General features: G+C 38.8%; 3 protein-coding genes across 3 annotated transcripts in view; 1 reads left to right on the top strand and 2 right to left on the bottom strand.

Moving 5' to 3' along the window:
• LOC146319325 (follistatin-related protein 4-like) overlaps nucleotides 1–33086 on the bottom strand; it is an 84796-nt gene extending 51710 nt beyond the window's left edge. The window contains exons 1-2 of the mRNA XM_084729933.1: nucleotides 32900–33086; nucleotides 28747–28867 (exon numbers count right to left, since the gene is read on the bottom strand). Coding sequence (XP_084586059.1) covers nucleotides 28747–28867; nucleotides 32900–33076 — 298 coding nt within the window. The 5' untranslated portion in view covers nucleotides 33077–33086. The remainder of the gene's footprint in view (nucleotides 1–28746; nucleotides 28868–32899) is intronic.
• A 64007-nt stretch (nucleotides 33087–97093) lies between these two features.
• LOC146319323 (follistatin-related protein 4-like) lies at nucleotides 97094–226222 on the bottom strand. The gene is made up of 4 exons (XM_084729934.1): nucleotides 225584–226222; nucleotides 197976–198135; nucleotides 172427–172460; nucleotides 97094–97503 (listed from the first exon to the last, which is right to left on the bottom strand). The coding sequence occupies exons 2-4, from the start codon at nucleotides 198123–198125 to the stop codon at nucleotides 97250–97252; spliced, it is 438 nt and encodes a 145-aa protein (XP_084586060.1). The 5' UTR covers nucleotides 198126–198135; nucleotides 225584–226222; the 3' UTR covers nucleotides 97094–97249.
• LOC146319324 (uncharacterized) lies at nucleotides 192598–195746 on the top strand. The gene is made up of 5 exons (XM_084730371.1): nucleotides 192598–192669; nucleotides 192954–194832; nucleotides 194933–194998; nucleotides 195316–195378; nucleotides 195462–195746. Exons 1-5 carry the CDS (start codon nucleotides 192619–192621, stop codon nucleotides 195662–195664), a joined length of 2262 nt encoding a protein of 753 aa, XP_084586497.1. The 5' UTR covers nucleotides 192598–192618; the 3' UTR covers nucleotides 195665–195746.
• Nucleotides 226223–288358: the final 62136 nt, after the last annotated feature.

Below are 288358 nucleotides of genomic sequence, written 5' to 3'. Positions count from 1 at the left end.
AACTCACGTTCCTCGCTGCAGAGTGCACTTCCAATCACAGGACACATGCTGGCACCTGTCGTCATCTTTCATTGTGTTGCAACGTTATGAAAAATACTGAGGCCATTAGCTATGAATGCAACAGAGTAGCATACAGTGATAGATGGTGAAGCTTTAACATATATTATGTTACACCTTGATGTACTCACATTTGCTCTGACATGTGCAGAATATAAACAAGGATGCAGGTATACAGATGCATACATTAGTTAATCTACTAATGCAAGCTTTAAAACTAAAATACTAAACAAATTTGTTACCCAGTGTATTTTAATGCCTTCAGGAAAAAGCTTTATGTCCAATAAGGTTATAAGGTTCAGTAATAATTCACCAAAGCTTTTTGAAAACATTTGTTCTTTTATGAATGTATTATGGAACAGGTCTTTTAAAGAAGGTTGAAGTAGGACTGGGTAATATGGATAAAATCTTATGGTAAATGGAATGCATTTATATGCTGTTTTTGTATAATAATATACAAAGAGCTTTACAATTTGCTTTCATTCACCCATTTACACACACCAGACACACACACACACTTCAATGGTGGTGCAGATACAATGTTGGTGGCTTAGTGTCTTGTTCAAGAGAGGATGGTGAAACTTGCTTGGGACTTCCATTAATCGCAAGACAACATTATGACTAACGGAAGTCCTGTTCTACCTCCTGACCCACAACCTCCCATACTGCATTAAGGTATATGGTATTTGGTTTTCATGCTGCAACATGGTAAATGTTTTGGAAACTAAATTGATAAACTGTGTAGATGAATTGCCCAGATGGGCATGTGAGTCTCTGGTCAATCTAGTCAATTAAATACATGAAAAATCAAGGTAGTCCATCATATTGAGCAAAAATCTTATAAATCTAATGTTACCACCAAGCACCCCTGCTTACTGATTTGCATCATCGCCCACATCAGCCTCACCACAGAGATATTAAAACAACTAAAACAAAATCTCTGATGGTCTCATGTCTGCATATCACTCAATCCCAGGCTGAGGCAGAGACTAACTCCATCTAAAGATGCTCTGTTTACACATTCTGGTTTTATTTTTAGTACAACTGACTTGTAGACCCTTTTAGTGCCAATGTCATGATTATGCCACAGTGTCAGCTGGAGATAAAACAAAGGAAAAACCAATCATGAATGTCCTCAGAGTAGCAGGTCACATAACTAAGAAACAATGTCATCTTGTTGTGTTGCTGGCTGTCAGAATTGAAACATTAACAGTCCAAAATAAGTTTAATCACATACCAGCTGCCACTGAAAATGGTTAATCGTGACAAGATAAAAGCTGAGAGATGTGAGCCAGCTGCGACAAAATAAACAAAATGAACTCATAAAATGTCAAGAAATGAAATATACTCACACCTATTTTTCTTATTAAACAGAAAAACACAAGTGATCACTTTCTGAATCCAAGTTTCCCTCTGTAACTGAACTAAAACAAGCTTTAATTGCCTTGTTAACTCTGTAAAACTCACTTCATTTCAACTCTTAAATGACAGACAGAAACAAAATAAAACTCACCAAAACCATCTTGGTTCGTCGTTACACTCTTGTAGCAATCACCAACTCTGGAGTGGTGGAAATAAATCCTTAATTCACACTGTTAGATGTGAAAATAGTCTGGTTCTACAGGCTGTTTTATTCTTACTCGTTCTCTGGCCCAGGCTGTGTGCACTGTGCAGCTGAGTGCATAGCGGAGCAGCACCTATCACTTGTACCGACCATTAAATTCAGCAAAATGAAAACGGCGATAGTTCAATCATCAAACCCTATGGCAGTTGTAGAAAGATTGTCTATCCATTGAGTGAGAATGTACAGGCTGGTCAGTCTCCTTCCATTGGTTAATGTGAAATGTTTCATGCAACACTCACAGTCCTGGAGTGAGTGACTGTACATATTCAGAAGAGTTTGTATTTTCTTAAACCATTGTTCAGAAACAAGCTGGCAAAACTTGCTAGTAACTGTTAGCAAACTTGTTTAGGGAATTGTTTTGCCTCTACCTGAGCTCCGCCCACAAAAAATGTCAAAATGTTTAATAGAAAAAGGGATTGATACTGAGAATAGAATTTCTCCTTGAAGTAGCATTAACTATCCACATGTACCACTACATGACTGCATGTGATAATGTCCTCTGTGAACACAAAGACACTGGTGGGTTTGTACAGTACATGTAAGGAGACAGGACTCCCACTGGGAGACCACAGTGTGTACAAATGATCTCGGTGTGTCACTGTGCATTCAGTATGAGCGCTGCTCTCTGCAGGTGGGCTGCAGCCATTAGCGAATATATCATCCATGTTTCAAGTACACTGACACATTGAATGCATTTCATGGTGTATATCATACTGTACGTTCACACCCATTTTCTCAGTCAATCAATAACTATGCACTCACGGACAGTTAATACTATGCATACACTGTATACCACATCATTTTCACGTACTCTACACACATACTGTTCATTTACTGTCTCTCACGCACATTTACTCTTATCTCTTATGTACACATAAGCACTAATTCTCTCTCACACACGAACGGACATTCACACACAAATACACACAGAAGCTCTCTCTTTGAGAGTACTGGGATGGTGATTATTCATAGGAGGGAGATGGGGATGAGCAATCAGCAGCGAGCTCATTAATCACACTGGATGCAGACCCTTAATCTCCTCCACAGGTACAGAGGAATCCTCTGCTTCCTCTCCACCTCACTCTGCCTCCGTCTCTCTTCCACCCACCGCCTCATTTTCTTCCTGATGCTTTGTTTGCAGCCTTGGTTATTTTTCTCTGTCTTTGTCCTTCTCAGAGTTTCTCACCCTCTTGATATCTCTGTGACTCTCTGACTACCTGTCACTCTTCCTTTCCATCTCACTCTCTTCTTTTCTTTCTGGTCTTAATCTGCCTCTCTTTCTTCCCTGTCATTCCCTGTCTAAAGTGCCTGCTTGCCTGGCTGTCTCTCAACTTGCTAGCAAAGCCACGATGGTGCTTCTTCTCCAGTAGAGCCCCTTAACTAGGCAGCGAACAAGCCTCGTTAGGATCACAAAGAGAAGACAGAGAGCGAGTCTATATAGTAGGAGTGTGTGTGAGGGAAGTATTTTAAAACTATCCTTTTTATGCTGTGTTAATAAGCCAGGTGCAGCAATTTGGTAGCATATTTGGCTCTGCTCGCTCTCCTTTCACAACTGCACAAGCATTCAGAAAATCAGGTTGAGAAACTTCACTTCACAGCAGCGGGACCCTTCCTTTGTGAAATAATGGTGTTTGATTTTGAGGGCTGCACATTGACAAGAATCTGGCAAAATTATACCTCATCACGATACAGGGGTTACAATTCTGTATATTACTATATATTGCAATATAGTCCAATACTGTAAGCAAGGTGATATATTGCTTGTTGTTCTAAATTTAGGAAAACTCTCTTGAATTTCAGCTTCTCAAATATGAGCATTTTTTGATTTGTGAAGTCCTCAGTTTATTCAGTCTTTAAAATCTTTCACTTGCTTGGGCTTTGGGAGACAGTGATCAAAATTTTCGGACTTTTATGAACCAACCAACTAATCAATTAATCAAGAAAATGAACTATGGCCACAAATCTTTGCATGTATCACAATATCACAAGAGAATGTTTTGAGAATCAATGCAGTATCACAAAACATAATACCACAATACTGAAGTGTATCAATATTTTTTTCAACCCCTATTGTCTTTTTTGTTAGAAAGTCGTGAGAAACACTTGTGCTGTTCTGCCACTAAATGAAAATAAAATAATAAGAGGTCAGTTTCTGGTGACTACATGACAATTTGACAAAATTGTTACCTCTTGATTTATGAAAAACAACTTCTAGTATTTCTCAGAGCAGAACAAACAACATGCAACATGATGGACAAGTACATCACACTCCTGTCTTTTGTAAAACCACAGATTTAAAAGGCAAAAGCTAAAATGCTTTTCCTGGAATATAATACGATTTTTCTCTACTACACTAACTGATGTGAGAGTCACACACAGAGTTTATGCTTCCAAAAAACCCACTAAAAATAACTCTGCTGTTCTCAACAATATGCATTACCCAAGATATCCACCATAGTCCTCCAGGAACTGCACACTTCCCAGGCCATTTAAAGGGAACAATTGTCTCCCCCGCATTACTTAATGACCAATTTTGCAGGAAAAGGCTGCTAACAACAGAGCACATTTCTGAGGTGGGTGTTGCTGCTGCTAAGCACCTGAGCACACTGCAAGGCGACAGTGGATTTACAGAGGACGAGGCTCAATAATGAAGTGGCATCAGTTGGGTAATGACAGGGCAGAACTCTCTTTACTGTGTCATTCAATCCCTAAGGGTGAGAGTAACCTGTCGGGAAAATGAACAGATTAATTGCCTGCCTGGAGGGTTCACAGACATGTTTACTTAAAGCGATAGTTCACCCAAAAATGAAATTTCACTCAATATCACTTCACTTCAATTGTACTGGATTTGGCTGCAACGCTGTTATCCGCTGAAGCTCCGGGAGTGTTATATGAACTGGAGATCTTCACCCATTCTCACATCAGCACAGGGGTGAGTAGATATTGAGGGAAATTTCATTTTCGGGTGAACTATCACTTTAAGTGGTAGACCTCTGAACTCGACAGATACTAGCTTTTATCTTGTTCCTATACATTCAGTTGTTTTGCTGCTTATAGCTGGGCCCACCATTTGAAACTGAATCTCTAACCATTGCTGCACAATCCCCTTAATGCCAAGCCTGTAAATTTCTAATACAGTTAAAAGGAAAGTTCATCAATATCAGCTTTTAAGCTTGGCACGCTGCAAGTCATTTTTCCACAGCTTTTCCAATATTTCTTGTGTTATGACTGCTGAAGGTCAAAGATACTGTGACCCTCTGGCATTATCAAATTGCATTGACTGAAATGAAAGAGAGCTTGTAGGCCGTCATGTTTTTCATGACATTTTTCTTTTAATAGAGCTACAGAACAAGTCTGTGCTTTTTTTTCAGTTTTATCATGAGAAAAAGACTTTGCATTTCCATTCCTCCATCTTGTAACTTCATCTGCTGTAACTAAAAATATCTCGTAATATATGTCAAATTACATCAATTTGTTTTGATTTTTATTTTACACTAGATTAGCATGTACCAACAAACTAAAAAGCTATTTCTGAACTTTGTTTGGTGTTACAGACTGTGAAAAGCAACAATAAATGTGTGTTCTGAGTTTGTCACACCATAAACTGTGGGTGCTATTGACCAACCAGCCAAATTTGAGGGATGAAAAAAATTCACTACGTAAATAAAATTGGGCCTAAAAAATTAGCAGCTTTCTATGCTCTGAAACATTGGGGGCATGTCCGCTCTGCTGTCTCCAAGGTCAAATGCACTTGTTAATGTCAAAAATACTGCACAATCATTTTCATTTCTGATTTCTCCAAGTAAAAGAGTATATTATTGTATTATCCACCCACAATTAGTTTATTTTCACCTGTCGCCACATGTTAATTTCTATATTTCAGTTTTTTTACCCACTACATAATGTTTTTAAAGGACATTTTTTCAAGCTGTCATCTGTCTTTGTTTCATTTATTTCTATTCCCATTGTTTTTTTATGAGTAGTGCAAAATGTTTTTTTTTTTTAATTTGCTTGTAGGTAAAAACATTAAGTGAACTAACTTCACTGTCTATTTCACAGACCATTTAAAAGTATACAGTCTATACTACACTGTACCCTATTGTAGTCTACTGCACTATACTATACCATAACATACTCTCTATACTATACTATATATGCAAAAAAAAAGTGGTAAAGGAGGAAGAGTACATAATGCAGCACTTAGAAAATCAAGTTCAATACACTATTTGGACGAAATGTTATCTTCACACCCTTTGGTTTGATAAAACTGACATTTTAAGTCTCTAAAGGCCAAAAAAGTCATCCTGCTCTGAGAGGCTTAATGGAAACAAGCTGACAGTCTGGAGCTAATCTCCCATACTTCATTTGGCCGGATGAGACCCAATTCATTAAAGCGATACTCTCATCTGATAGCAGCATAAGATCTCTGGCAATCTGGATAATCTTTCATCTTTATGGAAACAAAGAAAGACCCCTCACCCCCCCTCTCTTCCTCTTCAGCTATGCCTCCTACTGTAAACTGCAAAGGCATTTCCTGACAGGGTTGGCTAAGTGGTCTTTCTCATTTTAAAGCCCTTTCAGCCTTGGGGAGGAGGAGGGTAAGAGAGATTAGTGGCCTGCAGCAGAACTCTGCACTGCAGGAGCCACAGCTTGACCTGACCTGAGGGTTTGCCTCGATAGAGACAGAATACACAATGAGATGTGCTGAGAACTCTTGTGTATGTCTGGGTGGATGCATCTACAAAGGATTGTATGTGTTTAAATCAGCACACATGCATCCTGACTTCGGTGCAGAGGAGAATAAAATTGATGCTAATTTTCTGATGCAGACTCATGCACACATTAACCAACAATAGTCTGATTAGAGCTGCAGCATAGAGGAATAATATATAGTAATAATAAATAGAGAAAGACCAATAATTTTCTTTCATGTTGCTCTCATGAGGGCTTTGTTTTATAGAAAAAGCACTCCAAGGTTAAAGAGGTCAATGGCCTCTTAAATTCAGACTGGTGAAGGGGTGAGAAAAAAAAACTAGATACTGTTTTTGAATTTGATTTGTTATGTTTTTTGTCTATAGAGAAAAAGAGAGAAGTCAATGTTTGATATGGGTAATTGTGAGAAAAAAACAAAGTAGTGTAAAGTAAACAGTCAGAAAAGAGCATTCTTTCTTATTTATTTAGTCTCAAATGAAGCACTAGAATGAAATTATAAGCTTATTTTTTCCACTGATTGAACAACATCCTATTCTGTCAGAACTAATGACTGCTGTTTTAAAGTGTGACAAATTAGAAACACTTATCTAACATCATGCTCATACTGCACATACTTTTTTTCTTTTAAATCACTAAGTTTTTCTATGGAGTATAGAAACTAGGTTGTCCACTTAAAGCTCTTATTTGTTTAAACAATCAATTTTCCATATAATATTCAAGTGGTTTTTAAAACAGAGGCCATTGCCCTAAAAAGGATGTTCATCTATCCTGCTTTGGTACGGCAGGAAGGTCACTGTTGAATAAAGTACAGAAAGATTTAAGTGGAGTGATAAATATTACTATCTGTACTATTAGTTAGATGCATTTTAAGAACAGTAATATTTCTAAGTGGATAAATACTTGGAAATTACAGATGACTTGCTTAACAGCACCTCTGGGGTTTTTCACCACTTCACAAAAATCTAAAATGTACTGTAGCTCCAGTACATTGTACATTGTAGGACATCCTCCAGACCAGTTCTCAGACATCACTGTACTCAATCCAGATGAAAATAGTGTGTAAATTGTGTAAAAAAAAAAAAATGTTTTTGGTTGCAAATGTGCAAGTTAAGCGCTTGTAAAGTGCAACCACTTATACGGCTGGTCTAGACAGTGCTGATCAAAAGACAGATGGACCACTGAAGAACCCAACTGAACCAGATCTTGTGTAAACACTGACAGCCTGTTATAACAAGTGGGTTGGGGCCAAATGAAAACTTTGTTAAGTAGAATGGGTGACATAATGACTGGGGATCAAGGGAAGTGACAGCTTTTATTACAGACAAAGTTTTCAGGCAGTCAGCTGCAAAATTTAAAACATGCTTGATGAGTTTTTCTTTTGAACTTTGTTCTGTGTTTAAAGGTTTTATAAATGTAAACAACTATTTGTTATGCAAAGATATAGTGGAATAATGGAATTTTGAACAGAGAATGAAGTCACACTCCCTCTGTGTGTATTTTAATTCAAGCTTCTCTGTTCTGTGTTTAGTTTACCAAACCAGCCTGCCGAGCGTGTATGTGACCTACAAGCTATTAGGTGCTACAGCGCTCCAACTTGACTCTGAGCTGTTTTTTTCTTCTCTTCTATGTTCAAGTAACTTGATATGTACACCATAATGTTGCATGTTTGTTTTTATTAGTGACTGGCTAGGGTGGGCATGATAGCCATCTAGCTGTTACTCTACATTTGTTCTGCAAATGTTGCAATTGCTAAATGTATCTGAAAGTTGCATAGTACCTGTAATTGTCACACCTACTGAGTAAGGGCCCAGTCACAAATATGGGACTTTGACCGAAGAAGTATGTACACTTGATCTCGTTAGCTGATGGTCACTCGTCTGCACGCATGCATGTATGACCATGCCCATTCATCATCATATTATATATACTGTAAAATGATAAAAAACTTTGTCTGTCATCATACTGTTTATATCATGGGAACTCTCTTGGGTGTTTTAGAGTAATATGGGCAATGTTGCAATATTTGATTTTGCAATATCGACTCAGTGGCATGTTTTGTTAGACCCTCTTGACCTGGTAAACACCCACATGTTTTAAGCTCCACACTCCCAGTTTGAACACAGGCTTTCTGTTAAAAATCTGTGTTCTCCAAGCCCAAGTAAGTGTTGTCTCTTTAGTTATTTTCTCTGCGTTAACAAATCTCTACTGTTTTAATAGGCTGGGGAGTGCATGTAAGGTCGGTGATGTGTTCCTTTGAAAACCGCTAATAAGACTGAACCCAAAGTGGTAATGTATTTAAGTTAATACAAACCTTTGACTATGAACCAAACAGTGAGCAGTTAAATACAACAGAGTAAAGAGCTACTGAAAAAATAAATCTACACAGGAGAGCAATTTTTGCCAGAGTGTCTCTGATATAAATACTAATGGGAGACAAAAACCCAACTACTTGGCTCAGATTTTGGGAGTCTTTATCATTTAATGACAAGGGCTTGACTTTGTAGATCAACATTTGCAGATTAATATAGTTGAGTGTGGTTGATTTATCAGATTTACCATCAAGATGGTTCCTGCTCATTTCTAGTTTCCAGGAAGTCAGACTCATTTTATGTTTCGGTAGTTATATAAGACAATAGGAAAATGGACAATGTTAATACTTACAACTGACTCCTGTTAAAAGCTCTGAATGCATACATTAGTATTATGATGTAAAACATCACCAATGCTGCCATGTTCTTGGTTTTCATTGCTTCAATGTAACCTTGACCTTTGACCACCAAAATTCAGTTCATCCTGATGTCCAAGTAGCCATTTGTGCCTAGTTTGAAGAAATTCCCTTGAGGTGTTCTTGAAATATTGTGTTCACAAGAATGGGATGACCTGAAAACATAACGCCTGTGGCTATGGCTGTCCCTGGCGGGGATAATTAAGTCTGTGTCTCTGAACCAGTGTCTGTGATTTAATAATACTAATGTTCTCATAAAAGAAACATTCATTAAATTCTTTATCTGACAAAGATCAGTCTATTGAAACAACCTGATTCTGAACAATATTCTCTATAGTCTCTCCATACTCTCACATTACCAATTGACCAGTATAAAATATCTCGTCTTCTTTCCTTTATACCGTGATAAAATGTGAGTAGATTAATTAGCAGCAAAGTGAACTAAATGTGCATTGTAACATGGCACCATTATAAGCACTAACAGGGGTTTTAAAAAGCTGCTGATGAGTTGATGAAGTTGATTAATTGCTCCATATTTTCCCCTGGAGTACTCTCCCTCTGTCTCTCTCTCTCTCTCTACTGTGCAATGAATTATGGGAAAATAAAGTTTGTCTACACAACGCATACACCACACTACTAAATTATTATGGATCCTCCAAGCATGACAGGAGTTTTGAAAATAATTATGAAAGTTTCAGGCTAAATTCCTGCATGCTTAATGATTAAACTATATGTGAGCAGCACAGAGGCTGGAGGGTGGAACTGTCAGCTCAAAGCGAGCAGGACGTGGGTTTGAAACCCAACTGGACTCTTTCCATATGGTTGTGACCCCAAGTAACAAAGTGACCTGTGTGTTTGCAGAAGATAGTACATGCTAATGTCTGTCACAAACTGGATGCTACACTAACAACGCAGGTGAGAGCAATTTGACCAAAGGCATATTTTCTGTCTAACAACTCCGTGAAAGGTTGACAGCATGGAAGCGTACCAGTGTTTAATCCAAACCGTTTTGTAATTGCAGTCCATTATAAGATGTAAATGATGAGGTACCTAAGAAGCAATGACACCTCTGAATTTGTCCAACACTGATATTGTCTTTGTGGCTCTGGCTCTTGAGTTTTTGGCCTCTGTTCTCTTTGTCTCACTGTGGTGGACCCACAGACTAAAGATGCAGCTCAGTTTCTTTCATAGACCTTCATCAGACAAGAAACAAACTGCATCCAACAAAAGGTGCCTTTATTTATAATTACAGGCTGCAACAGCTCTGTGAAGGCACAGACATGTCTTTTGGATACATAGGTTGAGTTGTGCTTCTCCAGATAATTTCATATTATCTCTGTATTTATTCTGTCATTAAGTGATGTTCACAGTTGTCATGAACAAGTTAAACGGTGACATGTGATGTTATTTATCATAATCAATGAGTTGAGATACTCCTGCTGCTTTAGCTCCTGTCCTGCTTGTTGCCTAAAAATACATATTTTTCCTGTAGCCTCTAGTGCTGTTTATCCACGCAGATTGTTTTGGTGTGAGCTGCCAAGTTTTGGAGATGTCAGCCATAGAGAAGTCTGCCTTCTCTTGAACATAATGGAACTGGATGGCATTAGGCTTGTGGTGCTCAAAATGTGTTTCCTTTCATCTCTTTGTCAGTCATTACTCATGCCTGTAGAATAATGTCGTGTTTGGAGCCCAGTTTATAGGAAGCCAGAAAGAGCTGCATTATTTTGTCATGTTAACTATTATGTGTTCATATTGGGGTTAAAGCAGCTTGTTTGTCATAGATATTGAAAGGTGTGCAAGCCTGATTCCAAAATAGCTGAGACACTGTGCAAACACAAATAATCCTTTAACCTATATTGAACTGAATCCAGTACAAAGACAAGATGTTTAAACTAATAAACTTGCAACACATTTCAAAAAAGTTGGGTCAGGATTTGTGTGAATTTTAAGAAAAACGTTTCTGAACACCAACTGCAGGAATTTAGGGATATCCCCGTCTGCAATCATTATATCATTAAAAGATTCAGAGAAATCTCTGCATGTAAGAGGTGACGGCAAAAACTAACACTGAATGTCTGTAACCTTCGACCCCTGAGGTGGCACTGCATGAGCAACCAACAGGGTTGTATAAGAGATATTACTATATGAGGTCAGGAACACTTCCGACGGCCGTTGTTGGTAAGTGCAGTTGGTAAGGCTCCATCTACAAATGCAATTTAAGACTCTATCATACAAAGTGAACAACATTCAGAAACAATGCAGGCTTCTCTGGGCCTGAGCTCATCTGAGACAGACTGATGCAAAGTGGAAAAGTGACCTGTGGCCTGGTGAGTGCAGATTTCAAATAGCTTTTGGACATAACATGGAGATCTTGTAATCCGGGCTAAAGAGGAAAAGGATCATCTTGTTACCAACGTTAACTTCAAAAGCCAGCATCTGTATATAAGGATGTGTTAGTGCACATGGCATTATGGGTAAGTGGCACTTTAGTAAAGGCACCATTAATGCTTAAAGGCACATACAGGTCAGAGCAATATATGCTCCCATCCAGGCAACATCTTTTTCAGATACGTCCCTGCTTATATCAGGAAGACAAAAGACTTCAGGTACCAGACTGACCTGCCTGCAGGCCAGACGTGACTCCCACTGAAAATGTGTGGTGCATTATGAAGCACAAAATATGACAAACTGAAGTCATATGTAAAGCAGGAATGGGGAAAGAATTTCACTTTAAAAACTTCAAAAATCAGTGTCATCAAATGCTTAGTGAGTGTTGTTAAAAGAAAAAGCGATGTAATGCAGTGGTAAACATATGCCTGTCTCAGCTTTTTTGGAGCATGTTGTAGGCATCAAATTCAGAGTGAGTGTATAATAAAAAAAAACAAACAAACAAACAAACAAACAAACAAAAAAAAAAGAAACTAACCAGTCTGAAATATCTTGTCTTTGTATTTTATGTAATGAATTTAAGTCATTAAGTTTTTTGAAAATCATTACAGTCTGTTTTTATTTATGTTTTACACAGCGCCCTAACTTTTTTAGAATTAGGTTTGTAATTAAAACCCTCAGTTCCACTGTGCACCTGATTTGCCAGGTCCCTCATGGGGTCAAACCACAAAAATGTCTAACATATCAGAGGTAAACCTGTGACCATCAGGGAGTCCACCATTACTAGATCTTTGTCTTATAGAACCACTTTAAACTGTGCACAGTCTATTGTCAGAATGTAAGTAATTCTGTAATGAGTAATGGGGAAGTTATGTAAACTTCCATGGTCAGATTGAGATGTGATTACAATTAGATATATGGTTTCATGTCACTGATCGACTGGGAGCTGGTTTAGACCGTCTCTGTCTCTGTCTCCCAACCAGTGGAGTCTACGAGTCTACAGCTCAGTGCAATCCAGATTGTCATACTGTAGCTGTGTTCATGTTCATGACATCGAGGCATCAAACTCAAAAGCTTCTATATTTCTTTCTGGATTTCTGATGTGTAGTACAACATCACATCAAGGTGTTCCACATGTGTGCAGCTTGTAACCAGGATTTAGCCTGGCAAACAATGAAAAAAAACACTGCATCATCTTGGTACAAAAAAAGCCTCTGAGCTTTAACCCTCAAGCCAGCTCAGTGCATGTTGTCTTAGAAGACTGGGTTGAATAGGAGCTTGTTGCCAGAGGAGATATTGAGTACTAACAATCTGCTGGGAGCGTGCAACACTGAGCTGAGCCGCAGAATCAGACCGCACTCCTGAGAATAAAGACTTTGGAGATTTGGGATTACCTGCTCCTCTATCATCACATTCTCTCTCTCTCTATCATCCACACTTGCACTTCAAAATGTTTGACTATTTCAGCTTTCTGAAGCTGGCAAAGCTGCACTTTCAAGGTCTACTGAACAAAAAACTTTGGAAATTCTTTGAAAGCCATTAAATGATATTGGCGTTTAGTGCAAGTGCTTATACAGGAGTAATATAATTCAGAGCAGGAGTACTCAGGCTCACTGTATGAAAACTGTCTCAAAATTCGTCTCTAAAACCAGTAAATCACCATCAGCTCAACCACAAAGGTTCATATACACAACATCTTGCAAACTGATCTGTCTCGGAGACAAAGATTATACGTATTATTAATATCAGTGAGAAATGCTATTTGCAAAACTTTCCTTTTTGCAGTTTTAGTGTCTTTGCTGTTGTTTCTCCTGTTGTGTTATGTCTGCCTTATTGCAAATAAAGCAGTGCAAAAATGGAATTAAATTACAATCAGCTAGTGTTGGTGTCATTACTATGATTACACTGTTGTTTGGTGGAATTTTTGCATTACACAAAAAAACATCCTGACATGCACATTTATCCACATCCACTGTTTTGCATGGTTGGTATTTCATAAGGTTGTACCCAAATCAGGATATTCAGAGTTTGCACTTGGGATTGCATTTACTCGGCCTTGGTATTTTAATTGTTTTCATGTTCTTGTGGTTCATGCTTTGTCAAATTTCTAAATGTTTTTTTGTTTTTATAAATGCTCATTGTTATTAATGATATTTTCTATCTAGTACACAGTACAATTTCCCGAAGTAACGTCTTCAAACAGTTTCTTTTGTCCAACCAACACCCAAAAACCTTTAATTTACTACAATAAATGACAAAGACAAGCAACAAATCCTTGCTTTTAAGAGGCTGAAACTAGCAAATGTTTGAGATTTTTGCTTGAAAAATTATGGAACAATTAATTATCAAAAAAGCTGGTGATGAATTTTTTTTCAATTAACTCATGGATTAATTGGCTAATCACTGCAGCTCTGTTAGTTTATGTGTCAGACTGCTTTGAATTTTCCCTTATTTTAGAGCATCAACAGAGAATATAATGAGTGAAGAACAGCTGTTTTTTGTGGATTTCTTTCACCACAAATGTTTGAATACACGCAGAGAACCACATATATAAACATAAAATTTACACAAATTACACAAATTCACACCTGAAAAAGCCCAATGCTGCCAAAGTCTTCTCCTGTGTCATTACATTTTGCTCAAGCGCAACCTCACACTTCATATTCAGAAAGTCGAGAGGGAGTATGACTCATTCACTTTCTTCACTGTTGCTCTGAATGCGTGTAAGGACTGTAAAAAGGTGTGTATGTGGTTTTCCATGTCCATCCCATCTGCCCCTCAGTCTTCCTCTTCCCTCCCAGTCTCGGCTTTGTGTTTCTGCCTTACTCACTCCTCTCTTCATCATCACTTCTACCTTCCTCTGTTCTCCTCCCACTCTCTTCAGCTTGTCATCTCTAATCTCTCGTTCCCTCCACATCAAACTCCACAGTCTTTAGTGCGGCCCCAGACTCTTGTAAACACATAATTGTGTATTACCACTCTTGTTTTCTCCTCTCTTTTTGCTCCATCCCACCTCTCCACATAGTCCCTGATTACTCCTTACCCCACTGCCTCACTCCTCTAGACCTTGACAAACATGTGGAATCACATAATAAAGCATCACCTTCTCTAAATCCTCTCAATCTTTCTGTCTGTCTCCTGTAACGATACTTTTGATATCCTCCCAAATCCTACGCTATCCAGTTTAACATTAGCATCTTTCTGCAGCTCCTCTGCATTTGTAGTCCTGATCAAAACACAGTTTCATCCTTTTGAATATGGAGGAACTCAAATTAATAGCCCCCAAAGGTGTTTGTTTGGGATGTGTGTGATTTGGTTGTTTGCGAAAGAAGCACTTCAGCTGGAAGCCACCGCATCTCCTCACTTGTACACCCATTCTTTCCCTCCTTTACCCTGTTCCACTTTCTTTCATCCCTTTATGAGATCTGAGTGTTTGTTGTCTTGTTTGTTGAGTTCAGCTTAGTGACGTCAGCGCTGGCCTCTGTTCGGTTCCACCGTAAACAACACATGACAAAACAACTCTTACTAAAACATAACCTTATCACTGTAACCAAGCCATCTGGACCAACTCGCTGGTGATTTACGCAGAACAGATGTTTGCCTGAAGAAACACAACATTCCCTCTGAGTACATCTATGGGAAATAGTTCTTACTTTCTCACACGGAACTGTTGTAACAGTAGAGCAACCAAAAGTGAGGTGATCCAGCCATGACGGATTACGTGGTTGTACTCTAACCTTGTTGGGTTGTTTTGTGTTCTATGAATCTGCTTCTGTATTCTTTTTTTCTCTTAGAAAATAAAAGCTTTTTACTTTTTCTTTCGCTTTTTTCGCTGCAGTGTTTATCTCCTTTGTTCTGAGAGAACATTTTCAAAGCTGATGAAGGTGGATGCTGGAGGGGATTTCGCTGAGGAGATGAGAGGAGAAAGAGGAGGAAGAGTCCCATGCAACCGCACAGAAACGAGGAGGCGAACACACATCCATATGGAGACACGCTTGTTTGAAATTGCAGAAGGGTGTTAAAATAAGAAAAAGAGAGGGAGAAAAGGGGGATTGTTCCACCAAAGAGTGCAAGAGAAAGAGCAAATCAATGGAGGCATGATAATGAATTATTTCCTCGCCAGAGAGGGAGTTAGAGGAGAGAGATAAAAGCAGACCACATGCTGTGCCACTAACAGCCTGGGGGCTGCTGCCTGTGAATTATGGCGCGTTGGAACACACTAGCTGCCCTCGGGATCTGCTGGTTGCAAAGGAAAGAGAAAGGGGGAAAAAAAATAGAAATAAGAAAGCTGCAAAGAGATGGGAGGGGGGGGCAGAAAAGAAATGTCAGAAAGGGTAATAGGTCAAAGCAAAGCCCCTCGAGTCCCTGCAAAGCATGGATTTACATCTCTATGGCTAATTAGAGACGTAAAGATGAAATTAAAGTGGTGGAAATGAAAGAAGGATAGATAGATGAGGGTAATGGGGACGTAGGGGTGCGGGTGTGGGGGGCAGTGTTGGATGGGATTATTCAGCATGTGTAATTATGAAAGATATTAGATGTCTGGTGGAACAGTGAGTGTGTCACCAATGAGAAGTCATGTCTTAATGATCCTCATATGATGTTCCAGATGTACCGTGAGATTTTACAAGTGTTTTTCCCCCATTACACATTGCACTTAGACGGCCCACTACTAACTACTGTGAGGCATACAGTCAAATGAATTACAAGCGCAATTTGTACTTTCATTGCACCATGTTTAACATACCCAAGGCAGACATTTGTCTAACTCCTCTCTTTGTTCTCCCTCAACAAAGGCACCCTGCTGAGACTGTCCCAGTTTAGATGCTTGGGTTAGATTTGAGTGTATACAAGTAAAAACACTTGTGGGAGGTATGTCAATATATACATGAAATATTCAAATATGCCTGTTGGTGACTACATGATGGTTAAAGCATGAACTAGACATATTAAAGGCCTCATCTGAGGCTGCAATCTGCTTGTGCCTGATTATCTTAATGCACAAGCAGTACAATGGTAACCTCAACTGAACTTGATATCAATTTAATTAATATACTTTTTAAAATGGAAGATTTGTCTGCAACTCTTACAGTTTAATACATCATCCATCTGCTACGTTAAATACTTTCTGCTTTACTCACTGTTGTAATTTAGATTTGGTGAGAGCTGACTTTGCCTCAACTTGCCTCATCTACTTCATTTATTAATTTACTACGCTTCCTAAAATTAGTTTTAATATCCCTCAAAGTCTGAATTCTGAATTCGATACATCCAGCTGTTGTTTTTAAGTCTATGTGGAGAGGGCAAATGCAATAGTGCAGTAAGAGTGACAGAGCAAGTTCTGCCAGTTGAGCAGATAGCTATATCTGCTTCCTCAAAATGTGACATCTTGCACTGTATTTGGTTTTGTTGGGTTTAAGTTTATTGTTTTAGTTTTAGTCAGTTTTCCTACTATGAAATTCAAATGCAAGCTTGAAGAACTTTAAATTTATTCGACATATTGTGACTTTATGAATGTTTGGCAGTACAACCACAGAAATAAGAAAATTAGAAAGGAAAAATTACACCTTAGGCCCTTCACCAAAAGCTGTTTATTTCTTACAAAGATTAAGTCTTTACGTATATTTTCAATGTAATCAGCAGCTCGAATTTTGTGTAATTGGCCACAGTGTAAGAGACCTGCTCTCTCTGTATTTCAGGCTAATTTATGGAGCCATATTAGCCTCTTCACAAACAAGTGTGTGCATTTTGATATTAGGCTGGTGGTATGGTTTGAAATTTTATCTGCTCACAGGTTCAGCCAAAGTGTGTCTAGAAGTCTGGTCAAAGTGTGATTGAGCAAGACTTTAAATCACTTCCTGATCATTACCAATACCCTGTACCCCTGAAGTGATATCAATTCCAATAGAGTACGTTATTTGATACCTTTCTTTACTTCCATTCTTTCAAATGTTTTGTCTCACGTCACGGCATCTGGAACTGCAAACTGCATCAAATACACCGTGCTCGCCTTCAACACCACAGACTGTATGTAGCTGCAGCATTCACATGATGATTAAATAGAAGAATGCTTGCGGTAACTGGCTGTGAACAAAACCATAAATAGTCTATTTTTGTAGTAAAGGATTGAATGAAGGTTTTGTCTTGACGCTGGGTTATTTCGGTCAATACCATAACTGTGTTGAGTACTGATACTCAGCCCTACTACCTGCTAACATATAACATTTCTACTAACCAAGAACATAAGCTAAATCGTGTAAATGTAAAAGCAAGGGTGTGCACTAGGGATTTGTTGACATTACTCATGATTACACAGACAACTCTGGAGTCATCACTCCTTTAACTCTGGAAAATATAATCACAACACCAACAGCCAGATCATGCTGATGTTTTACTGGGCAATCCTAGAGACTGTCATTAGATGTGGAATTACAGCATGGTTTGGCAACGTAACAGTGCAACTGAAAAACAGGCTTGTCAGCATGCACAATAGAAAATAAAGAATACGAGCCCATACAGAGTCTATACGAGCAGGCAGTCATGAAACAACCAACAAAAATCACAGCAGACTGTCAACATCCCCTCTTGTCTGAATATGAACCTCTGCCATCAGGAAGAAGACTCCATGTGCCAAAGCTCAAATCAAACCGCTTGAGGCTTTCATTTGTTCCAGCCTCCATCAAGCTCAACGCTAAACCTTATCTTAGTGCAATAGAGCAATAAATATGTGCAATAAATACGCAAGAATTTAGCAGTTTTTTTTCTTCATTTTAATTCCTTTATGTCATTGGACAGATTCCAATGAAATGACAGAGTTTTTAAGTGAAGCAGCGGTCTAGCTTTGTGTCAAACATTTATGTCTCTGTGATATTTTTATCTTATTTAATGTAAAGCCACAAAGTGTAGCACTGTGCCCAAGACAAATTTCCCTTTGTGGACAATAAAGTTTACTCTAATGCTAAGGACTTATTCTGGTAACAGAGTATTTTTACAGTGTGATACTTCTGTTTTTTTTTTTAAAGCTAAAGTTAAAGATCTGAGTACTTCTTCCATCACTGAATATTTCATCCTTCATCACACAGTAAAGGTTGTAATTACCCACATCAGTCTCTAAAAGAACACTGCTACTACTGGATTCATTTGCTAGTTAATACTCTGATGTTCACTGTCGGTGTAGGACGTGTTGTGACATTCTTAAAAAGCAAAGCAAAAGATAGGAGTGAGGACTCTGGGAAAGAGGATATTTTCAACACCCAAGTAGTTTTCATCCTGTCTCTTATCGATGGTATCAATGTTTGATGACCTTTACCAAGTGTTTAATTCCCCAGGTTTTAATCAGTCTAGATTTCACAGAACTAAGGGAGTCACTGCTCCCACCCACTGTTCACCAAAAAAAGTAACAGCACAAAAACTCCCTGTAAAATCACAAAAGGTTGTGTTCACATTTCTGTTTGTGTATAAATTAAACAAAGAAGATACAAAGTATTCATGAGTAACCTATAGAGGCACTGGTAGGCTTTTTTTTTTTTTTTTTTTTTTTGAGATAGTCATGTTAGCTGCCTCCAGTCTTCATGCTAAGCTAAGCTGGCTCCAGCTCGATATGAAACGCAAACAAGAGAGGGACTGATCTCCTCGTCTAACTCGCAGGAGGCAAGCAAATAACCCTGTTTTTAAGTGTATTTTTTGGGGCATTTTGGTTTTATTTTGATAGCAGACAGTGGAGAAGTGACGGGAAATAAGAAATGAAACAAGCCTCCAGCTGGGTGTTGTAATTACATGGCAAATGTCTTAAATCCTTAAGACCCACAGGAAGCCCTATGATCTATTTTGTATTGTTTTTTGTTTTTCAGGACTGTAATTAATTATTTTCCGTTTGGTGAGTGGGTTGAACACCACAGAAGGTGAACTATGACACACAGACTATATAAAGGTCCATCATTCTTTACTTACACATAAGGACAAGGATCCTCTTTGTTTTCCAGGTTAGCAAGCCTCCAATAATGACTGTCAACCACTCCGCTGCAGTTTGTGTGATTTCACCCTGAGGTACTACACTTTGTTTTTCTATCAAACAACTGCACACACAGCATATATGTCTACTCTGGCAGATGTTTACAAAGCATGGATGTCTCAGTCGAGGGCTTCACTGAAGAGTGCTTCTTATTGCCTCTGACGCAGTACGCAGGAAGCGTAGTTGTGATTTCATCAAATAAATTGATGGCCTACTGTCTCCTGATATCCTTTGAGGACAGCACTCACGTTTTTTCATTTAGATGCACACAATAAATTTGTACTTCTTTTTGGATTGCGGGCCTCAACAGACAGTCCAAGTGCCCTCCTATGTTTTTCATTTAATTTTGCTTTCCCTCTGCTCTTCTCTCATGTTTCCCCTTTGTATGTACTAAAGATTTCCACCTGACTGCAATACTTACACTATAATACATCCCATATCTCACAGCACACAGGTGAGATCCTTAATTGTTGATTGTGCACCGGATTCACAACTTCTGTATTACTGTTAACACTGTTCTGTACCTCTGCTCCGCTCCTCTCCTCTCCTCTCCTCTCCTCTCCTCTCCTCTCCTCTCCTCTCCTCTCCTCTCCTCTCCTCTGGGGAATCGGCTGCATTGGCTAAGCGTTGTATTAAATAAATGATTTGGACATTAACAGACAGCCACAGTTGCCATGACAACTCACTGGGCATCTCTCAGTATTGTATTCAGAACAGACTGCTGGATGACCAGTGGCTGATGTGAGTATATGTTACTTAGGAGTGGATATGGCTGAAATCTTCTATCATGGGATATGTTATGTTATGTTCACGATAACAGTATATATCATGATACAGTAATTTTTCTATAATTTCAATAAAAATGGTTTACTTTACAACATTTCATCACATTTCATTATTTTCTTATTTTGCCTTTCTTGCCCCTCTCCCTCATCTTGATGCCTCCTGCTCTGAATTTACAATTCCACCCTTCTCCTCCATGTTTTTATTGTCTTGAAGCAGCTTAGAGGTGCATTACCACCAACAACCTTTGCTTTCATGTCACATGTGAACATTGTAAGCAGTCTTGCAAGCCCAATCATTTGCAAGGTCATGCAGGAACTGCAAGATCATGGGAAAAATCCATACCTGATTTGCTACATAGGCTGCCCCAAATATATAGACACTTTCATTAGGTTCGCTCTACTGCCAACAAAGCACCAGGCTGCAAGCCATTTTCAATAGAAGTTTTGAAAAAGCTTTTTCCAAGAAATATTTTAATTTGCTTTTCTTCGTTAGATAACCTTAAATGTTTGAGTTTTAGACCCCTGCCCCCCCAACAAAACTATACTTCAAAAATTATTATGAAAACTCAATGAAGTGAAACAATCTTTGAAACACAAATTTTAGGGTTTTCATGAAAATCAAAGATTCAAATCTATCTAAAGAAGGAAAGCAAATTATCTCAACAAAAGATTATACTTCAGCAAAACTGTGTTTAGTTTATTTCAAGTAGTTTGAGTTTGTCTCAAAACTCAAAAATCTAGTGAAGGAAATTATCACCCAACTGACAAAAAGACTGCATCTCTCTTTAAAGTCTCGAACAATTCATAATAATAAATAATAAATAATTAATAAATAATAGATCTACTTAAAGATGCTGATGAACAAACAATATATTCACAGCAGTCTTATTCCTGAAGCAAATTAACCACAGATCACATGAATCATGGTTCATTTTATCAATCAACAACAAACAGCAACACACCTTATTAGACACAACAGAATCGGGTTCGCTATGTAGAACTAGACTTTGCCTGAGTATACTGGTGCCTACCAGTATGGTGCCTACCAGTGGTGCCTACCAGTATACCAGTCCAATAAACAGTACGAGAAGTCAAGGCCATGACTAGAAACTTGACCAGACCATTAAGAAATAAAAAAGAAATTACAGATACTCAACATTTTATAAAAATCATACTCAGCGCAACATGGACAAAGTGTGTCCAAAGCCTCAATAGCCCCTTACCTGTTACTGCAGCTACCTGACACCGGGTAATTACCCAGGAATAGAGACGACACTTGGAAGGTGCCAGAAAGCCCCTTATACACACACCGGCAATTAGCTGCAAAGGTCCATTGAGCGGTAATGAGGCACCAGACAGTAGCTAGGGGAGAGTGGGCTGGGGGGAGGAAAAGAAAAGGAAAGGGAAAGAAGAAAGGAAAGGAAAAGAAAGAGCAAGGAACAGGAAAGAGGAATAAATGCCTGAAGGTGAGAAGAAAACGGGAAAAAATGGGGCGAGATGGAGAGAAGATTATGTGATGGAGAAAACATGGACAGAAAACAATAGAAAGCAGAGGAGAGGAGGAGATAGAGGGAATGTTATTGTGTGGGTACAGAGGGAACCTCCAAGACCTCCAGTTCAAAGTCACTTTGTTGTTAAGAGCTTAGCTGGAGGTCTCTCACCCACTTGGCTGTCAAGAGAACAACAGCTCCCGTTGTAGAAGTGATATCTGATCTCAGCAAGATCATTTGTGCAGATTAAGGGCAAACTTGAGAAACATGAAAGATCAAACCTTGACGGGAGCTACCAGGCTGCAACAAAAAGATATTATCTTGCTGCAGAGGCATCAGGGCTCTCTTAGAGCTCCATTGGATACATACCAGGTGTAAAATGGACAGAGAGCCCAGCAGGAAAAATATTTTATCCTGTAGCACCAGCTGCATTTCTGCTCTGAACTGCACCTGAACGGTTAATTCATAATTCAGAAGAAACATTTTAAATGTGAGTTCAGTTTCTGGACAAGCGTGGTACTGACACCCCTTTCTAGGAAAAACAGACAGTTGTTCCCCTCAACATATTAAACATAACTATATAGATTTACATATCATATAATAATATGAATAACAGGAAGCACTTGTGCTAAGGTAACTGTAATATTTTATAATATTAAAGAACTTACACTATGTAATTCAGTTCAAAGTATATTCCTATTGTTTTAATTACCAAAAAAAATTCAGGTGATCCAAGTCTGATCTAAATTTTTTTGTTTGTTTGTTTAAATAAGACAAAGGGAATTCATGTTTTCTTCCAGTTGACTTTCTATTTCTCCTTTCACTCTAAAACACAAGGTACATATATTGTGTCTTAGCAAGTTATGTAACATTATTTTCATGTCATTCCTTTGGCTTGAAATATATTTTAATTGGCACTAATCTGCTTTTACCAGTAGCTTTATTAGCCAAAAGAAAGACATCTCAGGGCTTCTGTGATATATGTATGCGGATGGTTTTATGTTGGTGTCTCTGAGAGCATGTAGCGTTCAGGTACACCTTTGTTCCAGCAGCATGAATAATGCACACACTATAGAAACAGATTTTCCCCTTGGGGTTAATATTGTTTGATCTCTGACAATATTATCTATTACTGTCTACTAATCTTGTAATACCATGTAATGTGTGAATTCAATACATTGTTCATTTACATGCTTTTCTGGATTTATCATAAGTGACACCTTTATTTTATTTACATATTTTATTCCACAGTTTGGTCTCTGATAGCTGTTGAATACATGAGTCACTGAAAATGAATCATTTGAATAGGAAAAAAAAGTGTTAATGAAATGGTTTGCTGATTCAGACGAGTCCAGATGTGTTTGTTTTAATTAAAACCTTAGAGGCTTTGATGTTTCACTTTAAATAAATGTGAGTAAACTGCACTACTTAGCATTTCTATGTAGTTTCATTTCATTTTGCCCTCATAAAAAAGACATGTGGAATTTCTGCATGTATATTTCCAATTCCATGTGTGATTAGCAGATGATTAATTATTTACATGTGATGAATTCACATATATCCCCTACGTGGTTTGAAAGACAAATTGCACATGTGGTGTGTTAAAGAGCAACATACAGTGCGTGTACACACATATGCACGGCTAGACACCCTGTAGAAATACAGACAAACTCTTCCAGGGAAACAGAAACACACACACAGGCATACAAATATGAAGTAAAAACAAACGCATTTTTAAGGTGTTCAACACGCACACACCTGTAAACATCCCCGTCTTTGACCTACAGACCCGTTGACCTTTTTCTGACCCTATCTGCTCTGTATCTCACACCAATTACAGCAAACTCATTTTCTTTCCTCTATTTCCACGTTCTCTCATTTTTTCTTTCATTTCTACCACTGGTTATTCCTCTCCAGAGAGCTTCTTCTTCCCTCTTCCACCGGTGGCTCCAATCTTCCCTCCTACCACCCTTCTCAGAACCTCTTCTTCTCCACATGACACTCTCACTCTCCAACCATTCTGCTCTTCTCTCTCCATCTCTGCTACTTCATTCTCTTGATTAATTAGTTGGACCTGCTGAGTGGCCCTGCCAGTGCAGCCCAGCGTCTCCATATAATTCCACTATTAACAGGAGTCATGGAAAACAAACGGCCTCACAGTGGAGGAAGAGATGTTGAGAAAATATAGAGAGAACCAGGTTGTGGGGGAAGAAGTGCATGTGGGGGAAAAGATGGAGGAACAATGGGAACAAGAGAAAACTTGCCTGGTCCTAATTATGTGCTCACCAGCTGTGTGTTTTTGCAAATAAATTAAAAGCAGGACCACTCATTGAGCTCCACCTTAACAACAAATAGCTGTGTTAACATATGCTAACAAGGTCTATAACTATATAGTTATGTGCTCAAGTAAATCTGTATTAGTCCAATAAAGAAAATTAAACTTTATAGAATCAGTCTGATAAGGGAATCGGCGATCTTCACATCCATTTAAGCTATTACAAAACAGAAGCTTATAGAATTTTAAACTGGAGAGAAAATTGGGAAACAGAAAAATAAGTCTCTGGGTTAAAAGCTGTTGGATTTCTGCTCTAAGATCAATAACTTTCAACAAGAATACAAGTGCAAGTGAGAGCCATTTTTCAGATGATGCCAAGCAAAGAAAGAAATGAAATGTAAAAATAAAATCATGAAATATTTTTCTGTAAAACTGCATCTTCCCGCTGTCTTCCCATTGCTGCCCTGCTGCTTTCTTTTCATATATCCTATTTCATCTGCTGCCTTTCTACACCAATTTACTGGCTTGATGACCCAGAGTCAATCATGAAGATTTAGTGAAATAAACAAGACAGTGGGCAGACACTGGTTTGGGAGCATCGGTCTGAATTCATGACCAACATTGTTTATCTTTGTTCTGCTGCTTTCATGCTGCTCTCTGCAGGATCTGGAGGGTCTCCAACAGTCCCAAAGTTTCTGCATCAAAGACAACTTTTGAAGTTTTCCACCATAATCACATACTAAAGCCTCAAATTTCAGTTCAAGTAACAGATGATAATGTTATAGGGCGTAGTTACTCATGATGGATGTGTTTATGAATTCTACTTGCAGAGTCCAGCTTTGACTATTTCAGTTTCACGCTGTGTCTCTGAGGTGCTCTCAAGCACTCTCAGCTGTGTGGCTTCAGAAAAGAAAAAAGAAAAAATGCTTTAGTGGACACAGCCCTGTCAAGTTCATTAAAAATAACCTTTACATAAGATAAAACTCTTCAAATATGTAAAACAAACCTTCAGTAAGAGATGCTTCTAGATTGTAATACCTTAGTCTTGGAATCGTTTCTTTGGAAGAGCTGAATTTCCTCAATTGATGTGGACATTTCATAGCAATATAATACCACAGACAGTCAATAAAGCCAGAAGGACACATGGTCTACCAGAGGTTGATTCAATGAACACAGGTGCTGTATGGGTCACGCTGAACTACAGAAACAGTGTAAAAAGCCAACATTATGAAGTCTACTGCGGATATCTCTGACTGCACGTTTACAAAAGGGTACTTAGCATATGCAATGCACATACAGTCCATATATCACCGTAGGGAAGCTTTATATATTACACATGTATCCACAGAGGAGCTCTGACCTTGTGTGAGGGTATATATTACATCCGCAGGCTTTGGATATCTCTCAATAAGGCTGCTCACCTATCAGGTTCAGCGCTAATGCACTGTTGTCTTTTACCGACCAGTTAATGTGAATCATTTTAACGTCCGCGGGGCAAATTCCTGCACATTTATTATTGTTTAATTACAGTGGTTCTAATTCGGATACAAAGGGCACGTGTATGAGCCATCCTCCCACTACACAATGTTGACACTGTAATAAATGTTCGGAAATGGACCCCTGTGAAACTATACACCATTAGGAAATACAGAGCTGATTTAAAGCCATTATGCTGTTATCTCTGTCCTGCAATATGCTCTATGGCAAAGAGAAGGTTGATTATTCACTCCTGCTGAGGCGTAGAACAAGAAGTCATCGTTTTCCTTGCTTTATTGATCTAAACCTCAGAATTACTGGTGTGATTTGCAATGCGGGCAAGAGTATAGAAATAGACTTTAGTGCTGAAGCAATTAATTGAATAGTTACAGTGTGATTATGGTTTAATCATTTAAGACATTTACCAACCATAAATGTCAAATGTGCTCTGCGTCTAGCTTCTCATATGTGAAGATTTGCTCATTTTCTTTGGGGTTTTTTATCATTGTAAAATGAATATCACTAAACAAGCAATGTGAAGATTTCAAATTAGATTCTGGGGATTAAAAACAACTACCAAGAGATGAATTGATAGCTAAAATAATTAGTAGTAATTTTAGAGGTAAGTACCATTAATATAATATTAATAATATACAGGTAGTATTAATACATTACTCAATACACAAATGATGATTTAAAAATACTGTTGGGGAATTTAGAGATATATTTTCTGAATGTCCTCCCATCATTTTGTTACTATAACCCTACAGTACATACTGTTGATTACCTCTGAAACTGATAATTAAGGATTTAAAGATTATTCCATGCTTGTACTAATTGGATTAGACTAAATGTCTGAACCAAAATGGAAATGTGATTACCGTCTCCCAGAAATTGGCAGTAATGTTTGAGATGACATCAGTAACATTTAGTCAGCATTATTCTTTGATTGTAATTATAAATCCATACTCGTGGAGAAAGAAATAGGTGTTTAAGTAGAATCTACTTAACACAGGTGCCATGGATGCAGTAGAAAAAAGTAAAAAAACACATGAAAACAACCTGCTGGGCTTGTAAAACGTAGAATAAGGGAAAAAAAATCAATAACAATGTAATCATCTTAGGAGTATTCTCCAAGCATATTCCCTTTTATTCAATTTGTGGTAAAAAATAAAAAAAAATAGTTATGGATGGTAACAGAGCTTTGTGTAGCAGTGTGCCTGTCAAGGTTTATACATTAAATAAGCAAAGACAACAAAGGGGCCAAAATAACACTATTAGTGTTCCTTAACAGCACAAGTTCAGTCACTGTGGGAGCTATAATGCAACAATGCGGCCAGAGGATTTTGATTCTTACATCAAAGCTGCAGAAATAAACTATCAACAGAGGAAAACCATGAAATCTAAAGAAGGATTGCTAAGCAAATTTTACACCCCTGTGCTTTGAGTTATTCGGTCTCCCAAACACGGCTAAAGCTTGTATTTCAAATGCTCGCCTGAGATCAGACAATTGGTTTGACAGCAGAATATCAACCAGGGCAAAATACCCTCTCACATCATTTAGGTCTATTATTGGTATTCTATTTTCCAAGCTTATGACCATATTGTAAATTTCCACCCTGCTAAACACACCTGTGATTCCTGGCTGCTCTGCTTCCCAGGCCGCTCACTGGGGAAAGCACTGACTGCATCCCAGGAAAACACACACACACACACACAAACTTACACTATTCAACACCATCAACATTATCCAGAACACCAGATGCGCCACTCAAAAATAATTACTCCCTCTTGGTGTTGCCTTTCTGCAGCCCAACAGTTAACCTTGAGCATCATCTGATCAATAGCTTGTTTTATTGGTCCCAACCCATTTCTTCAACTGCTTGTCAAACATTAAATGCATTGACAAACATGAGCTGGAACCCCGCAGGCAGGCCTGTAGGTAGATAAATATCATGCAATGTCTGCTCACTGCCCATCTGGAAGGTGAGGGGAGTGTAACAGAATAATACTAGGATGCTTCCCACTAAAACCAGTCATTAGGAGGCTAAATTAGTGGTGAGGCTTAATGGACCTGCACAAGCTGCAGGTAGAGCTTTAGAAATGGCCACCTGCCACAGCTAACTGCTGAACTCCTCAACTTTAACGGATTTTATTGCCACTTTGGATTCGGATCCAGGTTCTTTTACTGCAGTTTGAAGTAATATATAAGTATAAGTGAGTTTGAAAACAAGAGTTGCATCAGGTTGCCATGACGTCCAGCAATTTTGATGCTACAGTAACATTAGTGGTGGTATTGTGATTATTGGTCTTAATAAGGTGGAACCTGCCTCTCAGCTGCCGCTCAGCCTAAAGCCCAAAGGCTATTATGGCTGTTCCAGATGCTATAATCATGGCTGGGTCTGGGCACACAGGCTGGTGTGCAATTATCAATTTATCTGAGGCTGAACCACTTTTATCCTGATGGCCGCTGTGGGGAGAGAGGCTGACTGGATGGGAGGTCACCAGGTTCCAAATAGTGTTGACAGTAAGCTGTGTGTTTTTAGTTTTTAAAAGCATGGGTGACGTATGTATTGCATGGTTTGTCAAAGCAAACAAATTAACCAAAAGGGAGACTTTAAATATGCTGTGTAATGTGTAGAAGTCAAAGGTGACTCACCCAAGAATTTTTTGGTGAATAGATGTTTTTGGCAAATATTAATTAATATTATATTAATAAATTGTATGGTTCATTACAGACAATAGGTGTAAGAATATTTTCTTTCTTGACATTTTGTGAGTTTATTTTGTTCAATTAATAGACAAAAAAAAGCTACGAGAGCTTGTGAAAGTAGCAAACTCACCTCTCACATACATCTCCCAGCTGAAACTACGGGTGAAACGGACTATTGCCTCTTAACATGCTAACTTCAGTAGATATCTCTACAATACAATACACAGACATCTTTGACATTACTATTATTTTTTCACATTCTGTTGATAATGTTAGTTCATTTTTTGAATGTTTTAAATTAATATTCTGGCCATGTCTAGGACTAGGTGCACCTTCAAGCAGGATAGCTTTTACAGGAAAACATGGTCTCAGGGACAAACACTTTGTACCTCTGTTTTCTGATGGTACACAGAGAAAAGGAGAAAATAATGATGACGGGAAAAAAACAAAAAGGAAAAGGGAAAAAGCCCAGAAAGGCCAAAGACTCACGGAAAGCTGTGTAGAACTCGTGCAGGCTGAGGTGTCCATCATTGTTGTAGTCGTCATAACGCAGTAGGTCCTGCATGGTGCACTCCAGCAGGCTGTCTTCCAGGTGCTCCTTCATAGAGATCTAACACACACAAACACACATTGTGTGTTCAATCATATAGCAGAACAACAAAAAAAAATCAGTGTGGAAAAAATGTGGGAAAGGCAGATAATAAAAGCAACAATCATTCACACATACACAATGATCACAGCTTATCACAGCCCTTACTGAGCGTTTCTCTCCTGCCTTCATCTTTTTTATTCTAGGCTATATGCAGTAAGATTGAACCACATTATGCACATTCGGTACAAATGTAAATCTGACATTTTTAGAGGGGAGATACCACACACATTTAACATTTCAGTATTCCTCTAATAGGTAAGCCTAGGATTTTTTTAATTTAGGAATACGAACAGCTGCACTCAACGTGTCTCTTTAAGTACTGAAGTGAAGAATCACAGAACCCTCCATGTAATTAAATCTTTACACTTGCCTACAGTCTGTATTGTACATATTTGAATTATTGCATATTATCTAAATTGAACTTTAGATGCACTCTTTTATAAAAAGATACAACAGAGTAATGATTAAATCTACAGTACAGCCTTCTTATGAAAGCTTTCCAATTTCCACTGTTCCAACAGTTATAAGAAGTGATGATTTGGGTTTAAAGCAGAAGCAACAGTGATTTAAAATAAATTGCCAACCTGATTACAGTTTCTATTATAAGTAGGTGTTCGAGAATGAGCTTTTAATTCAACCAATAATTAGAATAGCATTTCCATCAGAGAGAAAATGGCATAAACACTGAAATCACAGAAACAGACTTATTGTGAGTGTAATTTCTTTTTGTTTCAAAAGAGTGGGTTCAATATGAAATCTGTCATGTAAGTGCCGTTTCATTGCTTGCCATCTACAGAATATCTCTACTCTTACTGCTCAGACTTGTGCACACTGCACCTGAGTTCATCTAAAGATATTCCCCCGGGAAGACGCACCGCTCTCTCTTCCATTGTTTGTCATTTATGAGCCCTCTCTTCCACTTTAGCGGTGCCACTTTCTCAAGGGAACAATCTTTGAGTAGGTGATGTTAAGCAGTTTTAAGGAGATAAACAGAACACTCAGCTTGTGCTCAATAACTCCAGTTGCACTCTATTCGGTTAAAGCTGCTGCTTCTGTACAAAAGCATAACTAATAAAAGTAGCAAAGTGCCAAATGCAGGTCTATCTACGTCACAAGACTGCTTGTGCTGGAAAGTTGAATTCTGTGTTCAAGTCCTTATACAGTAGGCAGACATGATGCCTCAAATAATTATTGTTTTCAAACTCATTACTATTGCAGGGAAAAAACTGGCAAATTACTTTTTCAAGCTTTCAGATGTGCAAATGGGTGGAGGGAGGGAAGGCCGAATCATAATATTGACCTGATATCCTTTCCTGGTTTAGTTTAAGAAGGCACCTGTTCTTTTAAAATGGTACAATCCAGGTAGTTTAGGCCTGATTAATGCATGCATTGCTGCATGAGAAACACTGATTTAGTTGGATGTTTATTTATTAATTGGTTGAATCAGTGTTTACTTTTAAAACTATTTTCTCTATAACTCATGGTACTTGTTTCTCTTTCCTGAACAAAGCTAAAATCCCAGGAAGAAAGTACTTCTGAACCAGCAGTTGAGTCAATGAGGAGCCTTACAGGCAGACAGCAGTTTGTTATTAGATTTTACTGAGCAAATGTGAGCAAGGCAGATGTATCAAACTTCACAGATTGACACAGTTTTTTTTTTCACATGAGATGTGCATTAAGGCCAAATATCCCATGTTAATTCCTTCAGCCATGATTTCCAAGCCTAAAAGTATAGCCCCCATGCTTGTTCATCTCTTCCAATTGATTCTATACAGAGCTGCGCATGCGACATGGCAGATTAAGGGATGTGACAAAGTTTTTTCTCTTATGGCTGCCTTCAGCAAACTGTGGCTGCTGCTGTGTGTTTACTGACAGAGATGATCTGTCCTTGAGCATTTGACTAAAATATTTCAAACCCAAAAAACAGGACTTACCCTCTAAAACCATCTGATCCAAAACTGGAGAAAGTCTGAATGTATGACCAGAATTCATCTTTGAATTCCTTTGATCCTTAAAAGCATTATCTGTGTGAAACTGAATTTATGAATTCCTACAGGATAAAGAATGTCTCATCTAAGATTTCCTGGCAACATGTCAGCATTAGTAATTGCCAGCTGTGATTGATCAAAATCTTTTGTTGGATCTTTTAGTGCACTGCGCTGCCAAAAAGGGATTTTATTATTTATTTCTGCCTCTAAAACTAGGCCAAAATCACTCAAACTTTTTTCATTTTAAAAGGCTACAAAACGTGTTGTCATTAAAACCATGGTGAGATGAGAAAAGATTAATTGCTGTGGCATTTTTGAGACTATATTTAGTTGCACTTATTAATTTTCAGCTTCTAATAAACATGTTTCTTTGGCATCATGCAGCCTCTCTTTCAATGTTTACATTATAAAAAAAGAGCTTCAGCACATTTAAAATGTTAGACAAGACTGTAAAGCATTAGACAATTTACTCAATTTACTCTTCCTGCAGTCTGTAGTGACTCTAACATGGTTCACTGCATTCTGGCAGAAATCACTGAGATCATAGCATTGGTTGGGAGGAGTCTAATTAACACCTATCTATGATGTCCATTTCCTGATAACAGATGATGCCCACAATAATTTCATTTCCTCACCCTGCAAATGTCAATGCCAAGCCTTTCTACAGCGCTTCCACAGTTTCCCATCAGACCCTGGTGGGAAGATAACCTCAGTAAACATTTTTCATTGTTATACAAGATGATTAAATGTTCCATCCACATGTCACTAACACAGTAATAAGTTGGGGGGACACACAAAGAAGAAAAAAACAGATCAATTGTCGCCCGATGTGAGCTGGGATGGACTCACATTTGAAGCGTAAAGGATCTCATTAAAACAAGAAAAATGTTCTCCATATTCTGAGACATGTTGTTTAATGTCATGCTGTGATGGTATGGATTTTTTTCTAACCACATTTAAAAAAACAGCATATTCCCACAGGATGGCGGTTTACTCACTTCACTTCCTCACTTCCTGAGATTGTACCTTTTCTTGTAGAAGTAAACTCTTACTTAAAATCGCTTACATTAGTTGAAAACAAAAAGGGCAATAAGTATCTGGATTATTATGAAATGTTTTTACTTGAGCTCAACCCAGTGGTAGGTGTCACATGACTGTAATATTGCGATAATGTGGTCGTCACAGACCTAGTTTCATGGCGGTAGCTGTAGTTTTCCCTAAATTAGTTCAAATAACAGTCTAATTGTCATCTAATTCTACTGAAATGGAAAGATGCGACTCCTCCATCTCACAGGTAGTGAAATATTGTGTGTTAGAAACAGAACACACATACTGTGAAGTTCATCAAGTGGACCTTTGTACCAAATTTGAAGAAATTTCATCCAGATGTTCCTGAAATTTTGCACTCACGAAAATGAGAGGGGAAATAAGGTCACAGTGACCTTCAGACTGTAATCAGGTCATCCTCCAGTCCAAGTGGACATTTGAAGAAGCCAAATTTGAGGAAATTCCATCAAGGTGTTCTTGAGGTATCATGTTCAAAAGAATAGGACAGATATGAGGTCACAGTGAACTTTGATCACCAAAATCTAACCTGCTCATCCTTGAGTCCAAGTGGACATTTAAGCCAAGTTTGAAGACATTCCCTTCTTGAGATATCAAGTTCACAAGAATGGGACAAAACATAATGCCTCCAGTACTGGCTGTCACTGACACAAAGGCATAAAAAACAAGAAACAAAGTTTCCAAACAAATGAAGAAAATCCTAAACTGCAAATGTCTTGGATAAAATATGAAATCTGTTTTGTTTTTTTTTTGGTTGATGTCACACAGGGTCTCTTCACACTATCACATTCTAAAACTGCAGTAATAAATGCTGTTCAGTTCAGAAAAACTGCTCCCAAAACTGGATGGGAAAAATGTAATAATGTCTTTTTCAACCAGTCATTCATCTGTCATCCACATGGCTATCTTATTACTCAGGCCGCCTCTTGATACCCACCTTTTCCAGTTCATCACTGACCAGCCGGCCGTCCTGGTCCACATCCAGGTATTTGAACATGGTGTCCACCAGGGCTCTCTTCTCCTCCATGTCTCTCTGCTGGCTCTGCTCTCCAGCCTTCAGCACTTTAGGCTGCATATCCAGCAGCATGCTCTTCAGCCTGTTGTACTCTGACATGGTACATGCATTTCCTACAAGAGCAAACACACAGACATGAGAGAAAAGACATTTGATTAATCTCAATTACACAAAGCGAAGCCTTTGGATTGTGGCTGTAAATGGGACTTAATGTGTTTGTGTGTTTTATAGAGGAAGGAGGGGAAAAGAAGGCAAGAGGGATAGATAGTATCTATGTTTGTGTATACATGTATATGTCCTTGAGTGTTTACTCGTTTAAAAAATGTTAGGGTTTTTTTTGTTTGTTTGTTTGTTTGCATAATTTGTCTGACAGCTTTTTCGGTGCAGGGGGTCCAATTAATTACAAGTAATCCTTGAATCCACATGAAAACAAAAGGTAAACATCCTCATTTAGACCCTCTCAAGCTGCTTGTCCTCCTTTGCTATGGGATTACAGCTCATGCTTCAAACCAGACTGGGTCTCTAGCTCCTGATGCTCTGTGAGGCTCTGCCTGATGAGGATGTGCAGAGGAAACGAGAGACCACAAATTAATCATGGGCAGCACTCAGCATTTTTCTTCACACTTGAAATCAATAATTATGCAAAACACGTCTATCCCATGCTGTGAGGACCTTAATACAAATGGAGAGCAGGCAAATAAGTGCCAGACACAGAGAGGGAGAAGACAAGGTTTTCCTTTTCGTTTCTTTTCTTTAGCATCACCTGAGCCTAATGACAGCATGAGAGACGACGACAGGAGAGTGGACCAGAGCAAGGCCTTTGTGCAAGTCAGAAACATGATGATGAGAGAAGAAAATATGGAAAAATCTCTCTCGTATGAATAAATCATTAGGTGGCGTCCCTGCCCGATCACTGCAGAGCAGGAGCCCCCCCTCTGAGAGTACACGGGAATGGATCTCATTGCCTAATCTCCTTCAACAACTATCAAAGCTAACAAATGCAAAATGAGGGGACATGATGGACACTCTAAGACTCCAAATGTTTAGTCCCAGCATCTCCTTTTGGTTCTAAACTTGTAACAGTGGGGAGTGCTGCCAAAGCATATCTTGTCACTGCAGCAAAGTCACCAAAGGTTCAGCATGGCTACAGCAGGAAGACTACATCTCCTGCTGGGGTACTCTATGTTAAAGTGCATATTAAAAAGGCACATATTTTCATGCGTATGCATATGTACACCCACACAAACTAACAAAGGGGTTCCTGGTGTGCAAAATGCCATCTCATTTCAAAGGAAACCTCAGGGTGACCCATGATCAACTGCCCTCAGCAACCTCTGAGACTGCATGCTCTTTACTCAACTGCCGTACCAGACGTTGGACCAGTGAGCAGGGCTTTAGTAAATAATATTATTCATTACACGGACTGCTTTCTGTGTACAAGAATTGCCATTCTACACAAAAGGGAGAGTCTAAAGAGAAAAAATGAGACCGTCATCTCAAAACAAAGAAAGGAAGTGAAACAGCTTGAGGCCTTCAGACTCGTGACAATTTTCAGTTTTTTTCTTGTCTTTTTCCTCATTCCTAAACAAATAGCTCTGCTAGACAAAACAATGTCAAATCAGGTGAAATTACCATTTCTAGACTATTGATTAATTATTGACTCTTAATGGCAATTAATCGATTAATGAATAATCATTAATATCCTTAAACAGGAGTGAATGATGTCTTTGTCTGGGCCTTTTTTGAGCTGCGGATTAATACACATTTGGTGTTCTAGCATACAACAGTTGTCCATTGCTTCATAAAGGTTCAACAGACACTTCAGGGCTGTTTGAAGAACAATCTCTGGGCCGTCCCTGCTTTGATGAATCTCAGTTATCTGCTGTTCATTTCTGGGAGGATTGCATGGTGTTTGACAGGTGCTTGCAGTCACGCATGAATAGACACGCAAAGACAAAGCCAAAGAAACACACAATGACACACAGGTGCCTCAACACTTAGGGCGACCCTTCTACTTATTGCAACACAAAGACTCACACACCCACACGACAAAGACAATGTGCACTCCTCTCTACCAGCAGGCTGTTAAGTCAAGGTCTCGGCTAAATCCCTGCTCAATGTTATTCCTGCGAGGGGAATGAGGCGTGAGATGGATCAGACATGAGGGATCATCACCTAGCTGTCATCCCTGTCCCTGCTCCGGAAGGACAGAAACAAATTAACACACCCATACTGATTTACATCTTGTCATATATGGACAGAACAATCCTCTCTTTGCTCAGACTTACTGAGCCCCTACAAGTATCCATACAGTGGGAAACATTATAACAAGAAATTCTACTGTTTTCCATGTGAAGGAAATGGGTATTTTTAAAGGCACTTTGAAAACTTGTGTAAGAGGAGACATCTTCTGCCGATGTTGCTGCACTGACAGAGGTTGATTAAGGTCATAAATTACTTTAATGCCCTTATGACCTCCTTTTCTCTCCAGGTACACCCTCCATCCTCTGGACATGGTGGGACAGTAAATGTTACACCAGGATGTTACAGTAAATCACGCTCTCTTTCTTTGCTGGAGTGAATGTCCTTTGATTCAGTCTCTCTCGTTCTGCTGAGCGCAGCAGCTGCAGCAGTGGCAGAGAAATATCTGTCTGTATTACAGTGCATCCACCCCTGACTCTAACACTGTTTTATTGTTCTAGAGGGACTAGGACTCCCTTTATTGCCCGTTTGAAATGTTAGCTGCTTAAGTGAGTGATCCGAAGCTCCTCGCACCATGGACGCCCAATGTCCCGGAGACGGAGCTGCTCTCCACCGCTCAGAGCATCCTCCGAGCTCACTCTTTATAAATGTCAGGCAGGGGGAAACAAACAGAGAGGAGAAGAAGTGGAGAAGAAGAAAGTCCCTGTCATGCTAAAGGGAATGTACTGTATGAGAGGACAAAAAGTCACAGGAATTTAAAAAGATAAGATCTCTCAAATGTTAGAAAACAAACAACAGACGCAGTGTGATTGTGTTTGTCAATGTGACTGTTTTCCATTCTGTTAATTCTACAACAGATAATCAGTAACTTTGTAGATGGGTGGATGGATAGGTTGTTCATTATATATACACATTCTTTAAAAAACATCAGTAACTTTGCAAATGCTGCCACTCTTTATCTGTGAAATCTGTGTAAAAGTCTCACAAAATTAACACGTCCTCATACGTAAAAAACAGAACAGGTTGATTGCCAATGATCCCCAAAACAACATATGATTGGTGGAGAGTACCAGCAGCAACAGACATACCAGACCTGAAGGACATTACGCAAGCCATATGACATTAAACGCATGCTTAACATAAAACAGTCGCCGCTTTGGTTAGGTTTAGGCACCAAAACTACTTGGTTAAGTTTAGGAAAATATAGCATTTATGTAACAAGCTGAAATAACCTGAAACTTTTCATAACTCAATGATGACTTTTCATTTTAAACTACGGGTGCAACAGATCACAGAAGTTGTGTTGAGCTGAGTTGAATTAAGCTGATGTGAGGAATGGATCAGCAAATAAAAATAAAAAGGCCTGGGGTCAAATTAATCTGAAAGTGTTTAAAATGCACTTGGTTCTGATGTAGCAGCCTCTCTCTGTCTGTAGTCATCACCATGGTAACCGTAAATATAATAATATTAGAGAAATTAGTATGAGAGAGGAGCAGCAGCTATCACTGTTACACACATCAGATCACCATCACAATATTCTTCTACTTGCTACTGCTACAACTATTACTCTGTGGTGACAGCATGCCCAGTTTCCCAGTTCCACCACCGAAATGGTCCGAAGTCACAACCTAAACAATTTCACTTGATGGAGGTGAAGGTGATGGCTTTTAAATCAGTCGTGCTTCCTTTTGTTTTCAACACTCTGTGCCCCATAGTGATGCACAGCAGAGCGCACAAATCTCTGCATTGAGATTTAGAGAATTATTCCTTTTAATTCACTCTGTTACTTTTAAAAGTAACAGGGGCAGTAAAACTGTTCCCCTATAACCGCTTCATTTAGTCTGTGGATCACATGTGTGACAAACTGTGCATTTAAAGATGATCTTTTTTGGAAGCACTAACTTAAATGTGGGTGAGTAACAGTTTATAGTGAAATTTTATGCTGTTTTTGTCAAAGCATAAAAATGAAATGACAAAAAGGCATTCCTTAATAGCAGAGTGTGACCTCAGTGCGAGCATGGCATCAAAACTGATTTGTTGCTGGTCTGTTGTCGGGTGTTGCTCAGCAGAACAATTTGTTCAAAAATCCAGTGGTAGAAATTCAAAAGGTACAAAAAAGTCATACATCGACTGTAATTCGGATGTGTATGAATCAAAGAAGCTGAAACTGTACTTATTGGATGAGTACTTGGCTGCAGCTAAAAGACGGAGGGAGGGAAGGGAAATCCAAGGCATCAATCCTCCTGATGATGAAACCTCCCTACAATGCCCTCCAGGATGTAAAAGTGCTCTGTGTTAAATTTATGTCTGCCTGACCTCCCCTGGCTGAAATGATGGGATTATTTACTACCATACCGTCTGTGTGCTGCTAATATGCGATGTGATGGACCTCCCTTCCAGATAATTATGAATATGATGGACACTCTTTGCTCCTGAGGGCAGCAAGGTCTAAGAGAGCTGAGCCAATCTTGGAGGGTGACACAAGTCACAGGAGAGCCCCATATTGCATAATCGCTGTTGGCAGCTGTTTAAATCGGCTTACTGTGAGTTTCATAGTCGATCCAGCATTTCTTCTGTGACTGCTGTGACCAAAAACACTTAAACCTTTAACTTCCTCCATTTTAATATTCATCAGACTATATTTTCAGTATCTTTAACAGCAGTGTACAGTTTTTATGACGAATGAGAAAGAAATGTCACTGGAAACTTGAAAATACTTATGTGGAGCATAACATGGCTAAATGACAAGGGGAGCTAACTTCCAAAAAACATATGAATGGTAGTCAGTGGGAAGAGACAATTAATTTTTATATCAGTGCAAATTGAATATCTGGATTTTAGATTATTGTTTGGTATGTCTTTTGAATTCTAGGAATTTTTTTTGCATTCTGTAAATGCATTTATGTGATCATTGACAGTCAGACTGGATTTCTTTTTACTGCATCACTGGTTGAATGTATATATTGTGAAGAATCAGTAGGAAACTTTCAGCTTGCTTTAGCAGTTAGTAAACCATTTGTGACTGTAGGAGCGCTCAATAGAAAGGCTTCTATAAATGAGATGAAAGTACAGATTATACTGCTGACGTGCATACAGTATACACAGCTTCCTGTGAATCCACAATGCCAACTGGCATTGAAATATGCTGTAGAGAGAGCTAATTATTAAACTTGAATAGATTCAATGGTTATGGCAGAAAAAGCCAAGCACAAATAGTATCAAAAATGTGATTTGATATATTCAAAACCTTAAGGGCTATAACTTTAAATCAATCCTTAGTTGCATCCCAAAATTTAGTTATAGATGTATCAAAGAATGTAGTCTGTAGACACATTTATTGCAAATTACTAGTGATACAGGATAATAGCAGCACTTCAATTATATGCACACAAAGCCAGTATGTCTACGGGGGAAAGTTTTTAAGGTTCCAAAACTGATAGAAAAGTTGGTATTTGCAGTGAATGTTCACTGTCAGTCAGTAGAGCATGAACCCCAAATGCTGAGGCTATCAGTCCTTTGCATTCGCTGCCAGTTCGACTCCCACCTGTGGCCCATTTGCTGTTACATCCTCAGCTGTCGTTATGAAATAAAGGGGAAAAAAAACAGAAACATGTTTAGATGAAATATTCTTCTTCTCTGACAACAACGCTACAGCTGCAATGTCCTCCAGCCAGAATAACTGTTTTCATAAGCCTGTTTCATGTTAATTAGAGTTCAAATTAATGCAGAGTGTTGCCAAATGAACTGTTTATGAGTTGTAAGAAATCATTAGTAATCTTTTAGAAAGAGTAGATATTTATAACTGTTAAATGGAGCAATATGTTAATGCTTGTATATTAAATAGGATTTCAACCTATTTAATAAATTGCCTATGGCTGCAACTTGCTATTTGGGTGGCTGTTTTAATATTTGTACATGTGATTGCTGCAATATTGCTCCTTTAAGATCTGTCAAACTGATCACAATGACAAATTTGTGAACAACAAAGAGAAAGAGGTTCATTTTGGTACAAAAAATATGGGCATATAAAGGTATCAGCCTGGCCAAAATGAGTTGGAATATATAGGCATATTGGATATGGGCGAAACTCCAATATTGTGCATCTCTACAAATTCTAATGTTTATATGCAACAAAGAGGATTCTGCACTTTAGGACCCTCCTCAGATGAATTGAAGTAGCATGTTAGACATGCTGTGGGCATGTATTTCCATAAATATGAACACAAAGCACAAAAACAGTCATTATTGAGAAGCAGCTTGCACAGCATCCATCTACAAACAACAGCAGGAGGAGGCTGAGGAGGTGAAGTGAATGTGCTGTAGCCTGGGTCAACAACAGCATGAATGATCAGCAGAGTGTGAGGATGAGCTGTCAAGTTCACACCTCACTGACAGTCAGCTGATCAGCTCTGAGCTGTCAGGCTGACCATGAATGAGATATCACAGTCAGAATGATGGATTAAACATTCCCACTTTCTGAATTAATATCTTATATGAGACTGTTCCTCGTAACTTGGTATAGATAGTGGCTCAATAATTCCAACATCTCGAGCGGGAAAAAAAAATGATGATTCATAGTTTAAAGTAACTCCCACATTTGTCAGCTAATACATAACTCCAGCTGATTTAGAATGACGCCTCTAGATTTCCTGAGTACGGGCAAGCTGTCTGCCAGTTTGCCTCACCATACATTCAGCAGAGTGGATCAGTGTGTGCTCTGGAAGTCTTATCAGAGTCTGTGCAGCTTGGCACTGACTAAATGAGAAACCCATTGCAACACCAAAGTTATTGGCAAAGCAGTGAAGGAGAAATAGTACAGTAACATTCACTCCCCGGCTGCCTGTCTGTCTGCAAGCCTATCGTCCAGAACTGGCTCCTCAAACTGCACATCAGCACTATACACATCAGCCCTATATCTCTTCCCCTCTCTCCCTCTCTGGATCCGACTCTCTTTCACTCTTACTTAACTCACTCAGTCTGAGAGACTCCCATCAGTCTGAGGAAGAGTATAACTTACAGTCAGGGACATGCAGAGTTTAGTAGCTCACTCATTCTTGAAAATTGGGAGAAAACTGTATTTTGAGGGGGTTTTGATTTGTACTTTTCAATTATGCTGGGAAATATATTTTAAAAGATCAAACCCTTGGCTATTAAACCTTGTAACAGGACAACCTCCTAGTGGTTTAATTTTTTATTAAATAGTAATTTGCAGCAGAGGACTTGAATTTTGTCAACTCATACTCATATTATATCACATATAAGTATTATAACACAATGTATAAAACATGTAGGAAATGTTTATTATTGAATTAAATGCAATATTATTAAATTAGCTGTAATAAAAAAAAATGAAATATTTTTATGCAAGAAATGAATACCATTATAATGTTGCCTATTCTCAATTTCTGCTGACAAAGTAATTTATCTTCTCTTTGTCAGTGATAAACAAGATATAATTTTTTGTTTACATAAACTTCGGAAATCCTTATGAACATATATTTAATGAATATAACATTGAATATAACTATGACCTCTCTATGACAGAGCTGACATTTCTGACTGGCTGGCCCAAGTGGGGCAGAGTTATTTATTTATTTATATTGAAAAACTACTCATTTCAGCCACATTATTCAATTATTAAAGAGAAGTGAGAGTTATGTTACCTTATATTACCTTATGTATGATGGAATATCTGACTGAGTTGACATCTTTAAAAGTTGACAATGTTTTTTTCATTTCACAGCAGTCATAGTGAGTAGCCATTTTATTTTTCAAAGTTGCAAAGAGTTCTCTTAATGCTAATCAAAATATGTATTTCAAACCATCATTCTTATTTAGTTGTCATTTAGAAGGGCAACAGAGTTGACTCATTATGGTTGAGACACATCTGATATGATTGAGAAGTATTCTTACCTTTTTTAAACCAGGGAGTATAGCTAGCCCCTTTTGTGCCTAATAACAGAAGTGATGGAAATCTGGGACATCCTTTTCAGAAAACACAGATGATTATAAGAGCACATTTTACACCTACGTTATCAGCTGGTATTTTAGATTTTGTTTTAACACTTTTTTTTATGTTTTCTGGCACACCCCAAAAAGTTGGAATTAGTGTTAGTATGTTAGTAGTAATGATTTTTAAAGTTTTTTTCTTTTCTTGTCCCAGTTCTCAAGAACGTGTGAGCCACACCCTGACGACTGCCCTGTCGCCGTCTTTGGTTGAGGTTCCCCTTGGACATATGATTATATAAAATTACGTTTGTTATTGTTGACACTGCTGCTATGATCATTTTGATAATTAGTGCTGTGAAATAACCGGCTGAGTCTCAACTTCACAAGTAATGACCTTGTCTACAGTGTCAGTGCACCTTACTTTTTTCTGCCTTTGAGTGCTAATGATCACGATGTGAGTGACACTGTAGCAGATTTACTCAGCAGGTACAGATATTTCTTAAAACGTTGCTTGAAAATATGGTTTAAGACTGTTTTTACGCCTCGACTCAGTTATAATTAATCACTTAATTAGCATTAAGTTCACAGCATGGAGGCTGTAATAGCTTTGGTTTTGTTAAGTGAGTTGTGATGTTATGTTTTGAAGAATCTCAGCTATTATTTTAATAGAAGTATTCATGCCTGCACTACAGAAAGTCTTTTTTACTGATTTCAACTCACTGTATTAGATATCTTGTAGCTCATAAATAAGACTTCATATTGAGTGCTGCACATGTTCACAGTGACGGTGGCCTCTAAAGAGAGGTGACAGAGGCAGAGACAAAGAGCTGAGAGAGCGGGTTTCAGTAGCAAGCAGTCAACAGCTGAATTATTAGAATTGAAACATCAGCAGAAAACTTTATTTACAATAACTTTTTTAGTCTCCTATTGGCTCTATAGAGAGTAAACACCTCGTTGGGTGTTCCAACTAAGTTGTTTGTGTTTGATTTTTCTTTTTTAAAATAAAGAACTGCCTGTCAAAAAAGTTATCATACTGATAATTTTATAGGTACTTGTACTTATTTTGAGTATTTACACTGTTTGCTTACTTTATATTTCAGATTGGTACAGATTGCTTTACCTTTGGTATGTTAAATAAAATCTGACACTAATACTTTTCTACATTTATATAATTAAGATTGTGAATGCAGGACTTTTACTTGCAACAGATTTTTTTTTACTATGTGATATTACTATTTTTACTTATGTGACAGGTCTGAATACTTCTTTAACACCTGCTAGAACAGTAGACTCTGGATTCTTTTCCTTCTTTTCTTTTTCTACACAGTGCAGCAAAACGCTCAGCTAAAAAGACATTACAGACCTACACGTGGGCTATTATTTTGTTCAAATTCACTGCTAAGATGTGAAGAAGGAATCGTTTGTGTGTGAGAGGGAGAGAAAGACAGAGAAAGTGTCCATGTCTTTAATGAAGGGTTACTTGTTTTGCTGGTATTCAACAATAAAGAACATCGTTTGGAACAATGTGTCTGTTTATTTAGTAGTCTGGGTCTTCCCACTACTGTGAGCCCTCTGACAGCTTCTCTGCTCCCAGCAGCAGGATCAGCCCGTTAGAGAGCGCTGCAGCATGATCCTGACAATTGTACTACTATAATTCATAAAGTTGGTGGTCTGTGGGTAGGGTTCAGGTCGTTGATTAATGCATATTTTTGTGGGTTGGGAAGTGCCGATTGGCTCTCATAATGGGTTGGGTGGGTGCGGGTCTTAAAAACTTTGACCACGCATCACTAGCAAATGATATCTTCTATCTTCTACTGTATGACTCTCCTTAAGAAAAAAAAAACAGTGAAAGAGATTTTTCCCTCATCTCCACCAGGTTTTTCTGTAATATTGGAGAATGAAGGACATACAGTGCCATGCAGCAGCCTCCATACATGATCCCCACTAGATAATTTGTACTGTCCTGCAGAAATACCACAACCTCAGTCAATGCAATCTATTATTTTCTGCTCTATATTTTTCATGCTTGTTAACACAATATGTGGTTTCTCACAAACTGAAGCCCAGTCAAATCACCTCCTACCTGCATGTGGTTTTGGCTGTAATAGCAGCAGAGCTCTGACTAATGGAGACTGAAGAGGCTTTCATAGTCATGAACTACATGATGGCCTGTGCCTGACCCATAAAGCCAATAAAAAAGAACTGAATTTATTCAATACAGGGTCAGCAACAACAACACAAAGAATAATCAGATCCTCAGTGGCACAAACAGAATATAAATACAGTTGCACTTGCACGCTCAGCCCTGGTGAAGCGGATTTAGCGAAAGAAAATAATTACCAAGCCCCCGCTCCCGCTAATAGATTGAGACTGGGAACAAACTCAGGCGTTGATTACATTTTTAGCATCCATCCTCCTCTTTCCCCTACACCTGCAGTGTACGTTACAGTAATCTCAAGACCTTTCACAGCCCTTGCTGAGGCCTGCAAGCTGCTGCCTGATGATCCCATGAGTATACAGCTTTTAAATTGCCTGGATGTGGGGACTAGAGGAGACGGCCGCCCCGGGCTGTATGTGGCCTAACTGAACCCTGCTGATGACACAGAACCCTGGACTAACATCCAACATCAGCCTGCCCAAACACAGCAGTGACCTTGTAAGGAAAGTTTCAGAGGCACACAAAGATTGGACGATATTAACTAACTCAAAGTGTTTTGTTTCATGGTTGGGTTAGGTTTTAGAACATGAAGTCATGGGTGTGGTCTATTGCACCTGTTACCACACCCAGTAGTGATGTCATAGAGTCCTGGAGTAAACCCCTGCATCACCGCAGCAAGATGGGTAGTTAAACCCTGAGAGGTGAGCAAGAACATGATTTTGAGGGATTGTTAAGTTGGTCATTACATTGTTTCTCAGGGCCTTGTTAGCTCATTTTGAGCCTTCTTTCATTTTTACTGCTTCTGTGTTTTTAGTCAAGATTGCAAACAAGTTCATCAAATATTTATTTCCCTTCCAAAATGACACTCATTAGTGTTTTCTGATAAACATCACTTATCAGTAATCACCAGAAGAGTTACATATTAGTGCTGCAACGAATGAGTATTTTCACTGTCGATTAACCTGTCAGATAATTTTTGCAATAAATCAATTAGTTAGAGGTAAGGTAAGGTTAGAAAAAGCACAAAACTTGATTGCTTAGGGTTAGGGTAAGATCACAGTCACGGTTTAACTTTTTTTTTTTTTTGCAGTAGTATCAGTCAATTTATTTCTGACAGACAAGAATCATAATTCCATCAGATGCTGGAAATCTAATCTGGAAATGTAAACATCATTTTGGACATCTGAAAAAATGTAAAATGCTGTCATTTTTCTTGTGTGGACAGAGGTGTTTAACATTTTATGTACATATGATGTCTCCAATATGTGGTTCAGTGCATGGCTGGACTAACCTGTGAGTTTACCTCTGGGCTAAAATTTAATTTTTTGCCTACTGACCCCCATCCACCACTTTATATGCAAACAAGTGCATTCCCTGTCATCTCAAGTTCCCATTAATTCCAGTGCAACCAGTCCTCCTATGATGGAATAATCCTGCATTTGTGTTAGTTTGTAGCAATTTGTTTAATCACAACTACAACAAGGATATGCTAAATGCCAGTGTTTTTCTATGGGTTTTTCATTTCATTTTGTTGTTATTTATTCACCCTCTTATGCCAGGGAAACAGGGAAATCATTATAAAAAATCACAGTTCTCTTGACGTCATCTCTTTGAAGTGAGTTAGTGAGCGCAGAATTGATGTGACACAGCAGATAAACATCGGTCATTGCCATTGGTGAATGCCACAATATTTACCAGTGGGTAGATGCAGTCAAAAAGGCGAATATCAATACTGGCATTCAACTGACAAACTGGTGCATCCATATTGAGTGTGCATCAAGTACTTGCAAATAAAAGCCATGGCTCATGGTCACGAATATAGCAACAATGTCAAATTTTCAGCGCAGCTAACCATGGCTTGGACATGGATATCACCTGATGTCATTACAAAATGTAGTCAACAAAACATTTCCTAGATAATTCATGCAATGATTTTGTACTGCAGTTAAGAGACTATCACCCATTGTATAAAGTACAACAGTGCAGGCAGAAAAAACTGCAGGAAACTTTCCACTTCCACAGTCATCTCAGGATCACTGAGGATCAAAAAGTAGCAGCAAGTATAAAGTAGAAATTCTTCAAATGGCAATCACCATGGTTAAAATAATGATAAAGTATTGTGCCCTTGCACTTTCACTGAGTAGTTGGCAGGTGAATAATTTTTTTCCACATATGTATGTGCAGATCAATGCTGCAGAACACTGACACTTGAAAAACAACAAAAAGTGAACAAGAGGAAGACAGGGATGTACGCCGAGAACATGGCTTTTATTCTTTCTTCTCCGTCAAAGAGAAAAAGGTTCATCCCTTTTATCTGAGTTTTATCTTTCATCTAAATTCTGTCTGTGAACGTATGCCTTTTGAAGACTCTTCATCTTTCATTCTTTATTTTTTCTCTATAGGTCACAACTTTGCTTCAGTCGCAATGGCTGAAGTATTTTGCGTGGGAGTCTCTTTTTTTTCCACATGAGTATAAGAGCTTCAACATCTAACTCCACATCAAGAGATACTTCCAGTTTACTAGACTCTTTTAAAACTGTCTTTTTCTAAGAAAACTTGAGAGGAAAACTTAGACATACATTTTTCTAATTAAAACTGAATTAAACATGAGTCCTAAAGAAACAAACACTAAACTTGTTCTACACATTTTGAACCAGAAAGAAATATATCCCACGACCTGACATCAACGCTTGCCCACTTGCCCAATCACTAGCCTCATGGATCATGTTGTCTGAATGGGCAAGTGAAAAATAAATGTGATGTCTTTATTTGTTCTTCCGGCCACCAAAACTGGCCAGTGCTTCCATTATGCAATGTAAAATGGATGGCCAACGCTGCCGCAGAGTTTTATCAAATGTCATGAAGCCCCAGTTACACAACTCTGCAGAGCTGTCCACTCCACTGAACTCAAAGCTGGCTAGGTAGCAGCTACAAGTCATTGCTATATTTTTGCCCTGGCAGAGAAGAGAAAAGAAGAGAAAATGAGACTGATCATCTGAACCCCGCAACTTCCAGCTCACTTGCTCTGAAACTCATGTGGGAGAATCTCTGTTTTTAGGCTATTTTAACTGCCTTTAGCCTAAATTCTAGTTTCTCTGCGAGCTAGCTCAGCTGGTCCAACAGCTGGTCCATATTACAGGTCAGTCCACCTCAAGTGACCTGGGTCAAAGTTGTTGCTAAGTTCAGTGCCAATCCATTTAATTAGCAGGTGACAAGCAAGACATGGGATCTAGGCTTCAGTCTTGAGGAGCTGTAGCATTTATCCACCTATATATGTAGTCTAAACTATACACTCACTGCATTGCTTCCTTCACCACTATAACACATTTCAGTTTAAAAAACACCTTACAAGTACATTTAATACAGGTTAAGGTTGCAAATCACTGGTGGAAACCATTTATATATGTATGTACACTGTAGTAAAATGGAAACTGATTAATACGGTCAAAGGTTTCAAGCAGAAAATTTGCTGTAAGTGTGACTTTTCTTTAATTTTTAACCAAATTTTCCTTGTGTCAGCAATCATTCCATGCATAAATTTGTTGCATAAAAAAGAAATTAATTTAGTCTCTGATGTTTTCCCAAGACGCAAGGTGAATTGGTTGGCAATGTTTGAGTCTCTACAATCACACAATAGCAATAGTGTTTTCATTACCACGAGATGAAGCAAACATAGGGAGCTAATTTCAACTCTGATGACAGCCCTAAATTATAATGAGTATGTTTCCCCTGAGCTAATGAGAGACAATGCAATCAGTTGATAATGTGGTCATTCATTTCTTTCTAAATAATTATAGTAGTCATTTACTTGTTGGTACATAAAGGTTAAGGTATTTTGTCCCCTCTCTGCATTCTTTTAATTCATTACCAGGTCGTTGGGGACAGTTGATTGCACCTTTAGTCTAGAAGCACATGTTACAGGTTAGACACTACTCAGCTTTTCTGTGTCAGTGTGGCAAAATGAAGGTACTTGAATGAATATGATGGCATGCTGTGTTTTTGATATGTTCCAATATGCATGGTATCATACTGTACTTTGACAAATGTAAAAGCTGTTGTTGGCTCAGTTCAGCAAGTTTACCTCAACAAACTATTTGAGTATTTGACTAAAGCCATGCTCCTAACCTAAGCTTGTTTTTTTTAGTAGCCGAAACATGTCCAAACATCAAACCTCATGTTCTTTCCTATGTCTTCTGTGCAGTGTCCCACTATAAATGTACTGTTAAAATGTTGTGAATCCAGGCACTATGTAAATTTCCTCGGGTTGCTCACCAGCCACTGGGCATGCAAAAACCAGTGCATTCCCAATTCACATAGCTGATGATCTGCTGTGGCGACCCCAACCGGGAACAGCCCAGAGACAAAGAAGAATGATAAACAAATTTGAAGCACACATAGTTAAACTGAAGTAAAGACTCAAAACAAAACTTTGAAAGTGTAATGAATTCTAAAACTTCTCTTATTGTATTATTTCTTCTTTTGTTTTGAATGTGTCTCTCTCCCTCTCTCTTTCCCTCTCAACCCAACCAGTCATGGTGGACGGCCACACACCTTAGATTCTGGTTCTGCTTGTGGTTTCTGCTTGTTTAAAAAGTAGTTTTTCCTTTACACTGTCACCAAGAGCTGGTTCATGATGTGAACTGGTGAGTCATTGTAAAGAATATTATGAAGAGTATGGTCTACGCCTTCTCTAAATGAAAAGTCCCCTAAACTTTGGTCAGGTCAAGTTGAGCTGTACATCTTTTTTTCACATATAACGCCGTTAAAATGTTTCTGTGTTGCGATACTACCCACGGTTCTTGAGATTGTTGAGTACTTTAAGTTTCCTAATTTACAAATCAAATTCCTTTCTGCTTGACTTATTGTTCTGACCACATTGTGTTCCATGTAACATTTTTTATGGAAAAGAAAAAGCATAAAGCAAACAATAAATCAATCTATAAGGAGTCAGAGTGCATCTGACTGCACTGCATACCAAACTGTTTCCCCCCAGGGTACACTGGCAGCAGTGGACGGATATTGACTCATTAGAGGTTTACAACTGGAGTCCTTCTCTCTGCCAGCAGGTAGAAATAGTAGCAGAGCAGGCCATTAACCAGAAAACAGAACTAATGAAGGGGGAAATTAACAAAACACAAACAAATAACACATGTATTTCCGAATTCCCTGCCTGGCTTCTGTTGATATGGCTTTCCTGTTTGCACGCCGCCTCCTCAGTTCATTATATGAAGCTATCTGGGTCACACACATCTGCCACCGCTGGGGGAAGTCGTCAAAAAAACAAAAACAAAAAACAAGAAACATGTTTTGTCAAAGTTGTAGTTTACCATTAATAATGAGGTGACCTGGATGGACTATGAGTTATTCAGACCTTTCTGCCTCCAGACTATTTATAGAAATGACCACAGTGCAAACGTAGAACAGGTAAATTTATCATTGGGGCTATGCACTTATAAAACATGTGCCTCATTTCAACTCTGTGTCCCTTCAGAGAATTGCTTCTAAAAAAAGAATTGGTAACTTTTAGTCTTTTTTTCCTCCTATTCAACCCCTTCCTAACTGTGCTCTTCATGAATTCATACAGTATCCCCCATCAGAGATGAAGCGCTTCCCATCATAACAATTTCATTACAGTGGGAGCCAGACCTTCAGTCGGCAGCTTGTCAACTGGAATGACACGTTTCAAAGCCTGGGATCTACAGCTATTTAAATACCCATTGGCTTTCTGGCCCCTCAGGATCCAGGGCCAAGCCTCCATATCCCTCCCTTCATGCCAAAGACTGTCACTCACCAAACGCAAATCCAAGATGGCCCGTCTCAGAGCTCTGATGTGTTGATTCATTTCATGCTATGCCATGAAATTTTCAAATTACCGCTAATGTCTAGTTCATTCCAATGATGTAGTGTGTTTTTTTTTCTCTTTCACGTCACAGAATACATTTGTGCCAGAGGAAAGTGTGTGGGGGGGTAGGTCTTTATTTTTGCTGCTAGAGCAAATTACTGCTTAAATCAGACTGAAATCTAAAAAAAACTGTAGGCTAATCTATATGCAGACTTTTGCTTTTCTCATTAATTTAGAAAAAAAAGAGGAAATCCATGGTTGCAGTAGTGAGAGAGTGACTTGCTCTTAATGGTAACTATACAACAGAAGACCCTCCGCTTCTTTGTGGGAATGATTGAATGAATAAATGAACATACATGTACGTAAGTGAGTTCTCAGAATCTATTCTTCATGTGTAAATTAGCTTTTCGTGTTCAGATAGATTCTGAGCAAACAGCTAACATGGCTAAATAAGAAACGTGAGAATTAACTGGCAGGGAATATTAAAATATGAGGAAGCAGTGGAGCAGATTTAGGCCAGTCGGTCACATGTACAGTACAGTATGGTGTAACACGGCATACCCTGGAGTACTCCTGCTTGTAGCAGTGACTAATTTGAGAGCATTAGGGAAACACAGTTCATCACTGTACTTTCTTTAATTACCAAAGCCCCTGTGCATGAGTTATGGTGGGTAAACTCAATTTCTCTAGAACAGGGGTTTTCAGAGTGAGAGACTGTGGGCCTCCCCTCAGACAAAGCATGAACAATTGAGTTAAAAAAGCAAAATATTGCTGTTCAACAGAATTTAAAACTGCATGTAAATACAAAACAATGCTGATTCTAAGTAAGTAAGAAACTTCCCCCTTAAAGAATTTAGAGATATTTATAAGATGCTTAAAACCCGCTGCTCTGGAATAATGTCAGCACAAAAGCAATGATGGAGACAAATTCAGTCATATCAATAAACTTGTGACTTCAGATTCATAAATGATTTGTTCAGTCTGTCTTAACAGTAGATATTTTAAACTACATTTATTTGCTGTTTTGCCAAGTGTTAGATGATTGATACTACTTTGAATTTTAAACATTTGGTTCGATAAAACAAGCGTTTTGAAGGCGTCACCTAAGACTGTGTCCATGAATAATTTACTATTTCCTGAAATTTAAATAACTAAATAATTAATCAAAACAATTATTTATTACGAAAAGCCTTGCTTTATTTCTACTTTACTTCCTTCCCTTTTTATGTCCTTCCATCCCTTTCTATATTTCCTTCCTTAGGTTCCTTAGAGTCCATTGCTTCTTTATTTCCTTTCCTTCCACTCTCTTATCCTCACTTTTCATTCTTTTTCTTTATAATCTGATGCATATAATCTGAAAGCATAAAATTAGTACCACTAAACATTTCTCCCCTATTAGTACATTTACTTAAGATATCTACATACATTTTGCTATTTACTTTCAAGATCACCTTTGCTTAAACAAGCAATATGTCACAATTGTGCATCCAAAAACAAGTATATCGGTCAAAATAGCGAGTTGGAGCCACAAACAGTACATAACGGTGAAATTATATTTCATATCTACGTTTGAAGCGAGTTGTCTCCCGCCATGCCCTCCTCCTAGACTCAAAGAAGCTCAGGGCGGCTGCAGGAACACTGCAGGAGTGCAAGTTGAGCTCAACATTGTAATTTGACAACAACAAGCAACAATGAGTCCTACACTGCTGATCAGCTGTTTCAAGACTATTAAATGATTTCTTGTGACTCATAAACAGAAACTCAACAGAACATCAGGAACTCTGTTATTCCAGCCTGGAATGGAAATTTCACAGGACTGAGTAATTCAACTTAGTTTGTTTCCTTAATTTCTGATGACATACGGTCATTTTATTATTTATTACAGTAAACATATAACAGATTTCTCCTTCAATTAAAATTGAAATGCAAGGCTCTTTCTTCTAAAGGATCTGAGTGCAGCATTTCAGTGTTTCTTTTGGGATATTATACCACTAGACACAGAGTAATTATACCATAAATTTAACTCTCTCTGAACCTACAGTATGACTACAGGCAGAGAGAAACTGTGAAAAGAGCTCTCATTAAAAACGGTTAGTGGCATCCTGGCACTTACAGAAGCTCACACTGCAGCAGTGGGAAGCCGTCTTTGTTTTGTGAGCTGCTTTGGTGTCTGCATACAGAAGCATGATGTATGTTTACAGCAAACAGCATTTACTGCGTCTCTGGAGCTTTTTCATCATCTGGAATAATTAATCGACGGGGAGCAATTAATGAATGATGAAGAAAGAAAATCACAGCAATTAATATCCCAAACAGTGGATTAACGGCCACTGTCTCTAGGGACGAAAAAGAACAAATAAATAATTATTTGTTGAGAAGCCCCAATAAGACAAAAATCATCTGCCATGTCAAAGGAGAAATCTGTAATATATTTACTAAATCATAGAGTGATCATGATATGTCATCAGATATAAAGAAAACATGTAAAGTTAAATTCTCAGTCCTCTGACAACACAACAGCCATGGTGTCCTCTTCGAAATTTCTATTCCGGTCAGGAGTAACTATTTTATTTTGCCCTTTTCACATTAATTAGAGTTTAAATGAATGCCAAATGTTCACTTAATGAGTTAGTATCTGTTTATGAGTCGTAATAAATCATTAATTATCTTGTAGAAGGCAAAGAAGTTTATAACACTTACATTGAGCAATATGTTAAGCAAGTCTGGCTGACAGTAAGGCAGGCAGTCACTGAACTTAAACTCTAGTGTCTTTTTTCAGAGCAGTGGGCTTTTGTTTTGAGAATGACAGATTTATCTTTACATTGACGGAGAAGTGACAGTTATAAACAGCAGATCAACTTGCTGCGTGCCTGTTATTGTTGGCCAGAGTTTCCCTTTCGAGTCTGATGAGGAGAAGCAACCTGATCGTATATTAAATAGGATTTCAACCTATTTATCATATTGTCTATGGCTCTAACTCGCTACTTGGCGTGCTGCACTCAATTCTGTACATGCAAATGTTCCAAATTGCTCCTTTAAGGTTCTACACTTTTGGAAAAGAATACTCCAAAAGTTAAATGTTTATTGAATCATATCTTTCCATATATTTTGCATTATATCCATGTTACATGCATGAGTGAGTGGCAGCAAGTACCAGTGATCAGCGCCTTCAGTGTCACATGATTTATCATAGTGAGGTTTTCTGTCTACATTTTGTTTTCCTTCTAATTAATGCAAATTTAAGGTCTGTGTCAGCTTTCCTTTCTCAGCGGCATCCATCTTGATATTGCTTTAATTAAGTACCCAAAATTGCATTAAAGCACTGCTTCAAATTTGATCTAATTTTCACCGTTTCCTACACAGACAGACATTTATAGATTGCGTTAATCCAACACTCACTGATGATTCTTGGGTGTTCTCAGCAGCTCTTATCAAATTAGTGTCTTAATCAGGCGAGTTTTAGTTGCAGGTGTCAATAAAAATTAAAAGACTACTTATTTCAGCTTAGTATTTATGATATTCTTGCTTAAAATAAGTTATACTCATTTATTCATGCACCCAATTGAATGAGATGATACTATGAAGGCCTAACACTTTGTATTCAATTGTTGTTTAATCACATTAATGTTTTGTGATGTTTCATTTATTTCATTAGATTTAAAATGCCTTAGCGGATGACTGTCAGGTATTTCACTATACTAGATAAATCAAAGAAGTTAAGTTCACGGTTGGACAGACTTAATATTTTAAGATTAGAGTAAAAGATTAGGCAAAAGATGATGTTAGATGAGGCAAAGGAAGTGAGGAAAAAAGACGTTGAGTTCAACAAAGTGAGAAAATCTTATTTCCTAAGATCACAAAAAATCTTGCTGATACCAGTTAAAACCTAATTGGCACTACTCTGCCTCGTGAACCGTATTTTACACGAGATGTGAAGCCAAATGTGTAATTTAGTTGCATATCAATTTAGCTTTCCGCAGAGCAGAGTCTCTTCCTACCAAATGAGTGGGTTTGTTAACAGTAGTAACTAAAGCAAAAGCACAGTAACAACAGAGTGGAGAATGTACTGTAGTCTAACCTCATTAGAAATGACAGACACAGGTGTACTACACACAGTCAGACACACTGCCAGGACTGAGATCAAGAGGAGCTAATATTGTCAGTGCCAGGGACAGGTGTTTCAGAACAGGGAAGGTTAGATCACGACAACTCACAGTCCAACAATAGGTGACCACATGGGACTAACGCACAAACTAGACCTCTTAAAATACCTGTCTGTGCCAGTTTCATGTCACTAAACATGAGCTTCCCTGCCACTGTCTCTTGAGTGTGAGGGAGACATACAGTAGATGTTATCATTGCAAATCTGTTTCACCCTCTGACACCACAGTTATTCAGCCTACACCCAGCCGTCGCACGTTTTGCATTTGTTTCTGCACACTCCCATAGGAATAATCGTCTGCCACAGCGAGTGATGCATGTGATTGCATTTTCTGCAGCGTTTTGTTTGGAATGAATACAAGAACTGTCTGCTGGCAGGAGCAGAGAGAGCCATCATGATGGGGATGACAGAGAGTAAAATTTGTGAGCTCCATGAACACGAAAGAACAACAGTGAAATACCACTGCAAGACCAAAATATCTGAAATAATCTGGAGAGGTTCAGTGCAACAATGTAGTGGCAATTGTGGGCTACACACTACTGCAATCAGTAGGCAATTTGTTAATTTTTAACAGGGGAGATGGTCCAATGAAGCACCCTAGTGATAAGAAGGGTGGTCTTTTTAAGTAGCCTGGTTTGTTTCATTGCAATCTTCTACTAATAATTTATTGTAAACTCGGCTATAACATTTTAGCACACATCTGTTTGATGCCATCTTAAGTTAGAAATAACACAATCAGGTTATTCATGCAAAGCTATGGGAGCTGAAAATGAGCCCTCTGTATCTCCTGAATTGACTCCAATAGGACTAAAGGAAACTGCTTCATTTTATATAAAGTGGGGAGACAAGAGGCTTCTTAGGAAACAGACTGGACCGATGTTTGAGTAACAGGGTAAAGACCTAAATGCCAACTTGTCTGCGTTGTTGGTCAACCTTATCATGGGTCATTTATAAAATGCTTCTGGGACTGCAGGCTGTAAAACTTATCTGACCTAACAAGACAAAAATACCGGTTTCCTGTAAAACACTGACAGCATTGATTTGACAAAAAATATTATTTATATCCATGAACAACTCATAGCAAAGTTCAGAAGTTGATTGAACTCACTTCATCAACATCTACTGTTAACAGTGTACTATAAAACTGTTGAGTAAATAGACACTGTGACATTGAAACTGTAACCAAACCAAGTTGCCTTCAATTAAATATCAGTCATTGTTTATGGTTCCCGAATCCCTCATTCTGGTTATATCAAGACTTCATCTGTATTAAGTTCAATGACCACAGTTCCTGTTTGTTCAGCATTTAGTTTTTAGATTGATTTCCTACCTTCCAGGCAGCTATTGGCTGTTTCAGTTCATTGTAGTACAGTGAAGTATGAAAATCAACTTGCAGGGACTTTTGTTGTATTTATTTATTTACTTTTTCAAAGTTACATAACCATTGTCTAGTAATGCTGCAGCAAGCAGGGACTGAAACTTACCCACTGATGCATTCAAGGACACATACAATCTAACAACTGAAGAAACAAACACAAAGGACAAACTCTAACATTTTGTTCTTCTGCAGCACACTCCCAAGTCTCTGGTTCCGTAGTGTCCTTGATTGCACATAGAAGGACAGTTTGTTTACAACAGGATCAAGGACTGGACCTTTAAACACCTGTTGCGATTTTCAGCACCCCACAACTATTACAGCTCCCTCCTCACAAGCAGAGGGAGGGTAACATATGTTAATATATAAATGGGGGCATGTGATGTATTGCTGTGATGATAAACAGCACTAGAGTGACTCGACCTGAAAATCACCTTGGTTTTTATCACACCTACCAACATTTAGGTTTCAAAATTACAGGACTATTTTTTGGCATTGCAGGATATATTGAATAATCTTCAGCCACTGAGAGGTGTTTACTCATTGTGTTTACTTGCAGTCAATCACCTACAGTAAAACTGTACAGATGTTTACATACATCAGACTGGTCAGTTATAACTGCGTATTCTGCTTTTTATGAAGAAGACATCTGATTACCAGGGCTTATCCCTTTTCATCTTTCTTTTTATCTTTGAAACACATTGCAGTATAAACATTGTTGTGTAACATTAATTACTAGACAATGGTGAGACACATTAGAATTATTGCTAAAATAGTGTTGGCCCAGTGTGATCGTCGCCAAATCCATTCTTTTACTTTATGTTGCAGTCACTGTTACCTGATGGAAAACCATACTTGTGGCGATGTGTGTGCATGTTGTGACGCTCTGAAACATCTAGACCTATTAGAGGTAAATCTTTCCACTTTACATTTGCATTTGAACTGTCATTACCACATTTAACTGTGTCTGGCACAGCTGTTTCAGAGGTGTGCATGGACACACACAGATTGTGCACCAGACCTACCACCTTGCACTTGGCAATCATTATTGAAATTTCAACTGAGGGTGCAAAATATTAATGTGGGGAAACAGGTGAATGTTGGCAGGTATGTTTTTTATAAACAGGCTGATCTAACATGGTCAAAGTAGCAGGAGGATTAAGGTTATAGAAATAAGGCTGCTGGTGCAAATCCCCAGCCTGGCTGTGAGAATCTGGGCAGGTGACCTAATGTGAAACGAGATCGTGAAGAGGGCTTTTTCAGTTGAAATTCCCTGGATAGAGCAGGAAAAATTGGTTGGTTGCAGTACATAATGAGTAATACTCTCCCCTTTCTTCAACCAGTGCTGTCAAGGTGTCCTTGTGCAAAGTGCTTAACCACCCACCTGTTCCACTGGAGCTGTTCAGTGGATTCGACTGAGATTGTACTGCGTACTTCCCGAGGGGTAGTGTAATGATAAATAAAGGTTAAAAAGAAAAATTGTCCATGTTCAAAAGGCCACGAGAACCAGAGACGCAAGGTATTAAAGATGCAGACATTACATTAACAGTACCTCCTCCCTATTCCATGTCTATAATTCCCCAGAATCAATTTCTGCAGTACAGATTTTGTGGTTAAATGTTTGACAAAAACACTATATTAACCTTGTTAAGACAATCTATCGGACACATTGTTTGGGATGCCCCTGAATAACACAATACGTACACAATCTTCTTACCTACACTAAGATTCAGTTATCACCACAAAAGGTAAAGGTTTCCTTCAATGACATCAATGGGGGTAAAAAAAAAAATAAAACAGACACTTAATAAATGTGCAGTTAAAATGGAAATGAAACAGTGTTTACAGGTTTGGGGACGTGCGTGAGATGAGATAGATAATAAATCAGCTTTTGTTTGTTTGCTTTTCATGGAGTGCCACTTCAACAGATGAGAGACTGACGATGGTAGAAATCAGACCTATGAAAACACACACACACTCCTTTCCCAGCATCTCTCTATTTATCCATCTCCCTCCCACCTCTAATTTCCATTGCTAAAGTGTGTGTGATTTCTTTCTCCTCAGAGTGCTGCAGTGCTCGTCCATGATTGGGCATATGCCTGTGACTGCTGCTGCTACTGCAGCCACTTCATAATTTAATCAGGATGAGACACACTTTGACTTTTTCATTGTTTGTCTGTGTGGTCCTCTCCTGCTGCTTTCCTTCCTACACCTCACTCCCTCTGCTGTTCCTTCATCCTGTTGCCCATTCCCCAAATTCCATCTGTGTGCTTTAGTACTGAGGCTGCTGGCAGAGCCATTCTCAGTGGCTTCTTGTAAATAATGCAAGTCAGTCATGCAAGCGTCACTGTACACAAGCACACACAAACACAGATGCACATTTTTATGTATGCACACCAAACACACTCGCACACACTGCTCACCCTTGAGGGAATCACACAGATGTCTGGGCACCTGGTGATCCATTCTAAATGCTGCCAGTTGTCATGCCCGGGATCTAATTTACAGCACAGGTAAACAGTTTCAGTCCCACTTTGTTGGGGAAACTGACATCAATCTTGGGTTAATTGTTTGCGTCCAGCATCATGTTTAGTGACTGTGTTCTGGACTTAAAAACAACAGTGGGACTGTGGAAGCCTGAAATATCGCCCAGCTTAGAAAGATAATTTTCCAACAATGAAACTATATGCATGATGCTCAGTAATCTTTTTAGATCGAAGACATGGATAAAAACTGTGACATCATCTTTAAATGCTTTGGGCAGTGGACATAGATGCATCTATATCTTCCTGTTAGCTTGGATTCGGACCTCTGAATAACTGCTCTTGTCACTAGCAATGGTAATTAGGGCAGGGCGATATGGCTTATAATGCAAGTCAGTCATGCAAGGGCGATATGGCTTATAAATTATATCTCAATATGTTTAGGCTATCATAGAACTACATAGAACATAGAACAAATATGTCTTACTTTAAATATCGAGTCCTGAATCATATCAGGAAATATAGAAGAAACAGCAAAAGTGAGCTAAAGTCGCAAAAAGTTCATGTTTCTTTATTTGAGTAAACTCTGTATACCTCCCATTCCTTTACCAGTTTAATTCATGCTTGTGTGGACAGCCATGCACTCTCTAAGTAGGCCATCTGCATCACATGTTCTTCTACAGTGCAAGAATCTGAATTTTAAATGTGGCATTGTGATTGATGAGCAGTATTCATGAATGCAAGGCTTCCCTCTTAAATTACCATATAATTGCCATGAATATATGCAGATTGATCTGTCCGAGAATCGCAGATCTAACGTCTTCCAAGGAAACATTAATACTAAATGTCATCAAATGGTGCTTTCAAGCTCATTTCCCATGCACAATTCAGGCACAAGATTGTCAGCTATTAGAGGAACGGGGGTACCTTTTGGCCCAGGAGGAACGTACAGATAGTGGTAACTCTGAAAAGATGGCACTGATAATGAGAGAATGTCCTGATTCCCACATGAAATATTTTGGAATAATTCCTTTGACGGGTTAATGCTTCTCTTAAACAGCCGTCCATAAACATAATCAGTGTCCGCTCATGGTCACAGTAATAATTGATTCTGGGCTGGGAAGTAACTTTTATTAATTACTACGAGTGAAAAACTGAAAAGTAACATTGCTCTGTCATCTTACTTTGTCACTCAGAGTTGTTTTAACAAGAGATTCATGTTGCTTTCATCTTATTTTGGAGTCTTTCCATTTTAATGTTTCACGTGTTAGGACAGGATTTCTAATTAGTGCTGCTTACAGTGAAAACAACAGTAGAAAAATGTCTGTCTCTGGTTCAACAAATTAAAGAAAAACCATTAATATGAAAATCTGAGCCTGAGTAAATTCAACAACATGTGACAACACAAAGATGAACTAATAAAGAAGCAAGGAAGCACCAAGGAAAGGAAAGGAATAGATTTATTAGAGGCTATTTGAAGGAGAAAGGGGGTATGATATAGTTTGTGGTGATCTGAGCTGCTTTCAGAAAACTAAAACTTCAGCCAGCAGTGGAATGTGGGGTGTGACTCTGCAGTTTTGCTGGAGTTGGAAGGTCATTTCACCGTTGGGGACCGTGTGGCGTGACAGCAGGCTTTTGTACTGATGGGAGGGCTAAGCTGCCAGTGGTGACAAAGCTAAAATTAGCAGGTGGCAACACATTACCAATAACCATTAGCAAGCAAGGCTATTTACTTTTACAAACTGACTTAAAGGACACATTTTAGGAACCAATTTCTACTCAGTTGTGTTTACTCGTTATACTGGTGCATTTAGGAAGGTGAAAACAAAGCTATTTGAGCTTGGATGTCACCAAATGACTACAGAGAGTCAATGAAAACTACCGATTTTGATCTTGTTCCAATCTAGACCAACTACAGGAAACGATTCTACAGCACAATGGTTGGATGGGCTCAAATAACAACATGAACTGAGAGGCAAACTTACAGCTAAAGGGATAGTTCATACTATTTGGGGTTGTAGGTGGTGCTTACTTGATAATCAGTGTATTACCTACAGCAGATGGTGGTCAGACAGGCTTTTCCAATGATAAATATCACTTTCTCTAAATCCACCAAGGTTTCAGCAGGTTTCAACAATTTAAGTTTAAGACTTGTTAAAGTCTTTTTAAGACCACAATGAATGAAGTTGAAGACTTATTTCTTGTCCATACATGCGAAAAAGTATAAAGGATAAAAAGGAAAATCCCAGCTCTTATTTGCTTCTGAGATGAAGTCTCTTTTAATAAAATCTGCCTATCAGAATTGAGTGATGTAAAACATTTTGTCCTTAACTAAAGTTCCTAATTTGGGCGTTATCTCATACAAGGTGCAACAGGCTTCCAATTTTTTTTTCTAGAGGCTTCAAACAAGTACTAGATGTGCTCTTCTTGAGCCAGATATCACTGCACTCACCCCCAGTAGATGAAAATAATGTAACAAACAATTTTAAGTTGTTTTTTTTTTGATGAGAGGGGACACCACGTTAGCCCACACATCCCAATGTGACACATGGCTGGGTGGGCTCCTATAATTTTGAACAGGGCTGTAATGTTTGGATTACTGGTTCCATGTTAGATTTGTTTAAAATTTACATTTAAAAGCAAGACTGCATTAATCCAACTTTATAAAAGTAATGTTCTTCACTATCCAAATCAATCTTTAAGTCCTGCCAAAATTAGATTTAAGACATTTTAGGGAAAAGGCAGTCTGATGGCAAGGTAAAGTGGTGAAAATATTCTAAACGTATAGCGTAATCCAAATCGTCCCTTTAAGATGAAGGATAGACTAGTTCATGGTGCTGGGCTAAGGTTACAAGTGTGGAATTGGAGTGTTGCCAATGTTACTGTTTGCTTATATGTCTTTCTCTGCAACCGGGACAAAGAAACACATATACTTTGAGAAGGACAAAGTGATCGGGCTTGTCACAGCTGCCATCCCTCTTTAAATTCAGCTAGCATTAGATGAGTAAGAATAAATTTGCCAAGGTAGCTTCACTTTAAAATATCACACTTCAGAAGAAATATGACTCTAAAAGTAACATTAAACCAATACTATTACTGCACCCTGTCACTGCATAATGACTGTCCTCAAACAGTAATTATAACGACAGTCTTTCAAATGTCACATTGGCTGTAGTCTGAGGATCAAAACTGCAGAAAGTGAGCCTGGAAAGAAGACAAGTGCGTACTCAACTTTAAAAGAAATGTCCCTAATATGAAAGTGAGTAATTTTTCGTTGATAAACAACAACAACAACACGGTCAGATCCCAGGCAAAACAGGCACAACAGCAAAGAAACAGGACGAGATGGTTTTAATACCTAGTGAACACACAAACACACGCCTACACACACCTGAACAGCACAAAGGCTTAGCACATCAAAGTCAAGTCTCGGTGTTTTCATCATGTGGAGAGCCAGCTGCTATCCTATAACACCACCACTGTTCTTTGTTCATTGAAAGCACAGAGTTGAGACGGGAAAGAAACTGGGAGGAATATTAATACAAGCACATCCTTCAAAAAATATCCATCTGAATAAGTCATTTTTGATGTCATGCCCAGAGAGTGTCGAGCGGTTTAAGAGCCCTTGCTTTAAAAAAAAAAAGTTTCCCTGATGACCTGAGATTTAATCCTCCCACCGCTTTGTCATGTTGCTACTTCCCCCATCGCATAAATAAATAATACCTAATAAAAAAACAACAAGGGACTGACCCCGACAACAAAACACAGATACAAACAAACAATGATCTTGAATGAAAGTGTATTGTGAAACATTGGAAGAAAAATCCAACATATCTAGCAGACTTTTAAATTTGTTTTTTCTGAATACCGAATAATTTAATATTTAAATATTGAAGCCAGTGACTTGTTATGATAGACGTGCATTTTAGCTTTACTGAGCAATGACCTCAAACAATATCCTCATGCAGAGAGTCAGCTCTGGTGCCAAAACAAATATAAAACAATTGGTCATTGAGAACATGAAGATGAAGAAGTAACCAACATGACAAATAAGACAGGTGACACAGATGGATGACAGTTTGCTTTAAAATATTGGTGTAATTTAGTAATTCATCATTTCAATTATGTGTTGGATGAATGAATTAGTTTGCAATACTTATTCAGTGGCCTCCTTCATACACTACATACAGTTGCACAGCAAAGAAAATGAGCACAGATTTACATAATTCAATCCAGGACCTCGGTGTGATATGAGATCGATGTGACGTGACGTGTAGGAATCTTGCAACAGCTGTTTGGAACTGGCAAAAGTGTTAAAAATGGTTGAGTATGTGTGCTGTAGGTGTGGCCTGCAAAATAAACAGCCAGCATTTTATCTTTATAAATGTTATAATTAAGATTTTTAATGAACTCAAACCCTCTTTTGTAATTACTGATGGGTGGTTTCAGCAATAGCTATTCAATGTATTAACATTCTGTAATTATGAAAAATTTAATGTAAAAACCCGGGGTAAACTGATTATGTTTTACCATATTTTTTTGTTGGAAATTTGACCAAAAGCACACAAACATGGTTAAAAATGTTTGACTTACTGGAAAAGTTCAGCAGAATCAATGGAAAAAGTGAGACGTCTACCATGTATCTTAATTTTATTTACATCTCATCTTTGCATCACGCTGTAAATATGTATTCATAAAATCAGTGAATTGTGGTGCCATTGACATTAAGACGGGGTATAGCTGCATCTTCTCCACTGAGCATAAAGTATCAGTCAAACAGAAATACAAATCACACAAATACATGCAGCATCCCTCTGGGAACACGCGCGCACACGCACACACACACACACACACACACACACACACACACACACACACACACACACACACACACACACACACACACACACACAGCATTCGAAAAAAGAAGCAGCCTTTTGGAAAACATGCATACACAAACAAGCACTCTCTCACACACACACGTAGAAAAGCACAGACTATCCAGAATAACGTTTTCCAAATATTGTCCCAGTGCTCTATCAGCTTGCCAGCGGGTGTATCATGATGAACAGTGTTTGCCTAGTTGGAGGCCATCATCAGCTACCTGGGGAAGTGATCAGAGCTCTGAGAGGCTGTGTCCTGCAGTCCCACCTGCTCTTTGGGAAGGAACATCCTCAGGCGGAAACTGACACTGCCTCCTCTTGCACCCAAGCGGCAATCTATTCATCAGCTGCTATAATGAGCTCATGGCACTGTACATGTGGACCAGTGCACACACACATTTACACACACAGGTGTGGGTAGGTGTGCATACACACCAGCAAGCACTGGGGAGACAGTAAGGTGCAGGACATGGCTAAATCCACAATTGTTAGGTTTCAGTCAAGTCAAATCCATTCATTTCCTACACAGCCGAGCAACTGGGGAAACAATTGGCCACAGCCGGTCTTTCTGCTGTCAGCAGCCGTGATTCCTTGTTTCCTTACACGATTTTGTTTTATGGCAAGAGGAAAGGTGAATAAGGAGATTCCGAGGTTTAGACAAGCACGGCTATGTTGGGCTCCATGTGCACTGTAAAAACTGGTCAACAACTTGGCTGTTGCAATAACAGGATGAGATGTGTAGTATTTATTTCTGTAACTCATTTTTTTTTACTATTTTTCTTGCTAGTATTGGTCTATTGATTATGTGGTTTAAATGAATTTGTATTATTTATATGAATGTTGAACAACATGAGGAGATGACATATACACACCTGCATTTTTCAGTGTTAGGTGGTAAAAACATTTGGTCACTTTTCTGGTCATTGTAAGAGCACAATATGATATTCTTTCTCATATTTGTATTTTGTTCTTTCTATTTTTCTGGTTAATATTTGGTTTCTGGTGTTATTGTTTCTATGATGAGTAGCAGTTGTTTCATAGGAAAGGTCCTGGCTTTTGCTTAATAAGGGTCACACCCACAAATGACACAATAACGCTGAGGAAAATCTAGGGCTGAAATGCATCTTTTGTTTTGCTGTTTTGCTACAATAAAAGAATTCAGTCTCAGCAGTGAGTGCTGATGATTTCATATGCACTCGACATTATGTGTATGGCAAAAACTACATTTCCAATAGGTGTAATGAGCTGATATTTAGATTCAAAATCTGGCTTACTTTGAATATGCTTTGGATTTTCCAAAGCTGCTAGACATAACTGAAGTAAATGTCACTCCCTTTGTTTTAATCAGACATTTTATCTTTTAGTGGTTATTTTTAGCAAGATAAAAGAGACATGCATATTACACTTCTCGCAGTATGTTTTGACACTTATTCTAAGCTCTGAAGTGTTAAAACAAAAACTATTTTTGGTCGTCTGGTATGTCTTATGGGATTTTCTTGGGAGAAAATATGTGATATTAAACTTCAGTCTTTTCTTGTGCACAACTTTTCTCACTTTCAATTGATAACAATAGTGACTTTAGTTGGTTAAAGCACATTCAGAGCAAAATGGAGGCTAACATAACAATTATAATATTAACCAGAATCATGGCAACCAATCCAATTGTTGAAATATCTCAGTCTGCACCCAAGTGGTGGGTGTACGGATGACTGACCAATCAAGCAGCACTGCCAATGTCCTGGACCCAAGCTGCAACTAAAAAAAAACTAAGGTCTGCTTTTGCTCCTGTATGCACACGGCAAGGTAATTATTTACTTTCTATTCCACAAACTAAGAGTCAAAGATAAAAAACACATACAGTGAAGTGTAGACACCTGCAGTCTCTTTTTCTGTTTGGCCTCATAATACTTGGCGGACAGCTGTGCGTGTTTCTGGACCAGTTAAAGTGTATGAAGTCTTAACAACACAATAAAAAAAGATTGGTGTAATGAAAGTTCAAAGGAATGTCACAAGAAATACTTAGTTTTTATAACCTGGGCTGTCTCCACGAACTCTTTTCAACCTATATCTCATTCAGAGAGGTTTGTAGTAGAGCTCAAGACCGATGACAAGGCAGTTAATTTTGCAACAAAAACCTAGATATTGGGGGAAAAAAACACTTTTTTTCATGTGAGAGGACAGACTGAGGATGGTAGATCAAAAGCAATCAAACAGACAGATAAATAAGGAACCAATGGGTGGTTAGACTTAAATTATGAAAGACGAGGAAGACGAGGTAGACTCAGGTACAGAAAAACCTGCCAAAGCAGATAACAATCATCTAGAGACTTCACATTATTCAGTCCGGACAATGGTGTTCAAAGAGTGTTTCTTCGTGCTGTGAGACCTCAGGTCAAGATCCTCTCTTAGGTTTCCTATGCCAAGCGGGGCTCCACATGTGGTGCTGAGGGCTTTTGCAGAGTAGGTCACATCCCACTCTGCAATGGGACTCCTCAGTCCACCTGCCTGGGAACGTACAGATATAGTAGCCCAGCTGATGGTGAGAGGTTACTTTTTCTGTATGGAGCGGTCACTAAACCTCCAGGGCTCTAACATTTTTGAGAGTAGTTTTGGATTTTTAAATATTAAGGGTGTTGTTGAGGGGGTCTTCTGCGAGCTGGATTCAGTTTTCAAAGAGTTTAACCAGATCTTAAGATCTAAAACAAATTATGGGATTACAAAAAATAGAGATGAGCAAAAGATTTTTTTTTTACTTGACACCCTCCACAGGGTTCTTTAATGTCAGGCCACACAGAGCCCAACTCGCAGATAAACCCCGTATCTCGGGACTCTGGCAGATATATTGAACAAGATAACACTGATGCCACATATGAAAAAGTCTTCGTCTAATTTGAGACCCACAAAGTTGGCTGAAAACTAAGCACTGCAAAGTGCATAGAAGTCAAGTTAATGTGATCAATTCTTGATTTCTCTTTCACCCGCCAGCAATTTCTGTCTCTTCCATTTCTAATTTTGAGTGCCTCCAGAAATTCCTTACGTTGCAGAGCTTAAATGAAATCTATTTGATCTACACTGGAAAAATGGGCTACACTTCTTTGGCATGTCTTAAATGGTCTACACATGTACTCTCTCGCTCTTTTCTCTTTTCCTTCCATCTTTTTCCTCCTCTTGTGGCCTTGATAAATCGGCATTTTAAATGCAATGCTTCATACAATAATTTGCCATTTCAGAGGGGAAATTAACATTCCTTATATAATGACAAGCTTGGCCTTTTGCAGTAATTGAGGCTTTAGGGAGGGTAATGGTGGAGTAAAGCAATGTGAGAAAGTCCCCATAGACATTCAGTAAGAGCATTTAGATTCGCCTCATCTTTGTAAAACATAAAAATGTAAATATATCTTGGTAAGAAATACAGAGAAATGAACAATTATTGCACACCATTATTAGAAGATTATTCCATGTACATAATAATATGTTACTAGAAGAGGAAATGACAGGATTACACATGTAGAGAGGCTATGGCTCCAGTATAATCTGAAAAGGGTAAATTGACGCATTATGTAATAGTAGGAAAGCTCATTATATTCAAGGTTTGGGTGATTATCATACCATCATGTCATGACAATGGGTGTAAGTAAATATTACACTGGCCTCTAAACAACAGTCCATTTGTGTTTCCCTCTGATTGGGAAAACATTAAATTAAGTCCACTGAGGAATTCTCTACGCTTTATATTTACAGGTTTTATTACTTTAATGGGTGGGATAGTGGCAGCGCGGTTAGTCCTATTATTGAATGTCACTGTGTAGGTTATTTGTGGTTATTATGTACTAAACTGCAAAGGTTAGTCGGTTAATTGAACCATCTGATATGTCAAGTTTATTGCTAGGTGGCACTCCCTAGTAGATGAAGTAACTGGCTGGCTCAAACAACCACAGGACTTTCATCCAGGAGACCAAGGTTTGAGTCCTGTGTGAAACAAAATGGAAAGGACATCACTTCTGTCACGTGACATATGTCAGGCAATTATTTTTACCAAAACCATGATCTTTTCCCATACCTCAACAAGCAGTATTCTTGCCTAAACCTAACCCAACTGTGATCGTTTTAATGTCATGGAAGTTATGTCATGTGACTTATGTAACGTATTTAAGGTCCAGTAAGCCACTGCCGGTACTCTCCATTGGTAATATATGTATTTTTTGGAGTACTTGACAGTGGACCTATTCTGTCATTTATGATATGCAGTTATGAGGATGTGTGTTGTGTGTAATAGTACTAGTTGCAGCCCTGTTATGTCCACAAGAGGAAATGTCACAACACAGCAGAAAAAGTGAACAAGTCCGAAGTCCTACTTTTTCACTATATATGTGTAGACATACAATGTACTGCAGAATCATCAAAATCAATTCTAAAACAAAATAATAACTCAATAAATCAATAACTGAAGAAAGTCAGCCTACCAAGTACAGTATCTTGTGTTACACAATCATGCCAATGTTTTCACTCTATTCCATCGATCGACAGGTGTTGGAGACAGACCAAGAAACACAGCAGTGCTTCAGAAAAGGCAGGGAAGAAGAGCGCTAGCAAATAAAACTGGGTGTGAATAATGCAGGAGAGGCATTCAACCCATTCCACAGGGCACCTTCAAGTGTTCAAAACTTAATTTTAATGTTCACTACACAGGAAACTATTGAGTGTGTTTTCATGTAGAGAGTAGTCAATAAGTTAACAAGTTATTTTGACACAACAAATGTAATGTCTCACTTTCTTTCAGTTAACAAAGCCAACAAAACCTGCTCAGCACGTCTGCACACTACAATTTTAACATCAGTTGCAGGCTTTAAATAGTACAGCCGGTTACATGTAGAGACAATGCCAAATCAGCAAATACATTCTTTCTCAAGCCTGGTACAACAATGCATACTGTATATATTTCCATATTTATGTGAGTGAAACAACAGCCTAAAATACCCCATTTGCTGTTTTTCCTACACAGACAAATGCAGTACATATTGTATGGTATGTACGCTCTCTGCATCATCTTTTCCCATACACCAGGTATACTCAAATAGATACAGTATTTGTGGAGTGCTTTAATGAAAATGCAAGGTGTTCCTTCCTTTTTGTCATTTGCATCTGTTCCCATGGCAACACACCCATAGTAGCAAAGGAGCGTGTTTGCTGTTTGATATCTCCCCAAGCAGAGAACCATTCTATCATTGCCCTTAAACTCTGTGTCTACATATAGAAGAACTGCTAATTCTACATAATTACTGCCATGACAGCTGTGACTCGAGGTTAATGAGCAGTGAAGTAGAAGGCAGTGTCTGCAGTGATTTAAAGGATGCAAAGCATTTTCCTGAGTGGTTGCTATGTGTTTTTGTTATAACTGCAGAGACCTCGTATGCATTTTTTTGCCCACCAGGTTGTGGTGGCAGGTTAGGCAAAGTAGCTCAAGTGTCCTTCTTTCCAGCTATTTCAAACAGCTCTTTCCAGAGAATTTCCTTGATTGCATAGGATATATAATTTCAGCAGCATGCTCTTGGTCATCCCCAGGGTACATTTGGCCATGCTTGCCATGATCTGGGAAGCATCCTGATCAGATGCTCAAACAACCTCAACTGATTGCTTTCAATGCAAAATAGCAGTTCTAAACTTGTCCCTAAGTCGGAAAAGATGAAAGAATTAGTGGTTTCATGCTACAGTTCCTGACAATTAGTATTACTGTTCAAAATTTGAATTATCATTAAAACTGTTTGATTACTACACATTAGAAAATACTGTCCAGCAGCAACCCGGATACAAAGGACATGATGCCATTTCAAGATAAGAAGTCTTCAAAATAAACTGAATGATTGAAAAGCTTTCAGTGTGTGTATCATTAATTCATTGAATACCTTCAGCACATTTTAACAATAAAGTGATAATACTGATAACTGTGATAAATTTGGTCATTATAATTGTGACATGAAATTTCTCTTGACACACAGTGAAGGAAGCTATTTTTGGCAGCTTGTGTCGACACTGCCTTTATTGTAGTCACTACCCTGAACACTTCTTCCAAATCTGAAGGTCCCAGCCCTCACTAGGGTTCTCCAAGGTTTTACAGGGGGCTGATTTCAAGGGGGTGTTGTTGTTATTTTTTTTCAAATGTGTACAGGAGGCCTATATCTCAGTATTTCATTCATGTCTGTGTAGAAAACTGGTCAACATTTTTATTTAAGTTTCAATGGGAGTCAGGAGAAGATGAAACTGAATTAGTCAAAAAAAGAAGCTTATTGAATTTGTATGTTTTAAAAAACACAGAATAGTACCTGTATAAAAAGTTACTTAAAATATCAGGAATACTCATCACTGATGCAATAGACACGGGAAATAATCTGCTCAAAATTCGCCCAAATTGCTTGTTTTGCACAAACTGCCCGCGGTTATTGTGCTCACTATTTGCGTTACTTTTTACAATTTATCAGTTTTTCTGTACTGTTATTGTTATGCATTGAATAAAACATGAAACATCCATAAAATAAGCCCAGAGGCAGTTTTACCATATGGCATAGGTAGACAACTGCCTGGGGCCTTGCCCGCCAAGGGGGCCTCGTGAATTTCTCGCTACATACACCATTATCCTAGTCATTCATATTAATATATAAATATGAATATTACACACCTTTTAGGATGACAGTTTTCTCAGCACCATCCAACTCTAACTGACCTCCAGGGTCCTGAATTTTACTACTTATACTATATACTAAACAGTATATTGCTGGGTAGTTTAATGAAACACCATCATTTATTTGTTGTTTATATTTTGGATTGTTAATCTCAAACTACAAAGAGTAGAAGTATAAACTAGCAGAAACTGAAACCCTGGCTTTGTTAAATGAAAAGAGCTGCCTTCTTACTAGTTGTGACTGCATTAAGCAAAATAAAGAAGCTATTTTCATACATTATTAGAATTGCATTTTAAAAATGAGCAAGTAGTCAGTGGATGGGTAAGAGATAACTTTGTCTCCTCTATGGAAAAAAAATATATATATAATTTTTCAATCTACTTTATTTTTTAATCGCTTGTTAAAAATTTGTCACAAACACACACTCAAAATCCCATTTCCAATGGCATTCTCCAAATAGAAAAAATTAGGAAATAACATGCTGTTCTGAAAATTGTATGAGACCCGTGTGTCAAGAATCGTGTCCACTTTAATATCCACTTTTATCCTATGAGGTGAGAGCTCTGGATCTGCCAGCCAGCAGATCTGCAGTTCACACCAGCAGGGGAGCCGCACCATGAGGCAAGACTCCTCCGGAAGGGGGTCCAGCAGCAGTCGAAGGCAGGGTTTTAGGATGCTCTTGGGTTGACTGATCAAAGATCTGGAGTTAAAGGGGCTCTGTGGGCCCTCTGCAGGGGTGGTGATGGGTTAGCAGATTGAACTTTTAGGGACTGAATAATCGAGGTGTCTTTAAATCTGTGATGAAAGCAGAGGCTTTTCTTTTTAAACACTGTTCCTGATTCAATTAAAGTATAATCTTAAATCTTCAGTGTTACTTGTTTTTTTTTTGGATTAGGTTGTTTACATTGGAAAAATCAGATTTTTCAATTAAATGAAAATGAAACAATGAGTAGAAAATAATGTACCGTTAACAAAGTGAACATCAGCATGTCAGACCACATCTGCTGAAAACATATATGATATGATCAAGAACTCCACAACAAATACTAAATGGACCATCAGGTGAGACTGTTTGTCATCTGCTGTTTCCAAGGTTAAGAGCGAACTTTGAAACTCACAGTCTACTCTCATTTGGCTCATCTTAGTCTTACTTCAGATTGTTACTTATAGCTGTTTAAAAATATCTGGACAATGACTCCTTAACTGTAGCACTATAATATGTGTCTGTAATAAGCTAATTACCATAATATTCCAGGTAAAAACTATTGAATTATATTACAAAGACTCACACCATCAAGTATTCTAATGTAGATCCCAAAACAATTCATGTCTGTGGACTGTGGCAAAGCCCAATAAAACATGGGAGAAATTTGAAAAGATTTGAAAACAGGACTCTACTACTCTGATGTATGAGTTAATCGAAGAACAGCTCTATCCACTGAGCCATCGTTCCATTGCACAGTGTATCATGTTGAATAGTTACTGATATGAGCCTGGAGAGAACAGCTTTATCGCTATTAGTTGCTTAGCCTAAGAAAGACTGACTGCAGGCTGTCAGGCAGAGCTGCACTTCCCACACATAAATCTGACAAATGTCAGCAGCAGTTTATTGCAACCACACTGCCATGTGGCTGGGCTTACCAGGAGGGCTGGATATCTAGGGTTTATTCTGGTTGGAGATTTCATGGAGAAAAAGGTTGTTCAAAGGTTGCTTCTGTGTTTTATCTCCGTCCAGAGTAATTGGTTTAGAAAATTAGTTTGTCCACAGCCCAGGTTTAATTGGAATTAAACACAAATATATGGAATGGTGCACCGCTCTTGCTGTTAGATTAACTGGGTCTATAAATGTCTGCTGAGGTAATCGCATTAGAAAATGTGTGTATTTGTGCGAGTGTGTGCAAGCATTGATATGTAGTTGTGTATGCGAGCCTATCACTGCTGGCTGTGGGATCCCGTGTGTGCATATCAGCTTAGGTTAACCAGTTCCACACAAGGTCAGTGGAAACATGTAATTAGCTTTAGGACAGAGGACATGATCACCTCATTTTTCTTCGTGCCTTCTAATGTCTAGTCATGTCTATCAAGCGCATGCTCTCTCAGGAGAGCCATGAAAAATATTACCTGTTAATGTGATATGAATAGCTCATTTAAGCCTCAGCCACGGACCAGGAAGTGAGTAAAAGCGTATGGAGTCGTCGCTCTGAGAGTATGTGATAAATTAATCACACCAGATGCCCCTACCTTCTTGTAAATCTCTAATTAACACTGTTGATCCTTGTGTGTTGCTAAATTAAATCACAGAAGATCTAAGGGATGATTCACAGCCTTTTATTGACAATGGGCTTCAATTAATTGAGTGCTCTTGAAGCATCAATCCTGCCTCTGTGGCAAGCACCTGTTTGAGTAATTAAGCATCTTGTGTATTCAGTCAGTGGCACAGCTCCCCTACTGACTGCATCCAAGATGAGGAATAAACACTGTGCACACTGCAGGTCAAAATTATACTGAGCCCTAAAAGTCAGCACAACTTTAAAAATGTTTCAAGTTTTGAGTGTAAATGAACAGTTCACATATTAACTTACCAGCAAACCAAGATACAGCTACATTTAAACACAACCATAGGTCCCATCAAAATTTGATGTGCAATCTGTGGTTGGGGGATAGTCTAAGTAACCTGCTCCTCTCTTAAGAGATTACTACATTCTCCAATCACTTGCCTGTGAGTAATCTTCTCCGTGAAAAAAAAAAGAGAAAAAAAGAAGAAGAAAAGAACGACAGATGCCACAGTGTCGCTGATGTTGCTACAAAGTGTATTAGCAGTTTGCAAAATATGCAGTGGTATCATAAAATATATGTTGGAGGCACCACAGACTTGACTACTAATTTAACAAGGCACTGGTACATTCACAGTAAAGTCACTGACAGGAACAATTAACCTATGGAGAAGAGCAGTAGCATGAGCAATGCAACAACAAACTGGCCCCTTGCTCCTTCAGGTTTAAGGCAATTACTGGTGCTATAGCTGTATTATTAAACAACATTCTTACCCAGTGTTACTGCAATGTTAGTATGTTATTAGACATATTTTTCTTACACAAACAAAAACAAAACAAAAATACACAAAACAAAAAAACAATGTACTTTCACTCATGAAGATCGTCCATTATTTAATATATGGTCGGTGCTCACAGCCTAGCAAAACAAAAAACAATACAATACAAAATACAAAACTGCCACTTTGACTGCCTTTGAGTTTTACCATATAGCTGTTCATCAGGTTCACAAGCATATTCATATTGAGCATAATATTATTTATTTTGTGGCCTGAATCACTACCACACAGCTCAGGACATGGAAAGAGACTATTCGTGTTAGACAGATTATTGCAGGCTTGTTGGACGGACGGACTGGGGTGTCGCAGATGGACAATCGTATTAAGCTGGGTTGAAACATGGGGACTGACTGCATGTGGCCTGCCTTTAGGGTGACAGAAGGAGAAGAAAAAAGGGAAAGGTGAGGGAAAGAGAAGCACACTCTAAGCATCAAAGTATGGAGCTGAAATACTGAGATGTGAGCAAAGGGCTGACAGAGGTACAGACCTACAACAGAGAGTGGATGCAAAAGAGGAGAGGAAAAATCAAAGCAAGAGAGATTTCTTGAGGCTGATTGAAGTTTTAGCAATACAAACATTTCTTGGAGGCAGCACTGCTCTGAAGGCAGAAGCAATCTCACAGGGTGCAGCAAAAAAAACATTTTTTTTGGATAGGTAATGTTAGACTGAAGCCTGATTAAAAAGGCACAAGAGGAAAACAAGCCCTGAATAAATAAGGGAACAAGTCGTTGGCACCTGACCAGAGTTCCTACTTAACCATTCAAGTTGGACTGCTAGCTAACTTGTGATCCAAGACACAGCCCAGCGAGGTTTCACTTTGTCTAATAAAACAAGAAGTGTTGAGAGGGGAAGGTTTGAGGCTGGATGGCTGGTTAAAGAGGAGAGAAGAAGAAGGGAAAAAAGGAGAACATGGAAAAGCTAGATGGGGCCTCAGGGATGGACAGTGAAGTGGATGAGTGAATAACTAGTGAGGACAAAAGGAGGTAGGAGCAGGGAAGAGAAGGAGGATAAACGAAAAGGAGCAGAGGGGAAAGGAGAGGAAAGGAGTGGAGGGCTTGGAGAGCTGGGTTGGGGCTCCGGGGACACACGAGTGAAGAGGCTGAGAGAGACACAGTTGTAGCTGCAGGGATGGTTGCTCCGTTGCTCCGTTTGCACTAGAAAGAAGGCAGAGATGGAAGTCACTCTGAGAGCTCAGGGGCCTACACTCCAGCATGTGTGTATGTGTGACAGTCACGGGAGGAAGAGTGTATTTGCCCTGTCATTGAAGCTCCCAGGCCAACCACTAGTGCAGCGTTCCATGGCAAATGACCCTGCAGGAAAGAGCTGCGTTTGGGATTTTTTCCATGCGTTTTTAGTGTGTGTGCGCTTTTTGCAAGTGTGTTTGCATTTTTCCTGGACTACTGCTGTTGCCGCTCTTCAAAAGCAATTACTGAAGTTAAAGTATGCAGTGATTGTTTACTATGAAAGTGACCTGCCACTCAGGATTTCAATTATCATCCTCTCTGCCTGTGAACCTGCGCTTACACAGAGAAGCACAAGATAGACACCAAGAAGAATAACATCCTGCATCTCGCACAGATAAGGCAACAGACAGCAGTTCTGGCCACAATGGATACGACTACATCTAACCAGATAACGGGACCATTAAAACATTTCAAGGGTTCACCTAGAGTTGCTCTCATCATCTGCAATCATTGTCTGATGTAACAACAGGCAATGGAAAAAATATAACACAAACAAAAGAATGGGACGAGTCAAAGAAGTTTGGTAGGAAGTATTAGACAGTATGATCAAACACCGCACTGCTCAGGATGAGCTCTGTAGTTTTCAAAATGACATAATTGGGTAAATGTAACATCACACTTGCAAATGACAGTATTTTTCTGTCTCCATACTGGGTTGGTTACATTATATGAGTCTCTTAATACTGATACTTATATTCTCTGTACGTAGCTGTCAATTGAGGGTCATACTTTGGGCCATGATCATGCTGAGCATTAAATACAACTTCTACTAATAATAGTTATCATTGCAGAAAACCAGAGCACTGTGCTTGATACAGCCACACTTTGTCTGAAACTGTTTACAATTATTATGATCATTATGGACTTTATTTATATCATCATGCTTTTATTCTATATTGTAATGCCACTTCTGTCTAGTCTGTACTAGGGGTGGTGGGATACGCTGTTACCTTAAAATAGACGCCCTGAAATGGGCTAAGGTTATTCCATTATTCAAAGCTGACAATCCGTCCTTTTTTATTACCATTTTTTCCCAAATACTTAAAAAGATTGTCTGCAATAGAATAGTTAAATAATTAAATGATAACAAGTTACATTACAACGAGTTTCTTGAAAAGCACTCTAATTCTAACAGAATAGTCACAGCTTGAGAGAACAAAACATTCAAGTTGGAGTGTGTATTGATTTGCCAAAAACTTTTGACACTGTAGACCTTTACACATTATTACAGGGACTTTAGGCTCATGGCTGTACTGGTACTGAACCTAACTGGTTTTAAAGCTATTTGCTTAACAGGAAACAATATGTATTTTGAAATGAAATCATCTCATCTCTGAGCCACATACAGTGTGGCCTTCCACAAGGTTCCATACTAGGTCCTCGTTTATTTATTATACACATCAATGATTTGCATTTAATATCAAAAGAATTTTATATGAAAATGATACCAATATTCTTCTTACAGAGGAAGATGAACATAGGTTGATAACCTGTATGAACAATGTTCTATAGGTATTGTGATAATATCATTATAGTTTATTGAAATGGCCACAGCAGTCATGTAGTAAATATCTGATATCATGACAACCCTAGTATGCACAGAGTGCTGCACCCTCTGCATATACCTGCAAGACAGATCCCTCCTTGTTTGCATTTGCTTCCCAAGACCAGTTTGTGGGATTAAGTGGCATCTAGCTGTGAATTACAACTACCTTATGCCACCCTCCCCTTTCTAGTGTGAAAAACACGAATGGACTAATCTAGAGCCAGTGTTTTTGTCCATTCTGGGTAACTGTAAAAACCTGGCTGTTCAACATGGTGGCCTCTATGGCAGTGGACCCATGGCCTCTGTAGATATTAAGAGCTTATGAATATTATATTCCATTTCTGCCATGATCTGTGATAGATCCTTATATATCTTACACACAGGTCCTTTAAGCGTCACTACAAACACTCAAATTTCAGACCTTTATTGCAACTTGATACTCCCCAGTTAAGGGCGAAAAAGAAGTTCCTTGACATGGTTTGTGAACACTACAAGCATTCCTCATTAAAACTGGGGATTACAACTGGATGCCTTATTGCACGAGAAGTAGGCCACAGTTTCAAGAAATGGTAATGATGCCAATTAGCAGTTTAGCTATTAATTACAGGCACAGGCACACACACACAGGATAAGCATGTGGATCTGTGTTAAGTCTTCACTAAGGGCCTGCTACAAACAAATTGTTTTGCAGTGGATTGTGTGCAACGGCAGCAGTCATTTAGTGATTAGAGAGTCATTTGTCACAGTAAGGTCATGGGTTTGACCACTTGAGCAGACAAATGTTCTATAAAGTGGCCTTTAGTAAGACACGGAGCCTCTAATCACTTGCTCAGACAAATGCTTAAAATGAATGCAGATGAGTGAGCAGTGAAAGGAATTAAGCAAACAAACTGCAGCATTAGTATCATGAGTAATAAGCAACTCTCGCCTTCCACCAAGCTGTAAGTAATTCACTTGAAGTGCAGTGACTAATTCATATGAAATAGTATCCATCAGTGAAAAGATCTCAAACCGCCATGCAGCACACTTGAATAATGCAACTGTTTTGCATGATAATGAGCAAGACCAGGGATCACACTTCAATCCCCCGCAAACTAAATATCTAATGTTATATAAAGAATGTACAAGATTTGGATCATACAGGGTGAATGTAATTATAGCAGTGAAGCCAGATCTTCTTAACAAAATGTCATGTTTTTAATCCACCCCCTCTTTATGTAATACAAACAGCATTATCTTATTCAAGAATGTATTCTTTCACTCGCCATAACCGATTCAGTTTGGATGATAATAATGGTCTCTATCTCTGACACTTTCGCTAACGTGCTGCTGTTGTTGTTGAGCTGGGAGGAAATGTGGGGATTTGGAAGTGCTAGGAGAAATCCAATGAGCATTTCTTTTATTTTCTATACACAAGTGGGCTGGACCACACGAATGGCAAATGATCAGATGGAACCATCAAAGAAATGTGGTAATAATGTATTGGTGGTTCATATATAGTTAACCTGACCCTCCGAATGGTAATATGGCATCTGGATATGGCGCTAACGCTATTTTAAAATGCTAATTTCCACATCATATAAAAGAAGATGACCTTGAGACCCTAAAGAGGCTGATTCAGTTACTAGTGTTTAAAGCTTTTAGTGCGTTAGCATCCAGGTCATCATCAAGGCATTTACATATACAGTGGAATCTATTTATACTGATCACATCTGAATGGTTCCAATTGATCACTATATCTACAGAGGATTATTCTAACCATTTTTTCCCCATTTTCTATTTTATTTTTACATTCTATAAGCCTACACCCTCTGTCATTCTGCTCCCCCAGTTCAGCAGGTGGGGTAAAACTTCCTGAAACCTTCTTGGCGGGACATGATATGAAAAAAATCCCTGCTCTGAACTGGTTTACATGCACGAGGAATTTGTCTTAGTGATTTGGTACATAACAATGAAGATACATAGCGAGTAGAAAAGTATGAATAATTAGTAACAGAGAAGAAAAGGGCTGAGACGATAAACTTATCTCGTGATACTATACTATCATGATACTTAGGTGCTGTTTCAATATTTATTGCAATTTCTAAATGCAATTCTACGAATACTGCAATTTGATATGAGGATTTATTGTGATTTTTGCTTTTTTTCACATTAGACTGTGATGACAATAATGTTGCATCACACACTTTTAGAGACTGAATATCATGATTCCTATTTCCAAAACTATGCACATCACATATAAGTTAGTTGTTGGGTCTCTGACTGTGAATGCTCAGTCCCAAAATTATGGAAAGAGCTGCCTGATGAAATCAGGTCAGCAGAATCAGTGAAGTCTTTTAATCTCTTCTTAAAACATACCTTTATCAGAGAACCTTTCTTTCGTTATTTTTTTATTGACTGCCCATTACTGGTTTCATGTCTTAAATTTGCTTTGATTTTTACTGACCGCCCTTTGTTGGTTTTATTTGCTGTAATTGCTTTGACTTTTATGGATGGTCCCTTTTTGCTGGTTTTATCTGTTTTATTTGCTTGGATTTTACTGACTGCCCATTTGCAAGTTTTATTTATTTTCTTGGAAATTGCTTTATGACTTGCTTGTTATGAAGTTGCTGCCTGTGTGAAGCACTGTAAGATGTGTTTAATGTAGTCAATAAACTAAACTGAACTGCTACCAAACTCAGCCAACAGTAACAAGCACAAGTAAGGAACATGCTCTACATACAGACAGAGAGGAAAAAGTAAAAGAAAAGTTTGCCAGAGGAAAAACAAACAAACAAACAAACAAAAAAAGAACAGTATTAGTACTCCCAGAGGAACACTGTAATAATGTTATTGCCAACCTCCATAACTATGAACTGCTAGATGGTGCCAGAAAAGAAGAAGTGTTGATTTTACTTTTTACCCATCATTGCAAGACACATAAAATACACAGTATCAATGAAAAAATGTATATAACCATGTACAGCAATTAAACTCAGCCCTCAGGTACAAACACTCAGTCTAATTAAAGATAAAATTGTAAATGACAGTAGCTGAATTGGCAGCATTGTTGTGCATCATGCCAGCAGGCATGGGAACAGCAATGGAGACTGTGACCAGATGGAGTCTCACCTCCAGAGAAAGCCACTGGTCCCTGCTAGCATCAGTGACACCTGTAACAGAGGCGCTAAAACAAAAAGGTCAGCAGCATCCATCCAAACTGCTCCGGTTCTCTGAGGAAACCATGTGGGATGAGCTTGAAAACAATAACACGGACTGATAACTTCCCTGAGGCAGCTGTTGGGGTTGTTACTCCCTTTGGGTCTTAGAATTACAGTGCTCACCGTAGTCAGCGACTTATGGTAGAACAGTGACTCGATGATGCAAACAGGCCCTCTGGTATTAAGACGCTGTACTTGCTGATAATGAGCACAAAGGGCACAGTGTCACTCAATATATTGGGGCTATAGCAGCTTTTCAATAGTATAAAATGACCATGAAACATGTAAAAAGAAGACAATGTCTGTCCCTCCCACAGTAGAATATCGCCTGAATTCCACCCTGCTTTTCTAAATAGCATGTATATTTTTTCACTATTGCTGTAAAACTCAGCTAAGTTGATCATACACTCAAACAACTTGTCAGCAATTCAGAACTGCCTTTAACTGGGCACAGCAAAAGCCACATAAAGACTGTCTCATTACAGATGGCCCCTGATGTTGCTCCAGAGTAGTGTGTGCCATTAGCCATTAAATCAACCATTCATATTTGGAGACTGACCTTTGTCAAAAGGAAGGAGACGGTATTTAGAGCGTTTTCGTATAAGCAACCAATAAATAAACCACTTAAAATCTGAGTTTACTGAAGCCAGTAGTATGGAAACATGCTGACATTAGCTTAGTGTTTTCAAAAGCTAAAACACAAGAGAGCAATCTTACTTCTTCCTAGAATGGGTGTTGTGACACCAGTACTGGAAATGCCTCTGATACAGCCTAAAATTGCCAATACCAATAATAAAGCCAAAAAATAAATATTTTACCACACTGAAATCAGATTGGCATCAGCCGTTACACAATGTTCAGGTAATGGAGTCTATATCAGAAGGGGAAAAATGGTATCGCAATATCTCAGCCTTAAATAAAAAAAAAAAAAAAGGATGTCCTTATAAGTTGACACAGTTTTGAAAAATGCTATCATGGCTTCAGTCATTTTGGGCCACTTTTGTGTGAAGTTCCCATTTAGTTCTAGAGATGATTACACCTTGGTGTAACCTTGTAACTTTGAGTAATGTGAGTTATTTTGTAAAGAAGAAAATAAGGAATGTATTTTTTAAGATATATCCTTGAAGTAAAAATGCTTGTACCCACTTTGGAACTTCACATTCTTTGGTAAAAAATAGTTTTGAAGTGTAAGTACTGTAGCTCAAGTGGCTTGGTCAAATAAAGGGCTATGTGAGAAACTGGGCACTGAATTGATCATTCAGTCAGCTGGAGAGTTGGCAAATCAGTTGCTACAGCACATTGAGCTGCGGTAGTTGTCAATCTGGGCTCATTCTTTGCCCTCTGGTCAAACTGTTCAGCTGGCAGAGTGGAAATATATAATCTGACAGCTCACATTACACAGGACAGTGGAGGGACTGTTCAGCTTCAAGATCAGGAGGAAAACGAGAGGCAGAAAAAAGGCAAGAAAAAGTGAACTGAGCAAGGAAACATGAAAAACGTCCCCAGTTTAAAGAAAACTGAGATTCCCTATGTGCTAGTGTACGACCATGTACAGAGGCATGAAAGCTAAGGACTCAGGCTGTGCATTTTAAGTGCCAACTGTGATTTGCCGTTATTATGATCCAAATTTCCCAATGATTAGTAAGTGCATAAATAGCTATAAGGCCGGCTGAAGTTGTATCTTCAGGGTAGTTTTGATTATGAAATTGATGTGCTGATTAAATGGTACTCTTAGTATTATTATAATTTTTCCCAGGCTCTCTTTGCTAAGAGTGGTTTAATAAAAAGTCCAATTCAAAGGAGAAGAGTTAGAAGAATTGAAGTTTTTCTGAAAAACCTGTAAAGTGAGACATGTGGTGCTGGGCAAGTGAAGTGCATTGTGTAACTTATTGCAGAGCATATACTGTATATACAAGTTAGTAAGTATTTAACTGAATTATATATCTTATTAGGAGCCTTCTTTGTTGGGGCCCCATGCAGTTACCAGCCTTGTGTAATGGGTCCACCCCAGTCATTTATAAGGGTGGAAGAAAAACATTGATCCTCTTAAGTATTATGATTCTTTTATGTGATTCCAGTATCACTTTCTATATACATGTAAGTAGCACCTAGTCAGTTAGCTCAGTGATAACGCATAACGGGAATTCTTATTTATGTGCTAACAGAAATTAGCACTGTGGTAATATCATATACAGAGTATTAAGAAATCCCAGTATGATTTTCAACACGATCCTAAATATAGACAATCCTCTTTCTATCAAACTGACAGGAACACACTGTATTGCAGTACACAGCTCACACCACCAGGGGTCAGTCTGCACTGCAGCTGAGCAATTTAGTTTACATAAAGTTACAGGACAACTAGGTAAAAAAGAAGAAAACTGCCTCTGATGTGAGAGTATTTTGGGTTTTATCCCAGTGATAAAGATAAGCCAGCAAACACTGCACACTACCAACTGCTCAAGGCATAGGAGGTCAGAGTAGCATAGTGTGACCAAAAGTATAAAAAAAAAACTGATACAGCCCAAGCTTACAACTTACTTCACGTTTACCATGAAACAACATGTCTGCTCATGCTTTCAGACATATTTCTGATACGTGTTTTACATTCATTTCTAATTTAAGCATTTTATTCACTACTTATATATGCAGTATAGCAATGATGCTGCTGAAATAAAACACAAAAGACTGATTGACATGGCCTTATGTTAAAAAAAAGCAAAGAAAAATCACAATGTAGAATTGCAATACATATTGAGTCATGACAGTATCTAATTGGGAAAAATGTGTATCGTCCCAGCCCTGGTCATTTGTGTCTTTTTTGTTTCCTCTCTTGTTGTGTACATGTTGTGTTGTATTATATTCACAGAATATCAATATCAAGATTCAAGTTGGCTCAAGAATACATTTTCTATGCACAAGGTGGAAATAATACACTGCATACAAAGCAACACCTTGGCAATACAAACATAACTATTATTGAAATGAGAAATTGTAGTAGCTGCACATACTTTGATGTGAAGGCAAGCATCTTTTAGGACGCTACGATGGATTAGGAGTGAGCACAACCGTACATTTTAGGCTCAGCCTGTGAATGTGTGTGTGTGTGTGTGTTTGTTTGTGTTTGTCAGGGACATACAGTATGTACAATTTTTTTTTTTACGCAGGGTCACTTTGCCTCGAGGTGATGCTTGTATTTTTATTTTTTATTTCTCCAGACTCACACTCTACTTAAGCTCTGAACCAATTTAACACAGACCGGGGAATGTAGAGAGAAGCTTGACAGAGTCACTCAAATCCCCGTCTGCACCGTATTGGGAGTGCAGTGAGAGAAAAATGAGGGCGAAAGATAGAGGAGAGCAAAGTGGTCTATAAGGGGGAAGGAAAAAGGGGAAGAAATAGATCTGCATGGAGACAGAGAGAGATAGAAATATGTTTCCATCTTGTGTAAAAGGCTGTTGACTACCAAGCAAGAGTTGCCTGGAAAACAGTAAATAGATAACTTGATTGCTGTCTGAAATGCTACTGCAGTGAGAGATGTTAATCTTGCTTGTTAGTACTTGGACCCCGGCTTTGACAAAAACACATCTGATAAGCAAAGTTTCCAAAGTTGAGTCCAGAGGCACTGGCAGCCATATGTGTTTTCTTTTTATGGAGCCATTAAATTGATGAAAGAATTGTGAAATGAAGGGGATGGGCCAAATGTATTTCATTTGTCACTTTCTAATTACTCAGTTGTTCAGAGGCGTTTGCCAACAGCTTTTAAAAAGTGGTGTTATGAACAGTAATAAAAGCAGACCATGTAGATGAAGAGCTCCAAAAATTATGCAGGACCACCTGTTAATTCAACAAGAGACGAGTCGGAATGCCAAAATGGCTTCCACCAAACAAAGTTAACATCAGGGATCTGTTAATTACTTCAACAACAGAGAGAATGAGGGCACAAGTGTGTGTGTGTGTTTTTTAGAGTGATAGAAAGAGAAATAAAGAAATTGAATTCCAAATGGTGCTGCAATTTCAATTTATTCACTCACATCTCACATTTCAATTCTCAATAAAGCCGTATGTGCCAGGCCGGGCAACATGCTTTAAAAACTAAAGGCTTGTAGCTGATCCAAAGGGGCCCATTGTGGTGCGGTGGAGTACAGCTCACCACTGAAAAGGCAAAGTGATAGGCAGTGCCAGTGTTGTGACAAGCATGTCAAAATCTCTTAGGCATGAATAAACATTTTCTTTCAGAAGAGATTATTTTGTTTTTGTCATGACAGAAGTGGCGTGTCTTCATTCCTGGGACTGTGTGTATGTCTCTATGTGTAATCTGTGTCTGTGTTTATTTGTGTGTGTGTGTGTGTGTGTGTGTGTGTGTGTGTGTGTGTGTGTGTGTGTGTGTGTGTGTGTGTGTGTGTGTGTGAGGACAGACCAAGAAAAGGATGAGCAGGCAGTCTATGTTAGAGTGGTGAAAAATAAAAGAACAAAAAGCGGAGTGTGCAGTTAGAAAAAAGCTACTGGAATGTGAATAAGAATCAGAACAAGACTTGAAGCTTCTGCAATTGCAATTATATAATAAATTAAAAATGCAGCTTATAAAATCTTTTATGCCTTTAAAAGGCTTGTTATCAATCAAAAGGGATTTACAACAAAGCTCCATTACAAATACTCTGTTATTATAGAAAGACACAAAATATGTCCTCAAAATCCACTGTATTGGTCAGAAAAGAGATAAACAGACAAAAAAAACCCTTTGGCTTCTTCATCACTCTGCTGGAGATTACTAACTAATTGCAGTAATCAGTTTGTTTAGCCAAACAATGACAACAGATGCCAAATAAGATTTGAGCCCGTTTTCTTTCTTCTGCTGTCATTTGGGTTCATTCTTATTGTTTTGTAAGGAGGCCAGAGCAGGAGCTGTGTGTTAAGCTGTGGAAACATGATACCCAAATGCTTCTTTTTTTCCAGAATTTCAGAAAGGTCCTCCTTAATAAGACACGAATGTGAAAATGTGTACATCAACTAGGGTTGCAGCTTTTGTGCATTGTCCTTAACTCATGTTAAGGAAAAGTGGAAAATGCTAACAATCAATTACTGATTAATCATTAATAAGAAACAAAACACAGGTTTTTTTCACTAAGTATATGTTATCTCTAGATCTCACCTCACTCCCAACCATCAACGTAATGGTCTGAGCAAGCTAGATGCTGGGTGCTAGTCCAAGTTACACAGCAATGCAGATGAATTTCTGCAGTTTGATAATTTCTTTTTCATACATAGGCCATGTCTATCAAATAAATTTATATACAGCAGCAACACCAGCAATGAGGATCACAGAGCAGAAGTGGCCACCTTTTGTATAGCAACAAAGTTAACACAGTTAGCACTGCAGTATAAACTTCACAAAAAGCAACATAAAAAAACAGTTACTGGCATCCAGTCTCCTACTCTCATTATTTAGCTGGCCTCAAATGAGGCTTAACATTCAAACATTTCTTTTGACTGACCCTCAGTATTACAACATTATTTCAACCTCACCCCAGCCTGTGAGAGTAGCAACGTTCACTGCTGCTAATGCTGAGTTAAAAGAGGTTAACCTAAGAAATAAACACTAAAACAACATAAAACATGACAAAACTTACAGCTTAAGTTTGAAGTTGGATCACAAATATCTGGTATCAATCGGTCTTTGAACCATTACTTGCCCTAATATTTTTTTCAGATTTTTGTGTTGATTCATTCACTTGGCACACATTGAAATGTGAACCAAGAAGGGCCGAGCCTCATGCAAAAAGCAAAAAACAAACAAAAAAAAAGTTTGCGATCCCTGTATTTGGGTTGTCAGTAGCGCGGTATTTCAAAATTGCGGTTACTGCAACAGTCCTATTGCCTTATCCATAGCTGATAGGAAATCACTGTTTGTTCGGTGCAGTATCCTTGACGATGTCCCACAACCACAACAGTGGGGGACATCGGTGGCCAAAGAGAGCTTTTCTATTTTCATGGGGGAGACTGATGTTCATGAGGCAGGGGACCAGAGCTGGACCAGGGGACATCTCTATCTGGGACAGGGCATCCATTTCATACAGCAAATACTTCCACCATAATGAATCTGTGGGGAGGAAATCAACCTAATGAGTTAAGACCCACATGACCGTTGGGGAGAGAAAATGAGGAGAAAGGTGTTGGAGACAAAAAAAAACATGAAAAGAAAGATGGGGATAGTTGGACTGCTCGTTAATAAGCCCACTGTAACAAATAAAGGCCTGTCAGGGGAGGCCTGGAGGGTGTTAGGTGTGTGTTTGTGTGCCAGTGTGGATATGTCACACCTGGCAGCCCAGCCCGACTTTACTCCTTATTAACCTAACAGAGAGGTGGACAGCAACTTCTGATCCAACGGTTCGTTATGTGACCTGGACAACTTTGCACCCCCGCTGAAACAGTTTAGTTAAATTGTGAGCATTTGTAAAATGTGTCACTCTAGATGGTGTCTGTTAATAGAGTGCAGCAGAATAAATGACAGTAATTTTACATCAACTTAAGAGTCTGCACAACTCAGCAGGTCTAATCACACAGCGCACACATGTGCACCAATCAAATCAGTAAGTTCACACCAAAGATATAAAAGGTGAACAAGAGACACCTTGGAGAGTTCAGCTTTCTGTGAATAGAATCACTGCTGTTTGGTTTTGCCCCAAAAGATCTTGACTCCACCAAGTAATTTTTGAGTAGAGGAAAGCTAATATAAAAGTAACACTTTTTGGAGAAACACCACTTTAAAACATAACATTACAGAAATAAACAAATTTTCACTGTGATTAACAACTCATGTGTGATCTATCAAGAGCAGATGATATTTTGTACAAATGTGGAGCGACTTCAGTATAATTTGGCTTTGAATGGAAGTTGAGGATTGTTACTTTAAACCAAGTCAGCCAGGAAGGAAGTACCACACAGGTGAGTCACAAGTAACACAACGGTTCAAACTTGAATTGTATATATTATTGTTGTTTTTAGTAAAAATATTTGACAGTGTTATTGTATGTGTGTACTTGCAAAAGTAAGTTCTTTGCCTTAGCACAAAAATTTGTTTATTCATTTGCACAAGTTAAATCAAACAGTAAAGAAAAAGACATTTTAATAAATGCTGTAGAAAACACAGTGTGACTGCATTAGCAAAGGGGTGAAAGAAACAACTGTTCAGTCCTGATAGTTGTGGCCCGAATGCACTGAAAGTGTCTCACGTACGGACGCAAGAAGAAGGTGCTGATGGGGCTGCAGAAACACCGAAAACCAGGTGGAAAAAAAGGACTGGCAGCAGAGAGAGACAGAGGGAGGCAGAGAGTGTGTAAATAGGGACAGAAGTGTCAAAGTCATATAAAAACTTTTTTGATCATAAATCCTAATGTTACTGTACAGCTCTGTGCTGTGACATTTGTTTTACTTCAGTTCCTATTTGTGTAGTTGTAAATGTATTTCATTACTCTACACTAATTAATCATAAATGATTGAGAGGGAGGGAGAGAAGGAGCATGCATGAAGTGACAATGTAAAAACTTTATTGTGATGTGTGATGTAATGTTATTGTACAGGTCTGTGGTTTAATCACTGCAGAGAGACGTTTCTGTTACAGTTGACAGTTGTGGGTTATAAACGCTTGTTTCCTCTGAGCTGTCGGTCACTGTGCTGCACTATTATAGACTAAAACTGATGTAGTATCCAGAAACTGTCTCTCCCTCTTTACCTCCTTCGTATATGTTTGTGTTCAGTTTGCTGTCTGCTGAAGTGCAAAATGTTCTAAAACTTATAAACTTGTCATATAGTGTTAATAATAGTAAGTGTTTAATAAGTTTACTTTAGTTATCCTGGCTGCCTAAAAGAAAAGACATGAACATCGCACACCATTTATTCATTATATAGATCAGTCTGGAGTTATTTCCCACAGATAAATTATTAATAATAATAAATATATAAGCATAGACATATAAATAGGAACCTTTTTCCCAAAATACTGCTGATTCCATGGTGTGGATATTTCAAATCTGTGCCTGCAGTGTGCAATAGGAGCATCAACTGACATGCATTAATTATTCCTTTCGGTGTATCTGGGCCTTTAAACCTAACTCGCTTCTACACTGAAAAACTGGCATGACAAACTTGTATAAGCTCAGAGATAATTGCTGCATTACTTTGGTACCAGCTCTCTGCTATCGTCGAGTAATAATTTCTTAAAACAAGTATTCTAGTATTTGTAAATTAAATGAAAAAACAACTGGTTCCAAGAATTTTCTAGGATTTAGTGTCAGTATCTTCATAGAAGAAGGCAGACCTCTGCATGAGAATCAAGGAAGATTCCTTCTCCAATTTCTAGGAAGTTACTGGTTTTCGAGTTAAAGATGATTGTGATGTCAATCTAAGTTTTCTGGATTGTAGAAATACCACCAGTCACCACCATTTAATTTCAACAAATAGAGATTAAGTGGAACTGCTACTCACTTCTGTGTCAAAAAACTGCATTTTATAGCAGCTCTCACATCACAGTTAAAGAGTACTTCACTTTTGAGGGAATGAGACCAAACAAAAAAGTTTGGCACGTCTATGAAAGCACACAAAATATTTAGCATTTTAGATTATATGAAGTACTGGCACAGTTGAGTGTGAAACAAACAAAAAAATAGATCTTGAACATCCTGCAAGCGACAACACATGGTTGGTAACCATCTCGCTGTGACCTTATCCGGCCTCTGTGTACACAACTAAAGCTGCAGGGCTAGAGCTCACACCAAAGTTGGCCCTTCTTATGAGAGCCGTGTGTTTGTGTGACCGAGTTAATGGTCTCAGGCACAGGAGGGGGCAGAGGGTTAGCGAGCAATAAGATGGACGGCGGAGGCAGAGCGCTGCCACGGGCTGCGGAGGGGGCGAAGAGAGAAAGACGAGGGGGGGGACAGCTTTGATGACTAACGCAATAACTGGAGCTGCCACTGAACAAGGTGTGATGATAAAGACTAATCAGAATGTTTGACACGGCTCTTAAAGTGATAGACACAACAAACAATGATAGATGGCTAAAAAGGAGAGAGAGAGGGAGGAAAAGAGAGGAATTCATAATCTCAAGGACTCTGTGGTAGCCCCGGGTAAACAATGTTGTTTACCCGCAGACTCTGTGATCCTTCTCAGACAGAAAGGAAAACACATTTAGTGAGCCGTTGTCATGTTTTGTTGGATAATTTACGATGCGACGTCACACATTTCAATGGCATTTATAATCCGATTTGGTTACTGAAGAATGTTAATAATGACCTCAATTTGCTCTTAATACACACAGATTTTCAGACAATGTTTAACCTTATCAGTTAATTGATTGTGCTCAAGTTTCTGATTGTTTTCTTACTTTTAGATTAGTTGACTCGTATCGATTAAAAGTTACGTCTCACTGACGGGGAGATTTTTTTTTTCTAGTCTATAAAAAGAAAACATTGAGAAACTGGTCCAAAACCCCCAAATACTTGTATTACTGTTAGCCTATATAGTAATTTTCTGTTGATCAACTAATTGATCATCAATCAATGACTCGCCACTGCACAACAATATGCTGGCTGGTTTCATGCACTAATTTCCGTCCTGGGCATCACGATCCAACTACAAGCGGGTTGCAGGATAAATCACAGATGATAATGGCAGATATAAGCAGAAACTACACACTTCTGAAAAAAACAAACAAACAAAAAAAACAATCACTAACTGGTAGATATATGCAACTTGTTAGAATGGTTCGTAGGTAAACATTGCTTACATTTAAGGAATTACAGGGTGTAAAGTTTCTGAATCATGGGCATAATGGATGGATGGATGGACGGACAGACGGACGGACGGATGGATAGATCATTGCTCCACCCCAAGTGAAGCGCAGCTCACTGTGAGCCTGGGGAGACTCATGACTAATTTTCTCTGTCTGGTGGAAGGCAACACATCACCCGTCTGATCTGGGAGTCAACAGCATCATGACCAAGCATCCCCAGTACAACACTTGTCCCTAATGAACTGGCCATAGCGGGATACATTAAAGACCCTCCTGCTGGGCGTCTTACACGACCCAATGGAAACAGATGTCTCTTTGGTCTGCCTTCACTGGAGCTTCCTACTCATCAGGAAGATGAAAGCGATTAATAAACTGTGTTCGTTCTTTTTCAAATGGTTTCAAAGGGATGGGGCTGCAATCAAAGCCAGGTCAGAAGTGGGTCGAGGAGGAGAGACAGCATCTGTGCTTGTGGTGCTAATTTCACGAATTAACAGATGATTGGTCACGGACTTAAATGACCTTTCATAACTTGCTAGTTAATCAGTTGTTTGCACAATATTGTAGTGTGTGTGTCTGCGATTGCATTTTACTCTACTCAGTTTCACTATGTATTAGACTTCAAATCATTCTAATTCTCGCAGAGAGACCAAACACACAGATTTGGAATCAACTAAAAATCAACGGAAATGAAAATCTTGAATGTATTATTTGGACATTAAGTACATGTCCTCCTTAAAATACAAATGCAACAATTAGTGGATTAATTGATTAGTAGATTGAAAGTAAATTAGAGAGCTGATTGTTAAATAAATTCAGTCATATTTCAAACAAAAATGTCAAAAACATTTTTTTTTTCCAGCTTCTTTAATGTAAGAATTTCCTACTTTTCTTTCTCACTTGTCATCGTAATTGAAGAGTCTTTGGATTTTGGAATATCAGTCAGCCAGAAAGAGCAATGTGAAGAAATCACTTTGGGCTCTGGGAACCTGGTGTGGCATTTTTCACACTTTCTTTTTACATTTTATATACAATGTAATTTCGTTTAACCCTGAAACTAATAAGCAGTTGAGTAACTGAAAATGAAAATAATCAGGGTGTGCACCTCACTGAAACTAATTCAAATTTTTAAATGGCCAACAATTCGGTTTGATACAATTCACCTCTGTCACAATATGTTACAATATGTACAAGACAATGCAATGTGTGAATCTTTACATTTTGATTCTATTAATGCTATATTTGTAGGGGACCATTAGTTGCAAAAAGAAATCCTGATAATTTTATTAAATATAGTAACAAGAGAGACAGCGAGAAGGAGACATTACAGTGGTGTTAACATCTTATTATGAGTCTCATGTGTAAATGAGATATTGTAGCCTAAAAGAGAATCTGAACAAACTGTTTAAAATATTAGTATTTTTGCAGTAAGAGGATCTGCTGCTTTGTTTCATATGAAGAGTGCTCTGGTTTTGATTAGTGTGGGGGAGCAGTGATGCTCCGTGTTACCTGCTCTCACACTGACATGACGTCTCGTTTGGCACTCGTCCTGTGTGATCGCGGCAGCAGGCCTCCAGTGAGAGCGGTGCAGGCAGAGGCAGGAGGAGAGAGGAAAAGGATGCACTCATATATAACGCATTAAAGTCCGATGCATTGGATGCATGAGTGAATCATTACACCTCTAGAAAATAATCGTCAGTTGCAGGCCTGTTCTTAAAAAAAATATCTAAATGTTACCCAACATGCCAAGCATGTTCTCATATGGTCAAATTTAAGCAGCTAAAACTCCTTGTTTAAAGTCATGGAAATATGGCTGCCATAGCTAAAGGTCAACACTGGCGTGGTGAGAGAAGAAAACACAAACTCCAGTCTTCAGTCTCTAAATCAAGACACCGAAGACACAGCAGCTCATCCACCACCCCGACCTCTAAAATGCTTTGTCCTTTAGCATTAAACCTAATCATAGACTGGTTTACAAAAGCTTGATGCTGTGAAGAAATCAATCTTATTTTAACAAATCAGCTCTATCACAGGTTTCAACACGTTTCCATTGCCTTGTAATCTCCTTTATCCTGATTATTCAGAAAAACACGAATAAGGAAAAATATGACACCGAGATTATAATGCATGGTTGAGTCTGAAAAGTCAAGGGGTGGCACTGTCTCTCTATTAAAAGGTGTTATCATTTTTATGGCATCAATTATTCGCTGGGGAGTGTCATTTTTCACATGGGGAAAAAAACAGACGACATCCTCAAGGAAAACCCATTTTATGACTTTTGGCAATTACAATCTAAATGGGTTATTAGGTTTAAGTGCAGCTGGCATATCAGTCTTTTTTATTGACAATGTGCCCCTTCTGAAGCCATTTTGGGGTCAAATAACTTTTAACTTTGAAGCTGTTTATCAATTTGCCATTCTTGAGAAGACGTGGTGACTTTCACTTGTGTGAGTTATAGACATTTGCGTATTTGGTGCCCATTCTTTAACACAGTCTTTGTCAAGCTGATAGCTTAAGCTAGCTCAAAATAATCTTAAAAGTGCTGCAGTAAGAAAATAATTCTTCTTATTGAAAAGGTGCAATGACAAAAACCCGTTTATACTGTTTTGGCTACAAACACTGTTTTGTCCTTTGTTATGGCATATTATGGTATATTGCAATTTATAAGCATTTTTCTTCTCCCACTGTGATTCTAATGCTATTCTGCTATGTGCACTGATTGTTAAGTCAATATGGATTAAAGTACCAGCTAAACAGACTGAGTGTAAATACAAAGAGGACACTGACAGGACAGAACAAAGAGCCCCATCCAGAGGTTTATAGTCATTCTTTATACCCTATATGCAATCACCTCTGCTGCCTGACACAAACTGCAGATCCATTTCCACACACTACGCAAGTGCTATCAGGTCAGAGGCAGACAACAACCTCCTTCAAGCTTCATCAAAGAGAACCTAGCGCACCTACAGTCCCAACAGATTATTGAGTGGTAAATTCCTTTGCCTATGAGACCATGCCTCCCTCAACAGGTCTATTTTGTTTCTCCCGACTGCCTAAAGGAAAAATGAAATAAAAATGTAATTAAAAACATAAAACTGAAGTACAGCTCTCTCTCTTGCCTTGGAAAAAAGGTCGATCTGTAAGTTCATATACAAATATCTTCAGTTAACATACTACATACAGAATACACAAATACAAATATTTAGATTAGATTAGTTTTTGTAGGAATTTAATAAAAGAAGCGATCACTATATTGACATATTTAATTCCAGTGAATAATTTCCAATGGTGTCTTCACTTAGGGTCCATTTTCACAGGGGAGTACAGAGGACTGATAGAAAGCTGAACATGATTGGATATTTCTGAATTCTTCAGTTATGACCAAAAACATGTCTTGGGATGTCACAGTGACCTTAAACTCTTCTAATCAGTTCATCCTTGAGTCCAAGTGAGTGCTTGTACACAGTCCATCTACACTGTTGTTAGTGGAGAAAATGTAGCATATGGAAAAAGTTAATGTTGTCAGTTATCCATTTTGTAGTTTACTTGAAAAGACTCTTCATAAAATGTCTCAGCAGACCACAACAAAGATTGTGAAATTTAAAAGGCTCAGCATGCAGTTAATATTTCAGCTGAGTAAAGTGTGAATGATGGATGTCAGATGAGTAAAGTGTGACTGATGGATGCTATTCTGGGGGTTTTGGACAGCAAAAGCAAGATGTCCTAAGTCAGATGTCCTGAGGAGCTTCTGATTATATGCTGGCCCATTTTATTTGTGTGAATAAACAAAACTTTAAATCAAGTCTGTAAGTGAGAGCCAGTGAAGGGAGGTCAGCACAATAGAAATGTGGTTCCTCTTTCTTTTGCCAAATTTAGAGTTTAGCACCGGCTGGGCACACTGAACCACAATAATCCAGATATGATGAGACGAAAGCCTGCATACACTAAGTTGCCAAATTGGAGTCTGTGCCTTTGACCGCAGCCCTGAGCTGCAGGAAATTGGCTTTCACAGCAGAGCTTTTAGGTTTATCAAATTTGAAAGCAAAGTTACCAAAAAAACAGTCCAAAAAAGTCTTGCCACGTGGCTTAATGCATAGCTGTAGGGACCCAAGAGTTTCTTTTTCATCTGTGACGGTTAAGTTCTCAGGCTGAGAGTAAGAAGATTTCTTGCCATCTAGCATTTAATGTGCTGTAGTCACTCAAAAATGGACCCCAAAATACAACCTCAGTTCCAAAAAAGCTCGGACACTGGGTAAAACATTGTGTTAATAAAACTACAATACAACAATTAGCTAATCATTTTCAACTTGTATTCAATTGAGCAAAGTCCAAAGTTCAAATTTTAACTGTTGTTTTTTGTAAAGATACAATCATTCTATATTTCAAAAAGTTGGGACAGGGGCAACAAAAGACAAGGAAAGTTGTGTCATGCTCAAAAACACACCTTGGAACTTTCCACAGGTAAACAGGTTAAGTGGTAACAGGTCACAGTATCATGATTGAGTATTAAAAGGGCATCCTTGAAAGGCTCAGCGGTTCACAAGAATGGATGGGGAAAGGTCCAGCAGTTTAGGAACGATGTTTCTCAACACAAAACTGCAAGGGATTTAGAGGTTTCACCATCCATAATATCATTAAAAGATTCACTGAATCCAGAGAGATCTCTGCACATATTAAAGACCCACATAAAACAACAACATTAAGATGGCACGACTAACTGTCACAGCTATGAAGGCGTCATTAACGCTAAGAGATTTATACAGGTGGCGCATTATGAAGCGCAAAATACAACAACCCCAAGAGACTCCCTAACTGCTTAGCACTTGAAGTATACCAAGCAAGAATGAGCAAGAATTTCACTTTCAAAACTTCAACCATTAGCGTTCATGGTTTTCAAATACTTTCTGAGTGTTGTTAAATGAAACAGTGATGCAACACAGTGGTAAACATGTCCATGTCCAACTTTTTTGGAATGCCTTGCAGGCATCAAATTCAGAATGAGTGTATATTTACAAAAGACAATAAAGTTTATCAGTGTGAACATTAAATATCTTATTTTTGTAGTGTATTCAATTGAATCTAGGTTGAAATGTAAACCACTGTTTTTATTTACACTACAGCCCACCTTTTTGAAACTGTGGTTGTTCATAATCAGAACAAGAAAAAAAGAAGAGAAATAAAGAAAAAGAAAATCAAGTCAATTCAAAAGGAGGGAGAAAATGTAGTTTAACCACCTCTTTACTCATTTTGTTTCAAAGACAAACACAACACTGCAAGGGAACAACAAAACACCACTCAGTGAGTTAATACCTGTTAGTCTATAAAATATCGTTGTGTTATGGCAGTGCAATTACTGTAGCAGATATATTTTCTAGCCTTTTTACAGTGACTTATTTGATAATTATACACCTAAGTACTGGAGCACCTGCTAAGTGAAATACTGGCACAAACTCGATTCATAGGGCAATGAGGAAAAAGGTGTCAAGATAGCTTATTCAGCAGCAGCCTATGCTGATGTTTGGATGAGTTACACAGGTTTCAAACCAGGAGGTGTTGTTATTTTCAAGAGGTTTGAGTGAGACAGTGAGGCTGCAGTCAGGCAAACAAAGTGGAATAAGGCCATCAACAGGCCAGCAGGGATGCTACCACTTCCAGAGACAATTTAACCACTGCAGCACCTCTCCAGTTCCTCTGCTGTTTAGACACACAAAAAAACAATAATTGTGAATAATGACTCTAGCACAGCACTGTGAGACATGCTTTCCAATGATGTCTTTGTACGTCAGGTGCAATAATTACTTCCCAATTACACAGACACACACACATGCATGATTCCCGTGACATCTGACTGATTTCCAACATTTTCCCTTCTCCCGCTGGTTTGCATTCAGACATCTCGAGTTTAAGCCTAATGTGCCGACTGAACATCCCTAATGTGGATTAGCTATGCATGGTGGTGTCTGCCAGGAATCCTTCCCTCGCTAATGTGATATGACTAAAAGTGCTGCCACGTTTGTGTGCGTCAGTGTGTTTTTGCATTGCGCTGACATGAAACCATGCTCTCTAAATAACTACAGCCTCACTTTCTATTTTCACATCCACTCCCTGAGGGATTATAAAAGATGCTTAATACCAGTCTGACCTGGAAAACTAAATTTAAAGAGGAGATGCCAACAGGTGCACTGTACATCTGCATGCATGCTTGCAGTATTAGAAAAGGGAATAATGTGTGTGTGTGTGTGTGTGTGTGTGTGTGTGTGTGTGTGTGTGTGTGTGTGTGTGTGTGTGTGTGTGTGTGTGTGTGTGTGTGTGTGTGTGAGAGAGTACTTAAAATTAGAAGAAGTCCTACCTAGCCCTGTTACCTTTAAATCGAAGTCATGATGAAGCGACTGGGCTGTTTGTTGGATAATAATGCTGACTGTTCATGCTGAGAATGCACTTTTGCTAATGAGCGATAGTCAAGGAGAGAAGATTCTAATGATTTACTATGGAGAACTGGTGATCCACAGTAACCTAGTGGTGATTTGTGAGTGCCAGGATATTGATGTAACAGAGGTGGAAGAGGGCAGGAGTGACTCAGAAGTTAAACATGTATGTCGACATACTATATAAATTTATAAATACACAAGTTTGCACAAGCACTGAGTGAAGATCTCAGGAGTGAACTATGAAGCACGGTCAACACAGCCAGACATTATTTGTATCAGCTGGCTCGGAAAAACCTAAAACCCCAGTCAGAGATAACAGGTATCATGATGGTGGTTATCAACTGTCTCTGTTAATCATGCATTTCTTCATCAGGCCCTAAAAGTGTTCAAAAATCAAGTGTAAAGCTGAACAGGTTTGCATATATAAGGTCATTCCTCAGCTGAGAATAGCACTGACAGAGAACATCATTAAGCAAAGAATTTGTTTAATAGTGGTGCTTTTTACAGCCAATTTAATCCAAAACTGAACATGATCTGCTTTGGACTAGGTTATGTGTTCACCATAAGGCACCGTGGCGATCCAGCCAGATTAAAAGAGAGGCACCTTTGTGACACTGAAAACTCGGGCTTCTCCTTCAGCGTACCTAACCTATCCAGGGTTCCTACACATTTTCCAAAGTCAAATTCAAGCACTTTTCAAGAATATTCCAGGTGCCTTTCTAAGCTTTCCAAGCACTTTACAGCTGCACTAAATGACGTATTTATATACATTTACTCAAAATGAATTCATCTCGTTCAATCACACATTATTGTGCCACCAACAATCAAACTTATTTGATTGACCAAATTAAAGGAAAACACAACACAGTTTAATGTGTTGCCTGTCTGTAAGTAGATCTGGCTTCCTTTAGAATATGGATTAAATGCTAAAATGCAAACTATTCAGTCAGGTAATGATTTACTATGAAAGTAATGCAATTACAATTTCAAGCAGTTTCAAGCACTTTATCCAAAATCCAAGCACTTTTCAAACCTTAAAAACACTACATTAAATTTAAGTATTTTGCAGGATTTCCAGCATCCAGCATGTACGAATCCTGCCCATTAATCTTGTTTTGTTGTTCGGTCCTCTGGTTTATGAATATGCATTTTAATGACGTCTGCACACTGCTCTAACATTGTTTACTTTCTCAATGAAAACTCACCATTAAAATTTCACAATTAGATTGATCATTAAATCAACTTTAAGGGTGCCACTATAATTGATTTAGATGCTGGTGTTTATGATTAGGACCAACAGCCAAGTAAGTATGCTGACTTGAACTGAAAGGAGCGTGATTACAGCAGCAGAACTTACAGAGGAGATGAATACAGCACATGATAAAAATGCTGACTGTCTGAGTGCCAGTGTCAGTGCTTAGCAATCGCTTCCCAGACAAACCTGACCCTGAGTCACAGCCTTCAGAGCCAAACTACAAATGATTTCATTCTTTCATTCATCTCGATTGAAAAGGTGTCTGACAGAAACAGCATGATTTCCACAGTGATTGATGCTCATGACAAGAACTTGACAACGGCAACGTGTAACAAAACAATTGCTTTTGTTTGTCTGCACATCTCTATTTCTGTTTAAATGTTTCAACATCAAACTAAAGTCAAAGCCCCACTGCAGCCTTCAAATGGCTCAAAGGTATGCCTCACAGGTATCAGAACATCATTTGAGGGCAATTTTCACTCACAAAAGGCATCAAAAGTGTTAACCTGTAACCTGTATCTAGTGATGCAGTCAAGACATCAAAGACAAACAACCCCTGTGTAGCATCACTGGGTTCTTGTGGGTTAGAAGCAGAAACACTGGAAAAAAGTGAAAACAAACCTCAATAATGTTTACTCACTTTTCACGTCTTTCTTTCTAAAGGAGAAATGTGTAAGAAATTTACTGTAATAAACCATAGAATAACCATAACATGTCACCAGAAATTAAGGAGACATGCTAAGCTGAGATACTTGCTACTCTGATCACAACATTACAGTCACGCTCCTTTGATATTACTATTCCAGTCCGGAACCTGTGTTACTGTTTGTGTATTTCACATCAATTAAGAGTTCAAATTAATGTAAATTGTTTGCTCAGTGAGTCAATGTCTGTTTCTGAGCTGTAAGAAATCAACAATAAATATTTTAGAAGGAACAGATGTTTATAATGGTTAAATTGAGCAATATGTTGATGAGGTCTGGCAGGCAGAAGGCAGGCAGTCACTGAACTCAAACTCCAGACTGTGTATTTTCATAGTGGGGTTTTGTTTTCAGAGTAACAGGCTTGGCTTTATATTGACAGACAAATGACAGTTATAAACAACTGATCATCTTCATTGCTTCTTATTGTCCAATTACATGTTGCGCTCGTCTTGTGCTCCTGCAGCATACCTGCAGCCTGTCTGAGCTTCCTTAAGTTTGGGAAGGACGGAGCAGGGGAAAACAACTCGCTTCAACCATACACTGCATGTATTAAACAGGATTTCAACCTATTTAATACACCATCTAAAGCTCCAACTGTTGGACTACAATGGTCTTTTTTGGATGTGAAATTGTTACATATTGCTCCTTTAAGGGAAGTTAAACAAGTCATGAACTCATTTCTCAATTAATCTCAAATTCAATCATTTTCTTAAATTACAGGTAGCTTTTTGTGTTCATGAAACAGCTGGAGTCATTTTGCTTTTGTTTATCAAATAAACATGGAAATATGAATATATTAATGCAAATTAATATTTTCTACTAACTAACTACTTGGATAAAAGTTATTTAATACAATATTAAAGGCGGTGCTGTTGGCAACATTTTAACTTCACTCAGTCAAAACCACATTTATTTTGAGCCAAGGGCATAACTACTATAAACAAACAAACATCAACATAATTTTTTTTTCAGTTTTTGAGCATCAAAACAGACAGTTTGGTCACAAGTTATGAGGCTTGTATTGCATCAGGTGTGATTGAGATTTTTTCTCAACAACATTTTCAAAATGTGGAAAACCACCTGCACTTATCCCATCATGGATGTCACATGCAGTCTTCCTCCGTGTCATTTACCAACCGTAATTATGACAAAGTATCCCAGTTAACTGAACTTTCAAACTGCTGCTGGTACCCTCAAATAACCTGCTGGACTAAACCTTTTTCCAGCATGCAGCAGCCCTCTGCAGTGTCGGTGTATCAATGTAACAGTCAAGTGGTACCTTTGAAGAAGCAGTCCTTGCTGTGCACCACATAGATCCGTCTCCTCTCCAGGCAGGCGGTGCGGTAAACCTCGCAGTGGTTCTCATAGAACCTGCCGTCTGAACCACAGACTGGCACAAAGGAGGGCCGGCATTTTTCCTGACAGACGCACTCGGCACGGCCAGTTTCTGCCATCAGCACACACTGTCGACCCCGCCCACAGTAGGTTCTCCGACAGGGACCTCCATCTGGGTCTGAGAGGGCTGGAGGAGTGAGAGAGAGAAAAGGGTTTATTTAGGATTGGAGCCAGAGTAAATAAGCAAGTTCAGAAGTTCATAAAATCTTAGAAAAGTAAAAGTAGAAAGAAAAGTAACTTTCTACATCCACAATTTTACTTGTCTTGTTTAGTTCACGAGTCACAAAGACAGGTTAAAGATAGAGATCAGCTAAAGATGCACAATGCAAAAATAAATTACACCTGTCTCACCACCACTGATCATAAATTTTGGGCTGAGACAGAGAGAGTATTGCATCCTTGCTGATTCATATCAAACAGATTCACTCTATTACAAAATAAAATAATGGTGTCTATTACTGTACAGTGAGTAGCAAGAAATCTATTGAGAAGAAATAAGTGCCTGAGATGAACTCCTGTACATTTTCCTTTACTTGCAATAAACTCTAAGGCTTTGCCTGATGAAGGTCTAATGACTGAAAAGTTGTATCTTTAATCAAGTTTACTGCAAGTAAAGGAGAGTATGCAGGAGTTTTCTCTTCTCATGCCCATTGATTTTCCTCCTACACACTGATCTTCAAGAAACTGAAGGTGTGCATAAATCTTTAATTCTATTTCAGAAACGGCAACCAGGGGCCTTCTGTGTAACCTTAATTCCTGAAAGGAAAAGAAATTTAACAGCACTTGTTTCAGTGTCCAACATTAACCATGTCTGGATGCCTGTGGCCTATTGATGGACCTGTCACCACAAAGTGCCGTCCTCATACTGTAAGCCTTTGCCAACACAAAGTTACAGTTCCCCAGTTCAAAATTCTAGAAAAACAGTGAACATTACTCATTGCAAGCTAGTTACTGGCTACTCAAACTGCTAACGCGAACCGTACAGAACCAGGACCACAAAAGACTATGAAAAAAAACAAAACTATAACAAATGAAGAAGGGAATGAAGGCAGGAGTATAAATGGTGAGAACATGAGACATCTAAGGACATAATGTCCTGAGAGAGTGTGTTGCAACAGTTTCCTCAAATATCCAATCAGTTTAACTTGTTGTTCATTGGAAATTATGTTTTCAATAAACACCACATCACAATTAATGAGAAAAGTGGACAACGCAAGTCTCTAGGTCTATGTAATTGTCGATTTCCATAACGTGCATTAACACTTCGTTACGAACTGCTTCACCTGAGCATGGATTCACCCGAAGAACAAGCTGCATAGAGCAAGCCTCGCCGTGATCATCTAAAGTGTGCAAGTATTTTAGACAGAGACACAACAGTTTGGCTCTTTTTAGCTCCACAAACTGGACATGACTTATCACAGCAGGGCAACTGCTCCACACGGATGCTGGAAATGAAGCATAGAGCAACCTGTTCTCCTCCTGCAGCTGCAGCTTCACCCCCTTTACTTCCTGTCAGCACCCAAACACAATATGTGAGGATTATCAACGTGTGGAACATGTTTCTTTTAGTAGAAGTCACTTTAAATAGATTTTCTAGAAGTTTCTTTATCACCCTTATGTTAAAAGTGATGCCTGTACCGCTGCTGTTAACTTTACACCATGCATCATCTAATGGTGTTATTCTGCCGTTTTATACTTTCTGTTCACTTTATCAAGTATATTGGTTTTATGGTCCAACCAGCCTCAAATGAAACAGATTCAAGTAACAGATTCAATAACATAATAGCATCATTTACATTACACTACTCAAACTTGCTGGCACAATCACCATCCCCTGAATGTCGTTTAAATGGTTTTATGTCATCATTTAAAACCAACCAGTGAGAGTACCATTTAACTAATTTAAATTATATATCTGTCAATAAATCACTTCACAATTATAAAAATAATTTTCCGCTATATCTCCTGATTTATGGGAATTTATAACAAAGTTTACATTTATCCTGATTTTAATACATACTGCATTAGATTAATAATCAAGTGCAATAAAACAAAGGATTATATCAACTACAACACAGTAACGACAAATAATACAGTATGCACCAGGAATAGAAAAAGCGTAAACTCGAGCCAAACACCTCCTGTCTTGAATGCAATTATGAGACAGTGCTAACAAGGAGAAATCTTTTTCAAAAATAAAACTTGACTTCCTACAAATCGAAGCAGCCAGGTGTCCTTATTAACACCTCTCAGCACTCATTCACACATACATGTGCACATGCCTATGCAAACACACAAAGATATGCATGCTGGAGCACGTAGGTACACTCAAAATGTAAGATGAGATCACACTGTCTTTCTTAACTTCCTAGCCGGCATCAACACATACACTCACACAGTGAACCATCATAAAAAACACAGCTTGTGCCAGCTCCTGCCCTCCACACACACACGCAGGCACAAATGCACAAGCTAAGCATCCCCATCATCACCACTCACTGCCTGGGACACCTCACTTCTTCCCCCTGATTTAATCTATTTGCACTTAAAGCAAGTCAAAAAGCTGCTGATCCAGCCAGACGCTCCACCTTGGATTGATCTTTCCTGACTCCATGAGGTTGACCCAGACCCCCCTCTCTTGTTGTGATCTGAGGGTTGGATTTATGGGCCTGTGTGCCTCGGTTATCGCACTAAAAGATACATGCTCAGGCAGGTACAAGCGGGGCATCTGGTGCCTCTCAAACCCATTTGGCAAATGTCAAGGGTAATAAATTAGACATAAAAACTGAGTTGCATCTACACATTATTCATGTAATTGTAAGAAAGCTCAATCAATATTGGCAAACATAAGCAACTCCTACACAGGCACCAACATAATGTTGAATTTATTGGCAGAGGAGAAGCTCCAGTTCAGATATTTCCACATGCAACTCAGTTTGAGTTGTTCAGAGTTTTCTTCCTGAATGCTCTTTGTTTGCGATTGCAGCGAGACCAATAAATTCAACTTTCTTAACCCCTGAACTTCCACACAATACTGACCATGCAGTTACAGAAAACACAAATGTCAAATCTGAAAACTTAGAGGGAGCCATCACAGGCCTGTGGCTGCTTATGTGTGTTTATCCATTAAAATGTACTGCTCTAGATCAAATAAAAAAAAACTGAAGTTTCGGTGCAGAAGAAAAGCTCTGCCCTAACTGATCCAGTTGGGTGTAAGAACTGTTTCTTCTTTAAAAGAATTCAAGCATTCTGTCTCTTTTTTTTTTTATTACCTTTGATGTTAACAAGCCCTGTTATTTGCCATGGAAACCAGGGCAAATACAAAGGAAGCTACTGTTGGCTGCAGCAGTGTGAGAACCAAATTGCACCACATTCATAAACTTGATGTTAAGGTGGAGAGAAAACAACACTATAAAATGAAAATGAAATCATAATTTTAACATTCGTAACATTACATTTCAGTTATGGGGCACGGTGAAGGCCATTTGACATTAGGAGGAGAAAAATACACATCCCAGAGGGACTTGGTGGAGTTTCTGTAGTCGCTGTTTGGAAGCTGAGTCAGTTAAGATGCTGAGAAAGGGTCAGTCCTATTATCCCTCTGTGAAATAAGGCTAAAAACAAGACTGGCTTAACTTAAAAGAGCCCAGTCCAGGCTTTTATAATCAAACTGCTGAAAACAGAAATTGAATTTGCTTGGAGTATAATCATATCTCAACTCTCAGCATATTCAATAATAGAGGTAATGCGCTGTTGTCGGCGGACAAAAGTCCCTTAATTACATAAAGGCGATTCCAGGGCCGACGCACAGAGGCACACAAGCGCACACACTACACACACAAACGCACAATAATACACTAGCACCCTCCTACTCACTTTGAGGTGTCAGTATGCAGGAAAGCATACACTGTAGTGTTCAGTCACTGTCTAATACACAACATCTGTGCTTGCAAACACAGGCGCATTGTAAAATACAAACACACATACAGATACTGCTGAAACAATCAGCCCATCTATCAGGTAGGGAATCAACGTAACGATAAGCTTAGACGGTATCTATTTTTTCAGACCTTCCTGACATTTGACCGTAACTTAAGTTACACGCTGACTATGAAACGTTACTCTAATCAATCAGTAGTCTGCAGTGTTTGCTAGCTCTTCTTTATCATTGAGACTAAATCTAAAATACTCCTTGTCTAGCTCAATTTTTCTTCTTTACTAGCTAGTTTAATAATTTAAATGTAAACACAACAACAGAAAACACACACACAAAAAAAAAAACAAATAAGGATAAATGAATCATCTCACTTTGACCTGTGGTTTTCTATAATCAATTTCCTCACCGTCTGCGCTCATTTTCTCTTTGTTGTTGTGTCACATGTTGATTGTGCAACCAAACAACAAACCTGATAAATGAATGGCTGTTCACTTGTCACTCATAGCCTACTCTATTATCAAGGAGTACGACAGGCTGTTTATCAGGCAGGGAGTATTCATTATGTGCTTTCATGGCAGGTTGCATATAATGTTATTAAGTGAAACTATTGGACAAATTTCTTCTATTACCAATACATATCCCTATAGTTTCATTGTCCAGGTCTAATACATTTTATAGACTAAACCTTTAATCAATTCATAAAAAACAATCAACAGAATACTATGATACTATACAGTATATTAAAAAGAAAATAATCAATATTTGCAGCCCTACATTCAGAAAGAACAAGGCCACTGTTATGTGTTGTCAACCCTGGCTTGGTAGCATTTACTACTCTTTTATTCTAATTAAGTATTCAGAATCTGCCAGACGAAGCTGTGGAGTTGAGGGTGTGCCAGGTAACTACCCTGAGGGGAGCGCGAAGGGCAGAGGAGGAGGGGTGGAGTAAGACAGACTCAATTCCTTTTTATCCAGTTTACTAATTGTTCTGCGTGTCTCGGTAAAGCATCTGTGGGAAATGCAAAGTAGCCCGGCTCCCTTGCGACCTTGCTGTTCATGTCAAGGTCGGGGACGATTACAAGATCGTTTGTATTCTCCAAGCGTGGGAGATTAAACGCTTAGCAACAACCGTCCGGCAGCAGTTACCCACCGGTGGCTGCTCTTCCTTCTTCTTCCTCCTCTTGTTTACTCCCTCCCCGCCTCTCTTTCGCTCTATCAGCCCCCGCGCCCTTTCCCATTTTGCTCAGAGAAAAGAGTACATGAGCAGCAGCCACTCAGACAACAGAAACAATAGCGCATAAAAGTTACATCTACAATACACAAGCTGTCTGACATTTAGCTAAGTCCTCATGCTCGTGCTCATCCTCGCTGTAAGTCCTTTGTCTCGCGTTCTCTTGGACCATGTTGGTTGCAATTGTGGCTTGCTTAAGAGGCTAAAAGTGTTGTTTGATAATCCTCCCTGTCTAAGCTGTGGGCACAATGCTTGTAAATGGCTCTTACAAGTTCAGACGCTCTGCGGCGCCAAGACAATGCTAGACTGACCATCCGGTGTTGAGCCTTGCATCTTGTCACTCAAGTCCTTTCTCTTTATTTTTTTACTGGGTCCTCTGTCTTTTTTTGTCTTTATTTTGCTGTGTATATGTCTCTCTGTGTCTTTCCTCTGTCTCTTTGTCAGCTCCAGTCTGGAGCTGAGCTCTGCTGGGCTTCAGGGAAATTGAGATGGGGCATTGTCCACTACAATCAGAGATTTCCAGGACATGTTTTGCAAGGAGCACTGTGGATAATTGCATGGTAACATGAGGGATTTGTACAAAGTGCTAAGACCATTTTGCCTTATCTTTCTGACATTTTTTGACAGACAAAGATAAGTTTCCCCCTTTCATTTCCTTTTATGCAAGCATAAGTGGATGAGAGCATAACTGGAGGCACAGCACGACTGTCTGCCTGACTGACTGCCTTTTCATTTGTTGAGAGAAGCTACAATCTTGTCACTCTCAGCCCTCGCTGTATCATTGTGATGAAGGCATTGGTAATTTCAATCCTGAGCAACGCGTACAATCTGCATGCTCGCAATCACATGTGCATTGTACAGCACACTCGCATGAAGAGCACAATACACACACAGGCAAGAGAAAAAGAGAGTCGATATATGTCACTTCACTCTGGAAGCAAAGCGCTTGTGTAAACCCTCGCTCTATTTAGCAACTAAAATATGCCTAAATATATTTATACCTGAGGCCACACTCTCAAGCTCTTTAAATCCATTTAACATTTAAAGGCAATCACAACAAACTTTATTTATTTTGTATTTAATCCAACTCCACAGAGGGGGAGTTAGTTTTGTTTGTTTTTGATACGTTCTCCTCAGAGAGACAGGGGGACACTGCCGAGCTTCTTACTAATTAGACTGGAAGAACATTTGCCCTGCTGATGTGGGACTCGCTGCCTGCAGCGCTACCATGTTATAAACCGCCCTGATCCATGGAAACACACATGCCGCAGTCACAAACCCTTCAGGATATCACTGTGTGACATTTACAGAAACAGAGAGTGGACATTTTTTGCCAGCAGACAGCTTTTGTTAGATGTGTTGTAGCGCCCAAAGTGTCCTTGTGTCGTCTTTTGATTTCACATGTGTGAGTATAGTTCTATAGCATCTATGTGCACGCATAGTGCGCATGTGTATGAAGTACTTGTGCTTATGCAGATGTGCTTTGGCGCCCAAGAAAAGCTCTGTCACATCTGCTGATCCTACGGACCACTCTATTTGCTCTGAAGCAGCTGTAGATAATTAAATTCAGAGACGCGCCGTCAAACACTGTCTCCCCTGTGCCACGCAGTCGGACAAAGCGCTTCTGACATGGACGCTGAGCTGGAATATCAATGGACAACAGCAGCCCCTGGTGCCAGGTGAGATAAGCTGTGGCAGACACACAGATAAGAACAAACTGTCCGTTTTGCTGCATTGTACCCACAATGATGTTACTTTTCTGAGCAAACCAACTGGAATACAAATAACCAAAGACTGAATGTACTGCAGTCTCTCTTTTTATTAGGAATTTACATATATTCCCCCATTACTTTTTCTAGAGCATACTTCAGATGAAATCACTGATTTCAAAAAGCTAAGCACAAATTTTGTATTTGTTAATATGATCTGAAAGAAATCATCGTCCTCAATGACTGATATTCAACTATGAAATTAAATATTGAGACAAATTTTACATAATTTTGTTTTTTTTGTGCTGAATATCTTTTTTTAAGTGCTCATATTCCTTTATCCGTGCACTGCAATCAGAACAGAAAATAAACATTAAGATTACTGCAACCTACAAAGACTAGAAACCTCACATATGATAGCTATTTCCCCAAACATCAAAATATATTAAGTCTTGACTATCAGAAATGACAAGCAGATTGTGATGAACATCATTATAAGGAAAGGAACCCCAAAAAACCTCCAACAGAGTACATGTTCATGTTCCTATAAATACCAGATTTCATCACAATCCATCCAATAGTTGTTGAGACATCTCAAAACCAGAAATGTCTTCCTCATGCTGTGTTAGAGGAAAGGCAGGGCATCACCCAAGTCATCAGGCCTCTTTCTCACACATGAATGTCTGTAAAAAATTTCATCATGAACTGCTGTTAAGACATTTTAGTCTGGACCAAAGTGATGAACCAACAATGGCACAACTGAAACAGAAAGTAAACGTGACTTTGAGACATCCTGTCCCCTCCTGACTCACTCTGGAAACTAGAGACAACTACAGCAACGACACTACATGAGGCAACTTGAGAAGATAATTACATTTAACATAAACTTCGTCCCAGAGCCATTTTTCTCCATTAAGAGCTGCAAATTACCTATTACCTCCATGACCTCTTTTTTAATGGCAGGTTAGTCAGTACCTCGGTGTTCACTACGTGATTGAATGGACGGACACTGAAGCCATTTCATCACCCAACTTACCCAACTTGAAGAACAGTTTTAATGATATGTGAATACCAAAAAAAAAATACTGTTAATAACTAGTATCTAGACTTAAACTTCCTTCCTTCCAGACAGATACACATGAATGCAACTGGAATCAGAGCCTCCTGATGGAAAAGGTGATTGTAATGTGTAAAACAATATTCTATAAGTGCTATTTCACTGCTGAAAATATTCAGTGTTTATAGAGGGCTAATACCTATAAAGTCAAAAAGTACTGCAGACTTACAGTACATATACTGTCTGCATTGAAGTTGCCATGAAATGACTAGCGGTGTGCTTAATGCTAACATTATTCATATTGTATGTTAACTGTAACAACAGGCAGCCAGGGAGGGTCTTGTCATGGCTATTGAATGGTGTATAAAGTAGCGAACAATGGTGAATGTGCATTACGCCCTCGCCATGCAACTACAACAGTCCATGGATGTTTTAAGGAGAACAGCCTGACTCTTACTGGACTGGGAGCTCCCAGTGAACACGGCCAGACTGGGACCAAAAACAGCATCCGAGACCAAGAGAGGCCAGTTTGATGAAAAGGGAACAGGCTGCAGAACTGAGGTGTTTTTTTTGCTGAGTGTGGCTCCTGGCACTTGGGGTATAATCATGGCTAACCAAGCTAATGGCAGTTAGCAGTTGGCTATTTAAGCAACTCGTAAAGCTATCTTTCCATCAGCTATCTTAAGCTATCTTAAGCCAGCGTTCCAAGTTTACTTAATATCTCTTTTCTCTCTGCACCTGTGCCAATTATAAGAATATATATTTTATCTTCATTTATTTTGAAAAAAATATTTCTCATCCACTGTACAAAGCTGGAAAAAAGACATTTCTAAGTGTCATCTGGCACTACAAATAAATATAGAGTGTCATCAATGAAAATTCACAACATGATCACAGACTATTGTTTTTTGTTTTTTTTAAGTGGAAGCATGTATAGACAGATCAGTAGCAGCCCAAGACTTGAATGCCATGGTATACCAAATGGGAAATCATGCTTATGTTACACATGATCACCAAGACTGACAAAGAAACTTATCAGTGAGGAAAGTACTTTTTAACTATACATGCCTGTTTAATCTGAGGACACTGCAGAGTCAAATCTGAGAAAGGAGTTAAAGTGGGACACATCTCTTTAAGAAATAAAAATATTGTAAGGGAGAAATAAAGATAAATTGAGTCTAATAAGGGACAAACACATACAACTGGAATTTAATCAATTTAAAGGGGGGGGGGGGGAGCAAGGGGATAATAAGCAGAGATGGACAAAAGCAGCAAACTAACGACTGAGATACAGAGAAGGATCAAGGATTAAGAGAGGTAAAAGAGAGGCACACTGAAAATGAATGAACAGCAAGCCTATTGACACAAAATGTGAAAATTCTTTGAAAAAGACTTCTTTCAGACACGGTAATGGAGCAGGGCAGAGAGAAAGGCTTGCTCGGCCTCTACAGAGCAGGGATATTCGGTCTGTGCCTCAGACAAAATGTCACTGGGCTCATCTGGCTGGTTCAGCTGATAGGCCTGTATTGATCTTCTGATCCCTGTGTATCTGCAGCCGCTCCACCGAGAGGCTCAGCTCTCTTGAAAGAGCGACCTGGGAGAGCCAGCCTGCTGCTGCTGTTACTCCTATCTGGGGCTCCCCATGATCCACTACATACCAGATAGTTTCAGGGTTTACAGATAATTTTTTGTTTGTGATTGGCAAGGGTCTAGGTCACAGACCAGGGTAGGCTCAGAAGATAAAACATGATAATAAACTGCATATTGCTTTTTTGGAATCCATCTGATCTGCTGAACCTCGTTTGATTCTTCTACTCTCAGCACATATTGTGTGGCTCTATGTTAAAAATCTTGTAACTCAATTATGTAACCCTTCTCAGGCCTTCACTCCAACTTGTCTTATAAAACTTTTTCCTATTAGATCAACTCTGCAACTCAAGGCCGCTTTCTTCCTGGCAAGTTGACATTTTGCAGCTACAAGCTTTTCACCCAACAATTGTGAAGTGGCAGATGTGCCACTGTGATGACGCATGCTGGCCATGAGCTACACCCCATTTTATACAAGTATTCATTTATTTATTTCCATCCTTTAAGTCTATTTCAGGGTCGCTATTGGCTGGAGCCAATCTGAGAACTCTCTGAGCAAAATGTACAAAAAAAGATGTTTAAAAATAGTCTTAACAGCAAAACTAACACAGATAGATCAATCATATACATGAAATTTAAGAATAAAAAGAGTGTTTATGCAAGAAAACAGCTATTTTTGATGTTGGGGATGATGCAATATGTTTTCTTTCGGCAACTTGGAGTGCGGCTGCCCACAGGGTACGAAAATGAGAGCAGCAAAATAAATGAAAAAGTACAATCGAGGGAGGCATAAATGCATAAAGAGCTGGTGAACCATCAGGGAGTACAAAGCTTTGACAGCACAGAGAAACTACTGAGAGACCAGACTGAGCTGGAATTCACACTAGGCAGCCGTCAGTCACATGGTCACACTGGTTGTCGTATGACAGGTATGTGCCTCTCACTCTGTGGGCTGTTCTCCCCAGGGGACTGAAAATGATTTGGGAAGGTGGCGGGGCTTCCTATTGCAAAATAATGAATTTTGGATGCAGCCTCAAGGCTCTCCCCAATAATTAAGTATTGAGGAAAGCTGGAAATAATCATTGTTTAGTCTAACAGTCTGACGAACTGGGTGCTCACAAGCTTAGTACATGGGCATGTGCAATTATTTTAATTCTGATATTAGAAGTCACAAGGGAACATGGGTGTTATTCTTTTCTTCAGGTGGAAGAAATTAAATGTTTCCATTATAATTTAGGGTGATATGGCTTATAAATAACACCTAATTTTCTTAGCCTATTATGTTATCATACACACAAAGTTATGATGATCTCATAGAATATGATGCATTGCTTTATATTAAAATAATTTGACAGCAAAGTTGCTTAAAGTAGCACAATCTTTAACATCTACAGCAGCAAAATGCAACATACAAGTTATATTAATCCAAAAACATCACATATAATAGTAAAATGTGACAGGGACCATTGTACTGCACTATTACTACTTTAAGAAAAAAAACGTAAATAATGTGGATATAATGACTAAGTGGTTAAAGGCAAACAACAGAACAACAAGAACAGTCTGGTATGTTCAGAAAATTACATCTCTAAAATGTAATACATCTTATAAAACCAGAAAAAGACAACACAAATGTCATGTCATGATATAATGACATCCAAAATCTAAGTAAATCTAAGATATCAAGTCTCACATCACGAGAAGGCTATAATATCGATATACAGCCCAGCCCTACCACAATTCTACAGTTTTGTAATAAATTTTCACGTTAGTATAAAATATCTCTAAATGGGTACATAAATTTACTGGAATCAAGCTAATTTAATTTAACTTATTTCACCTCACTGACAAATCTTCTCCTGTTTTAATGAAAAGACTTAATTGGATTCAGAATTTAATTAAATTACATGCTAAAATGTATGTAAGAAGATGTTTTTTGCATCAATATTCATAGATCCAAACATTCACATAACAGTGGTTCACACTCACACTGAATACAAACTAACCTGAATGTCATGCTTTGTTCATGAAAACAAATTTTACACATGCAGGTGCTGCACACCATCTGCTCCAACTTCAGATGGATCAAAGCTCTAAAGTATACGTTGCTGTTTTTTACTTGACATTGGTATGCAAGGTTGAGTAAGTGTTTACACATCTGCATGTACCTGTAGTAGCAGTTAAAAAAGGCACATTTAGCTGCTTGTGATTGATCTGTAAAACACAGAGAAGCTGCTTCACACGTTTACAATATTATTTACAGCAATTTTACTGCTGCTGCAGCTACAACTAAGGCTACAGCAATATATAGGGCTTGAGCATCAGTCCTCTTCAGCTGCCACACTCATATTTTCACATTAATGCCCGCACGGTCGAGGATGAAATAAGCTTTCAAACGTATTTTTCTGCAGTAGGTTTGAGCGAGCATGTGAGTGTGGGGTATATAATCTCTCCTGGAAAAAAAAAATCCCTTCACATCTAAGGAGTCTGTAGTGTACAAATGGAAAGTGTTTGAAAAGAAGAATAAATGTCCCTCCGGTGTCCTGTACGCAAGTCTTCTGAGCTATATGATCTCAATCTTCAAGGCAGAAATTAAATTTTCATCCGTGTTTGTGTGGCTGCAAATGTGCATGTGTGTGACTAAGAAAACGGGGTGAACCAGTGTGTAAAAATGTTTGTTTTTCCTTATTAAAAACCCAGCTTTTCCATAGCTCTGTAAAGCCTTCCCATGTTATGGTCCCACAACACTCCATCGCTGTTTATTATCAACAACATCTTAATCCCTTCGATCCATCTTCAGCCTCTTGCTATTTATCTCTCTATTTATACATCTCTCTACAGTATATACTGCATTTCTGCTGACACCACACCTGCACCTCCCTCCCTGCAGGGCTCTGAGAGAACAGAGACCAAGCACCCCCGATGGCCTTGCTCCCACAGCCAAGATGACTAATAGCCCCCGCAGGGCAAGAGGCCGCGGCGATGAGACCCAAAGGTGAGAGAGAGAAGATCAAGGGCTACGTTGTCTCACGCGGCTTGTAAAAGCTTCCACTGTTGGGTGGGCTTTGGCTGCTTAATGCTCCATTCACTCACTGATAGTGTTGTGAATTACATCCTTTGTGTCCACTTATTTTACTGGCCACAACAGGATTCTTATCAAACATGTAGTCATCGGATAAAGAAAAAAATATTCCCTTTACTCTTTAAAAATGACTACAGCATAGTCCTATACATGGTTCTACTGTGTATTAGGCAAGTACTAATTGAGTTTATAATTTACTTGTTACAAATTTTGTCTTTTTCCCTGGTTTTCCACTAATTTTCAAATCTTTCCAAAATTTGCAGAACAATTTGAAACAATGCATTTCATATCCAGCACTTTGTTTAATGAGTAAGGCTAGTATTAGTGTATTTTTCCCCTAAAGTCAACAAATTCAAGAAAAGACTAAAACCAATGGTGACTTCCCAACTTCCCCGTCTGTGGTATTTATGACTCACTTCCAGCTGAAGATGGTTAAAAACAGGTGACAAATATACTATACCATTTTTGGGAAAAAAAAAGGTTGACTCATTTCCTAAAAGAGCTGGGCATTGTAGTTTTTAACAAATGTTTCTCTGACAGGAGTAATAAAGGCACGTTTCATGCTCTAATATGTACTTACTGCAGATGGAAAGTATATGTTGGATGGACTCAAAATAAACTACAATGATCATGTTGACTGAACATGTCACCCAGTGTAACAGAGAGTGTGTTCACTTTCACACGAGCATCTTGCTTATGAACAGGATTTTTGAGTATCCTGGTTATGTTTATCATCAAATTCTGGTTTCAATAACCTGGAAAAGGTTTTATCCCACTTTTAGTAAACCTGGGTATGCTACCTGGAGCACTCTGATAGAAACCAGGATACTGTGCTGTGGAAACACCTTATCCTGATTTCTCAGCAGTCTTTGTTAGTACAGAACAGAGTGGTTGGGATACAAGATACAGCTGCAAAAACAGATAGCCAGAAACCCGGATACTGTTACAGAGATATGAATAACCAGGCTCCATGTAAACATCATATCCTGAAGCATCAAAAGCACAACACTCATGTGCATGTAAACAGGTCAGTATGAGTCATTTGTGTGTTTTTAATAGTTTTCAGATGACAATAGAGCTCTGCAGCACAGAGAGAATAGCTATTTCCATCTTTAGATATACAGACAATAGTGTTGGTAGGATTAATTCATTATTGGTTTCTGTGGGTCAATATATTCATATTGGTTCTCAGGCTGCAGTAAACTTTAAAAGACAATCTAGGTTATGATGGACTACATACACCTTAAATGTACTGCTGTATGTTGGCTACAGGTAAGCACTTTACCTGTAAATGGCAGGCTGTCTTTTTAGAAGTGACTATACTTCTTGTAGACTGGCAATGCCAATTATAAAAGAAAGGGGATGATGAAATTTGCTGCAATCACCAGCATGAAAATCAAGACAATTGTGCACTCAACAAATCAAACCTGAGCTGTCAAACATAATGCTGATATTGGAGGACTTTGCAAAACCCCAGAAAACACTGAGTTTTGGAAACAGTTTTTGTCATCTTATCATAAATATTTCTACAATATCTGCACATCACTGCAACAGTATTATTAAGGTCAGAAAACTACAACTGTGGTTCACAGTAGAGATCGATTGTTATGGTTGAACAATTTAAAAGCAATCAATTGCTGATCAAACACAATCATCAAAGTGGAACACATTACATGCAACATCACTCTGACCTCCTACCATTTAGAGACCCAGTCAGGGACCTTTGCTGCATGTGATACCCCTCTCTCTTCCCACAATTCCTGTCTTTCTACACTGACTGTCGACAGGCAAAGATATGCAAAAATATCCATTAATAATCAACTTGCAATAATGCACATGCCACTACTGCCAGTGTGCAGGACTGTTTTTATGCACATTGTATACTGCTAGTACATCTTATTACATAGCCTTTTTGGTCACATAAATATACTATTTCATGCTTTGGAATGATCATACGTATCTGACATAAATCTTGAATTGTAGAACTGCCAATATGGCGATATTTCCCAGGGACACCAGGCTGAGAGTTGGCCCTGACAAAAAAAAACTACATTTCACATCTACAAGATGAAAAAGATTAGGAAACTGTGGCTGAAAAATAGATCATGTTTGAGACAGCCATTTGCATAAGATTAGTATTATCAGGGGGACTTCTGTCTTGGCAGACATGGAAGATTCACACAAGATTAAAATCCCAGATGATCTGCGCTATTATTACAAATCACTGGGCGTCCCCCAGGTAATATTACTCCTGTGTGAATGGAGCTTTTCACTTCACCTCATCTCAAGCTTTGCACTTACACTGACTGTTGAAGCAGTAGAGGATATATGCATGCTGAATTACTGTGTGAAAAATGTATGCAGAAGCACTACATCCCCTATTGATTTTTTTGATGCCTTGGTGCTTGCATAAAATTACAATTAATATATCTCCAACCATCCAATCTTGCTTCTTTATTTACATATTTATTTTTCAGCAAAAAAGAAAAGCGTTAACAAACATAGACAATGTTCATCAAGATGTTGCTGCTCTGTCACTGAACTGAGAGAGATACTGATACATTGCAGTAAAGCAAGACTGTAATACAGGGAAGGAATTTACAGGACTGTTGTCATCAGTGTGTTGATGCAGCTTCAGTGTTTACACTTGAGCACCTTGAAGAGCAGCTGAGAACCCTGGCTAGCCTTCACACGCAATTACTGAGGCAGCATTATTCTGATGGTAATGGTATTGGACTGTAGTTGCAATATACCTGACAGTACATAAACAACAGGGACTTACTTGCTTGTTTGCCCTTACCTTGCTAGTGTATTGTTGCAAATATGTTTACAGAATTATGACACAGAACATTCAACTGGCTGCAGCTTTACACTCTTAGGTAGCTTGTATGGCTTTATATAAATCTGTATCCACAACAATGGTGTAACCTTAATTTTCCAGTCATGCTATGCTGCAACACACACACACACACACACACACACACACACACACACACACACACACACACACACACACACACAAACACACACACACACACACTGTAAAGAGTGTAGAACGATCTGACACTGTCGTATATACAGTCACACAGATTGTCCCATATCTGTCTACTCCTAATGTCTGTTTTAATGGCAGATGTAGAAGAAAAAATCCAATTACATGAACGATGAGTCAGACCTAATACCACAAGCAGAGTTAATTAGACTAATCCTATTAAGGCGAGATGAATTTGGCTCTGTAAAACTGAGGTGAGGATGTTGCAAAGTGATGTAAAGAGACAACAATGACTAATTTCAGGAAAATAAGGGAAAAGTAAGTTTCCTTGCCTTTGCGCAGAGCCAAAATATCAAATATGATGCCAGAATTTTAATAAAATCGAATGGGTTATGAAACAGCTCACAGAGATTGTTTACTCAGAAATAAATGATGTGAGATGGGCTTTTGTCGTCCTGATGACACTGGAGATGGTACACAGACTATTTCCAGTGAGAAGAAAAAGAGAAAGGTGGTATAACAGACACAGATGGAAAGATACAGCAGAAAAAGGATGATAAAGACAAAACCACAGGATGAGACAGAGAAAGAGCATTCAACTTGGAAATGAAAGCCCTTCAGAAAGCTGGGGGGGAATCTGGAGGGCTGAATGGGCCTTTATAGACTATCTCTGTGAACCATAATATGAGGTTAAAAAATACACAGATCCACAGTGCTAAAAGCTAAAAGCTGGACTACAATCTGCCCCGCAGCTCTCAGGTTTAAAAGCAGGATTCTTCAAGCCTTTCAACCCTGAGGGGCAGGAGAGGGCACTGACTTCTGCTGACTGAATCATGGTGTTTGTTATGGACCATTCATTATTGAACTTATTAGGGATGTTAATGGCAATTAATTTATTAATGATTAATCATTAAGAATTTAACAGATTAAAAATTTATTACCCAACAATATATGTTTTGTGCACAATTTCTCTAGCGCTCGCAGGTCTCCTCACAATGTGGTTTGGTCTATCTTGTTAGCGTAGAAATGGCCGTAATTGTGCCCTATGTGACACTGTTTTGTTATTTGTAGAATAAGGACGGGTGGACAAGAGCAGCTGTTTAGAGAGACAGCCTTATTCTGTTGTGTATAACTGTTTGTGCTTCATGAATTAATGTTTCAGTTAACTACTTTGCTGCAAGAATTGATTAAATAAAACTTAAACTGAGAAGATGTGTATTTGTATCTTATGAGTAATAAATAATTGACTATCAATTGTTAACAAGTTAAACTACTGGTAAAGGAGAATGCACAGAATTTGCATCCACAGAACCTCCAGTATTGTCAGACTAGTTAACTAAGATGAACAAAGAATAAACGACTGAAGCAAAAAGCACATCATCGGGCCATTTACATAAAATCCATTCCACAACTGCTTCCTGAATGTTGGGAATGTTGGTATGTTGGATGTTGTTTAAACTGAATAAGTCAGCTTAAAAACATGTATTAATGGAATGACCAGTGTTTGCAGTACAAAATGTTGATAAACATTAATGCAGAATCTTCCAGACAGGGCAGGAAGGCATGATGGGCATGAAAATGATTTGACTCATATGCTATGGCCTATCTCAAGGACAGCCAAGTGAACACCTAGAGGAGATGAACAACCTGTTAGCCTGTGTTGTCCTCCACACTCATCAACACACCAAATAATGGCATATCTTTCGGAAGAATGGTGTTCATTAAGTTTGGTATTTTTAAGGATACTGACTGAATAACGATGATACTGAGAGTGCATCTGGGACATTATCCCTGCACCTTGTTATGTTATAGTGAGGAGAAAGCAGCTGCAAGCATGGCTAGACTTTTCACATCTCGACACAGACAGCACTCGCTGCAATATTTGTAATGTGAAATGCTTTGCTAAGCTGGCCAGGGCATCACATCTAAGCTGAGAAAACTCCTGGTCAAACACAAAAGGCATCTAAAAACCCTGCAGCAACTGTAGTTAATTGTTAGCATGCCTGCAGCCAGTGCCAAAGAAGCTTAACCCTTCATGGTCGACAAAACTTCAAGTGCAGCATTGACACCCATGGATAATTAGCTTGTATAATAACTTTACATACAGTACTGTGCACAAGTGTTAGGGCAGGTGTGAAGAAATGCTTTAAAGTAAGAATGCTTTTAAAAATATAAAATGTCATTGTATAATTTAATGTATATTATTAAATTATGTATGTATATTATTAATTTACAAAATGCAAAGTGAATGAAGAGAAGAAAAATCTAAATCATATCAATATTTGGTGTGACCACCCTTTGCCTTCAAAACAACATCATTTCTTCTAGGTACACTTGGACACGTTTTTTGAAGAACATCTTGGAGAACTAACCACTGATCTTCTGTGGATGTAGGCTGCCTTCCTTGCTCTAAATAAGTGAGAGTGAAGTACAGGAAAAATGGTACTGTTGGGTAGTACTGTGGTGGAAAATCTGAAAAGGAGACAGACACAAAGACCAAGATTGTCTTTGTGGTGTTTTAATAGAGCTTTGCAAAGGATCAGTACACAGTCACACAGAAAGTGTAAAAGGAACTGATAATGAGTCAAGAATGTAAATCTGTCTTATAGGGTTAGGAGATGAAGGAGGCTGGGTCAGGATGGACCTGAGTGCTTATTGGGAGAGTCAGAATGTGATTGTGTTATCAGAAGTTGTTCTTCCAAAGGGAGAACAGCTGTGTGTTCAAGGACAAGTAACCAGTTAGTGCCTGACAGAACATGATAAGTGACTATGAGGAACAACAGTGACCAGTTCAGCATATAATTTTCCCCACTACAGTACCAAACCCTTGCATTAATCCCTCCAGTAGAGTTCAGAGCACCGAAGCAAATGACATGAGCCCAAATGGTTAACCAGTCTTCTGAACTCAATTTTATACAAATAAATACCAGTATGTCATGGTTCTACACTCACCTACCCTATCATCACCTACCATTGGCCCAGTGTCAGTACAACAAATTATCTAAACTCGTCAGAGCAGAGTTTTTAATACGGTACATTTTTGACAGCACCATTACTGCATATGCTTTTCAAATGCATAGTTATTCGTGACCTGCAGTAACCCCAGCAGACAACTAATAAAGACAATGCCGAACTAGACAGGTAAAGACACAGTCACAAACGGATCAGCCCAGAATTAGAAGTACTGAATAATACATTTACACTTTTTCCCTCTTATACAACTGACAGGTCTTATGTTTAAATGATGATTTGCCTCAAGGTACCCAAGAGGCATCATAGAAAAAAATAGTCAGATATTTTTCTTTTTGGATTAAAATCATCAGGAGTAAAAAATAAGCTGAGAAGGAGTCAGGCACGCACACATGAATAAACACACAATAAAAAACACACCAGACACAACCACAACAAAAAAGGAAGCTAATGAATAAATAAAACAGAACAACCACCATCTAAAATAGCTCCGACGAGCTCTGCCCAGAGAGAGGCGTTCAGTGAGTGATCTCATCAGTACTGCTGTCGGGTCTGCTCAGTGGTCAGGAGAGCCAGTGTGGTGTTGACAGCTGGCTGTCATTACTCCAGAAGTGAAGGGGCAACAGCAGGACAGGAGGAAGAAATGGACGGCTAACAAAGGGAGGACGGTGGGAGGAGAGGGACGAGATGAGGAAGAACAAGTGAAGAAAACAAAGGAAAAAGAGGTGGAACAGGAGGTAGAGTAAGACGAGGGAAAAGTGAAGTGACCTCTTGACCTTGATGGACTTGAGCCAGTAACTCAATTCCCTGATGCTTGAATCGGGTTGGGTTCATTTTTTGTCAGTTCAGCTTTTTACTTCTCCCTAAATGAAAAAGGTGACATATGCTTTGTCTATTGTTGTTCATAATTCAAGCCTTATTATTATCATTCCACTGTAAGTTCACTGGGTATCTTAGAACATTAAAAAAAATGAATTTTGCCGGTGCAGAACAGAATTTTTAAGATGAATTTTAACATCGTCTGGTAAGTTATTTTACACATGGTTCTCCACTGTCTCATGATTACTGCACTGGAATGAAAAATATAATAAACCATAATTGTCTCCAATCACAGTATATATTTTGATGTAGATCCATTTTGAGATGCAGAATAAGACATTGTCTGTTTCTATAATAATATGTGTAGATTACTCTGCAACGTTAGCAGAGGTATGAACTGTCATATACATTCTAGTTAGCACCTTTCATAACCATCTTTACATTCCATTGTTTAAATGTCACAATTTGCACTTCAGCTGCTAGTCCTCACACCTTTGAGGCACCTGTTTTCAATTCACACAAGGCTAATTGGTTACTTTTATGCCTTGCATCTTAAGTTTACTCAAATTTCTGAAGTTCTTGTAGCATAAACAGTTTTCTCTATATTGTCTCTTCAATACTTTTACATGTTTTTTCACATATCATCACCAAAGCCACAAGGACAAATGTAAACTGTGTGATGCTACTTTTCAGTTTAGTAGTGGTACTAACACTATGCTGAAAAAAACTGAGGATGAGCTAAAAGTCAAGTTGGCCAGGGCACTTCTGACCACTGACAGCTCTTACAAATTAATCAAAACCCCAAAAACAAAAACTAACATTACATCACAACTAGGGATGTCACAAGAACTGATAGTTTGGTACCAAATTGATGCCATAATTCTGAAAACCTGATGGTTCAGGACCTGATGGGGACAGCATATACGCCCACAAGTGTTTTGGTCCCCTAAATGCCAAAGGAGGAAAAACACATACTGTCAAAAAAGAACAACAAAAACAACACATGAAGAAAGAGACAAGTGCAGCTGCAGTGACGGCTCAGTCTCAACTTGCTGAAAAGAAAAACAGTAAACAGAGTCATGCGTGAAATTAATTTGCAGTCGATGTAAATCATCAATGATAAATAATAAATTTGCGATAGCCAGTGTGTAAAGGATGCCAACAAACTTTTCAAAAGAAAGGAGTAAACACTTACAACTTAACGAAGCACCTCAAAGAGAGTTCAAAGTTACACTAACAATGTATCCAAAGTGTTCTCCTTCTTATCTTTATCCTGAAATACATGTTAACATTATTTTTTGCTGAAAACAGCTGTCAATGCTGAGTAACCAACTATGTTCCACAACGGTTACAAGAGCTAAATGCTAAAGGTTATTGTGTTCAAGCTAATGCAGTCGATGTAGACAGCCAGTCCTGACCCCTCACCATTCAGACTGTCATCTGTCATCAAAATATACAATTTTGTCTAATATACACTAGCAACCATAGGCGCCTCTTGTACTTCAAGTAATTTTGTGTTTTTCCTCAAACATTAACTGGTTAGTTTACAGTTTAAAAGTGTCAAGATATCAAAAGCAAAATTACCCAAAACTGATATCCCTAAACACCACTTTGTTGAATTTGCCACATTAAAAGCAACACAAGTGAGATTTGGGGAAAGAGGAATGAAATCAGAGGTAGAGGGGAATTACAAATCAGTGGGAAGAGTAAGAAACAAAGGTTCATGACAGAGGGAGGAAAAGATAAGACTACAGGATGACAGACAGGGAGACGGGAGGTGTGACAGATGACAGGGACAGACAGGAGGATGGAGGACGAGAAGAGAGGAGGAGGAGAGAGCAGGGGGAAATCAGACAGGGAGAAAGTGGAATGAGGGAGGAGGGGTGACCGGAGGGCAGCTGGTGAAATGAATGGAGGCCAAGCATCCGAGGGACCACCACTGAGCGGTCAGTGTGTGTGTATGTGTGGGTGTTTTGACCATGTTTGCGAGTATGAGGCATAATGTGGTGACAGACAGAGATGGTGAGTGGGGACAAGAGGGTTTGGAAACGAGAGGAAGAGGGGAAAAAAAACAGAATTTTAAAAAGAGAGAGAGGTGAAGAGAGGTGGATCGGGCCCAATGTGTAGAGGATTAGGGATTTAGGGCTTGTTGGAACAGCCAGAGTGTTTACATGAGGCCAGAAATATGCCTCTTGCCTGGAGATGTGGGTATTCTGTGAATCCAAGTTGGATTTAGATTTAGCAGTTAAATTTGAAAGAGGGAATATGGTTAACACAAGGAACAAACTCCATATGACTCTTTGTTGATGAAATTGCCAAGGGCATTGTTTGTGCTGAGTTAAAACTGCACACAACTGTGACCGAGCTCACGCATTCTGAAACATGAAATAAAGAAAACAATAGTTGTTCTGAGTTTGTTGTTGTTTTTCTGCCATATTGTACAGACGTTTACCCATATTCACCAATGAAGAAAAGATGTCAGGCACAACACAGTATGCACTAAAACAACCTTAGAAGTTTAAAAAAGTAAAAAAAAAAACAAAAAAACAACATAGCCTTGACTCGTGCCTCAGTTGGCTTTGGAGAAGAAAATTAGGCTGAATCCCGTTTCTTTAAAACCTGACGCTCGTGTGGTGAGTTCACAGAGGGGGCATGATGGGAACACTCAGCTTCAATCAGATCACAATCCATAATAGATGGCCATGTAAATATCTTATGAGGGAGAGCCATGGAGAAAATGACTCTGTACTCAGGAACACACACGTACACACAGACACACATACATAGACAAAGAACCACAGGCGCAGACAGCAGAACCACAAAGCGCAGACATCCCACACTGTCATGCAAGGAAAAAAAGTCTAATAGAGTGTATTTATCTAATATTCATGCACTATCTTAATGGATCTTTTGTGTGAATGCTGCTTGTTTTTGCTGTTGTCTGTGTGCATGCTCAACAAAAACAGAACCACTTGTAAGAGACCCGAGTTTGCTTCTGAATGTGATTTTCCTGTTAAAATGAAAAATACATAAATAACAAATGGTCCATGAATCTGACTTTATCAGTGTTGGTATTAAAAAGTAAATACTGCTGGCTACAAAGCTATAAAACATACTTGTGTGAACTTGGCAAACTGTAACACTTTGTACGTACTGCAAAAGGAAGAGCACATGAATGTACGCCCACACAAATAATCTGCTGAGTTCTTGAGAGGTTCGCTTGCATTCTTAATTTCAAATCACTCTACAAATTACTACTAATTATCTGGAAAAACTTTTTTTGCCAGAAACTGAAACTTTAAGTTATAAAGCCTGGAAGTGATTCCAACAGTAGAATAACCTTTTTTTACTGAAGACATTAAAAAAAAAAAAAAATCCCTATAAACCCCACAGATGTCTTTGAACTGATGTCAGTATACAATCCTGAACCAACACTGAAAAAATCTTTCTGACACATTTTTTTCTACTCCGCTTTACGCAGAGCTGTTACTAAGTAGTGATTTAGATTTGTTTAGTTATTTTTTAACTTTCTTTTCAAATATTTATTTTATTTATTTAAAAGGGACCATATTCAGTATAAAATAAATGTCACCTTTTGATGTATTGTCCCAGATTATAACTTAAAATTAATTCATGTCTGTAGTTGTAAATTAATCAAATCAAAGCAAAGCCAGTTGCACTGACTGAAAAGGTGAAGGCTGAAGCCTTAGCTTATTACAATATTATTATGTACAGATCCCTTTAGATTCACATTTATTTTCTTTATCATGTGTTCCAGTTTAGATTGGCAATAAATCAAGAACAGCAGCAAAAACTAGGGCTGTGCCCAGTCAGGAACACAACCTCTGATGGCTCGACAAGTCAGGAACACAGCTTCTGACTGGTCACCAGATTCAAAACAGTGCGGATACATAGCTTTTTCTCCATGGTAAGATAATATCTGTACCATCACTGCCCTAGTTAAAAGTGTATGTCAGGGGTATCAGTTGGATTTTGACAAATATTTAGACTTTTAGATAAAGTAGTTGGAGTACATAAAAGTAAAGGAACCCAGATTAAAATGAGAGAACAAACTTCAGAGGCACACATAAGGCTAGGTTTTATTACTTTTCTGGTACCAACAGAATTACTATCAGGTATCGAAAAATGCCTTGTTATTCCATACCAAGTTTCAGTGCCTAAGGAATAGATCTCATAAATGTCAGTGAACCTATAACAAGCAACATGCTTGTACCAAGATCTAATAATGCTGGTGATTGGCTTTCTAATATTACATGTTGTAGAGACATGCAGGAAAAAAACACTATGTTATGACCAGACACCAGGATCATTGTTGTATCTTTTTACCGTTAGAACAGCTTCTTCCTTTAAAGTAAGTAAATGTACCACAATGCATAATGTAATTTTGTTTTTGTTGAAATTGATCTGGTATTTATAAAAAATATTTCATATCATTTAGGAACCGGTATCAAACCCAAGGTATCAGTACCAGCGCAGTACTCAGCCCTACACACCCTAATAACAAGTCCTGATAAGTAATCTGACAGCTGATGGGATAGTGGTTAGAACTATTTTTCCTTGCCACAAAAGTTGTGAATATAAGAGGGCAGAGGGAGGATTTCATCACAGAGTAGACGGTCACAGTCATAAAGAATAGTTCCATCCCTTTGAACTGCTCTGACAGACGTATTTTTAAGGCCATGCCGCTGCAGTATTACTGGCAGAGTCATTAATAGAGTTTAGGATATTCCTGTGTTTGATATTCAAGTTCTAAAAATGAGACAGACTCATTCATAAAATACTTGAATAACATCGATACTAAAAGACCTTAGCTTGGACCTCTACAAAATCACAGCTTTGATATGTAACAGAGTTGTACACAGGGAGTTATTTGTACATATACACTAGCTGGTACTGAATATCTAGAGGGAATTTAAACATACTTTTGATCTGGCAATTTCTTCAAAAATTAATCTCTTTGCCAATTAGACACAGCGGTCTAAATTAACTAATTTCCTCCGAACAGTAGGAGACATTGTTTTCATTAATTGTTTATATGCATTAGGGGAAAGTGCAGAAAAAAGGTTAGCAATGTCTGTCAGGTGTGAGCAGCTTCAAAAAGCAGGTTCATTGAATTACAAAATTAGCTGATTGGTTCGACTTCATACTTGCTCATTTTCCATCAGTTAATTTGTTATCTATTCTTTCCCTCTGCTCTGTTTGTATTTCCTGTCTTCTCATTAATCTCTTCCTTTGCATATTTTTTTTTCCTAAATACTGGAGCTTAAGATGAAACTGCAACCCTCTCGCTAATGAATATGGAAAATGGAGAGAACAGAAAAAAAATAATCAAAATGCTGACAATATATGCAAAACCTATGAGATACAATATAGAGACACATGTTCACCCTTGGGCTGGGTGATGGACAATGTTGCCGAGCTCTCTACAACTGCAACATTGTGATTTAAGAGCCTTCTGTATTCGAGGTAGTTTGTCTTCAGTGATGCCATAAGGCAGGACTTGTTGTCGAAGTTTTGCTCTAAACATGTGGGAGAGAAAATAGAAAGAAACTGTTAGTACTGTTGCACAAATGTTATTTCTCCATGTCTCACTGTTCTTCTTCAATTGTGCCATTCTTATTAGCACAACTGTTTTCGCACCTAAGCTTCCTTGTTTCAAGCTTTAGAGGCTGCAGCTAAACACAAGACCCTTTGAAACTCAACAAAGAGATGTATTTCAGACGGAATGTGAGAGTTGATCTGCTCCTCTCTCAGCTGAGGGAGACAGAAGTGGTCAGTGTGACAGAAGAAAGCGGCTGGGACTACAGTGGTGAGCTGGTGAGCAAGTTGGCTTTTCTAGTATGGAATTATTATATTATATAATATTATTATACACAAAATGTCATCCATCAGTGATGCTTCACTGTGGATGCTGTCATATGTCAATTTCGTAGGCATCATCTAATCCTAGTGCACCCTCACACTCACTGTCCGCCTATTCACTTACAAACCCATTTCTTCATAAACATGGAAGTTTGGCTGCTTTGAGAGTCTGTACTGTCTGGGTGGTGATGATATTATGAATGCAGATGCAGCGCAAAGCCCTGCAACGCCCCACAGGGGAGCACTAAAAGCAAACCTTGACCCTGTTGATCATCAATAATTCAGCATAAATCAGGGTTAGAATGAGTGCAGCGCCGAACGACACATCATTTCTACAGCGTGCAGAGGAGACGACGGTCTCTGCCATCATAAAGTTTGCATAAGGCCCAAGCCTCCCTGTTCGCTGTCCACAAGGCTGAACATTAGCTCCATTACGGTGAAAAAAGGAAGGCTGATGGGAGGATAATGGGGGGAGAAAGTGCTGGTGAGTCATCGACCATTCTGAGTCTCTTCTGAGACCCACCTGGCATGGAGAAAATGGAGCTGGACGCCACCATTGTGGATATAGGAGGCCATCAGTGGCTGGCGGCCCAGCTGGCTCACTGGCTTGCTGGACTGCTGGGAACGCAGTCCGCCATGTCAGCATGGAGCCAAACTTTAGACTCAGGAAGAGTGGGAGGGTGTTGTTGGGGACTGATGATGTATAGATGAAAATGGGGGAAAAGACTAAGGTGCATGAAAGTAACAGAAAGAGAAATACAATAGAATAATTTATTGTATGCTGTAATTATTATTCTTCTTGAACCATTTCTCTTTCTTTACGCATGGCTATCAAAAGACACCAGTGGAAACAAAAGATGGTTTGTAAAGAGATTGCCCACTAACTGTGACTGTAGGAGATAAAGTTTCTGAGAATTATTACACTAGTCAATTACAAATCAAGTGATGAGTTCATACACCAAAATTGTCCAGTCCAAGGAAATCATTTACACCCGTGCCCTTCTATGATTTTTCAGCACTGTAAGAAGAATTATCTGGGCAGAGAGTCTTTGAGATCGATGCTGATATTGTGAATGAACACAATTTATATGCAACACACCTAGCCTAATCCAAATCCATGTTGTGGAATTGACTTTTCAGTCATTCTTGGCAACTCTGCTGTCTCATCTGAGTAACAAGCTGACTTGTTATTGTAACATCACTGAAGGCAAATCCATTTTACAAAGAAAGAAAACACCCCCAACTTCAAGCAATACTTCTCCATATATGGTGTTAAATCAAACATGCTTTCACTCAGCTCAACTCTACTCAGCTTTATTTATATAGCACCTTTCATACAAACATGCAGCCCAAAGTGCTTCACAAAGCAAAATTAAAACAGACAGGAAACAAATAAAAACAAGCAACAAACGATAAAAATCCAAATAAGTAAAAAAAAAATCAATGAGGTGATTGAAAGAAATTTACCAATTACCAACTATTTTGATAATCAATTAATCATTTTAGTCATTTTTTAAAGCAAAAGTGACAAACATTTGCTGATTCCAGCTTCTTAATGGTAGTAATAATAGGATTAGTCCTCACTGTTCAGTCTTATTCCCAGAATGTCAAATATCAACAATTAGGGTTTGTAAAATGTCCTGAGCACAGCAAAAATAATGAGAAAATACAAAATACAGGTAGAGGGCAGGGTCTCTGCAGGTGATGACTGAAAAGGACTGTGTTTATATGAGTCTATACACTATTTTAAGTAAAATGTTGCATATTATGCCTTTAAATGTAGGTATTTGTTGCTTCTCTTTGTCATTTATTATAATAACAGAGGAGCCTTTGGATCATTGGCTGGACAAAAGAAGCTATTTGAAGACATTTGGGATGGTATAATGAGCTTCTTCACTTTTTTGACATTTTACAGATCAAGCAATTAATAGATAAATCATGAAAACAATCTGCAAATTAATCAGTAATGAAGATAATTATTAGTTATAGGCCTACATCTCAGGGGTTTTATGTAATTATTATCGGTTTCAAACAGCTGACTGGTCAAGTCCATTCTACATATCTGACCATAAGCAGTGGGAGCTACAAAAAGTTACCAGGCGGACCTTTTAAGCTTTTTCAGACATACTGATCAGATCACATATCTACCTTTATCCTACATTCAAAAGGTTGTAGAATTTTACATAAAAAACAATAACCCTCTCACATACAGTATCAAGTAGGAGGCGTTTACAACATATCACTAGACTTCACATGTACTACATCAGTAAAAGATTTTGAGCCTCTAACTGTCTGGGTTTGTAACTATACTACTGTAAAACGTTTTTTCTCTTAACAAACCAAACTACAGTAAGTAAAATAAAAAAAAAAATAGCTGATTTTGGATGAGGAAGTTTAAATCAAACAGGATTTAAGTTGACCTCTGTGGTGATTTGCATTAAACAGGTGACTGAGATTTGCATTTTTATGGAGTTCCCATGGCCTTCTTTTGCCCTTAACTCTCTTTGAACAGGCGAGGCAGCAGATAGGGATGTTAATTATGGGCCACGAGGACCACAATGGGAATGATCTCAATGGCTTTATTGTGTTATGCCGGACAAGTTTTAATTGAATTATGGACACGATGGTGGGGACCCGTGTGGAGGGGAATGATGAACATGATGCTCTATTTTTTAAACAATGAAATTTTAACCCAATCATTTACACAAAGCTTAGTTTCTCTTCAGAACAACGCCATTATTTCTGTTTTCATGCACAGTAGCAAGCTGTTTTTTTGTGGCAAGATAGATACAATGGGGTCACCATTCAAGGTTAAGTGTGTTTGTTAGCGCCATAATGCAAAGATGATGTTGGAAATGGATAAATGGAAAATTATTCAAATGAAGTGAACTGTTTCAAATAAAGCAGTTTTTACAGAGTGAGAGTCGTCATATCTACAACTCAGTACAAAAGTGGATGAGGAGAAAGATTTTAGCAACAAACTGCCGTGCTCATACTCTAGTCTGACACCAGACCAATAATCCAGGTAATAAAGCCCTAAAATATAAATTAATATAATATATATATATTATTAATTAATTAATGTATATATATTAATTAATATATTTTGGTTTATGAAATAGACTAAAATGCAGTTCCAATCACAGCTTTACATGCAGTGGAAAGTTTTTTACGTGTGAAATAAAAATTTCTCTCTATTGCCGACTGAGTGCTTTAAATAGTATCTATTTCTAAACTGTATTATCACTTCGATCACACAGAAAAGTTTGCAGCTTAAGTGTTTGGTCATATTCTGTTTTGCTGACAAATTAGTTCTGGTAACTGTTATTAATATTCATTTGAGCAACTTTGTAGCTAGCAAAGCTTCAGAACTGACAGCAGCAAATAGATCCGCTTCTCTGCTTCAATTTATTTCACTGCTTTCATCTAATATCCCTTGTCATTTTTAAAGGTTGATGTTTTTTTCTGCTGTTTAGGGTCCTCGAAGGAAATCTGGGATAACAATGCAAATGAGTTAGAGGATAATATGAAGGCATCAAATTAGAAAAGCATTTAATTTCCACAAATGCTGTCAGATGATTATCGTGTCTGCATCATCCTGTTGCTCAAACATAACAAGAGAGAGGAAAGAAAGAAAATCATTTCCAGTTACTGCGCTGTGGTTTTACTATACAGTCCCTATAGGAAGTTGTGATGTTTTATTATTTACTTTTTTGTATTTTTATGTTTTTTTATTTTGTCACAGCTACTGAAAAGAACACAAGGTTTGTCACAGCTATTGACATTTATATTTTAAAATGTTGTGCTCACTGGAGTTTGAGCACCAAAATTTTTTGCTTCTTTGTAAAATGGCCCCAGGTGTATTTCTTCATCTATTTTAATAAATTAAAAATCAGTCACATCTTTTTCATTGAAAAAAGCACGTAAAAAACATTGCAACATACATCCTGTTTTTTTGGAGAGCTGCCATGAAATCAGGCATTTCAGGCTGCGACAACCCCAAAAAAAGCCCACAATCCTGGAGGGACTGACTATACAGTACCTACTGGATACAGAGCCTGGGAAACACACACACATCCACACACCATCATACATGTATGCACAGGAAACACACAAATACTTTAACAGAACGGACACAAACACAAACAATGACATATTAAAACTACAAAACATATACAAAAACATAAATGTACAAACACAAAGACAGGCCCTTACAAACATACAGAACGTGCACAAACACACAGAGATTTTCATTTCCACCACCTCAGTGTCCCTGGGCCCCTGGCAAAGAGAGAGACAGGGGTCCCAGGGGACAGCGGTGGGAGGAAAGAAAGTGGATTACAGGAGTAAACAACACGATCATATGACACTTTTAATAATGTCCCTTTTCCTCCTCCTCCTCCTCCTCCTCCTCTTCCTCTTCCTCCTCCTCCTCCTCCTCCTCCTCCTCCTCCTCCTCCTCACAGTCTCTACAATCTCCTTCTCATTCTCTGTTCATACTGTATGTTCCTTTGCCTGTTGTGCTTCTGTTCATCATCTGCTCTCCACTTGTCACAGCTTTCTCTGTTCACTTTTTGTCTTTCCATCTTTCAACTGGCCTCACAAAAAGACACCATTGTTGCCACAGGAGTACACTGGAATATAGTCACGCAGTCATAAAGACATTAATTGTTTCCTCTCTCTTCATCATCACTTTACAAAACCAACAGCTTGAGAGGTAGATTGCTCATGGAGTTGAGAAATGACTCAGTGCTTTAAATGAAATCAAAGTGACATGACACTCAATTGGAATCAGGAGGTAAAAGAATGATGGCTGTTAATCAATGGTGACAGTTTTATTCACTCTCACGGAGGCCAACTGATTAAAAAAATATGGCACAGTGAGAATAAAGTCACAAATACCTGCCATCCCATCTATCTACCTACTCTCACATATTTAGCTACGTATTGCAGGTCATACATACTCATGGGGCTTCACTCATCGTCACTGCATTACAATCCACCCACGTGCATTTGCTGTAGTGTGACTTGTTTTTGCATTTTGCCAAATAATGTTTTGAAGAAAGAAGAAAGAATCATTTCTGTGGTGTGTTTTCTGCATTTAGGTCCTGCCACCAACCATGCAATATGCTGAAATGTCGCACATTTCAGGAAGGGGCACTAAATAAAAAGATACAGCAAAACAAACAACTACCAATGAAGAAATCATTTCCTATTAGGCCTGTGACGGCATGGATTTCTTCTTAACATGGTGGTTTTTCCGTCTTGAAAACGGTTGTTGACAGCATGTTGTTAGCTGCCCACTGGCAATCCCAAGATGCCTTGGGTTGAGTCTGTTGACCAATCAGAGACTGTGTTCCTGTCTTGTCAACCAATCAGAGACCGTCTTCCTGACTTGTGTGTGACAGCACTGACCCACAGATGCATTAAATAGTTCAATACACTGATCTCAACATGACATTTAGCCATCTAAATAAAACATTGTGGTGATGGCTGTAATGAGCTCAACCCTGTAGTAGGAATCACATGACCGTGGTATTGCAGTAATGTGGTTATTGTCACAGTCCTATTTCTTATGTGCACAAATAAATCTCTTAGGCTCACCTTATCTAAAATCTAAATGTATACATTCAGCCTTGGTGGTGATTTTTCAAAAACCTTCAAAATCACAATGGCTTCAGCCTTGGCCTAAGCTACAACATGAAACACAGGTGACAACTAACAAACATGCCAAGGAGAGAAGAAACAGGTTTTTATAAGTCAGTCTACTTTTAGCATTGTTGTGGCAAATCTTCCGTCACTACTAGGGGTGGGAATCTTTGGGCACCTGCCGATTCGATTACGATTACGATTCAGGGGCTACGATTCGATTATAAAACGATTATTGATGCATCTTTATGTATATTGATGCACTTTTTCACAAACACATTTTTTTTTGTCTCACTGAATAAGCATTCGTCACTTGCAATTTTTAAAAACAGCGCATTTGTAATAAGAATTCATTTCGATTATATTTTATTAAACTATTGGAAATATGTGCAAACTGGAAAGTACCAACAGTAGCCACTAGTAGCCGCAGCAACAGCAGCCTGCCGTCTCCCCGACTCCTCCGTCGGGTGGAATCGAGTTACGGCTTCTCATGTTTGTTGTGTTGCCAAAGTATTTTATTTTAGCTCGACACAGCTTACATATAACGTGGCTCTTGTTCAGTTCGCTTCCGCCGTCGACGTTGTAGAAGCCGAAGTGTTTCCACACGGCTGCTTTTAAATTAGAAGGAGCTGTTCGGACCTCATGGCGAGGTGGCTGCCGGTCGGCAATGTTTGTTTTCGGCTGTGCGCGTGTCGCTCCAGGTGCGCGTCCCAAAGTGTCCCGGCGATGACGCGTACCGCGCTTCTTAGTTCCACATTATTTAGAAGCTTCTGTATCACTTTAATTAACAGATTTAAATAATCGAAATTTGGACGTTTGTGAATCGATTCAGATTCGTCCACGTCCGAATCGCGATGCATCTAAGAATCGGAAATTTCCCCCACCCCTAGTCACTACTTTACTGGCTCTGGCACAGAAAGATGATGTCTATTCAGACAAAGGTCTGACTGGTGGCACAATAAGCCCAACACCAGACCTACTTTAATGACTCAAAAATTGGACATGCTGGCAGGAATTCAGAGGTCTGGAAACAAGCTAATAGTCTCTCCATTCAACATGCCACCTAGACAGCTATCTTTGTTTAACAATTAAATTTTTCATTAACACAAATGTACCTTGGGCAAATCAGTGAAAATATTCCACCTCATACAGTAGCAGGAGTGCCTGGAATCCTTTAGATAAAACTTAACTAATAGATCTTATATAATAGCATATATCCACAGTTTTATGCCTATTTATAATTTCTAAGTATAGCTGGATGTGTATAGTAACTTTCATGTCAGTCTGATATATGGTGGAGCACACTGGTTCTCAAACTGATGGGCAGACTTCCCCTGCAGCGCACATGAGTATGGGATATAATGTGGTACAGCTACATCTAAAGTTGAGTCTAATTCATAAGGGAACAATTACTGAAGAAGTGTTCTTGTGCTGGATTCAGGTTGGCAACATTTTTTCAGACAGCAAAATGACATAAAGTACAAGTTTGACAGGCTTTTCCCAGGGAAGTAAAGAAAAGCAGGGAATGTTCACTGTGCCAACATGTTGGTCAAATCTTGATAATGACAAAGGAAATCTATAATTGTGTCAAAAAACTTGGGCAGTTTGGGTAAAGTTTAACTTGCATTTTTCATCTGTGTAGCTGTGACTCGTGAGAAACTAGCAAAATGCCAAAAAAAAAAAATAATAATAATAATAATAATTCAGTAAAATTCTGACTTGATTTTAGTTTTGGCAGAAAAAGTTTGAAAACATTTGGTGTAGCATTTGGAACAATTATTCAAAGTTAGACAAACTGACCTAGTGTTAGTGTTACTAATATAGTGACTTAATGCGTCACCTCTCCAAATGTTAACAAAAGCTGAGTACAGAGCTGGAAATACAAAAAAAGGATGAAAATATATTTGTATATGAAACCTGAATTAAGAAAAAAAAAACACACATATACAGATACTGATATAGACCAATATAGCTGTGATAGGCCAATATTGGTCAGGCTCGATATTAAGCAATGAGATGTAATAAATAAGATCACATAAATGTCAGTTTATTAAGTATTTACAACCTAGTTCTAAAACATTTATAAAGGCAGCCTTATTGTAAAGCATATCAATAGATTTCTTTTCTCACCCTTAAAAGTTCTGACTAAAAGATGGAGCTGTGTCAAACACAGTAAATGGCACTTAAAATAACCTTGAATCACTTCCAATTTCTCCCACAGGTGGGTTATTGAAACATTCATCAAAACGACACATATAAAGACAGACTAACCCTGTTCTGCAAACCTGCACAATTTATAATTTGGGGATTAAGTGATGGTCTTATTCAGAGTGACTTACAACGGGTGAGTGAGTAGGGTCATTGTTTTGCTCAAGGACACGTGGCTATTGATAGCCGCTTTTTGACTATAGCAGGGACAAAACCTGCAACCTTTTAGTTATGGGACAATCTCTGCACTAGGCCACCCTGCCATCCCATTAATCAAAAGGGCACACAGAGCGGGAGACAGACATATCTGAAGCTCCCCCTGGAACCACAGACACACACGCAATTTGAATGATCAATTTACATACTCACAGACCCACAAACAAATCCATAGTGCATCTGCTCATTCTCTCAAACTCTGTAGTCGACTCAGCAAAATTACACACATATACAGTATAAGGTACAGAATTTGAATACTCATTATAACATTGCTGAAAATTCATAAATTCATAGACACTCAACATGTATAGTTACAACTATCTTCAATATTATATAAATCTTCCCTGCATACATACCAGCAGATAAAATTTCATTACCCAATTGCATCAGGACACCCACACATTAATCTTTTTCTGCAGCTTCATATCAACCTGCAGAGCCACACGCATGCAGAAACATATAATTGGAATGTTCATTTAGAGAAAATGCATTATTACACACATACACACACACACAATCTGTGTTCATAACTTTCCAACAGTATCATTTCTTTTGCTGGCTGACTTGTATTTCATGATACAATGGCCCAGACATCCACGAGGAATAATTAAGTGACTCGCAGCACTTTTGCTCCTCATAATGGCTAATCTAAAGATCATTAGTAACAGTATACGCTTGACTTGTGTTATTTATTATGCTGTTCTGCTTCCTATTAAAAACTCTGGCTGCATCATGATTGATGCCGAGGTGCCTCCATGCATGCATGTGTCCACGCAGGCTTGGTGTTAACAGACGGCATGTGTGATTCCAGCCAGTCCAGGATCTCACTCGTGAAGGAAATTGCTTTCGAGTCATGGTTACCAATCATCATTGGCACATTATGAAACCTCAAGGTTGAGTTTCAGCCATGGGAAGGAAAATCACTTTTCTTCTCACGGTGGGGACATTTATCTACAGTGCTTTACTTTTTGTTGCTACATTTATAGCGTCCAGATAATTCTCAGAAATATGGTCCCTGTGCTAGCTCTGTTTCCCTCTTAAAAGTTAACTTTTGCAAAGCACAAAGTATTTCTAGATCATCTGAACTAAATAATAGCTCTTCCATCTCTGCAATGCAAATGCAGCTGGATTGTGTGTCAAAGAGTTTTGAGGGTTTCAGAGTAGAAGTAGGAAAGTAGAGTACAATGTACCAAAAAGAGCGGTCTTGGAAGACAAGAAACAGCTTCAACAAATGTCAGACTATATGTCACTGAGCAGAAACAGCTATATGACGAAAGGGTTTTTTTTCATTCCTTTTAAAGGCATAATATCCAACATTTTCCTTAAAAAAAAAAAAAAAAAAAAAAAAAATGCAGACTCGTATAAACATAATCTCACTCAACCATCACTTATGCATAATATTTCATAGTTTGTTAACCAGCATGAAGCAAATTAAATTAGATCAGAGGGTAAACTCATGATAATGAAAAATCAACCAGACAAGCATACTACTGTGCAATTATATAGAGACAGAAGTTGTTCCTGGCTGGATTAATTTGTGCCTGTTAGTACTGGTTTGTTTTCCCTCCTATAAGTTCCACCCCTATCTGACTCATCATCCATGACTATACCTGTATCTTTGTGAAAGCCATGTACACGTCTAGTATATATTTTAAAACCTCAAGTTTGCAGGAAGCTGTATAACTTAAACACAATGCCATGAATGAATCAGCAGACAGGGAGGACTTGAACAACCTAAATTGATCAAGGCCTGCTACACTCCACTCCACTCCACTCCCTGCTGTAGATTTTTAGGAGCATGACTTAAATCAGTATGTTAGGGCCTTCATAAAAATTATGTTAATGCAACCTCCTGCCTGATCTGTGAGCCATGTAAACCATTTGCTATTGCCACACAGTCACCCCTGACAGCCCAGTGCTCCCACCACAATCCTCTCTCCTTTTAAACAGTTCACTCCATCTGTCAGTATCACTCAATCCATGCAGAACAGAATGAGATATAAACAAACAATTTTTTTGAGTGGAACAGCTGCTATAGACTCTTAGGATAAGTGAATATTAACATTAATATAATAAGAAATTAAATTCAAAATCATCAGTGTCAACCAATTGCTGTGCATCTTGCATCCTTGTCCAGAGTTGTAACTAACCCTCGACTGAGAGACAAGATTAATCATTGTTTTGTTTTATGTTCGCCTGTGGGCAGAGTGCCATCACGCCTTTATAGTATCTGGACCGCACAGGGGTCGACGCTGGTGCATGCATGTGCATGTGCATATAAACACATGTTCACACACACCACAGCTGCCTTTTCTTAACAGGACAGGGAACAGGAAAACAGGAAATTATGAATGCAAGAAAACACTTGACAAATAACTACACAATGACCACAGTATTACCAAAAACAAAACTAAATGACTTGCAGAAGTATTACTAAATTGGGTACTATTCCAAACGAAACTCATGCAACTCTTTGTTAAAAACTTTTTTCCCCAGTACCACATTTTTTCTCCTTGTAGAAAGAAAAACGTCACCTGTGGTATTTCACGAATTCCACTGGAAGAAGGGGGCATGGCAAGAGAGAGAGTACAATAACAGCAGCAATTCTGAAAAAGGTAAATGGCCAACCAAATCACCCTGACATTTCATGCTGATACTCTTTCCCTGATCCATACAGCCACCTACTGTATGAAAGCAAATGGAGACGGATGGGTCTGCCTGTCCCTGAACAATACAGGATGCAGTCAACCATACAACCAGTGATAAAAGCCGATGTTATCACCCTCGATTTTCCCCTGAGTAAAGCTTCACAGGGCTGACTTCTCTTTCGCATCCAAGACCACCTCAATCTGCTTTTAATATATCATAAAAAAAAACCACCACTCTTCCCCACAATTTCATCTTGAATGATGATGACATGGGCAAAATGTCAAAGTACACACAGTTTGTCACTTTCAAAATGCCACATACAGTAGTTGCTTAAACTGGAGCCAGAAAAAAATATGCCACATACATACCTCACATCATTTCACTCAGATAGCAATGTTAGTGTTGTTTTCTACTTTAACCTTGTTTCTCAAAGCACTATTTAAAACCCTGTTAATGCAGTGAAAACTACATCTGTTTTTATCCACTACCTAGCCATGGTTTGTTCCAAACCATTTTGTTTCTACTTGCTTTAACACGCTCACGAGGCTCCATGGCAGAGAAAATCACACTTGTAAATTTTTCAGTGACAGACCTACTTTCATCACAGATTAGGTCACCAACTTTGACCATACCAGAGCTGTGTGTCTGGTGACCATCTAGTTTGTGTCTTGAACCTTGTGTCATTTTGAAAGAACAGAAATTCCAGGTAAAATATATTCCAACATTATTATTGTCTCTTAAAGTATTTGAAATATGTTAAGATACATATATACATCAGGCTAACCCATGGATCAGCAACCTTTAGTTTCAAAAAATCTTTTTGTGTCCAAAAAAGAAAAAAAAAACTGGAGCAGCAACAATTAAAGTCTCTCTTTTTTCTTTTTTTTTTGAAACATTAAGCCACAGACATTTCGGTTGGCAAAACATGATTTATTCCATGCAAAGGCTACACATTTTTTTCACAGCTGGAGAATATAAGAATAAATGTAGGCCTACAACAAACCAAAGAAAATTAAAATATGTTAGAACTCACTTCTATTTCTTCTTTTCTTCCATATGGAGCCACTGGAGAGGGGCAGAAGAGCTGTGTGCTGCTGACACCCGGGGTGGCCACTAACTGAGCTAGGACAGACTGAACTGATATGGAAGTATTCAAGATATTGCCAATTGCATATGGATGGGCTGACGATGATCGTTTGGAAAATTTTAACACATCGCCCAACTCTACTATATGGACATTTCAGTTAATTTTTTCATGTGTGAAACTGGGGGACTCCACTATTGTAAATGACATGGATGCAAGCTGACTACAGCTGCTGTCCTTCACACAGGAGCAGCTAGAAAGTTTTTAAAGCTACATTTCAAATCCACAGGAGGTGAGTGTTATAGAGCTGTGACAGTATGGATTTTTTCTGACAGCAGCCAGAAAGCAACATAATCCCCTCAAAGTCTTTCTGCAATGGAATAACATGAGACCGACCCTACAACATAAAAGTTGCAGTGATGATGGTAATGAGCTCAACCCTGTGGCTGCAGTATTTCTGTAATGAAGCTACAGCGAATGTTCAGTCAGGGCGTTTATCCCTTTGTATGCTTAGGCCTATTTATGGAGTCTTTCACTCCTCTCATCATGCTCTCTCATTATTAGCTTGATGTCATTGTCTAGAGCTGTCTATTTTGTTATCAGTTTTTCCCATCAACTTGTTACATCTGTCCAATAGCACTGCAACACACCTCCAGTGTTAAGCCATCATCCTTCTGCAGCATTTTAAATATGATTTTCTCTCCGCCTTTAGTTCCTTCATGCTGCTGTTTTGTGCCCCCCTTCACCTCCACCTCACCACCCAGTCTTTGCAGATTCATCAGCCTCATCAGCCTCCCAGCCTCAGCAGAGGCTTCAACCATCACCACCAGTGCTTGGACTCCATGGGGAGATTTATCTCGCCGCTGTCCAGGGCAGACGCCCCTCGATTACAAATTTCCCTATACAGTCTGAGTGCCAATGATGCTCTGTCAAGACTTTTTATATCACACATTATCTGTTATAATAAACTAACTAACTAAATCTTTATTTCATTCACTTGTCTCTCCTGATTGAAATGTGGTTATCATTACAGCGCTTGAGTGTTATATAATTACAAGCTATATTTTGGTTGGAGTATGCCCTAGAATCGTTTTTTATATAGAATCTAAGGTGTACAAGATAAGCATATCAAGAGGGGAAACACATACAGTACATTGACTCTGTTAGGCTGCATACAAACATCATTCAGAGCAAATTATCTTCCATCTTTGGACAGCTTCCAATTAAAAGCAAATAAGTATAAAACCTTCTCCATCTGGATTCCCCATTGTTGGTACACTTGGTAGTTTGTTTTCTTGCCCCACAAGCTGTCAGCTGAGGTCATGACAAATGTCATGTACTCTTTTGTGGACAAAATGTTGTGAAGCCTTTCCTGTCCAGTATTGTGATGATTTACCCCTGACCAGTCTCCTGGGCTGAATTAGATACAATAAAAACAATAATAAAATAGTTTTATTATTGGGCCTGAAACATTGGCGCCCTTTTCTTCTGAGTCCAACCATCCAAGCCTGATAGTGATCCAGAGCATGCTGCCCCCTACCTCCTTAGCTGCACTTATTTTCTTTTTACTACCATTGCCTTTAAATTAAAGGATGAGCCAAATGTTACACCGTCCCTTAAAATATGTTCCAAAACAGTTTGAAAGGCAAAGTTGTCTTCTTGCTCCTCTGTCCTACAAGTATTTTTTTCTCCCTCCATAATTGAGACTTCATGTGAATTTCAGAGGTGTAATGGTATTGAAACTATGAAAGCTCTTTAAGTTGATGAACTATTCCTCTCTTTTGAAAATATTAAATTTAGTCTACCATGAACCCAACTCTTCAAATGTCTCCAAAAATATAGTAAATTTTCCTTTCCTAGACTGCTCATACTTTGTCACAGAATTGTGTCATTATTGTATTATGTCTAAACTGGAAGATAGCTGGAAAACAAAACATGTGTGGATCTGTATATGAGCAGACATTTTGGTGCCAAATATAACAAAAACCCTCTTGATTCAATGACTTGATTGGAAGAACACACAATACTACAGATGAAATCACAGGAAAAGTAGAGATGTTAAAGAGTGTCTCTATTGTACATAAATCGTTATACGATGTTCAGTGTAATTAGGTTTTCAGAGAGTCAAATGATTTCCACGCCTTTGGATGGTTACATTCACATATGTCACCAGAGGGATAAGAGAACTGAGGGCAACCAGGAGCAGTAAGCCTGAGGCAGCTTTGTTGCTCAAGGACACTGTTATGAGTCAGGAACTGGATTCTGGATATTTTTCACACTCTGTCTGTCTTTATTCACATATTAAAAAACACTGGAAGACAGAACTCAGTGTTACATATTCTCTTCGGTTTGGGGAGACAGAGAGAGAGACTCAGGGTGGGCATGCAGCAAAGGGCCACAGGCTAGACTTGAACCCACAGCTGGTACAGAAGACTCACTGACTTGTTAAATGTAGTGAACACTCTGAGCTACTTGGCCAATTCTTAATAGGTAAAATTCATGATATCTAACATTGTTTACTCTGTATGCATGCTTTATCCCACGGGAAATTTATATTTTTCCTTAAGGAAAATAATGGCATGGTTTTCATCTGACATTAAGGTTTGGTGATTTTTTGAGCAGCCTCTATCAACCCAGCAACTGATATATTCACACAGATGTGGATAATAGATTTGGATAAAAGCACGTCTTTCTATACAGTATCTACTAATGTAGCCAATTAAAATATACAGCACACTAGGGAGTATATGTTTATAACTGTATATCGATCACTTGGGCCCAGCAGCTTTAACCCTCACACTTATAACTAATAGCTCTTAATTGGGGGTCATATAATAAAAAATTGAAGCTTGTTCTACAAATGCAGTCATTTCTCTAGACAAGCTTGTGTCTTGGGTCCTAAACTGTGGAAAAGGTCATCCAAGTGATCATTAGTTATCAGGAAGCTGAGTCTTACATGAAAGCAGTGGAAATGAATATCATGTGCTGTGTAACTGAGCTTTATAGTATCACACTTGTCATCAATTTTTCTCTTTCATTTTCCCTCTTTTTCCCAGCAACACCACTAAAACAAACTACATACAAAGAATCTTGACAGCACAGTTTTTCTCTCTTTTTGCCCAACTAATATACCGATGGGGAATGGCGTTCTTTTAAATAATCGATATTCAGTGAGGCTGGCATTACTTTGAAAATAAAATGAGTGTTTCAAGTGTTCATTTCAAGTGTTTGTTTTAGCCGAGCCTTCTCTTCTCATTCCCCGCCATGGCTAGCTGCACACCTGATAATGAAACCCAGCAATAAGTAATGCTGTGTAAGCAGATAGAGAGGAGCTGGAAATACAAATAGGATCAGCAGTGAAATTGATTATAAATGGGAAGCGGGCCACTCTCAGGCACCAGTGAAGCCAAACATTGCCAACATTATTAAGCTAAATTATTGACAGAGTTAGAGACTGTGGCTGAGTAAAAAAAAAAATCTTGGTTGTGTAGGACACAGAAAAATACAGTAGTGTGTGTACAGTAGAAAATGAGGATTAAATGAAGGTCCACAGCAAATATTTGAGAACTGGAATCCTCAGCAGTTAAAAATACAGATATGGTATCTTTGAAAGTATTATAATCTGAACTCAACTTTGATTAAAAGAGATTTTTTTTCCACCTGAGAGCTCCTCCAATAAATCACAGGGAGTTCACACAAAGTCCCTCAATTTCTATAATTTTCCCTTTTGACTCCAGCATTTGCTGCCACACTAACATACATTATCTTTAAAAAACGCCCTCATTCTCTTTGGCTTCTAGTTCAATCAGCTACACTGAAACAGCTGAAAACATTTACAGCCGTTTGGTGCCTCCAGGTATTTCAGGTGATCAAAGGTGAGCCAACAGTGCTGCAGCACCACAGGAACTACAGCCATTATCATTATTAGACCCTCTGTCATCAGGATTCGACCATCATTACTGGAGATCTATCATCTTCAATCAAGCCTTATGATTGCTGCTGATTAGAGGTGAAGCCAGCCAATCAGTCGCTCTCAGAAATCAAGGTAGTCGGATAGCTTTTGCCTCTCTTGACCTTAAAAATATTCACCTTCTTAACTCCAAGAGAAGATACAGGATACTAGGACTGTAGTCAACCAAAGAAAATCTTGGTCAACTGAAATTCTACCCACTATACCTACTCTTCAATAGAAATAGGCAGCAATACTGAGACTGCTAATCAATATCTATACTTACAGATACTCTTAGTGATAGTACTTGTCAAAGTAGTAATATTTTATTACTGGTGCAAAAAAATTGATGAATGAATGATATGAAAAGTAGTTGAAAGATTCAACATTTATTTTATTGTTACTTTTTGAAGAAATGACAATTGGAATTTTTTTCCTGAGTTGTTGGAATAACTGCAATTTCACCAAATTTAGTCAAGTTAGCCAAGACTTTTGAACATTTTACCATGTCAGCTGAAACTTTGAATAGATACTGAAAACAGTATACTTTGCCCAGGAGCTTATCAATACAATACAATACACTGAAATCACAGAGGATGTGATGCCATTTGGAACTGTTGAGAAGTTTTCAATATACAACTTGGTGAAATTATTTTAGTGCTTGAAATGATAATAATGATGATAACCATGATAATTTTGGTCACTACAATATTGATAAGAAATTTTCATATCATTGCATCTCTACTCAACAATTCCTACTCTTCAACTAATTGATTGGTCATTAGGGGGGAAAAAATCTCTCTCTGTATTAACTACATTAGCTACAGTGCAGTGTACCTTGTAGCTTAAATGGGTGCAAATCAAAGTTAGGCACCGCTGACAAGCACATGAATTTGGCAAGGACAACAGAGCAGAACCTTCCATATAGCAACAAAGATAATGCTAGCTGAGCAGCCCTGCAGTATGAACCTCCATAAACAGCAACACAAAAGAACAGCGACCAGCATCCGACCTCCTACTCTCATTATTTAGTTGGTTTCAGATGAGGCTTAAAGTCCACACAGTTTGTCTTCACTGTCCCTCAATATTATAACATACGTCCAACATCACCCCAGCCTCGGAGAATGGCCACCTTCAGCTGTGCAGAATGCTAAAACCAAGTCCAAGAGGCTAACGAAAAAAATAAACAGTGACACAACATAAAACATGGCACAGGTGTCATTTGGTTTGGAGCCAGAAAATAGCATTAAAGGATTAAGAAGCACTTCTTGCGAAATTAACACCAGCGACTGCCCGACAAATGAAAATTTGGTTGGACATGAGATTACTGACAAACCAATCAACTAACCGTCCAGAAGTGGTTAGCCCTAATAAATATTCACCCTCTTACCTCCCAGAGGAAATGCACACCATATACAGTTTACATAGGAAAAATATTTTTTTCCAAATAGAGGATGTTTCAAAGTAAAGTATTAACAGCAGTCATCCACATATTTGTCCTTCAAGCCAGAACTGAGGAGAGTAGTTTTTATGAGAGAGACAGACAGTGGCAAAGAGAGTGAGAGAAAGACAGTGACGACGAAAGCAATTAATGAAAACAAAGCCCCAATTCCCAGATGCCTTTGAATTGTCCACTCTCCTGATATGTCCCTGTCTTGCTATGCTGTGCATGCTCTCCCCAGCTGCCATCGTGGCTATAAATATCACTTATCACACTAACTGACTTCTCTCTTGAGAGGGAGGGGAAGAGAGAGAGAATAAAGGGGACCAAAAATACTGGTGCAGGTATGATTGCTTGCCAAGACAAATGGCATCCATCAACTTTAGCTGAGCCCCATATTCATCCGCGATTGGAATCCAGCCATGCATATACACAGAGCGAGGGGAGGGAGATGATAGCTGGTCCAGTTTGGTCATGTGTGTTCTGCAAGCCTCTCGCCACCATCTCTGATTCTATACAACAGCATATTTTCCACTATTAGTGAGTGTTGATTTTAATGTCACAATCACTTCTAGCTGACCAGAGTCAAATGGAAAGTCTTCCCAGTCATGAAGCTCATAAAGCTCTGAGGCAGATGCTTTTTTGAAAATTTGAAAAACATTTAAATGGCTCTGACAGATGTGGAATGATATAAACACTGGCAGGGTGTTGATTTTAACGCTTTCAAAAGTTAAATTAACATTGATGATTTTGCTGTGTAGCAGAGCCCATGCTGTGCTGATCAATGCGAGTGGTGAGAGAGCCAGAGGCATGGTGTGTGTGTGTGTGTGTGTGTGTGTGTGTGTGTGTGTGTGTGTGTGTGTGTGTGTGTGTGTGTGTGTGTGTGTGTGTGTGTGTGTGTGTGTGTGTGCGCGCGCGCGTGCAGAGACATATAGAGTGTGTGTTAGTGTGAGTGAGTGAAGTTTTGCCCTTCCACAGAGGTGGAGGCAGCATGAGAGAGCTACCACAAACATTCAGCAAGGGTTGTGCATCTTGTTCTGTGCTGTGTGTCACTACATTAATTGCAGCTACAGAGCACTGCCTGGTCTCAAGCTCATCTCCCAGTGCGAATAAAGTCCGTCTTTGTAGACACCTGCCTGGCCCTGACCAGCACAGCTCAGCATGGCTCAGCAGGACCTGCCAATGCTGCTGGGCCCTAAAGGTAAGCATGCCTCTGCATGAGTCCAGCGATACACCCAGCTGTAAGTCTGGCTTCAGCCTCTGCATCGCAGGTGGCCATCAGTGGGGGACTGAGCTCCACCCATAGCTCTGCTCCCCCCTTCTGTCGCTGTCCATCCCACCTTTGTACCACAAGAAATATTTAAAACTGCTGTTCCATCTTAGTCTGCAGCTTCACTGCACTACACTCTGTTTGAATATTTGGTAAGACTTTATTTGAAGGGATGTGCATAAGACTGACATGATGACATCATAACCATGACACAAAACCTGTCAAAAATGAAGGAGTCTTTATGAATGTTTATGACTGCTGTCATTCAGTGTCATTCAGTTACTTCTTTTTAATGCAATGTTGGTATTGTTTGAGATGTCTTTATTATGACAACTTAACATTAGTCTGACAACATGGCCTGTCATAAACATGTCATAGCAGACCTAATTATTAAACTTGAAAAAACTATTTAGGTTTATGTGTTTTTAACATTACATTAAACTGTCAAATGTGGTTGGTTTTAATCTTGACTGTCATGAATCATCATAAGTGTGTCATGAATATTTTCCTTGGCCTGAACAACAGTGACACATTTTGTCATTACATTTTATTACACTGTCAAATATGATACAGTCATGAATAATTCCTTTGACTTCAACTAAAGTGGTACATTTGGACTTGTCATAAGGACTTCATCATGTTTTATTACACTGTCATTTTTGTTCTGGTCAATCTCAAGTTGCCATAACAAAGACATCTCAAACAATGTCAACTCTGCATTGAAAATTATATAATTGACCGAATGACCCTTAATGACAACGTCATCATCAGAAACATGGTTATGATGGTCCCCCTTCAAATAGTGTTCCTATGTGTTTCTACTTTTCCATATCAAATCGATCTCTGCTCATATCATAAGTTAATCAGAACCAAGTAACAAAGCATAAAAAGAAAGACATTTTTACGTAACCTAGTAGTTCACAGACTGTGAGCTATAGAGTCACTGCAGGGATGACTAGGGGAAATATATTGAGTGAAACTCTGTTTATTTTTCCTACATAAATCATATTCAATAAACTAACAATTTCATTATTGACACAATTTCAATATTTCACTGAAATTGAACTTGGATCATTTTTAACCTCAAGGAACATTTGCAGTAAAGGATAGAGAGGATATGACAGATATAATAATGTAAGCTGATTGTACAGCTCAACCTATACAGCATCTATGAGTTCAATACCAACAACAATATTTTGACAGTTAAATGACTGATAAAGTGAATAATATATCTGTCTAAGATCATGTTTTTGAGGAAAATATCCCTTAACTCTGGGTATCAAAACATTGTGGCAAAGATATGCACTGAGACTAGAATGCTGCAGATGCAATGTAAATGTGTGTGATTCATATCAGAATGAAGCAGCCAATCAGACACTATAAACGCTATGGTCATATTATTCTAGTCTTATTGCTTTGTTTTGATTGCTGTTTCTCATACTTTGAAAATTAAATTTATTCCAATATCTCTGCTTTTTATGGGTTTCATTGCTTTTAAATTCTCCATAGAAGAAGTCTGATAAACAGGAATGGAAAAATTGGAGTCAGTACTTTGGAAGCCGTGCGCTGTGATTTAGCTAGGCTGAAGTTACCTTTGGGCACTGAAAGAGCCATACCTCATTCATTCTCCTTGCCTGGCAGAGTCACTATGAACTTCAGAGAGTCTTAAAGGTGCCTTTGGGGGTTAACCTCTGAGTTAGGTGAGAGTATGTTGTGGACCAAATCCAATAGAGATCAATACCGCTTGGCAATAGAGCTGAAGCCAGCAATGAACTGTTCTGTTTCCTCATCTACAGCCAGGCCGCTACAGTCATCACTGGATGAAGTAAGGGCTTTTCAAGACACAAGACACAAGAGATTTACTCATGATTATACAACAAGGTTATACTATGATCTATGCAGTTTTTATGAACTGCTATAAACTTTTCCTGTCCTGCACATCTCAAGCCATGTTGTCGTGTTGCCAGATGCTTTCAATTGCTGCTCTGTAGATGTTAACAAGAACATTTACATTTTCTTAATATATACAGCCATTTCTGTGCCTTTGCCGGGATGGAGATTCTGATATCTATGACAGGTTCTCTGCGATGTTGATTCCCAGGAGTCTAAATCTGTTCACCTGCTCCGCCTCACCTCCACTGACATAGACAGGGATGTGTCTTTGCCTCCTTTTTCCAAAAGTCAACAATCAGCTCCTTGGTTTTGAAGGCGTTGAGCCGTGGATTATCCTCTGTGCACAACTCCGCAAGAGTGTTGATTTGCTCCCAATATAAAGTGCCATTATTGTTTGAAAACCAGCTGATGATTGTGCTGTCATCCGCAAACTTCACAATAGAGTTTTCTTTATGTCAGGGGGCTGCAATCATGTACATTGTGAACAGGAGGTGGCTGCGCACACAGCCCTGGATAATCCTTATGTAGAAATCTTTTCACAGAAGAGTGGTGAAAGTTATTGGAAGTATTTAGGAACTGTTCGAAGTGGAATGTTTGGGTGTCTGCATACTTTAAACCATGTTTTTAGGTACTCCTTGGTTAGTTAAAGTGGAAATATTTATTAATGTTCTCCACAAACAAAAGCACACACAGAGCAGAAAAACAAACATCAAAGTGCCTGTAACAAAACATGAAGGCATGCATGATAGGTAAGAAACGTATTCCTGGTTCAGTGCTCTTCTTTTATTAATCCCCAGGCAGCAACAGAAAGCTTTTTAAAATATTTTCATTTTTGCAAGCAAGAAGCTTCCAATTGTTTTTTTGTTGTTTCCCTTGAGCCTGTTTGGAAGCCCGTTTTTCCCCACTCCATTGATGTGTGTAACATAGAACATGAAACAAGGCTGCTTACATAGTTTACACTTTACCATATGAAACAGCCATATTTCTAGTGAGTGCTACACTGCTTTAAGTTTTCAAATATGACTTGTGCTCACTGTGAAAATAGATGCTGTTTAGCTTTATATAACAGTGGGGTATCTTATTAATTATTAAACTTAGATCTTCCTTAAGAATGTCCCATCTTAAAATGTGTTTGAGCACAAGAAGAAATATATTACAAGGTGCTTCTTCATTGGCATTCCATGGAAAAATAATGAAAAGCCACAACAGAGACAGCAGACATGTCTGAGACTGACTCTATTCCATACCAGCGATCACAGGGTACTGCTTGCATAGTGATTTGTAAATCTATGAGAAACTGATACTACCCAAAAGCCTTATGAATACTAAGTATGAAGTCAGCATAGATCCGAATGCAGACATATCCCATAATCCTTGATAAGAATAGTTTTTTTTCCAGAATAAAACAAGGTTTTCTTTTTTTAAATGCAAATAAGGGAAGATGACAAATGTTATTCCATTATCTTCCACGGCTTATGACATCACTATCTTTCTCCTCTAGGCAAATATTTAAAGTATTTATAACTTTATTGAAAGATTATGTGTGTAAGTCGTGTGCAATCTATCGGCGAAACACGCAGTGGGGCACAGGTCCATAATTCTCTTTTCCCCATCTAAATAACACTGAGATATGCTATTAATGATACATGAATGTAATTACATTTCTCAGAGCATTTTGCCTAATATGCCAAATGAATGGGGAAGGAGACTGATGAGAACACAGCAGGCGTTAATTAGCCTCATCCATGCGCAAAAGAGCTTCTATTTTGCAGAGGGGCGATGTTATTGCTTCAAGTTGATACAAGTTCAGACTTGTGCAAATAAATTACTTCAAATGCATTTTGGCTCCCTGATTTAATAGAGGTCAGAATTTAATGTGTCTTCGCAACGCAGGAAAAAGGGTGGAATCATTAAGTCATTTAACTCTCTGTCACACTGTTTGAGTGGAGAGTAGCCTGCAGAAAACAGTGCTTCTTTTAAACAGGAGGGTTTTTATGAGCCTTAGATGACAGCATGGGATGATCACTGAATGTCAAAAACCTGCAATGTACACAGCTGTTAGCTTGTTGCAGGAGGGATGATGGCTACAAAGGCTGGACACAAGCCAAAAAGTCACATTCTTCACTAACAGGAGGGTATGACACATCTGTGAATACATCATCACTGCCAAGAGGCTCAAAGATCTACACTGGTCAATGCTTATCTACACTGAAACAACAGTTTTTTAGCTTGATATTTAAGTGATCTTCCTCTTTAGTCTGTAATGAATAATTAAATCACAATGACCAGTAAAGTGTAACCTCATTATCCAAATTTCAAACAATTTAACTGAATTTCCATAATGAATCAAATAGACTTACATTATGTAAGTAAGAACTATTATATAAAAGGAGCACCATAATTGTTTTCTTGTACCTGCAATTGCACCAGTCTCCCATCTGAAACTAATTCAGTTCACACAGCGAGTTCAGACCAAGGGCAGGTCCAGCAGTATCAAACACAACCCTGCTTAACAGTATACATATATTTGAGATGTTCTTATAGTAAATATTTTATCACCCATTTGAAACAATTAAGGTGAGGCTTGGAGTACCTTCTATTAAGACTTAAAAGAACATTAATAATCTCAGCATTACCACTTTATATGGTTTAAGTTAACAGTTACATAAGTTAACATACATAGTGTGACTTACAGTGACTATTGGTTTCACACGGGACACAAACCCCACCCTCCTGGGTGAAAGTCTTATCTTTGTTTGACCCGACACTGTGTGGTCATAGTTTTCCAGCCTAATCTTCCATTTGTGAGTCTGTTGACATCATTCTTGATACAGTTTGGCACATCTCGAGGAAGGACTTAAGAGAGACTAAGAGAGATATATTTTTCATCAGTTCAATCGCCTGTCTCCATACATGTGCACTAACACACACAAGCACACACCGAGAAACATCCCAACAAATAGATGCAAGATAGTAACATTTCCATGCATGAATAATTATCTCCTGCAAAGACAGAGACTGGAAGACTGCAACCCTAAACCTATTCAGACAGTACTGTATATATTTAAATTTACCTAAAAACTATTTATTGGCATCAGACTAAACTATGGACCTGTATAGAGATTAGCCACTCAACGGGTACAGCATACAGACATACAATGAGGTGAGACATACAATGAGGTGAGTCTAAGAAAATATTAAGAAAAAAAAATACTACTTGGAGTTTGACCATTTGATAAGTCTAATAATATTTTTTGTGTGTGTGTTTGTGTATTGTGTGTGCTTTTAACAATCCTGGCCTGTGGTCTCTCTTTTAAATATTGTGTACTTATTAGGGCAGGGACAATACCAGAGGCAGATTTAGGGGGGGGGGGGGGCTACTGAGGCTCAAGCCTTTCAATCTTTCTTAAAAGCTCTCTTGTTATTTTGAAAATAACAAGTAATTTCTCCCAGTCTCACTCTGACCGCACTGCATGTGCCAATGTGCAGTACTGAAGTCTAACAGAGAGGCAGTAATATGCCGCCAACAGGCATGTAGCCTATGTAGCCTGCCCTGAAGAAGAGGTGTTTCATTTGCAATTGTGCTCGTCATTGAGTATGGACATCCGCATTTTTTTCAAAAAGCCACCGGCATTGCCATCAATAGAAAGTGGCACATCAGCAGCAGCAGCAGCAGGAGCCACAAGTGAACCACAGACAACTGATATTTCAGGTGAAACTGCAGATGTAACAGTTAATATAACACATAATCAGAGCTCTATACACACACTGTGCAAATTGTATAGGATCCCATGAGGTACGCAAGCTATGCCTCCCCTTCGTGTCAGAATAGGTGTCAATGTTTACACCTCTGATGAGAGGATGAAGCAGAACTATAGAGAAAATAACATCAGAGAGAGAATGTATTCATACTTGTATTAATAAAACTCCTCTGACACCCCACATGCGATACCACGTCACGAAAAGAAACCACTCGACACCAGCAAACATCTCCAGATCCAACACAATGCAGAGTTCAAGGCATTTGCTGATGCTTCCCCTCCTTTTTTTTGGTTGTGTTGTCAACATCAGCAAGAGACTCACTGTCCTAAACATCATCCACTAATGACCGCAGCGACTTTGGAAACTGTCCATAAAATTCCATGTAAGTCCATGTAAAACTGAAATAAATGCACAGAGGGCACCTGTAGACCGCAGCCAGCCACTGTCCAGTCTCAGCAGACGTAAATTTGTTGAATGCTTCAACTGATTAACCTGGAGACGAAGAAAAAACACAGCACTGCCACCAGTCTGTAACCCTGTTTTAAACTTAAATACTACACATGTAAATGTGTAATTAAAATAGTTACAGTGCTGTAAATGATTATGAAATAATTATCATATATAACACCATTTGTAACAGTAAAGTTAATTCTGGAAGTCCATAATAATTTTGTGAAATTATTATACTGAAATATATCATGTATGAAATATATCACGCATTCGATGTGTGCTGAAGCAAAAAAATTTATTTTGCTGCACGTGGAAGCAAAACAAAATTTTGGTGGTGGTCTCTGGGCTTAGCCTCTCCTTAACTCCTAGATCCATCCCTACACTTATCTCCCAGTTCGATATTTGAACTTGGGTGCCAATTCCATTTACATTGTAATTCTAAAGTATTGCAACTCAGTATTGTGATTTTTGTTTGCTTCTGTAACACTCGACCATGGAAGAAAGTTGAATCATGCACTTCTTGAGACTGAATATCATGAGTCATATTTCTGAAAACAATGCACATCACATCAGCATTCCTGCAGCATCATTTCTATACTACATATAAAAGTGGGAAATAAAATACTTTTTAAAATAAACTGTTCAGCTAGTAGTGAACAATATACAATAAACCCACTGGGAGTTTTGAATTTGAGTTTTGACTTACTGTAGTATTGAAATCAGAGAAGGAGACTGAGATGGCAATGTCAGGAGCTATTAGTTTATTTCCAGAGAGCAGACGAAATATATTCTTTAAAGTATGATTAGCATGTCACTTTATGTTAAATGTAAAGTAAAATGGATCCGTTTGTTAAATTAATATTACAGCAAACACAATGCTAATTTTCATTAGCATTACGTATTATGTATTAGCATCAAACTAACGGACTAAGCACTAGGTACTTACAGGTATATTTTTTAAAATCATTTCACAAAAAATGTACTCAAGAATGATGAAAAAATTACAATACTCATTATTTTCCCACCACCCTCAGTATTTTTAATTCATATTCGTTCATAATTATAGCAATCAATCGTTTCATTGACACCATATGCAACTCTCTCTCTGTAAGCACACACAAGTGATAATAGTAAAAAACTACAGACTTCACAAAAATACTGAAAAACACTAACAATAAGTCACTGGAGACGTAACAAATACACACTCTTCAGTAAAGAACATGAATGGTTTAATGAGTCAGAAAATAGTGGGAGATATTTGGACCAACATTTCAGACATCGCTCTCTACCGCCATCATCAAAACACCAAATGAGGGAATATCATTTGGCAGAAGGATTTTCATCTTTCATTAAGGTTCAGAAACTTGTAGAGTCTATGCCATTGCGCTCAGCAACTTGTGATGACTCATGATGCTAATTGCTTTATGTTAGGATTGTAACCAAGCACTGAACCAAGCATTGAACTACAGATAAAAGATCTCACAGCTGGTTCAACCAGTAAAGATACCGTTAATCAGGATGGAAAGGCTACACGGTACTAGAGGTGGGACATCACTTCTGTGATCTGCTCTGACCCTGCAACCCATTCTCCAACAGACATTAAACCACTATCTGTGGATAAATGCTGAGTGCACTTGGCATCCGTTAAATACCTCAGCACATTGAAAGCAGCCTCCATGCATCCTTTTATCGGTATTTTTTAATGATCCCTAAAAAATTCAATTGACTTTTGTAAACTGAAGCTCTTTATGTTTGAGAATGAATGAGAGGACGGAGATGAGAGTGTAGGCAGTCTGTACATACAAAAAAAACATTCAACACAAGTACTACATGAACAATTAAGTGGAGTGAGGTCATTTTGATTCTGATTCAACACTTTATTATCTAAATGAAATAACCGAAAATGTATGGCTGTTGAATGACTTAACTTACTGTATTATAAAGGTCAACACAGTATTTATATGATTGTCTTAAGAGTGTTTTATGCAGATGGCTAAAGATGTAACTTCAACAGAAAATCATGTTTGAGCTGCTCAGTCTCAATTTGTATCCAAGTAAAGTGAATAACTTTACTTGCATCCTCTGGGTTAATGTATGCATGATAAAGAAATATGGGACTTATTAAGACAGAGAGAAACAGACTGATAAAAAAAAAAAAAAAATAGAGCAGGAAGCAGAAAAAGAGGCAACAATTGCAGACCGGGAGAGTGGATGAGACTGAGAGTTGAGCTACAGAGAACAAAGCAAAAGGTTGACTGCCTGCAGTTGCTGCTGCTACTATGAATGCATATGCTATCATCAAAGCCATCTGAAAATGATGGTAAACTGTGATTAAGGTCAGGGCTCTGGAACACCTACTCTGAATAATAAATGCCTGAGTAATAAGTTTTTCCACTGTACAGCTACGTGGGTTGTCTTCTGTGGGTAAAAACTCTTAGTAGATTACTTCCATTGCTACAGCTGGTCATTATGCTATCCATTTATAATACATGCAAATTGGATCTGCCTGTACCAAAGTACTGCTTGTCATCAAATTATCGAGGTAACATACAGGAGATGAATTGCACAATAACCAAGGAAGAAAAATAACAAAGTACCTTCTACTCAAGTGCATAATTTAGAAATGCATTTAAAATGCAACCTCACCCCCCGGTCTGAGCCCAGATCAACCCACTGCATAATGCTTAAAAGTTTTAAAAAGTGGGTAAGGGGCTGGGAGTGCCCAGATGTCCAGGGGCTCTGTGAAATGTTTTTTTTTTTTTTAGATTCATTCATCTACACTATCTTGACAAATGAAAATGTATTTATTTAACAAAAAGGCTACATTGCAGAATGCATTTATTTTAAGATTAAACTTTTAACGATCATTACTTATTTACAAAAACTATTTCCTTTCTTTTTAGACTCAGACTGAACCAAAAGCAAAAAAAAATAAAGTTGGTCTTAAATTCAGATTTAAAACTGTCAACCAACAAACAGAACAGAACCTAATGTCGGATGGTAGGCTTTTCCATAACTTAGGGGTAGCAATAGAAAATGCTCGGTCACCTTTGGTTTTAAAGCACATGTGAGGGACAAAGAGAATTTGTTGTGAGGATGACCTAAGACCTCAGAGCAGAATATGCTTGGTGGGCTTTATCATTCTTTTTTAATTTAACTTTTATTATGTAAAAGGTTCAGGATGATTAAAAACAGTAAAAAGTAGTGCTCTCCCATTTTCAACCCATGACAAGCAGATTTTTATGAATTTGAAAAGAAAGGTCGAACATTAATGTGTTCCATCAGAGAGTGGTTAATACAATTTAGTTTTCAGCTCTAAAACACGTTGAAGTATGCAGCACCTCTTTAACCTCACTGTGCTAACAATTGTTTTTTATATTCTCCAAGGAGTACATTGATTGGATTTGTAACAAGTGCCAGAGAAATCAGCCAATCATTCCTAATTAGAAAACCATGATGCTGAAAGTTACAGGACGTGAAGGTCAATTCAGTATACTGCAGGTCAGTCAAACAACTCACATGGAATTGATTATTATGCCGATAAAGAATATGTTTTGAAAAATGAAAAATGAATTGCAAATTTAGATCAATAAAATAATTAACAAGACAGCAAGCAGCTAGGTTTTGCCTTGGCCTTAGTCATATGCATTGAAAATGCTTTATCTATGAAAAAAAAAATTATTAACCTCATATTGAAGACAAAATGTACAAATGTCATTTTAATGTTCAATGCTGTGGCTTTAAAAACCTGAGAAACTTGAGACTGGCTGACTTTCAATTTGCTTAGGAAAACTGTAGACTGTAGAAAAGCTCTATCTGAGCTGTTTAAGGAAGTAAATTTAATACTCTGCAATTTGGAGTACACCTTGGAAGCTATTCTGCCTTACGCTAAAATAAAAAGTTATTCTAAATGTGATACATCTCCAAATCTACAAAAGAATTTTAATGAGACACTGGTGCTTTGGGGAACAACAAAACATGCAAAGAGCCGCTTGCAGGTGCAAGTCTGACGTTAATTTTTCTTTAATTAGCGTTATCAGAAAGCAAGGTTGGGTTGATTACTCTGATCCCTGCCCTCTTTCAAACATCTGAGAGAGTTGTTATCTATCGCCTCCCCCTCAGAATGACAGCTGAATTATCACTTAGCTCACTGAGAGACAGCTCATTCCGACACGTCAAAATAACCATGCTAGCCACAGCCAGCTCTATCTGATTTCACACTATACTTGCTGCTCCTGCTTAGTATGGCAAGTCGCAATTTCATTACAGATCTCTCTCTCTCTCCCTCTCTCTGTCTGTCTCCCTCTCTCTTTCCTCTCACTGATGTCCTTAACCAATGACACCCTAATTCATTCACTGCCCTATTTCCGTGGGCCAGGGGTTTCGTTGCTGATGCATTTAGGGTGAAGAGCTTCTCCTCCGGGGCCCTACCGTCGCTCACACACCTGGGAGTCTGCCCCACTATTACACATGCTATTTGCACAAATTGCTCCATTTGTGTTTGAATATGAAATGCATTTCCCGGATATGAGTGGAGACCCTATCTATCCCCTAAGAGAGCAGTTGAGATGTAAGGGATATTTTATTCTTCAGTGAGATTGCCTCCTCATTTCCTCTTTGTCATTAGCTGTAAGGGAAGTTTGGGGAATTTTACATGTCAAATTGTATGGAAAACCAAAAATCCACTTGCTGATGCCAAATTGTTATTGTTGAATGGATTTCAAATGTGCAAATGACAGGAAAAAGAAACCCTTAAACACCATAAAAGAGTACACAGAGCACTCAAGTTAATAGCATTCCTGTAAGACGACAAGTGCTACATTTCATGTCTTCAGTCCAAACTGGCAAATCAGCGGCCTTTATAATTTCTTCTCTTTGATTATAAATGTTCAGATAATGGCTCTTAATTTGGTTACTTATATACATGGTCCACTGAACAGTATAACTGTAGCATACCATTCTGTATACTGTGTATATTCTACATTCTCTGGCAATGAACTCAGATGATGATAAATATTAGGGCTGCCCTAGTCGAATATTTGTCGTTAGTTAAAGCCAATAGTCAACTAGTATGTTTATGATATTAATTTAATTATTTCAATATATATTTTGGGGGCACAAATCAAGCTGCTTCTTAAATACTAATGGTAAAAACGGTAAAGAGACTTAATGAATTTCAGCACAGTATAACCTTTCACTGTGGGACTTATAAACACGATTAATGACATGTACTTATACATAAACTCACTTCAAACTCGCACAGGCTCTGGAATGGAATTTGAGGTGATATATAATATATACATATAAGTGCATATAATGTAAAACCTTGGAACCAATACCCAATTATGCAAGCCTATAAAAACCAATTGAGAAAGAAAGAAAGAAAGAAAGAAAGAAAGAAAGAAAGAAAGAAAGAAAGAAAGAAAGAAAGAAAGAAACCAATTTAAATTTTCTTAGCAGATTCTAATTTAAGATTTTTTTTAAAGGGCCTGACCTGCGGATTCCGACTTTTAGTCTAAGAACTACAATTGATAGCATTCACAAACATTTTTGCAACTTTTCTTGTAAAAAATAAATTGGATGTTTATAATAAAACTAAATATTCATTAAATACTATTTTACAGTTTCTCCAAAGTCCTCCAGGTTAGTGCAAGGCCTTATTATAGTTTTATATTTAGATTGTGAATAGGGTGAATGCAATCTCGATTGTGGAATCTTGCAGGATTTCGCGCCCGCGATTTCACCTGATCTCCTGTGGAAGCAGATGTAAACAAACCGGAGACAGATGCGGTGCAACAGTTTGCTGCAGTAAAACTTTGCCGTGAGAAACACAGACGCAGAAATTGAACGAGTCTGGATGAGAAAATGTTTGAGGAGACACATCAACATAGGTTGCTTATTCTTCATCCAGAACAGCAGATGAGATTTTAATTGTCCCTCTGTGAACAGCAGTCTGCTACTGGCTAACATTAGCCTGAAGAGCTAGAAAGTTTACGGCTGTTTGCGACATTGTCAGCTGCTCTGTCTCGTTGTAGACTGTCTGTCTTCTCTTTATCCTATCCTTCTTGGAATCTGTCGCTAACATCAACTTCAGCGTCACATATCCGATTCTGTGGATGTGTGATTCTGTGTGGATTCTCTCGCTGGTCGATCGGCGCATCTCTATTCATAACCTTCATTTGTGATAGGGGTTAAAGACTGTCAGTAGATCAGCAGTAAATAGCTGCATCCTGTTTTACATTAATTTGCACAGAACATCATACTAACTACCTATGATGCTGATCCTGAGACAATGCTAGAAAATGTAGGCCACCTGTCCCCACTGTAGTGTTTTCTTTGTTCACCTTGGTCTTCTGAGTGTTGATGTTCAGAGTTGTTGATTTGGATGATGTGACTGATTTTGGATGTTGGCACACATGCTTTCTGCAAATGTGTCTAAGTATGAATATGAACAATCTGTAGGCAGATGTGCATTTGGAAAGTATATCCATGCTTGCTTTTGTGAGGTACAGCCAGAGACAGGGGACTACACATCGTCCAAAAAACTGTTGTTTGTGCAAATCAACCCTCAAAACAAACTGATAACCTGACTACTATATCAGAAAACTGCTTTGCTACACGAAACATAACCTAAATTCAAGAAGATTAATAATCCCTCAGCGTCGAAAGAGTGATGATGCATTACAGCCAGCCACTGCCACAACAATGGCAGGAAAAATAGATATGATAGTGCAGACAAGGAAAGATAAAGAGGAGGGCAAAAAGAGCAAAACTAAAATGTCTACACAAACCCCACCCTGGACTTTGACAGGCAACACTCTCCCTGCCACAGCTGGCTTTGTTGAGCAACACATCAAAAAAAACCCAGGCAATGGTAGTGATGGCAGCAGCTATTGTACTGCTAAGCCATAATAACTGAGGAACAGTGCTTCCCACAGAACGATATTTGAACTATAAGCAAATACAGATCCAATACAAAATTGATAGATAAATTTATAAATTGCAATTCCATCCAGAGTTGATTCAACGAGATGACATTTGATTGTGCTGTGATTTAATATTATTTCAGCTCAAATTTAAAAGAGAGAAATATGTAATATATTTACTGTAATATATCATAAAATTAAATTTCTACTCTTGGCTGTGTAAGGGATGTGGGGGGGTGAATAATCTTGTAGCAAAAGTATGTTTAGAATGGTTAAATTCAGTAAAAATGGGGGGAAACAACTTTCTTTAATCATAGATCATATATTAAATAGGATTTCATCCTAATTAATATACAGTCTATGGCTCCAACTCGCTAGTTGGACTGCAGCAGTCTTTTATACACACCTAATTGCTACATATTGCTCCTGCAATTGAACTGCATATTATTACTTGGTCATGAATTAAACTGTATTACTTGTAATTAATGATATTAAACTACAAACATAGCACTTACTAGAAACTAAACACTGTTGTGTTGAATCTGCCGAGGATAAAACTACATTCTGACATTAAAATTAATACCCAACCCGAAGGCACAAAAGTTTCCTCCTAAACTTAAAGTCCAAACAGTGTAGCTTTGTCAGGACCGAAACCTGAGTTTTAATCATTGGTTTAATAATGTATTTGCTCATAACGGCACTTATCAGCTAAATAGGAGAACTCTAGCCAGACCTTTTAGAAGAAATTCGACCTCTCCAGCCCGGTGGGGCTGTTTTAATTATGAGGGGCGACTTGATAACATGAAGGTGATTTAACAATCTGACATAATAATTAATCTTCTGATGCCATAAATGACTTACAACCTCTGACCCGTCTTCCATTCGATCAAAACTCATGACCCTATCACACTGCATATGTATGATTCTAGTCACCTTTGTGGACACTTGCACAGTCCTCAGCTCACTATGAGAAAAAAGAACTGTAAAAAACTGCACTGCTTGTTATATTTGCTATTATTGCAGCTGCTCTACTGCTCTCTCCCTCGGTAGCTGGATGCCCGAACCATTTTACATTTAAATTTGTTGAATAATAAATTATTCAGTGATTTAATTCCAAAGAAAGTGGCAAATATTTCTGAGAACAAGCAACCCACCTGCCTAGCCACGGGTGCCGTTTCCTCACTGACTTGTTTTTAAATTACATCCACGATAGGATTCTCATTAATCTTCATGCATTTCAAAAGGCTTCAGGGATCATAACAAATTTTTAAAATAGATTCCTGTATATATGCTATGACAATGATCACACACCACCGTGTGAGTCTGAGGTTATTTCTGGAGACTCTCCTCTGTGGGATATGGATATACAGTAGTTTGTTGAGATCACATTGTCTGTCACAGCAACTGCAGTGCTTTTATGTGCTGTCTTGTCGCTGACAAAAAAGGAGTGGATATGGACAAAGAGCTTCTGAGAAATCTCAAATTGCATATTGAATTCTAAAAGCACACCCTCAAAGCCAGAATCCTGGCAGAGCCCGCTCGCTCAGGCTGCCAAAACCCGGACAATGGTAATTGCTTGTCATATTTAGGAAAATTATGTAGGAAATACAAATGCCATATTAAAACCTTTTTTAAATTCTACTCAAAGCCCATTTGATTCATTTTCATCTCACTCCATCCTGGCGAGATGCACTGGTGTGATCGTTGTCTGGGTTCTTTACTGACTCACTGCTTTTAATGTTGTCTCATTTATTTCATCTAAGCCCCAAGCTTTCTGGCCTACGCCCGAGTATCTCAAATTCAGTTTTTTCATTTGAAGGTCTTTCTTCCACATTGACAAATCATGCATTTCAAATACACTGATACCTTCTCTCACAAACTGCTGAAAAGCACAATATGAAAACACCCCGCACCAATAGGTCTTCCAGAAAATCTGACACACTTTTGCTGCTACATGTTTCTTTTCATGTTGTTCTTGCAGTCTCTCTGCACAATATTTGCTGATATTTAAGGCTAAATCAACAATCAACAATGCCTCTTTGTCCACTGTAAATACAATGCCACAATGGGCTAGTAAATCTAGCAACTCACTTGTGCAAGTGTTACAAAAATTTAAGACGCCTGCTTCTCATGTCTGTTTAGTACTGCACATGCACAGTAACGATTGGGCACTTGTAAGAAAATGGCGGAGGGTAAAGACAAAGTTTGTGATTAGGGCTGGGCGATATGGTTTATAAATCTCTATATTTTTTAGTCTCTTCCACAATGTACAATATACAGTATATTTCGATATACATGTTTTCTCTAAAATACCTTACTGTAGACTCTAAAACAGCACAAAATACAATGATCTTATAGAATATGATGCATTGCTGAAGATTAAACTACTCAACAACATAAAAAGTACTTAGGGCTGGGTGATATGACATTGGCACTTCCTCAAAATGAACACAATGAGATTTCAGATAAATAATCCTCAGTAATGTGGATATGCAGCCTTTAAAACCAGAAAAAGACAACACTTGGACCATATCATGATTATAACGATATCCAAAATCTAAGATGATGTCTAGTCTCATATCACAATATCAACATAATATTGATATATTGCTCAGCCCCATTTATGAGCAGAAGCACAAACAAGGGTTTAAAGTGTCCCAAGTTAAGCTGGGTGCCATTAGAGAATGTATTGTTTGAGAGCAAGGCAGATAAAAAGGGGTTGTTCTTCACATGAAGTTTCCATTACAGGAGCCAACTACATCTCACTCGTATGGCAGCTAAGAGTCCTCAACCTCTCCTCTGGAGTCTTGCTGGTGCTTGTACAAAACATAAATGCTGAAGTAAGTACTTATTACTAGTTCTACTGGTGACTTTGTTTACTTCTGGTAAGTATATTTCTGACCCATTTGCCCAGCCAGGTTGAATCTTGCTCGTGTGATCACAAAGTCTACTCACTCTGTAATTTTTAAGCTTTCAGTCAAATCTTGTTGCCTTCTTCAGCAGATGGAGTTGTCACGTCATTAAATACCTTAAAGTTGGGGGCACCCCTATAGCTCAGAACTAAGAACTGCACTCATTAAAAATGGGAACGGGAATCACAAAGACTCAACTCAAGACTATTTATGCTTTTTCAGGTAAACCAGTATATGAAATGTATTGGGTCACATCCAGACCTGAGACCATCACTGCACTTTTGGGTCACAATAAAGTCACTACTACAGACTGAACAGTTTTCCAGATGTTAAAGAGGGCGAAATCACAGAAAAACTGCAGAAACAACAACTGAGCAGAGCGACGCTGCAAGTGAGGTCCAGATTGCACAGACATTTGCACAGCAACAATCCAAAGAGAGTCTACACACTGGAGCAAATGCACATGGGACTGATTCAGTGACCCTGCTCAAGAGGTCAGAAAACAAATGTGATTTATGTGTGGCTGTGCGCTGAAATTGTTCACCTGATGGGAGAGAAGAGGGCACTATAAATAAAAGCTGAGGCTCGAGGGAGGGTTGAATGTGATCTCTGTGATTGTGGCTTAAATGCTAAATATCAGGAGTAATTTAAAAATCAAAAATAAGAACAGGATGCTGCGAAAAATCACACTTAGTGCTATTACAAGTCTGAATTTAGCCATGCCTGTTATTTCTGAAGGGCATATTTCAACACACTGTAAAACGCATTTACATGCACTATGGTAATCTGACTACTGTGGACCCACGTATACATGCAGCAGCTCAGTAATCAGATTTCTCCACTACTGACAAACATATTTTGGATGCATTTATATTAGTGTGTGTGTGTGTGTGTGTGTGTGTGTGTGTGTGTGTGTGTGTGTGTGTGTGTGTGTGTGTGTGTGTGAAGGGCAGGCTGCAACATGAATGGACATGCTCTCAAATGAGATTACAGCTTTTTCTTACAGCATGAATGTGCTTGCATTTAGCACACATTCAAATGTTAAGTATGTTTTTTTGAGGCATCTTTTTGAGTTATACTTTGGATATAATTATTTTGAATATGAGGATGCTTTGTTGTGTGTAATAATCTCTAATTTAGGTAACTGCAGAAAGTCAGCTGTAAACTGGTTACTTAAAGCAATAGTTCACCCAAAAATGAAATTCCACTCAATATCTACTCACCCTTGTGCTGATGTGAGGATGGGTGAAGATCTCCAGTTCACAAAACACTCCTGGAGCTTCAGCGGAAAACAGTGTTGCAGCCAAATCCAGTACAATTGAAGTTAATGGTGACCACTTTTAAAATGTAAAAAAAGAACACACACACAAAAAAAACACAAAATGTCTCCATACTGCTAATGTGGTGTAAACCAAGTGTCCGTAAGCCGCAACATTAAAATTTGACCCAAAAAAACACAATTTACACCATGTTTTTAGCCTTAATGTCAACTGTAGCCTCTCAGACCTGATCCGCATGCACACACCTGTAGCAGGTACACAAAGTCTCACCCAAGCGGCACGGCTGCAGCAAAGAAATGATGTTCCTCTTCTATGTCGAAGTCCTTGCACATTTTCTTCTTTGTTGAAACAACTGTACGCATAACAAGTCACTATTTCTGAGCAGACCTCTCTCTGTTGTCTGAGTCGCTTGCAGGTAGCATGTAAACCCAGATGTGAAGGTATTGCTAGATCTCGTGTATCTCGTGCCGCGCCGCTTGGCCTAGAGCATGTGTGCCCGCTTCAGGCGTGTGCACAACGATCAGGTCTGAGAGGCTACAGTATATATTTAGGTTAAAAACATGGTGTAAATGGCATCTTTTTGGGTCAAATTTTAATGTCGTGGCTTACAGACACTTGGATTACACCACACAAGCAATATGGAGACATTTTGTGTTGTTTTTTTAAATTTTAAAAGTGGTCACCATTCACTTCAATTGTATTGGATTCAGCTGCAACGCTGTTTTCCACTGAAGTTCTGGGATTGTTTTGCGATCTGGAGATCTTCATCCATCCTCACATCAGCACAGGGGTGAGTAGATACTGAGTGAAATTTCATTTTTGGGTTAACTATCGCTTTAAGTGCACATATATGCACGGAGTGGTAAACGGTTATTTGCAGTAAGTGTTGCCCTTCCCCTGAGCATCCTGGTTGAACAATCAATTTTTCATTTACTTTCTGTCTGGCAGCGACTGTCTCCTCAGATGACCCACTGTCTGTGAACTAGTCCACTACATGGTGGCAAACACATGCAGTCCTTGCTGGAGCTACCATACCGCTCAATTAGGTTCAGGTTTATACTGTTTAGAGGGTAATGCAACAGAAGAGCAAAGGTGTTCCTTTTTTTTTTTTTTTTTTAACTAAGGAATGTATGCTAATAATGCTGTGTTAAAAACAACTCCTTAAATAAATAAATAAATTCACAAGTAAATAGCCTTTCTATCTTTAAATGCAAGTGCAAATTGGGTACTTCAGCTATAGAGAGTAATCCATCAGGATGGGCACCTTCGCATCTTTTGTAATTGTAAGCTCAGCTGTCTCTGATCCAATTTGAGATTTCAGGACAGAGGGCCATCTCTTCTGCTTGCCTAAGGTGTTGGCAATAATGCCTGTTTGGCAGCACTGATAGCATTTTATGCCACCTTTAAAAAGGATCCAATCAATTATTTTGGGGTAGTTGGAATTGGACACAATCCTAGGTTGCATGCCCTCAGATAAAAATATTAAATTTGACCAAAATTGTTTTCCTAAATATTTTCCTAAAATGACAAAAAGGCTGAACCAGTCTGCAGCTACAACAAAATTCAACTACATTAAGAAGAAATAAGAAACACTTGGCAAATTAACAGCATACACTCAAATATTTTGGCAAATGGACTGCATTTTGTAATATGCTTTTATAGTCTGTCAACCACTCAAAGCACTTTACAGCTACAAATCACATTCACCCACTCACACACGCACATTCACAAGCAATGTGGGCTCCAGTATCTTTCCCAACATGCCAGGGATCAAATCACCGACCTTCTGATTAGTGGATGAACTGTTCTACCTCCCTAGCCACAGCCTACCCAGTCAAAATAAAAACAGTACAAACTCAAGAACGACACTGATGACACCTGAGATATATGAAAGTATTTAAGAGTGAATGTGTTTACAGAGTCAAGGAAATGTGACCTGACAGTGGCTTATTAATATTTCCACTACCCTGGGGGTTATGCAAATACACCGTGTCCTCTGCAAAGTGCTACTGAAGACCTTGCTGGTTGAGATCCAAATCACAATAACTTATTCTCAAACTCCAGCGGGCACATATGTACTGTATATATAAATGTGAATGTGTGGTTGTGTGTGCAGCCCAATGCATTTGTATGTGTATGTGTGTTCGAGGTAGGGAAGAGGGCAGGAGCAGAGAAACGGAAAAGAAAGAGCTGAGCGCAGAGGCATATAATCTGAATTCAAAAGCAATCATTTTTGTTCTCAGCTCATAAAGCCGTCTGCTGTTGATGGGTAAGGCAGTAAAAATCAGGGGGATGAAGGTAAAGAATGGATCTGAAGGGTTTGCGGTGATGCTTGCAGTCACACAGCAGCAGCTGGTATCATCCAGGAGTTGACCTCCATACGTACAGCATAAGCAGAATCACAGATAATTACAGTAATTGGATTACACAAAATGATAAATACAGTAATTTCATTATTTTCTATGAAGAAAAACCCCAGTATTAATAATGGAGACACCTAATAAATATTTAATTTGAAAGGGATTTTGAACACGAGTGCAATTAGTAGTACTTAAAAGATTAGATAATTAATTGATAAACAGAAAATTAATTCAGTTGGACAAAATAAGCAATTGCTAATGTCACCGTGGGCTGAAGGAAACTTAAAAACTTTATTTTACACATTTTCTGACATTTTTAGAGACCAAAGGATTAATCACTTAATTAAATTAATAAATAATTGTGAATAGTCATTTGTGTCAGCCCTATCTACATGAGATTAAGAACTTAGCAGGACCAGCTGCTGGCAGTACAGGGAAATGCTATAAGGGCACACAATGACTGACGACCCATGTTCACAAGAACAGAACACTGCAGGTAGAGATAGAAAAGTGTAAAAAAAAAAGTGGGTCAGAGTTTTTGGTGAAACATCAGCCTGTGGAACATCTGCCATCTTTTTTATTCTCTCTCTTTAGGAGGTATGTAAATAGCTGTCACATTAGCTGTGCCAAATAGGGAAGTATTATAATGGAGTGATATATCTCAAGCTCATTAAAGATCAAAAGAAAGCTTTGTGGATACTCTCATAGCTCTAAATAAAGGTCTACCTTTGCCTGATACTTCCTCTAGCATCCTATGTCTTCCTCTACATAACCTCTGTCTGTTTATGGTCTGCACTCCAGCATGTGTGTGTGTGTGTTGGTGTGCATGTCCAAGTAGCCCCACTGGTGCAGCTTGTCCCAGTCAGAGTAAAGTGTTATTCAGAGTGCCACTGTCAGTCCCTCTCGGTCCCTGGAGAGGTGTGTGCCCTCCTCAAGCCCTTCAGCAGTATCTGCAGGCAAACTCAACACGGAGCTTACACTGCTGCTACAATCCCCTTTGTCTTTGACTTTCAGACATTTTTGGCAAAAATTATCATGGTGTGAAACTCTGGCTGCCTGTGAATTAGATCAGAAAAGAAATGAGCCATAATTCCTGGCCGATCAAATTCAGGTTCATGACGATGTGAAAATTGTGAAATTTATGATGCAAATCATAACTTTATTTGAAGATATACTAATTTTGTAACCACGTCTATAAAAGGTGGGCCTGATTTTAGAAAAGCCTGTTTCATTTTACTATTTTGATTAAGTCCTCAATGAACTTTTCGCATGGTAATCTTTATTGCTCTGCAGCTTAATGAAATCACATTTCACAGAGATTTATGATGTGACTGAGATAGTGATTTACAACGTTCAGCTGTGAAAATTTATTCTTTTTGCACATTCTAATTATGCAGGATATCCCTGGGAAAGTAATCTACATTTGACAGTATCTTACATATGAGAGCTCCCTATACCGGTTGTGATTCAATACCTTGTGTGTACGAAGTGTGAATACATAGTAGAGAACATGTATAAGCACAAAGGTCTTTGATACGTATTAACAATAGCATGTTCAAACTGATTAAGAATCTCAGAGAGACAGCAAAACATGTGTCTATTAATCGATTAAAGTTAACATTTAGACCCACAGTAGACTGTAAAAGCCTAACTTACATTCTAGCATTGTTCTTTTAATTTACGTTGCCTCTGCAAGTGAAACATCCATGAAAGAGAAAATGCAAATGTAGGTGGGCTTTTTTTCTCACGTAGTGATTTAATGATTTCTTTCTCAACCTTGAATACAGTTAGAGGTGATAGCATTCCACCCACCCTCCCATGCATTATACAATATCATCCTTCAAACTCTATCACTTCTCCAACTATACACCTGCTCTGTAATCACGTTTCCTCATCATACCTCCACCTACAGTTTCTAAAACCTGCAAACCTTGTAAAAATTATGAAGTAGCACCTTGAGAGCAAGCGGAGCAACCGTTTTTTTTTTTTTTTCAGATTATATATACATCATGTATAAAACCTTTCTAGTTGTCTTTAGTTTGAGTAACTTAAAATACCAGTTGTAGATAATGTGCAAAATTGCCAACTTAACTTTTCTCGAAGTTTAGCATTGTTCAGTGGACAAAATAAAATATATTTTATTGTGATTTTAGCAGTGCCATCAGCGCAAAGTAACAATGAAGACATTCATTTTGTTGTTCGATTTTCCAAATTAATGTTAGGAACAATATCTTATTAAGAAATATTGTGTTATTTTGTACTAGAATTCATCAACCATCTGGACAGCTTATTTTATAAATTTGTATTACAAATGTGCCTATTTGTTATATTTTTCAGTGCATTGTAACTTTTTATTCTTCTGTTATATAAGCTTTAACCGTTTTCCTCACAAGAACATTTATCAACATTTCCAGCTGTCTTCATTACGTCTGCAAGAATTTCTCACATACTTACTTGGCAAGCCATTCATTAATTGCTTATAGCAAATTTATTGTCAGAGCAAACTGACAAGCTTGTCTTTTCACATTTTCTACCTGAGACACAGTAGGTAAATCTACAACCTTGGAAATCTACACAGAGGCAGCAGGGGAAACTTTCAGCACAGGAAAAAAAAATTAGCAACATCAAGCCTTTTTGGCACCTCATACAACAAGTGTGTTTTGTACTATGCACTGTCAGTGTCCATCACCCCTTCAATCGCCACCGTACACCCTCCCGCCTATTCTTCTTCTCTTTTATCATGCGACAGATCAGGTGGGAAACAATTTGACTGTAGAGGCATCAGATATTTCTCAACAGGGTGTTGTTAGTCAGTGTGCCCACACAGTGAAAGCAACTATTTGGGATTGGTCAAGGACAATATGATACTGTATACAGTAGGTAGATAAGTAAAATCAAAATACAGTTGGTTCAGGTATATTGACTTTTGGGAAATGACCCCAAATACAATTTTGTATTCTCAAATATTAAAATAAATAATATCACTGATTAATATGGCTGAAGCAAAGTTACCTCCCCTTCCTTTCTATGTTTTCCATCCACTCCTGTTTGTTCTTTTCATGTGTTTTATCAACTGATGATATTTTTCTCTCATCTCCTCCTTTTGTTTTATATGTAATGTCTCTAGCTTCTGCTTTCTCTTCTCCATGTCCCTTCAAAGCTGGGCTGGCCAATTAGACAGATATACTGGCCAACAGTGTTTGGCCGAGTCCATAGCTGGTCGATTTTTTGAGAAGATTTTCATCATGTTATTTAACTTATTTAATAGCCTGCACAAGTGACAGCCACTGCTCAGCAACACACCTTCATTCAGCTGCACAGTAAACACCCACTGAGCTGGAGGACAAGTGAGAGGAAAACAGCCTGCAGGGAAAGAATATTCTCACATGTAACATGGTCAATTATTAATTATTTCAACCAAACCAGAGTTGGCAATTGTTAGAAAAGTGGAAATACTGACCAAGACCGTTTTCGGTGAGTTTTATTTTGTTTTACTGTGTAGTTTGAATTATGTTTTTTTCCAATTTTTGTAAAGGGAAGAAACCTGAACACAAAAGGAAACAGAAAATATGTGTGAATATTTCCTCTCCTGACAGGCTGATGATAGCCAGTTCAGAGAATGTTACATATGGCCCCAGCCCTACTTCAAAGCTAATTTTTTAATCTCTTTCTCACAGGTTCAACTTCTGACAAAGACTGTCTGACTATTGCAAGATGGCACAACCATCTGATAATTTCAGTTAGCCCTATAAAGTTATATATAGTATAAACATACTGTTTTGTAATGACAGTGAAGCAGACAGGAATTATGTCACAGCATTTTAAACAAAACACAATGAAAACAGCTTCTTTGAGTAATCGAGGCGGGAGATGACTTTCAAGCTAACCTCCCACCCCCGCTTTTCTGAGCTTCCTCCACTTTCTTCTCTCCTTGCCTTTTCCTCCTCCCCAGCTTCCTCCCCAGTCATTTGCTGCTTATTAGAGAGTCTCTCTGTCAACCTTGTCCCATCTAATTCTCACGCAATTACAATCTAAATGAACCACAGGACTGCTTAACTTGCTTTGCCTCTTCCCATTGTTTAATTTGTGACGGTAACAAACTCTGATTAGGCCTCCGCAAAGGTTCATAAATTAAGCACTCAAGGCCAAATTAATCACCATTCCCTTGGAAGATAAATGGGCAATATTCAATTTTTCCATATGGATCCCACTGACAACAATAATGCACTGTGAAAAAAGGAGGACCCTATGACAATGACTGCATATTTTCCAGACTGTGACATTTAGACCAGGGATGGCATTGCAACACCAGCCAGTAAAATGTCACATGCAGGGAACATCTGTCTGAGATAGCTTAAAACCCTCATATGCAATGTTTGCATTTAAGCCATTTTCACTAGCAGCATCTGCGTTCCAGGGGTAAAACTGGGCCAATTTGATTAATGTCATGGTCTCAACATGAGGAGCCTAGAAGAAAGGATGAGGAAGAAGATGAGTGAAAATAAGAGGAAAAAATAAAGAGGTATTTACTTGAAGTAGACTAAAAAATAAACACATGAAGAAAGAAAATCTGGAGAAGAGAGAAGGTAAACTGAAATAAATGATTTTCCAAGATTTGGAAAGACAAATCCAAAGTGGGAGAAGCAACCAGCCAATGGCAGTGAAAATATACACTCCCAAAGAGCGACACTGATCATCATCCAAGGAAAAGGAGAGCAAAACAAGAAAACGAAATGCAATTTCCTGATTTTGACAGTGGATCTAGTTTAGCATACAAAAAGGCAGTGGATAATTAGTCTCAAGAGGTAAATCAGCACACAATAAGTGGGGTAAAAAGTAATGAAGCATCCGTCCTCAAATGACAGGACAGACATATTACTGTCAACTGGTGGAGATTTTCACCTGTCCTTCACTAACCACCGTACCTCACATGACTTCTATTTGTGTTTTATAAATAAAAATCTAACCCAACAACAAAAACTTATCATTAAATAATAATTATAGTTCTAATGACAGCAAAATAAATAAAACTACAGCTTCAAACTTCAGCAGTTCCTTTGCAGAAATATGATCATATTTGCGAACCTGAGGAAAGGCTGCTATCATCATCATATTTGGTCTCCTCATCAGATATAAATGGCGAGTCATTATTACATGTCACAACTAGTGTTTTATATCTATACTCCTCATCACCATGGTAAGTTACGCCCTCACTGCCAGCTGAAAGGCTTGACATGGAGTCACAAGCAGTTGAGCACTGTGCATCACTCTGCTTTCAAGTCACCAGATGCTTTCTCCCTTTATACAAAACTGTTTTTTAACATCCATCGCACGTCCCGCCTGCTGTTGGAATCCTTTCAGGTGAGATACCAGTTCAGCGTTTCAACTGTGTTTAAAGTTAAAATGGAAGGTACCCAGTAGATGCCATCAGTAATGTAGACTTAGTATTTTTGAATGTCTTTGACGACTTAAGTTTCTCACAGGAAAACATTCACAACTTTGGCTACACCGGGAGGCTCCCAGCTCCAAAAAACATTAAGTTATTTAACTATGTTAGCAGACAGAGCATCAGCCGAAAGCAAAATCCTTCTATGGAAGCACTAGAATTACCACCTTGTGGATGTATGCCTATGCCAACTGGTCAAGTTCCAGTTTAAATCCATGTCTGTATAATATATGTGGTGAAGACTTGACCTTTTGGATATCAAAGTTCAACACCTGATCATTTTATACTATTTGACATTCATGTGAAACATTGTCAAAATTAGTTTATAAATTCTTGCGTTCTTTGAGATCACAGTGACATTGAGCTTTGACCCCCAAAATCTAATCAGTTCATCCTTGAGTATAAGTTGACGTTTGTGCCAGATGTAATGAAATTCCAGGCGTTTCTGAGATATTGCATTCACAGGAATGGGATAGGTGTGAGGTCACAGTGTCCTTGAACTTTGACCACCAGAATATAACTGGTTTATCCTTGAGTACAAGTGGATGTTTGCACCAAATTTGAAGATGGTGGATGGACTGATAACTTGAAACCACAATACCTCCTGGCCAGCGCAGAGATATAAAAGTTAAACACTATGAAAGCCTATCAAACTACAGGCTGATCACAGTGCCATGACAAGATTCCAAATGTTTCCAAACCCCAAATACAAAGCAGCATCTACCACAGTCTAAAGACAGTATCACATGTTAACAGATTGATGCTAGGTGATAAAACCTGCTCAGGTTTGGGGTAAGGAGGACTTCAAACTGAATGCCAGGCATTATAGTGATATAGCACCACAGCTTGCTGATTCCCCAGGTGTGAATACTTTTTATTTTGTTAATACAAGTACATTCTGTCAGAGTGCTGCAGAGCCTCTCACTAAGTGATAAACCTTATCTTGGTACTGATGCTGTCATCCACACAAAAAGAGGAAAACACAAACATGTTCACACATGACATGACAGAGAATAAATGATACCACAGACAGGGACAACAAATACTACACATGAATCAGCACGTTATATACTGCACTCCACATGTATATTTAAAACTACAGCTCACACACTAAACAAACAGACAATATATTATAACCTGTAAAAATCGGTTTAAATGAAGAATAGATTCACAGAATGATTTTTTTTGGACTAAGCAAAGTAGATGTTTGGGGAAATTTAAAATACTTTAGATGTTTTTACATAATACACTGACCTTGACTTTAAGAAAAGACTGCAGCTTTACTATATACTGGTCTGTGATTGGTCTGTGGGCTCTGACATGGCTATAGTGGATATCAATAAATACTATGTAATGGCTGTAATGGTTTGTGTATTGGTGCCAAACATTGACAGTACTGGGGTTACAGTCAAGTACACGCAGAACCACACAGCCTACATGATATGTGGATAGATGCACATAGTTCCACTTAGACAACTTTTATCTCTACATCATTAGCAAATGTGCTGTGGTTAGCAAAACAGGCTGACTGGCAGGCAAGTCAGTCATACTATGGAAGTTCACACAAGCAAGACCCACCTTTTCCCTTTATATCAGTTGTTGGGGAATAATTTGGCTCTTATATTCTAAACCTGATAAAATGAATTTATTCATTTGGCGCTGAACTTCTAACTGATCTCGACGTCACAGTATGACAAGAAGCATTTATTGCTGCTCCATGATGACGCCTCTAACACATTCACCATACATGTCATTAACACAGTCAAACAAAGTGATGATGTAAAGAAGTGACTGTCATGTCCCGTTATCATCTTGTCCATTGTATTGACTCACATCAGTAAGCAGGGCATTAAGTGTGAGAAGAGAATAAGACCCTGTAAGTTGCTGGTTCAGTGTTGAGAAAAAAATCTAAATGGTGATAGAAAATGAAACGCTCTCCACCCTAGACAGCAATCAAGGGCCTCTAGAGAAAGGCACCTAAGCCCTAATTACGGTTGTTCAATGGTCATCAGTAGATGAATGGTTGTACAGAGTGGTTTCCACATTTAGACAAACCCTCACATTCACAGCAGTTAATGATTAATCATTAAATCACTGTCTTAGAAGAAGAATTTGACCAATAAAAATGTATTAACTGACACTGTATGTTCTGTGTACCAGTTCTCAGGGTTTTCTCACAATTTAATTTGTTTGGCCTTGTTAGTCAAGACATGGCAGTTCCAGTAACTGACATTGTTGTTGTTTCACTTGGTGGAGCCATTTGTTTGCTTTAAGCGAGAGCCTTATTGTGTTATTATTATATTTGTTTAACTTGTTTGTACTTCATGAACTTATGTTTCACATAACTAAAGTGACACTAGGATTTTTCAAATATAACTTAAAATTAGATTAAAAAATAGATAAACGTGTTTTGTATCTTATTATCAATCGATGCACACAATGGGCCTCATTCACAAAGTGTGTACACACAGATTTGTGCTTAAATTGTGCGTACGAACGTTTTACGCACAAAAGTGGGATTCATCAACATTTTGTTACTTGAATTTGTTCATACTCTGCAAACAAATTTAGAACTGCCTTGGACCATGCATCCGCACAAATGATGACAGCCTGGCTGTCTTAGAAAATGTTGAAACACACCTTTTAACTAAATTTAAAGTATATCAAAACTACATTCATTAAAAAACCTAAATAGAGGTCTTGGAAGTGTTTTATAGTTGATTTACTTGATTTTATTCTAACCCTAACCCTTCCTTGTTTTTAGGATTTTATCATAAAAGTCATGATTAGATGTTTTTATGTTTTATGTTTATGCATTTTGTTTTTGCATTTTATGAATGTATTGTGCTAGATTATTGATTTTTATTATTGTTATTATTTATTATCATCATCATCATTGGGTGAAAGTCCTTGCTGGATGTTCTAACTTTCACCTTCATCTTTCTTTAATCCCACTCATATTTCCAATAATTGCAGTGAGTCTCTGATCTTGGGCTGACAGATCAGGTGCTCCCTCTTCTCCACCTGTTTCCGTATTTTATTTCTGGTCTTTTTTTAGTTTTTAGTTTTAGTATCAGACTATTCCTTTTTCATCTGAGACACAGTCCATTTCTCCTGGGATACAACACAACATGCACCACTACGGTTTGCAGCCCAAGGGGTTTTTTATTATGAATCGCAAAAGTGTCTTTTCTGTCCTCCTCCACAGACTCAGGCAGTGCAGCGGTGTGTCCGCAGTACAGACTGAATAGGAGAGGAGAGGAGATGGCACTTAGCGGTGGTAGAAAGCAGGTAAATCAGAGAAATAAAACATTATTTCCTGATTGTTTCACAGCGGTTAAGCTCTAAACACAAATAAACACCCCTACACATCGCAGTAATGCCTGATTCTGCCTGAATGTGAAGTTATTACGACTTCACCGCTTCCTCCATGACACTTTCCTATCCCAACATAGTTCCTTATACAGAGAAAAGGGGGTGTGTCAATATGCAGATTGCAAACAGCAGGTACGAGCCTGACGTTCAGAATGATTCTGATTCACTGAGGTACACATGGTGGTAAGAACAAACTGGACCAGTATGCATGTTTCATGAATCAAATGGTGACTTTGTCTGGGAACTTATTTTATGTGCGAAGTAGCAACATTTCTACGCACATGTTAGTGAATGAGGCCAAATGAGTAGTTGATTACAGTTACTAACATCTTTAAATCGCTCTTTACATGTAAACACACACGCTAAATTTTTACAGTGTCCTGAGTGTTTTCTTACCTTTAGAGTGGTTGACAAGTCTAAATTACATTTTTTGTTTGATCGACAGGGGTTAATTGCACGAAACATCCCTCACAGGGAGCACTATATAAAGTCCCCAGTTGACCAGGGCATTGCAACTGTGCACAAATCCAGAACAAAATTACTTTGCGACTTGGACCTTAAGGTCTGGAGACAAATATTAAAATTACATGGGCAAAGTGTATGTAAATCAAAAGCAATGACCTTCAATCCATTGTTTTCCTCTTCTGGGTGTTCCCATAAACTTCCTGTGACTGCATACTGAATATGTTTTCTGTCAACCCATGTTTATATCACACTGTAGAACGAAAGTCGCTGCACATTCAGGAAGCTACTGCAATATGCTTGCAGTTTACAGAGATGCGTTTAGTTTTCCACCTTTTGCTTCTGGTGCAGAACTATCTGTGTGTTTCTTTTCATCAGCCTGTCCCATCAATATTTCTTTTTTTTTCTACATGTACATATGTCAGCAGCAACATCTGTAACAAGAGTACAGTAGAAACGCCTGTCACAAAACCACCTCACAGTGTGTGATGTGTTCCCATCAGGATGTGAGTTACTTCAACAGCATTATAAGAAGGAAAGTACACATACCTAGAAAAGCAATTATCACTTAGAAAACTACATTTCTCCCATAATACAGTCGTCAAGAGAAATCAACTACCAAACATCCACAGGTAAAAAAAAAAAAAAAACATGCTGCACTTAATGCTGAATAATAATAAACATGAAAAGAAATCCTCTGGGTCATACTTAGGTCGAACAGAAACAGGCACAGAAAACTCTGCACTGCAAGCAGAGAGGCAGCGCTTTACTGTGGAGATGAAGACAACACATTATAATGGGCATAATGCTTACAGAGGAAGTCACTTGTCAAATAGGAAGCAGTCAGCCCTGGAAATATTGATGTTACAGTAACTTACACAAAAACTGCTCAATCTCCCTGTCATACACTACAATACAGCAAAATAGACAAAACAGCGGGCCAAGAAAAACTTATGTGAATGCTTAAGCCAACACAGAGGAAAAAAAGACTTTCACAACAGCTCAACCAGCCTCTGGAACTATCAAACAATTGAATCGCAAGATGGAAAAGCCACCAGGAGCAAAAACCATAGGATGTGAAACAAAAATTGCAAATGTAACAGTTGAGAGCCATCTTTTGTTCAACAACATGTAAATGCACCAACCAAGGACTGAATCCCTCTTCTGTTGTTTGCACTGACGCCGCTGTTTGGTCAGTAACCTAGACGTGTGGCCATTTCAGAGATACTGGGATATAAACAAGTGAGTGGTGAGTTCAGATGCGTTGTTTACAGTCAGTACCGCCAACATGGATGACCTCCATATTGATGTTGCATTGTGAAAACACTCTATATGGTCTTAAATTAATAGCTGAGATGGATAAAAATAAACACATGGCAGATGTATCAAGCATTCAAACACTAGGTTTTCAACTTAATCCCAGTGTGATCTTAGGTACTATACAAATATGGTTGCTCACAGAGAAAACAAAGTGGTACACTTCAACATGTCTGAGCCTAAGTCACTACAAAATGTCAAGTGCAAACACACTGCTTGATTGGTTGTCTTTACACTACAACTTGGCAGAATGGTAGTATCAAAACTTTCAATTATTTCAAAATTCTGCTGGTGACAGCTGCTGTAGCTCAGACGGTGGAGCCCATTAGCCATTAATCGTCAGGTTAGTGGTCCAATGCCCTGCTCCTGCCCTCCACTAAAGTCTCAGCAGCCAGACTTGTGGATCAGAGTCAAGAATGTGAATGATTTTCTTTACAGGGCATCAACTGTCTGAGCAATCACTGCAATGTAAAACAGCCCATGAGGCCCAAGCCAAACAAACATTACTTTATCATTTCTGACAGGGGACTGAAGATGGCTGACAGCTGAATAATTATTCACCGGATAAATATATTTTTCAACTTAGAAGGGTTGTCACTTGGAATGAGTGATTTCAGACGCCTCCACGTTTTGTCTGTTGAGTTGTGGGAGGATGCCAGGACATGGTGGAGTTGAGTTTCATACTATTAATGAAAAAACTATACTATTATTTGCTCTCAGATGGTGTCAAATGCAGCTGAATAAACAAACTGACGCCTGCCAATCCCACAACTGGCTGGTAGATTACATCTTGGCATGCAGTGACTGACAAGTAAAATTACTTCAAAATCAAAATCTGAAATGCTTACTAACACTTTGTCTGAGAACAATAGAGCAATAAATACAATGCAGGACCAAGTGGTATTTTTCAGACTGTCACAGTTATATCATCGTCAGAGGTCTTCTCCATGACAAGCTGCATAGTCCATTTTATGGGAGCCATTTAGATTTGAATTACTTCCCAGCAGCATTTCCCAGCAATCACAAAATCAAAGTGTATGCCAGAATAACAGCAGAAGAAAAAAATTGTCATGGAGCACAACATGGCATATTTTGAAAAATGCTGTTTGGTTTGAACACAGTAAGTGTACTCACATTGATCGATGTTCCCGTCTGCTTTCCCCTTCTCCTGCAAACAGAGAGCACACACAAAAGTGGTTATTACAGGCTTGGAGGAGTGAGACAAAAACAGCCCTTTCTGCAGCTTTTCGCACAATATTCGTTACTTTGCCTTTTCCTCTTTCAGAGTTCAGAGAAAGACGACGACAAAAAACAAAGGTGAACAGATGGAAACACATCGACAAAGAAAAGAAAGACAGAGAGCAGACAAACGAGAGGACCTTTGGAAAAGCCGATCCCAGAATCAATTCAATCATGCTAATTGGAAATACATTTGGCAACAGACAGCAAAATGGCAGGTGTGACCATATTGTGCTGGAGTGTTTATCAGGATGTCAAACAACTGATACCACAAGGAGAAATTCTGATATATTTGTCAGTCATAACTGTGAGTATGGCATTTACATGCAGTGGCTTTTTCTTGTGTTTTATTGTGTATTCTCTTATTTATGTTGTTTTTTCCGACAGTACTTGCCTTAATCTTTATTTATATTTCTAGTATTATTATGTTTGTATGCACCAACATGCCACAGCATGCCACACCTGTTTAATGCTGTGCTGGGAACTCTCTGCAGACAGTGCAGTACATAGCTGGTACTGTAGCATCGTACTCCACCCACGGATATATTTCTTTCCATGAAGGGAGAAACATTCTGCGTCTCTTTTCTGTCTCATAAGGTAATTTAACTAACTTTGTCTGCGAGCCTTCCGCCATGATGTTTGAATGAACGTCTGTGTCTGCACGTTAGCAGAGATGCTCAGCCAATGGAGGCAGTAGCATGCTGTAACTGGCCAGTCCGGGGCTCCGTAGTAACAGAAACCAGAGAGCAAACACAATAATAATTTAAAAAACTGATCCGAGTCAGTGCTTGCCCAATCGGGCATGTCTAGGCAGGTTTTGCTTGCCCGTCAGTTATTTTTCATTGTTTCGTAACCATGATATACAATCAGAAATCAAGGAAACTTGTTAAGTTGAAATACTCACTTCTCTGACAACAGCACCACAGTGGCAGTGCCCCCCTTTGAAATTTCTATTTTCAAGTCGGACTAACTGTTTTGTATGCTTCTTTCACGATAATTTGAGTTCAAATTCATGCCAAATGTTTGTCAAATTAGTAAAACAGTACCTCTTCATGAGTCATTGGAAATAGTTAGCAATCTTTTAGAAGGAGTAGATCATTAAATATGAGTTAAACCGAGCAACATGTTAATAGAATCTGGACAGCAATAAGACAGGCAGTCACTTAACTCCAAAGTGTGCTTTTTCATTACAGTGGGCTTTTGTTTTCAGGATAACACAGTGCTGATACCGGGCAGACTTTATATACATCCCAACAATAATAGGGATGAAAATTATATCCGTGGCCAATAAGTAGAAAAATTAAAATGTTATTTTTGCCTTTCTCTTCTCTACATGACCGTGTTGGTGCATGCTTGTGGGACTGAGCTCCCCATTCTAAAGAGGTCTTCACATGATAAGAAATTTGTCCTGGACTCACCACAAGGTAGGGTGCAGAGAGGCAAAGCACAGCACTACAACCACTATGTCCTGTCTGCCTGGTATACAAACGTCTGAGTTACCTTTAGCTCTGGATTCAACTAAGTTCATAAATTATGATTCACAAATCTTACAGCCCAACCACACTGTTCACATTTTGCCATTACATTTACTAGTGAGATCATACTCTGTTTTTAATATTACGTTATAGAGTTTGGAGAACCCTGAAACACTTTTTTACAGAGCCATACAGAGTTGAATAAGCTACAAATGAACCCTAATTGCAGGTAACACTTCAGCCTAATTAGCCCTGTATCTGAAAATGTGTTGAATTCTTACATACTTTGAGGCTGAGACCAACCAGCCCCTCGTTTGTTTCCCAGCGGTACCTGCCTGTGGTTAGTTAGTCTCGTCACATCAGCAGCAGAGAGAAGATGAGAGAGGAGAAGATGAATGATGCCACAGAAGTGTTTATTGTACAAGACTTGTAGCCTTCTTAACAACAGAGACAAGGCCTTTAAATAAACATTCATTAGTCCAAAAGCATATAAAGTAGGCTTGGGCGATATATTAAAATGTTCCATCCAACCATCCTCAGCCCATCCGGTGACGATATCACCTCCTCCCATCCTCTCAGGTCTCAGCTGGGAGATGTGCACAAGCAGCAATTTGTCGATGTTACCTACACTGCATACATCCACTATGCCCAGTTAACAAAATAAACTCACTAAGAGTCAATACATTAAATATTCTCACACTTATCTTCCTTTTTAAACAGAGAAATACAACTGTACACCTTCTGGATTTAAGTTTCTTGTTTTGTTTTTTTACCAAACTAAGATGAGCTTAATTGGCTCATCAATTCCTCATTAAACACACTTCATTCAGACTCAACAGAAAACCATGTAAAACTCACCTAAACCTGAAAGTCTTTCTTAGTCTGTCCACTCTTCCAGCAATCACCAACACTGGTTTGGTCGAATTAAATCCTTAATTAATTGCATGAAAAGAGTGCAAAGAGTCCAACTCTGCAGGCTGTTTACCTCTCACTCCTCACCCAGATTAGTGCCCTCATGGTCCAGCTGAGTGTGTGTATACAGTCTTGCCAGATGACAATGTGGCGTGGAGCAGAAGCTGTCACTCTGCAGACCATTATATTAGCAAAATAAAATGACAACTGTCGCCCCAAGAATCAGTCAAAAAAAAAAAAAAAAAAACAACCGACAATGGATTCAGTCCATTGTCAATGGACAATATATTTGTCCAATTGCCCAACCCTAACATAAAGTTATTCTTATGATTTCTGTAGGCTCTACACCTTTGTCAAAATGACGATAAAATCTGGTGTCCTTTAGTCAACATTTAAAAAAATAAGATTAGGTTATTACAAACAACATTACAATAATTAAAGGGATTCTTTATTCTAGGGATGGTGAAGACTCTTCTAATATTGGTGTTGTATTAGGAAGATTCTATTTATTGCCCTCACATTTTTACATTTGTAGGAGTAATACTGTAGGTTACTGAATCAGTATCAGCCATATCAGTTATCATTGTCAGCCCTGAAATTCCATATCAGTGCATCTCTAAAAAATAATGCAAAGCAGAACTGATGATGAAATCAAGCAGCATTTTTACAGGAGACAGCACAACATACAGAAACTGCTGAGGATGTCTGAAGGGAGGAGTGTTGTCCTGACCTGCAGAAAAACTGAGCAGTGATGGGGGGAGTTAAGAAAATATGGGCATTTTCTGGCCCTATCTGAATGAGGTATACCTTGAAATCATTATATGGTTGACAACAGGAGTGTGGATGAGATGAAAGTGTGCATTATGATTTAGTCCAGATGGAAATGTAAAATGTTTGGTTTGTGAGAGCTTTGAATGTTTGGAGCTGTGTGGTGGAATTCACTGCAACTCACTAGATTTTTGTTGTTTCCTTCAGTAGGAGCCCAGCTGAACTGTGTAGGTATGGGTGTCCTCCTGTGCACAACTGTGACCATTCTGGACTTAAGCAATTTTATTTTTTTCCTACTTATCACTTGTCACAAATCACTCTTTGCAGCAATATTTCTCATCATCTGAACAACACACAGATGCAGGCAGAAAGAAAATACAAACAAACATGGAGGAGAGTGAACGTAACAACAGGCTCATTCAAACAGGAGAAGGACTCCAACCTAGGGCCGGGCGATATGGACGGCTGGACACACACACACCTTCTCCTGTCCCCTCGAGTCTCAGCTGAGAGATGTGTGCAAGTGGCAAAATCACTGTTACATACGATGCATACATTCACTACGCCCTGTTAACAAAATACAAAGTATCAATAAATGAAATTATCTCACACCTGTTTTCCTTTTTAAACAAAGAAACATAACCACACACCTTCTGGATTTAAGTTTCTCTCTTTTACCAAACTAAGATGAGTTTAATTGGCTCATTAACGCCTAGTAAAACACACTTCATTCAAAACTTGACAGAAAACCATGTAAAATTAATCTAAACTGTGTTTCTTACTCTGTTCACTCTTCCAACCATCACCAACTGTGGTCTGGTCGAATGAAATCCTTAATTCACTGCATGAAAGGAGTGCAACAAGTCCAGCTCTCCAGCCTGTTTACCTCTCACTCCTCACTCAGCTCAGCACACTCATGGTTTGGCTGAGTGGGTGTGTACTGTGCCACTGGATGAGTGCTTGGAACAGCAGATGTCACTCTGTAGACCATTACATTAGTAGATGTAATGACAAGTATCACCCCAAAATCATAAAAAAATAAAAAGAAAAAGAAAGGCTGATGGATTCAGCCCATCGTCCATGGACAATTTACTGTATATGTCCAATCACCCAACCCTAATGGACAAAATTAAATGTCAAGAAATTGACCAAATACTGTACAATATCAATATTGCAACAATATTGTAAGGACGACTTTTGGTGTTTTCACAAAAATACACTGCCCACCCCTACAACAGTCAAGACAAAATGGGGAGCTTGTACCTAAAATAAACCCTTATTTTGTGCGTGGTACATGGTTTGAGTATGAAAAGTCTGACATGGACCAGAAAAACAACACATGATGTCACAGACAACTAATCTCTTTTTTAATTGACACATAAATTGCCTGTATGTGGATATGAGAGTTTGGTCAAATCTCACAGATCACCTGTGCTTGGTACAACACCAGGAAAGTTGCTCTGCATAAATATGTCTAAACTGGAGATGCAATTTAACGTACACTGGGAAAACAAAGGATCGACATGCCATTTAAAAATAGAACAGAAGCAGGTCTTCCAAAGCAACACCGCTTCTGAAGAAGCCAATATGTGGCAGCAATTGAAGTGTTGTGACATTTTGCATTCTTGTCCCTCAGTGTAGATGTCAACGGTAATGAGGCTCAGTGATAAAACGGGTGTCTGCAAGGCCCTCTTAGCTTCCCGGGGGACCGAGAGCCTCACGAAAAACACAGCAGTTTTAGTGCCTCCTGTCACTGCCTCCTTCTTTGTCTCTACATCTCTATCCCCCTCTCTTTCTGCCATCTGTCCATCTTAATTGCAGACGTGCTTCCTCATGATGGCAGGATAAAATTGAGTGCGCTCATCAGCACCGCCTTCCATCATCTCGAGTGCCGCTGTTTGATCAATTGATTAGAGAATCAAACCAAGCATAGAGGTGAAAGAAAGGCTATGTGCCTCTTTCTAAAAATACTGTCCTCTCTTTACCATTACTCTCCAGGGTTCTTTTTGGCACGTTCCTTTATATGTTCAGCTTTAAGGGATTTTAATGCCGTAAAATAATAACAAAAGGCAACTACTGCAATGTTACTTGAGGGAAAGTAGATGCTAATGTCCACATACACTTGATTAGAAGGCAGTCTGTATTTTTCTCTTGCAGCAAAAGACTTGCATTTTCACTTGCAGTGGGTGGAGAAATGTAAATAACTATCACCAGAATTTCATTTGAACAAATGGAGCAAACCCACTGGGTTTCCATTAGGGGAGGATCTGATGAATTTCTCTACCATATTTCTTTTTGTGATAGAGGCTGATTATATGGGCGTATGTTCACATACAGTACAACCTAACTGTCCAGGGCCCTGTTTCTCAGAGCCTTCGTAGCGCTACATGTGTCGTAAGTTGCATCTTAAGGTCTCCCTTAAGCTTACAGGCTGTTTCCCATCTCTGGGAAACAGCCCGGGAGACCTTAAAATACAACTTACGACACACGTAGCGCTACGAAGGCTCTGGGAAACAGGGCCCAGAGCATTTGTGATTATGTAATAAGATTAGGAGAACAATAGAGATGCTGAGAGATATGAACAATAGACAGAATATTCAATACCTTCTAACCTCTTGAGTCTGAGGTTGTTTTTGATTGACTTACATGTCTAAGACATGTCATATACTGTTAAAGACAAGGTAAGCTACTCAGAATTGATTAATTGGCATTTAACGTAAAACGTATCTTAACACATCCTGAGGGTTGAAGGGAATTTAAATATCTCAACCTCCAAGATGCAAGTCACATACATAGAAAGAAACAATGTGCCAGCTGTGTCCTTAACATCTAATATGTGTATAAAATGCAAGATGCAAGATAAAGGCACCTACAGCAGTAATACAGGGCAGGATGTGTTAAAATCAGGATCTATTTTTTAAAGTTTGTTTATTGTTGGTTTAACTCATAGGAAGGTTTCTATCAGGTAATCAAGCAGCAGTCCTGTTGCTATGGTTATAAACCTAGATTTGTACCTCTACTATGGCTTCACATATTAAAGAAACAATCATGGTTCTGTGAGCTAAATTAAAATAAAAACAGCCTCCAAATGTCATGGTGCTGTAGTGTTATTGATGTGACAGTCTGTTTCAAGTTTGCCTACTTTAGTGGGTTTTGTGGCAGCAACGGAATTTAAGTGTACCAACTCAATAAGATTGTTATAGCCTCTTGAAAAAAGAAACTCATATATACAAATATCTGAGAGCTACATGCCTCCATCTTGGATGCCATTTAAACACCCACACAAAACAAGAATCTGACATTGCTGCCACAGAGACTGACATTTTGTGGGAATGCAATTTGAACAGCAGGGTAATTCTACCCAAGCTGTGTCTTTTACGAAGTCTAGTTGAAAATGCCTTTTCCTCACTCTCTTATATGCGTTGCTATGAAGGCACTCTTCATTCAAGGACCCATATGTTTATATGTGCCCACTTACTCTCTCTCCATCTCTCTCTGGCTCTTAATTCCAGTCAACAACACAACTCTGCTAGAAATAGATGCCTGCATGCCAACATAGTGTTGCAGTTTCATTATATTTGTTCGGCAGTAGCTTCAGTTATTGTCTAATATGTGGAGCATATTGACACCTTGACCTTTTTAAGATATTGCCTGATTAGGATGAAGAGGCAGGCCAAGGAGGAGCAGGGAAGGAAAGCTGAATCTATTAGTGTCTGTGTTTTCACAAGAGTTCATCTATCTACATTCAATACTTATTCCCTGATGTCTGTTGCTTAGAAAGAAGGGACCTGTCTTATCTAAGAGCAATTCATCAGTGCACCAACAAGCTACTTAATGAGCAAAATGAAAAGGAGCCACAAGAAAACAAAAACACTGGCAATGTATGTAAGTGGGAATACCTTCAAAGGCATAATTTTGATGAATACAAAAGCCTAAGAAATTCCATCTATTTTCCTGCATCATTAGCTGGAGTGGATTCATGTTTCTAGTGATGTTTACTGGCATGGTCTGTCCTCTAAACATTTCCAGATATTCAAATTTTTCCCCAGCTTCTAGAGACAAAGTCATACAGAAAAGATTCACCAAGTCTAACATTTTTAAAACGCACTGGCAGACATAGCACTTGTTAATTAATGTGCAAATCACCTACCATTCAGCCACAACCACGTTCACAAATAACCTATAAAACTGATAACAATAAATCATTTTTTATAGAGTAATCTTGTTTAATAGAGTCAATATAACTGATAGTTAGATTCACCTATATTGATTTGATGACAGTGGAAACAGTGAAATTACAAGAAAACGAATCTGTGCAGTTTTAATTATTTTATTATATTGTTGTATCAACAAGTTTCCATTTAGAGTATTACATACCTGATAAAATGGAGAGAAAAATGTTATAAAACCTAATGCTCTATTGAGTCCACAATAGTGTAATTATTAAGCTATTTTTACTTGACTACACAATATCTATAATCAATTATTGCAATAACTTGCATTTAATTCACATTTAATGATACAACTTAAGACTTACCATATTACATTGTAAAACATTTTATAACATATACAAGCCCTTTAGAGACATAGTATTTTCTAAAGTTTGAAAAGTTATTACTTTATCCATCTGATGGTTATCATTTTATCAGTAGCTGCAGCTTGCAAGACAATGAAATTCAGCTCAACAAAAAAATAAATAAAAATATCTTTTCAAGTGTTTTAGCCATTTATCCTGGCCTTCAGGTGATGGACTTTACTTCAACCACTCAATATAATAAAACACGGTCTGTATTTTGTTTGCTCCATTACCGCCTGGTTTAATCTTGTGCGTCAACACAGGCCGCCATATTGGGACAGGATGGCCACATCTCCTATTGTATGTATGCTTAATTTTTTTTTACTGATTTTCAAGCAGTTTGCTTTGTTACAAATTTCAGATGTGTATTCATAATACTGGATATTTGGTTAAATTAAAAATGTTGGTTCTAACGTATGCATCAGTAGGTGACATTGAGGGGTGGGACAAGCAGCATTCAATGAGCTGGGATGACAACAGAACCTTTTTTCTATGGCTTACCGTTCCTGTTTTTCAAGCTTAAAATAATTCTGACCCTACCAAAACCACCACAAAAAATCAGAAGTTGTTGACTTATTGTAAACCTCAAAGTAGGAGACAAGATCAGACTCATAAACAAGACTGAGTGCTTTCTAGCATTAAGAGATCACTTCGGTGAGAACAACAATACTGACCTTCAAGAGCAAATAATAATCCTAATGTCTAGACTAGGATGCATTGGGCTAAGGACAAAATCTGCTCTTATTCATCAGGCTTGCTCCTTTCATACCAAGTTCAGACAACCTAAGCGTCTCAATAGAGACATCTGGGGGAGGAGGGGTGGTGTCACTGTCTGCTGCCTTAATGTTTGGTTATGACATATCACCTTTATTCATCTGCGTCCTCATCATCTTTACTTTTCCCTCAATGCCATGGCCCAATTTCATCCGTTCTTCTCTCTGAACAAAGTCCCCATTGATATGTCTTTCAACTCCTTGTCTTTTCTCTCTGAATTTTTCTTTCCATACATTTCTGTGGAAGAAAAAAGTGGATCAAATAACATGAATTTACTCAGATTTTCTTTCTCCGTCTTTCTGTTGTGTAATTTTCTATGAAAATTCCGTTAGTTTCACTACCTGTAAATTAGCATATTTTTAGTGGTTTATCAAGTCAAGTTTTATTCAGTTAGGAATAACACCCACATCAAACTATGCTACTACTACTCGGTTTTGTGTTTGATTTATGAATACATCACTTAGCTGTTTTTAAAATCTGGATTTAACAACAGTTAAAGATCAGACACAAAGTATATCATAGCATACTGCTTCACCAACTACAAGTATGCAAAGAACTAATTTAGCAAACACTATTTTCTGTGTCCACCTTATTTACACACTGTTGGACATCCTGTCCCCAACGGTCCTTATTGTGTTTATCACATAGCAGGTACCTCAGTACAAGAAAGCAAGTACTGAAAATGTACCCAAAGGGTTGTGCTGAGCACAGAAAGTATCACCTACCACTATAATTATAGTGGAGTATTATTGCTTCATATAATGGTAACCATTGCACATGTTCTGACTGCCTGAAAGGGTTTTTTCAGCTTTGAATACAAATTCTCAAGAGACAGCCTGATAAATTGTGAGCTAACCCTCTGGGACTGCAACGGAGTAAAAACTAAAGCTTTACGGGGACTAGTCATAATCAAAATGTAAATGTAGTGGAGGGTAGCCCCACAACTGAAAATTAAAACACAGGAGAATAACCTGCCCTCATGGAGAGAAGGCTATTTTCAATCTTTTCATTTTCACTGTTCCTGCAGTTGTCCCCCTGATCATTCAATGTATAACCCTATTATTCCTAAACTTTTCATCCAGTGAGCACAATATACTCTTTCTCTGTAGTTACTGCAAAATCATTTAACCACTCCACTCCTTTCACTCCACAGAGAAACCTTTCCTAAACTGAATTACAACCTCACTGTCAAATATACAGTATATGAAACCCCTACATGCTGATAAGTGTTGGCTGTCAGTAACTGCAATGCCTCTCACCACTAACACAAAATTCAAGCCTCATCAGCCTGATTACATCATCCCAGCTACACCTGCACTGTCACTGAAGCAAAATGTTAAGGCACATACATATGTAAAGAGGCATATACGGATATAGGACAGACAGATACTGCATGTTTAGATCAAAACACTTTAAAAGTCCTTACAAAGTTACATCTGATGTTAAAGAAATTGGATTATTTTGCTATTATCATCTTGCCCATTACCCATTGTAGTATTATTGTTCAACATTACAGCCTTGTGCAGACAGGACTTTTGCAGTTTGACCAAAGTTCCCATCTGCAGCAAGTAAAAGACCTTTTTCAAGGCACACATTTTGACTTATCATGGCAGGGAAAGCACAGGTATAAATAATGTCATTAATAATGGCTGCATTACATTTCAGAGCTCATTGCATGCTTCTTTAGTGGCATGACTTACTGGACTAATTAAATTAAATGAAGCCATTGTAAATGTTATTAGTTATACCTGTGCTATTCTTGGTATGACAAGTGAGAATGTGAAAATGTATTTGGTCATACCAGTGCGAGTGATTCTGGTTCTGATACCTGGATACATTCAAACACTATTTCTCATTAGAAAGGAGAACTGTACAAAAAATTCAGCTAGCGGCTTCTAATTTTAACCAGCACTGACAAACATCACCAGCAGCTAACTAATTATTCTGTGAGTAACTTGATGGCAGACCAAAATGAAACCTGTCTGTTGTTACTCTACTCTGCCAAAGATTGTTTAAGAGGTCAAAAAGCATTACTCTGTAACACCGTTGCCAATGTGTTTGTGGTTCACAACACAACATGTCTTCTCTAGTCAAAAAAGTAAAGCTTTGAGTAATATCTTAAGAAAAAGAAGGCCTAAATTCACTGATTCCAGCTCCTTAAATGTGAATATTTTCTGTTTTTTCCCTCCTCTGTGACAGTAAGCTGAATATTTTTGGGTTGTGGGCAAAACAAGACATTCGAGAACGTCATCTAATCGATTAAGCTAATCAAGAAATAAAAATACTCATTAGTTTCAGCCATCTGCCAGCCAAATGCTGGTAAAATACGAAAGTGGCTGGTAGATTTCAGACATAAAACAATGATTTATTATTCAGTGGTTGGTGAATTTTAATATTTATCTGTCAGTGGCTGGTAGATGTTCACATTTCAAAGAGTTAATTTCCCAATAAATTCAACCCTAATTTAATAGCCTCTGCCTATATGAACATTATTATTTTACAGCGTATTTTCAGTATCTTCAGCACAAAAATGTCTTTTGCGGTCAGTTGAGTTCTACCAAGCCTAATTTCATTAATAATTAATGAAGCACAACGCATTAGTGTCCCCTATCCTACATTTCAAAATTCTTTAGTAATACAATAAACCAACTTTCCCTCCATCTTGTACACATACTGTGCACCATCTGTTTAAAAAAACAAATGAAATAACGTTATTTGGTCAATCATTACTCTGTTATCACTGAATTAGTAGTATTGTATCTCATAACATTGGAAAACTTGTTCACTTCCCTTTACAATGATGTTCAACTTCTAAGGGTTTTCTAAGGGCTTCTAGATTTGTTGGATGAGCAGCACAGCTAATTATGTGGGTGGGAACTAGGGATGTTCCTGGCCACTAATTTCCCTGTCGATTAAACGCAATTTAATTTTGACTAGTCGACTAGTCTAACACTAAGAAAGCACTCAGAAAGCAGTTAAAATTTAGCACAATTCATTAATTTAGAATGTTAAATACTGTCCAAAAAATACTGCGGGTATTAAGAGTCATTTCAAGCCATTAATCACAGTCTACAATCGCCACATCGTACTTTAAATGCAGCTGAAATGCGCGCTACTTTGCACTATGCAATACACACCTTACACATTAATGTACAAAACATGACAACTCACTAAATGCTTCACCTTTTCAGACCGAAGAGGATGACGGTATCTGCGAGTAAAGGACCCAGAGCTGACATTAGCTGCCAGCCTGCCACACAGTGTGGCTAATGTTAGGAGTGCTAGCAGCAGCTGCTGCTGCTCCGCTTGCAGGTTTATGTCCGTGACTGTGCTTAATGTGGGCACGTGTTTCTCCAATTGAGTCAATATATATCAGCTCATTCTGTCACAGTCAACATTCAACATTATTTCCATCTTCTAGATTAAAACACTGCCAAACTGTGCTGGTTTTAGCTTCCATCAGTCCAACTTTGCTGATATAAACATCCAAGGTTCTCTAGACGTCAGGGTATACGCGCTGGGCAAGAGGGACTGCCGTCTGACAGTGTCGCAGCCCCAACTAGTGGCAGGCGGCTGCATAAAATCTTAGAGACAACAGATAACTGGCACTGTGCATGAATGAAATATTAATAAATAGTTTAAATGACTAGTATTTTTGGTGCCGACTAGGGAGGGTGGGGACGTTTAATCATACAGTCGACTAATCATGCACATCCCTAGTGGGAACCGAGTGAAATGTGCCAAATTTCCCTACGAATGTCAAACAGCGTATTCTGCTGTTGGTAGTGACTACTGTTTTGTGTTGTTTGGGGTTTTGATTGATTGAACTCTTTATCATAAACAAGGAACAAAGAAGACATATTGGCCATTTTAAATTTTATTCATTGAACAAACAATCAAGAGCCTCAGTAGTGGGTGGAAGAACCATACGCAGCCACAACAGCCTGGCACCTCCTCCTCATGCTGGTCATCAGCCTGGGCACTCGTTGCTGTGGGATGGCATTCCATTTCTCAACCAGGACTTGACACAGGTCAGTCAAAGTGGTTGCATTGGTCACTCTAGCACGCACAACACGCTCAAGCTGATCCCAACTGGCAACTGTGTTCAGCTGGGTTGAGGTTGGGACAGTTGGCAGACCATTCCATTCTCTCTACTACGACATTCTGGGAGTAGTCTGTGATAACCCTGGCTCTGGGGCTGCGAGCGATGTCATCTTGGAGGATGGGGTCAGGTCCCAGATTGTGGAGATACGGGATTGCCACTGGCTGCAGAATCTCGTCCCGTTATCTTAGAGCATTGAGTGACCAATGCAACCATGTTGGCTGTATATGGGTCTTTCACTCACTGCTGAGGCTCCTGACTGTTGGTTCAATGAATGAAGTGTAAAATTACCAATATGTCTTGACTGTTCCTTGTTACTGATAGTTCAATTAGCCAATCCCACAAACAAATTAAAACAGTTGAGTCAATACCAACAGGAGAATACCCTGTTTGACATTGCAAGGAAATATGGCACATTTCACTTGTGACCCACCCACATAATCAGCTGTGCTGCTCATCCCACAAATACAGGATCCTTACAAACGGGACACCATTGTTACGGGAAATGAACAGGTTTTCCAATGATATAAGCTACACAGACAATAATAATGACACAAATTTCCAAACTTTTTTGGTGAGTTTAGTATACATATAGCCCTGCATACTGTAATTCTACCAAAGATACCACAACTTACTGTGGATTTTTTTTAGCACATTGTAGGCATTTTGGTTGCCCTGCAGGTATCAGAGAAGGCAAGAAGATGACAAGAAGTCAAAATCAAAAGGCTTTCATCTGGACTTTTTTTTTGCGCTTCATTTCTCACTTTTTTCAGTCTGTTACAGCCCTTAGAGGCGCCATTGTTCCACTGTTGACATGTTTTATATTGTTATGTGAGGATTTTAGTCATAGAGAAAAAAAGAAAATCTGGCACTACTTATTGATTCCCAAAGGCTTTGAGAAGGCATCCTGCATAATCATGTGAATTCACGGATGCGGATGATTTCACTGCAGGGTCGACTTCGAATTCTGGTGCCAATTGACAGCTTTTTAAGTTCCAATTCTGGCCAGATAGATGGAGGGGGGGGAATGCCTGGGAATTTGTTTTTTGCGTCAAGGGATTTCAAAGGACAGAACCACCAGGGCAAAATTACATTCCACAGCCGGCTGCCAAGTTGGCAAGGCCCAAAGTGAGTCAGACTTAGAACAGACCAGGGGGTGTACATGCTTCATTTCACAAAGAATAAGCACGACCATGGGGCTATGTGGTATGTGTCTGTCTGTGCATATGTCTTTTTGATAACCTGTTATGTTTCTGTTATGCACTGAATATTTGTTAAAGGGTTCATTCTTCTGGCAAAAACTCGTTGTTTTCACAGGGATAGTCTTCTATCCCCTGTCTTTAGCCTGTGAATCTCTTGGAATCTCTTGTGTGCCATCATGATAGATGCAACCAGCCGAGCTCATTCAAAAACTTAAATGTTTAAGCAATTATCTTAAAACTGTTGTAAATGGATGAACAAACAAAAGCTTGGTTTCAAAATGAAGCACACACAGAAAACAGTAGGTAGATTTAAAGCCACTTGCTTGTTATTGTTAGTTGTAATCATTAGCAAAAGTGCAATAAAGACCAAATTAAACAGGGCAGAGTTACAGTAGGTGTAGAATGTTAGATGCACAGAATATACCTCTCTGTGTGCATTCTTCCACCATTTTACTTTAATTAAGCTGAACGTTCAAACTACAACCAACAAAGTTTTTTAGTAATAAACCTAACCTTTTTTTTTTTTTTGACACAGTGACACGGGGCTGTCTAATGATTATTTTCATTGTCAATTAATCTACTGATTATTTTCACAATTAATAATTTAGTCTACAAAACAAAAAGTGTGCAAAGTTCTCATTATGATTTCTCAGAGCCCAAAGTGACAAGTTGATATTTCTTCCTTTGTCCAACCAACAGTCCAAAGCCCACACCTTCTTCATTTACTATCACAAATGACAGGGAAAAGCAGCAAATCCTTACATTTAAGAAGCTGGGACCAGCAAGTGTTTTACATTTTTGTTTGAAAAATTACTGAAACAATCAATGAATTGTCAAAAGAGTTGTCATTTCATTTTTTTTTTTACTATCAACTAATCAATTAACTGACTAATCTTTGTAGCTCTAGAGTAAAACATAAGCATTTTTACCAGTTGTGTGTTTTAAAATGGCTGTGACACATCATCAGGGAGTACTTGAACACAGATTGACGAACTCTGGCATCAGGTTTTGAGCAGGGTTGCTGATTTGAGATTATAGACTACAGCTTTTATAATAACAAGGGCTGCGTGATATGATAAAAAAACAAAACAAAACAAAAAAGGTTGATTCACTATTACTGGGAATGATCTTTTTGAAATCACAATTTTCATTTTCATTACCAAAGAAACATATTTTCTTAGTTCTGGAGAGCAAGATTTGTAAGCCAGAGCATCTCTGCAGCAATACAGAATTTCATCATAATGCTGTTTTGTCACATATTCATTTATCAAAACATTGCAGCTTCTGCTATTTGAATATTGCACTTGGCCATATTGTGATTTTGATAATATTTCAATTAACTGTATAGCGCTACTCTGAACAATGCTTGACAGACCTCTAATTTTAAGATAATTTAGCGTGGCACATAACAATAAAGTAGTAGGTAATGTTGACAAGCTTTCACAGACACCAGCAGGGAGATGCCTCAGAGATGAACAAGACCTTTATTTTCCTTCTGCAGTAAATACAACACATGGGCGCACTGATAAATGATATATCCTTAGCTTCTCTAAACATTTAAGGCTGATGAAGAGTAACATTAACCACTTTCAACAGCACAGCTCCAACTATATACTGGCACTCCCTACACACACCAGTCTTTAAATGTTACAACACAGGTACCCACACAGCAATTCTCCAAGTCCAAAGCATCACTGGCAGCTCAAGAGTTGTTAGCTCTGACTACCAGTGCTACCAGTAGCCACAAGGTTCCACCTCACACAGATGTTTCCCTCCTACATAAACCTTTTGATGGTTTAAATAACCTATGCAGGGATTATAGCATAAATTGTGTATGAATGGAATCATTTAAGTAAATTAATATAGAAGGTGAAGGCCTGTTTTTTGTTTGAAATCTGTTAGCTGAGATTTAAATATAAGACATTCAGGTTTTGTTTGTACTCGTTTGTCACTTATGTTCAACTTTACTTTCATCTGGTATTGTATAGGGGTGGGAATCTTTGGGCACCTGCCGATTCGATTACGATTACGATTCAGGGGCTCCGATTCGATTATAAAACGATTATTGATGCATCTTTATGTATATTGATGCACTTTTTCACAAACACATTTCTTTTAGTCTCACTGAATAAGCATTCGTCACTTGCAATTTTTAAAAACAGCGCATTTGTAATAAGAATTCATTTCGATTATATTTTATTAAACTATTGGAAATATGTGCAAACTGGAAAGTACCAACAGTAGCCACTAGTAGCCGCAGCAACAGCAGCCTGCCATCTCCCCGACTCCTCCGTCGGGTGGAATCGAGTTACGGCTTCTCATGTTTGTTGTGTTGCCAAAGATTTTATTTTAGCTCGACACAGCTTACATATAACGTGGCTCTTGTCCAGTTCGCTTCCGCCGTCGACGTTGTAGAAGCCGAAGTGTTTCCACACGGCTGCTTTTAAAATAGAAGGAGCTGTTCGGACCTCATGGCGAGGTGGCTGCCGGTCGGCCATGTTTGTTTTCCGCTGTGCGCGTGTCGCTCCAGGTGCGCGTCCCAAAGTGTCCCGGCGATGACGCGTACCGCGCTTCTTAGTTCCACATTATTTAGAAGCTTCTGTATCACTTTAATTAACAGATTTAAATAATCGAAATTTGGACGTTTGTGAATCGATTCAGATTCGTCCACGTCCGAATCGCGATGCATCTAAGAATCGGAAATTTCCCCCACCCCTAGTATTGTACTACTGAGATATTCAATTTGTACATTGACTACAGGGTTCAGTGGCCTTAACCATTATCTTAAGAACAAATTCACAAAAATAAATTGTAGATTTGAATCGGACGAGTTTAAATAAGCCTTTCCATTCACATCATGTTTATGAATAAAGCTAAATCATCAATAGATTTATTTTCACACTGTCAATTGGCCTTGTCCTTACCATTTCACCTATTATCTAAAGCCTTTATCAATTTATAAACTTTTGTTCCAGTAGGTATGTGCTACAATGAACACACTGTCAATAGTCTGTTATGAAGAGAAGAATATAGCATTTCTGTTGCCAAGGGTACTTTGGCTTGCAAACGGCTGTCAATAGTAGTAAATAATAAATGCAAAGCAATTAATAAAAATGGCAACCCATACACTATACTCATGGATACAGCAAGTAAACACAGGTCACTGTTGTCACTGTCACCAAATCCATCAGAGGAAGCAGCCAAGGGAGAAACAAAAAGCCAGAAACCAGGGAGCACCAACTCCTATCCACAACTTGTCATATGCCAAAGAAACTAAATTTGGGGACACAGTAAAGACAGGGAGTGTTGAATTCCATCTACTAATAGATTCTGTGTTTCAGCTAGCATGACCAAACAATCTTCTTGTGATTTTCACACAGTAATTGTTAACCTCTCTCATCCTCACTGTCTGCACATTTCTCCTCCTGTCAATTTCCTCTTCTCTTCAAAAGTGAGCATAGAGACAGAGAGGAAGTGACAGATAAAGAGTAAAGATTTCAGCATCACTCTGCAAGGTAACTAGGCAACTGTGTGCCCCTATTCTCTCAACAGCCTCACAGATAAAACAAAGGTCCTTCCTCACATACAAAAGGTACAGCTCAAATCTTTCACAAGATGAAAAACAATGGCTGCAGGATTACATAAAAATCTGTTACAGTGGACAAATCATCAAACTTAGCCTTTCTGCATTAGTTTGTTTCAGAGTGGGTCCATACTTGTGAAGACCTCTAATCTGTTACTGGGGCTTTCATTAGATTTAGTGATCCCTGTGATAGCCATACATGAGAAATTCACCTCTTGGGCAAGAGCTGCTGATTGTGCTGTATTTTTAAACACAAACTTGGCTCGGCAAAATTGAAAAAAGATGGGTTTTGTCTGTTTTTGTCACTGATATTTTTCATTGGCTCAAATTTTGATACATTTTGAGTTTAAAAAAATGTCTGTCTAAGCTGACCTTCATGTTTTTAATATCTACTCATTGTATTGTAAGTTTTTTTTTTTTAAATGGAGTCAGCTTAAACTGTTTTTAACTGGATTTTAATGCTGAGTTTCCAAAAATCATAATAATAATTGCATTATTATTGAGGATGCTCTTGGCCAGTTTACAGTATCATTAATCATGGTTCTCTTGTGGTGAGTGGATTCCAGTGACATAGAGAAGGTTAAAAAAAAAAAAAACAAGGGTAGAAAAAGGGCTGCTAATAATGCTATTAATAAAATAAATACTGCAAATTTTATTTTTATGTAGTTTTTGGAAAGTTTCAAACTCCTTAGACTCACTTTGTTGTATCCACTGCAGTTTCCAAAACTAAAACATATTGTAGTTATAGTCCTCTTCATATTCATCTGAGTTAAAGGGGCATTGAAAAGTGTACTGGTCTATGTACCTGAGCAAATTAAGACTCAATCTTCTTTATATATTCTTTTTATCAACATGATAAAATGAATACAGTGGATTATTATGAATAATATTAATTATTCTCAGTGGAGGGTCATTCCACGATATTATTTTAAATTTTGGATATTAAAGAAAGTTCCAAACTGATAACAATGAGCCAAACATCTAAGTAGCTAAATAATCTAAACTCAGCCTGAATATATCCTTGAGCAATTAGCAATCATATAACCTCATTAAAATTAGCATTGCATGTTAAGCTAACACTAAATTAGCTACCCTAGCTTTTTAGCTAGCGTTAACTACTTCAGGCTGAGTTACTAAGTTAACATATAGCTAATGCTAAAGATTATTATGTCACACTGTGTCATGTTACTCTCAAGTCAACTATACTCATGAACACATATAACGCTAAGCCTAATTGCACCTAGTTTTTGCGTTTGAAATTTAGCGGAACTGTGTCCACAACCGGACACCGATTGCTACTATAGCCCATAACCGGACACTTCCGCCTGACGCACCTTCCGGTCATTTCGCGCCACTTTCGAAGCGAGATCGTTAACAAACCGTAAGTAGAAATACTTTATACTTGTTTAAGAGTCTACATGTCAAATTTCATACTTCTACATAAACATTTACATGTCTAATTATGATATGAAAGTAATGGTGATGAGAGACAGCAATAAGAAGACTTAAATCGCGCTTGGGCGACGCTCCTCCCCTTTGAAAGTGTTAACGTTTTTTTAGCTTACTGCTTAAACCCTGCATTTATATGGGTGCATGTCGTAGCTAGCTTTACACTGCTTCGTATAGCTAATGAAAATATAGGATGATTTATGACAGTCTCTGTTGTCGAGTCGACAGGAGGCACAAATGTTGGCTGTCTATAAGAAAGAAACTTACCGCGCCGGGAAAGACGAACAGAGGAGCACAGAGAGAAATCCAGCTGTTTTTTAAGCTGTCTAAAACATGACTTTACACAAAAATTTCACACAAAATTGTCAAATTAGCTGTTCAGATGTCTTATATATTTGTTTATAAGCTATGCCAAATCAAATATATTTATGTACCCTGTTTTAATAAAAGATGAAAATAATTTTGGTGTGTGTGTGTGAGAGAGAGAGAGTGACAGAAGAAAGAGAGGCTGTGATTTGAAGGCCAATAGAGGATATGATGATGAGGATAGATTCATCTCCAATGTTGTATGCTATGTGTAAGTGCCACCAAAATTCAATGTTTTTGACACTGAACTTTGTTCTTGTGTGGTTTGTGTTGCTAGCTGAAAAGAGAGAGCAGAGAAAGAAAGAGGAGAGGGCAAGAAAGAAACAGAGTGTAAGAAGGAGACAGAGAAGGGAAAGACGAGGGAGGAAAAAGACAGGAAGAAGACAGACAGAAGAGAATAGGGAGACTGAAGACCAAGGGTAGGTTGTGTGTGTGTGTGTGTGTGTGTGTGTGTGTGAGAGAGTGTGTGTGTGTGTGTGTGTGTGTGTGTGTGTGTGTGTGTGTGTGTGTGAGTGTGAGTGAGAGAGAGAGAGAGAGGCTGTGATTTGAAGGCCAATAGAGTATATGATGATGAGGATAGATTCATCTCCAATATTGTATGCTATGTGTAAGTTTCACCAAAATTCAATGTTTTTGACACTAAACTTTGTTCTTGTGTGGTTTGTGTTGCTAACTGAAAAGAGAGAGCAGAGAAAGAAAGAGGAGAGGGCAAGAAAGAAACAGAGTGTAAGAAGGAGACAGAGAAGGGAAAGACGAGGGAGGAAAAAGACAGGAAGAAGACAGACAGAAGAGAATAGTGAGACTGAAGACCAAGGGTAGGTTGTGTGTGTGTGTGTGTGTGTGTGTGTGTGTGTTTTATTTCCTTTGCAGGTGCATCAAGATGGTTACAGAAATGGTGGATATAGAAATTGTAATACTGCTTTGGTATAAGGTAAATATTTGTGTCTATGCATATAGTAAATATATTTTTGCCTATCATATAGTAAATGTATTTTTGTCTATCATATAGTAAATATATTTTTGCCTATCATATAGTAAATATATTTTTGCCTATCATATAGTAAATATATTTTTGCCTATCATATAGTAAATATATTTTTGCCTATCATATAGTAAATATATTTTTGTCTATGCATGTGGCTGATGTAACATGAAATGTATCTAAACCAATATCTGAATTGATTTATGATAGAAGAAATTAATATGCATTTTCAGATGCCTAACATCCGGCAACTAAAGAAGAGGGAGAGGAAGACGAGGATGTGGACCCCAGAGGCCATGGAAAAGGCGGTCCAGGAGGTGGAAGCAGGCAGGCTCTCTCTTCGGCAGGCAGCTGTGAGGTTTGGGGTCCCCAAGTCCAGCCTGAGTGACAGAGTCAGTGGAAGGGTTGCCTCTGGTTGTGCTAATGTCCAGAGGCAACTTCTCACCCCTGAAGATGAGAATTCCCTGGTGGAGTACTGTTTGTACTCCGCCAGTCACGGGTTTCCACTGACGAAGCCTCAGGTCCTGGCCCACGCTCTGGCCATCTTTAACCACCGCCACCCGCATGCACAAAAGACCGTGCTTGGCCAGACGTGGTGGATAAACTTTAAGGAACGGCACCGTCATCGCCTCACCACACGGACCCCAGACATCATCGACCGTGGGAGGGCATCCTGCGCCAAGAGGGGGCCCATTGAAGAATACTTCAGGCTCCTCACCACCACCCTGGAGGAGCACGGGTTGAGGGAGAAACCCCAACAAATCTACAACTGCGACGAGACGGGGTTTCAGCTGGACTCGGCAAGGAGGCAGGTCATCGTGCCCCGGGGGACCAAACACGCCTACAGGCAGGCCCAGGGAACCAGGGACCACATCACCGTCCTGGCCTGCCTGAACGCGGCTGGGGAGGATGTCCCCCCTTTCATCATCTATAAGGGGGGATATCCTGGGGGCCCCTACAACAAGGAGGGGGTCCCCAACGCCCTCTACGGGAAGTCGCCGGCAGGGTACATGGACAGTGAGCTGTTTAGGAAGTGGTTTGTCGGGCACTTCCTAAAATTCGCCGTGCAGGAGCGCCCGCTGCTGCTGGTGATGGACGGCCACAAGTCCCACCTGGATCCAGAGCTGGTCCGGGCGGCACAGAGGGAGGGGGTCATTCTCCTGTGCCTGCCACCACACACGTCTCACATCCTTCAGCCTCTGGATGTGAGTTTCTTTGGACCCTTGAAGGCAGATTTCGCTGGTGTTACAGGGGATCTGTCGGCAGTAAGCCACTCCTTCTTGGTTTCCAAGAAGGAGTTTTCAAGGGTCCTAAGACATTCCTACCAGAGGATGAAGGATAGGAAACTGGTGGTGGCTGGGTTCAGGAAGTGTGGCCTCTACCCTCTGGACCCGTCGGCCATTGACTGGTCACGGGTCATGCCGTCTGGGCCGCGGCGTGGGACCTCTTTCTGTCCTCCGCCAACCCCATCGGCATCTTCCTGGGCCAGGCCTGATGTTGCCCCCCCCGCCCCCCCCCAACATCCTCCATCCCCAGTTGCCCTACCCCAGTCCCCGAGCCCACCCTCTACTACTCCACCTCCCCAGAGCCCCCCCCGCCCCATCCCCCTCCCCGAGAATCCTCTCCCCAATCCCTACCTCACCCATCCCCTGGTAACATCAGGCCGGATCACAGCAGACCTGGCCCACCTCCTGGCTGAAATCAACTACATAAGAACCACCAGCAGAGTCAGGAGGAACACCACCAAGGCCAGGTTGCTGACGGCTCAGGAGATGTCCGACGTCATCGAGGAGGCGGAGGATCGGGCTGCAAGGAGGGAGGCCCAAGCTCTGGCCAGAAGAGACCGGGAGCAGCAGCGGGCCGAAGACACCAGCCCGACAGCCACTTCCTCTACCCTGCCTGGTGGCTCCCGCCCCAGCCGCCGAAGAGGAATGCCCCTCGGGGCTGCTCCTGCCACCAGCTCCGGCCATTCCATCGCCGGTCCCTCAGCCCACTCGGCCCCCTCTGGTGTCTCCCACGGTCACCGGCTGCCTGCCCCCAGCGGCACACCATCCCCAGTGAGCCTGCCTGCCCAGCAACATCTTCCCCCATCTCCTGGTCCACACGGGAATGGTAAAACATCAATAAATATCAAAATGTAATCAGTGTGATGCTTACAAACCATTAATATGTACATTGATACTGTCATAATAAAATATGATTGTTCTTTTAGAGCCTTCAACATCAGCAGCGGGTGGTGGCCTCTGTGGGTCCCAGACTCCTTCCTCTCCCTCCCAATGTGAATATTTTTTTATTACCTGTAAATACATAACACACCTCTACATGTTAGAGCAAGAAACGGCAACATTGGTGCATAATTTAGACCATTATCTCTACATGCACATATTCTTCTTGTTGTGAAAATTTGCACATTCCTGCACAAACTGTGTAGCTCCTTAATTTTAAGATGTATTCTTTGTCATATTTCTTTCTGAACCAATATAGTGAAAAATTATTGATTATATTCTGATTCAGAAAACAAACAACAATTTAACATGCTAGTGACATCAGCCAACATAATGAGAAATGTCTAATCTTTCTCTCTTATTTTTACAGCTTCAGGCACTGCAGTTTTGTCCAGCTCCTCCTCCCTGCCCACTGGACCCACGACATCCACCGGTAGAGTACTTAATGTTTACAGTTGTTGCATGCCAACCCATCATAATCTGGAAATTTTCTTACATAAATTTTTCTTTGACTAGGTCACACCGCTGGAGCGATGGAAGAGGAACAGACAGTTTGGCGGTGTGGCCGGTGCTGGAAACCAGACCCTCCAGATACTTCGGAGGGTCTGGTGTCGTGGGTCCAGTGTGACACTTGTAATCAGTGGTACCACACCACCTGTGTCGGCTGGGAGGAGGAGCTGGATGAAGATTTTTGTTGTTTTTGGTGTTTTGAAAATTAATTTTATTTCTTTATGTTTTGTTTTGTTTTTGTTTTTTATACCAATCAATGTTTTATATCAATCAATTGCTTTTTTTTTTTTTTTTAATAAATTATTACATGAACTTTTAAATGATTTTCTCTGATCATTTGTCTTTTGTAAAAATGACCATTTTATGCATTAAGACTTGAGTTTATATTTACATATATGCAGTGTGAGTAATTGTTATATATAAATATGTGTGTATGTAATTGTAAATTTAATGCATCAGCAGATATTTTGAGAAGAGAGTTTAACAAAACATCCAGCAGGTGGTGGTATAAACTCAAAATGGAAATTAAGCAGCTTTTACTGCATAATTTGGAGTTGCTGAAGCATGCCATTTTATTTTGAAGGAAGGAAGTACTGTGCCGGATGTGTCGACAGTAATGCTGTTAGTTTGGCCGACTCGAAAACAATACTAGATCACCATAAAAGCACTAATTCCCATTGTTTACAGTAAGAAAATACGGGTGTCCGAATGTGGACAAGGGTAGCGCACAGCTAAAACATCGGCGATAGCGCACTTTTAGCGACTTTGGTTAAAACAAGGCTAAAGTAAATCGTTAAAACGTTATACTCCTAGAAAGGTAAGAAGTTAGACTTTCATTTAACGGCATTATATTGGCTGAAAACATTACATGATCATTTATATTCGTAGTCAAAGGGAAATTTTAATAGAATGTTAGCAAGAAGGTGTCCGGTTGTGGACACAGTTACGTTAAGCAATTGTGAGAAATTTAGCTAGGCTAACGTAATTGTAACAGTCTTTACGTCATTTTATGGGAACGTTAGAAACGTTAATGAGACACTTACCGGCAAACGTATCCAAAGGTCTAGTTACATATCCCGTTGTGAAGGTATTTGTAGCTCTAAAAATAGTCCACTGACAAGCGCATTTTCACTGGAATGAAATTATCTAACTCCAAAAACTGCTAAGCTAGCGTTAACCAGAACAAACATGTCTGAAATAAACGGTAAAAACATTTTCACTAGTTAACCGTTGAGTTAACCGCCAGGTTTGCCGTCCAGCCACAACAAACTCGTTTCAACGGATTTACAAACCACTCGACCAATGGCGTTTAGTATCAATGCGCTACGTAAACGCCCAGCAGCATAACAGCCAATCATATCACTGTATCTCTACCTGACACCTACGTGTGTTTTATTGGCAGCTAAAGCTCCAGTGGTAGATGTGCAGCTTCAGTTGCAGCTTCTCCCACTCTAGGAGGGCATTCAATGCCAAATACTGTTCAGCACACGTTTAGAATCACAAACATTTTAAACCGCCAGCAAAACATTTACAGACATTTGTCAGAATCGTAAGAGTGGATATTTATCACTTTTACCATGATTTGGCGTCATCTTTTCAACATATTTGGTGCAACATTTACTTACATAAATCATGTCGGCTTTTAAACTAAAAATTATGGAGGATCAGTTAAGTGCACCAAAAATCATGTTAAAAATAACTGTAGACATTCATTTGTAAAACTTGACCCCTATTTATTTACTTGTCAATTAGATTTTCCATTTTATTTATTTATTTATTTATTTTTATTTATTATTTTCCCTAAGCATGTCGTACTCTATTTATTTCCCCACAGTTACTTATTTCTGTGTCCTTTTTACTTGTGGGGTCAATTTTTTGCCTGTTGGTTGATTGACATCAGAGTGCATAATAATACTGAACCAAATAAATAAATAAATAAATAAAAATGTATAAATTATAAGGGAATTTTCTAAATTAATTAAACGTTTTTAACGTTATTTTTGGTGTTTTTGATTTTGGCAGTTCCACTCCTCCACAAAAGTCAGTCACTGTAGACTTGCTACAAAACAGATCCTGTGAATTTCATCCTGATTTTCCATATTATGAGTGGTGTCTTTGAATTTTAATTAATTCAGTGTTCAGAGTGTTTGTTTAATAATGATGCTATGGATATACATCATTTTTTTGTAATCTTGAAATGATAAACAGTTTCAAATGGGCATACCAATAAATATACAAGCTGACTTCTCCCATGCAATATGTCATAGCACAGGAGATATAAAGACAGGAGGGCTCTGTCTCACTGAGGTTAAAGTGTGTTAAATTTGATAACAAATGTGTTTCGTCACACAGTTTTTATCCACTTCATTTTTCTTTGCAACCCTGATTTGATTTATGCTTGATATAATTGATTTATATCACTGTAAGTGTTTCTCCAGCTTGACAGAGTGACGGTGATGGCCTCAGTAGGAAGCAGTGCAGTATGTGTGTGCGAGGTGGGGAATTGCACGGGATATTTACCATGGAGTGTGGTTCCTGCGAGGAGGTACGTTGCATGCTGGCTGTATCCACGCTGCCTTGCCGACTGCTCTTGTGCCCTTCAGCCAGCCAGCACCCTGAAGTTCCCAGCAGAGTGGCCACAGCCACAGCCCAAACACCCAGGTTGCCCATGAGTGTCTACCTAAATGGAAAAGTGAAAAAACATAAGACTCACTTTGCTGTATCCACTGCAGTTTCCAAAAATAAAACACATTATAGCATTATAGTCCTCTTCTTATTCATCTGAGTTTCAGGGGTATGGAACAGTTTATTGGTCTATGTACCTGAGCAAACTAAGACAGACAACCACTCACAGTCACATTCACACCTACAGGCAATTTAGAGTCACCAGCTAACCTAGCATGCATGTCTTTGGACTGTGAGAGGAAGCTGGAGAACCCAGAGAGAACCCACGCAGACACAAGGAGAACATGCAAACTCCGCACAGAAAAGCCCTGCCCCAGCCAGCTGGGGGATTCAAACTCAGGACCTGCAAACTAAGACATAATCTTCTTTATATATTCTGTTATCAATGATTAAATTAACCATGACAAAGTTGTGTTGTTGTGGATCACCATGTAACATTAACTGTAAGTCTTCATGCCTTATTAGTGATATTAATCTCCTGTAATCATATTTCTGAGGAAACACATTGTAATTATTTTTTCTAACTTGCAATTTAATTGTAAGTCAGTGTTGTCTACTGAGAGGATAAACACAGATGAGCTGCAATCAAGTTCAAATAAGCTCATTATGCGTATGTCATTGTAATAATAATAATAAAAAAATTATTTACAAAGTGCCTCACAGACAATTACAAATTTAAATTAATTCAATGCGAAATATAGTAGATAAAACGTTTTAGGAATAGATAAATGAATAAGAGTAGAAAACAAAAAAAAGTGTAATTGAAAGTCATCCTTCAGAAATTTGTTTTTGAAAGAGTTTTGCAAGAGGACACTAAGGCAGCTTTTCTTATTCTCAGTGGAAGGTTTTCCAGAGTAGTGGAGCCCTTACAGCAAAAGCCATATCACCTTCTGTCTCAAGTCTTGCCCTCAACTCAGAGCAAAAGCTGGTCAGCAGATGTAAGAGCACAGACAGGGGTGAGAGGGTCAGAGAAGTAAGAAGGAGCATGGCCGCTCAGTGGCAAATAACAAAATTTTACAATCGATTCTAAACACCACAGATAGCCAGTGCAATTAGGTGAGCACAGAGGTAATGCGTTCATACTTCTGAGTTCTTGTTAGAGGCCTGTCTGCCGTATTTTGGACAAGGTGGAGGCAGTTCATTTATTTCTGGGGGAGCTTTGGTGAATAATGAACCGCTGTAAATTAGATGGGAGGAGACAAACCATGATTGAGAGTTTGTGAGTCACTGAATGAGAGGAATGACCTGATCTTGGTAAAATTCCTGGTTTGACTGATAGCTGATTTGGTGATATTGCTGAAATATTTATGAAAGGTCAGATCAAAATAAAAAATACTCCCAAGTTTCTGGCGTCATGGGTGCCCTGCAGACCCTGGGAAACAAATGTCTGATCTGCATAATTTCTATGCACTTGGAAGTCATGTAACTGTGGTTTTGTGGTTTGTTTATAGCCCAGAGTTAGCTTTTTACTTAAGCGGATTAATGGCTAAAAGATTAGTGGTTGGGAAGATTATCTTGCAGAACAAAACATGTAAGTGTCACAGACTTTTGGCTGCCATAGATCTTATTGTCTGCACTGATCCAAAATCAAATGGAAAAAAAAACAAAAAATGTTGGTTTTGTTGTGGAGGAAACCAAAGCAATGCTAACTCCCTGCTTGGCCAACAAAAATCTGTCATCCTGCAACACTCCTTTATCAATTCTAACAATTTTAATGAGATTCTTCCATGCATGTGAGACAAATACCTGAAATGATGTTCATGTATGCGCACATTTTACACACAATGGAACAAATAATGTACACTCACACAGACTTAGCATGCACACACACCCACGAACATGCAACATTACACAGCTATGTAAACATCAAAGCCAACACTGATGGGGATAATTATCTGTATTACAAAGGACACAGAAAATCTTTTGATGTCAACAAAGAGACAACTCTCTGATGTCGCAAATGGTGGAGTGTGGCAGGAGAGCTTAAAACATGAACCCAGAGGATCAGTTTCACTGCTGTGACACATGCACACTCACTCGCACACGCACACAAAAACCCTCAGGAATAAATACGCAAAGCATCCTGGTGTCTCCAGTGTGTGACACCAGAGAGTAGTGTTTTCAAATATTAGTTCCTTTGGTAAATTTTATACATAAAATGGTAAGAAGGCATTGAAGAATTAAAAGTTTACATGTTATCTACACCGAAGTATAAAGACTTTGTTACAAAGTACAAATACTTTCATACAAAGTATAAATACTTTGTTACTGTCCTCGAGTAGAGTTTTCAGGTATCTGTACTTTACCCGCATACTGATTTTTCTGACAACTTTTAAAACAAATATCTTTACTTTCTTAATTTTTACTATTTTCAAAACAGGCTTATTACTTTGAATTTTTGGTTATTTTTTTAAATTTGGAATCACTGTGTGCTACCTCCCTAACATCCAGATGATCACTACTTCCATCAGTGCATATCGAGCCAGACAGACATTAGAAGATGAAACAGAAAAGAGAGGGAGACTTGAAAGCGGAGAGAAGGTGAAGCTCACTTAACTTTGCACAGAAATACCTTGTAGAAATGTCCTTCAGAGGGCTACCTTTTAAGTTTATACTTTGAATACATTTCAGAGCTTGTACTTTTTCACTTTTGCTTGAGTAAAGAAGTCGAATCAGAACTTATACTGTTACCAGAATCATTTTGTTAACAAAAGTATCAGCAACATGCGTACTTTTACCACCTCTCCTTTTAAATGGCACTGCTTTAGAGAACCCAGGCTCAAGAGGGAACATACCAGACAGCTATTCATTTTAGCTGGAGTAAGAGGACTTGTTCATTTGTTGTTGTTCATGAGGGGGTCTTTACAATGCAATGCAATACACAAAGACCACAAAATACATTAAAAAGCAAAGTGTTGAATTACCAGCACGTTAAAAATAATTAATAATTTAAACAGTGCTATCATCTATATAAAAGTAGTATTTACTTATTACTCCTGCCAGGATAGGTAGATGATCAAGAATCATGTAATTATTTGTGTGTGTGTGTGTGTGTGTGTGTGTGTGTGTGTGTGTGTGTGTGTATGTATGTGTGTGCGCGTGTGTGTGTGTGTGTGTGTGTGTGTGTGCAGCTTCTGTGATTCACTGTAAAATTTTGAGAGACCTTTTTGGCTTCACACTGGTGACAGCTGTGACCATTATTTTTTCAAACTTAGTATAAATGTTTGCTCAAGAATGAAACAATTATATTTTGGTGGCCAAAGGTCAAAGGTCAAAGTCACTGTGACCTCATGTCTGTCCTGGTTTTGTGAAGGTGATATCTCAAGGGTTGCCTGTGGGGACAGTCTTCATACTTGGAACAAGCATCCAGTTGGACTTGAGGATGAACTGACTTCATGTCATGTTCATCGTCATGTTAATGGTGTTAACTTTGCAAATCTCCGCTGAATGCATCTGGCAGTTGTGGTGAAATTGCAGTCGGTGCTTCACCATCTGTTACTTGGCAGGGATCTGCAATCCACTGAATTATTCTAGCTAACATTTTCTGGGGGCTTATGCCTTCACTGTGAGAGCTGAAGAGCAGGCAGGAAAGCAGGGGGAGAGAGTGGGGTTGACAGGCAGTAAAGGGCTGCTGGCTGGAATCAAACCTGGGCTGCTTTGGTAAGGGCTCAAGCCTTGGTATGGGGTGCACACTTTATCAAGTGAGCTACTGGGGGGCCCAAAAAGTAATATTTATTGCAGGTTTATGGTTTATTATTTCACTGTGGGGACGGTGTTCTTTGGGTTATACGCCTCTTCCTTCTTTCTTCAAACATAAGCAACGTCTCTATGGCCAAAGAGCTCTAGTTTCGTCTCATCTGACCAAAGGACATGCTTCCAGTATGCATAATCTTTCTTCAGTCTGGCTTGAAGTTCTCTCTTCTGCAGAAGTGGAGTTTTTCTTGGTCTGCAATCTCAGTCCATTCCTGTGCAGGGCTCTAGCGACTGTCTTCTTTGAGACAACAATTCCCAACTTGGCGAAGTGATTCACTCGTGTCTTGGCAGTTGTTCTGGGGTCTTTAGACACATCTCTTGCTAGTTTTCTTTCCAGAGTCTTTGAAATCTTTAATTTCCTCCCTCATCCAGGCTTGTTCTGTACTGTGTGGCTTTCTTTGAATTCCTTGATGATACTTCTCACTCCAGTTCTTGACACTTGGAAACACTGTGATAACTTTGCGTAGCCTTTTCTTGCTTTGTGAGCATCAACAATCTTTTTTTCAAGTCTAAACTGATTTCTTTTGTTTTTGGCATGATGCTTTCTCAAGTGACAGCTCAAACCCTCACTGAAGTTTTTATACTGTGTGTAAATTGGAAGATAATCCTCAGTTTTAACTGGATTTTTACATTTTACATTTTTTTTTAGCATTGCAAAGTTACATCATTGCACAACAGTGGTTTGTGCTATGGCTCAATAAAAAGGCCAGTTCTTAAGGGGGCTAATAATATATAATAATATTGACCCTTTTGATTTTTCTAAAATAATTCTGTTATTGTGTTCAAATAGAAATAATTAAAAAAAATAAATTTCTAAAGAAAACTAGTATGTTTAGAAATGCTATGTTCAAAAATCATTGCTCTGTTAAGAAAGCACTTGGGGAAATTTTGAAAAAACTTTACATTTCTAGGGGGGCTAATAATTTTGTCCTCAACTGTATATCACTGTTGTTTTTGATATTGTGTCCATCTACTGCAGTGTGAATGTCCTCCAGAAGAACTTGGCATTTTGCACTGATGAGAATTATTTATTGGTCTCCATCAGGACACTGACTTCTTGTCTGGTCTTATCAGCTGATGCGGCTGTTTATGATTGTACTGTGTGACACGGCAGTTTGTTCTATGTGCTCTTGTACTTTCAGGTAATGTGTTTATTGTTTTTACTGTGGTCTTATACTTTATTATGTGACTTTATTGTGTGTTTTACTGCAGAACCGGTCTGAAAACAAATTTCCCTTAGGGGGCCATAAAGTTTGCAGTTGAACTGAAACAAGGGCACAAAAACACACGATGCATCTCAAACAGTGTAGGTGTTTATGGTGTCAGATGTCTGCAGCAGCTATTCACCAGAATATTGAATATTATACAAGGGTGCCATGTTTCACCTTGACCTGTAATGCCCCGCTACTGCTGGCTGAAATTTTATTCTCTGCTTTAGAGAATATTTTTACTGCTTATAATAAATAAATTTATAAATTATTTTTGAAACATTTTATCAAAATGAAGTCTACATTCATTTTAGCAATTTTCAGTTGCAATAAAAGGTCATATCAATGAAAAAAAAATCGCCCTTTTCTTGTTTGGTCTTTTTTGTTAACTCATTGAATAATCTCTGCATCCCTGGAAATGTTAAAAAAAAAAAAAAAGAAAAGAAGAAGAAGAAATAATTAAGAAAAAGCTTTTAAAAACTCACTGAGCTCAGAGTCCTGCATTCAAGATTTTATTCAAGTAAAGTGTAACATACAGTACTTTTACTTGAACTGACATTCCTATTTACACAGCAGGAATTATGTAGCAACATTGACTGTGTTCATTTGGAGTTGTGTTTATAGACATTTTCAAGCTTTTGTGCTCAAATTATGGAACGCTCACCCCTCAACACTATTATACCTCCACTCCTATGATGGTCTTATGAAGCAGCTGAAAACATTTCTATTCAGACAGACTTATGGTTAACCTGTCTTAATAGCTGCTTTGCATCTACTTTTATTGGCTTTTTCTTACCTGCATTTTATATTTTGTATTTTTTTTGTGTGTCTCTGTCCCCATTTGTTTGTTGTTGCTTGTTGTTGTCATGTTGCACAGCTGCCTGGGTCCAGTCCTTTGAATCCATCCACGCTCCATTTACATTTAATTTAATTAAGAACAGGTTTAGAGTATTTTAGGTGTTAACATATGACATATGAAATTTTGAATGTGTTGTGGTTGTTGGACATTTGTCCCACAAAACAATGCAAGTACACAGGAGGTAAAAGAGTTGGACAACAAGTAAAAGTAAATTTTGGCAGTGGTGAGACAATGTAAGTGTCATCTTGGGAAAAAATAATCTTTTTTTGACCCCCAAAAAATTGATTTATCTTTCTTAACTTCCCAAAGTTAACATCAGCAGCAGCTTTCTAAACCCACAGTTACACTGATGTCCTTTGGTGCATATGTTTTACCATCTCCTGTTATTTTCAAATGCTAAAGTACTAATTAATTGTAGACTACCTACCAAAACTACATACTATAAAGATTAGCACACAGTGTGTACTTTATGGTAATAGTGGAGGTGATGATTTTTTAATTAGCTGTGAGTAGACTCCAGCTGGTGGCCCTTTGCAGCGTGTCTTCCCACCGCTCTATCCTCCATTTCCTCTCAAGCTACAGCAGTAAAGGCTAGAAAACAAAAGCACAACAACAAAAAACTATCTAGAAAATGCCCCTCTTGGATTAGCAGGAAAATGCATTGTCACATAGCTGAAAACAGGGATGATTTTTCTGACACAAAGAACAAAAGTTGACTTTTTAGAGATAACGTGATTCTTGTAGGACACGACAGCTGTAGATGAAACTTCCCAACAGTATATAAAGTAGTTAAATACAGCAGTAAAATGCAACAATAATAAAGCTGTAATATAAATTAAAAACATCTTACATAATGGTAAAACACTGACAGACATCTTTTTGCAGAATGACTACTTTTACTTTTGATACTCTAAGTACAATTAGCTGATAATATTTGCATACTTTTACCTTAGTTAGGTTTAGAATGCAGGACTTTTACCTTTAGGGGAGTATTTTCAGTGTGGCATTAGTACTTTTACTTAAGTGAAGGACTTCTTCCACCACTGCTCATAATATGTGTTGCCACCTCAAATGGTCTGCTTAGTCTGAGCTTTCAACTGCATACGAGGCTCACTGAGGTGTCAGATAATGAGATGTTGCTTAAAGGTCAAATAAAAAAAGTTATTGGACCTTTGAGTTAAGATTATTTTCTCACTAATATTCCTTTTCCAATTGGTCAAGAATGAACTTCTGCGTCCAGATACTTATCACAGGTTCTTAAACTCATTATCTGGAAAGTAACTACTGACAAGAGGTGTCAAATAAACACAGTGATGTAGAAAGTACAATATTTGCCCTGATGTGTGGTGTATAAAGTAGCATAACACTGAAATACTAAAGTAGCCCAGAAATGTTTCTCAGCAGATCTACTTAGTTACTTTCCACACACAGAATCCCATACGTCCTGTCAGTGTAAACATCACTCGACAGGAAATCACCAGCATCATTCAGCTGGCTAGCCCGAGGCAAATGGGCCCTCACAGATGAGAGCTCACCCTTGTGAAATTAAACACCAAATGAGATCTGCCAGTCACTGTCTTAATGTGCTGCCTGGCCCCCTGGCGTTGGCCCACACACAGCCATACACGCATTCATACATGAGTACACTCAAGCACACGCACACACACACACACACACACACACACACACACACACACACACACACACACACACACACACACACAAACAGAGCCGTGGTGGTGTGGAATGAATGGTCCATTTTGAAATTCATCAGGAGGGAGAAAGTCTATGAGGAAGCTATTATTTGACCAGCATATTAAAAAGCTTAAAGAGACAGACTCCTTAAAATCAGCACACCCTTTGGCAGCTTTGATCAGACTTGTTCAGTGAGGGGACTGGCATTATAAACAGACTCGGTGTCCTGAAAGTTAAATATCATCCCAACTTCACTTCATTTCTCACATTTTTCATGTTTCTTTCTTCAAACCTTCCAATTTTTTTGGCACACAAAAGTATTGTTCAGGGCCTGAAGCGTCCTGTAGAGCTGCCTGCAGCCCGCATGTCTCCTTTTTCAGTCGCTTACTTTCTGGAAGGAAATTTCATACTCATTTTCTTCATATACGTTGCAGAGAAATTGGTTCTGAGGCTTTTTAAATTATGAACTGAAGCCGCCAGTTATTAGTTGAATCGCGGGCTTTGTAATAATAGATTTTTTAAACGGTGGAAAACTGAAAAAAAGACAAGAATATAAGACAAGAGGGAATGAACTACTCATACTGTACAGCGCTGTAATGCATTTTCATATGTAGCAAGGAATCCTGCTTTTCTGTCTTGAACTGAAATCATGGTCGGAAAAAAATCATTTCACTTTCAGAACGAACTACAGAAGCAGAGGAGGCAGGACTCCCTGGGAGGCTTTCAGGGGAGGCTCAGTGAAAAATATTACATTAATCATTAAATTAGTTATCAAATGGAGATCATACAGAATATATGAGTATGATGTGTATGATTTAGTTAAAGAGATAGTTAATAGATAGAGTATTAGGGAATTTAACTGTTTTCCCAGAGTGAGAAACTAATTTGGACAGACGTTTTTTATGTACTACTTTGTATTTATGTCAAATGGCAATATGAGGCTGTCTTGTTTCAATCACGTTCATGATTCACACATGAAGCAAAAGATCACCGATGCCATTGCCACCATTGATGAGGCTATGCCACAGCGAACATGGCAAGAAATCGAGTACCATCTTGATGTGCTTCGTGCAACTAATGGTGCCCATATAGAGGTGTATTAAATGAGGCAAAAAAACCTTCAATATCTACTTTTCATTTTGTAATAACTTCCACAGATTTGTCTATTCATTTGCTTTTGTAATAAATTTGTTAAATTGTAAAGAGACTTTATGGACACCCTGTATTTTAGTTACTTATGGAAATAATAAAAAAAACCAATATCTGTTCAAGTGCAAGCTATATTAAGAATATTTTTACTGCCTTACCTTGCCGTCAGACAGCCTTTTTAGAGCCAAATATCATACTTTCCAAAGAAGCCCAACTCCATTGGCAAAAACAATACAAAACAATCATTTTACACACAGGAGTTGCCGTTCCACCGCTGCCTCAATCTGGTGGTTCTTTTGTGTTATTGTGTGACTTCTTTGATTTAAAGGGTTAGTTCAGATTCACCAAAGTCACACAACAACACAAACAAAGTGACAGATCAAGACCATGGCAGGTGTTCAGGTGTTTGCCAGTGGAGTCTGGTTGAGTGAGGGAAGTGATATTTTACTTGTATAACCATAGATTTCCTTTAGGAAAAGCTGTCTGACAGTGAGGTAAAGCAGTGAAAATATTCTAAATATAGCATACACTTATTCACTTATAGGTAATACATTGTTTGACAATAAGTAAATCATACAACCCCATTTCAAATAATCTGAACTATCTCTTTAGTTCCTGAACCAAATTTTGAATTCCTTTGGTTGTTTGGGATGCTGACAGTTCAGGAACTCAAGCCTTCTTTCTATCGTTACTATATCACCGAAGGAAATAGTGAGCTAAGTGGCTGTAATGTGTCGTGCTTCTCAGGTACAGTAAAGAGCCATCTGCTAGCCGTCAGATTTTAAAATGAGGCACGTGGAGGAAGGCGACAACTCACACGCCTTTGGGACAGATCAGCTTCTTTCAGCCAGGAACTGCGTTTTTCTAGGTCGAGGTAAAATATTTATTTTCCACTGCATTCTTACTGAACGCATGGATGGACACATGGGAGAACACACACAAACATACGATAAGATCATTACTCACTGCGAGGAGCAACGTCTGGACTTATGAAGGCAATATGGGATTGTTAAAGCGATCACATATCTAAGAATGCATCATGATAGAATATATTTTTAATACTGTTCAAATTATGTTCATGTATTGGTGGCTTTTTAAATCCTGTTTTAAGTGGAAAAATATAATTTTTCAGGACTCACAGTTCACTTTAGATCACTTTAAATCTGGTGTCTCAGTTAAAAATAGCGATATGCAATTAATTAATTATGCAAATGTATCATAACGGCTCAAAGTCACCTCGTATTATGTGGTTGACCAAACAATATACATCAACAAAAACTTGAACATATGAGGTTATTTTGGACAGTTTCTTTCTGCCTAGCTTTATCACAGCCATATGACCTATAAAACGTTTGCACCCAGCAGTTTTCTTAATATAAAAACATTTTGAAAATTGCTCTTACCCAGGTTTTCATTATCAACACATGAATTTGCTTAAAAGAAAATACGATTACATAACTGCAAAATAGAGATCAAGACACCAATTTTGATTAAATTAGAAGCAATTTGGACCTGGACTCCAGGGAGGTTAGTTTGTGTTGCAGAGTCGTCTAAACATACATCACAATACCCCTTTTCCTTCCTAAGTGTGAGAAACTACCAAACATCTGGCTCTACTCTGAAGGGCACACACAAGCTGTCAGACTGCAGCTAATGGTGATACGTGTCGGCAGTATCATGTATGGATCCACATGTTCAACAGCACTGATGCTGAATAATCTCTCTTTCTTCTTTTTTGGCGAGCATTTTCTCTCTTACAATTTTCCATGTTTTTCTGGGGTGTAGATCAAATCATCTATTGATTAAACTGATCCTAATCTATGGGCAAGACTCTTCCTGGCCAGCCATTACAAGAAGGTTACAACACGGCCACAGCCTTTTTCAGATAGCATTTATTGTATCCTAAATCCTTACTTTGACTATTACTATGAAGTACACATCAATCTTCATAGTATACTGTTGTGGAAGTTACTTTACAAATAATTAGTGTGTTTCACCATTTGGTGCAGGAAATGATAGTAAAAAATGTGCTCAGCAGGACATTAGTCTAAACATGACCTTAAAAAGCTGTTGCTGATGTAAAATATGGAATGAGAAATAGAAATTTTTGTGGGAAAAAATATAATTCTTTTGTTTTTCCCCACAAAGGGATGATGGCATGGCATGCAAAGACAATGCATGTGCAACATGCTGAGTGTGACCAACATCTTGGTGACCCATGGGTTGGGACAAAGTTGTGAAACAGTGTCACAACATTGAATTGATATGATCCATAACTAAATTAACCACAAAAAAAGAAGTTCTTTGTCAAAAGGAACAAGTGTACAACTAAATTAGCTGGCATGTAAATGAACTGCATGCAGCCCTGCAGCCTCTCTGTCTCTCTGTCTGTAATGGCAGCAGGGGACGGAAAGGCCTCTAGCTGAGCTCTGAGACAAATTCAAGTGATCCGGCTGAGCTCTCCTTCCTGCTCTCTGTCCCAGCTCGGCGCTCCAGGTAGGTTTGCTGTCATTGTTACAAATGACACATGCCGTTCCAGTATGACAATCAGCTCCCACTCAGCAGGCTTCCTCCCTGCAAGATGCTGAGTATTTAAAAAGATTACAATAAAGGGTAGGAGGAAAAAAAAAACATCTGTGAATGCTGAGCACCACATGCTGAAACTGTAAGGTTTGTAGTTCACCACCCTAAAGTAGAGTCTTTTGCATATGTAGCATTGTAATAAGCTAATTTTGCACCATGCTGCACACAGTTTTTATTTTGAAATCTCTGCATTTTTACATTTTAGATGTTTTTCCTCTGTTAACAATTAGCATTATGTATTCAAAATACAAAATACGAGTGACTGTATTCAGTTATACTTTGAATTGGTGGCATTCTGAATACAGTTACTGTCTTTAGAACTAGATTACTTGCAGGGATTACTTTATTTGCCTTTGTTTTATGTGCTATAAACTTTCATATGAATGTGTAACAATTTGCCCACACAGTGTTCCTACCACACAACACATGAGAGAAGACACTGTCAGGAATGTGTATTTGACGTTCTCTGTCATGCTGATGAGGGTCTAACGTTAAGGACAGAAGGTGTTGTACACTGTACAGATCTCTTTTTCTGTGCTTCTTTTTGCACAAACAGTGCTTTGTTGCCGTTTCGTACTGGTATCACTTTTGACAGCTAGTAAATGTCAAGTTGTTATTGTTTATAGTAACAGTTAACCGTTGCAAATCTGTCCCCTCAAGAGCATCCGTGATATTTCTTAAAATAGGCAGTATGGCTTATCAACTTGCATCATCTACTGGTGAGCAGAGGAAATGCATTTTATTTATGCAGTCTGACCAGAAGCAGGGTTATGAAATGATGGCTATCAAAGGCAGAAAGGGGAAAAATCCCACCATGCAACCCAGTGAGAACCATAAGCATTAAATACGCAAAGGTCACATTGACCACTTCGACTTGTTGCTGCGGTATGTTAGCGTCTTGTTGGTCAGGGCAAGATTGACCTGTGACCAAAGACATATAAATGGGGGAGCTGCTGTTTTTCTGCATAAAAAGCAACTCAACTGATTTCAGTCATTCATGTTATATTCAACAGTTAGATTTTTTTTTTTTTTTTTAACTTTGTGCTTGTTATCCAGAAAACCCACAGCTACAGCCACAGCACACACATTTACATTTGTTCACAGGTCAGTCTTGCCAGGATCAATATGTATATATCAATAATATCTGTCCTGTGAGTTTATTCCCAAAAGCAGGTTTTAACAGCATTTAGAGTGATCAGAACAAAGGGGCTCAACAGGACCTTTTTGAAATACTCCAAAGGTAATACAAAGTATTTTAATGATGTTACTTACTTTAAATAATCCAATGGAATATGTCACAAATTACATTTCAGGGCATGTATTCAGTAACCCGTGGTGGAATAAGTTTTAAACGTAGTCCTTCCAACACTGTCTATTAATGAGAACAGCCCCTGAGAAGAGAATTATGCATTTTGTCAGCTTGGTTAACCTGCTACCCTTTAACAGTAGAAAGTCAAGATTTCCTGCTGTCAATCATTTTGTAAAAGTAGGTGTCACTTTTCTCCCAAATGGTGCATGGCCCATTTTGGAACAAACCTCTCTACATGCTGTTACTGTGAGTGCTGCCTCAAACTGAAGCTGCTCTTCAGTAAAATCTCTGCTATCATCCTGCGTCAGCCGGCCTATCTGCCTGCACTCAGGTTTCAAACAGCCCCTTCCTCAGACAGATGTCTATGTAGCATGAAATAGAGCCACCGAGGGGATCGCCTTTGCCCAGAATGTTTTTCACGATGCTTGGATGCGGCAGCGACTCGTTCGTCTGCATTTCATTCTTGTTCCTGTGTGGTTGGGGAAGATACAGAAGAGACCAGGGGTGTCAATCTGTCTGTCAGCCATGCATCAGGATCACACGCTCTAACGCTAGTTATCTTCCAGACACTCCAGGTGAACAGGATACGCATCCCTTTTTTCACTTTTATTTATTTTTTTATGACAAGAAATGTGATAAATCTCAGGATGCTCTGGAGTGGTGTTTCCCAAAGAGGATTTATACAGCACAGTAGCCCGGAAAGATAAGGTTATGAACTGTCATTCACTGTAATGTAAAAGGCTCATAAGCACTGCCCCTTGGAAAGGAGACAGCACACCAGTTAAAAGCTGACAGGCCTTATCAGCTCAGGGATCCAGACAGCTCAGAGTTAAAAAGATTTTACTCAGACAAGTTGGAGCTAATTAAGAAATAAAAGATTTAATTAATGATGACTGTTAGCAGTTGGAGCAAGACAGGGAATATCCAGACATTTTCAGTCTGGTAAAGTCTGGTAAGTCTGGTAAAGTTTGTTGTTGGCAATGCTGAAATTGGTCCAAAAATTACAAAAAAAAATTAACGTAACTTTGCTGTGTTTTGCTCTCATCATCCTCTTTTTCAGCAAAGGAAGATATTTTACTGTGTTTGGCAACAACTACAGACAGACAAGCTGCTACCTAGTGGACATAACTGCTGAAGACAGAGATATATTTCTCAGGAGTTGGTGGAGACCAAAACAGAGCTAACAAGAGAGGGAATATTGTACTAACCAATGTGCCAGAAATACAACTCTAAATTAAGGCTAATGTTGCTCCATATCTGCAGGATGTATAAAATAGGCAAATATTTGCTAACTTAATAAACTTCTTCTGATTATAATAGTTTAGATTTAATAGCTTTTTTTTTTGCATACTGATATCGTAAACAGGACCTTGAAATGTGTCCAATGTAATCAATTATACATGCTGGACACATTTATTATTTCAGTAAAATCTATTTGTACATATATATATATATATTTTAATTTCCACTGTAGTTTGTAGTAAACTCAAAGAGGAAATAGTGTATTTTGGGGGATTATCTGATTTTGTGTTCTAGTGAGAATCTCAGCAGCAGGTCAGTGTACACGAGACTGACACAAAACACAGTACCCACATTCATGGTAATGAAGGATCATGTCACTCAGTGAACCAGTGTGGCTCATTAATGTGTTTTTAATAGTTTTTTTGGACAATGGAGGTCTGTGGCACAGAGGAATATGTTATATCAGGCTGATTCTCAGACAATACTTGTTAGTAGATACATTCATTGTTGGTTTTGGTCTATTCATGGGATTTATTGACAATAAGGAAAATTGAAAGTTTGAAGAGTCTGCTAATTGCTCATTTTCACACTGCATGGATATGATTAGAAGCCAATGGCTGCCTGGAATGGCAGTAGAAAATCCTCTTAAAAGCACAGAAAAAATGGTTTGCAAAATGGTTCACTGTGATGTAAAGTATTTCTGATTTGTAGTAATTGTGGTAAAAAAAAAAAACATTGAAAACACTGGCAAGAGTCCTTTAATAAAAGGGGAGAAAAGTCTAATTGTAGAAGAAAATAGACACAGTAAAACTGTAACACTGGCTACAAGCCAGACACACACACACAAAGACTCCAGGAAATGGCAAACAGCAGCGCAAATAATGTGAGCAACAACAAGGACGCCATTAAAGCAATTAAAACATGTGACAGAAAAACATATGGCAGCAGTGATAGAAAAGTTAATGTATTCATTTTGCAGAGAAACACAAGCACATGCGCCTTTTCAGATTGTGGTAAAATGCACCCTCAGAGAGAGAAAAAGAATGTGTTGGCCTCCCCGGAAAAGACTCGGGCACCTCGGAAAGAACACAATGTAGGTTGTGGTGCTTTAGCAAGACCAGAGATTCTTATCAGCCCGACTTCCTCTGCATTACCTCAGAATTAATTATTGTCTGACACTCTCTCTTTGCCACATTCTGTCTCTATAGAAGAGACAGCGCTTCAGGCTGTGAGGTAGTAATAAGACCATCTTGAGAACGGATAAGAGGCTCTCTTTCTGTGTCATACTCTATTCTCTTCCTCCCCCTCTTTGCCTCGCTTGCTCAACACTGATATTGACTTTTGGCTTTTTCTCCGACAAGTTTCCGTGACCAGATCGGCAGCCCTTTGGGTGTTAAAGCCCACATCCTGCTTGTCAGGTGTGGCTGAGAGACACACAAACAGCAACCTGACTTGTTAAATCCAGAAATCCCCTGCAGGCTGTATGACATGGCTGTAAGAGCAAAAAAGATATCAGGAGGATCTGCAGTGCTACGACAGGGTGGTCTGCCAGGCTAATGGGACTGTGTTTGCTAAATATAGAGCGGTGGCAAAGTGTTAGCAAACAACATGAAAGAGGTCTGCGTTGGTAACGAACAGAATTACACCTTCTAAAGCTTAAATGGCTCTTCAGAGGCACTTTCCAGGGAAAAATGTGGTTTGTATATATAATCAGCACTGACTGAAGAACCACTAGAACCTGTAAATAGTTGTTCGAAGCCTCGCTCATGGCTGCAGCAGCCAGAAATCAATGCATGTGAAGAAGCAAAGGATTCGTTTCTAATATCACATTCTGAAATATCAATATACCTCAAAACACCACCGTCAAATTCATTGTTTCCTTTGTCCTTTGCCCTGAATGCTCGCTGAATCCTGGCTACAGCAACGTTCCAACTGTATTCAAGTAACTGCAAATCATCTTCCAATATCCCACAAATTATCTCACAGATTCAAAGCATAGCTATTGAAGGGATAGTTCACAATATTTTAAGAGGAGTTGTGTGAGGCAGTAGTTCTCAAACGCGCCCTTTGGGGTGGGGGGCGGGGTGGCGGGTGGGGTATAAAACAGGAATAATTTATTTTCACTGTAATTCCATCTATAAATAACACAATTACAAAATGTATGACTATTTGGTCATGGGTTTCATAGACCGGTGCTTCTCCTGTATTTATTTAGCAGTGGTATACCCTCACAACAAGGAAGTAAACACCACAGCAACATGTACAAACATTATGATATACCCTTAATTTTATCCATAACTAAACTAAGTGCAGTCAAGATGCTTTAGAAGTAATTATTATGTAATAATTACAAAGATTTTTATCACTAGAGACTCAACTTTAAGGATAACTAAGTGCCAAACAACAGAAGACATGAGCTGTATTAAAATTACAGAGGAAACACTGTAACCTAACTGTAATAAAACATCCTGAAGCAGTAATATGATGGGTGACCCTATGACAAAATCAAATATCACTTAGACAGCCTTTTAAGACAGGAAACCACCGCCTCTCTCTCCAAACCAACCAGATTCCACTGACAAATTCAATAATTTTACTGAGCAGAACACAGGAGTTGATCACTTAGTTAGTTTGTGTTATTGTGTGACTTCGGCATTTTGAAATGTTCAGTTCAGATTCATAGATGTCAATCACGAAAACACAAACTAACTGACAGCGGTATGCAGCGGTAGACCAGCAACTCCCATGTTCTGTGAGGTGAAATTATTGTTTTTGCCAACGGAGTCTGGTTGAGCAAAAGAGAGGAACATTTTGCTTATCTCAAAAATGGTCTCTCATTGAAAAATGCTGTTTAAGAGCAAGGTAAAGTGGTGGAAATATCCTAGATGTGAGTTACAAAGTGCTTTACAACAGCATCAAACAACAATTAATCTAAAAACTGCAAAGATTAAAACACAATACATTATGAAAGAGACACAATTTACAATAGGTACATAAAATACAGACCTGGGGCATACAGATTACGCAAATCCCTGTCTAAACAGGAAGGTCTTTAGCTGCCTTTTAAAAGACTCCAGAGAATCAGCAGACAGTAAGGTTGCGGGCAGAGCACTCAATAGTTTAGGTGCTACGGCCTCAAAAGCTCAGTCAGCACAAGTCTTTAGGCAAGTGTGGGGGACGAAAATAAAATTTAGTTTATTTGACCTAAGTGGGTGAGCTGACCAGTAAGGGTGAAGTAGGTCAGTGACATATGCAGGAGCCTGACCGTGTAATGCTCTGTAAGAGAGAATTTTAAACGGAAATATAGCGTACACTTGAACTGATATTGATTTTCTTTAGGTGGGTCTTTTTTTAGATGGCTGATATACGTTTTGTTGCTGACCTGGTCCACAGCTCTGTACATTGCCTAGCTCCTGTGTTGGTATTTCTCTCTGCTTCTCTCTCTGTCGGTAATAGGCTGGCCATCGATAAGTACCTCATTCGACCCCATTTCAAATATTCCCAGTGTTTTTAATGTTCACAAAGGGGTTTGTTTGTCGCTGTGTTTTTGTTGTTGACAGGCTTTCACACTCAGCCCTGGTTGTTGCCATGTTTGTCCTACTGCAGCTCCAAAGCTTCATATCAATTCAGAAATGTGATTTTGTAGCTGAAAATAACACCAAAGTTGTTTACAAGAGGTAAATTCAAAATTAGGACACGCAAAGAGAACTTTTAAAGCCTGCATTAAAGCCTTTACTTGTTACATCGTTAGTCAAAACTTCTGAAAACTTTTGCTTTTTTTGTGTGTCCCACCAAAACCAACACTGTAGCAGGTGAGATTAATGTAACATCTTCATTTGTTTACAGTAATTACTGACATCATTATTTAAAAAAATGAATGGGGTATTGATTGATAACAGTCATGTGATCGTGATTACATTTTCATCTATCTTTCATGTTAGAGTCACACAGACCTTTGTCAGATATTGCTTTAAAAACCACATTAGCACTTGAGCTTGGAAGCTCATTCTGCAAATAATCTCATCTCAAAGGTTCACTTACTATCATTTTCAGAGCTTTAAAACATATTTCACTGTCTACATCAGACTAGAACATCAAAGAGTTTTAATAGAAAATAGTTTATTCTTTTAAATTCAATGCTTTTCATAGGTATCTTGTTTTGCCTCAGCAGCAAACCGTCTTCATTACAAAGAAAGCTGAACAACTAGTTCCCAACCACAGACTTTCTCCACTCAATACGCTGAATGTTTATACTGAAAAGAAGAAATTAGACAATGGGTTATCTACTACAATAGGTGAAGTGACAATTTAAGACAACCTTGAATCACACCAACTTTCTGAACGTGCTATGACAAAACAACTCTGAGCAAAATTTGGCATTTTTAAGCAGCGCAGTGAGGAATAACTGCATAAAAAGGGACAGGCAGATGGCTGACTAAATTCACTGCAGAAAACAGATATGCCAGGCGACCTTTCCGTAACCCCTCTACGCATTTCTCCCTCTCTGCTGACTCTTTCGTCAGTTTTCTCCATTCAGGCAGAGGAGGCAGCGAGCACTATTTGCTCAGAGCTGCGCTACTGATGCTCCGAGCTGGGCTGCTGTGTTCATATGGGATGCAGTGGTAAAGGTCATTTCTAGAAGTTCAACATTAGTGATCGGAATTTCAAGTGAACCGTGTTGCCCACATTTTGTGGCCCTGCAGTCTACAGGGAGTACAGAGGTCTTATCAGGTGAGCTAACTGGCACAGTAGTGTGTCTCTGCAATAAAAAGGACAGGATCTAAGGCTGGGTCGCAGCAGCATGGATTAATATTTATTTTTTGGGGGAAGTGGGGTGGCTTTTTTGCCTTTATTATATAGAGACAACTGAAGATAGAAAAGGAGTAGAGAGAGAGAGGCTGTAGGTTGAAATCAAACCAGGGCCAGTACAGAGGGCGATGAAAGCTACAGGGCCGCCCCAACAGTGTAACATTTTATTAATGTTTTAGCTAGCTAGCAAACAATATAACCTTTTTAAAAAACCTTTTAGCTAGCTATCGAACATAATATCATTGTATTTTTTTAAGCTAGCTAGCAAACAATATAATATTTTTTGTTTTCACCCTTTTAGCTAGCTAGCTAACCCCCATTTATACTTACTAAGGAGGCGTCTTCATATTCATTAAAATATTTAATTTTGGTTTGCATTAATAAACTTGGATTCAATAAAACAATATTAGTTACAGCAACAGAAATCTATAACTTTGAAAATTAATAAACACACTTGTTTAAAAAAAAGAAATCTATTTAACTTTAAATCCAGATTTACTCATGTTAAACCTAGTTTTGTTCTGATTAGAAAAAAAATATTAGTTTGAATTAATTTCTGTCGGTGCAGCCCGGTCTAATGGTGCACGCTACTGGCCGTCCACAGTTTTAGTGTCATTCATATCAAGTGCTTCCCATTGTCATTGGCTTCATGTTAACCATGTTATATTTCTCTGGGTGTGAGTGCATGTGAGTGTCAGTGTGCCCTCACTAAAAACCCTTGAGAAAGAGTTTCATCAGTTCAATTTCAAACTAATCTTGTCAGCCCCATCAGAGTGTGAATGTATGGAGAAAGAGCCAGCTAACAAGAGCGTGACTCACCATCTGTAATGCATTTTTACCTACATTTTGGAGCATGGCTCATTATATTTCTTTGCAGTGCCAAACAAATCAAAGTCACCAGGCGTATTTGGAAAGAAGAGGGCAGGGTGGTGGGTTTGGTTTCCCCGAGGGGATATCTTTGTTGTGCGGAAATAAATCCAGCTACTGATTAGACAGGCTCTGCAGGGGGTTCAGGTGATGTGATGCCAAGGATTTAAACTGTTCACGAGTGGGGCATTGTAATTGATATGAATCCTTTATAATTTATTCTGCTTGGGCGTTATGTGGAATTGTCATCCAGGGCTCTTTTTGTGTTGATTGTTTAAGCCTGCAGTGCCAACCATGAATTTATATCAAAAAAGACTGGGTCACGTCTACTCTGTGTATATGAAAAAAGAACCATTGTTGCACACAAGGCTGAGTACTTTCACATGTATACTCTACCTGAAACTCCAAATATCTACCACAGTAATGATGATCCTTCTTCTAACCTTGCTTGTATTAAAGATTTTCGGTAACAAGCGCTTTTTAGTTTGACCTCTGGCCCGTTGGCTCTGCAAAACACAAGCAGCTTCTTTTAAAACTGGCACAAGAAACTGTTTTTCCAGCCTGTACTCACTATAAAGAGCTTGGACAGAAACAGCACATGGAACCATTAAAATCCTACTCTGTCCTGTAACCAATTTTAAATGTCAATACAATACTAATTTAAGTAAATGGCACTTTACGCACACAAAATAGGGCAATTGTGAGCACAAATTTTTTATATAATCTGTACTTACTATACTATAATGATACAATGGATATTTATCACTTCAAACATATAGCATTGAAAAAGTATTTAAATATCAATACTTTTGACAACCTTACTCTGTATATAGGAAAGAAAATAAAAAATAATCAAACCATTGTTGTGTGCACGTTTGAGTATTAGCATGTGCATACTAGATCTGAAGCTCCAAATATCTACCACAGCAAGGATAATTTATGTGTTCTATCCTTGCTTGTTTTAAAGATTTTCAGTGACAAGCTCTTTTTAGTTTGACATCTGGCCCGTTGGCTCTGCAATACACACTTAAAACTGGCACAAGAAACGGTTTTCCCAGCCACTACTCGCTATGAACTGCTTGTATAGAAACAGCAGCTGGAACCATCAAAAACTCACTCTGTCCTGCATCCTCTTTCCTTTCATATTGTAAAACACAACTTTAATCTTTCACCTACCTGCTAGACCTTTGTCAACAAACTTTGGAAAAATCCTTTTAAAATACAGGACAGCCTTAAGATAGTCATTTTCATCTGAACCAACACTACAGCAATAGTGCAGCAGCATGTAGGATATCTCAGATAACTACATTTATGTGTTGCTTGCTCTTGTTTTGTATTAAAAAGAAATCTGTAATATGTTTACGGGAATGAATCATAAAAATGACAATGCTATGTCATGAGAAATTAAGGGAAACATGGCAAGATTAAAAACTGGCTTCTCTGACAAAAGCTGCAGCTGCAGTGTCCTCTTTTAGATTTCCATTCCAGGGCTGAATAAATGTTTTAGGTTGCCTGTTTACTTATGTTTGCTGAATAATTGTCTCATTATGAGTCATAAGAAATGATCAATAATCTTTTAGAAGGAGTAGATGTTTATAGCAGTTAAATTGAGCAATGTGTTAATGAAGTCTGGCAGGCAGTAAGACAGGCAGTCACCGAACTCACTCTCCACAGTGAGTATTTTCAGAGCAGTGGGCTTTTGTTTTTCAGATAACAGGCTTAACTTTACATTGACAGACAACTGACAGTTATAAACAGCTGATCAATTTACAGTGTAGGACTTGTTGTCACTTGTTTTTGGCAAATTGCAATGTTACACTCATCTTGTGCTCCTGCAGTGTTTCTGCAGCCTGCATGAGCTTCCTTGAGTCTTGGGAGAAGGGGATGAGGGAAACAGCTGGCTTCAACCAAAGACGTTATATTGAATTGGATTTCAGTCTATTTAATTTACAGTCTGAGGGTCAAACTTGCCATTGACTGCAGTCTTCCTTTTTGGACACACAGTCATTACATATTGCTCCTTTAAAGGGACAGTTCACCCTCAAATCAAAAATACGTATTTTTCCTCTTACCTGTAGTGCTATTTATATATCCAGATAGTTTTGGTGTGAGTTGCAGAGTTTTAGAGGTATTGGCTGTAGAGACATGTTCCTCCTATTCAATATAATGGAACTATATGGCACTTGGCTTGTGGCACCAAAAAAGGACATTTGGAAATCTCAACAGCAGTGTCTCTTTCCAGATATCATGACCCTTTTTCTGAAGATAAGCCACAAAACTTGTTGTGAGCAGTTTCATGTAGGATTTATTCTTTCTACCATAGAAAGAGCTGTTTCTATAAAGAAGGGAAGTAGGCAGTGAATCTTTCTCTTCATCTGTCTCCAGTGCCCAGGCTTTGATCTTTCTTAGTGTTTAGCATCTGTGTGCAGCAGAGAAGTCAAGTGGATAGAGACACTGTTCTTTTACCAAAATGGCCCGTTTTCAGCCTCTCGTGTCAGCCAGTACTCACTCAGCTCAAATGTCCTGGAGCAAAGAAAGTGAACTTCTGTGTACTGAGCCTGACCTCTGACATTTCAGAAGCTAAGCAAAGACAGTTTCTCTGCTGGGATCAATAAAGTATCACAGTCATCATGTTGTTAAACTGACTTCAAATCAAGCTGGGAGGTATGCTTTCTTTGTATGGACTTTCAGCACTCTTTTTTGGTCATTTAGAAGGAGTAATATGTAAGCCTTCAAAAATGAGTACTGCAGTCCAAATAGTGAGCCATAGATGGAACACAGATCGAATCGAATTTGAGACCCCAGAAGAATTCTGCAATGCTGCTGCAGTTCACCGAGAATCCTCAGTTAAAAAGACAGTGTTGTTATAAGACCAAACAGCAGTGTTGTGGCAGTAGTCAGTGTTCTTGGCAACTTATATGAGAAAAATTGCTGAAGTTATATGTGGAAAAGTCGCAACCCAGTCAGTCATCTCACTCTCCATTGCACTTCCCCCCGCAAAACAGCGTCCATCTGCAGAAGTGAGAGCCAAGCAGCTGTTTACTGTTTGTGATTATGTGATGGGATTTTGAACTCAGCGTCTTTGTCGTTTTCCATGATGGTGTTGTTGGTAGTATATTTGACAACTTAAATAAAAAAATCGCTTAATTTATATGTGGAAAAGTTGTGATACAGTTTTTCCGTGTTTTAATAAACTGGGACTGATTTTAAAATGACGGGCACTCTGGGGCGCTGTAGGGTCCAGAGGATTAATATACAATCTATGGGTGAAGTGAGTCATTTCATTCCTCACCAGACTCAAAACTCAGGCAGGTTGCCTGCAGGCTGCAGGGATACCGAACCTACAAAAGCACAAGATGAACGCAACATTACACTCTGACACTGATAAACTGTGATGAATTGTAAGTTGATCAGCTGTTTATAACTGTCAGTTGTCTGTTGATGTAAAGTTCACCTCAGAACAAAAGCCCGCTGCTCTGAAAATACACACTCTGGAGGTGGAGTTTAGTCACTGCCTGCCAGACGCCAGTGACATATTGCTCATTTTAACAGGTATAAACATCAACTCCTCATAAACAGACACTTATTCATTTGGCAAACATTCAGCGTTAATTTAAGCTCCCTGTAAAGCAGATAAACATGTAACAAGCAGTGTGTGGAATCACAGGCCAAAACAAAAACAGACATTTCTCACTGGAGGGTAAACATCCAGGCTATTGTTGGGGAAGCCAGTATTTCAACATTGCATGTTTCCTTAATTTCTGATGACATATCATGATAATTTTATGATTTAGTACAGCACATACATACTTCTCATTAATGTAGAATCAGTTGGATGCTGCCTGAGCTGTTTGTAAATGCACTAGAAAGACACCAGGATGTCAAATATGCTTTCAGTTGGTCATCCTGAAGCATCCCGAGCAGCAAAATAATGAGAAAATAAGGAAATACAGGCAGAGGGCAGGGTTTCTGCAGAGACAACTACCACAACACACTTCTAATAGATCATTAGTGATGAATTAAAGAGATTATGTTTATATGTGTCTACACATTTTTTAAGAAAATTAAAAACTGTATCCATGTCCATCCAGCATCAATACCACAAGCAATACTAACAAAAACTACAAGAAACTCAAAATCCAATCATTCCTTGTGAACTTAAAGTCTGTAAAGAGCAGCCGTATTGACACATCTAACAATTAATTGGAGAGGGAAACCTGACTACAACTTATATTTCACCAGTGTCACCCAGAATGTCAGCTGCATGATTACAGCATGGTGATATGTCTAAATCCAGTCTAGAGACGTGGTTTAAATAGATGATACACCAGGAATAGTCTATCATGCACAACCTCTGTGGAAGCATGTGAAAACTCTCCCTAAGCCTGGTTACACTACAGAAGATTAGACCTTTACTGCCATCCTTGAAATTTTTCACTTTCTCCAACTAACATGCGTGACATACTGCACACATGCATACATCCACATATACGCTGCTTCAAGCTGATTCTGGCTTTGGGAGGGTTTAAGCGCTTAGCGGGGAGAAAGGGAGCACTCCAGAAGCCTTATTCAGCTCTAATGACTCGGATGGTACAGTGAAGACGTCTGTGTGTGTGGGTGTGTGAGTGTGTGTATGTGTGTTTATGTGTATGTGTGTGTAACATGGCTATATGCTGGTGTGTCTTCAGTGTCAATCTGTAAGTGTGTGAGTCATCCCACTATTAGGCTGTCTCAGAAGCACAACAAGCAGCCATAATCTGCTGGACACCGCGCTGTAATGGCTCTCCGTGAGACAGCTAATAAGTTACTCACCAGATTGCAAACTGCAATAAGCCCGACTGAGTCACTATTCTGGGCTACATCATTATTTCTGCACCCGTTGACTGTGACCCGAGGGTGGGCTGCAGATATCCTTTTGACAGGGTTCAGGACATGATGTGGCGCCCAAAAAAAAACCCCTGCAGGAGTCATTTAGAAAAGCCTGAAAACTGATTCATTTCAGAGCCAACAGGAGTTGATTTCTATATACACAGGGTTTTTTTTTTTGTTTTTAATTTTTCCAGAGCGAGTTTGGTCATTTCAGTTTAGATTTTATTGCATAAAAATGTTTAGTTTTTATTAGTATCAACATCAGTTTTAGTTGATCTTATTATAATATGTGCAGTTTTTGTCAGGAGTGAGATTTAAGAAGTTCAGAATAGGTACAGTATTACAATACAAACACAAAACTTGTTGAAGGTCACTGACTCACTGAATATATGAGCCACTGTCTCTCCATGCTCCAAACTGATACACAGATTTATTTCAATTAATTTTCACTAAATTTAAAATGTTTTTTTCACTCCTAGTTTTAGTAATTAGTTTTATTTTAGGTAACGATACTAACCTTAGTGTTAATGTAATCCTGTGTTTAAGCACATTTAATTTCTGTGGTTTAATAAGCTCAGTGGTGATTAAAAGTGGTTGTTCTCTCGCCTTTTTGATGTTATTATTATCTTTCACAGCTTTACTTAGTCAGTTATGACAAACACAATAAATCCAACTGTGGCATCCAAAGCAAAAGAAAATTTCACCCAAAATTTCACTTTTTCAGCGAGCCACATTTGGTGTCTACATGCTTGCTTGTTAAAGCTCCCTTTGCAAAGAATGACTTGGCCAATGTCTCAAGCAGTGGCACTCAACTTACGGCCCGCTGGCAAAATCTGGACCCCGATAGAGTGCCGAGTGGCCCTCCAACCATTTTTTTTTTCCACAATGACAGCGAAATGATACTGACTTTTTTTTGTCAGAAAGGACGGTCAGATATTCAAGTTTTGTATGGTGGGATAAATGAGGCTGTTAGTTACAGAGAGGGCTGATCTCTGCGTTCTGTGCAGAGTGCAGTAGGATCAGACGGTGAGATGACCATTAGCTGAAGAGCAGCAAAAGTTATGCAGAAATGAAGATGATTCCGATCCCATAAATGTTTGTTATGTTTTTTTCTGCCCCTATTTACTTAATTAAATTATGCCTTTAACTTATACATGTCTTTTAATTGGACTTTCTTACACTGAGTTTCCAGCACTTCTTGCCCTCATTCTTCTATCATTCTATTATACTTACCTCTATTTTCTGAGTAAGCTGGTAGCACAACTTGCACAAGCACAACTTGGCATAGTCAAGTTATTACACTTATTTTCCCCAAGGTAATCAGTTTCCTATTTTTAAGTAAACTTAAACTGCTCCCACACTGCTAATTCTAACCAGTTATGTTCACTGTAAAACCAAACACTCAAATTAATTATTTGCAGTAATAAAAGTAATACAAATTCCAACAATTTAAGCTCTGATAACCCTAATAACTTATTCAGATTTACAGTGTAGTTTATGTTAATGAATAATTCCAGCACCTCAGCGATGATGGAAGATTTTACAGCTGTTTAATGTTGTATAAACTCTTTAAAATGTCACCAGAGCATTTACAACTAAAATGCAGTTGCAGCTACGAAATGTGGTAAAATGTCTGCAAGTCATGATTTGCCTGTCAAATTAATGAAAATAAAGAAATTAATTAATTAAATAAAAAAATATTTGTTCTTTTAATTAACTGGTCCTTGACCCCCCTATCATTTTGCAAAAGTGGCCCCTGGGCAAAGTTGAGCATCTTTGCTCCAAACATTGAATGTTACTGTAAATTAGAGCTCAGACCGGAGCCCCCAGACACTTCAAACAGATCCAGCTGTGAACCTCTGCCATTAATATTCTCACTCAGAAGAGAGGGCAAGATATCGATCCAGGTCTCTGTATGTGCTTGCATGTGCCCCAGCTGTATGCTTGTGTTGTGTGTGAGACTACGTGCCTGAGTTGAGAGTTGGAGGGGCTGCTGGCCCTGCATAAAGCTGGATTTACAACCAGTTTTTCACAGATAGCACAGTGATGGATGGCCATAATTCTGCTGCTGGATGTTGGCTCCATATCTGGTTCCAGGTGGAAGAGGAAATCCAACAAAACCCAGACAGAAAGAGGCTGGAGGAGGAGTGGAGGACAGGGCAGCAAAGAGGCTGGAGCGTTTTCAGCACCATGGAGAGCTCCGGCCGGCGCAATCCACGCTGCTATATCACGACCAATCCTCATTTCCCACTCCGCTGGCCGTCACGGAGGTTTTGCTGCCGCTGTGCCAGCTCTCTGGTGACACTGATAGGATTTTCCCATGAGGGAGCGCTGAAGCAGCTCATTTAACACAATCAGACAAGAAAATCTCGTCTTGTTTAGGAATTTCTTTAGAGTTTTTTTTTTTCTTTTTGCATGCCGGTGAGCAGATGAGACGCTGGTGGTTAAAAGATGAAGTCTTCCCAGCGTCATGCCAGATAAAATTGGCTGGAGGTGAGGAGGGGGTGGGGAGGTGGGGAAGGTGTTGGGACCGGGAATCCATGCCAGCACAGAGCCCAGCGAGGGGATGTGCGTGTCTCACTGTGTTATCATGTCAGTCCCTGCGCTGCTGCTTGAGCAAACCTGGCGCAGAAAGCCGGGCAGAGGAGTCCTCCTGGAGCCATTTATCAAACACTGCCCCGTTGTTTTCGAGCAGGTAGAGCCTCTGCACGGTGATATGAGGTTACCAAAGCTGGCATCTGGTCATATTGAATGATTAATCACAGCCGTGTTGCGCCAGACAATAGGCGACATAGTTAAACAGTGTCACAGATTGTCATTGACATCGCCCTGCCTGCGCTATAAGGCTGCACCTCACCTCACACATATCTTTCTGGAGCTCTCCCTCTATTATTGATGCATTTCTCCTCAGCTACTCAAAACTAATTCAAAATTAAAGCACGCCACTGCCATCCTCTCCACTGTTTCCATTCACTCGCACTCCCCATGCAACTGATAAAGCAGCGTCATGCACCCAAACTTGTAAGAAAGAACAAGAAATACACCTTTAAGCAACCCTGGAGCCCCCATCCCGCATTAGTAAACACAGCTTCCTCCTTACCTGTGGTATTCCGAGGCAAGAGGGCAGAAAGAAAAGGAAATTCGAGCAAATGTGCCACAGATTTCCTCGCAGCGACGCGTCCAAACTGCGCTCTTTTTTTAAATTTTTTTTATTTTTTTTAGTTCCACTCCTGTCCACCTCCGCTCGGCAGGTTTAAAGGCTTCAGATTAATTACTGGTGCTGGTGTTATCAGGAGCAGCTGCGTTAGTAGCGACGTACGGGGTAGCGCGTCCCAACTCTCAGCAGTAGTTGCAGTTGCAGCAGCAGCGGCGGCAGCAGCAGCAGCGGTGTGCCATCCTCCGGCTCCTCCGGCTCGTTTCCTCTCAGCGCTCCGCTCCTGCTCTGCCCTATTTCAACTCCTCTCGCTCCGCTCCGCTCCTGACGTCAGCCGCTGCACGCCAACTGCGGTGAGGAGGCTCGGGCTGCATCTGCAGATTCATCGGCTGGAAAGCGACACCTGTGTGTGCGTGTGCATGCGTGCATGTGTGTGCGGACGCCCCGGCGCGGACGTGGAATAGTAGATTATCGAAAACGTGAAGGCTGCAGATGTTTTACTGTAAGCGTTTCTTAATTTCAGGGCTGATTTTAGGATTTGTCTGAAATTTGGATTAGGGGACAGATTTAGTTTTGGGTTAAAGTTCTGCAAAAAAAAAAAAAAAAAAGTGAGACAGTTTATGGAATAAATGTTGTCTAGTACACTATGCATTATTATTATTATTATTATTATTATTATTATTATTATTATTATTATTATCGTTATACTTTTGCAAACTTGTACTTCTGATGCTGTGAGTATATATTTTAACACTAGTGTAAAGTTTTGGTAAAAGGTTTGATGTATTTAAGCATGTCTGAAGTGCAACTTTCAGTATAGTAAGTACAACTTAAGTGGTTTCATTTCAGTACAACTTAAAATATAGTAATTTTGAACAATTTTTAAATTTTAAACTAAATATACTTTTAGAAAATATACTTAGGTTTTTTTTTTTTACTTGCGTACAAACAGACATGCATGTACAATAAGACTAAAACTAAAAAACTAATTGCCAAGAAATATTTTATTTCCTATAAAAATCCAGTTTTACCAGTCATTCATTTATTCAGGGACTTTTTGTCTCATAATTATAACTCCTCATGAGGCTGAACTGGGCTTCACTGATTTTTTTCCACTCAGAATCTATAAGGTTGCCTTTTGCAGTGACACAGTCACAGTCACAGCGAACATTTACAGTAAAGCATCACTGACTAATCAACAAGGCAGTAATGATGCTCAGGGACAGGCAGGTTATGCCAGAATTACTTTAACAATGATAACATTACATTAAGGTTGTGTTCAAACATTTAAACACACATACACGTACAGAAACATGTATAACAGTACAGTGCAGTAATGTATAATTTGCAGTATACACACCCAGTGACTCCAACCTTTAACATATTCACTGTCTCCTCCTCCTCTTCACCCTTTTGTATTAAAGTGGGAAGAGGGATAACTGCGCATGACACAATTAGGCCTACATACCGTATCCCAAAAAGACACGAGAACGGTGGCGTTCCCATTAAAATTGCATGTGGCACTAAAACATTAATGCCCGATGTAACATTTATCAAGACAATGAAAAAAGGCCGTTGGAAAAAATAAGAAGAAGCAAAGAAAAAGAAATGAAGATGAGGAGAAAAGTAAAGAAAGGAACTTTATTCATGAAGTTGCAATACTAGATTCCTACAATGCTGTAGGCTTCAAAAGAAAGAAAGAAAGAAAGAGGGGCCATGCACCAGGACATTGTATTCATTCAGGTAATGTATGTAAAGCATCACAACCTGCAGCACAATCTGCAGCTCCAGTACTGTCTTTGCATCTGTTTATGCATCCTTGGTATGAGCCAATTTAAGTAAAAAAAATCACAGTAAACACAGTTTCACTTTTTTCTTTTCATGTCTGTATTTAATAAATAAAACACCTCTTCATTTTTTCAACAGTGGGAAGTCAATGAAAAGGCTGTTGGGGTGTTGATGTGGAGTTGTTTGAAGTGAACTGCAGCATCTAGCATGTGCATCCAAAGACAGGCCTGTCAAAAAGAATTTGGTTTGATGTTAAACATGAAACAGAAAAAAAATCTTGTAATTTAACTAATGTAGGCTAATTCCTATCTTCTGAGATATTAATAGAGAGGAAGTATCTAAAGTTTGTGTAGTTTTCTTTGTCTGAGAGATGAGACAAACATGTGTATTTGTTTATTTACAAGGCTTTATTGGGAAGTTGCCATTTTGTGTCTCCTCTATGCTAGTTTGGTCCTCTGGACTTTATTAAAAAATGTCTAATGACTGACTTTCTATGCAAGTCCTTCCAATTCATACCAAGCTTGGAGAATCTACTTTTAGCTTTTATGCTCCAACTACCTGGAACTCTTTACAAAACACCCTAAAAATTTAGATTCTCTCCTCAGTGAATTGAAACCCATTAATCCTGTTTGTACATGTTTTACTTGAATTGTTTTTGTATCTCCTGTCACTTATTAATTCTGTTCTTATACTTATTTTGATGACTTGAATCTTTCAGATTTTATTATTTTGTATCTTTTAAAATAATTTAAACTGTTACTCAACAACATTGTAAATCAGAGCCAGCCCTCAATCATTTTTAAAGTTTAAATAAAGGTAATAAAAATAATTTATTTGGATTTCATATTTTTGTTTTTGTTGACAACTACTAAACAAACAGTTTTATCTTACATTTTTGTTCAGCATTTATTAGGCGCTGAACTATGACTATTTCACATAAGGCCAACAGATATGACTTTTTCCCGAGGAGGGCAAAGTGATGACCCACCCTGCTCTGCTCTAAAACATAACCAATGCCACATGCCTACACATAAGCAACCCAATCAAAGGCAAGGAGTATGAGCCAATCAGAGGCAGAACAGGCTGGGTCATGAATTTGCCCTCCTGGGAAAAACATTTGGTACATGTAGCACTATATGAGATAACCATAGTTCACACAGTTCCACGCAGCCTAATAAATGTTTTGGGGTTTTTTTCAAGATAAAACTGCAGTTTTTAAAGTGGCCTCAGTCCACTTTTTCCTCTGCAGTAATCATGCTGTTTGATCAGCATCTCTATGCCACACCTGTTAGGTGGATGGAGTATCCTGGCAAAGCAGAACTGGTCATGAACAGATTTAAACAAATTTCTGAACAAACTTTAAACCCTCATTTAAACCTCAATTTAGTTTTTACTCTAAACCTAGACTAAATTTGATTCTCTTGCACAATAACTTTAAAATGTGATCCACTGTTAACTTTAAACACACATTTAAGGAGGTTTAACTTTTAAAACGGTTGCCTTTTTGAGATGGACTGAGAAAACTAATCAGGTCGCTCCATTCGACCAACAAGGTTTTCTCAAAGGAGATGAAATCTGATGAACCATCATGAGTAGGCTGACTGGGTTAACTGACTTTTATAGCTAGCTCGAAAAGTAATATAACGTCTTGTTGACTTTTTTTTTTTTTTTTAGCAAACTTTTAGCCAGCATCTCCATATTTATTCAGCTCTTTTCAGTGTTGGTTTAACTCACTAAAGTTGGATAATTTAATAAATTCAGATTAGTTATTAACTGAGCAACAGAACTCTGGTTCTGTTTTGCTGAATCCAGATTAAAAGTAATATTAGGTTGTTAGTGCAACCCAGTCTTAGATCTTCTACTTCAATCAATGAAAAACTGTAACAAAAACAAAAGTGTTGCATTTATATTCTTGCTTCTTTTTTTTTCTTCTTTAGAATTGTCAGGTACTGGTACAAAAGAAACTCATATCTCTGAATCTTCGGCATACATGTTCAAATCCACGTTAGAATTTGGATTGATGGTGTCTCTCCAGTGTCTCTGACCAGCAGGACACTGGTTAGAGACACATGCATGTGTCTGACCAGCAGGTAAGAGACACTGGGTTTGAATATTTCCACACAATGGACAGAGCACAGTGAAGTGTGCTTATCTGTCTCATTCCTCAGTGATTAAAAGCATCAATGAAAAGAATGATGTAGACATATTTTTCATTAATCCTGGAGTGCCGCTTTCATCATTCCTGCAAAATACAAGCAAACTGAACCCGGTCAAAAGTTATGTCATGTTTTCCTTTTCTTCTTAATTAATAAAAGTAGAAATTTGAATTCCTTCTTTTCTTGTTACCACACAGTGGTGGCCCTTTTGAACAAAAGATCAGTTGATTTAAGTGCAAACCTTAAAGAATAAGCATGTTGAAGACCTTAAAAAACAGTACTTTTGAACATTTCCCCCTCCAACTCTTCCACTTTTTGACAAGTCCAAAAATTTTGAAAAAAAAAAAAAAGTTTCATCACTGCCAAGAGTTAAACTAAACTGTTCCAGATTGGTGTGCATGTACTGTTACTGTTTTTGCACCACACAAGTGCAAGAAGTGTAGTGGAAGTGGAATAATGATTTTAAATTTGCAAAGTAACAGACTTGTGTTGCCAAGCAGGCACAACAAGCTGGCATGATGTCCTTAAAAAAACACAAATCATTCTGTCATATTGTACAAAGGTTTTGCAGAAGTACTGAGAATTTGTATCTGCATGCATTTTGTTTTACTCTGATTACTGTCACATACCTGCCCCAAGCTTAATCAGAAGGTAAAATTATATTTGGGTATAGTTATGATCATAGTTTAACTTGTGTGCAAAAATTACGACCTTCTTGTTCACACAGTCTGCAAGTTTTCATATAAATTTCCAGGAACAACAAGATCCTTCTTTGAAACGCCGCCTCTCAGGACAGGACTTATCTCTCAGAGCACCAGCAATTTCTTTGCAACAATTTCTTTCCCCAAAATGTTTTTCAGGGAAGTTGCAGCCATTTTGAAGAAAACTGTCTGAGTCTTTCTGTTGGAGCACTCAGCCTTTTTTGTGCAGCCCTCTCTGGTGGCTTCAAGTTATAATCCTCATATTTTTTCAGAGACTTTTTCATTGTTCGCAACATCTGAGACCGAAACAGACCGAAACAACAGAAACACAGACAAATTACCCTATGTATAAAATTTCATCGATATAACTTTTTTATCATATTTTCCTGTGGTGGCATATTTCTCGCTACACAATCACTCAGCTCACATCAGTGCATCTTTTCCCAAGATGCCGAGTGCATTAAAGCAGCAAAGCTCTTGATTAATCACAGTTTTTTAAACCCTTGCTTTGTTCTTTACATATATTTACTGTGATGTTCAGTAGTGGATACAGCAAACAGATGTTGGTCTAATTAACTCTCTGAATGTGTTTTTATTTCCATCCCGATGAACACAGGCTCTTATTTTATACTAAAAGAAAAACTTTACAAAACACCTGCAGTATTTAAAGGTGCAAGGTGTAAGATTTGTTGCTACTTTCACAAGTTGTCTTTGCTTTTGTAGTCCAATAAATAAACAAACAAACAAAATAATAAATGAAATAAACTCACAAATATCAAAAAAGGAAGTATTCTTACACCTATTGTCTGTATTGAGTTGTATAACGTCTGAAGTTTCTCTCTTTTACCAAATTATGGCGAGCTTGTTGTTAAACACACTTCAAACTCAACGCAAGTAAAACAGGTCTTAAAAAAGTAGTAGGTTTGAACATAATTCCATAATTCCAACTCTTTTACATTATTTTCCACAAGTCCAAAATAAATTGGACTAAAAGTTAAACTGAACTATTCCAGATGGGTCTGCATGTTCTTGTACTGTCTTTGCACCACACAAGTGCAAAAGGTTGTAATGGAGGTAGAACGATGATATCAACTTTGCAACTTGCTTGCATGATGTCCTTAAAAAATACAAATCATCCTGTCATATTGTACAAAGGTTTTGCAAAATGTATGCATTTTCTTGTACTCTTATAATTGTCACAAACCTGCCCTCAAGCTTAATCAGAAATATTTGGTAAAATTATTTAATTAAAGTTTTAAGTTTAAGATCATAACCACGTTTTAACTTGTGTGAAAAATGTAAAAACCTGCTTCTTCACACAATGCAATTTTTCAGACAAACTTCCAGGGACAAAATGATTCTTCTTTGAAAAACCATATTAATGTTTCCTCTTGAGACATTTCCGTATTTGTTTCAGAACATCAGCAATTTCTTGGAAACTAATGCCCCCCCCCTAGAAATGCTTTTCAGTGCAGTTGTGCTCATTTTCAGCCACTAAATGTCTGAGTGTTTCTGTTGGAGCACTCAGCCTTTGGTTGCATCCGTCTCTGGTGGTGTTAAGTTATAATCCTCACAACTTTTCAGAGACTTTTTCATTGTTTGTAACATAAAAAACAGAAACAGAAAGAAACAACAGAAAGGCTAACAAATTACCCTACTCTATAAAATTTTTACCAAACTAAGACAAGCTTGTTAAATAGAACACGCTTCAAAAGACGCAAACAAAATAAACCTCACCAGAAGCATCTTGGTTTGCCCTTTCAACAACCAGCTCCAGCTCCAGTTTGGTTGTCAGATGTGAAAATATTTTTGCTCCCCACTGTCTCTTTGATGCCCAACTTCCCTCTTGCTCCTCTTTGTGTCACGCCTCTCCTGTACCCATCAGACATCTTCATCACTCCTGGAGTCAGAGTCCTGGTTGGAGCAGTTGTAAATCACCTCAGTACAGTACTCCCTGTCATCAAGCTGGCCTCGGTTGGTCTCGGAGACTGGTTCTGTTCTGTTGCCTGCGGGGTTACAAACACTCTCCTGGTGCTCCGAGCATCAGGCTAAGCCAGACCTCAGTCATAGAGGGGCTTTCGTCTAAAGGGCTAGCAGAGCCAATGGCAGCTAGTAGACTATCCACAGAGAGCTACAGTAAAGAGTTTAGTGAGAAGCAGTTAGTGGTTGCTCTTGTGACGTGCCGCCACCTATTTTTTGAGTTACCTTCGACAGATGGCCTTATCTTAGAGAAAGAAACTTTCATACTGTGTTGAGTTTTTTTTTTTCAAGACCGTTTCACAACCTGTTAAAAGCCCTAGTAGTATTTTCAGCATGTATTTACCTTTAACAGATGTTTCTCAACACCTGTTTATATTATTTTATGTTTTAAGACAACCTGAGAACACACACATAGACACATACCAGGTGCACACAAACCCACAGTCCTTAATGTGTCTGAGCCACTGCAGTGGAAATGTTCACAACCACATTATTGACAAATGCATATCAGATCTATTCATAAAACCAACTACTCTCTGGGAAACGCAGAGACAATCTCAGACATGCTGTAGGCGTACCCTGAGTGGCAAATCAATCACACCTAAATGGTGCAAATATGAATCGACCCCTGAGGGGCTCATATAGACGGCTGCCCGTGCATGGCTCTGCAAGAGGAACATCATGTGCATTCTACCCACAGCTACACCCATGGCTGCACAAACTGAGTTTGAGACGAGCATGTGGGGATTGAGCAGCTACAGCAGTCATCATTATCTGTACCATCATTTGCTCGGGAGTGTTTGTACGAGCAGTCATACGTCAGAAACATAACATCTTCTCCCTTCAACCTTAAAGGCACTCAGGCATGTGTCAGCACTAAAAGGTCTCTGTTACGTAGCTGCTTCCTCAGAGACAGAAACACCAGGAGATAGAGCCATAACTCTTCTTTATGTCCTTTTCTCTGCAGCTCGCTACTGCAGGTATTGATGGGATTCACACACAGACACGTCTACATCACTTACAGTAGAAAGACTCTCATGCTACACCTATTCTGAACTGAAATATAAACACTATTGAAGTTCACTGTTAATAAAAGTTATGCAGAAAAGAATTATCTAAGATCAGCAATATCTGTGCATTGCAAGATGCTATGGTTAAGGTCAAGTAAATAACAGGGAAAAAAGCAAGGCACAAAAAAACTGAAAATGTCCTTTATTAAATAATAAATCTGATGTTTACAGCATTTTGTCATAGAAATATCAGTATCAGCCATGACGCAAGCATGTACAGCAAACTGCAGGTCTATTGATCAGGCACACACACGCAAGTACCCTCCAGGTATAATAACAACTTGAAAACATGTCCTTTATTAAATAATAAATCTGATGTCCACAGCATTAACTGTTCATCTGCTAATCTGTATAAAAATGTTTTCCTTTTATGCTGAAGTGCTTCTACTTCCCTTTTTTAATTAAACAAAATAAAAGCATCCAGCCATGACCCAAGCATGTGCCAAAACTGGAAGAGTTCTCTTTGAATGAATGTTTAAATTATATAAATTCAGTTGCAAAACAAAAACAATGCAACAGTGAATCACAGGCCATCATATTCAACAAAACTGCACACACTGAAAAAGACATCATGGTAACCTGACTTGGAGAAAGAAACTGAACCTTTTTGCTTCTGGCCAGTGGATTGAACCTGAGCACATGTGGTCGTCTCACAGAAGAAAGCAGCTGAGCACATCTTTCATGCTGGACTTCCATCCATTGATTTCCCTGTCTTTTCATAATTTTTTGTTTTCTAAATATTAATTTTCTAACCTGGCATCCTCCTATAAAAAATATTTTCAGCCATGCTTCACATTTTTGACTCAAATCCCTGCAGGATTACGACTGGGAACTCAGAGGAGCACAAAATTAACTTTTTCTCTCTACATAAAAACTGCAGCTGCCACACTTCAGCCTGCCACCAATGCCTGAATCCCATGGGATGATCATTATAGAGGTCAGCATGTTTGGGGTCAAAGGTCAAAGTTTTTTCTGCACAACTTGGCAGCAAATCAGTGTAGTGCATACTGCTATAGCTCATATGGCTGCAGGAGGAAGCCCAGCATCCCTGTCATTTGGAAAGAATGGCCCCAACTTCAAGGACTGTTACCCTGCACCACTTTAGTGTCTTAAAATAAAAAAAAAAGATGGTTTCATTTTAATTTTTAACTTAGACAAATACAAACAAGCCGCACTCACTGCCAAACTACTTTGTGCACCCACATACTGTACGCCGCCACCAAGAACACAAATGTACCCACACAAACAAATTGGCACACACACATACAGAAGCTCTTACACAAACACACAGACATAAATAACAGTAAGTTCATCCTGTACTTTATTGAATAGACCTGTCAGAGGAGCCTGTACTGTATCAGCTGCAGTACTGTTGTTCAATGAAACCAGCTGCCACCACAGAGAGAGGCAGTGCAGACAAAGTGTTATGCTAGCTTTTCTTTGTAGCCTCCAGCCACGAGGCTTCTTATGGACAAACCAGGGCTTTTGATTTGTTATGCAGCCCCTCTCCTTCTTTCTCTCTCTTGTAATCTACACACAGGGGCAAACATACACAGAAATGCAGGCCTACACCCACAGAGACACGCTCAGGCACTTGCACAGAACTACATTTTTCAGTCTTGGTCCCACGCCCATGCCTACACACACACACACACACACACACACACACACACACACACACACACACACACACACACACACACACACACACACACACTCACACCTTGTATAATGGTCTTTGTTTCCTCCTCCTGCCCAGCTCCAATTTGATGGCAGCGCGGCCGCCAGGTTCCCCAGATGACCATTGAGATAGAGCTAACAGATGAAAGCAGCAGTAAGACGCTGGCGGTAATGGTGCTACAGCTCCGGCTTACAGCCCATATTTCTCCCTGATGGCTCTGCTGCCCAGCCTCCCTCTGACACCTGCAGGAGTGAGCTGCTTGGACGAGTTGTTAGTATTAGAGAGGCAGGAACACATATAGAGACACAGGAACCACTATTCAACATGCACACACATGCACACATGATCTCGAAGACATAAATAAGCTGAATAAGTTCATGCACTCTCACGGTTGATGCAGGTTCTCATTTTCATTAACTATGTGATACCAGCAGACAATTGTGGACATACTATACGACAAGGTAAATGTGCAAAAAGGCCAGATATGCTTTTACAGAACTTGAAAAAGGACATGTTAATTTTAACTCTAATGTGAAATAGACAAACAATAACACAAGTTATGGACCAGAACAGAGATTTCAAAGGAAAACATGTTGGCTGTAGTGTTGTTGTCAGAGAAAACAGTATTTCAACATGTTTCCTTAATTTCTTCAAACACTTTACCACAGTTGTTCCTCAGTTAACATCTGGATCATCAGGATTTTGGGCTCAGTTTATACACCACAGCCTGTGTGTAAAACCATATCAGAGATCTCTTCTTCGAAAGCAGCAAGTTTTAGCTAATGCTAAAAAAAATATTTTTTCATTTATGTGACAGAGTTGTCCAGTGGCTGTAGGAGTTTTGACTCTTGTCCATTTGCAACAAAGGAAGAAAAAGTATGACGTTATAGAGGGACAGAGTCCACAGAAAAGAGAGATGGGTGGATTTGTTCAGTAAAACTTCAGGCACTGACACTTTCTTCGTTGTTCCTACCACGAATCAACACTGGAGCCTTAAACCACGGAAATGACCACAATCTTTCCCCAACCCTAACCACACATTTTGTGCCTGCACCTTCCTAAACCTTGATGGAAGCAGGGTTTGAGCAAAAAAAAAAAAAAAAAAAAAGGCTTTATTTTTGCAATTTGTAACAATTCTGGGAGGCACTGACAAATGATGCTGTCCTGCAGATCAGGTTGTCAGATCAGAAAACTCTGACAGTATATGTTATTCATGATGTATTTCGCCATTTAATTTGGAATTCTTGCTGCTTCTGCACATTGGCGAGCGGTGGACTTCAATAATTCACTAAAATGTTACTAACATGCAGTTTGATTTTGATGATGCACTGTTGCTGAGAGGGAAATGTCCCCTGTGAGTCTTAGAAAGTGGCTGGCATGTTCAGAAAATAGGACACACAGTGTAATTATGTATGCCACACATTTGACATTGCCAATTTCAGCTCCAATATGCAATTTGGCGATTCTGTCCCATTAATATATTAAGGCTTAAATTGGAGTGAACCGTCTTCAAACTCTTTATAAACTTTAAGTTATTACTGGAACGATGATTTGTACAAACTCAGTACTGTTACGGGCAGAGCCCCCCTCCTAAAAAAGGGGGAAATAAAGAAGATTTATGCTGGGAAGGCTTTTGCTCTTTTAAAAAGTGAAACATTGAAACCCCAATGACATAATCCCTAAAACAGCCTAATATGCTGCTGACTCGCTCTCAGACTAATGTGAGCGTGCAAGCCTGAATATGCTCCCAAAATGGATCACCTAGACAGCTTTTCAGTGACAAATCTCAAACACAGTCCTTATCTGAGGTGAGTTATGATTCCTCTGCGTCTCTCTGTCACTACGTACCATTATGCGTCACTGTTGTTTCCAGGCATTTCTTTCTCTGAACTATTTCTGTTGTGTTCAGTTTGTGTAGGGCCACCTCAGCCCTCTTCCTGCACTGTATGACAGAGTATTAATGTGTGTATTTTCTCTACAGCTCATTACTCAAAACACTTTTTAGACACATTGTTACATCAAATGTAAACTACAATCTCTCACATGGATCTAAAATCAGTCTTATATGGACACAGGTTCTAAGTAAAACAGCCATCAGTAGATCAGTAGTTTGGTTCTGTAAGAAAGAATGCAATATGTGTGAATTTTTGTACTTTTTTTTACTTGACAACACTTAATGTTCTCTACAGGTCTTAACTGGACCTGCAATTTAGTTTCCCCCTCCTGGCAGTGTGTTGCCAGGTCCAGACCTTCGATTCAGCCCATTCCACTGCGTTGACTGATTCTGTGGTCTGACTTTGTGACATGTAACAGCGGATTGTCGATTGAAAAATGAATGGCTAATATGAGCCACAGGGGGACCAATGATTAGCCAGTCAGCACCATGGGATACTCATTGTCTTTGTTGGTTGGATTGTTTTGGTTCAGGCATGGTTAAGGTTAGGGCAGGATTTTCAGGATAAGCCAATCAGCCTTTGCTGCCTTCGCCACCCTGGGAATGAAATATCACTCAATATTGCCTACGACAGCTCATAGTGAATACCATGACCTGGATGACTCCGAACAGAACAAAGCTCACGGTGGGCGGCCGTCTGCCGCAACCAGTTGGGTTGAGTATCGGCTCAGTCAACAGTGTTTTAACTGGTTTGGCAAGGGTGCGAAGGCAAAACACGTTCATTTACATGTAAGAGTCCCACACTCAAACTAAGTTTAAATGCTGTCTTCTTTCAGGATTTGTGTGTGTGTGTTTGCCCACATACAAAAGCATCGACTGCCTCCATCTTTTGTCGTTCCATCTTTCAAAGCAATGTGAGCGAGTTGATTATCGGGGTGAATTCCATCTCTCCTTTCATCTGACAGCCATCAGGCTCTTACCATCACATTCCACACACATTATCCTGTCTTTGGCATTTTGGTGTGAACAGCCCCCATTAACCCAGAAAGGCTGTAAATCCTCTTTTTCTTGTTGTTTTTAGGTTGTTTTCTCTCTGTTCAAAGCCAAAAAAATGAAATCACCTCCAGCTGCTGCAAAGTTATGAAAAGGCGTCAATTTCTTTTCCATCCAGTTTCATTTACCGTACTTGGACAGGTTCAGTAAAAATATCCAGGGAAATTAATTGCACCGTACTTCACTTCTTCATTGCATATCCTTTTACCTTATTGTTAAAACCAGAATAATCACGTTCCCGGCTTTAATGCCTCATCATCGTCAAGGGAATCAAACACAACTCACTATTTTCATTTCTTTCTGTGCTATTTTTGGATTTGTTACTGGAATATGATTACAGAGACAGAACCTGATACTCATTGCACCATTTGTCGTAGAGAAACTAATGACACTGCTGTAAGAAATCACCACCAAACACTGACTAATAAAATGGATTTCCCAGTAAAATATTCTCTCAAAAAAGCGCCACAGTCCTCGTGGGACAGCAGCAATAACAGGGTCACTATTAAGATTATGAGTCCCAGTGGCGTCTGACTGTGTTCCCGTCATTTAGCAGCGTAATTCCCAGACAGGGACGATCTGCCTGAGGGAATTTGGCACATGAAAAAAAGTTAGATCATAATCCCAGACAGAGAGGGCAGAGGAGGGCAGAGGATGAAAACACAAAGAACAGACGGTGAGGAAGTTCAGGGGCAATCAATGAGCATGGTCAGTGTGTGTGTGTGTGTGTGTGTGTGGTCAAATATAAGTCTGAAAGGTTTGTTTTAAGTAGTACTTTTTTTTAGATTTTAAAAATATATAAAAACCATAAGTTCCAGACTCTCCTAAAATGTCTAAGCATGCACATACTGTATAAACTGTATATGTTCATGTGCATACATGCTTTTGCTGCACATCTGCACACTCACCACTATGACAAGTGAGATATGATATTCACATATGATAAACAAAGGTACAAGTGATTGTGAAGATGATGGTACTGTAGAACAACAAAGTCCACATATGGAGGAAGTCCGGGCTGGTCCGACCATGATGACCAGGAATAGAGGCCAAAATTTTTAAACACTGGCCCTGCCGGCCACCAAGCCCCTAAATTTGGTGGCAGACTTTCATATTTGGTGGCCCCAAGGTAATCTTATGTAAAAATAATATACAGACAATTTAATGCAACTTAACTGTGTTGGTCACTTTTCTTGATGTGGTGATTCCTAAAGGGACTGTTTACGATGGGAAATGGGCTAGACGCTGCAGTACATCACATCCTCAGATGTGTCATAGTCCAGCTACTTAAAATCATGCTTTCAGTCTGTTATGTTTCCCAGTGGTGGTCCAGGGGACGAGGAGATACAATAATTTAAAGTACCACAGGGAGAAAGAAGGAAGGAAAACTGTGGCAAATGCACAAACACTTATCTCTTTATTAATAAATTAAGGTCAAATAAACACTTAATGACAAACATTAATTTAAAAGAGTAATCAGGCAACTAACACATTAAGGAAGCCATTGACTGAGCAAACCAATAAACAAACCTTCCTCAAAAAGGGAGGAAGGTTTACTCTACCACGGAGGCTAAAACAGAGAGAATACAAACAGAAGACATACAAAAACACCTTCCCACTGATAAGGGAGTAAACTGGCCAAACCTGGCCCACGCTAGCATTACACACAGTCCACCTTGCCATCCACAAACCAGACCGCACGCGCTGACTGACGTCTGCCAAACAGCCAGCTGGCTCTGTCTCGCTTCTCTCTGCCTGTTTTAAGCTCCAAGCCCTGATTGCTGATTGAGTACACCGGCTGCCAATCACAAGCTGCAGCTGCAGGCAGAGGCGGTGCCGTACCTGGACACAGAGAGCAACACAGAACACTGTGGCACGTAACACGCTCACGCCTACATTTTCATCCGGTTTCGTTCTTTTATAGGCCGCCTTTTGTATTTATGGTTCTTCAGCCTAGTAGTTTGAGTTTGCTTAGTAAATAAACCCACACTTCAGTAACCCCGACATGTCGTAGCAACAAGCAACAAGTTCAATGTTTTCACAGAATGTTGAACTAAAAGGAATCAGGCCTTAGTGGAACTATGAAGTTGTGCTGGCAAAGGATTTCAGTATAGGATATTTAAATATTATTATACAAATATTCTGTAATATGTAACTAGAATAGAGTGACTTTTTGTGGCCACAGATCATCCAGATAAAGTTAATGTTCAACCCTGCAAACAAATCTCTCATCATTCATTCATTCATTCATTCATTCATTTTAACCCAAATGACAATTTCTTAACTGAAGAGTCGTAGCACGGGTTGTCGTAGGCAACTGGACTCGATAGAGTACTTGAAGACGTTTTGCCTCTCATCCAAGAAGCTTGTTCAGTTCTTCAGAACTGCTATGAACACCATGACGTGGATGACTGAGAATCTTCGCAGACTTAACTGAAGACCTGACCTGATTATTTTTGAACAGGGATCTGTAACAGTTTTGAAATTGTTCTACAGGGAATGGTCAAACAGAATATTTTGTAGTTCAGTTAAGGGGGATTCCTGTGTGTCTGTGGTATAAGCTTATAGATGCTTAAAGGTGAGCTTCTAAAATGTTTGCACGTAAACCTGTGGCTGGTGTTTGTATTTCTGACTGAATCTACAGTTGTATGATTATACTTATTATTATTTCATCCATTTTGTCAGTAACATTGAGTCAGTGGGTTACCGTTGGCAGGCTTTGAAACTAGACAGCTGGGAAAAGCTTTCTCTATCTCTACCAAAAGTGAATGAATGTTTTCTCTTCGTGTGTGAAAAACTACACATAACCTGTGTAAATATTTAATTCCTGTATTCTTCAATGCATTTGCTGGATTAAAACAAAGGATTTAAAATCTGTGTGCACACCTGCATGAGTTCTGTACATGCACGTTCAAGTGGGAAATTTTCACCTCCATTTGAGAAGAGCAGTTTTTATTGTTTTATAATGTTTCTGATTCCAGCCCACAAATCACTGGATACGACCATTTCTGTTAAGTAAAAAAACATGAAACGTAAAGTTAGAGGCAGAAAGCTTCTTGCTCTTCAGAGCAGCAGATGAAAAACTGAATGTCCCCAGTGGCCTCGCAGTCTGTCAGTCGGTGACTTCTTTGAGTTCGTGTCAGATCAAGATCAGTCTTAATGAGGTCTGACCAGAGTGCGCTGCACACTGCTGACTAGTTCAAATAAACAAAATACTCACAACTCCCGACTTTTCCGTGTTACCAACTGTGAGCTGTGATCTCTTAATTATTTCACTTATCAAATCTGCTGCATTCATAATGGCAGCATGTAATGAAGGAGGAGAGAGGCTGTGGGAGGTTTTTTATGCCTTAAGATAACTAATTTGTGCATTGCACAGAGAGTTGTGCCTTTCAAAATTAAGAAGTCAGTAGGGAAAATAAAATTGAACTAATGATCAATGCTGTAAAAGAGTTATGAAAGAGTAACTAAATAATCCATGCCACAGGCTAAAACAAACAGAATAAAGAGACAGCGGTGGAACAAGGACTAAAATTAAGGCCAAAAATCAACTGGGTCCAGTAAGCTCATAAGGGATCAAAAGTTCAGACAGATAACTAGAGGCCAGCCCATGCAAGGCCTTGAAAGAAATCAATAATGTTAAAATCAGTTCTTAATCTGATAGGCAATCCTTTTCATATGCTTTGGAGTAGGTCTGCCGCCTCTTTTTAGTCTCAATGCCAGTGTTAAGGGAGCTTATTTGAATGATGATGAATGGAACCAAAAGCTGATCCTCGGTTTCTAAAATAATGAGGTTTAATATAATGTTAATATAATACCTCACTCACTGTACTGCAGACACTGCCAGAGATCAGGGTCAGCTCAAAGCCAGAGTGTTCTTGCCAACATCAGGCTGAAAGCCAGGTGCTCCAGCTGCAGAGTATACAGGCTTCAACACTGGCAAGCTTTTGAGAACTGAAATGAAACCAAGTGCATGATATATCCCTTAGATGTTGGAAATAACACATTAAAACCATAGACTGTATAAAAGATGTGGACACAGCTCTCTGGTCTGGAAAGTGAGGACCATGCAGCAGTTTTGTAGTACTCCAGATCGGTCTTAAGACCAGTCTCAAGACCACTTTTTGAAGGTTTTAGTCTCATCTTGGAAGCAACTGCAGTTTTTCCCAGTCTTGCTCTGGTCAGATAAAGAAGGATCTGGCTTTTATTTCAGGACCAGTCTGAGAGAATAAAGACCACGGCTGCAGAGATATCACTAAATTGCCTCCAACTTGTGTGATTTATTCTGTGGATTATTCATTGGATGTAAAACTGCTTCAAATTCAGCCAATAATTTGACCCATTCATAATTCGAAATTTTGTCAATACTAACATTTGTCAACCCTCCCCGTAAAAGTAAGAGATGCTAACAAAGCTAGCTAGCTTAGTTGTGTTTTTGCTCGCAATAAACAGTGACCAGCTACGCCACATAAAGCTGTGTAGCTAATGTATTCATCAGCTTTATCTAATGTCACCTCCAAGTAAATGTTAGTTGCCCTGCCTGCCTTGGTCTTAGTCTTGACTTTTGGTTTAGGTGGTCTTGACTGCAACACCGCAGTGTGGAAATGTCTTAAACCTGCATTCATTTGGCCATCAGGGGGTGACTCCACTGGATGCAAAAACAAGTCAGATTGTATGGAAGTCTATGAGGAAATAACATAAATTTTGTTTGATTGATGGCCCAATAAACTTTTCCTAATGAGTTTATCGTCTCAATTATTCTTTTTCAATTCTTAGTTTACTAAATTATTCTCTCATTTAGTGTAAATGAGAGAAAATAAGCAGGATATACTCCAGGGAGTGCCTACCTTGTGATTGACAAGTTGCTACTGTGTCATCCTCCACAACTACAACCCCTCGCCAAAATATGGTAATTTCTGGCTCCAAAAAACAGAATGGTGATGACTGTAATGCAAAAACTGAGGTTCAGAATGGCTCTTCAGAAACCTGTGGATGATGTCATGTGGACTCCATCCTCTTATCTTACACAGTCCATGATTAAAAGCCTTAACATTCAAAGGGAAATGCTACAAATGAAGGCTGAACTGCTAATTTATCTACAGTGGCAGATTGCAGCAACAGCTGCGATTTAATACTTCATCACTTCTGACTTGTGAAACAAAACTACAAGTTACTGTGAAAAATACTGTCTTTAAATAATTCAACTTTTGGAAGAACTTAGAAGAAATATGAAAAGTTTTAGGGAGATAAACCTCTCTATCACAATAGCTGTGTTGCACACACACAAAGACAGTTAATAATGATGAATGATTCCATAAATCATCGGTGAAACATCAACAAACAGCCAAATCCCTGCACAAAGACGCCCAAAAATCTTTCAGATTTTTCACTCACAGCTAGTTTTTGCTTGCCATTATTGATCCTGTTTCTTAATGTCCTTTTTAGCACATACTACAGCTCATGTAGTACACAGTATACATTATTTTCATCCACACAAGAGGCCTGGTGATAATTAATGACAATCTATCAAAACAGATGGGTTGGTGTTTGATTTATGTCTAATGTGTGAGTGTAATAATAATAATAATAGTTTTTCCAAAATAAGCAGAGAAGACTGCTGCTCAGTACTGTACATTCTGCTCCTGAGGTTTGTATTTTTTGTCTTGTGGCAAACCATGATTTTCCCAATTGTAAATGTCGCTCTGATTTGCACATCAAACTCCAGATTAAGAAAAGAATAAAGAGGAAGTGGATGTTTTGTTCTTTCACTCCTACACACATACTAAAACTATTTTGTTCTTTACTCTCTTATATTCCCTCATGATCCATTGCAGAATGTAACAGTTCTACAGTTTTATGTTTTCTTTGTAATAAATATGCAAATAAAACCTATTTAGCTGCAGTCACAGTACTATAATATTTACAGTATGAGTATATAATCCTGTTTTTTCCTCCTCACATTGTGGAGAGACCCAAACGATTTAACTGAGAGGGGCAGGAGATCGGGAGCAGCGGCAGGGAGGGATTATAAACGACTGGTGGCCCTGCCAAAGCTGCGGCCCGATCAATACTGTAGATGTGAATCTTAGTCATTATGGTTGACCGAGAGCCAGCTTGGCATGGAGTGATGGAGTTCAGAAGTCCCTCAGAATAATTAATATGCTAAAATGAAAAGCAACTGTTCCCCTTTCACTTGTCATTTCATATCATTTGCGAGATCCACTGAAAAAAAATAGATTCCTCTGGTGTGTTGCCTCAATCGTGCATCAGTGGTGTGTTTTATAGTAAAGTCAAATCAGTGAGATAGATCGGGATTTGTTGTTCTTGAAATGGACCTTGTAACAATCTGAAGGACTTGAGTTTTGGAGGTCAAATGAGAGTTGGAAAGTGTAAAGTGGGGGTTTGAGAAGGAGGATGTGGACTGATGCAGAATCAAAGTGGGTTGGCGACGATGCATCTCACTCCGGCTCGCTGTCTCAGGTCTAAGCCGAGTTAGCTTAGCTCTTATTGTGGTTGTCTTCCGTGACTGTGGTCTGGCTTGTCTGGCTGGATGACCCTTCTCCAAGTCCGCTGCACTAAACTAGTCCCTGCGCTTCCTTTTCCCACGTTAATGAATGTATTTCTGTCGTCTATCATGTAGACATACCTGCCATATTTCACCATCTGACCGATGTTTGCTGAGATGTGACCTAGTTTTAGCCTCTGCATTAACATTATACCATGTACGCAGCTGTCAGGTAATTTAACAGTTACACTTTCACAGGGCTCTTGTTTTAAAACATGTCAGATGGAAACATTAAAACATCAGCTGGAGACAGACTTTTCAGCCAAGACAAGGAGTTAGCAGTAGCTTGCATCAGTCAGCTACACTTATAAATATAAATATATTTAATATAAATATTTAATATAAATAAAATCTGCTTGTGAATGTGCATAAATGCAGTTTGAGAATGAAAGATTTTGCAGGCTTAGTAACAGTAACTAAGGAGGGAAGTGCTCAGTGAAGGGTCAGTGAAGGAGGTTGTGCTGTAATGGCCAAAATCACAGGGGGCAATAAAGTTGTCCAAGGTCAAATTAGCCAGTAGGTTAATTAGCAAGGAATTGAGCTAGTGAGCTAAATAGTTAGCAAACAGGCTGTCAAACTAAGAAGCTAGCTAGTGGTTTTAGGCTGCTCAAAGTGAGTCTCTTTCTTTTCACGGTCTGATAAACTGTCTTTATGAACCTCTACAATTTAATTCTGGGCTTTATGGTTGCATTTGAAGTTGCCACCACACTAGCAGTATGTACTGATATGGCAGTATGCAGTATGAAAACAAAAGCAATTTAGCATTTTAGTCAGCATGTTCAAATCTAATGTTGACAACCTCGGAGCAGACAGAGCCTGGGGGACTCCCTATGATTTTTGCCGTCTCCCTAAAGGGGCTGGACCCCAGGTTGTGAACAAATGCTATAAAAAACACCCGAAAAGTTTCCTTCAGTGTGAAGAATAACCTATATTTAGACTAACACTGAACAGGTGTAGTAATCACATTATTTTATTGTGTGATCAATTATTTATGAAGCAATAGTTAATTACAGACCAGGATTCATTGTACATTAACCACATTGTTCATTTTTAAAAAAATCGATACTTAGTAAGTGATGTTCTGCATATGTAATTTTATTTCAGTTTTCATTTACTCATGTGAAATGTGTCCTGTAGTAATAAACAAGGAACAAACACCGTATTTCTTATTTCTAATAAGAAATTGATTGAAATAGAAACAGAAAGGAAAATTACATCGGGGCCAGGAAGAAACTGTGCTGCTGGTAGATGAGGTACATCAGAGAAATGAAAGAGAATTTGCCACTGAAAAACATTGCTTCAGATAATGTGTTCATCATGACCGATGATATTTTTCAGTCACCTCAATCAAATGGTTCTGCAGTCATCAAACCACCTTAAGACATGTCTTTGGACAGGGATATGAGGTGTAAGCACAGGTAGGTTTACTTGCCTCACCCCCTTGTCTGACAAACGGGCTGGAGCCTGTTTGCCTCCAGTCTGCGTGCCTCCAGGATTTCAGCTAACTCACGCAGGATTCGGTCGCGGCACCACCTGTATCGGCCCTGAGTCAGTGCTGCCTTGCGCCCAGACAGGATGTGCTGTAGGCTCGGGTTCTGGGAGTCGCAGAGTTGGCAGTTTTCCCCTGAGCTGCATCAGAGGTGCAGGTTCTGGGGACTAGGAAGGGTATCATATGTGGCCCTGATCAGGAGGCTGATCCTTGCTTGTGGCATCCTCCACATATCCGCCTATGTAACAGCCCTGTTGATCACTGCCTCCTGGGTTGCCCATATCCCTTTTTGATGTTGACTCTCGGCTCTGATCATATAGCGCTCCACCTCCATTGTCACCACTTCAGAGTTCACGAGGTCTTTCCTTTCCTTTTTGGTAGCTTAGAACCAGATCTCGGGTGTGGTTCCTGGCCCTTCCTGTCTGCAGCAATCCAACAATCATTTAAAATAAGATAAAACTCCACAAACAAAACAAGGTACATATTTTCTCCATGCATTTTAAGATACTAAATAATTAAGATAACATTTCCCCCATTTTCTAATGTTGAATCTTCTGTTTGTAGCACATCTTGAATGCTGCCTTTCTTGTGATTTCAGTCACCCATTCTTGGAATGAATGTAATACAGGTTTGGACCCAGTTTATAATGTCTTTGTCTGTTTCCATTAAAAATGATCCATCACCTAATACAAATAATCTTGGGCTGAACAGAATTTGGTTCCCTGAAATCTCACAGAGATTCTGATATATCCTGGCCCAAAAATGCTTCAACTTTGTCACAGAACCATAAAACATGGATTTAAGTGACATTCATCTGACTTGGATTGTCTGTAAGCCCACGTCTAAACAATCTGGAAGGAGTCCAGTAGAAAGCCAGCCACTTTTTAAACTAATATAAATTCAGTGTTTCACACTGAGCTGTAACACGCTGTCCTGAAGAAAACATTTCATTGTTTCTCAAACTAGTTTTTGTTGATGCTAGATATGATAACAGATTGTCAGTACTCTGTTCACTGATGAACAAATGTAACCATTAACAATTACATGTAAATGCCAGATCCCATCAGTGTAACTTAAGAAAATATCAAATATCATGGATGGAATACGCAAATTGAAGACAAGATACTGAGGCATCACACATCTTGTGCTGCTCGTGGTTTCGTGATGTGTGGAAGTACTTTTTCCATGATAGCATTCTGAATAATGAATAATCCTGTTATGCGTCGTGCTGTTTGTGATAAGGACAGAGGAGAAGAACATAAACAACTCATTTTGAATATCACCTTAACAGATATGTGCTTTCATCTGGAATATTTTATGCAGGTAAACAAGTCCGATGTCATCATCTCTGTCAGATTCTCAGATTTTTGGTTGCACGCCGTCTTTTCTCTGTCGCTATTTCAGGAACAAAGACAGACCTCCACGAAAGAAGAAGAAGAGGAAGAGGGAGTGACATAGGCAGAGAGAGCGAGGGAGACAGAGAGAGTATGTGCATATGCACATCAGTGTCCCCGCTCGCACATGCACTAGTTTGTGTTTCTCTTCTCGTCTTGAATTTTTGAACAAGGTTGTGCGTTAGTCACGGCTCTGCTATCCTCAAGGAGGCCTTCAGCACGTTCACCCATCACATTTGGATATAATGTCACAATGTCTGTCCCGTCTCATCTATCATGCTCGCTGCTCGTCGTGAAACATTCTTAGTAAACCGCCGAACACAGCGAAACTGTTTATGACGCTCGTTCCACTCTGACTTCTGATAAGCAATAATCTCAGGAGACTCTTTATGTGCAACATTTTAGGGATCTTTCCCAAGGATTGATGAGCAGTTAAAGAGTCCCTCCCATTAACTTTATGTTGACACGTTCAGTCCCTGCAGCAATCAGTAAATCTAGCCTCACATATCCATCAGCAGCAGGCATCCTGTCAAAAGTGTCCTTGAGCTTCTGAGCAACAGACTAAATTTATAAATACAGAAGAATTTCTGCAAATGTAAAAAGAATCACACCATCTTTTGAAAAATCAATTTCACAGTCATCTCAGCCAAAATATCCATCATTTAATCACTTCTCCCTCCGCTTCATTTATGTCCCTCCCTTCATTAATGAAGCACATTTAATAGGTTAATTTAATAAAGGATCAGCACTTTCGCTCATATTGAAATGGTCAGTCTATTATATGGAAGGAGCAGGTGTGCAGTCAGTGTATTATCCACTGTGCTGTAAAATGAAAGATTTCATCAAAAAGCAGTGATTGGTTGATATGGAAATGACCCTTCCTTCCCTCCACGGGTGGTCAGACTTCTGTCGCCTGCATGGACTGAGAGGCCGATGACACTGTCCTTACTTACACGCATACACATGCACACCCTGTACATTGATCCCAGCTGCAAAGATTCCTCGATCATTTGGAGAATGTGGAAGGTCCTGCCTTTGTAGAACTCTTCCTTTTATTGCACATAATTAAACTTGGGCTGTTACCAACATAATTCTTGGACAACTACAATTGTAACTTGAATTGATGGGTAATAGAGGAGGTGTTTCTAAGAATTGGTTGCCCGCTCTCCAAGGAAGTATGCAATTATGTCTGAGTTATTATCAGTCTTGGGCGGTCACTGCTTCATTGTAGTTAAGTTGATAAGTAACAGTGAAGGTTTCTCTCAGTAATTCGGCTGTAGTTTCTCTGTATTTACCTGCCAATTCACCAGTAATAATTGCCCAATAATATACTGTAAGTGCCCAGATATGTACTAGGGAAATACATGAATGAATTGTAAAAGAAAGGGTTTCCTTTGTTTTCAGATATTAGGATGTTTGTAACTGTTCAAGAAATTACAACATCATACTTCTTACTATACTATTATTACTATATTGTCATGAACTATTTTAACATATTATCATTAACCCTGTGGTACACATTTTGATGCCAGCTGGTATTTTTTGCTCTGGAATTTGTAGATTCATAAAGTAGACCAAGTAAACATAATGTAAAGACATTTTCAAGAATTTGTTTTAGGGTAAACTATAGGGTGTGTTGCCTTGAAGCCACCCCATACCACAATAATAAGGCATTTTTATTTAAAATCTGAATAAAATTTATTACAGTACTAATGGAAAATATTCAGTTCCCTCACATGTTTAATATTTATACAGTGTGAACTAGAAAAGATTAAAAATGAACTCTTTATTTGTCTAGATGTTGCCCTCAGGCAACATTGTGGAACAGCCTGTAGGAACGAATGCGCTAAAGAGTGTAAACATATTTCAGCAAACTTTACATCAACAGTCTACCTGTCATAACTCCTCAAAACAAGACAGCGAGTCACATTTCAGGCTTTGATCATCTGTGTTACATTTAAATAATGAGTTTCAGTTTTTCCTCACATACAGTACATTGCAGCCAGTTGTTGTGTTGCTGCCATCCTTAGCTCACTGCTCATCAGTTAAAATAAAATAGTTATCAATGCATTTCACACCAAATCTTATATTAGCTGAACAATACATACACCTAAATATACAATACCAAAAAATGTCATAGCAAAATTTACATTTTAACAGTTTCCCATGACCTAATTATTAAATAAAGTACATTGAACAGTTAAAAAATATACTTTCCTCTATTAATGTGAATCAATTTTTTTTTCCCAGATTGCGAAATGTCAGAAAAAATGTTTTCAGAGCATTCCTGTATTGAGAGTTGAACCATGTAAGGAAGGCACAAAAAAGGGTTCAACATGACCTCCAGAGAGTCATATGACAAATTAAAACACTGTTTAAACACTGTTTCCTCAGGGCCCTGCCTCTTTTTTTAAGTACACCGCCATAATTTAGGATGTACTGATGAGTGTAAAAGGACAGCATCTCATCTCATCTCATTAATTAATTTATTATTGGTTTAGAAAATAAACCAGTCTTCATCTATGAGAGTCAGCATGATAGGTCTGTTGAGGAATACATGTACTGTACATTTTGGAATGGAAACATTTTGTTGGGATAAAATTGTCGGCATACTGCACAGCCCTAATATAAATGCTGAATAGGAGACTTTAAGTAAATTATTACCAGAGATTTGAATATTTTTTATTTAAGTATTACTTTTAATATCATAAAATGGCTGAAAAAGGTAATTCTACAAAAGTCCAGGTAAAAGTGGGATTTAGAATGTAATACAGAGTAACGGTGCGAATAGTGAACCCTTTTTTTTTTCTCCGACTGCATCTTTCTCAGCAGATCTCTGGAGCTAAGCGGCGTCTTAATTGTGTTTTCTTTTGTTTTTCAGTTCACTTTCAGTTTCCAAGATTCTGAAGATCACCTTGTTTGTTTTTGTTTTGTTTCAATCTTTCATCTCCCTTCCAAAACTTAGTTTAGTTTATCAATTTATGTTTTCAAGTACAGAAAACTTTGTCACATAAGTAGTTTCTGATGTACACATGTTTATAGCTGAACATCCCTTGATCTGCATTAGTAATCCAAGCATTGTGCGACTTGGGTATTTTTGGTGAACATTGGTTACAACTAAAAACAGTGAAGCTTAAATATATAAAGGCTTGCATGCCGACACACAGACCACTCCTTACCCCCTCCCACACACAACTGTCCCCGTCCCAAACAGTAACTGACTGCAGTGTATCCACAGTGGAGAGACAGATGAGAAACCATCTATTGTGTTGTGTCTCTCACCATCATTGAAAATGTACAATCCCATCAAGAGTTGGGGGCGTGTGGGGGTTTATTACACGCAGACAGAGCGAGCAGCGCCTGTATTTCAGCTACATGTCTCACTTCTTTTTTCGTATCTGTGGAGTAAAGAGGGGCAGGGGGCCACACAGGACAGACAGGTCTTTAAATCTAGCACTGGTTATTCAGGCTTTACTGGAGATTGGACAAAGGCCTGCATGAGCATCTTTCCCACCACCTGCCCTGCCCTCAGCTCCGTGCTGTGCTATAGGTTTGTACCATGTGCTGCAGGATGCTGTGTACTGTGTCATATAAAAGGCGCAGGCTTGAGAGTGCGACAAAATGCAGGAGCTGTGGAATAAAATGCTCTTTTGTAAGTAGGACTGAAATTCTAGCACATTTTGTGGAGGCAGTGATGAAAGTATGTGTTATTACTCTCACATTGTCCTGAAGGATACAGGGAAGGAAACTGTGAGGGAACTTTTCTTTCAGAAAAAGATAATGTCCACATGCAACCATATTTCCAAGAAGGTAGTGAATGCTACTCGGACTCCACTTTTTTCTCAGTGTATCACCAAAAGAAGAAAATCAAGTAACTGTATTTTACACAATTTAAAAAGCACATTTAGATGGTGTCCTTGAGAGCTCAATGCACTGCAACCCACGAAAACACATGGAAATAGAAAAAACAGAAACCAAATAGAAAAAAATTCACCAATTTGACACATACTTTATTTACAACAAGGCTGCAAAGTCAGAAAAACACAATTAAATTCAGAAATATGAATACAATACAAATACTCAACATTTTACTTTTTATTTTTAAATTTCTTTATTTATGTCTTTTTCCATCATGTGTCTTCTTAAGTCGCAGTGCACTGAGCTTTCAGGGCCACCAAAGAAAACTGATGAATGCTTCAAGGCCTCCTAAATCACTCAACACTTAGGAACAAATCTGTTTGTGCAAATTGTGGTCTTTATCACCTCCTGAGACAATGATTTTAAAACAAATGATGTGGCCCCAAATTACTTTTTCCCGCGAGTCAGAGAAGCTCGCATGCACAACACAACGTCCAGTGAAGCAAATCTGCCGTCAGTAAGAATCAGTGTCCAGATGGGTAAAAGTTCTTTTAGATACTCAAGTCCCCAGGACTGGAATAAAGTTCTTAATAGCATTAAACAAACTACAAACCGAGTCACATTTATGGCAAAACTAAGTATTCATGCCCACATGCACACACCACTACACCACCCAACTATAACAAGGACCACAATGGAAATAAGTTCTGTGACTTTCTTGTGTGATTCTGGATCTACATGTACATTAGTATTGCAAACATTTGATTGTCTTTTTAAATGAGCTGTCAAATAAAAAAAAAAATATGGTTGAAAGCTGCAGTGAAAAACTAGTAAATGGACCATGGGAATGTTTTGATGAACTAATGAAGTTATAGCAAAAGTTCAGTCAGAAAGTCCATCGTTTCGTTTGCTTAGGCTGAGTTTATTCCTCATTAATTCTGCCGTTCACACCTTTCATGCATGCTCACTCATAATTTCCTTGCTGTTATTGTCTGAGCCTGTCTGTTGTGCTTTCGGCTGCAGTTATCATCTGGTCGCATCTGTCCAATCGTCGCACAGTGACACACCTTCATTGTTAGCCTATCATCTTTCTGCTGTCTTTTTAAATATGGTTTTCTCTCATGCTGCTGTTACGCTCTCCCCTCCACCTCCACCTCACCACCCAGTCTTCACAGATTCATCAGCCTCATCAGCCTCCCAGAGTCCTCAACCACCACCACCACCACCACCACCACCAGTGTCTTGACTCAACGGGGGGATTTATCTCTGCTGCTGCTCAGGGCAGATTTGACCACAAATCTCCCTATAGAGTCCAAGCACCAAAGACTTTCTGTCAAGACTTTATTATCCCACATCATCTGTTATAATAAACAGGCTATCTTTATTTCATTCACTTGTCTGTCCCGATTTTACTGCCTGCTGCTGCTGCTGGTAAGAGGCTTGATTTGGATGATAAACTGAATCATATAGAAGTGCCATACAACCAAAACACTGAGCTTTAAAAGGCACTAAAAATCACTGTGGAGTAGGACTGCAGAGTTGGGTGATAATTCTGTTTTTTTTGTCCCCACATGTGACTCCTTTCACAATCTGTTTACATCAGTTCATTTTTATGCATATTTTTAAGTATTACACTAAAAAAGATTGATGGAAAAAAAAAGATTTTACACTTGCTTGAGGTGGTCTTTGCTCTTTTCAGAAATGAGTTCACACATTTAGCCGGAGATGGAAACATCTTTTCTGATGATGACTGATCAGCTGTTTTTGCTGCATGAGAAGAACCTGTCCTGAACCTTCCCGAAGACCTCTTTCCAGTTTTCATTTGTATGGTGACTGGTTTTGTTTCTTCTTCTTCTTCTTCTTCTTCTTCTTGCCCATTCCCTTTTTTTTGTGACATTTTAATAGTTCACATCAAACTGGCCTGACAGTTAATAACAATAAGACAATATTAGTTACTTTATTAGTTGTTTAAATATTATAAAATGTCCAAACTCAAGGTGCACTAGTCTTTTCGGTATCTCACGAGTCTTAATTGTCTGATGTCTCAGATGACTGTGTGATATGGTTGAAAGCTCCAGAGAAAAACTAGTAAGTAGACTTGTTGTTGGTTTTATAGAACACCTATTTCTATGTTTTATTTCTATTATTTTATTGTTATAATTTGTACATTTGTTTTGTCTTTTTAATCAATATAATGCATTTTTTTAATCTACTCTTTGCTGCACTCTATTGTTGCCTACACTTAATCTGTTTTATTATCAGTCATCGTGGAGCATAGCTCTAACCTGCATGAAATAAATTTTAATTGATAAAGTTTGATAAGAAATTTTAATTGGAAAGTTTTAAATTGCTCATGCATGCATAGTTACTTTGATTTTATGAGGCTGCTGCTAAATAATCAAATGTGTGGCTGTTTTTCTGCAAAATATTTTTTAAGTTTGTTCATGTGTATTTAATTGAACCTTTAATTCCAATAAACATTCACACATGGAGATGCAATGTTCTAATTGGAGAACAGAGAACGGATCTAACTGCTATTTAGACTCTATTTGCTGAAAGTGAAAAAAGAGCACTCACACCAATCTCTCTTTAAGACTGTCATGAATCATGATTGCTTTATACAAAATTATATGACAGCAATCAATGTCACTTGCTGATGGATAACCTGAGTGAAAGAGGAAACTCTCATCTCCAGAAGGCAATAACATTAAAACTAAAGTCGTTAAGTTGTGATAAATGACAAGACAGCGTAGAGCTCGGGATGGCGTTCACGTGCCAGCTCTCCTGCCTGCCTTTCACACTGATTCCCCCCAGTAGTCGGGTTTATTTGCAGAGTAAAGCAGCCAGCTGGCTCTCTCGATACGGCTCTAAACCTGTGTCAGCTGCAGAGTCGACATAAATCTCTGTGGCCGGCCTTTGAGGTAATAGGTAGCCGAGACGAGTCCAACAGGTGAAGCATTACCGGTGAGAGACGGATCCACGGGGAGTTGTTTTTTAGCTGGCAGTAAACATTGACACACGGGGGATGAGAGAGGAGAAGATAAGAAAACCACTGTTCTTGACCTCAGGTGGGGGAAAAAGGATGGGGGATGGAGATAAAGTGTGAGAGGGGAAGTGGAGGCCAAAAAAAAAAAGTGAGGAAAAGAGGGTGGCTTGGCAAAAAGAAAGAGAAAATAATTTGTGTTTTATCCATTTTCCATGAAAGGTTACAGGAGAGGACTAAATGAAGAAAGAAACTGAAAAGGGGTGTTGAAATGGTAGTCCTTGAGAAAGCAGGTCTTTTATTGCTTTTCTACCAGAAATAGAAGAAAAAGAATTAGAATGAAGGGAGAGAAAATAAAGAGATTTATAATGCAAACCCTGAAATGTACATAACATGCAGAAGGTGAGCTTTAGTCTACCATTAACCTCACTGTGAAACAATATATGAATTTGATTATAAGACAGTATTACTCGGACACTGTTACATGGTTATGTCTAGACAAGTAGAAAAAATCTGGTTAAGGTAATTTATAGGAGTCGTCCAGTTTTATTTCTTTTATTTCTAATCAGTTCTTTATGCCTCTGTTTGCAGTTTGAAAGCAGTGTCTACCAGGCCTATAATTTCATGGCTCTGGTGCCAATTTTTTGGCACAAAGGCCAAATGCCAGGGCAGCAAAGTGTGAGATTAACTTATTTTAGCACAAATGTGGATAATAATGGCTATAATGGTGGGCACATTTGCACCTTTAAAACTGTGCCAACTTAACTATTAGCAGTTATCCATGCAGACACAGAGAGCTACCACTGAAATACTTTGGTAGAGCAGAAAACCTAAAAAGATGATGATTCTCAGGTAAGTTCTGGAGGTATAAGGAGTATTTTTTTTTTCTATAATTTGGACATGGATTTATTTGTGATGGAGAGATATAAAGATATTTGTGTGTGTGTGTGTGTGTGTGTGTGTGCGTTGTGGGGGATTATAATCAGCTCTTGGCATTTTTCTGCTCCAAACTTTATTATATCTGCCTTTAAATATCCACTATCATTCTACTTCGAGTTTTAATAAAACTGTAGTCTCATGATACCAGACAAGGAGAGGTCTGTCTGACTACTGATCACCTTGGGATTTCTCAGTGCAAAGTAATTGCTTGAATGACGTTATGAATGGCTGCTAACAACCACATGCTCCTTTTATTTTTTTGCAGACCCACTTTAGTGGACACGACCATCTCTCCCAATGATCTTGCAGTCTTAAAACCCAGTTTTAGTAAGAAAAGGTGAGAGATTGTCCCTAGTCTCTTTTGTGGGAAGTGGGCAGAGATGGACCTGTGAGTCTAATTAAACTGTAAACAGTATAATGAAATTCTTGAAATTCTTAAGTCCTTATGAAAAAGTTTCAGAAGGTTGCAAATGTTTCAGAAATGTAAGCCTGCTCCAAATCCAACACTAACTGAGCAAACCTTGGCTATTTTCTACTGTGAAGACATGCTGACATAAAAAAAAAAAGTGGGAAGTCATGGATGTTTCCCAGCGTGGGAAGAGCAAATTATCTGTCTCAAAACTTTGGTTAAGTCGATGAAAACCTAGAATCTTAAAATGAAATCACTAAACAGGAGCTTTGTTGCCCACACACTCCTGAGGCAAATGTGATTTATTTTATGGTCAGTTTCGTTGTCAAAATAAAATAAATTAAAAAAAAGGACACAGAGATAAAACCAGATGGCATCACATTAGAGAGTTTGAAGTATCGCTGTAGCTACAAAGAAGATAAAAGGAACTGAAGTGCTTTTCTGATAGATATGGTCCAATAAAGAGCAATAGAGATATAAAGTAAAGAGGACCGATATGACTTCCAGACAGGTTTACTGAAACTGTGACTCTTCACAGCTCACATTAAAATGAACCCGTGTGTGCACTGAAATCTGATTTCTCATTCCCTCGACCGTCATGCACATTACCTCCTCATAATATTTACATCCTTTAAAACTGACAGTAAACATCTCGTCTCGCTTGTTCCTCATCTGCCAGCACCCTGCTGATCCAAGCAGCCGGTTTGAGGTCTGAGATTCCTGTCAGATCCACAGAAAACCACTCCATGTTTACATCGATCCTATATGTTGATCGGACACACATTTCTTTACTGTTTGTTGTTAAATTGATAAAATTCTGCACCGACCAGCTTCAGAGAAGATTTAGATGGATCTTAACTGTGTCCTGGGTGTACTTACACTTTGATTTTATGCATTTTTTTCACTTTTGATGACTCAGTCATCAAAAACAGATGAGATTTTTAAAGCCTCTCTCTGTATTTTGTTTTCTATATTCCAATGTAATCAATAAAAAATCCACAAATAAATAATAAAATATCTAGGCTTGTTCCAATATTTTTTGCTTTCAAATAAAACACACATGTTCTAATTATGATTAAAATAACTGTCTAGGTTCTCACGTTTCCTTATATGACCTCATTGAGCAAATAAAAATAAACTGGCACATTGCTACTAATTACTATATCATTTTGATAAGAATGTGAAAAATGAAGACTTTGTTGTTGACTAATGTTAGCTAAACAGCCAAACTGCTAATCTTAGCAACACAGACCAACTGCTAATGTTAGAGACCCCCTTAAAGTTAGCTACAAAGATCAACCGCTGACGTTAGCTACACAGATCAAAAGCTAATGTTAACTACACAATGTCAACCATTAACATTAGCTTCATAGACTAACCGCTAACATTAGTTACACAGAAATCCAGTTAGTTTTATTTAACCTGTCAATATCTTGATTCCTAATATTTTGGGACTGGATGATGCTGATAGATGATAACAAACAAAACATAAAACATTCGATAGGCTGAACAATTTCACCTGTTCACGAATTTGGTATTGTGGTCATCCAAAAGTAACAGAAAGTATTGAAGCTACATTACTTTCATATTGTGCCACTTAGATTAGGTTACTGATTACATTTTAACAGGTAATAAGTAACTATATCAGAATAAATCAGCCCTCCCAACCCTGGTAAAATGCTGTTGGTAATCTTACTATGGCCACTGTCTCAGTTTAGCATGATAGCATGCTAACATCGATTTGCTGTAGATCCACTAACAGAGCAGACAGATGCAGTTAAAGAGTCTCTGGCCTCAGATTGTGTATAGAGGAGCACAAATCAGTTTTCAGAGAAACTCAAGCCTACGGACTGAATTAATAGACAGTACATGAGGGACAGTTACTGCTTTTAGGCTATACAGACTCATCAGGAAAATTCTGATAAGTGACTTATTGAGCTTATTGATTAGTTGAAGGAGACATGTAACCACAGGGAAAGTGTAACACTAAGGAGAGACTGAGGCAAGTAAAGCATGAACAGTGTTTATGCAGACATTGACAGACCACCACCACCACACAGAAGCCGAGTTCAGGAAGAAAGTAATTTACCTAGAAAGTAATTTATGAGTGATTTTCCAACACCCAAACATATTACCACAGATGACTTCCTTCAACCACAAAATGATGGAATTATAGCCCGAGATGGCCACCGCTTGGTTCGGAAATCATCCAGCTCTCCATGCAGAGGGGCATTTCTGATGCTGGAAACTGTTTGTGGGAATCACTGTAGCATGGGATGACCTTGGGATGGGAGTTATCGCATCATTTCCTCTGCACCAATGAGATGAGATGGTGCCCACCTAAGCTCAGCTGGTGTCCTTAAGCACTCCCTCCTCCGCCGTGAGAAACTCCCCCAACCACTTGATATTTGGTGCTCCAAAGTGACCTTACATCCCGTATCGCAGCACAGGATCGTTCTGTTACCAAACACAATCAGTGGGTTCTTTCAGGCTCCAGCTGCTGCGATAAAAACTCCCTCACCTGAATATTTATGGGCTGGTAGTTAGAGCACATCCAGCCGAAAGGTCACAGGGGTTAATCCGGAGTGACTTCTGTTAGCATCTTGTCACATTTTGGATCCATTTTCCTCAATGTGGTCCTTGATGTCCATAAAGTTTTTGGGGCAAATTCAGGACACGCCAATAAACAGATAACACAGATTAGGTTGGAATTAACTCTGCAGCACAATATAGGGCAAAATGTAGATAATGTTGTGGCAAATAATAAGTACTGGAGATAACAGAAAACAGTAAGTACAACAAATAATTACAAAACCAAATGTTCTGACAAACTGATTTACCAGCACATATGCATCTGTAGCTGCAGCCCTTCTGTATCAGATTTACAGATGGCAGAGCAGAAACAGATATATATTGAATTTTCAACAACATGTGTTTTCTGATATGTTCCCTTGAATCACTTTAATATAACAACATGCACTGCAAACTCAAGTCCAACTCAAAACATATTTAGGAATCCTTTTCTTTAGTCAGAAGCCAACATGTTTTCTTCTATTTTTTAAAAATGAAATGTTAACAGCTTTTTATTGATAAAAAGAAGGAAAAGGTCTTTGGGGAAATATCAGAAATGCTGTTTAATTTCAAGTATCTGGCAGAGGAAGTCAAAGAGAAAGTAAACAACCTTTTTGTACTCCAGCACTGCCCACTCCTGCTCACACAACATTTTAAACTGCACATTATGTACCTCTGTTGTACATTTAAACATAACACTGATTTGATGATTTGTAATACATCATTTAGTTAAAGGATTGTCCTGTTTGGTCGTTATGAGTGCAGCCAAAGTGGAGATTGATTTAGTCTTGGGTTGCCAGTAATGCCTCCTGGGGAACTGCACCCCAGTTACTTAAAATCTAAGACTTTATCAGTGCTCTACCAACTGAGTTACCAGGCCACCAGCTTTTAACTTTTAGCCACCAAAATCCAAACAGTTCATCTGGTGGATGTTTGTGCCAAGTTTGAACAAATTCCCTCCAAGCGTTCCTGAGATACTGCTCTCACAAGAGTAGGATGGGTGTGAGGGCAAAGTGACCTTTGACCACCAAAACTGAATCAATTCACACTTGGCTTCAAGCGATTATTTGTGTAAAGTTTGAGGAAATTCCCCCAATTTAGATATTGGGTTCACAAGAATGGGATAACCCAAAAACATAATGCCTCTGGACACTGCTGTTGCCAGTGTGGAAGCATAAAAAGGTTTTTTCGAAAATTGTAAGTCACAGAAATCCTTCAGCATAGTCATTGGTGTGCACAACATATAGGCTGATGGGTCCAGTAGCTTGGGACAAACTCCAGGTCCAGTGATCAGGCTTACACACACGCACACACGCACACACGCAATATGATCCCCTCCACCCTTATGCCTGCTGGAGATAATAACCCAGCGGTCATTTGTCACTTTAAGACAGTAAGGTCATCATGACTCCACAATTTTTATATCATAAAAATCCTGCAGTTTATTGTTTGACTGCACGCTTTGTGGGTTCTGCAGGACGTGCAGGATCTCATTCCCACCGCAGTCCTCTAGCTGTTGTTCTTGGTGGCATTGAGGAGTAAGGCAAGCTTTCAGTCAAGCTTCAAATGGTGCTGTTTGGATCAATTATAAACACTTTGACTTCTGACGAGGTCAGAAGATACATCTTTAAAGCTAGTTCTTTTCAAGCATCACCTGACAAGGATCAAGGATATATGAATACAAGCAATGTGAAAGATTACAGCATTTAAACCTAGTCTGCTAACAGTAAATGCTTGTATTCACATTAGCAGGCCTGCAGTGCAGGAGATAGTATAGGTGTCGTATCCTGGAATGTGTGTTGAGTTGCACATATATTTTCACTTTTACTTGCTATTATATACCAACATGTACCTTTGCAGAGAGAGGAATCCTGCATATATGAAATGGTCCAATGCAGATTGATTGTGTGCCGCCTTCAGGCAGCACTGAATGAATGAATTTGAATCTTTTTACACTGTTAATTTTAAGAGCACACTTCCATCAATTACAGTCCCAGGGGTTAGATAAGATTAAACAACTCGCTGGCTGACTTTGTAATGCAGAACTTCGTACAAAACAGCTACACTTGTAGCCCCCTCCGAAAAGGATCGATACCTGAATCAGATGAAGAATCACTTTATTCACAGAGTGCAGGGAAGCAGGAAGGATTTGTCTTCGTAACATCAGTGCAGGAACGCTTTGACAATTTGCGAGGGAAGATAAATGTGCACAGACCAAACCAGGTACGAGGGCACATGCTTGTACTGAGTGAAAAGGTGCAAAACGTACATATACAGGCAGGTGACTATGTAGAGCTATGAAAATATATGTTGCATTCAATATTTACAAATCAATTCAAGCAGCAGCATGGTAGCACATTGCAGTGGTGGAGAAAAGTGTAGTGGGTCTTTCATCTGAATAAAAACACAGAAAAATACAAGCACCAAACAAAACTGTTACAGAGCTTGAAAAGTGCGGAGATGAATGAAGCCTGAGGTCACACTGACTTGCACAGACGTTGAGAGTCTGACTCTTCCCTGCAGTGAGCTTTCCTATTACTCCAGTCTGGTCTCAGGGCCGCTTAGCTCTAATTACTGCACCCTAATGGCAGGGCCAATCACGAGCAGGTTAATTGTTTGATCTCTGCCATATGTACAGGCCGCCGTCATGTTAATCCACGTCTCCACACATACAAGAAACTACCACGCAGCATCCCACGCGGCCCAAGGAGCAGTCTGTCTCAGAACAGAAGTGTGTCAAGGTGAGGTTAGATGGCAGGTCAAATCTAATCTAAGTCGCAAAGTATCAAACAGCAAAATAAAGAAGGTGAAAACATTTGCTTGTCAGCCACCACCGGCAGTAAAAGTAGGTCTGCCACTGAGTGTACAGGCTTTTAAAGGCCACTTGTAGTTTTAGATCAGTTCGGAAAATCAATACATTTGACTAATTTAAAAAAAAAACATTCTACAGTTTCTTGTAGGCCTGGGTATCGTTCTTCTTCATGAAGAATGCTTGCTGTGATTGGCTGTAAATAAATAGCACTAAACCATATAAATAGCCCTAATAATGAGCATGAACGCATAGTCAGAGCAACCTGTTGTTGTTTAGTGCTGGGCGAGTATCGTACAGTTCAGAGCTTTTTTATTAAAACAGCTGCCTGCTCCTTCCTGAAACGACACTGACGAGTCCAGCAAATCAAAAGTGGGACTGCGGGCTGAAAGACACTAAAAAGTTTGTAGCAGATATGGATTTGTCATTATGAGTGACCTTTCACAAGCAGTTTTCAACCCCCTTCAGAGACACAGTAAAAAGTATTTCACTTATTTTAGAGTATAAAACGCTCCAGAGTTTCTTTCACTCTTTCACTTTCACTCTCCTGAGAAATTTATTTCTCGGAGCAAAGACATTTAAATAGTTTTTAAAAGCTGAGAGATGACATGTTGATCTCAAATTGGAGGAAAAAAAACTTACATAAACTTAACATCTCCATTGTGCCAAGGCCAAATCAACTTCACCTGTGTCTTTCTCTCTTATTTGAAGCTCCCACACATCATAAATAAAAATGTAATACATAAATCTAGGGATCAAAGTTTTCACGTCAAGGTTACAGAAAGATTATGTATCCACTTAACCGTTTTACTTAGACATTAGAGAAGCAGCTAAGTACACGAGTTAATCTACCAACCAATCACAGCCTGAAACTATATTCAGTTGAATTGCTGCCACATGTTGATATGAAAGTAAAAATGAATGCAAGCCTGTGAGAGTGTTGCTCGGTGAGAGATCTTGCAAAGATATTGTGTCCTTGTGTCCCAAGATTGTGTAGCAGTTTGAAAGGGTCATTCATATCATTTGAAAAATAGATCACACACACATACCCCCACCCACACACACACAAATATAGCACATGCATACACACACACACACACACACACACACACACACACACACACACACACACACACACAGTATTCCAAATAGCCTTGCCTTGATGGAAAACAGCACATCCGGGGGGAAAGGACAGATATTACACGGATCATTAGCCTCAAATATAAAAGGGAGCATCACAGCAGCCTAATGGCGCTTTGATAAGCTCTGTTCTGGAAGTAAACATAATCTGTTGACTTTCAATTCTTTTGTCACACCACCAATGATAGTTGAAGCAGAATGAACCATTCTGCTGTGAATGGGCTGCTGTCGTGCGGAGCAAGGCAATGTGGGACCCCTCTTGAGGAAAATAGGTGCTGGTAGGGAAGAGAAGTTCAACATGTAAATACCTTTTTATTTATGGAGCATTTTCTAGATGACAAACTTGGCCAAGTGTCTACAGCTGCTTCTCATCTGGCTTGACGTACATGCCTGCTGTCTCTCAGCTTTTTCGTCACCGTTGATCACTGACTCACCGTGACTCATTACACCTTCTGGCCGGAGCAAGAGTGTGTTTACTGGTTAGAATTTACAGACACCTGCAAATGTGAAAATGTTAATGACTCATCCTGCACTGGGGGTGCGTACAGTTTGTGTTCAATGAAATACTTTTCTTTCTTATGACGCCACCAGAGTGTTTCAAGGTTCTGGGCCTTACTGTACAAAAGCACTGCATTACGACTTGTACAAGAACATTTATAACTTTATAACTTTATTCCAGGGGTCTCAAACTTGTCACCTGGGGGCCATAAGAAAGAAAAGCTTTTCATTGGACACTGGAGCACAGGAGTCATCAACATTTTTAAATCGCCTTCCATTTAATTTATACCAATTTAAACTACCCTTCAACTGAATACAGTTGAAATAAAAACAAAATTCTATTGCATACATGTTGCAATTCCCTGATAATTAGTTACGTGACAAAGAAAGAGTTTTAACTGCATACTTCTGTGGCATTTGATGGAAGCACAGATAAAACCGCTCAGCTAGTCACTTTCATCAGGGACCAATGACCTAATGACCCATTCAAAGTGACAGAGGAGTTTCTAATACACAGCTAATAAAAATGTATAGAAACTGCTGTTTGCACTTCTTTTTTGTTAAGTGCCAGCAACTGACTTTGGTAAAACCAGATTATATTTTATGGAGAAAATATGTTCTGGTTTTCCCGCTGATGTCTTCAGGGATTTAATTGCCTGATGGACAGATATCTTTAGCTTACTTGTTGCAAACTGTTAGCTGCTGTTAGCAGGCAACAGAGCGAGGCTCAGCAGCCTCCCAGTGTACAGGTTGAACTGACTGAACATGGCTTCCAACACCAACAGGGAATGCAGTCTCAAGGTTATTTAAGGAGTTTCCTGAGTGAAAGATAATTTTACTTATCGCTAAGCACTAACTATCGTTAGCTTGGTTAGCTGTGACTCCAGCCCTAGGTTTTCAGGAGCCCAAAACTGCAAGAAAACCACCTTGGTACTGTAGTCTATGCCCTGCTATCAAACTGGCTCCATTGGTCTGGTTTGCTCCGGGTCTGGCCATGTTTGCTGGGAGCTCTCAGTTCAGGAAGAGATATCCAACAGAACGGTTCTACTACATCAATGGACGCTATAGCTGCATGGCAGGGGGCAGAACGCACATTCAAAATAAACTTATATTCTCTTTGTCCTTAAATACAACTCCTGTTTAGGTTTAAAAAGGTCAAACATAAACCTTACATGTAATTTTGCAGCTACCGTTAACGTTCTCAATTAGTGAATGAAGGCAGAAGGAGTAAAGAGCAGCCCTTAAGATATTTTCATAACTGGAGGGAAACAGCATGTATAAAAGTGCACATGGGAACCAGATGGAATTAATTGGTATCTATTATCATACATCATACATTCGTGTGCATAGGTTGGCGACAAACATGGCAAATCACATTGATTTTATGGCATACTGACAGTTTGGTAATGAAGCAGAGCATCTGCAGGAGCTCGTCTCATGAGGACCCCTTATCGGGAAAAATATACTAGGGACTGACTGACAGGATGATTATTTATGTATCTATTTATTAAAAGTTATGGATTTGCAATCTGAGCTATTTTAGTTTTTAAAACTGTTGAACTCTGAATCCCTTTCCCTGGCAGTCCCTTGAACCTCTATTTGAGAACCACTGCCATGATAAAACTAATATTGTGGGGCTGGAGATTCACCGATCTAAAATAAGCTAAATTAAATTTTGGAGTGACTTTCTTTTAATAACAAATATTCTCACAATAAATCTTTTTTTTCCTATAATAATGAAAAGATTCAGAAGACTCAGCACAGCAGTGTTATGATGTGGTTGATAACAGATTAATAAGTCTGGTCCTTAAACAAACACATTTTGGCAACTTCAACTCATGTTCTGTCCAGGATGCTATAGAGGTCCCTTTAAAGAGACGGGCTTTTTATATTTTGTGCCAGGTTGCTCCTAAAGTAAAAAAAACAACAAAAAAACCCAAAACATTTTAAAATAGTTCACAATTGATCCATGTGTGTTTTGTTCTTTAGAGGCCAAATCCATTTTTTTTTTAAATGTTCATATGTCACTTTCTTCTGGTCTGAAATTCATGATTACTTTGGATAAATATCATATTCATACTCATAAGTGGAATAGAAGTTTCTCCCTCATTGTCAGTGTTCACAGACAATGTTGCCAACTATTCAAGTCACAAATAAAAAAAGAACAGAAGTGCTAAAATCTGCACACATCTATTTTCTGATCCTTGCTTTGTCTCTTATCTTGCTCTTTTGGGGTCTCTTCTTCTTCGTCTTTTTTTTGTTTGGTATATTTAAATATCATTCAGATTCCTCTACGATGTCCTTTTTGTATCCAGTTTGCTGAAGTGTAATTTTCTCACTTTGTTGTTCAATTTTTGTTTTCCACTTTTGTATGTTTGGTCCCTGTCTTGGTGCAGACAGACTGGATTTCGCTTCCCATTAATTTCTATGTGGAACTGGTCAAGACACACTTGATTCGGGACACAAATCGAATCAGACCTGTTAAATGTAACTGAACTTTGACATGCAAAATCACAAGGCAGCACAAATCCAGTGTCCCCTTCGTTTGAATAATTTACTTACTCATCCATCATTATTTTATCACTGCAAGGCAAAATAATAAATGCAGCCCTACCAGAGAGGAAAAAGTGAAATGTTTGATAAAAATGTTGTATAATTTAGCCTCAGCCTGCTAGCCATACCAGCTCCTGCAACTTTTATGTTTGCAACCCTTCCCATGCTGTTTCCTGTCCCCTCCTGCTTTTTTGCCACACCACACAACTAACTTTTGCCTTGTGAATTTTGGTCTGACTGGAGTTTTAGCAACATTTCCCTCATGGTTAAACAGCCAGTGAGCAAGGGTAAAAAAATCAACTGGACTGAAGGAGACCGGACGATAGGAAAGGCTATGGCTACAAGGCACAATAATACTGAGCTAAAGTCGCATGGCAGGTGTATATAGTGTGGGACTAATCAGGTAATTTGGAGCAGGTGTGCAGGCAGGTGGAGGGTCAGGTGACTGGGAAGGCGTGGGAGCAACACTGAGGACAACTAGTGGGTGGGAAGAGGAATGGCAGGCGTGAGAATGACAAGCTTGGTCATGGTGAGTTGCCATGACATAGGCCAACCCTATTTCCTTTCTTGTTGTTCCAACTTCCAAACAAAGTGATAAAAATTAAAATATTTGCCTTCTCCTTTTGCTGGGGACCCTCTTCAACCCACTCAGTGACCCCCGTTGGCTCCTGGACTCCACTTTGCAAATGACTGAGATAGGGAACTACTGTAGAAACAGGAAACAAACAGCGATCTCCCATCCACAGACATCCACCTCAACCTCCTCTCTCTGTATTTGTTAATTAATGTCCGAAAAATTCTATAAATTCTATGTAACCACACGCCTACTGCAGGACATGAGTCAGTAACTGCTCTTATTGACATTAACAACATAATCAGCTGCTCTTTCAAACAATTTCTCTTTCACAGAAGGTCCACTTGATATTTACAAGCGTCATCTGCTCATTGGCATTTAAAGTCGGCAACTGGACGTAGAATAGAAAAATCTAAAAATTAAGAGGTTGAAGATAAAGAAACTGGAGAAGTATATATTTGTTTATTTTGCAGAAGACTCACAGCCTCAGCACATGGGGTGAATGCTCTACAAAGTGATACCAGGCCACCAGAGACATACATTTAAACACATCAGAGGCTCCTGGATTGACAAGGGCTGCAGTAATGATTATTTTCATTGTTGATCTGTTGATTATTTTCCTGATTAATTGGTTAATTAATCTTGTCACAGTCTTGTCAACCTATTGACCTATTTTTCAAGTCTTTCCAGTAATGATCGTTTTTATTATCAATCAATCTGTTGAACATTTCCTCCACTAATCGATTAGTCATTTGGTCCACAAATTGTTAAACAAAAATGTTGGTCAGTGTGTTTCTCAAACATCCTCCAATGTCTTTTGATGACAAAGATTTTTAGCTTACTGCCAGAAAAGAGAAAAGAAACCAGAAAAAAAAAAAAAAATCACATTTAAGAAGATAAACTTTTTTCTTAAAAAATGTCTCAAACCAATTAATCATTTATCAAAATAATTGGTGATTAATTCAATAAATTGCTTAATTGCTTTTTTCTTAAATTATAAATATTAATGTGTGAGATAAAAAGGTTCACTCCCTGTCAAATAACCTGGATTTTTGGAGACAGTAAAAATTGTAAGACATAATTTGCTTAACCTAACCAAAAAAAACAAAAAAAACAAACAAACAACAAAAAAAAAAACCACATTTATTCACACTTGGTCACATAGAAAAAGGTCTGAACTTGTGTTTCTGCATGAATATTAAGTGATGAGAGCAGATCAGTCACCATGGTTACTGAGCAGAGATTCCTGTAAGGCACAGTCATGAAGCAGTCCTTTACTTAAATTAGCCAGACTTATCAAAATAAGCCAGGCTTTTCCTTGATCCACACTGATGGAATATCCCTCTGGTTACTACAGTCACTAGAGGGCCTTATGCTTTACTGTAAAATGAAACAACAATGCAAGTTGAGGTGCTCTCGAGCCAGACACGTACCCAGGTAATACCTAGTGACCAGCAGTGAAACACTGCAGCTACAGTGCCCCTTCCTGGTGCATGTGTGTTTAACTGAAGGAATGTGTATTGCCTGACAGAGCCTGACACCCTGAATAAATAAATGGAGATGTGTTACTGGAAAATGACAAATTTGGTCATAGAGAATTGAGGTCATAAAGCAGCGACCACATTACTTGTAGGGCAGATAGTTGTCATCATTTATTCCTCTCTGCCATCAGTGTGTGTCATGAAATTGAAACTTTTGGAGGGGGCTCTCCATGCGGGGCCAGACATTAATTGTTGTGCCTCTCGATCATGTTATATATAACGGGATCCCTCTTCACCTCATTACTCAAAATGCAAATCATCCTCAGAATCATTTAAATTCATCAGGAAAGCTGCCTTGTGGTGAGAGGATGCTCGCGAGAGGAGAGGGTCAACTCAGGCTCTGGCTAATCTCTGGTTCCTCTATATTCATTTTCTTTATAATCGCTCAAATCCTCAACAGCATTTAGAAAGCAATCCTCGCCCAGAGCACTGTTTACTTTGCACACAATCTGGAAAGTCTGGTGAGTGGAGAGGAGGCACAGGAATACAGACGGCCCTGCTTCATATTCAGTTCTCTCCTCTGCCTCTGGAGGGGCTTTATGAATCCTAATGTAGCTGTAAAAGACCTATGCACATGGGGAGTATGGTCAGAAATGTATGTATTGATCCACGCGACTGCTCCTCAAGTCTACATGGTGTTAGTAGCTCTATGAAACCATTAGGCTTTACACTCTGAAGTGCATAATTTGCAAGAATGTGTTAGGTGGTGAGCCACGGTCAACATCCTTATGGCTCATCATATGATCGATGACATACAGTACACAGTCATGGTCATGCATAAAGTAGTACATCCTGACATTTTCTTTTAAGCAGCAGAAGTCACAGCAGGCGGGTTTGTCCTCGCTGCTTCATTTGTTTTGATAAGACTGATATAGTGTGGTTTCCATGGTTACATCATGAAATACAAATTTACACATCATGGGAAGAAATACAGTACATTAACGTTTTGTGTGCATATGCATGATTAGCTTTCAACAGAAGAGAAGCTAATGGCCTAAATATGTCGATCTCTTAAAAATATTTCCACTGTTTGAATGTGATTTTACACATGTAACAATTTTAAAGTCAAATGAGGTTAGCTCAGTTTACAGGCAAACCCAAAACACTGATGGTGCAAATAAAAAATACCTCACTTAACCCTGTAAATCTGTAAAATAACTGCAAGAAGATTTTTATTAATACTATTTAAATTATATTGCTTAAAAACAAATTAAACAGGAACCTTTTTATTTTACTTTGTGGTTGGTAAAACTGCTTGGTCAGTATAATGTGAACCGATCAATATAACATACAGCTCATGATAGCAAATGAAGTAGTGAAAATCAATTGAAAAAAATATTGGCAAGCACTCACTTGTTAGTTGCATGTATTAACATTGCATCTAAATATATAAAATTCGACTCTACATTTATCTTAAAATGACATTTCAACCTTTAATTTGTTTTATTTGTTTTCAGTTTGTCTGTGATTGTAGGAGGCAAATACAGATTGCATCATGAAATTCAGTATAATAATGTTTTAGGGAGTCAGAAAAAATGGCATATATTCTTGCTGTATTATTATTAAAATTGATATAAACATTTTCACCATGATTTTGGTATAAAATAAAGTACAAGATATTAGGTCTCAGAGGAATGAACGGTCCGAAACGCATTTTGAAAAACTGTGTTTTAAAAGAGTAAACTAAAAAGAATATTGTTAGGGTGAGATGATTATATGATTTGAAAAGCCTTTGAATTTTATAGGTGTTTTGTGTGTACGTCTGGCAGATTTGAATGATTATTATGGCCAAAAGAATTAATGATATATATACAGGATATGAAAAAAAAAATGTTCTCTGTGAAATTCATCTTTAACTTTATTTAGTAGGTAATGCTGTATCACCTTTTAATTGCAGTAATCTTGTAATCTCACAAGATATATTGTGATTTATTACTTTTTTCAACTGAAAATTATGTGCCCAAGGAAAACTTTGTCAACCTCTGTTTTATCTAGATAAAGTTTTCAGTCTGTTCATCTCACTTTAATCCTTTTAATTGTGGCAAAATGGGATTTTCAAGCGGAGAGATTGACCAACACTGTCATAAAAAACTACTAATCCATCTGACTGTGACCTCTGCTGACCTCACCAAAAAACAACTCAGCATCACCTAGTGGACTGAAATAGTGATTGATTTTCTTATTCCAGTGCCAAAAAGTTTAATTTGCATTTGCAATAATACTGACTTTTTTTCCCCTCACCCCTATTGGTTAGTAGAGCTCACTGTGAGCTAGAAGTCGGTGGTACAAAAGGTACAAATGATATACTCGCTGTCAAAACTGTTGGCATTGCTTTGTTGATTATACGGGCACCTGCATTTGCAAATTGCAAAGAAGTTTCCTCTTAGTTTAATTCCAACACATTCCACAACATAATATAAATGCCATTCTTGCAATCCATGCAGGTGCCACTGTTTGTAATCTGCATTTAAGAAGCACTCACAAACCACTTTGTGAAATGGGTCCTAGAGTTACAGGGATATGGTTCCTCTTGCTGTTTTTCAAATTTTTAAAATGTCATTTTTCAGCGTTTTGAAAACTATAATCAAAGTTCCACTTACCTTTGCTGCATTGGGATGGAGGCAGAAATCTCACAGATACATCAAAAACTTTATTTTTACTTTATAAAAAGTTTATTTTTGATGTGTGTTCTTCATTATTTATCTGTCTTCTGTCGATATCATGGAGTATAGTTTGGTCGAAAGGTCTTACATTGTGTATATTGGTCTGTGTTGTAATGCAATATCTAAATCCAGATAAAAACAGAACAAACACACATATTATCTGAACAAACTGAACAAAAGAAAATGTTTTTAATATGAACTGACCCTTTAAACCATGACGGTCATCAATAAAAGATAATAGATTCATTGTATTACAATTTGTGCGTTATTAGTCAAAGTTGTCTTCTAAAGTAGGACGCCTTTCATTCCCTGTGTTTCTGTCCAAAGTCAAAGCTGTAGCACTGCATCGCCTCACTGCTCAGTGCATGCCTCAGTTAACCTGGACTGTGTTGTACACGCCCTGAGGCATGCTGTCAAAAAACCTTGCCTGATGACAACCTGACAACTCCATCCATCTTATTTACCCGCTGGACAGCGCAGATCTGCCGTGGCAATCAATAACGCTCACAATTAGTTTCCCTCCTGGGTGTGGAGGTAGAGGGAGGTACACGAGGGGGTGGGGTGGGGGATGGGGGGGTACATGGGGTTGGCTGGCAGTCCCTGACACAGCTGGACAGAGTGTACGTGTGGCCCAGGTCCATGCCAGCCACATGTCCTGACATTAGCGAACATCTCTTGGGAGGTGCTGACATTTCCATATGTCCAGCAGAAAAGAGGCAGGGATGTGTGTGTCACAGTTCGTCTGCAGGCACGCATGTCTGTGTGCAAGTGTGTGTTTTCTCCGTTTATGTGTGAGCGCTCGTGCGCATTGTTTTGTTTTTCACCTTGGCTTGGTGACCTGGAAAATCTCCTCCAAAGGGCAGTGAGACGCTGAGGAGGACTCTCCGGAGGAAGCTGATGGATCTATATCAAGCCGTAAAAATAGATAACTGTCATTCGTCATCGGGGTGTCTGGAAGTTAACCCTGACCAACAGGGCTCAGCCACACACAGCAGCCAAGGAGCATACAAGTCCCAGCATGCTTCAGTGTCATTTGGATGCCCTTAGCAACCTGGCATGACTGCAGGTGGGTGATTGATACCAGGTTTCCTCTTCTCGATTATCGTTTTATGTGATAGAATAGATTAGATCAGGAACAATATAAGGAGAAAAAAAATCAAATAAGAAAGACATATTGCCTGAATTCAAGTGATTCATTAATCTGAGCAGGTGATATATGGTAAATATGACCTGTCATTCAGGAATGACTGAGATAGAATGGCTGAAAAACTATTTCTTTCTCCTTTATTTACCCTTTTCCCCCATGACATGTCATTTCTGCATTGAGGAAAGAAAAAAATGAAATACAAATAGATTTAAAGACACTGGAAACACAAATCCACGACAACATCTAATGATGTAATATAGGGTTGACAATAATAAGCATGTAAAAATATAACTGGAGGATGCACTCTGTTGTTTTCACATCACAGATGATGAAGAAAGTAGGCTGATACAAAAATTTAGTGTGGTTCATTGAACTGCCTGCCTTGATCCATACCAAGTAACACATTAGTTTGGATTCAAACCATTGTGTCAAAACACCACAGTCACAAAGTTATTAATTGAGGCAACACCGTCCAGCAGCTCCTGTGTTCTGTGGCTTCCCCTTTGGAAAAGGCTTGTCTGACGGAAAAGCAATGCTGTGAAAATATTCTAAACATTGCATACACTTTTTTTTTTTTTAGGTGGCTGAAATACATTTTGCCCTGTGCACAGCAGTATATTGTTTCACCTTTCTGTTGGGACTCCTGAGGGAGATGTCTGCCAAACTATGATCTGCCACACATGCTATTTTTTCCAGTATCACAAACATCACAAAAGCTCAGGTGCCCATCATGATGCCTTCACTGCAAACGAATTGCCTTTTCCCAACCTCTTCCAGTGAGAACCCACACTTCTTAACTCATCTGAATGCTTATCTGGCAGAAGTACGACACATCAAAAAGCCACATTTCCTCTTTTATGTTTTTAGAAATTATTAATGTTGCTAAACCCTTTTAAAATCCTAAGAGAATGGCAAATACATATTCGATTTCCCTAGAGGGCAGTGAAGAAAGTCTGCACAAGCAAGTTGTTCTGCAGGAATACTGCACCACAGTGAAAAATGTATTAACTCAGCATTACCAAAACGCAAAACAAATAAGAGATGTACCCTCCTTTAATAAATGAGGCCTCAGCAATGAGAAACCTGAGGACAATTGTTTCTCAAGGCAGAGGCAGTACTTCAGGCAGGAGCAAGAATCGGCTCTTTTGTGGTATTTAAAGAACGAAGTCTAATTTATCCATGTTCACTACGAATAATAGTATCTTGATTGTTATGAAAAAGAACACGTTTCCCTTTCCGTGCCCCACTAAAATCCTGCTGAAAAAGTAGAATAATCCATGAAAATAGCTGAAGGACATAACCCAAAAACTGGAGCTGTGTCACTTCAACTGTACAACTTGTGTATCACATCAACCTGGATGTCCTTGAAGGTTAAAGACAGGGGTCCCAGCAGCCTGTGGCGCCATTAAATCACTGTGTGTCAGCGTTAAACTTTGATCATGACAAATAATGGTGTTTTCATGTGAGCCCACGCATCGGACATCAATAAAGCCTAATGGCGTGTCAGCCCTATTAATGGATTACTGCACAGAGCTCATAAAAACACAATATCCCATCAAGTCTAAAGGCCCTAATGATCCCACAGTGTCTTGTAAAGTCACTGTAGGTCCCATCCCCTGATGGATATCAGCTCTTAGTCCATTTCATCTTACTGCTGTTTAAGAGAACAGAGAACGTAAAGGGAAGATGAGCGAGCCGGTGTGATTACCTGCAGCGGTATGCAAGAGAGGAGACTCCCAGTGTAGTCTTAAGGGTAGTAAAAAAGTGGACTGAATATTAAACTGGTAGTAAAGGTGAAGAAAAATGTGTTGGTTTATGTGATATGAAGGGAAAATGAAGGTTCTAACACTGCTAAATTTTCAAATCATACTCACAGTGGCTTTAAAGAGAGAGAGGGAGAGAAAAAAATCACCATTTTGAAAAAAAAAACACTTATATTTGCTGTCTTGCTGAGAGTTATATGGGGAGATTAACACCACTGTCATGTCTGTACAGTAAAATATGAAGCTACAGCCAGCAGGAGATTTCCTTGGTTTAGATTTACAGTTAAAAAGGCTGTGCTAAGGTAACAAAATGAGCCTGCCAACACCTGGAAAGTTAAAAAAAGAACATGTTATATTTAGTGTGTTTCATCTGTACACAGAAAACATGCAGATGCAAACTGTGGATTCAGTCTCCAACAACGACAATGCTCTAGTCCTGAGATACCAATCAGAGATCTCACTGCCTATTGATCGTCTGGGACCAGTATTTCCAAACCTCTAATCGAGATTAGAATTAATTGGGTATTTCAAAACCAGTATACGTGATCCTGATCCTACAAGATGGGGGAATGGATTTGGTAATCAAATCCCACCCAGAATCTAGATTAAATGTTGTTCTGGGATATTTAAAACTCCAAGGTGCAGATTAGGATATGGACGGTCAGTGATGAGCCATTATTTCATTTACACTTGATTGATGAACAACAGAAGCATGCTGACAAAACATGTATGTGTTACGTGACATTTTTTGTCCAGTGACACATTTTAATAATAATAATAATACTAATTTGCATGCACATAGCATATTCATAATATCTCGGTACGCAGTACTCAGTACGCACACACACTCACACACACAATTTAATTAACATGAAATAAAATTAATAGAAAGGTAAAGAGTACCAGTGCGGTGCCAGTAAAGTGACACAGTGATGAGCTTGAGAGGTCAGACGTTCCTGGAAAGTACGACTGCAACTTTATAAAAATAGTAGATCTATTAGATTGATGTTGTCTTCACTATCAACATGCACAATCCTGCAGTCTCCTCCTGGTGTCTCTGTACCCGTTGTATATCTAAACCTGTATTTGCATATTTCAGGATGTGCACAACTATAAATCCTCCTATTCACCCTCCATGTGAAGCTGGCAGGTAAAGAATTCTTCAAGGCCAACAGTGATGTTAGCAGTGAGAAAAAAGTACTTAGAAAGGAGAAAAAGAAAACCTACACTAATCATGGTCGCAGTATTTAAATATCTGTGTATAAGTGTAAATGTACAAATACTGCGAAAAACAGCGTCATTTGCAGATGTATGAGTCACATGCAGTTATGTACACATGCATGCATGTGTTTGCATTTTTCCTGACAGCAGTATGAATAGAGGGTTTAAACCCTCTCAGGCTGTGAGGCTTGATGCTCTTAGAAGTCTGATCTGAAATTAGCTCACTCATTCCTCGGACAGGGATATCTTCAGTTTGAGGAATTTCTGTTGACACTCAGTTTAAAGCTCTCCTCATACATTTGTGTGGTATCCTGGTTGTCAAGCAAGGAAGCATGAAGTATCACCGGCTCATCCTCATTATTGCATCCTGATTTGAAACCCAGAAATCTGATCTGATCATGATAAATGCACACCTTCCTGCTTATTGAATTATAGCTGTCAAATGCCATGTCTTGTGGTAATGGGACAAATGCAGTGTTTGCCCTTCATTTTTCCAGTTTCACATTTACACATTCATGCTTATTTAAAAAAAAATCAATTTGATTAGACACGAGTCATGCTTTGACATTCTACGTTTGACTTTTGATTTAATCCCTCTGGTGCCATATAGAAGTCAGGTTACCAACGTCTTCTCACATGGATGCATGAAGTAAAGGTGCTGAGGGATCTGTAGAATATTCTGTATAATTTCCCCCCTTTTTGTAACTGTGATATATGTGAGGCTGTGGCCTTAAGTTTTTTGCACTTATACTTTGGGTTACACTGTTTTAGTTGTATGCATTATATCTTGGATGAGATCAGCGTTCATATGGCCATTAATTTTTGTAGACCTTTCTTCTCCCTTGAGCGAACCTAAGGGCATATAGTGACAACAAGGTCACAGGGAAGGAGGGAGAGAGGGGTCTAATAGTGCAAATTTAAAACTAGGGAGAGTGGCAAGATGGCGGCGTATAAGCAGAGACGCAGAGGCAGATGGACTTTTAACCTGGGACTCAGTACCACAAAGACTCCCATTAGGCCTTGTTTTAATGTTAGTTTTTCATCTTTTTATTGCATATTGTAGTAAATTATTTAACTGGAGTCCTGCCTCCTTTTGGGTAAATCCTAATGCTCACCCTTTGCTTTAAACAAAAAAAGTTCTTGTCTCTCTCCTAGGTGGCGTTGTTGAGACAACAATGCATGTAAACCAACCCTGGACACATGTAAATTTAGGTATGTCTAAAGTTACTATGACAGAGTGATGGCAAGGGATAAGAATTTTACTAATATCATTACTGCTTATCAATACTGGTACGTAAAGAGCCGATCCTGACCTCCATGGGGCCCTAGGTAAACTTCTGCTAAGGGGTCCTGCTAACTGAGCAGAGAGCCATGTAGTCATACCTGAAACCAAAGTGCACCCATTACAATCCTCCCTCCTTTAAAACAGTGTGTAAGATCTATACAGAACAGAAAGAGGAACAAAAAAACAATATTTATTGAATAGAATATTTTGGTTAGAATCTTAAGATAAGTGAGTATTGTCACAACACAACACTGAGCTTTGGGTTTGCTGCCTGGTAATTTGTCAGTTAATTGATTTTAAATTCACTATTAAAATCAATCATCACTCATTCTTGCATTTTTTGGCTGGACTGTTCCCATCCCAGCTGACAGCACTAAATGATTTAGATGGATTTGCTCCCCACAGTTTTTTAAATATTTTTGTGGGCTTTTATGCCTTTAATCTAGAGGACAGCTGAAGACATGACAGGAAACAGCAGGGGAACAAAATGCAGCAAAGGGCTGCTGGTGGGATCCACAGCCCCAACACATGAAGTGAACACCCCACCAACCAAGCCACCAGGTTACCGTTACTCCACGCAGTTAACACCAACGGCAGCAACAACAAAGACATTCATGCACCTGCATCGCAACAGATTTAAACACTGAAAACCAACAACACAAAAACTAGACTAAAATAACTAAAATACACCGCTCTCAACCACAGAAGAGGAAAACTTGAAGCCACCTCTAATATTAAGAAAACCAAAGCTGAATAGGGTACTGATCCGGCCCTTCTGGCATTTGCCAGGATTGCCAGATTGCCGGTCCGAGCCTGCATGACAGGCAGACACACTATTAATATCACCATTAACACAGTTAAATCTGCATCAGACTTGCAAGGCCAATTGGTGATTGGTCAGCTGAGGAGAAGGAAACAGCAACAATCAGTGCTCAGTGTGGCTTGCTTACTCCAAGCTGGTTTATTGGCCAGACAAACTGCTCTTACTCCCAGTCAGCCAGCTCCTCTGACACTGCCATCATCACCACACACCATCTCCCTCCACCTCTGCCGCTCAGGTGCAGCGTAATTATGCTTCAGGCAGCCAACACACCTGACACCACTTAGCTTGTTAACCAGCAGGAAGTGTAAAAGAAAAAGAAAAACCAACACCACCTCCCAACAAGCTTGTCCGTATCATTGTCTCTCTGCCTAGAAATAGTTCAGCCTTAATACATTTGCAGTCGCCCACACTTGTATCCACTGAACTTCAAGACACAAACACATGAAAACGGCTTCTTTCCTTTATTGTTCAGTAAATGACAGTGTTTGACTTATCCAGTTCAAAGTGATTAATTGTCTGCATTACCACAGAGGGAAAAAAAGAGAGCAGAATAAATCTTAGACATCAATATTGCATCCATGTGATAGATGTGAGGTACGGGAGGACATACTCACCTCTTTGTAGCGTTTGCACATTTGGTTACATTTTAGTAGGACATTATTCACTGTTTTTCTTTTATTTATGACAGATAAATACTTTTTTGTTGCTTTGAAGATGCTCTTTTGTGGTCTTTCAATGGAGGAATGGAGATTCTCACATTCACCACAATTTAAACAGCAGCTAAATTAAACAACCCCTTGGAAAAAAGATTAATAATTGTAACAATAAAACTGATTCTTTTGGAAAGTTCAACAAGATCTGTGTGTTTTTTAAGTAGTCTGGATAAAGAAATGGACTTAAAATTCTGGTAAGCCCAGTAAAAGAAGATTGATTTTCCTCTGTGTGGTACAGGCATCACTCTGAGGAATGCTGGTCTGCTGGTTGGTCGGTTGGTCCACCTCTTTCCAGACTATGTCTCAACAACTACTTGAATGATGTTGATGATTTGATGATGATGATGATTTTGTACAGGCATTCATTGTACGCAGAGGATGGATTTTAATAACTCTGATGATCTCCTGACTTCTCCTGCAGCACCACCATCAGGTCAAAGTTTTCTCTTATGCTTGAAATATCTCAACATCTACGTGATAGATTGCAATATAATAGACATTCATATTTCCCACATGATCTCCTGATTTTTCCTCTAGAGAAACCATGAGGCTGACATTTGTAGTTATAAGTGAAATGTCTCCTTAATGACCTTAATGTCTCCTCAGGATTAAATGTAATAACCTTGGTGATCCCCTGACAAGTACCATCTGTCCAATACTTTACAGAACAACTATTGTTGCAGTGCAACATTTCTGTTCAGTATTAATTAGATAATTTTAACATGCTGTCATAGTAAACTAAGATCGTGAACATGGTAAACATATCTGTTTTACATCAGCATGTTAGCACTGTCATTGTCAGCAGGCTAGATTTATCTCAAAGCATCATTCTTCCTAATCAAAGTCTCAGAGAGATGATAGCATGGCTCCACCCATCCATTTTCTTCCACTTATCTGGGGTTGGGTCGCGGTGGCAGCAGGTTAAGCAACCTATTCCAGACGTCACTCGTCCAGCAATGCTTTCAGGATCCTGAGGCCACATATGTACTCCTTTAAGCAAGTTCTCAATTTTCTGTAGTTTGTGGCCCAAGAGGTAAATTAGGTCTCCAATGTAACATTAGTGGAAGCATAAAACATTCATTTTAGATTAAAGTGATGTATACACTTTGAAATAATATCATGAAAAAAGAAAACATTCAGATTGTTGCTGCTATTAAATTATTTTGTTGAAGTATTCGACCCAAAACTTACTGTAAACAATTTGTGATTCATTCTATACGAGGACCGAATGGCTCGTATCACTGGCCGTGGTTGATAGAATGGCTGTAGACTCCATCTTGTTGAGGACTGTGAATGTCACAGGCAAATTTGCTCCATTTGTTTGTTTGCTTTTTGCCATTTTTCTGTTCTTGTTGAGCAGGGGTGGGAGGGAAGATGAAATGTTTGATACAGTGGGTGTAGAAACTTTAAAAGCTGTTTAATACAATTGCAGAAGCTAACTTTTTTTCCTCTGCCCACCTGTGTTGATCTACCTGTGTGGAGTAATTGGCATGCACGGCATCTATCACCAGAGGTTAAATCCCTTTTATCACTTCCTGTGATTACAGACTTATCTGATCATTATTAATTTAGCCAGAAATACCTCGCTGCCCCTCCCCCTCGTGTTCCCTCCGGTCTCACTGCTACTGTTGCTGCTGTTATCGTGTGGTTGCGCCTCATGTAGTGATCCCGACTGGGGATTTGAACTGATGTTGGTAAATGTTAGCCTAAATGACAATTAGCGTTGTCCTGATGGTGTCTGTGTAGTCTTCATACACGGGGCCTCTAGCCAGAGTGGTAAACATGTGTTATGACAACTTCCCTTGTGCTTGTTTCTCAGGGAGCCGCAGAGGAGGCCGTTTCATTCAGCCACCAGTGTCAGCTAATTATTTCTGGCCCCCTGTTGTTCAACACGTTCAGTCTCTCCCCGGCAGGCCCCCATGCTGCGCTGCACTCCAAGTCTTCTCCGACTCGCACTCATTAGAGACGGCGGTTACGCTCCCCCATCTTGTGCATCTCCTCGACTCTCTCTCTTTTTCCCAGTCTTTCTTTATCTCCCTCTGTTTGTTTCTCTCTCGGCTTTCTTAGAGTGCCTCTCCAAACACTCTGTTAAATAAAGATTCCACTCCAGGCAGAACAAACCCAAAATTCAATCAGAGGTGTATACACAAGCCTGACTAATGCCCGCACCGCCAAGCACTCGCACACACAGAATATGTTTACAAAACACATGCAGGTACACACAAATAAGCAGGACCTCATTAACACGCACACAGATGCACACACACGCGCAAAGAAGTTGGTATGCAGCATGAATGATTCTTGTTGTATTTCACAGGCATGTTCCCCACTGTGGGTTTATTAAGGACAGAGTATGTTTACAGCGTTGTTTTTGCTAAATAATCCAGTGATGCTTTATGTTTTAACATAAATAATACTCTGCATCCTAATTAAAACGACTCATTTACATTTTTGTTGCTAAGCTGAAATGCTGCTAATCACTTACTTTCTCAAAGCTCATTATTCAAAAATATCTATAATTTATTAATGAAGATAGCAAATAACCACCAACGCGAACTCCATATTCCATATTGTTGGCGATGTAAGCACTCTTTGTAAAACATAAAGTGGTGCATAATTATTAAGTGTGTTTATTAAATATTGTAATGCTGCCTATGGCTGAGTGCCTGACGGCCTGTCGGTTTTGCTACAGGCATGATCCTTTTTTTTTTTTTTCACTTTTATAACCAGGAGCACTGACTTGGGTTAAACACTGAGGGGGCAAAAAACATATGTTGTGTTAAATGATGTCATGTATTGAAGTGACTCGGGACATGACATCAACGTGCACACCTGAGTTTAGGCTGGTTTGGGTACTTATCATGGGTAAGGGTTCCAATGTTTCTGCTGATGTTTTTTTTTTTTTTTATAAACAAAATAATAGTTTATTTTTAATTTTAAAATAGTTCATATATTACCTTCTTTTCTAACAATCTGTAACTATGTATATCTATAAGCCAGTCAAGCACACATCACCCATTCATGGTGAAAATCAGCTCTCTCTACATCTTTCTAATACATTTCTGTTGCGTTGTCCTCTCACACAACTAATAGACCGTGTCAAACTAATACAAGGGACATACATGAAGAGGTCCCTGGTATATTTTCTGTCTTGTAAAGGGTCCGTGAAAAAAAGTGGGAACAATCATGTAGTTGCAGCTCAGTGGGTTTGTTACCCTACCCAAAGCCTGTTTCAGTTAAAAACATGACTACATGTGATCTTTCCAGATCCACAGCTTGACTTTAGCCTGACTCGTAGCTGGTAATTAGCTTTTTGCAGTGCAGAACATCTCTCCTGTGAACATTGTAGGACATGAAAGCAACTTTTTTCTTCTTTGTAGCAAACATGACACAACACATGGTCTTTCAGTTACTATTACGCTGCTTCCTGACCTTACCTCCACACATTACAGCTGATCAAAGTAACTTAACTATCCCTAGGCATTGAACTCAATGCCCCCCCCCCTCCTCTTAGATGGTATCAACACCCATCTCCAAACATGGTATATCTTGTTTATCAATCCTGTAGACATACAGAAATGTAAAAACTACAATTTGTGACTTTAGGAGGAGATATGTAGTGGAACTACTTTTTGCCGAGGAATAGCTGGGTGCAGTGTCACAGCATAGAAGTCTGGTTAGATGGATAAACTGTTATTTGTCAAGAAATCATTCCGACACATTTTCCCCTCTGAAACCACTTTGTTTTTACAGTTATGTGTACAAGAAGATATTGTGTAAATTAATGAGCTTTAGAAGTGTTGGTAAGTGTATTTTTGAATTTTGGAGAGAGCCTAGCTAACTGTTTCCGCCTGCTTCCACTGCTTAGGTTAAGCTAGAATCAAACCCTCCAGAAATGGTGTAAAAGGTGACACTAAAACAGCAAAAAATATTATTCCCAAAATGTTCATGTAAGATGAAGAAGAAATTAAATTGACTTTGGTTTACATTTTCCATAAAACATGGTCAACAGCAGCATAATTTATCCTTTAAAAGAATATAAACAGACAGTGGGATAATCTGAAAGGCAGATGACACATTCAAAGCATCAGCAGCTCCCGTAGGATGGATCAGCTGCAGCCACGACGGCTTTGAACTCAGTGAGAAACACAGTTGTGAAACTTCCTGCAGGCTTTTCCATGGAGATGTTTCAGAGAAAATAAAAACATTTGTTTTCTTCTCACCCATGGTGCACTGTCAGGGACAGTCAAAGGAATTCAAGAAAATCACTGATTGAATGATTCGTTGAACAGTCAAATGGAGCCCATCACCAAAGACGCAACGTTTGATGGAAAGGCTACGTGCCAGTCCCTGCCTGTTTCCAAGGTGATGGTAAATATAAGGAAGGACCGAGAGATGATAATAAGAAGCAAAATGTCAGCTGCCAACCACCATGTTCACCAGAAATGTTTGCATTTTACGTGGGAGGTTCGCTTATACAACATCTGACATTATAAATCCTCAACATTTACATTGAACAGATTGGATGACTCATGAACAATTACACTAGGTTGGAAAGTTGACTTGAATGAGTGGAGTGTATGCATGACCTTCTAGAACGGGTGATGCTGCTTTTCTTAATTAAAAATCTGCATTCACACGAAAGAATCAGTTAATATGGTGATACTTGTTAATATTTTCAGCTGTGTTGCACGTATCTGCTGCAGCACGTAACTTACTTACTCCTGACAGGATTATTTCATCACAGAGATGATGCAACACTTCATTCTAACACACTTATTCCCACAAGTCTTTTGCTATTTTAAGATAAAGCCGAACCCTTTGATGATGGCCAGCCACAGGAATGATTTAACCTCTAAGGTGAGTCCCTGGCTGATACACATCCCTCTATTTATTTATTCATTTATTTTAAAATGCTGTACATTTCTTTTTATTTTATTTTTTTTTGTTTTGTTTGTGAATTTACTGTTGGCTACAGGCAGCATCAGTGGAGCAATCTTACATGCATCGTTTGCTTTTCAGAATCCTGAATTCAGTCTGTAATTTAAACTTACATTTTCAATAGTATGCATGATATTTTTTGATGTAAGTTTGTGTTGATTTCATATTCATTGTGTGGCTTGTAAATGTATGTAGGGAAGTTTGAAGCAATCTAATAAGGAATTCACCGCTATATTGACCTGTAACTTTGAAGGAATGTAATGAAGGGTATTTTTTTTGGCATAACTGAAGCAAAAATATTTGATTACTGTAAATTATTTCCAGTGAGAAACATGTCTTCACTATTTTTACAGATAAGTACAGAGGGTTGAGCATCATGATGTCCATGTTGACCTTTGACCTTTTGGATAATACATAACATCACTTCATCATTTTACCCTATTAGACATTTGTATGTAATATTTGTTCATAATTAGCAAAATATTAGCAAAAATGTCTTTTGTGAGATCGCCTGAGGTGAACTTGGACCACCAAAATCTCAGTCTCAAGGATGAAGAATCAGAAGAATCAGTTCATCCTTGAGTCCAAGCGGTCGCTTGTACCAAGTTTGAAGACATTTCCTCCAACCGTTCTTGAGATATCGCCAACACAAGAACGGACATGAGGATACAGTGAACTTGACCAAGTGGTCATTTGTGAATCAGAAGTCAAACATGTACACATGGACTGCATGATCCCTGCCAGATCAATAATAATTTATTTAATAATAAACTTGTAAACAGTATAGGGTAACGTTAAAAGTGGGGCTAAAATCACCTTGTTTCCTATGTCTCTTGGCTTGTAGTAAAAAGACTGTGACTATAAATGACTGTCAAATTAGAGACAGTGGTTCTGATGCGCCACAGTGATGTAATTAGTTTACAGTAATAACTGCTCTCCTCTGGTCACATCTGTAAAGTCTTTTTCTGTACCAGCACACGCTGCCCCTGCGAGTATCTTAAAACGTGGGTACATAACTACAGTAAATGAAGTCACTGCTTGACACTACTTGAGTATAAATCCTTCCACACATCTGTCCATTATTCTTGCCACTAATAATATCTGGATCAGGGTTACGATGGCAAGAAGCAGAGCTGATTTCCCCATGGCACTTGCAGGCCACCAGGGAGATGTAGTCCCGCTGAGGCCTCCTTCCAGTCAGTCATGCTTGAGTTGCTGACATAGTTGGCACCCTTTAAGAGGTTCTCCATCCACCTGAACTGACTGAGCACCAGCCATCCTGCAGAGAAACCTCATTTCAGCTGCTTGTAACCCCAAAGTCATTTTGTCATCAGTCATTACCAGGAGCTTGTGGACTTACTGGTGATGAAGATGTGGCAGGAGTATGATTGACCTGCTCTGTACGAGCTCTGTGTGTCCTCATGAAGGTGAAGCTGCAGGCGCCAAGACGTTTGGTCTGATTATCTGTGCCTTTGTTCACAGACATTGCTTCAGGTATACACCACCTGTAATTCACAGGCACACATTTTTCTCTCTCTCCGTGTGTTATGAGAGCCATAGGGGTCTTTGCTATAATTCATGTGAATAAATGGAATGTTTAAGCGGGGCGATATTTGATTTAGTGGAGATGGAAGTTTCTGCGGCACAGATAACGCCGTCTGCAGGCATTCTCTCGCTCTCATCATTCATCATTACATGGCTTTTTATGACAGGACATATTCCAGCGGACAAAACAAGATGTGCATTTAGAGATTAGGGCAGAGTGTTTGCTGTTATCTTGGACAAAAAAAAATCTCAAAAGAAAAAGATTCTGATATTGATCTTAGAGGAAATTATACGTCTACATCTGCCAGATTCTTTTACAGCTGTCCTACCTCTAACAGCAGACAGACTGTGTTATGTGATTACCATAAAACAGTGATTTCTTCACACAGAGAAGAAATGATTGTGACAATATACTGTGTGAAGTCCCTTTCTTAAAGTCCCTGTGAATAACAAACAGGCTGATGTGGTATATTTTACAACAAATTTAGGCCCCAGTAAGACAGAGCATGTCTGTCAGGTTGCGAAACACAAGGCGCACTGTACTGTCTTTTTTGTTAAAGCTGTTGTTTTGAAAAAGACAAGAACAGGGTGGTGCATTTTTTTTATTGTTACTATGCAAATTCTTGCCCCACCCATATCCTTAGCATAATTGTGATTTTGCTGTAAAAGTAAACTCAGATCCTCACCTTTATATTTCCGTTGGCTAGACGTAGTTAACTTTTAAGTTAGCAGATAGATAACTACCTAAATATCTGCATAGAATATAGATAGGTGGAGGGAACTGGCTCTTATTGAGGGTAAAAGTTTGTTCCCAAAAACTATGCTGGACACAGGGAAACAGAGATCCTGTGAAAAAAACAGAAAGAGGAGACATTACAGGCAGTTTGCCCAGAGAGATGTTGAAAGTGAGCTAATGTTAGCTTGACATAAACCATGAACTGTATGTTACCAGTTATTAGACTGTTTAAATGAATGTAAACAACTTACCTGAAATTTCAAGTGTGGCGCTAGTTTTCCTCCAGGCTGTTCAAGGTAAAATCACATACTGTCTGGTTTGTCCTTCATGATTGTTACTTCCAAGCATCTATAATCTTTGACGTCACCACCTCAGAAGGCTTGTATTTCAATTACTAATCCAGTTGCACAATGTGAAAAAACAGGCAGGCGTGATTCTGCCTGGAGTTAACTGGAAGTGATCAGAATGTTCCTGCAAAAATGCGAGGTGTTTAGAGCATCATGCCTGGTACACAGCAGCGCCCAAAACACTCACTGCCTATAGAAAACAACAACATAGCTCTCTCGTGTGATTGGTACTTTAAGCAATATTGTTCCCATATCAGATTTGGGAAGTTTGTAAAAATGTCTTACTTTTCAGGGTAACAAACCACTGGCAGTTGATTATTAGTCCTCTTTTATAGCTGATTATTGTCGCAAAATGACTCTCACCTTAATATAACTCACCCTTGGAACAGTGTAGCAAGTTACTTCAGAGTAATCTTCCTGCGAAATGCGTGTTGTTGTTTATTCATGCAACATATGCTTTTAAATTCATTGGCACTACACAAGGCACGACATTAACTAAGTAGCAGAGAGCTTCCATAAGCCTTTTCCTGCCACCACAGGAGAAAGCAACTGTGCCGCCTTATGTGCGCCGTGAATCACAGGTTGAGGTGGCGTGCTTCCTTTGTTTCCTCCACGTAGCAGTTGGTGCTAACAGCTGAAAACAGCCACATGCACACACACACACAGACACAAACGCTCAGACATCCTGTTACACCTAGAACACACCAAGCTAACACAGTCAAAGTGCCTCCTTATGGTATGGGCACTTAGCAGGATGTTCATCCACAGCAACACATTTAACGTCATCACACGTTATCTTCTTAGTTAGCTGACTTTCTGTACATGCAGTTCTTCATCTGGAGCTCCTCATCCTTAATGTCCGGCTGAGGGCCAAAACTACTACTGAAGACACAGCTCTGTATTTTATTTGGGATTTGGGGGTTTATCCATCTTGGAAGGTGTTTACATCTTAAAATGAAAGACTTGCACACCTTACTTTCCACCAGATTGTATTGCTGGAACCATGGAGTGTGTTTATATGTGTGTGTGCGCTTCATGAATAGTAACTTGCTTGCACCAGGGGGCAAGCTGCCCTTCATTTTAGAGGTCTGTAATTTTCCTGGAAACTATAAACTATTAAAAACTATGTGACATATGTTGCTAAGGACAAGAAAAGACTGAGTTCTGAGGCAGTTCATTTAGTTTAATTAGTTGTTGGTCAAAATGGCAGACAATGTAGGACATAAAACTGAGCAGTGAACTATGAAAATCCAAATAATAATAATAATAATAAAAACTTTCTGTTTGGGGCATCTCAGTATTTTGAAATTCCTTGCTATGGCTCTGATCCGGCTTCCACTGAATCTCTCTGACTAGTCTTGCATGGGCAAAGAAATATGTATGTTACGAAACCAGGGCTGAAAGTAATGTCATAAGATTGAGTCAACCAAAGAGAGAATATTCCCCTCAGTGCCCGTTCACAGACAAACACATATGGAGAGAGGAGAAACACTGTTGAACATCACTTCAACATGGGAGCACCTCAAATCAACCAGTGAATGACAAGGTGGCAAAGGACCTGCAAAACAAATCTGTATTCCCATCTGCTCCGTCACTGCAGTCCATCACAGCTCAGAGCGCCTTGTGTTTGTCCAAATGAGGCCTTATAAACTGCTACTAACAGTTCTGAATATTATTCATTTCCCCTTTGAATAGAGTTTGGTTGTTTAATGGGGATTTCTTTCTATTTTAAATGGGTAACTGCCAAGTGCAGCCTTATTAAGCAGTGCATCTATCGTTTAAAAGGACATTATGAAATGATCTACGAAATCTGAACAAGTGTTAGCAAAAAAAAAAAAAAATTGAGGGCTTCTATAGTGCAAATAGCCGAGATACAAATTTCTCCTGAGACAGGATCAATAGACGGGAAAGAAGAAATATGCTCATCTCATTATTTTTCTATCTTTGTGTGTGCTTTTGCCATGTTTGTGCAATTGATCTCTGTATCTACACTACATGTAACAGTGAATGCAACAAGTTCAATCAGCTTCCCCCGGGGTTGTTGAACATCACTTGGCAAACAGATGCAAATCAGAAATAGATGAGGCAGTTCAAGGGAAAGTAGGTACCAATATTTCACAGGGTAACAAAATAAATCCCAGAACCCACTGAGCATCACAGATTGATGATATAATATTGAACCACAGGGTGGAATTTTTTTCCCCTCACAAGCCCACACTCATATTTTAGAAACTTTGCCCTAAAGTGCTAAAATTTAAAAGTATAGCAATGGTGCATAATACATGACAAGGGCACACACAACTCACGTGTTTTCATCTGGTTGAAGGCAAAATGACATAGGGGATGGTGCTGACTGTAAAGAACATGACAGACAATGTGTGAGAAAGCATCTAAAAGCCTCAGAGCATGTGAAGAACAGAGTGCCGTGCCTCACATACAGTAAGTGCCTCATAGTCTGGAATGACGTGCATCTCTAACTCGATTCATCCCCGCCATCAGTCTGTTTGCTGTTAAGCGTCTATAGCATGAAAAACACAAACACAGTAACAGATACAGACAGGATAAAACGAATCACACACATGGAAGCACAGTGGGACACAAGTGCACACACGCACACACAAAGAGAAAGATAGTGAGAGACAGTTTTGATCAGACTGCTCTCTCTTCACACACACACACACACTCTTGAAGTGCTAACTGACTCAGACAGTCTGTGTAACAGCCTGCCTGCTTCCAGCCAGAGCTCATCTCGCCCGAGCTGCTCGCTCACCTCTAAATGAGGGCTGTCAAGCGGAGCCATAGTGACGCCTGCCACCTCTAATTGGCAGTGCATTAACAATCAAATCAGGCTAATTAGCCAGAGCATGGCGACGACGAATAATATTCTCACTGTGTGTGACTGTGGCACATGGCTACTCTGCCATTGACGTCCTATTTGCATATTCCAATTTCCTCCTGAACAATAGAAGCAAATTAGAAGACTGGAAGAGTACGAGAAGAAAAGATCTGACAGAGAGACAGGAAGTGAGCTCAGCTAAAACCGACTATTACAGCCAAGGTTGGAGGTTTGTTTGCTTTCAATTTACACAATTCTGCAATTTATAACAGCTATACTTCTTTGATAAAAACAGCATGAAAACAACAAATATAATAGAACCAAAATCTGGAGTCTAACCTAGATATTTAACATCACCGTGGGCACAAATTTGAATAGAATGGAAATGAAATACGATACAATAAGATACAATTAGAATTTTTATATATTTACCTTGGGTGGAATATTGTAACTGAATACAGGGTTATTTAGATGAAGAAAATAGGCAAAATATCAAACATGAAACATGAAGCACATGAATCTAGTGATTAGGCAGCTTGTCACATGAATTCTCATCCTGCAAAATTTATCTGAAAGGGCAATTAAAGAAACAGCCTTGCCAGTCGTCTAAGATACGTTTGGTTTTGGTAAAAAATGAAAGGTGAACTTCTTTTTCATGTTGCTGAAAAGACAGTTACTTCAGAACGTCCATATATGTCAAGGTTTATTCTAAAGTGAATGGTAAAAAGAAGTCTTTTTCATGGAGTTGAAAATGACTTAACGACTTCCACCTACGTCCGGGTTTATTTCAAAGTTAAGTTAAGCGCTGCTGTGAGGATGGGTGAAGATCTCCAGTTCACAAAACACTCCCAGAGCTTCAGCGGAAAACAGCGTTGTAGCTAAATCAACTACAAATGAAGTGAACAGTGACCAGTTTTGTAAAAAGAGAACACAACACAAAATGTCTCCATACTGCTCGTGTGGTGTAATCTAAGTGTCCGTAAGCAGCGGCATTAAAATTTAACCCAAAAAGACACAATTTACACCATGTTTTTAGCCTGAATGTCAACTGCAGC

The sequence above is a fragment of the Lutjanus erythropterus genome, chromosome 11, assembly GCF_056507025.1.
Source record: "Lutjanus erythropterus isolate fLutEry1 chromosome 11, fLutEry1.hap2, whole genome shotgun sequence".
NCBI classification, from domain to species: domain Eukaryota; kingdom Metazoa; phylum Chordata; class Actinopteri; order Lutjaniformes; family Lutjanidae; genus Lutjanus; species Lutjanus erythropterus.
Note: the sequence above shows the minus strand (reverse complement) of the source record. Positions and strands in the feature narration are given on the sequence as shown.

Excerpts from the sequence above, each read along its gene's own strand:
- LOC146319324 (XM_084730371.1), top strand. The coding sequence starts at position 192,619 with ATGGTTACAGAAATGGTGGATATAGAAATTGTAATACTGCTTTGGTAT. Across the intron at positions 194,999-195,315 it reads TCCTTCCTCTCCCTCCCAAT|CTTCAGGCACTGCAGTTTTG; the intron begins GTGAATATTTTT and ends TTATTTTTACAG. Across the intron at positions 195,379-195,461 it reads TGGACCCACGACATCCACCG|GTCACACCGCTGGAGCGATG; the intron begins GTAGAGTACTTA and ends TTCTTTGACTAG.
- LOC146319323 (XM_084729934.1), bottom strand. The coding sequence starts at position 198,125 with ATGGGCAACCTGGGTGTTTGGGCTGTGGCTGTGGCCACTCTGCTGGGA. Across the intron at positions 172,461-197,975 it reads CGCAGGAACCACACTCCATG|GAGAAGGGGAAAGCAGACGG; the intron begins GTAAATATCCCG and ends CTCTGTTTGCAG. Across the intron at positions 97,504-172,426 it reads AGACGGGAACATCGATCAAT|CCCTCTCAGACCCAGATGGA; the intron begins GTGAGTACACTT and ends TCACTCCTCCAG.